The 288358-nt window shown below is 44.7% G+C and overlaps 2 protein-coding genes, 1 long non-coding RNA gene and 1 pseudogene across 8 annotated transcripts; 2 read left to right on the forward strand and 2 right to left on the reverse strand.

The window, feature by feature from the left end:
- Positions 1-1014: 1014 nt before the first annotated feature.
- On the reverse strand, positions 1015-230284 carry Slc10a7 (solute carrier family 10 member 7). Of its 5 annotated transcripts, XM_052166077.1 has the most exons (12): positions 229929-230274; positions 223989-224071; positions 210566-210702; positions 204967-205042; positions 154127-154165; positions 65299-65334; positions 46302-46385; positions 34579-34744; positions 33481-33532; positions 25240-25313; positions 4041-4186; positions 1015-1383 (listed from the first exon to the last, which is right to left on the reverse strand). In XM_052166077.1, exons 1-12 carry the CDS (start codon positions 230026-230028, stop codon positions 1354-1356), a joined length of 1023 nt encoding a protein of 340 aa, XP_052022037.1. In that variant the 5' UTR covers positions 230029-230274; the 3' UTR covers positions 1015-1353. The 5 variants fall into 5 exon arrangements, with proteins under 5 accessions (XP_052022037.1, XP_052022038.1, XP_052022040.1 ...); XM_052166078.1 differs by lacking the exons at positions 1015-1383; positions 4041-4186; positions 25240-25313; ... (2 more) ...; positions 46302-46385; positions 65299-65334 and adding an exon at positions 105762-107503 and having other exon boundaries at positions 229929-230280; XM_052166080.1 differs by lacking the exons at positions 1015-1383; positions 4041-4186; positions 25240-25313; ... (2 more) ...; positions 46302-46385; positions 65299-65334 and adding an exon at positions 114577-114671 and having other exon boundaries at positions 229929-230275.
- LOC127671415 (60S ribosomal protein L28-like) lies at positions 125894-126285 on the reverse strand (annotated as a pseudogene).
- LOC127671416 (uncharacterized) lies at positions 143343-152905 on the forward strand. Its single transcript, XR_007974759.1, has 3 exons — positions 143343-143504; positions 147944-148178; positions 152318-152905. It is a non-coding gene; the product is annotated as an uncharacterized LOC127671416 (long non-coding RNA).
- A 417-nt stretch (positions 230285-230701) lies between the features above and the next one.
- On the forward strand, positions 230702-234360 carry LOC127671413 (RNA binding motif protein, X-linked-like-1). Of its 2 annotated transcripts, none has more exons than XM_052166075.1 (2): positions 230702-230816; positions 232764-234360. In XM_052166075.1, the coding sequence occupies exon 2, from the start codon at positions 232921-232923 to the stop codon at positions 234085-234087; it is 1167 nt and encodes a 388-aa protein (XP_052022035.1). In that variant the 5' UTR covers positions 230702-230816; positions 232764-232920; the 3' UTR covers positions 234088-234360. The 2 variants fall into 2 exon arrangements, with proteins under 2 accessions (XP_052022035.1, XP_052022036.1); XM_052166076.1 differs by having other exon boundaries at positions 232811-234360.
- The last annotated feature ends 53998 nt before the right edge of the window (positions 234361-288358 follow it).

Raw genomic sequence — 288358 nt, forward strand, 5'->3', positions numbered from 1 at the left:
TCACTAAGTGGGAGACATGGAAAGATGTTCCCACCCACAGCCGTGCCGTGTGCTTGGTGCTCGGTACGCTGCTTGGTTTTCTGTCTGGGTTGAGCTTGGGCTCTTGGGCCTCTGAAGGCAACACCAGACGGTCCTTTTGAAAGCTGACGCCCAGTTCCAGGACTCGTCCTGTTTGACAGCTTGGTGAGTGGAAGGTCCTGGTCTTCTGGGACAGCCCTTCTCCCACCTGGCGAGCAGTGTGGGAGGACTGTAACAGTACATACATTAGCTCACGCCTGTGGCCTCATGTTTATTTTCTCTGACTCCTAAGGCGATATGATTTGATTTCTTAAGAGATGTTATGAACATCTGTCAAGTGAGGGAAGGAAGCTCTCATTCATAAATAGTCTCAGATGTCTCAAGGGCGCTTAATTAAAGGGTGTAACAGGTTGTGTCTTGCCAACAGGAACAACTTGGACCTGTGTAACAGGAGTACACTTGGTCCCAGCCGTGGACTGTGAACACAACTCCCACTGACTTCTGGGACTCTCCCGCTGACTGTGACGTTGGTGTGTTGTACGAGGATGTTGTGAGTGTGCAAGTGAAATGGGAAACTAAGGAACTGTGGAAGAGAGGAGATGCACACTGAGGTACGCCTACAAACATCCCAAACCACTGTCTGAGTTTACCTCAACAGTCATCAGGACTTTCTTGGAAGCAGCTTATAATACATTTAAGCTGCACGGCCCCCACCCCCACACACACACACACACTCTCTTGTGCTGGGACTGAAGAGTTTCTGGAGTGTGCAGACTAACGGAAGGGCTGTCTAGAGAAGACGGTGTCACGGAATGAGGCACCTCCTGCTTCTCAGCATTTCTGCGATCTAGTCCCCTGCTGGGTTGATGCAGAAGAGGCCCGTCGGCGTCACACACAGTCTTGGAAACAAAGAAGCACACAGTGAATCAAAGGACAGGAATGAGACTTTGGAATCTGCCACTGTCACCAGGAGGCAGGTTTCTGGATGGCATGACCTTGTTTCGAACGTTACAGTGCTATTAGAGTCTTGCACAAAGGCAGTACAGAGAAAACTTGCTAGCTTTTGTCCCTTACTAGAACTTTTTTTTTTCTGCCTTAGGGGAAAAAAAATAAGTCCAAAATACTGTACTACTCACGGCAGTAACCAACAGAGTATGTTTTGGAAATAACGCTCTTGTCAAAAAACATTTTAAGGCACTTAAACAGGTATATCATATTTTTTTCTGTAAAAAAATAAAATAGGCATCAAAACAACATTCACACGGACAGGTCCTCAGATCCACTGTATGGACAACCCTGTACATATGTACACCGCTCCAGGAGGCGCCGCCGGACTCATACTGTTGGCCTTGTCAGCTTCACCCCCTGGAAGACAGGAAAACGGTTCTCAGTGGCACAGTGTCGACAACCAAGGGAAAAATGTCAATTCACACCAAATAATCTATGCTACTGGAGGAAGAGGTCACCGATAGATACCAGTTTCATCTGGAATGTCCCCTTTAGGTCCCAAAGAAGTATTATACCACTATTGGAAGCTGGCAGATAACCTTTAGGAGGTGAGGCCTAGTGGAAGATACTCAGATCATTGGGGATGTGCCCTCTAAGGGAAATACAGGTCCCCCGCCCCTGTTCCTAGCAGTGAAAAGAAGGGGTTTATTCCAACCATGACCCTCTCACAGGTCCCAAAGCAACAGAGCCACAGGTCATGGGCTGAATTTTCCAGAACAAGGGAGGGGCTAAACTAAACCTTCCTCCTTCCTAAGCTTTGGGTGTGTATTATAGCGACGGAAAGCTGGCAGGCACAGTCACTCAGCTGGACTATACAACTACCTAATCCTGCCCTAGAGACAGACCGACCAGGCCAGCCGAGGCTCATGCCCCAAGCCTGCCCAGCCTACTTGTGTGCTGCTGGCTGCACTGGACGGGCATTTTAGGGTGTATTAGTATTATTTGCAAAGCAAAGGTGGCTATGCTATCCTGAGGGCAGATTCTTAGTGTTTATTTTACTGCAGAAATAGTCCAGGATTGTTGGTTTATTCTATGTTAGTCAAGTTAAAGCTTAAAAGTTTGAGACATTTAGAAGACAGATCCACTCCAATTGATCTTTTGTTTATTGTGACTGAATATTATTGCCAAGAATATGTGGATTTTCAAATAATTTCTTCTTGTTGTGTCTTCTTTCGTAGTACTGGGTATTGAATCTAGGGCTTCACGTGTTAGGTAAATACTCACTCACTAAGCCGCCTATTTAAACATTTATTTTGACACAGGACTCACTAAGTTGCCCAAGCTGGTCTTGGACATTTTTTGTAGCTCAGAACGGCCTTGAATTTGCTATCCCATGCCTCAGTCTCCTGAGAAGTAGCTAGGATTGCATAAGGCCCGGCTAATTTTCTTCATTTTTTTGGTCAACATTCATACATATACATTCCGAGGGGGTAACAGACATACACACTGATAAATGGAAGAGAAAAATCTCCAAAGAAGGTGAAAAGTGTAAAAAGAAGAAACTGAAGCAGTCTCCTGAGGAGGAGGAGGAGGAGAAGGAGGAGGAGGAGGAGGAGGAGGAGGAGGAGGAGGAGGAGGAGGAGGAGGAGGAGGGAGGAGGAGGAGGAGGAGGAGGAGGAGGAGGAGGAGGAGGAGGAGGAGGAGGAGGAGGAGGAGGCTCTGTGGCCGAGCCAGCACCTGACATTGCTGTCCTTAGGTCACTGAACTAGTGATGACATCAGATAGGCTAAACAGCTCAGGCAGAGCCCCAGAGGCTTACTGCGAGTCTTCTAAGAGCAGTATTCCATTTCTGTTGTGTTATAGATCTATGGCCGAATAGAGAAGGTTTCCTAGTCCTTAATCTAGCACCGAGTTACCCACAGGACTTTGGGCAAACTGTTCAGCATTCTTGTCCTGTTTCCCAACCTGTAAGATGGACACAGCACGTTCTGATGCAGCATGCCTGTGAGCTCACCCACTGTCTGACCAGGGCGGAGAACAGGATGGGCCTTGCACACACATCCCAATGGGTGTGCACCCTGTGTCACCCTGTCATTCAGAGCACCAGGGACACAGAACAGGGCAACTGGCCACTGGCTGTCTCTTCTCACATATCTCCGATTAGCAGCCACTGCCTTGGAGACGCACAGAAGCCGCTCCTGGCAGGCTAAGCCTCTAGGACATTCCATTGTCACACCGTGCTTAGCGCATGGATCATCTAAGACCCTCTGAAGCACTGATTTAAGTGCTTTGGCTAATACTTTGAGAGCAAATCTTAAGGACCTACCTACTATTCCATAATACTCTGTGTGGACCCTGGTAACTTGTATTTTAATCCCCAAACACAGGCTTACCATATTGGGAAATTAAGAGTGAAATGACTTTCTGGCTAAGTCCAGTTTTAGCCAGTTTCGTAAAAAACATGGAGGAAAGGCTGGGGTCCACAGGTGAAGTGCACAAGATGAGGTAGTTAATGCTTAAACTTTCTATCAATATTCTCTTCATGTATGATAAGGAGTGTTTTGAAAATCGCAGTACAAGTATGACTGTCCTTTCTAAGGCAACATTCAACACCCGTTCTTCCTGATCAAATGTCTGCTGTAATTAGACATTTATTTGTATGTATGAGTGTGCTCGTAGACCAGGCTGGCTTTGAACTCACAGAGATCCACTTGCCTCTGCCTCCTGGGTGCTGAGATTAAAGGCACGGGCTACCATGGACTGGCTACTTGCTGCTTTGTTTTTGAGACAAGGTCTCTCCTTTGTCTGAGGGTAGACTGGTGTTAGAGTACACTGCCATGCCCAGCCTTTTCCGTAGATGCTTCGGTTCTGACTCAGACTGTCATCCCTGAGCAGCAAGTATTTTACCCACTCAGTCATCATCTCCCCATGCCCCTGTTAGTATATTTCACTAATAAAACATGTTAGAATAACGATATACCAGAAAAAAAGTAAATATATGAATCATTTGACTCTAGGAAGAGCATTTCAGCCTGGGCTGCATCTAAGTCAGATCTGTCTGTCTGGAGTCTCACCTTCTGCCTCGACACCATCCAAGACTTGATTGTTGGCACTAACACACTGCCCAGGAGGATCTGAGCTGGGTGGTAGATTAGCAAGGGCACGGATATCAGCGAGAGATGCTCGTGACCTGCAAACACTATCTTCAGCATCGGGATTCCTGTCAACAAAGGAGACAGAAAACAGAGGCAAGTCAGGCTAGTGGCAAACTGATTTTCAGAACTCTGCAATGGGTCCTTACTGCATTTCCCTGCATGAGGTCCCAGATCTGAAATGGGAAACTGTCAAATAAAGCCAACAGATCTATCTTCCTTTCAGGACGTAAGGCTCTAAGTTCTCACTGGAACACATGGAAGGGGGGGTGGTCTGCGTTCAGGGGCGGGGTTCCTCTTACTCCCTTCTTCAGGAGGAGGAAGACTATGAAATGGATCACTCTAAGAAGACTGGAAAGGACTAAGGAGAGGTTAACTGTGGATATCCTCTTGCTCAGGGCTGTGAGTATGCGGTTGTTGTTAAGGATCACCAAAGATACAGGAAGATAACAAGCCCTTATGTGTAGACATGGCGTAGACAGCCACCATGGGAAGATACTCTGGCTGGGCAAATGTCCTGAAACTAAACCCTGGACCTACAACTGCTCCAGCCCCTGGGTGCTAGTCTCACGGTCAAGGATTCCAACGTGCTTTCTAGTCATCAAACAATTTTGTAAGTATCAGGTAAACTGCAAAACTAGTGCCCAGTGACGGGCTCAATGGAACCCAAATAGACAAATACTCAGTGGAGTCTACGGCTCTATTCTAAAAGACTGGGGTGTGTCCACCGCGAGGCCACTCCCTCAGCGCACACTTTCGGCTTCTTTAGCTCGCCGTGCAGACAGGGTCAGCTGGAGTGTCGCTGCCCATTGCGCCTCTGTGGCCACGCCCTCAGTGCCCTTCTGTGGCCACGCCCTCAGTGCCCTTCTGTGGCCACACCCTCAGTGCTCCTCTCTGGCCACACCCTCAGTGTTCCTCTGTGGCCACGCCCTCAGTGCCCTTCTGTGGCCACGCCCTCAGTGCTCCTCTATGGCCATGCTCTCAGGCCTGCAGCTCTTACGACCTTTAAGAGTGGTTTAAGCACTCTGCTTCCTTCTTGCTTTCCTGAAATGGTCTCCGGAAAGGGCCCAAGCTCTTCAACGCGCCTGATAGTGGCACGTAAGTAACTTTAATTACAACACAATAGGGGCGGCTTGGTTTGTCAATTATTTTTAACCTTGTAGTAAGTTTCAGAATTTTATGCAAAAACGTATTTGATGGCTGCTCTCTTTTTCATAGCCAAACTGAAGACCCTCACCCCTCGCAACCAAAACAGGACCCTCTCGCAGGGCTTCCCTCATACACGCTTAGTCTTTTTCTGTCTTCTATTTCCATGTCTACTATAAAACTCAGAACAAACAAAAACAACAGTAAGACAAAGAATAAAATAAAATAAAATAGGTCTTTTCTAAAAAAATAAAAGTGTAGAAATCTCTGCACTGGAAAGCTGACACGGCCTTGGAAGGCTTAAGCAGGGAGCACCAAGATGGAAGCCGCACCCCCTTTCTGGACAAGCCCTCCACGGCTGCTCCACACTATGATACTCTGAACCTGGGGTTCATGAGCTCTGCTGCCCCTGAGGGAGGAGACCTAGACTGTGAGCGAGCCCGGAGGCAGAAGTACGGAGATCTCTAGTCCTTAACAGTGATTAGAACGGGCTTTCTGACTAAAATGTAAGGACTACGATTGCTCAGCTAAATCATCCCCGTCACCTCTCCGTCGCAGTGACTCCAAGCTCAGTGCCTTCCCCTGCAGGCTCCGTGGGCTGAGAGGAGAAGCCGGCGCCAGGGGCTGCTGCTGCTATCAAGTAACAGAAGGAACTGCACGTTGCAGCAGCTAAGCAAACACGATGCCTGCCTGAGGTCCTGCACTGCGGCGAGGGAGGCAGGCACCGCAGAGATGAAGGCAGGCGCGCGGCAGCTTCGCTCCAAGGTCACGGCCTCAGGTGGGTGCGCATGGCAGCGGGGCACAGAGGAAGCTGGTGTGCGCCTGCTCTCTGTGCAGCCTGGCCCCTGCACCGCAGTCTTCTGGACGGCAGCTCTTCAGGGCAGCAGACCGTGTGAGCTCCCTTGATCTCCACACCATGATGGTGCTAGGGTTTCACATGGATGAAAAGCAACGCGACTGTTAGGGCCACGCCAGCTGGGCCAGGGTTTGACCTTCTAGAAGCTTCTAGCGTGCTGGTGGCCCTATCCTTCTTTGAACTGAAGGTCTGAAGCTCTCTTGTGCTGCAGGTCCCTCAGTTCATCCCTCTCATCTTCAAACACACCTTCTGTTCACAGGGAGTCCGCGAACTTCAGTCCTCTAGGCTGGCGGTACCCGACACTCTTGCCAGTGTGGCTGGGGAGGTGGAGGGGACTGGAGGGCTCGTTGCGCCGCAGCCTGAGCCCTGCTGCCTCTCCCGGCATCTGGCTTCTGAGAACCCTAATTCCCTGGCTCCCAGCATCGGCCACTTCCTCCCGTTACAGCCCCTGGGTTTCCTCGTGTCTCTTTTCTCCTTCCATTTACCGAGCGGGTAGATCTATTTTCCTGACAGACCCTGGTGGCCTGTTTCTTACTGTGCCTTGCGTGACAGTCATTTTCCTTGCTTGAATGAGAAGGAATCCAAGACGGCTTGCAGCTGTGCAGACATTTGTCACATTCAATAGGGCCTTCTCCCCAACGCTTCACGTGCCTACAATGCCTCCTTGGTAGTTATAAATCACATCTCCCACAACTAACCTTCCCGGCGTCTAACGTTAAAAACAGGGCTGGAAATTATATGGGCGGTAAGAAGCCAGGTGTCCAGTGATAAGGCCCAGGTCCTTCAGTGACCCTCTGGCTGTCACAGCCATCTAGAGACGGGAGGGGCACTCCAGCAATAACGCCATACTTGTCTGGCTCTTCAAGGCTTTCTCACTTGTCCGTCCCTCAGATCCCTACTGTCTTTTTCTGTCTTTAGAGTTCCTCTCCCCCTGTTTATTTCAATGTTGCTTTCGTTCAGCCCTCCAAGTCCCGGCTCAGCGTGATCGTGACCGTGGTAGACCCTCGTATTCGCCAAGGGTTGGGTTTCCAAGGGCGGACAAAGCAGGGAGTCAGCACGGTTCCCGTCAGCAGGTCCTGGGCTGCGACACTACTCTTTCCTAACTGAAAATTTATTATGTCTGCCCTGCGGCGCCTCTGCCAGGAGTCCAGGGGTATCTGGACATGGCTAGAAGCCACAGGTGAGATACAGGGTCCTTGAGAAGCCACCTACCAGCATACTCGATTTCTGCCACCTGGGGATGGGTCTGTCACATGAAACCAGGATCACCACAGTTTTTATTCCAGCAGCTTGTGGACAGAGATACCCCCTTGTCCTCTTCTCTTACAGGGTGAATAAATAGCTCACGGGAATATTCATTCATTCATTCATTCATTCATTCATTCCGCCAGCACTCAGGTGTGTTGGCTAGGTACCAGGAAGCAGGCTGTATCAGAGCCCAGTGCTTGTCCCCTTTAACGCCCAGCTGTTAAAGGCTTGGCCTCTTGGGACGTGAGAGGAACTTAGGTCCTGTGGGCTGTGCCCTTGAAGGGTCCCCTGCCTCAGTGAGCTGGAGGGGCTGCTCCTCCACCATGCGCTCCCACCTCATGTTCTGCCAGCGGCCCAAGAAGACAGGACTAAGTGACCATAGACTAAAATCTTGGAAACCATGGGCCCCAATAAACCACTCCTATCTCAGTGGTCGACGGAGCCAGGCGCCATGTCAGAAGGCCCCACTGAGAGCTCTCTGAGCATCCTTAGTGCGGTCTGATGTGGGAAGAGGCAGAGGCAGGGGACCTCTGCTCCCACCATCCTCTCTGACGCCTCTGCTGATCTACCCTGCAGCCAAGCCTCCGTGGGTGTCTCGTGCTCCCCTCTGTCCCCTCTGTCCCCGGCCGCCCTCTGCCTCTGCTCAGCCCAGTCTATGTGCTCATTGCTTCCTTTGTACCCACTCTATGCGCTAGCTTCTGCTCTTCCGTCGCCTCCTCAGAGAGTGCTGACCTGGACTGACCCAGAGAGACTGGCTCTGCTCCTGACCACGTGACCCACACCAGCCCTGGACTCCTGCGTCTTACCAAGCCTGCATCTTGATGTGTCCTTCACCACCAGCAGGGTCAGCAGCTATTCATCTTTGAGGGTGTAGTAGGTGCTCAGAAAAACAACAGCAACAACAAACAACAACAACAACAACAACAACAAAAAACCCAACAAAACTTCATGGAATGAATGGGTGTGTGTTTTTTCCAAATTCCGTAATAAAGCTACTATACAGATTATCACCTCATTTTTACATTTGCTAATTAGAAATAAAAAAAAAAAACAACCAGCAATAACTTAAAAATCCAAACAAAGTTTGGATTTTCCTAGTTGAGTTTTCCTTTTAAAATAAAATTTAAATACGAGATTCTTTTCATCTCAATATCACTACGGTAATATAAATGAAGCAAATTAATTTTAATGTTCCCAGGTACTGATTCTGTGTCACCATGGTTGACAGGATTCAAGCAGACTTTATGAGATGGCATTTGACTTTATGGAAGTGAACACTATGCGCACATTTACAATTTTACAGGGACTTTAAGCTGTCATGCTGAAAAATGTTTATAAAACATTAATCAAAAAATGCCTCTTTAATACAATGCATTGTCTGAAAGATGTTAGAAGGTGCATGTTGTAAATGGATTCCTTTTCTGACTAACGTAATTTCCATGGAAAGCATTTCCCCACTGCTCGCTGCGCGCACCGTGTGGGTAGACAAAGAGCACTTTCTCTGCACATTACTACCTGATCCAAGCACTTGGGAAATCACTAATGTGGAGCGTGCCATATTTCCATGTCACACATGACACATTTGTCTAAAATTATCCAACAGAGTTTGACACTGCAGCATACTTTATAAGCAGGGCTTTCAACTGGCATCTGCCATGCAGGAACTTCAAGTGTGCCCTTTCTTCTTCTAAAGAGTGAGTAAGGGCTTTCTTTTATCCTATATCCAGGAAGGAGAGGATAAACAGGCATGGGCAAGGACAAGCTCCCCCCAACTTAAATATGTTTATTTTATGTTCTCTGATTTAGAAAATTCCCTTTGTATTGTGCGCAACTTGCTACATTGCTGCCTTGTATTAGATGAGCATTTCCTGACTGATCCTTGAGAAATGGGCATTTCCCCAAAAACTAAGCATAGGATTTTCTTTAACCATTAAACAAGGCTGTCCTATGACTCACGATAAACAGATCTACATTGCAATACTGTTCAGTTTACCTACAGTACTTGTGGCTGCATAATATTTTTTCCTTCCTTCCTTCCTTCCTTCCTTCCTTCCTTCCTTCCTTCCTTCCTTCCTTCCTTCCTTCCTTCCTTCCCTCCTTCCTTCCTTCCTTCCTTCCTTCCTTCCTTCCTTCCTTCCTTCCTTCTTCTTAGAATGGTTTTGCTGTCAGCTTTGCTCTATCTGCTATGGCTGTAAGGAGAGAAACGGGCCAGCCTCTTTCCTGACCACACAGCCATCCTGCCGTCCCCATGAGCCCCACACAGTCCCTGCTGCCACAGGCTTGCCCACACAGCCATCCTGCCGTCCCCGTGAGCCTCACGCAGTCCCTGCCATCACAGGCTTGCCCAGTCTCCACAGTTCAAAGCCTGGGACAATCCCGGGAGTCACGGACTCCGACAGGTTCTTGCCCCTTTGCTCAGTTTCCATTCTCACCAGCCCAGCTCAGCTCATCACGTCCAGTTCAGACCAGTCAGGCCTGCCTGTCTTCTGACTCTTCCTCCCATCAACCCCGCAGACCACAGCCAGATTAATCTTCTCAAAGCTCATTAATTAAAGCCAGTGCTCGATCTGGAGCGGAGTGCGTTTCCAGGGTCCATTCATCAAATCCCGCACCTACTCCACTTTAGTGAAAGATAATTATGGCTGCCATCACTTGGAAAGCACCATGGCTTGCTAAGGGCTACGCCTGGGGAGTCTCTGCCAGGCCTCGCTGGGTCCCTTGGGAGTCGGTGGCCACTCCACTGACGGAGAGATGGGGGTTTAGTAAGCTCATGCAGTTAACTACTCAGCTGACCTCACGCCTATGGCTAAGGCAGACATGGACGGTTGGTTTTTAAGCACGGTTTCTATGGACACTACTGAAGTGAACTTGACGGGGCATTTGCTGTCATTGGCTCAAGCCGAGAACTTCAAGGTCAACTTAGACGCTGACCTTTCTCTTTTTATCTAGGCCCATGGGCTCATCAAGACTTAGCTTGTATCACCTCCACTGTACAGGTGGCCTTCCTCCCGACGTGTCTTCTGAAGGAGAAGGACATGCTTTCTGGGCACATCCCATGCCCTAGGATTGACATAGGGCATCGTTATTTTCTTTCTCTAACTCTTTACTGAGTTTAAGTATGGGGCAGGTACACAGCACAGAATTGATTGTTTCAGAAAACATGTGAATATTTCTTACAACGAAAAAAGACAGTTTTTGATCTGCTCTGGGAGAGAAGTCTATTCACCTGATATGGCGGGGGTGGGGGGTGGGGGGTGTGGGTGTGGGTGTGGGGGTGGGGTGGGAGGGGCGCAGACAAATCAGACCCACAAACACGCAAGCTGAGGTAGTGCGAAAGTGTCTAACCAGAGCTCAAATGCTCCAAGGGTCTGAATACATTGGTGGGAATGCATGAGACACGCTTAGCTGAGAGACGGCACACGCTCACTGAATCACTGCAAAGGTCATTCTCTAGCCCACACGACCACTGAGTTCTGGAGGGAGCTGCTGGCGAATCTGGAATCACCTGCGTTTTTCCTCTCACGGTTTCCCACTTTTGCTTAGTTTGTTCTCAGGAACACTCACACATTTAGCGTCTCAGCATCTTATGCTGAGATTGCAAGAATGTGCTGCTTCTTGCTACTTAACGTCTCTGTCTCGATTCTGAGTCTCCCAGGAAAGCTCATGCTTGCCCCTAAGGTTCATCAGGTAGGACTCCATCATCAGGTAGGACTCCACCATCAGGTAGGACTCCACCATCAGGTAGGACTCCACCACCAGGTAGGACTCCACCATCAGGTAGGACTCCACCATCAGGTAGGACTCCACCATCAGGCAGGACTCCACCATCAGGTAGGACTCCACCATCAGGTAGGACTCCACCATCAGGTAGGACTCTACCATCAGGACCTCTAGCAGAGCAGTAACTGTGTGAGGAACGTGGCTACTCGTTTCAAACATCAATAATTGATGTTCCCTCACTACCACACAAGCCCACATACATACCACTTTCTGTTCCCGTGCTGAGACAGGAGAGTCACAGAAAATGATACCCATGAGCATTGATTTATCTGGCTGACTAAGAACAATTATGCATAGTTTCTAAAGCATGAAACAATGCCATAGCAAGGCCTTAACCACGATCTTGGTTAGAACAGGCTTAGGCTGATCCTGAAGCAAGCTAACTTTCAGTGACAGTTGCTATTGTTTTGTGTAAAGCTTTCCTTCTTCATTACTTACTATTGCGTATGCGCAGGTGCGTGTATATGTGGGATTGAACTATATGTTGTACAGCCCTGTGTGGATGCTAGAGGTCGGCCTTGGATGCTGATCCTCAGGAATTGTCCATGTTGGCTCTTGACATAGGGTCCTTCCCTGGGGCCTGTATGTACCTCGTAGGATGGCCTGACTGGCCCACGAGCTCCCGGCATCTGTCTTTTTCCAGCTCTGCGCTACCGCAGCCAATCTTTTAAATATTCTGGGAATTGAACACAGGTCTCATCCTCATGTGACAAGCACTTTACACACTGAGCTATCTCCCCAGGCTCAGTTTATCATTCATTATATCAGTGGCCTACGCTATTTGCACACTATGGTATTATTATGGTATTATGGGGCTGGAGTCTCTCCTGGTTAGAGTCTTATTTCTATTGCCTGCTTGATCTTGGTTGGGCAAGCTGCTTCAACTGTGTGGGCAGGTGGAACCGTGTCACCAGACAGGAAAATTGGTCAGGTCAAGCGATTTAGGAACCCCAGCAATCCTCATAATTGACAACAGTAGGCATTTGAATCTGTTCCCAACCTAGTTCCTATCCTGGAGCATGTGACCATGACACCCCTCTAGAGGACCATGACAACTGGTCACAAAGCATACGGCCCAGAGTTCTCCATGCTGGTGAGGTGTCTAGATGGGCCAGCAGGAGGGCTCAGCCAATGAGCTTCCCTTCCCACACATTCCTTCCTGTAAAAGGTATTTAATCTCTGGTCCACCCTGATTAAGGAGTATGCATCCATTTAAACAAATAGTTTGGACAAGTGAGGACTGTCTCTCTCATCAAGAACCGTAGTGGGTGCAAGACTTTGTTACCAATCTGTGCCACCTACACTTCCCACAGAAGGCTCCTCCTCAGTTCCCAGAGGCATGTCTAGTTGCTCCAGAGTTTGGGAACCACGGCCTCAGCTCAGTCTTCACCAGGTTGGGACACCTATCTTAGGGGGTATTTTGCCTCCCCTGAGCAGGTATCACCAACACCCCAATGGCAGAGAGGAAGGAACTTAGCAAGAGCCCCTGTGTTTCGTCTGCCCAAGTGGCTCCCAGCACCGCAGTGGCAGGGTGGCATACAGACCCACAGACCCACAAACTGTTTCACATCAGTAAAATGAGCCGAATTTCTTCCTCATTCCTAAGCATAAGGAGGTAGTAAGATAATATGTAATAGTTCACATATATCTGTTATGTTCCAGACACTGTTTGGATGCAGTGACAGATGTACAAAGGCCCTGCTCTCAGAGAGCCAGAAGTCCTCCCCAGTTAGCAGGTACCTGCTAGTACCTAGAACAGGGCACCAGGCCAAAGCGACCAGTCAGCAAGTCCCACCCAGCACGTGCCACTGAACCCGCAGCACACAGAAGACTGGGAAAAAGTGGACCCCCAAAGTGAAGAGAGTTGGGTTATTTTGTCTCCTTTACAGAGGTTATAAAAGAAACGCTATGCATGTCAGAGTGGGTGTGCCTGGCTTGACTCGGGTGCCCATCAGAGGCATGGAGGGTAAGGTTTTTGCCTTGGTAGTGTATTACCTGCATGAATCTCAGAGTTCTATCCTGGTTATTATTCTGGAAAGTTCCAGGGATAACCAGTCAAACTTTTCTGCAGAGGTCCTTGGGAAAGGGGACAGGATAACACAGACTGCATGAGCACTTTAATGGTTTCCTTATCTAAGTGGCAGGCTTGGGTTTATGTCTTACCAGCTTGCTTTCTCCGTCTGGCACTCCACCTATAACTGAGAACTTCCGTCATGTTATCATTGGTGCTAGCCGCCAAAGCATCTGAGCTTGTCATAATTTTACAGAGTCCAGAGAGAAAGCACCTTTATCCTTCCTTTATAATAAGGCATCCCCACACGAGATCCAATCAGACAGAACTCGTAGAGCTTGGCTCAGCACCCCAGAACTCTGAGCTCATAGAAGTCACAAGGATTTACCAGCTTCAAACTGCTGGACAGTGAGTGGCCACCAGTGGCCCTGGGTGGGCTGGCACACCCCTGTCTCTAGCAAGAGAGAGGATATCTTGCATCAGTCTAACAGATACTCAGAAAGGGAACTGTGCCTTCTAACCTGAGGCCTGAATTACATCCATAATTATCTGTTGGTGGCACCTCACAGGAAAGGGACAAGGAGGATGTCAGCTGAGCAGACAACACCAGATGGGCTGAGACATTCCGGTGTCCTCGAGGGCCACTGAGCACTCCTACCTACAACTCTGCCTGTGCAGTTAAAGTGACTGTAGCCGGGTGGTGGTGGTGCACACCTGTAATCCCAGCACTCTGGGAGGCAGAGGCAGGCGGATTTCTGAGTTCGAGGCCAGCCTGGTCTACAGAGTGAGTTCCAGGACAGCCAGGACTACACAGAGAAACCCTATCTCGGAAAAACAAAAAAACAAATCCAAAAAAAAAAAAAAACCAAAAAAAACAAAAACAAAAAACCCCAAACTAAAACAAAACAAAAAGCAAAATAAAGTGACTGTAGCCATTCCACTGTAATGCCCCTTCCAGTGCAGGCAAGAGCTACTCTGTTCCTCTACACAGTCTCTAACAAGGAATTTCCTATAGATTGGCTCTTTCTTCATACTTCAAAAGTGAAATTTTAAAAAGTTCCTTTGTCATAAATGAATAGGCTTAGGGAAGGAAATGAACAGAGTTACAAATAAATGCTAAGGGCACAAGGAAGAGAAGAAGCAGTGTTTCTCGTAGTGAAGACCTTGAGAGGAAAGAGAAACAGGCACACGAGGGCTTTTGGTGACGACAGACCAGGCTCCAGACACAACAGGTAGCCCTCAGCTGGTCAGGCAGGACAGTCAGTGCGTGTTTGTTTGAGGCCCTGTTCTAAGAACACATCTGTCAATCTGTCCAGACTGAGTGAACTACTACAATCCTCAGAGTTCAGAAGAAAGTGAGGCAGAACCCAGGAAAACACTGGCCTGGGCCACACACAGAGGGCTGGCTCTACAGCCTGGCTCTCCATCAGCTTAACTGGTAACTTGATTGCGCCTTAGGTGCCTCAGAACAGGGATCTGAGACAATATATCCACAGAACAATGGAGGCAAAAGAAAGGAATGTTTACACAGAACAGCCTGACAGGAAGGGGCGCCTCTTTCAACAGCAGCACTTAAGGCTGTCCGCTTTTACTTACTTTGAACCAGAGTTGTTTGAAGACCATTTTCAGCCCATGAGGAAAACTAAAGATAGCCTTTCTGCCTTCCACGCCTGGCTGCAGCCCTACTGCTTTGAGACATTTTATGTAAATAAAGATGCAAGAAAAGCCCCAAATGAGCAGCTGGTGTTGGAAACAGGTGTGCGGTGAGGGGAAGAGACAGTTAATGAAGGGTCCAAGCCCGCAGCAGATACTGAGGAGGAAACATTTAATTCTGCGGGCTGAAGGTCTCGGCAGCAGCAGAAGAGGGAGCCCTCGTTTGACAGCACTGCGGAAACAATTAGCAGTAGGAATTCAGGACTGAACTGAATTGCTGAGCCACAGAGCCTTTTTTCAAACACTGGCTGTAACTTCCAGGAAGGACTGCCATGTTTGTGGAGACTCTGTGTGGAAAAAGTTAAGAGGTCACTTCCTTCCTTTCTACACCGAGGTGAAAATTTTTGCTAACAGTCACACTGTAAGATGTGAAAACAGTACACAGAGTGAGTACTTCACATGGTATAAATAACAAAAGGTCCTAAGACTACACTTCACATGCCCACCACACAGGAAAGGCATGATCTGATCAGTACTGGAGTCCTTGCTTTACTCAACAGAACATTAGAAATAGATTTTATTTTCATCTTCCTTATATTTGTGAGGCCTGCATGCATGTCTGTGCGCCATATGCATGCAGTGCCTGGGGAGGCCAGAAGAGGGAGGTAGAGCTCCAGTGACTAGAGTTGCAGCTGATGGTGAGCTATGCGGGTGCTAGGAATTGAACCTGGGTCCTCTGCAAGAGCAGCCAGTGCTGTTAACCGCTGAGCCATCTATCCAGTCCCCCAGACAAATTTGAAGATATGCTTCGATTCTACTAACAACAACAACAACAACAACAACACACTATTATCACATGTGTCATAAAACAGAAGCTGGTGCTGTGACTCACGTCACCTTGAATATGTAAGCTCAGTGTTCTCTAAACCATTGTGTGGCGCTGACAGGCAGTGGGGACTTCAGGAAGACATTCAATACTAGTTAAGTGGTAACATGCGTAAGCTGTGACTTAGTGTGGTTAATGTGATCCTCATTAACCAGCCTTAATATACACTTGTTCTGTTGGCATGGCTTTCAGTCATCTTCTAGCAGGGATTGTCTTCTCAATGGCACTGTTCACGAAAAACAAAAATCTCAGGAGCAAAAGTGCATCTGACATACAAGAACAGGGCAGTCTTGATGGGGAGAGTCAACTTCAGTTATCTGTCTTCAGATCCACTTCTCTTTTTAAAAAGGTTAACTCTGGAGGGCCAGGGGAATGAGTCAGCGGTTTAAGGTGTCTGTGGTGGTTTGAATAAACATGGCCCTCACAGGCTCATATATTTGAATGCTTGGTCATTATAGAGTGGCACTATTTGAAAAGGATTAGGGGGTGTGGTCTTGTTGGAGTGGGTGTGACCTTGCTGGAGGAAGTATGTCACTGGGGGGGGGGCGGGCTTTGGGGTTTCAAAAGCCTATGCCAGGCCCAGTTCTCTCTCTGCTGCTGCCTGTGGGTACTTCCCCGGGATATCCGTGTGTTTCTTCCTTCCCTCTGGTGCTTGGGTCAATGTGTCCTTTGAGCCAGAAACCTTCGTTGAAGTTCTCCCATGCTCTGCTGTTCTGATGCTATCAAAGGGGCTGTTGGCTTGTTCTCACTGGAAGGGAAGCTGGCAGGGGCCAAAACCAGGGGGATAAAGGGAGGGAAAAGGACGAACCCACAAGGTAAAAAAAGGCCAGCTTCAAGCAAAGAAAGAAGAGATTCGATTTAAGGATCTCTCTCTCTCTCTCTGTCTCTCTCTGCTCCCCTCTCTCCTATGTAGTGATAGGGCTGAAACTGGGGGAGGTAAAGGAAGAGGCCCAAGGTTGCAAAGGCTGGCTACAGATGTGTGTGCACTCTGCTCCCCAGCTGCGGTTCAGTTTTCTCTTTACTGTAAAGCAAGTGCTGGTTGTCACCAAATGCAGGCTCCCCGGCTCGGCTCGCAGTGTCTGCCTCAATTAAGGAAGTATCAGGGAAGAGACCAGACCAAACTAATATCTGTAGACGCATCTCTGAGAGGAGGACTGCTCCTCGCCTGCCTGTTTGCTAGTTGAGATTCAAGAGACTGGCATCTCCTGGGTGAGAGCCTTCGCTTCTAACATGGTAAGCAGGGCTGTTCTGTGATGCACATGTTAGTATCGCTGGAGGCAAACTTTCTCAATATTAATAATCATGATAAGCAAACCCCTCTGTGCCTCTGGCGAGTAGGAAGGTTTGGGAAGGGGGTTCTTGGTGCTCCAGATGTGGCAATGTTCTCATTGGAAAGGGATGGAAAGGACATGTGGGATGACATGCTGTCACCCCTCAGTTCTTATGGAATGTCTCGAATGCCCCTTTCAGAAATACCGTGTGCAGGGGCTGATTATCAATGAGGACAATTCATCTTTCTGTAGTTGACTATGGAAATAAAAGCTTATAATACGAAGAGCTAATATTAAATAGCAATAAGGACTGTCTCCCTTCTTTCTTCTTTTTTCCTTCCTTCCTTCCTTCCTTCCTTCCTTCCTTCCTTCCTTCCTTCCTTCCTTCCTTCCTTCCGTTTTGTTTTTCCATCACAACCACTGAGTTTAATCAGAATTGCTTACAGGACCAAGGATGACAGCTTACTTGAAGAACAGGGACGTCTCACTAGAGGTTACAACACACTGAGAAAAAGGATCTCGTCCTCTCCCAGGGATGTGTGAGGCCTCAGGAGCCCCCAACCCAGTCTGAAGAAATAGTCCTAATTTTAATTTTAAAGAAGGCTTTGACTGTTCTATTTTGACTCTTTTATTAAATTGGCTCTATAAACTTTGGCACTTCTGTTTTTTCTTAGGAAAACTATATTTAGGGCAAGGACACCTGAAAGTTTCAGCCGACAACAATTAAAAATTACTATATTTTATGGACAAAAATCCCCTTGCCAGGCTGGACCTCACTTGCAAAAAAGATTCATCATGAGAAGATAGACCTTGGCTATAAACGGGAACTCTAGTTCCGTCCTTCCTGGTTCATTCTGCAGCCTGCGGGAGCTGACATAGCTACAGGCAGAGCAGGCTGCAGACAATCTGCAGTCTCAGGCAGCCACAGGCCCTTTCCAGGAGAGCCCCCCAGACCAGGTGGGGGTCAAGCTCTAGCACTGTCAGTGGCTTCAAGTGCCGGCTGTGGGACCTGCTAGATTCCTAGGGTAAGCAGACAGGGTTTCTACAGTTTTAGACTGTCTCTAGCCTAACAGGTACCCCACTTATGATCATTATCATGCAAAGTAGCAAGGCAGTAATTGCACCAATCCAATCCTCTTTCTGAACTCATCATGCTAATTAGTAAGGTCTCTATTTGCTAGAGGGCCAGATAACACCAGTATCTTGTTTCTCTGGTCTGTCCTTTCTCACGCAACAGGACCAGGGAAGATTTGCCCTTAGAGCAGCTGGTGCTGGAATTGCAGCTGACCTTGACTGAAAAGCAATTTGCACAACACTATTTTACAGTAAGTTACTTCTTGTTACCAGTACTTAGCACATGGTTTCCCTGGTAAGTACCCAATTAAGGTAGGCAATTGTTTTATTCCCATTGAAGACATGCCGAGTAGGTCAATGAAAGGAATAGAAACAATTGCAAACAAAGCTGAGTGAAGTAATGTAGAAGAACATCGTTATATCAACTCAAGAATCACTCTACATCACTGTTTTTTAAAGGTCAGAAATTTCAGCAGAGGTTCAACGGAAGGACATCCCAAACCAGAGGCTTCAGGGCCCGCACTGGGGAGGGATGGGGAGTTAGTGGCTTTCTAATCTCCCCTTCTTCTAAAAACAAGACAAAACAAAACAGAAACCAGGCATGTGACAGAACGCCCTTAGTTTTCTTTAGCATGGTGATAAAAGTCTTCTGAGTCCCTAATTTCAGCGGCATCTCCAAGACACTGTTAAATGGAACAACCCCCACACTGCTTGCCTGTAACTAGGCAGCAACTGTAAGGAATACTAACACTGACTGCAGATGGGATGTATTCGGTTGGGGCTCTACTGCAAAGATTCTATCTCCTACCTTTCCTCTGGATTTCTACCTCTTCCTTAACAGTTTGCTATCAGAAGGCACAGTGGCTGTAGCTGCTGAGGATGGACTGCTAACAGTGGCCCCTCCTGAAAGGGGAGGCTGCTAGGTGGATTCCTATGTGAGAGGAGAGAGACGTAGCTCAGCACTTAGGAGTGCTTGCTGATCAAGTATACTGGGATCCCAGAACCCACACCAGGGGCGTTATCAATGCCTGCGACTCCAGTCCACAGGATACTACATCTTCTGGCTTACACGTGTACACATACACTTACAGACACAGACACACAGACACACACAGATTCACATATGCACATATAAGAAGACGACCTACTTGAAAATAGTGTTTTCATTATAATAAAAATAAGAGATGAGGGTCAGATTACTACTGGGCCACATGGAAGTACTGGTTTTTTAAAAAGAATAATTATAAATGTTAAGTATTCTGAAATGTCTTATAAGAAGAATGTATTCATAACTTTCTTGATAAATAATTAACAAAACCATTCAAATCCACACCATGATCTTATACATACAATACCCATTACCAGTGTCTGTCAATTATGTGATCTGAGCTAAGTTAAATTATGTCCTCTTTTGTCATATGCAAAGTGAGCTAGTAGTTGCAGACTTGCTAATCACCACAGTTGCTTAGGTGCCAATGGTTAAATAACTGCTTCAAAAAGTGATGTCCAGTTCTGTGACAGGTAAAATACTCCTCATGTATCAAACAGAATTAAAGTTAGGCTTTGGGGTAAAGAGACTACCAGATCTGCAAAGTTTTGTTATTTTGACTTCTGTCTTAAGAAAGAGATCAGACAGTTGTTCACATTTTGAGTTTTAGTTGAAGTTCATTCTTTACCATCTTGAAAAAGCTTCCGATTAAACTTGAATAAAAGATCACTTTGTGATTTTATTTCTCTTAAGCATTCTTAATGTGACAGTGTGAGGATTAGGGGAAAAAAAAAACCTTTGTGTGTTGGAGATGCATAGGGGTGTGTATTGGGGGAGGGGAAGTGCTAGCCTGCCATGGAGCACACAGAGGTAGGACAGCTAGCCCTGGGCTCCCAGTGGGAGGGGGAGGGGAGGGCTCCTGTTCTCACCCCACCTCACCACAGGAGTACTGAATTCCAGATGCATGCCACACTAGTCAGCTTTATATGGCTTCTGGGGACTCAAACTAGGTCCCCAAGCGTGTATGGCACGGGAGGCTTTATTTAGGTGTCCTCCCAGCCCGGTGAGGGTGCTTACTAACCTCTGCAGACAGCTGTTCCAGCTGCAGCAGTGAGACACCATTCCTTTTAAGGACTTTCCGTCCGACCTATGGAAATTAAAGCCGGAAGAACTTAGCACCGTGCACCTCCCAGCTGCGGGATTTGGTCCAGCTCTTGCTGAGAGCCAGAACCGCAGCTCAGCAGGAGCAGGGATCCAGCTTAGGATCAGCATCAGAGCTGGGTTCTCCCCACTCTCTCTGAATCCTAGAAGCTTCCATCTTTTAGTTTCCTACCACTGCGGAGCAGGGCCACAGACTCATAATGTAGTGTGGACAGCACGAGGAGGGGCTGCCTTGATCTGCCTGTCTATGTAAGTGTCTATAAATGACATTTATAAGCCATTGATAATGAAATGACTTAAATTTTAAATGGAGCACATTTAGTTCAGGAATGCTTTTAAAAGAAGAAAAAAACTGGGACTATCATTATTGACTGTCAAGAGCTGACCTGGTCTGAGATGAGATTCTTTTATTTTGCTGTTTAAATTACAAACCGATAGTATGCATAAGGACTTAAGGACCCCAAACATTCTGAACCATTCTCTTGTTAGTTAGCTAGAAGTTTTCAACATATGTTGAAACTCTAGAATCCCCGAGAGAAAAAGATAAATAAAAGTAAAATGCCAACCCCAGAGGATATCTGGTATCTAATCTCTTTCTTGATGAAATCTATTGACTGTGCTCTGAGCCGGTCCTAGCTGAGCCGCTCTTCAATCTCCGCTATGTAAAACACCTTCTCATCACTACACTAATATCACCATCAAACTGGACAGTAGCAGTGAGAGGTCCTGGCTTCTATGGCAACCCACAGCAAGGCTGCCTTGAAATTGCCTCCGACGGACCGACCGACCCGCTGGAGCTGGAGGACTGCGGCAAACAAGCCCTGTAGTATTGTTTCGGATGAAGCTGTGATAGCGCTGCACTTCCTCCAGGCTTCCTTCCTCAGTGAACGAACTCCAGGGAATGGCATCATGTCAGGCTTTCCAGATGGATTATGTGAGGCCATAGCTCAATGTCATTTCCAATAGGAAGCCTCATAATTAAAGGTCAAATAGTCACTTCATCTGCAATCAATCAATAGAAAAAGTACTAATACGGAGAACTAATCAATCAATGGCAAATGCGCTAATAAAAGCAATGAATCAAATATAGCACGTGTGTAGATGTGAGCACATGGAAGACCAAGACAGGAGAAGCAAGAACAATAAAGTAAACCAAAGGTGAACGTACGGGGGTGGGTGGGTGGGGGGGGAGGGGGGTGGCGGGGGGAGGGGGGGTGCGTGCTGGGCAGACTTTCCAAGTCACGTGGGTACCACGTGGCCTGCACGGTTTATTCTTAAATATGAACCAGGCAGAATCATAAACTGTAATTTTTAAGTTTCCTTTAATATATTTTACTTGAGGTGTGTGTGTGTGTGTGTGTGTGTGTGTGTGTAAAATCACTGGAAAAAATATTATGACAGCATTTGACACAGGAAAAGACGTATTTCTAAAGTGCCAAGCAGCTATATTATAATTTGTTGTATTTCATCTTTGTGTATAAAAACAAAAACAAAACATTTCTGGGTGATGTTACGTGAAATTTCCTTCCACTTTCTGGGATGTGATTTTTTCCACCAATACTGAAAGTGACGTTCTTCTATCTGGACAATGACTGGCCTGCGGCTCAGGACACTACAAAGACACATCCTCTGCCACCCCTAGGACACCAGGACACCAGGAGAAGGCTTGTGAACATGGGCAGAGCAAACTTACTGGGTTTTCCAAGTGTGCTCTAGCACTCAGCTCCTGGTACATGTGGGAACAGGGTGCTTTGTCTGAGAGAAAGAAGTAGTGAGGTGCACCCAGGAGACCCGAGGAAGCCCAGTTAGAGCAAGGATTGGCAGAATCCACGAACTGGAAGAAAAGCTCACCTTAGACCTCAGGAATCTGAGGCCAGCTCAGGTATTTAGGGCTTTTAGTTCTCAGAGAGCTTAGGCCCATCAGAGTATAAAGCAGCTAAGGATTTACACTGTGTGGTCACTGGGTACCACAGTGTTTTACTATCACTGCGTGGTCACGAGCAACTGGAGCATCTTATCATCGCTGTGTGGACACAAACTACCACACTGGTTTATTATTATTATTATTATTATTATTATTATTATTATTATATATTTGCTTCATTTACATTTCAAATGATATCCCCTCTCCTTGTTACCCCTCCATAAACCCTCTATCCCATCCCCCCCCCTCTGCTTACCAAACCTCCAGCCCCCTTTCCTGACTGGCATTCCCTTACACTGGAGCATGAAGCCTTCATAGGACCAATGGCCTTGCCTCTCATTGATGTCTGACAATCCTCTGCTACATATGTAGCTGGAGCCATGGGTCCCTCCACGTGTACTCTTTGGTTGGTGGTTTAGTCCCCGGGAACTCTGGGGTACTGGTTGGTACATATTGTTGTTTCTCCTTTGGGGCTGCAAACCTCTTCAGCTCTTTGGGTCCTTTCTCTAGCTGCTCCATTGGGGACCCTAAGCTCAGTCTATTGGTTGGCCGTGAGCCATGGGTGTTTTGATCCACTTTCCAATAAGGACCAAAGTATCCACAGTTTGGTCTTCCTTCCTCTTGGGCTTCATGTGGTCTGTGAGTTTTATCTTGGGTATTCCGAGCTTTTGGGCAGCGAATGCATACCATGTGTGTTCTTTTGTGATTGGGTTACTTCACTCAGGATAATATTTTCTAGCTCGATCCATTTGCCTAAGAATTTCATGGATTCATTATTTTTAATAGCTGAGTAGTACTCCATTGTGTAAATGTACCACATTTTCTGTATCCATTCCTCTGTTGAGGGATATCTGGGTTCTTTCCAGCTTCTGGCTATTATAAATAAGGTTACTATGAACATAGTGGAGCATGTGTCCTTATTACATGTTGGAGCATCTTCTGGGTATATGCCCAGGAGTGGTATAACTGGGTTCTCAGGTAGTATTATGTCCAATTTTCTATGCAACCGCCAAACTGATTTCCAGAGTGGTTATACCAGTGTGCAATCCCACCAGCAATGGAGGAGTGTTCCTCTTTCTCCACATCCTCTCCAGCAGCTGCTGTCCCCTGAGTTTTTCATCTTAGCCATTCTGACTGGTGTGAGGTGGAATCTCAGGGTTGTTTTGATTTGCATTTCCCTGATGACTAAGGATATTGAACATTTCTTTAGGTGCTTCTCAGCCATCCGGTATTCCTCAGTTGAGAATTCTGTTTAGCTCTGTTCCCCATTTTTATTTTACAACCACTGTGTGACCACAAGCTACCATGGTATCTCACAAACAATATATGGTCACAAGCTACCACAGTGTCTCCCATCAGTGTTTGGCTCCTCCAGAGAGGACGGAAATGATCATCCACTTTGGTTTTTCACTCCACAGCAAGTCCCAAGAAGGCTCAGGGTTAACTGCCCACTGCAGACAGGCCAGGATGCATACACGGCAGCCATGGTAAATATGTGCTCTAAGAAGAGGCCTCATCTGAGCCCCTCTGACCTCCTGACCTTTGGGTACATCTCTTGGTTTTTATAAGCCTCGCATGTCCTATGTGACATCTATAACGATATGTGGCAGAGATGCTTTCTTTCCTATTCCAGGAAAATGTATGACAGGGCCATGTGACTGGAACCCCGGCATAACATGCTTAAACTAACAACATTAATAGGAATATCATCAGCACTGCTTCATGGAGGCCACTGAGGGCTGGGCAGCAGAGCTCTCAGACGGTCTCTAGAAGCCTCTCGAGTGCAGTGACGGTCCACATCTGTTGGAGATTGGCTGGCCATTTAGGATCCACCAAGGACTCTGCTGGGTACTTGGCGAAGTTTGCAAGTTTTGCAGAAATACTGAGAGTGGGCATTGTTAGCCCATTTCACACATGATAACACCAAGCACATCACCAGGATTGGAATGCAGATCCCAAAGCTCTTTCCTTCAGTCTGGTGACTACAAGAGGCTTCGGATCCAGACGCAGAAACTGCTCCTTCAAGAATGTGTCTCATTTTGAAATTACTTTCCAAACTTAACAAAACTGGCAAGGACCCCACCAGAGAGCTTTATTTACAATTTATAAAAACCTGATGTCTATCCACTTTTAGTTGATGAAGAGATGTCTGTAATGTGAGCAAATTCACAGCCACATTATAGTTCCCCATTCTCTCAAGTGAGTCCCATTCCAAATGCACAGACATTTTTTTGTTTTTGTTTTTGTTTGTTTTTGGGGGATTTTTTTTTTCCGAGACAGGGTTTCTCTGTATAGTCCTGGCTGTCCTGGTACTCACTTTGTAGACCAGGCTGACCTCGAACTCAGAAACCCGCCTGCCTCTGCCTCCCAGAGTGCTGGGATTACAGGCGTGTGCCACCACAGCCCGGCTTGCACAGGGATTTTTAATTTGAGTTTTTGTGCAATACCCCAACAGCTCACAGAGTTCACAAGTGATGACATTTTCTAATAGAGTTCCTGATGACTTCATGAGCTTTCATGACAGAGAACACAGGTTCCAAATGTCCCTGGGGTTATTGGGATAAGCCTAGGCAGATATTAGCACTCTTCTTAATCTTTTCCTTTAAATAAATATGACTTCCCTTTTATTACTGTCAATCTTATTGAGTCACTATGGCTAAATCATCTTTGTAGAACACAATATAATATTAAAAAACGAATTTCAAACCAACATCAATCACCAAACCACAGTAATAGCATTCACTGTTGCCATCGTGATAGGAGATCCCAGGAGAAGAAAAGCAATGTTTTTCAGGTACAACTCTGGAACCACCCAAAGGTTTGCCAACTGCGTTTTCAGAAACAGGCCTCTGAGGCCCCAACCAACTCAGGCTAACATTTGCACCGATCGTTTTTCATGAGAATAGAAAACATGATTGCAAATTAAGCTAAATCCTGTATTATTAATTAGGCCCTCAGAAATTGGTTTGATCGAATAACAGACTCCAGAGCACTGGCTCCCTGCCCTTGGCCGTTGTTCTTGGTTTAAATGAATGGGCAGTCCTGTCCAGTTAACTTGAGAAGTTTCTGAATTTCACCACTATTTAAGGTTGTATATAGCTTTTAACTTGATGAGTCACTTACCCAAGGTGAGGGACTTGTGTGTAGAGCAGAAGATGATAGCCACTGTATCTGCTGGTGTGAACCCCGAGTTATTCCTGGGGGGAGACGGGGAGGAGTTTTACAAATACATGCATGAAAAGCCACGCATATCCTACCAAGTAGGCCCATCTTCAGGCGAGCGTCCTGCTGATCAGCCCTGGTGACAGAGGCTACTACGGGCCAAAACGCAGAGCCCTGTCTGGATTTCTACTTAGAGAATTGAAGTTCCCATGCCCAGTCATAAAGGTTTAGAAAATCATGAGCCAAAAATCACTAAGAATAATACTATTAACCATGAGAATATTAATAAAAACAGTAAAAACAATAATAAAACATTCCCTTTGTCTTAGAGGCTCTTTCTCAATTCCTATAGATGGTATAACTCCTGTAGTCTACCTATTCTGTGCTCTGAAGACTAACAGGAACTAGCTCACTAAAAATGCTTCAGAAGTTAACTGCACACAGATTAAGTGAGTTTGTCCCCAAATCTTGTGTCCACCCAATATTTAAAGGTTTCTTTTTTTTTTAAAGATTTATTTATTATTATATCTAAGTACACTATAGCTGTCTTCAGAAAAGGGCATCAGATCTCTTTATGGATGATTGTGAGCCACAATGTGGTTGCTGGGATCTGAACTCAGGACCTTCGGAAGAGCAGTCAGTGCTCTTTACCCACCGAGCCATCTCTCCAGCCCCCTATTTAAAAGTTTCTAACGAAAGAGTCTACAATTTCCCTTAGTAACCACATCTCTCCATTTGTAACTATTGATGGGAGAAAAATCTTAATCCCTATCCCTAAGTAGATCCTGCATCCTGTTTTGCATACTCCCTGGAGGGAAGGTGTTAGAGGCCTCTCTTGACACACCACACCACACCAATGAGAGAATAAGTAGATGTGCTGGTCTCCCCCCCCCACCACCTCCGTGGGGGGGGGGGGCGGGGGGTTACAACAGGCTGTCCTCCTGTCGCATGCTCATAGAACTCTAGCTGACTTTCCTCTTGTTCTTTTAAATATCATGCCACATAAGTGACATTTTCATTCCTGTGGTGAACCCAACAGGGAGGGAGCTCTCAGGCAAACACCTGAGCTGTGACAGGAGTAAAGATAAATACTGCATGTAAAAGAGGGGTCAGATGTGAGGGGATGGAGAGGGGGAAAGAGGGACACTGGCCATGGAGAGAAGACTATCCTGTCCCTGGAGAGGGTGGGCTGTATCAGTGGAGGTTAGGGGTGGGAAACCCAGAGTCCGAGCCTGGAGCCATACGTGCAGCTGCACAGATTCTTCGTGCTGGCCCATGTGCAGGAATGCTGGCTTGTACCAGTGTGGGCTTCGATGAGGCAAGCAGAAACAGCAGAGCAGTATGACCAGGCTTCTTAGAAGTGGTCATGCAAGCAAACCCAACTGAGACCCAAGATGGTGAGTGTGGTCATGGTGCGGAGCTAGAGGGGCCGCTGGAAGAGCAGGACATGGAGTCTGAGTGAACAGAGGGTCCACTGCCACTCTCCGAGGAGTGCTCCTCCCCAGGAGCTGTGGAGCACAGGCTTTGGGGAGGAGCACACTTGACTTCAAACCCACAGGATAACGCCATTCGCCTCTATGCAGATAAATGCAAGTATGTGTGAGAATTTACACAGGTAAGTGTTGGTGACATATTTATCATCATAACCATTACTTGTAGAGAGGAAGAACTGACGGGACATTGGAAACTGAGCACTCTAGATGGAGAGGCACACTGAGTCCTGAATAGGAACAGGATGGAAGAGGCAGCCACTGGGGGGTGAACTGAAGAGCCAAGGAGCTGATGCTATATGAGGAGAGTTGTTACAAGGGACAGGAAGTGGCGGAGGGATGACTCTCAAGAGGACCAGACAATGGGGTAAACAGTTTCTTAGGGTTTGTTGTTGTTGTTGTTTTCGTTTTTAGAGCTGGAAGCAAAGTAGAAAACTGAGGTGAGTGGAAAATTCCAGAAAGCACAGGAGTGACACCTGTCAGGGAGGCGTTCGGATCATCATGGAGCTTCAGGCAGTGAAGCAATATGGCAGACTGAGGAAGAGACTTCCCCCCAGGAGGGAAGGACACGTGACTTTAGGAACTGAGCTGTGTGAAGTCCCCACAGGTGTGTGTGTGTGTGTGTGTGTGTGTGTGTGTGTGTGTGTGTTTGGGTGTGTGTGTGGTGGTGTCAATCAAATGCAAAGGCCTCCCTTGGCCCCTCCCCAAACTCTTTACTCAGAGCATGGGCTGTTTTCACTCGCAGCGGGTGTGTGTGTGTGTGTGTGTGTGTGTGTCCAGGAGGCTCGGGTCTGACCAGGAGCTTGCCCCCCCCTTCCAGAGTGGCTCACAAGGATACTTGGAGCCGCTGCTTTGTTCTGCCCCAGTGAGGAGCTAAGGCTAGGCTGGGCTCCATGGCAGGAGGGAGGGCAGGGTCTGAGGACAGAAACCGAGGCCTGTGCCTACACTCCATCCCTCAGACGCCAGCGATGGGAGCCACAGTGTGGATTTTAAGCCAAGTACACAGAGCAAAGGCCCAGGTGGTCCCCCACTCAGGAGGGCGAGCACAGCACTGCGCATCACTCTGCACATTTCCAAGCACTTTGTGTCCAGTGTGTCCTCTCAGGGCAGTGATAGGGGGAGGTGGCATTTCTGTCCTGCTTCTTCTGAAGAGGGGCCAGAAGTCCAGCACACTCAAAGTCACAAAGTAGGAAGTAGCCTGCCCCAAATTCTGGGGCCAATTTATCTTCTCAGAAAACAAAACCAAAAACCACTTCAGGATTTACCGGCTGGGAGTGAGCAGTTTCCGGGTCCATAGCTCACCCTTGTCCGCACTTTGTAGCGGGCCCAGCACAGGCAAGCCAGCGTCCCGCTCACTGTACTGAATCAGCGGGCCTGTGCCCCCCTCCAGCGGGCGAGCATGTGTGTAAGCTCCAGCAATCGCCCCTTCTCACTTTCTAACCCCGCCGTTCCTCTCTTTAATATTGATTTTCTTTTTATCCTGCTTTTATCATTTCTTTTGATCACTTTGTCTCCCCCTGAGGTGCTTCTTTTCTTTCCTTCCCAACTGGTTTCTTAAGAATTCTCTCTACCAAAGCTTTCAATCAGCCGTTTCCACGTAATATTTATTTTGTCTTCCTCTGTACCCACAGAGGAAGGCATGTCAGGTTTCTCTAACAGAAACATAGAATGTGGAGCAGAAAAGGTCCGCAGAGAGGAACAGGGAGATCTGTGTTGTGTGTGGCAGGGGCCGTCCCTGTGAGACACTCTTTGTTAGCCTTTGTTTGCCTTTTAACAAGACCCTGGCACCTCACCGGTCGGTCGGTCACAAGCTGTGTGGCACTAGACAAGCTTCCCAGAACTCTGGGGTGTAGGCACTCGCCTCCAAATGTATGCAGCTGTGGGGCGAATCCTAAGCTGGGTCTCCTCTCCCTGCAGCTGCGCCTCTTGGGCCTGGGGTGCGCAGGCAGACTTCCTTCTTACCGAGTTCAGTCGCTCCGGTGACTACTAAAGCATCCTTCACACAGCTTAAACATTATAGCTTTCTTCTCCTAAAGCTTTTCAATATCAAAACAAAACAACAGACCCGGAACAGTCTTCCCAAGCTGCAGCAGTTTAGAGTACTCCGTGTACGGCTGACCCGAGGCTGATGGATCAAGTCTCATCTCCTAGCAACTGTGGCAGAGAAAGGAGACCTGCACTGTGGCACAGTCAGAAGAGTCAGCTCCCACTTGCTAGTACTCGTTTTCCATGTGACAAGTTATCTCGATGACCTAAGTGTCCTCGGGTGCCTTACGGTTACTGAGTACCCACTACCTACTTAGTGCTGGGTCTGCTCGGCGAGGGTTTTGTGAACTCTTGGTGCTCTCATGAGACTGTGATGTGTTTGTAAAAAGATGTGTGTGCCAAGGCATCCCTTCCCCCTGAGGGGCAGCCACACAACAGCATAGGATAGAATAAAGTTTATTCAGGGCAAGGGGGAGGGGAGTTAAGAGAGTAGTAGAGGTAGAAAAAGGCAGAGAGAGAGAGAGAGAGAGAGAGAGAGAGAGAGAGAGAGAGAGAGAATGAGAATGAGTAGAGGAGTAGTGGCCTGCTATGAGGGAGGGACATGGGGGGGAGGGACACGGGGAGCAAGAAGGGAAGAGCAAGAGAGGAACAAGAGGGGGGAGGGGGCAAGCAGCCCCTTTTATAGTGGGTCAGGCCTACCTGGCTGTTGCCAGGTAACTGGGCTGGAGTTTAGACAGAATGCTAACACACTGGCTCTATTCCCGCCCCCATAAGGAAAAGAGACAGAAATTATGAGCGTTCTGAGCAGGGCTGAAACCCAAGTCCATTGGAGACTGGTGCTGGGATTTTGGATCTAGTGCCTCTCTGCAAACAGACAGATGGGAATGTAAGGTAATCGCTCGTCAGCAGTTTAAGTGCTCTTTGGAACAGGGACATTCCAGACCCTAAGATCCTAATTAGAGAGGCAAGGGCTGACAAGGAAGGCAGCTCAATTTTCCAGCTAGGTCTCTTTCTACCAACTGTGTATCTTCAGCATGCAGACGCATGTGGCAGGGACAAGGGGAGGAGCTGAACTCGGACATGGGCTTCTTTCCAGCCCAGACCGACTCTAGATTAACTGAGCTGGTATGGAAAAAAAAAACACGGGGTGGGGGGGGAGATAGAAAGAAAGGGAAAGAGGGAAGGAAATGGAGGGAATGGCGGAGGGAGAAAGACACGGGGGGTGGGGGGGGCAGGCAGATTTCATGAATTACAAGTAGGAAAGAAGCAGAAGCTGGCAAAGGAAACGAACAGACCCTGCAGAGACAGCGGACCTTAGTTACAGGTCCTGGGACCCGTGACAAACGTGTGAGTCTGTGTGAACTTGAAGAACTCAGCTAAACATTCTTTACAAATACTCTAAGTGAAATAAGTATTAGGAATAAGTTTTATTTTTAATATTTTAAATTATTTGTACACGTGTGTCTCTGTGTGCTACGAACACACTGAATACAGGCTCCAGGAGTGCAGAAGAGGGCATCAGATCCTCTGGAGCAGGAGTTGCCACCTCTAACAGGTTTTGTGAGCCTTCCAGTGTGGGTGCTAGGAACCAATCTCCTGTCCTCTTCAAGAGCAGCAACCATAATCGCTGAGCCATCTCTCCAGCTCCAATAATTATGAACTTTGAAGTTCCAGACACAGTTGAATATGGTAGAGAAGCAGGATTTCAAGACCAGGGTCCTAACGAAAGGTCCGTCTACTGCACACTAATAACTGAGGGTTTTAATTGAAGTAGTCACAATGTCCCTCCTCCAGTACTCCCATCCCCACTCTCTATGCTTTTTAATGATTGGTTTGAATTGTGAACTTGGCACAGTTCGTAATTATGGGGAAAAGAGTTTCAATGCACGACTGTCTAGAGCAGGCTGACCTGTCTGTGGGGGCTGTCTTCACGAAGCTCAGCGAGGCAGGAAGATCTGGCCACTGTGGGCGGCAGGAGATTCTGGATTGTGAGTGGAGCACTGACATGCAGGCATTAACCCACTGCACTCTGCCCTTGACTGTGGGTGTCATGTGACCAGTAGCTTCCTGACTTCCGCGTGCTGGACCTGGAGCCCTGAGCCGCAGGAGCCGGCTCACTTGGGTTGCTTTGGCCAGGGCATTTATCTCAGCAACAGGAAATGAAACTAAGCTGGCTCTCAAGGAAATGCTCAGTCACTAAAGGGATATCTACAAAGATTGTCATCTGAGAAGATGGCTAGCTTTGAAAACTACCTCAGCACAAGGAACAGCACCCACACACTTTTCTCTAGGCCTTAATTGCTCTAGGATTCTTACTCATAAATCATAACCTCAAATTTAGAAAAATGCTTCAAATTATAGCAATCAATTCTGTTGTTTTTTTTTTTAATTGACTCTGAACAATCAGCTAAACCAAATGTGCTCCCAAAGCCACGAATCTAGTGTGAGCCCCACCCAGCCTCTCACACACGTGGCAGAATGCCAGCTCCATGGGAGGTCGCTCCACGTGAGGTCACACCGCCTTCCTGGGAGAACTCACTGTGAAGATCTGTGGCCTGCGGGGCTGGAGCCTGATCCAGTGTTCCTCTCTCACAACAGTGCCTGTCTGGGTCTCCCCCTGCCGCAGTCCACGGCATCCTGGCCTGGCATGTATGTGTGCCACATATGAATCACCGCTGCGTCTCATACGTGAGCCATTCTCGGTGACTGTCTCTCCCATGAAGCCAACTCCACCACTCTTTGGCAGTGCTGTCTGACCCCAGAGTGGCTGAGTGTAGCCCTCAGGGATGACATATTTACTCTGTAAAGTCATGCAGGACTAGAATCATGTCCGTTTTTGAGACATGCACTCTACCATCTTTCTCATTTCCCAAGTTTAAGTACTATGTATTGAGTGAATACCACCAAGAAGTGGCGTTCAGTGTAAGCCTTTAAGAACAGGAAGGATGAGCTAGGCATGGTGGCGCGTGTTTGCGATCCTAGCTCTGGGAAGCTGAGACTGGAAAACTGCCCTGAGTCTAAGGCCACCATGGGCTATACATAGGGAAACGTCTTAAAACACACACGTGCAAGTGCACACACACATACACACACACATACGAACTAGAACATGGATACCAGGCTGTGCATGGGGAGAGCCTCAGTGACAGCCAGAGATAAGAAAACATGGGGTTCTTCTAGGACACAAGGAAAATTTTACCTCAACATAAAGCTTAGGCAGGACAGATGTACATGGTCTCTCACAATTACAAAACAGACTCACAAGATGAGCTTCATTTTTCTCTTGCCACTTATGTTTAAATAGACTGTCTTTTATATTTTAACTAAGCTTTGGATATATATGAATAATGCTACGGTCACCAGGACCCAAGTCACTGGAAGCCGTAAGAACCTGGTGGTAGCACCTGCCTTAATTCCAGTACTCAGGTGGCAGAGGCAGTTTGATCTCTGAGAGTTTGAAGCCAGCGAGATCCACAATGTGACTTCCGGAAAGCCAGGACCCACAAAGAACCTTGTCTCAAACAAAAAAACCCCAAACCAAAACATACCCCGCCTCCCCTGCAAAACACCCCCAAAGCCAAAACCAAAACTAAAACCAACCAAACAAAAAAAACCCTCCCACCACCCAATCACATAAACAAATGTATCAAAAAAAAAAAAAAGTTGAGGCTGGAAATGTAGTTAGCATGGCATCTGGCATCTGGAACTGAATGAGGGAAGTGACTTTGGGAGTAGAGTATGTAAAGTGATTATCTACAAAATAAAGGCGCTAAGGAGTCTGGCTTGAGGAGCTCTGAGAGGGAGGCTCCAGCAAAAGAGAAAAATAGCTGTGTGTGGTGGAGCACCTTTGTGACTCTGAAGCTAAATCAATCTATATAATAATGAGGTCCAGGCCAGCCAGGGCTGCACTGTGAGACCCTATATAGACAGACAGACAGACAGACAGACAGACGGGGGAAGGAGGGAGAGAGAGGGGGAGAGAGAGAGGGAGAGGGGGAGAGAGGGAGGGGGAGAGGGGACAAAGAGAGGGGAGAGAGAGAGGGAAAGAGAGAAGAAGAGGAAGAGAGGGGGGGAGAGAGAGAGGGGGAGCAGGAGAAAGAGGTGGGGTGGGGTGGGGGAGAATACAAGAGCTGTAGAGTGCTATAGACGCCGTCTTTTGGTCATAAGCTGGCTATTGCACTCACGGACTCACAGAAGCTATGACTGCTTGCCTAAGATCGAGCCAACAAGATGGTCCAATGCGGCAAACCCTAGTGTCAATTGGACTCAGTGGGTTACATAAACCCAAAAGTAGAGGCCATGAAAGGGGGGGACATGATCAAGATACATTGTTAATGTGTATGAATTAGTAAAAAAAAATAAGTGATTGTCTATTTAAAGGGGGGAAGAGGAAGTTTCGGGGAAAGTGATTAATTGCATTTTAAATATCTTGCTAAGGCACTGGGGGACCATAGGTACATGCTAAGGAAAACGACCGTGCTGGGGCGTAGGAGAACGCCTAGACAGGCAGTCTCGGCTTGGAAGTGTCGGCAGACAGCTACCAGGACAACAGAGGGGCTGTGCAAGCTTGTGAGACGTGGGCCCAGCACAGCCCTGTCAGCCATGTCTGCAGTTTGAAAGAAGCGGCATAGAGGGAGAGAGAGGTCATCAAGAGGAGGAAAGGCAGGGCAGGAAAGTAGAACAGCAGCCACAGAGAGAAGCTAACAGGAGACACCAAACCACTTACCGTGTGGAGAAGACGAAAGTCAGAAGCATGAAGCTCAGCTGCACCGAGACGACTAAGGAAAAGACGGAACAAGGCAGAGGGTGAGTGGGGGCCGCACCATGGAGGCTCCTGCAGCCTGCTGAGCCCCGCCTAACGCCTGTCTGAAACGAAACCCACTCTGCCGACACACACTGCCAAACTGACAGAGCACCGATGGCTGGTCCAAGCTGCTCATTTACGGACGATGGCGTGAGTGCTCAGAAGGTCCAGACCCCATCTGACCATCTTAGAGTTACTGATCTCATTTGTTCATTTGAAAGCACTAGCTTACACCCGGTACTGAACAGCACAGAGTAAACATAACACGCTCCACGGGAAAAGAAGATTATTTCCTATTTTAGTCTTACTAAAAAAGTCATGCTTGGAATCAGGACAACTGGAATACAAGGCTGTTTTTTAAGCTTTAGTAGTTACTGACATTTACAGTCTGCTGCTCCTGAAAAACAAGGACCCATTTCTTTATAAAACTTCATTAAAAACTATGGTGGAAACTTGACTATTATCCAGTGCAGCTGAATTGTTACAAATATACATCGGCATCATATGTCTCAAGTCCTTTTGAAATCATGAGATCAGAATGAGGGCTGGAGGGATGGCTTAGCCGTTTAGAACACCGGCTGCTCTTCCAGAGATCCTGAGTTCAATTCCCAGCAATCGCTCGGTGGCTCACAACCATCTGTAATGGGATCTGGTGCCCTCTTCTGGTGTGTCTGGAGACAGCTACAGTGCACTCACATAAACACAAAGAAATAAAGCTTAAAAAGAAAAAGAGAGGCCAGGCTGAGTCTGACTTAACTTGGTGACTCGCTGAACTGGGACACAGACTGTGTCCCACTTACTACAGTTTCTCCTACTGACACTACTGAAGATCAGAAAGTGCCGCATGAAACATAAAAACAGATTAAGATTCAAATGTTGAGTGATGTCTTTCTAAAGAACATATTAATAAAGCTAAGTCAGTTTGTAAACACAAATCAGGTAAGTAGAGAACATGGAATTGCTTCACAATGCTGTAGAAGAGGCCCGGTGACAGCCAGGGTGTCCTCCCTTGTGACTTACTTATGAACAGTATGAGGATGAGGCTGAATTTGTCCAGGTCGATGTTTGGGTTGGAGAAGGTGTCACAGAAGGTGGTGTAGATGATCATGAGCAGCACACTGCTGCTGACCACACCGAAAGGCGGTTTCCTCCTCTCCAGCCAGTCCTTGATGTAGCGGCGGACGATCTGAAACACAGAGATCAACAGGTCGCCTCTTCGCTGAGATGCAGGAGGTGGAATTGGGCATCACAAAGTGATTCTGACAGCGCAAAGACAGAATGGGAAGAGAATAATTTGGATGCTGGCCACAGTGGATTTCAAAGCTCCCCTGCTTTCCGTTCTTTTTCTGGGGAATTCAGTATTTGTGGTGCAACTTCCACTGGGCGTCCATAATGAGAGTGAATTCTCAAGCACATCCAAATCCGTCCTTAATCATGCCAAATGCTCTTTGCTAGCTGTCAAGGAGACATGCCCATTAAGCCTCCCCCAAGTTTATGTCCTCTGCTGTGGTAATGGATGTGTGTAATTATCACAGTCCCTTTTGCCTCAACAGACAATTCCAAGTGCGACTTTGGGAATCTTAAAAATCTGACATCTTCAAGAATTTCAAGACAGTAGATAATCGAAAGTGATCCATGGAACATATTAATATTTAAAACACTAGCAATGCACCAGAAGTTTTTAATTAAATTATAACTCATGCTTGAAAAGCAAAAGTGCATGTGTTGTGGGAGTTTAAATAATTCACATCTGAATATCTAGAGTTTTTTTGTGAATCCAAAGACAAATGCCATTTGTACGCTTTTAGAATTCTAAGATTAATACTTAAAAAATAATAAACCTGCCCTAACTTTTCTACAAAAGGACTTGTGAAATGAAAGTTACAGAGTAGCACCTTCTGATTGTAGGACCAGATCAGCTATTTAAAATCAGCACAGTCTGACACTGGTGGTACTGTTCCTTGAGCATGCCATGCGCACCAGCCTCGGCCTTTCACTCTCAAAGGAAGTGGTGAAGTGTCATTATAAGGGCGGTAGTGGAGACATTTTAAGTTTTGATTCACTTACTGTCCTGCATAATTAAATGTGAAATTTCACAATAGGTTGCATTTCCAGGGATCCATTAGTAGTAACGAGGTCGGGGAACCTCTGTAAGGTGGAAGGGTTCTGCTGGCAACCACCCTGCCATCAAAAAGGCCAAGTTTGCAATGGAGCACAACCTTAAGAATATTAGAAACAAAACAGGCTAAAGTTGTCTCTTCTAGCCATGGTTGTGTTTTGTGTGGTTTCCAGGGTCAAATTCACTCTGAATACGGCAAATGAAAATTCAAGAAATAAACAATTCACAAACTGCGAATAAGTTTCATTATAGTTTATTGCAATTCTATGTTATTATGGTTGTAGTTAATCTTTTACTGGGCTAACTGATCAATTAAACCTCATTGTATGTACTTTGTGTGTACACTGTATGTTTGTGTGTGCTCAGATCCATCCACGGCTTCAGGCTTCCCCCAGAGGTTGTCCCCACTGGCAATAGCAAGGGACACTGCACTATCAGTCAGACGTCTTGGAGAATGACCCCGGCTCAAGGAATGCGGAAATGTCCTGTGCCTAGGTAAGAGTCTCGGCAGAAGCTAGGGCGTTCCAGGTGCTGGGACACAGCCTTCAAGGTTGTGTGTCTGGGATGAAGGGGGCAGGTACTACAGGCTGACCAGCAATGGTGAGGAGTCTTTGAAAAGCAGATCTTACACTAAAGTAATACTTGGCTCACTATAATACTGATAGGGAAGGAGATAAATAAAACAGTTCTTAAACTGTTTTATTTTATTTATTGGTGTTCATTTATTAGAGTTGAAAATGGACTGTGTAGAGCTCAGAGCAGGCCTGTTCCCCAGAGTCAGGGACTGGTGCATGGACCAGGAATCGTAGGTAACAGTGTGAGGCACCATGGGTGATATGAGGACGCTTGTTCAAACAGGAAAGGCTACCAAGGGGCTTCACTAGGGTCATTTCATAATATCCTGTATGACAAATGTAGCCTTCCAAGTTTAACAGTCCAGCTGCTTTAAAATGAAACAGAAAATAATGACACCTGTGGCAACACAGATTCCTTTTATTTCCCTTTAGTTTTTGAGACAGGTTTCTCTGTAGCCCTGGTTGTCCTGGAACTATCTCTGTAGACCATGCTGGCTTTAAAATCACAGAAATCCACCTGCCTCTGCCTCCTGAGTGGGACTGAAGGTGTTTGTCACCACTACCCAATGGAACTCTTACCCTAGTATAGAATAGTTAAAAACATACAATCCCTCTCTCTGATCCAAATTCCCAAATTAAGCATGTCCCTCTCTCTCCCCATCACATCCCTGCCTGAGAAGATAAATAAAAACGAATGGGGTGGAGGGTGGGTGCAAAAGCCACCTTAAAGCCATGGCAAATCTCCAGTCATCAATCAACATTATGAGCAGTAATTTGATTTAGTTAACCTAATAGCCTCTTCAAAACTTCATTACAAGGCACTTGGTCCTGTGGTAGTGCAGGATGCTTTCAATATGGCACGGGACAAGGGCCCTGAGTCACAATCCTCTTAGCCTAAGCATCCAAGGGTGAGTGCTGGACACTCCATCTTCATGGAATCAAGTACAAGTTGGAAACCGGATGAGCCCACAAGGACAGTGACAGCCACCGAGGAACACAGGCTGCTAGGGAATCTGCAGGCTCACTGTGGAGTCCGGCCATGTCTCGTCAGGCAAGCAGTCTACATCTCTCTAGCTCCTCAGAGCCTCTCCATCTTGCTTTAAATTCAGTTCTCAGAGCAGCCACTTTTGCACTGTGTAGGCGGAAAGACAACCTGAGTGAAGGACGGCCGAGAGACCTCACAGACGCGGTATGGCCACGGCTCCAGAAAGCATCGCTTGTCTTGCAGTTCGGCAAGTACTTCTGTCACAGCCATGCTGTATTTCTGAGGAGTTTGTGCCGTCTAAAAACTCTCCAGACTTCGGACGCATCGGCAGTGTTAGTGACCCTACAGGAAGCAGAGCTTTGCCAGAGACCAGCGCATCCTGAGAATGTCCCTGACAGAATTCTCAGGAACAAAGACAAATCAGTCTGAGGTGGGAAGAGGAGTCCAGGTGAGGTGACCAGGCAAATCTCTGCTTAGAACTTATCCTAACTTCATTTGTCCTCAGTGCTGAAGGAAACTTAGGCATTAAAAATTAACTGCCCAATGCTCATTAACTCACTCGCTTCTCCCAGAAGAGCAGGGAAACTCCCCCAGGAAGGCTGTCCTTTTATTGTCTCATCCTTAATATTTGGATTTTCGTTATTTTAAATTAAATAGCAGGCAAGGCTACCGGAAAATTAAACTTGACTGCATTCCCAATAAGCTGTGCTTCATATCAGTTGCAATATGACTTCAGCATAGAAACCAGTGAAAGCGGCCCATGCTCGGTGAGGAGCGCTGGCGGCCGAGACAACATGGCGGCCAACAGTCGTCATTCCATTTTCTTTCTTTCTTTCTTTCTTTCTTTCTTTCTTTCTTTCTTTCTTTCAAGATTTATTTATTATTATATGTACGTACACTGTAGCTGTCTTCAGACACACCAGAAGAGGGCATCTGATCTCATTACAGATGGTTGTGAGCCACCATGTGCTCACTTACTGGGACTTGAACTCAGGACCTTTGGAAGAGCAGTCAGTGCTCTTAACCTCTGAGCCATCTCTCCAGCTCCCATCATTCTATTTCCTTAATCTTTCTGGTCAATGTATTTTCCTACTCTTTCTTTCTATTCTGTCTTTACACTTACAAGTTGAATTTTGGGTAAGAATGTGTGATGGAAAATTCTTCATGTTAAGCCTAAGTTTTACATTTTATTTTTCTTCATGGTGGTTTCAGGTTCTTTGGTGGTCACCCTCTATTGCAATGAATTCACATATTTTCCTAAGGAGGTTTGAGTATTAACATCCTGTTGAGTGGATACTAGAAGACTGGTGGTGTTAATGCCAATGTTTATAAGGTTTTTCTCTTAAAATGTTTTATTAATTATTGGCTAGGTTTAAAATATTAGTATACTTTGAAAACGTATAAATAACTAATGAATTGGAAACACCCATCAGTGGTGACCCATCTACGAGTGAAAGTGAGGAAAGCGCACCCTACTGCTTCATTCCACTCTCGGACCAGTGCTACGGTCATCTGCTGGGAAAAGAGTTGACAAGAGGCAAAGAGCCCAGACAATCTGCATGGAAAATAAGAGGCTAGTCACCTGGTGAGGATGGATCTGCTCTTCGTTTGCTGAGAGAACCCAGTATCAGGTCAGCGTACAGACTGGAACCAGGTTAAGCATGACCCTGAATTCTGGTTCTGCCCCTCACTTTGATAGCCTGGGGAATCCTTAACTTCCCTGTGGCTCATCTGTGACCACTGCTGTAGTAAGGACGGAGTAGCTGACTGGGCTGAAGATGCTGTGGACAAGGTGAGTGGTCCTTCTTCTCAATTCTGGTTCTGGGTTGGTGACGTGTCTCACTGTGGATAGCACATTCCATTCCGCGGGGCCATGTGCCAGTACCCCTGAGACACACACACACACACACACAACTGTGTGAAGCAAAAGATCCCAAAACACTTCAGATTCAAATGAACTTCATATGTGCAAAATGCTGGAGGACTAAGAACACCAGAGGCATTCAGCTAAGCTAACGCCCTTCACCTCAAGCTGCAGCACGTCATGAGTAGAAATGCCTGAGAACTCATAGCAGGCAGACATGCGCCTCAGTGTTAACTCAGAGAGACGAGGTGGGCTGGAGTGTGCTACTCTGAAAACTAACCAGGGCGATAGAGAATAATGGGAGGTGATAGGAACACGGGTTCCTTAATGTTGATTCATAAATCATCCTTAAAAACGATGTGTAAGAGAGGCATCTGCTGCACACATGTGGAGCTCAGCTTGACAGGAAGGAAGGAAAACAGACAGAACCAGAAGACCAGCGGAAGCCTGGTAGATACTCAGGCAAGGCCAGGAACTTCAGCCAAAAGCAGGGATTCCTCAGAGAAAAGACAGAGTGAAATCCACCCGGGGAAGAGTCCAAAGTTGAAATCTGACGCAGTGTTACCATGAGTAAAGGGCTCAGGACATTTCGCTCGGGACTTACCCCTTTTCTTCCTCCCCAGTTCATTTTGTTTAAGAAATAATGACAGATCTTATTTTAACCTTATTTTAAAAGATTAGTATAACAAATTATAGAGAAGTTTGCTTTTGTAATTTGGCCTTTTCTGTCGCAAGTGTCACCAGGTATTGGTTTCCTGTGGACAAACACCCATGCACACCTCCTACAAGGTCCTCGAAGGCCACATTATACAGTTTAAGGGAGTCAATGGGTTGAATTTCAACACAGAGAAAGAAACTAAGCAAACAGGTCCCTATCTTTGAGGAGCTTACATTCTAGTCGGCAGCTGAATGAAAACAAAGAGACAAACAGACAGACAGACAGCAAGAAGCAAGAAATGGAATGTTGGGTTGGAGAAATGGCTCAGTGGTTAAGAGCACCGACTGCTCTTCCTGAGGTCCTGAGTTCAAATCCCAGCAACCACATGGTGGCTCACAAACATCCGTAACAAGATCTGATGGCCTCTTCTGGTGTCTGAAGACAGCTACAGTGTACTCGCACATATAATAATAAATAAATTTTTATTAAAAATTGTTTTCTTTAAAGAAATGAAATGTATTAAGAGAACTTTAAATGAGGTAGCTTGGTTGTGACTGGTGGCACCTGGGGCAAAGGTACCTGGAGGAAGCTGCAGGAGCGTCTCTAGGGTGGTGGGAAGTGGCAGAGGCCAGGGCAAAGGCTCCAGGAGGAGAGGGTGCTGGAGAAACAGCAGGGGTCAAGGGCGAGGTCAGGGTGGGGCTGGGCTGTAAGGGAAGTACCCAGGGCCTAAGACGAGGTGGGCGAGACAGGGAGAGAAACGGAGAGCACACATGAAGTGGGTGGTGAGGAGGTTTCAGGCGACAGTTTTAGTCCAATGCCACGGATTTAATGCATGAGGGGACCGTGTGACTGCTGCAGTAGGCAGAGAGCTCTGCTGGAGTCTGTGAAGTAGGTGGAGCTGGACTGAGGTGACAAAGTGGAGTAAACGGAAGCTCATGCCGGGTCCAAGATCTAAGCTCAGCTGTGCACACAGCAGGTAGGTGGTCAGGTGCACAGGGAATCTCAGCTGTGCACACAGCAGGTAGGTGGCCAGGTGCACACAGGAAGCTCAGCTGTGCACACAGCAGGTAGGTGGTCAGGGGCAGACGGGAAGCTCAGCTGTGCACAGCAGGTAGGTGGTCAGGTGCAGACGGGAAGCTCAGCTGTGCACAGCAGGTAGGTGGTCAGGTGTACACAGGAAGCTCAGCTGTGCACACAGCAGGTAGGTGGTCAGGTGCAGATGGGAAGCTCAGCTGTGCACACAGCAGGTGGGTGGTCAGGTGCACATGGGAAGCTCAGCTGTGCACACAGCAGGTAGATGGTCAGGTGCAGACAGGAAGCTGGGCTTTTGGGAAGGTCCTTAAAGGAGGGAAGGGTGGGGGCTGTGGCTGTAGGGGAGTGTTTTCAGTGCTAGACTGTGGTCAGCACGCTGGGTCAGAGAGGAACTGAAGCAGTCTCTGAGCAGCGGCTGGCAGCGGGCCGGGTGACAGGCCCTTGACCTGGACGCATCACTGCATGGACACAGATGAGATGAGCGGCTGGTGCCTGAGAACCGAGCTGTTCCAGAGTGGTCGTCACCTGCATGAGCCTGCTGTTTGTCTGGAAGGACCCGCGGTCCTGTGCATGAGGAAGAAAGAAGCAGCTCTGCCCTATTTCCTCCTGTCAGGGGCCTGTAGCATTCTGTTACTCCTGGGTCGCAGACGAGTACACTTTTTGGAAGTGTGTCATCTGACACAGTCTGTATGACACAGGCTGTTTCTGACAGGTGTGGTCCCAGGAGCAGGAGGCCAAGGTGGTGAGGCCTGTTCAAAGCCCCCGGGCCCCAGACGTCCATCTTCCCTGTAGCCCTCAGGGACCAACTGGTAAACCGCTCTCCTGGAGGCAGCCCTCTCCTTATGGCCTACAGCTGCCCCTCTGTCCCACGGGTTTATAAATTAAAAGCATTTGAAAAAACTTATTGAATGTGTACAGCCTTATTTTCCTTACTATTTAAAAACCATTTACCCAACACAAGAACTCTATTGATTCGATTTTATAAATAATCTGTAGAAGATATGTATACGCCATGTGCAAACGCCATGCTATTTTAGCCTTGAAACTCCCTGGGTTTTGTTTGTAGGAACTCTGGAGCCAATCCCCTTAGAACCTGGGGGACAATTGTACTCAATTTTCTTTTCAAGATTTGTTGTGCAGGTGATTGCTGAGAAAGAAAAAGTCATTGTTATCCAGTAGCTACTACATACGGACCTAAAAACATAATCCTCAACAAATAGCAACCTAGGAAAAATGAGCGCTGGGCCCCTTGTGGTCGGTTCAAAGCTCTCTCTGTCATCGGTTCCATAGCTTACACCCTACTGCTGAGCATGGGACTCAACACACCTGTGAGCAACCAAGCGCTGTGGTGCACCTGCAGGCTGCCTGAAACTCTGAGCAAAGACAGACAGAGGCACCGGATGGATGGAATCGTCTCTGCTCCTGGCTCCCGGCAGAGGATCAGCTCTGATTAACAGTGCCGAGCCCACTAAGGGCAAAGAACTGTAGGCCAGGCGAGCAGAGACAGGCCGCTGCACATAGGAGAGGGCTCGGCAACCAGGCTGCAGGACCGAGCAGCTCTCTGAAAGGTCAAGGCAGAGGGTGTGTGGGGCACATCCGGGCTCACTCAAGAGAACACAAGAGGACACAGTGTAGCGGAAGAGGAGCCAGTAAGAAGGAGAGGGATACAAAGGTGCAGGCAGAGGCAGGGTGAGCTAAACTGGGAAGTTAAAGAAACCCTGGGCCAAAGAGATGACAACAGGGACAGAGACAATCTTAAAAGAGGAGCACCACAAGCGGACTCACTGTTAAGGGTACCCGGGAGGCGCATGAGCGGACTCACTGTTAGGGACCCGGGAGGCGCATGAGCGGACTCACTGTTAGGGACCCGGGAGGCGCATGAGTGGACTCACTGTTAAGGGTACCCGGGAGGCGCATGAGCGGACTCACTGTTAAGGGTACGCGGGAGGCGCATGAGTGGACTCACTGTTAAGGGTACCCGGGAGGCGCATGAGTGGACTCACTGTTAGGGACCCGGGAGGCGCATGAGCGGACTCACTGTTAAGGGTACCCGGGAGGCGCATGAGCGGACTCACTGTTAGGGGTACGCGGGAGGTGCATGAGCGAACTCACTGTTAGGGACCCAGGAGGCGCATGAGCGAACTCACTGTTGGGGTACCCGGGAGGCGCATGAGCGAACTCACTGTTAGGGACCCAGGAGGCGCATGAGCGGACTCACTGTTAGGGGTACCCGGGAGGCACATGAGCGGACTCACAGTTAGGGACCCGGGAGGCACATGAGCGGACTCACTGTTAGGGACCCCGAAGGCGCATGAGCGGACTCACTATTAGGGACCCGGGAGGCGTATGAGCGGACTCACTGTTGGGGTACCCGGGAGGAGGTGCATGAGCAGACTCACTGTTAGGGACCCAGGAGGCGCATGAGCGGACTCATTGTTAGGACTATCCAGACAGAGGCAATGAGAACTGGGTTGGAAACTGGAGGACATTCAGGACAGAGGAACAGGTTCAGGAGGGGTGACAGCTTAGACAAGAGGTATGCTGCCCTCTCTCACACTGGTGTTGCAGATGCCAGTTGGGAAGGACCTTGAGAGAGAAGGGTGGTATTTAGTGACTTCCTGGATGAAAGGTTATAAATCCAAGGAGAGGTTGGAGGCACAGTCGAGCCATCAGGGCAATGCCCACCCACTCTGAAGATCAGAGGATGCAAGGGGGGGTGTTCTCTAATCACGGAAGCAGGAGGAGGGCACAGGGCCCCATCCAGAAGCTATCTCCAAGAGACAAGTGTTCACAAGGGAAAATTAGTTTTCTCCAGTGAAGTTTCACTGGGTATACAAACTACATTTAAGAGAGGTCCTATGCCAACCCAGCAGTAGATGGCCAACCCCGAAGGTTTTTCTGGAGATGTTCTATCTCATAATGCTTTGTTCAGGAATTTTTTTTTAACCTTACTCGCCTTTTGCTTATTTGCTGTCGTTTCCTGCTTTGTGTTTTTATGGGTTTTGTGTATGTATGTGTGTGCATGTGCATGTGCATGTGTGTGCATATGCATGTGTATGTGTGTGCATATGCATGTGTATGCATGCATGTGTATGCATGTGCATGTGTATGTGTACATGTGTATGATGTGTATGTGTGTGCATATGTATGTGTACATGTGTATGATGTGTATGTGTGTGCATATGCACATATATGTGTATGATGTGCATGTGTGTGCATATGCATGTGCATGTATGCATGTGCATGTATGCATGTGTATGGTGTGTATGTATGTGCATATATATGTGTATGTGTGCATGTGTATGATGTGTGTGTGCATATGCATGCATATGTGTATGATGTGTATGTGCGTGCATATGCATGTGTATGTGTGCATGTGTATGATGTGTATGTGTGTGCATATGCACGCATATGTGTATGATATGTATGTGCATGCATATGCATGTGTATGTGTGTGCATATGCACATATATGTGTATGATGTGCATGTGTGTGCATATGCATGTGTATGTATTGCTATTCCCTTTTCCTTTTCTTTCTTTTCTCTCTCGGTTTGCTGTTTTCTTCTGGTTTGTTAGTTTTTAACTGGCCTGTTTGGGTGTGGGGCTAGATGAATGGGTGGAAGGGAGGATATGGGAGATGCAGGAGGGGAATGTGTGATCAGAATATACTGTGTGATAAAATTTATTTTCAATTTAAAAAAAAAACTACTCAAACTACTTGTGCCTACCTTGACTCCTTCCCTGAATGCTTTAGTACTGGGCACAGAGAGGATGAGCACTCTATCAACCCAACATTCTCTGGGTAAAGATTCTTTGCATAAATGTTGACAGTTTTCTATGTATTTAAAGACTGAATTATGTGGGCACGCATGTTTTTGTCCATGTGTTAAGCCAAGTACTTACATGAAGAGAAGAATTATGCATTCCAAGTTATTATGGAAAGCAAGAATGCACACGGGTGCTGTTCACATGGAGAAATGGGGGCAGAGAGGGTGCTTATGCCCTAACAAGACCAGAGCACACCTCATGGACACAGAGTTTCCTGGTTTCTTTTCATTGACTGATTGACTGATTGATTGATTCATTCATTCATTCTGCATAGACTTACTGGATTAACACCTGTAGCCTGGGAATATAATGGAAATAAAATAGACATGGCTTCTAAACTTACAGAGCTTGCCATGTGGCAAGGGAAACATTCACGAAGCACACAGGACGGACACACATCGTGAGAAGGGTGGAGTCAGGAGGGGGACGGGGTGTAGGTAGCGAAAGGGGGGGCACCTCACGGTTCAAATGAGAGGGGGTTCAAGAGTCAGGTAGTGATGAGCTGTGTGGGAGGCAGGCAGAAGGATGCCCCACCTGAGAGAATGAACAGAGACCGAGAAAAGTCGGTGAGGCAGGGGAGAAACGGAGCAGAGGCCACGGAGGCAGCAGGGGATATGTTTATTCAAAATCCTCATGATGATTGGCACGGGGGTATACTTTTCAACTGTTGTCTTGAATTTAATTAAGTTGTAATCTTTGATTGCTTTTAAATCACTCCAATTACGCTAAATTTAGCCTATTTTCTAAGTGTAGAGTTAACTCGAAAAGTGTCTGTGTGGTGGATGCTGCTATGGTATTCTGTGTGGATGTACCTGTCCTGTTTGCTACGTCTTCCCTAGGGGTATGACTGAGACCAGCCTGAAATGACTGTGAGAAAATATGAAGACTGTGTTCTTGCCCTAATATAGGACACTCAGAGGAGTCGGAGCAGCCTCAGAGCTTCCCCACCCTGCTTCCTTCACCCTATACACTTCTTGTATACAACCTGTCTTCGAATCTTCTGCCAACAGGACCCCATTGAAGACAGTACTAAGCACTATTTGTATGGATGTCATATTTATGGACCACATTTGAAAGGATTGCTTCCTATTTGGTAAACACAGGCAATGTGGTGGTAGTGGTGGTGATGATGATGATGATGATGATGATTGAAGATGTAGAATGTTCACTGTGTCAGACTATACTGCAATTATTTTACACCCATCAATATTTCACAATAATACTTTGAGGTCCTGTAATTATAATATTTAATCAATTGTGACTGGCAGCTAGGGAGATTAAAATGACTTGCCCAAGGTCATCCAGCAAATGAAAGGTAGAAATAAATTTAAGGTCCAGTTGCTCTTACAGTGTGTGAATGTGAGGCACCCTTGCAGACTACTCCTCTAAGACCTACCACATCTGTTCGTACAATAAACTCTCATCCCCAGGATGGTGGCTTCCTCTGACTAAAACCCTCAAATTAAAGAATCACCAACAAAGAAGACCCTCATTTTACATATGCACGCTCATACATAAGTTATATAACAATGTCGTAGGAAGCTACTATACAAGGATCCCTGTTGTTTAAGAAGAATGGATGATGCCAGAATCCAGCTTGTGTCTGTTGGGGATTCTTGTGTAGAAAACCAAGGGCACTCTGCTCAATACTGTTGAGAAAAGAAGAGCTAGCCAACCTTACCTGGCCGATAACGAGAGGAACCACCACCGTCATAAAGAGCTGGGAGAAGATTGACGTAAAAGGCACAGAAGAGGATGAGCCAAGCTGCAAAACAGGAGAGCAGGGGTGAGGCTTACTGTGAACCAGCAGTGAAGATGGCGGCCAGCCAGCAGTGCAGACGGTGAATTTCACCCCTAAAAATTTCTCTCATAAGCACCAAAAATTTGGCAGTAATCAACAATATGAAGTTACCTCTGATTTTTAAAAATTTAACATCATTAGATTATTAAGTATTTTAACATACAATTCTATGTAAAACTAAGATTAAGGAAAAATTGAAGTTGTATAATCAACTTAAATTACTTTTTATCAACACTCTTGAATGGTAGAGTTATTTTACATATACCACAGTTCCACCTACAGTCATAACTTAAGTGATTATTGCCTCCGTATGTAGATCCCTAGAATAAGAAACAGACATGTCTCATTCTCTTACATGGACAACATTATTACTGGTATAAATAAAATATTTTCTAACTTTTCTTAAGTAAAAGACCATCTTAGATCCTCTACAATTCATGGCTATACAAGTTCTAGCAAATGAGGGAAATCCTAAAGCATAAGTTCTTTTTCTGTTTTGTTTTGTTTTTAATCTGTCTGTGTGTTTGGCATACGTGTGCATGTGTGGGAAAGCAGATGTATATGTACCACAATGTGTGTGGAGGTCAGAAGACAGCCTCAGACACTGGCCCTTGCTTCCCCTTGGTCTGAGATACGGTTTCTTGTTCACTGCTGTGAACATCCGGGTAGCTGGCCTGCAGGCTACTGGCACTTCTCCTATCTTAGCCTTGTGTCTTAGCCTCTCATGTTAGGAGAGCGAGGATTGTAGACATGCACGTCTGTGTTCAGCCTTATGAGAGTCCTAGGGATTTGAACTCACGTCCTCAAATGCTTATGCTGCAAGCTATTTACCTCCTGAGACACTTCTCCAGTCTTCTTTTTCAACTTAAAATTCCTATACACCTATTTTAAAATTTGAGTGCCCCACCACGATCACGAGCCCTGTTTTCCTTCTCCTTTTGCTGACGGTCGGTATGCCAGCTTCACAGAGCTCCTCCTTACTGCAGCCTTGATGTCCATCTATACAGAGTCACTCAGCCTCAGCTATCAAGAATCACTGTTTCCCTGGGAACTTCCTCGGCCCCCTCCTGGTATTCAAACCTCGCTGGCCAGAGCCAGTCCGGCTCCTACCTGTTCTTATTCCTCTTTAGCCCCTTTTCGTAACAACCTTCTGTCAAGTCACACCGTTCTGCTACTTGCCCCTGTAACCTGTTTATAATCCTATAGATTGGACCTCAGATTTTATATTTACCTGCTAAGTCAGAGTTAGGAATGCCTTTTGGGAAACCACTTTGTCTGTCAGTGGACAATGAGGCAGCAATGGCTGAGGACAGACTGTCAGCACAAATCACATTCAGGGAGAATGACACCAACCTCTCGGAACAGTGAGGCAGATCCAGGGTTTCTTACTGCCATCTCATATATTTGAAATGGGATCTCTCTGTGTAGACTAGCCCATCCTAGAACTCACTATATAGCTCAGGTTAGTTGGCCTTGCACTGAAGATCCTCCTGCCTCAGCTGCTAGAGTTCTGAGTTTACAGCCACTGCCTACCACCTCCATCTTTGACATCTGAATGCTCCCCAAAGGGTTTCCTTTTTCTTCAGTCTCTCCTTGGAAACATACTGGCAACTGTGGGGAGGGAATCTGGTAGGTGATTTTTTAGTCTCTCCCCAGGGAATCAAGCAGATCTTCCCCTACAGATTCCCTTCCCCTCCCCCAATCCCTTGGTCTCACCTGCTACCATGAGGGGAGTCTGCCTGGAAATCCACTGGCCACTGCAGCCAGGGAGTCAAGAGGCTACAGTCCCCCTCCTCTCCAAGATCCCATTCAATGCCCTAGTCTCATTCTCAGCCAGTTAGCAGACCATCTGCAAGGGCCCATCCTCTCTTTCTTCTTCCATTACTTGTGGACTCCACAGATCCTTACAGAATACCCAGCCTTCTCCTGGGACTCTCACAGCCCTACCCCTTAAGCCTATCCCCATTTCTGTTTGTTGGCTCCCAATACCTAGAAAAAGTTCTGCCCAGGATCGCTAGTGGTCACACCTGGCAGGGACTGAGAAGTACTTCCTACCAGGCAACCCACAGGCTCCTAAGATCCAGAGAGGGCATAAGAAACCAAAGAATCGAACACCCATCCAACAAAGACAAAAACAGATATCAACACCTAGAATTACTATCACCCCAAACCTAGATGACTAGATGCCAAAGTAAAAAAATCAGTACCAGCAAGGACAACATATCTCCACTAGAGTCCAGCAATAAAGACACGACCACTGGAGAAAACTGGAAATAAAAAAGTTAGGGACTCAAAACAGGAACCTCGGACACAAGCCTCACCAACAAAATGGGAGCTGGAAAAGAGACTCTCAGACATTGAAGACAAGGTTGAAGAAATGGATACCTTGGTCAAAGGAAATTTTAAATATAAAACAAAACAAAACAAAAACCAATCATCCAGAAACAAAATATCCAGGAAATCTGGAACACTATTAAAAGACCAAATCTAAGAACAATAGGAATTGAAGATGGAGAAGAAACTCAGGTCAATACACAGAAAATATTTTCAACAAACATCAGTGAAGGTATCAAGGTACAAGAAGTTTATAGAACACCAAATAGAATATTAAAAACTGCAAGAGAAAGAGACCAAGGCAGAACTGTGAGAATTACACCTGACTTTTCAAAGGAGACTTGAAAAACCAGAAGGACATGAACATTGTTATGCATTCCATAACAAAACCAAAATTCAAGCAGTATCTATCTACAAATGCAGCTTGGCAGACAGTGTTAGAACCTGAAGATGTAAACCACATTCAAGAAAACACAAGGAATAAATATCAGACAAGCAAATCCAAAGGAGGAGGAAAAAAGCCAAATCACAACAACAAAATAACAAACAATGGTCATTGACAGCTCTCAACATCAATGGTTTCAATTCCCCAATAAAAGGACACAAACCAACAAATTAAATACAAAAACATGGCCCATTCTGCTGTATCCACGAAACACACTGTAATATCCAGGGAAGATATCATCTTGTATAAAAAGATAGAAAAAGATATTTTAAGCAAATGGACCCAAGAATCAAACTGGTATAGCCGTTTTAATATCTGACAAAACAGATTTCAAAACTAATAATAGATAGGGAAGGACACTACATATTCACCAAAGGAAGAATCCACCCAGGGGATATTGCAATTCTAAACAGCTATGCACCAAACACAAGAGCACCCAAGGTCATAAAGAAACACTACTACAGCTAAAATCACACATAGACCTCACGCAGTAATAGTGAAAGGCTTCAATACCCCACTCTTGCCATTAGGCAGACTATCTAGACAAAACTAAACAGAGAAATGCTGGAGCTAACATGTCATAAACCAAATGGACCTAACAGATACTTACAGAACATTTCACTCAAACACAAAAGGATATAATTTCTTCTCAGCAGCTTGTGGAACTTTCTAAATCTGACTACATACTCCAACACAAAGCAAGTCTCAACAGATACCAGAAAATTGAAATAATACCCTTCATTCTATCTTATCCCCACAGATTAAAGCTGGATATCCACAACAGAAAAAGCAGAAATGTAAAACTTTTTAGAATTGAATATTGAAAATACAATGTGCCCAAACTTGTGGGACTAAATGAAAATGGTTCTAAGAGGCAAGATCAGAGCACTAAGTGTGTGTGTGTGTGTGTGTGTGTGTGTATCAGAGATCTTATACCAGCAACTTAATGACACACCAGAAAGTTCTAAAACAAAAGGACAAAATAATACCTTAAAAGTGTAGAGAAGAAGAAATAATCAAACTCATGGGTGAAATCAATGAAATAGAAACAACAACAAAAATACAAAGAACCAAAGGATTCATTGAGAAAATTATTGAGAATAACAAACCCTTAGCCAAAGTAACTAAAAGGCAGAGCGAGATTATCCAAATTAACAAAATTAGAGATGGCATGGGGACATAACAACAAAAAACATGGAAATCCTGAGAACTGCAAAGACACACTTTAAAATTCTGTGCTCTACTACATTGAAAAATATAGCAAAAGTAGATAATTTTCTTGTTACATATCATTTACCCAAAAGATCACATAAGCAAATTAAAACAGACCTTTAACTCCTAGTGAAATGAGAGTAGTAATTAAGTCTCCCAACCAAAAAGAACTCCAAGCCAGATAGTTTTAGCTCAGAATTCTTCCAGAAGAATTAACACCAATATTCCTCAAATTATTTCACAAAATAGCAACAAGAGGAACATTGCCCAATTCATTTTTTGAGGCCAAAGTTATCCTGATACCTAAGCCACACAAATACCCAACAAAGAAAATAGGATTACAGACCAATTTTGTCTATGAACATAGATGCGAAAATTCTCAATAAAACACTTGCAAACCACGGCTACTTGGCAACATAAGAACCCAGTTCTCCCACCACAGCAAGTCCTGGTTAGCCCAACACACCGGAAAAGCAAGAGTTGGATTTAAAATCGCATTTCATGATGCTGATAGAGGACTTTAAGAAGGATATAAATAACTCCCTTAAAGAAAGCATGGGTCAACAGGTAAAAGCCCTTAAAGAGGAAACACAAAAATCCCTTAAAGAGTTACAGGAAAACACAAACAAACAAGTGAAGGAACTGAACAAAACCATCCAGGATCTAAAAAACGGAAGCATCAACAACAGAATACAAGAGATAGAAGAAAGAATCTCATGTGCTGAAGATACCATGGAAAACATTGACTCAACAGTCAAATAAAATGCAAAATGCATAAAGCTTGTAACCCAAAACATCCAGGAAATCCAGGACACAATGAGAAGACCAAACCTAAGGATTATAGGTATAGAAGAGAGTGAAGATTTACAACTTAAAGGGCTAGTAAATATCTTCAGTAAAAATTATGGAAGACAACTTCCCTAACCTACAGAGAGAGATGCCCATGAATATACAAAAAGCCTACAGAACTCCAAACAGACTAGACCAGAACAGAAAGTCCTCCTGTCACATAATAATCAAAACACCAAATTCACTAAACAAAGAAAGAATATTAAAAGCAGTAAGGGAAAAAGGGCAAGTAACTTATAAAGGCAGGTCTATCAGAATTACACCAGACTTCTCACCAGAGACTAAAGCTAGAAGATCCTGGGCAGACCTCATAGAGACCCTAAGGGAACACAAATGCCAGCCCAGGCTACTACTATACTCAGCAAAACTCTCAATCATCATAGATAGAGAAACCAAGATATTCCATGATAAAACCAAATTTGCACAATATCTGTCCACAAATCCAGCCCTACAAAGGATAATAAATGGAAAATGCCAACACAAGGAGGGAAACTACACCTTAGAAAAAGCAAAAAACTAATCTTCTTCCAAAAAGCCCAAAATAAAGTAACCACACAAACATAAAAATAACATCAAAATTAACAGGAAGCAACAGTTACTATTCCTTCATATCTCTTAACATCAATGGACTCAATTCCCCAATAAAAAGACATAGACTAACAGAAATATCATGTAAATCTTCAATTTTATCAGAAAATGTTAGTAATTCCTCTTTCAATTAATTTAGTAATTTTTTTGTCCACCATTTTTTCTCTATATATTTCTTCAATTTTATCAGAAATATTTTCCATGTAAATCTTCAATTTTATCAGAAAATGTTTATAATTCCACTTTCAATCAACTTAGAAATATTTTTATGCCTACCATTTTATCTGTATTATTTTTCATAATAATCTTCAATTTTAACATGATATTCTATATTTTTCTACAATTTTATCAGAAATATTTTCCACGTAAATCTTCAATTCTATCATAAAATGTTTCTACTTCCTTTTTCAATTAATTTAGCAATGTTTTTATGTCTGTGATTTTACTCTTTAATTTTCCATGAAAATTGTCAATTTTAATGTGTTTTTCTATATATTTCTTCAATTTTGTCAGAAATATTTCCTATGTAAATCTTCAATTTTATCATAAAAATTATGTTTTTATATAACCTGTATTGTAACATTAATCAACCCAGTAAATATTTATGGAATTCTCATTAAAAAGAAAAGGTGATCAGACAAAACAACAACATTAGCAACAACAACAACAAATACCACTTGCAAAGTAACTACAAGAAAACATAAAAAACTATCATCCACCATGGTCAAGTAGGCTTTATCCCAGAGAAGCAGGGATCCTGCAACTATATAAACTGATAAGTGTAATCCACCATATCAACAAATTCAGGGAAGGCCTTCGACAAAATGCAACACCTCTTCATGATAAAAGTCCTAAAACAAAACAAAAAAAACCAAACCAAAACAAAACAAAAAACCCTAGGTATATAAGATAAAGACTTCAGCACAGTAAAGAATTCACAGCAAGCCCACAGATAACATCAGCCTAATTGGAATTCCACTAAAATCCATTTTCAATAAATTTTGGTTTACCCACTAGGGGACCTATGCTCATTTAATACCAGCGTTAGCACAGACCACTGGCCATCAATGTATCCATCTCCCAAACTGTGGCCTCTGGCCGCTTTCCTGTATATAAAGTATACAACAGATATAAAGTAAAGAAACGCAGAGCCTAACACAACAGGTAAAACTGAGGAAGATGTGTTCACAGAACCTCTGGTCTGTGAACGGCTTCTTAAGTGAACCTAAAATATAAAGAGTAGTAACTATACTACTTATATCAACCATGTCCTTGAAGCACAGAGTGCTCAACAAATACGGTTGCCCCACAAACATTAACTCTAAAATTTCTTCCTCATTCAGTGTCTGAAAGCAGGAAAAAAATTATAGGTACCAGAGAAACCTCAAACAAAAAAAGTTTTCAATGCTTTATTCATAAGGCTTGAATGTCTGAAGAGAAGCAGCAGGATTCTGGCTATAACTGCTGGGTATAGAAAATCCCTGCCTCGATCTCAGGGCCCAGCTCACACATTCCTGGTTCCTTTTTCTACCTAACTTTACTCATATTTAAAAATGTGCATGTGCTCAAGATATGTACAGCAATGGTGGAGTGTTTTCCAGGCTGGTTTAGAAGTCATATTGCTTCTGTAAGCTCACAGATAAAACTTATTTCATATTTCAATATTTTTAAAGTAGCATGTATTTTAATTTCTCCTGTCACAAGGCCATTGTATACTTAATTAGAAACCCACATTAGCAGAAGGCAGTAGAACACAGCAGGGAAAGAGAAGGAAGTTATCTAGGATCCCCAGACAAATCCCCATTTGTCCTTTAGAACACCTGAGACCTTTGAACTACTTGATTCAGGTTCCAGGTTAGAGTGACTCTCCTCCGAGGTCCTGTCAGATGAGCTATAAACCCACGCTATCCAGGGATATAATTAACTGGGTTCCTAAAGGTAAAGGAAGGGAAGCAGGGATGCTGTCTCTGAAAGGAAAGAGATCTTAGTGCTGGAGTCTGATTGGAAATAAGTCCTTTCTTTTGACTTGGCCACAGGACCTCCTGCGTGGTCAGTGTGAAGATTCAAAGGTGTCTCATGCTCTGAAGCTCAGTGGCATCCAGAAGAAAGGGCACGGGACATCTGGCACAGGACAGCACATTCAAACATTTGAGGAAAGTCTATATTCCAGTCATTCTGTAGGCTGGGCTGATCTGTTGCTCCTTCACATTTTAATGAGGGTCCTGATGTGGACAAAAGGACCCTAGGAATGATGGACAACTTCTTTTATGATGAGCTTAACAGAGGCATCAGTAATTAGCAGGACGAGCTTGCAAGTTCAGCGTGCAGCCTGGGTTTCACCAAGATAACACATTTCATACTGCCAAGTTTTTAGATACAGCACATTAAACAAAGAACTCAGTTACTGCTTAATTCCTTGCAGAAATATTGTATCTCAAAGCAGAAAATGCCCAAGTAAGGTTGGTTTTGTGGCTTTAATAGCTTATACTAAGAAGAAATGAAACATAAAAACTCAGTCTATGAGAATTTAAGTCCTTTCTGTTCAGTCACACCTGTAGGGAATGAAGAAAGCCTTGAGTGTGTTTGGGTGTGTGTATGAGTATGTGTGTGCGCGTGCATGTGCATGCGTGTGTGTGTGTGTGTGTGTGTGTGTGTGTGTGTGTGTGTGTGTGTGAATGTGTGGTGTTAGCAAGGCATGGCTATGCCAAAGACTCATGGAAAAATGGCAAACCCCCAGGTGAGGCTCGGAAGGAAATGGCAAAGCCTTCCCTTCTGGCTTGTATAGGTAGAAATGCCCCGAAGACTGCTCCTGCAGAGGTCAGCTAACCCTGTGTCCCGAATCAAGCTGCATACAACAGAAGCTACCTCCATGTTTACCTGTGTGCAACAGCCCTGCCTCTCTGCTCAACTCCATATCATAAACACGCTGAGCTTCAGGATGCTCTGGCTTCTCCAGCAGAGAGCCCAGTCCACCCAACCCAGCAGATCCTGTGCCTGCATATTTCTCTTTTCTTCATCCCCTCACTTCAAGTCAAATCCCTTCGAGCCCTGCCAAGGACACAGTACACTCCCAAAGTGACCAAGTTCTTCTGGTAGCCAGAACATGTGTGAGGGGCCGCGTAGCAGGGGACAAAGCACCAAGCCCCTCCTCTTAAGGACTACTTCTTAAAAAACCAAGGTCATTGGAGTTGGAGAGATGGCTCAGTGGTTAAGAGCACTGGCTGCTCTTCCAGAGGTCCTGAGTTCAATTCCCAGCAACCACATCGTGGCTCACAACCATCTATAAGGGGATCTGATGGTATGTCTGATCTTCTGGTGTGTTTGAAGACAGTGACAGTGTACTCATATACATAAAATAAATAAATCTTAACAAAACAACAAGACCATGGTATGTCTATAATGTCTACGATGTAACCCACACCTAAGGCTTAGGGAACACGGTTAAAGAAGTAGAGTTTTAAGAACCAGAGGACCAGAGTGTCTGCTGAGAGAGAGCGTCTTTTAAACAGGACAGGGAAGCTGTGCCCTTGAAATCACAGAATGGTTGGCTAAACAAGACCTGCATATTCACAGCACCAGGGGAAATGGCAACATGGGCGGGAGAAAGCGTCTAAGACTCCGCCTTAGTATTTAGAGCTACAGACAATCAATGTCTGCTCCTGCAGAGGAGACATTGGAGACAGATGGAAGGCAGGTTTCCCTGAGGAGGATCACCCTAAGACCAAGATAGCTAGTCCCACGCTGTCAGCTCTAAAATGTGTGCACATGAGAAACACCAAATGCACTCAGTGGGTTTTGTGTGTGTGTGCATGTGTGTGTGTGTGTGTGTGTGTGTGTGTGTGTGTGTGAGAGAGAGAGAGAGAGAGAGCGAGCGCAGGTCATGAATTTGGGAAAGAGTCAGGGCATCATGGGAGGAGCTGACACCATATGAACATAGTACTCATGTATCAAACTCTCAAAGAATAAAAAATTAGATGAAATAAGATGAGGTGTGCGAGCAGGCCTGCCCCCCACCCAGTACTCAGGGGCTTCAGCCTCTGGGATGTCCCCCTCCCCGACACTTGGATATAATTTAAATCTTATTTCTTAGGAATTTTTTGCAAAGCTCCTTCCAACTGCCTGATTCTTCCCTTGGCTTTTGTGGGCCACAGTCCCATTGGGCCTATGAGAATCCCAAACTACTCATTTTCCTGTCTTTCCAGGGAAAGCACACACTCTGGAAGCTTGGAACGCTGTCTTGTTCATGGTTTACAGCTAGGGTAGCACTCTTTACTGCCTCGGAAACAATAGGACTAGTTAAACCAGACATTACCACCTCAGAAACAATATGAGGACTAGTTAAACCAGACATTACCACCTCAGAAACAATATGAGGACTAGTTAGACCAGACATTACCACCTCAGAAACAATATGAGGACTAGTTAGACCAGACATTACCACCTCAGAAACAATATGAGGACTAGTTAGACCAGACATTACCACCTCAGAAACAATATGAGGACTAGTTAAACCAGACATTACCACCTCAGAAACAATATGAGGACTAGTTAGACCAGACATTACCACCTCAGAAACAATATGAGGACTAGTTAGACCAGACATTACCACCTCAGAAACAATATGAGGACTAGTTAAACCAGACATTACCACCTCAGAAACAATATGAGGACTAGTTAGACCAGACATTACCAGAGTGACAGAGATAGACTCTGGCAGGACCAGTGTGCCTCAGAAGGTTCCAGGTGCTGCTGCTGCATGTGTGCCTGGGCCCGCAGCTTGGGAATCACAATCTAATATGTGCCAGGTGCTCAAGAAATGTGTCTGTCAATTTTTAAATGCTTATATAGGGAGAAAGGAGGCCTAATATGGTTTCTCTTCACTCTTCTAACATTTCTGAGGTAAGTGACAAAGTCTTGTAACTCACAACTCAAGAGGATCAGTCCGGCCTCCTTCCACCAGTCATCTCCTATGACTACAGAAGCAACACGGACTGTTGACTTGTGTGGCGGACACCGGTCTAAATGCTTACTATATGTTGGACAGGTTGACACTCACAAAAATCTTGGGGAGTGAGTCTATTAATCCCACTTTAGTGGCTTATAGTTGAACAATTGGGCATGGTTACTGTAGCTATGATTGGATCCCCCAAGTATAGCTCCAAAGCCTTCCATTCTACTCCAGTGATTCCAGAAGGTTCAGAAGGTAGGCTAGGCAGCAGGAGCGGAGACCACAGCTGGGTTCTCCTTTTTTTGCTGGGGTTGGGGGTGGGTGGGTGGAAGGGGCAGGACTGAGCCACAGGATACAGAAAACCATTTGAGTGACTCTCCTCAACACTATGAAGAATGGCACATAACCAGTACCAGGTTGGATTCATTTAGTAACGACTTCGCTTAGAGGGAAGAGAACTAAATGACGGCTCTGACGAAGGAGGCTGAGTGCCTGCACAGCAGTTATCAACCCTACGTGAGAAAACAGATGGAGCCTTCCCAAGACCTCCTGAGAGGGAGCTGACCTGTAAGCTGTCACTTACGTCCGGGCCGTCACCTGTTCTGTGGTGCGATCAGCCTTTTATCTGACGAGAGGAACCCATTAGCCGCAGGCATTGCTATTTGTGTCTCTTTTCGACTATGAAAATATTATTGTATTAAATAATTTACTCCTGATGATCGGCCTTCACTTTCATTAGGACAAACAAAAAGAGATGTGTACAGTTTATACTGTAGAATGAGAAACGCCAACTAATATCTTTTGTTGGAAAACCAGCAAGTAGTGAAGTGAATGATTCACACACACACACACACACACACACACACACAATTTCTACTTCACATCCCAGGGCCCAGCCCTGGGAGAAGATGAAGGACGCTTGCTTACTATTGGAGATAGTTGACTTTCTTGTTTCATGCGTCAACACCCGAGTCTCCTTCCTGTTGTGAAAACCAGCATTACAGGGATGTCTTCTCAACCGCTCTTCATTTTTACCTTTCTTGTGAATGACAGTTCAGCCTTTCCGTGGTCTTTCCTTCTCTCTCTCCTCCCTCTTTCCTCTCCTCTCTCCTCCTCTTCCTCCTCCTCTTCTTCTTCCTCCCCCTCTCTCTGTCTCTGTCTCTCTCTGTCTCTGTCTCTCTCTGTGTCTGTGTGTGTGTCTCTCCTCTCATAGGGGTGCATACAAACAAAACTGATGACGTCCTGAAGCTAGGTGATAGGTTCAACATCAAAATTACTAGGATTTTTTTTTTTTTAAATCAAGCGGAGGAGGATTGATTCAGTTGTTTATATCACACTAAAATTGGGTTGTTGCATAGAGAATATATTGAGTAAGGGAAATGATCTTCTATTTTACAGCTAAGTGCATACCATTTTTTTCTTCTCTGAGAAATAAAAGGTTCAAAAGTTTTTAAAGATAGGCGAGTATGCAAAGTATAGTTCCATTTACATTGACTCATCTTTTTTCATTCTTGAGGTATAAGTGACAAAACTAATCAAGGTCCACAAAGTAATGCACACACACACACACACACACACACACAGTGTGATGAGCATCAAAGTCAGGCTATTTAATATCCATCACTTCCCATACTTTATCTATCTGGTAAAAATATCTAAAACTAATCTTCTAACAGATTTTAATCATGCAATGATTTAACGAAATCTAACCATGCCATGCCAAGTCTTCTTAAAACTGAAAGTGGTGCCCAGGCTTTGTGTCCCCTGACCCTGGCATTCGTCATTCTAGTCTGGTTCTATGACTTTGATGTTTTTAGATTTCCTCACACGAGTAAGGTCGCGTGGCGCCTGCCTGCTCCTCTCTCTCATTTAAGTTACCATCCTTCATGCTTATCTATGCTATATGCTATTTCATAGTGGAAGATGAAAGGGTTACTTCCAGTTAATTTAATGGGAACTTTTTAAATTGTTTTTTGGTAGTTCTGAGGCTCAGTTTCGGGGCAGGATGAGCACTGTCCTGTTGAGCTACACCCATTCCTGATGGAAACTATGTGTACATCATAGGTTATAGTTCTCAAACCATGTAGACTATAAGTGAAATGCACCCTACTAAACTGTAAAGTAGCCTTTCCTAACTCTAGGAGAAGCAGAGGACTAGAAGCAGCATTCCTCAGAGACCCTTGGAGGCATCTAGCCACGAAGTTGGCTCCTGACTTTCTGACCAAATAGTTCATGTTATCAATCTCGAGTTTAGTTAAGCAACCAAAAAGTTGGCTAGATAGTCCCTTCACCAGAAAGAGCATCTACATTTCTACAAAAGGGGCAAGGGGCAGTAAGCAGGCAGCGTCTTCCCATTCAGGTCTTCTCTGTTCAGCCCCCAGGGACTGGGGCTGGAACAGGCTTGACCAAAGCTCTTCCTAAGGTCAGCTAGGCCCAGGAAGTTGAGGCCAGCAGCCATGGCCTGGGGAGGGGGGGAGGGCGGCAGGGGGGGGTGTTATCAGTGTCATCTCTAGAGTTTTTTAAAGACTTCCTATGTGTTCTGGCTATCCCTGCCTCCCTGTTATAATTCAGTAAGGCAGTATGTGTTAGGGATGGGGTGGGACACGTAGTATTTACAATCGGTTCCACAGATTGGTTCCACAAAAAAGTCTCAGAGAACAACTTCTGGGCGAAGCTGCTCACGCACAGGAGAGGAGAAGCTACCTTGGCTTCTTGAGCTTTTTCAGGCGTTTCTGCGCTGAAACCATGTCAGTATAACGTGAGGGCGCGCACCAGATGGCTGGCTCCTCCTTGTGCTCTCTACTTGCCGTTAACACTTTCTGCACCCCCTCCCACTCTGGCAACCAATTATGCAACCATTTAATTGGGGACATAATATAAAAATAATGCTTATCACACATGACATTAACAGCAGGGTGCTGGCCAGTTTAGTCATCTGAAATGAGGCCTGAGAAAGCCTCCATAAACTGGGCTGTAGACAAGCGGGTAGGGCTTTGTCTTAATTAGTGGTTGATGGGGGAAGGGCCCAGCCCACTGGATGTGGGGCTGGTGGTCCTAGGTGCTATACAAAAGCAGGCTGAGCAAGCCATGGGGAGCAAGCCAGTTAGCAGCAGCTCCTCCTCCATGCCGTGGTCTCAGCACCAGCTCCGGCCTCCAGGACCCGGCCCTGTCGGAGTTCCTGCCTGACTTCCCTCAGTGTTGGGCGGTTACCTAGAAGTGAAATAAGTCCTTTCCTCCCAAGTTGTCTTTGTCCCACGGTGTTTCTTCACAGCAATGGTAGCACCGACTGAGACAGCAGCGTAAGCTGTTTGTTTCTAGTGAAAGGATGGAAAGTGGAAACTTCTACCACAGGCAGCCAGTTCGCAGGACCTAAATGAAGGCAGAAGACTCGGGCTGCTGCACCGAGGGCCCCTCCTTTCAATGGACTCTATTAAATAAGAGTTGGAATCACAGAGACGGGTAATTAACTTTTTCCCTAAACTTCTTTCATATTCTTGACTTCTGTTTACACAAGTGTTCAGCTCCTCCATTATGCTTTCTGTGTCTTATGGAGACTGTAAATGTCCAGGAAATAGTAACTGAGTGCTGAGAATTGGTCTTAAAACTGACTGAGGCTGAACATACCCTGCCCCATCTTCTTTAACAGTCTGGGACATTTTGGGACCCGCGTCACATTCACAGGTCCCTCTGCCTTCCCCACTACCACAGTGTAAAGGGAATATGGACTGTTAACCTGATATGGTCTAGAACCCCTGAAGCCTGCAGGCAAGTCGGGGAGGGATCATCTAGGTTAGGTTGACTAAGGTTGAGGACTGGGAGGGGTGTGGTGGTGGGGTGAGTGTGGAAGTGCTCCCTCCCAGACAATGAACAGGAGAAAGCAGCTAAGTGCAGGCCTTCATCTTCCTCTGCAAGCTCCTAACATAACAGACTGTATCCCTGAACAGAGTGGGTCAAGAGAAACCCCCCTTCCTCACGTGCTTCAGTCGGAGCTGTCACAGCAGAAAGGGATGTTGCCAAACACTTGGAAAAACGAGTTGACCTAAGCAGTGATGTAAGAAAGCAGGCCTGTGCTGGGTTGGAGAACTGCTGAGAGGGAATCTAACTAGAGAGACAGCCGAATCAATAAGACATTGGTAGGTGGAGATAGGCAGGTGTGCGTGCAGTGTCTATACACCTGTCAGAGTATGAAGTAGCCCATTGCCACAGGGACTTATAAATATCCATCAACTTGATGCAGGGCCAGATTGCTGAGAAGCCAAGTCCTATGAAATGGGTTGATGCAATGCATCGACTACACGGATACCAGGCAGCATGGGGCTTCAGGTTCTTTATCTCCTGTTCAGTAAGTCTGAGCTTACTGCCAGTGAGAACACAAGCTCCTCCCACTCCTCTCTGCCGGTCGGTCCTCAGTCCCCTTGATTTCTCTCCTCTGTCACACTCACTTCATTTTCCTTAGCTGTTTTCTCCCACTATGACATAGCCACTGTGATAGTACTGACGCCTCTGTTCTGCTGTCTGCTCTAGCCATGGAGGAAGACAGTTCCTGGCACATAAGAATTCAATTTGCATTACTGAATAGGCAATGAGTAGATTTAAATATCGTTTTATTAAGTAAATATAAGATGGAGTGCAAGTGGGTCAAGGTGGAGTTTAATTTTAACATCTGTCTATACATTACAGAATATATTAGTAGAAATTAATTATGTAAGAGAAAATTTGATAATATATAAGAAGAGAGGAAATGTGCACGGACTATGCCGTGACACTGACAATGGGAGGACTGGACTTCTGTGGGAGCAAAGTCAGCTCATCCACAAAAGCAGCAGAAAGAAAAGGACGCTGGTGACAGATGCAGGCATGTGGGTCTGGGAAACTTCCTGTTTCTCATCTGATTTCCTTTCTGCATTAGTTGATATGAATCAACCATGTTCTTGTCATGTCAGGAAGAACATGAGCACGTGGCCAGGAGAAATGGCAAGTGTCTGTGGAACAGTGCTGAGGAGGGGGCCAGGCAGCAGTTAGAGGACTAGATTAGGGGTGACCCCAGTAACTGTCAAAGCCAAATAAAATAACCATCGTGGAGTCTTATTTATTTGTAAGCTAGTTGGGGATGTGCCCAAAGGGGTTCTGCTACACTGGTGACGCATGGGGGAGCAGTAAGGATGCTGAACAAGACTGCGATGTGGTTGGTAATGAAGGAATCACGGCCAGAGAGCAGGGGTTAAAGGAGATGGGACGTGAGTGCGTAGGGATAAAGACACTGAAAAATGACTGGCTCAAAAAGGCATTTCGGTGAGCTTGAAGGATTTTGGAGTCAAGCATATACCATGCATGTAGGGAACTTCTGGTCAGACGGAATGTTGGAAAACTTAATTATGAAGGGTCTGCCTAATTGGGACAGTTGCCTAAGGCATAGAGAACGTAAACTTGTTGGGGTAGGCGTCTGGTATTTCAACCATGTGAAGTCTGAAAACATCAGTGAGGAGTCCCAGCGCAGAGGGCAGAGGAAGTGGCCAGGATAAGAGATAGGCTGAAGGGCAATACTTGACTCTGCGGCAAAGTCCTGAGGCAGGAAAGATGTGATGCTGGAATATGCACCAGAGGACAGGCTTCAGCTAGTGCAAGACCTCGAAGGGAAACCTCTGAGAGGTTAGCAGTACAGGGATCTGAGATTTCACCCATGAAAACCACACTCCTTAGTAACTGTAATGGAATAACAAGCAATCCCATCTTTAATAGGTGCGAAGGTAATTTCCGGGGCTCATATTAGTTTGTTGAGCTCTGTAACAAGTCCACATGCTTAAACCAGTAGAAGCACCACTTCATAGTCTTGAGGCTGTGAGTCTGAAATCAAGTGCAGCCACATTTCCTTAGAATGTATCTACGGACATCCTGTCTTGTCTTCTGGATCCTAAAGACTGCCAGCAGTCCTTGGTATTCCTTGGCTGGTAGCTGCTACAGTCTAATCTCTGCCTCCATTGTCTCAGGGGGTTCACCTGTGTGTCTCTGTCTCTTTGTTTTATGGAGACGTTAATCACATTGGATTCAAGACCCCACCCTCTTCCAGTATGACCTTATCTGAACCAATTACATTTGCCATTACTGTTTTCAAATATGGCCACTTTGGGGTGTGCTGGAAGCTAGGACATTAACACATTTTCTTGAGAACAATGAAAACTCAACCCAAATGAGTGTAGAGAAAGATACGTGGCTTTTACAGAATGTGTTTGTATTTTAAGTATCTCAATTATTTGTCCAGCTCAGTAAATAAGTCCTGGAACCCAAGTGTTTTACAAATTCCCACTGCAAAACTTACAACATCCCAACAGACAGAAGGATGCCATGAACGTGAATTAAAAGTCAAGTAACACAGAAACAGCTACTGAGGTGGGATGACACCGTTGAGCCAACAGGGAGAGCCCACTGCTTGGAAGGGGAGCGCCACGCTCCCCGGCTGTCAGAGCGCCTTTCGCTAGTCTTTGAGTCTCACTACTTTAAGTTGTCAGAGCAACTGAAGTTCACGAGCTCAGTTGTGAGTGGCAGCAAGCTTGCAGTAATGTGATGCTGGAACACTCATCGGCTGAGAAAATGTGTAGTTATGACACATGGATGGAAAGAGGGGAGTGCGGAGTTCTCCTTAGGGTCTTCAATCAGAAGAGGGTGCTACACATTCCAGATCTCAGCTACCTAGTTGTGGCTGAAATTGTCCAGCTGTGTGTGTGTGTGTGTGTGCGCGCATATGTGTGCTTCAAGGTCAATGGTCTTTTCTATTTGTTCTCCTTGTTTTTCTGTTATTATCCTGAAGCTCCCCCATTGGCCAGGTTGAGCAGCCAGTAGGCCCTGGGATTTCCCTTTCAGGCACCAGAATTACAAGCCCATGCCTTCACACTTGGCATTTTACATGGGTTCTTCGGGCTCAAGCTGAGGTCCCCATGCTGGCTTCCTGGCAAGTGCTTTACCACTGAGGTATCTGTCTTCCCACCGCCACAGCTCTTCTTAACTAAGTCACATGTCCAAGACCTAGGCTATTGCAGCCTATTACTGCGTGCACTAGGTGCTGGGCTCTCTCCCTGCCTTGTGACTCTGAGCTTTGCCTGCATTTTTTCACCCGCTGAGGGCTATTTCTGGTATGTTTCCCTTGGGATGCCAAATCTTGGTCACAACTACTTATGGATAATTCCAGCTCCTCACATCTAATGTGCAGGTGGGCATGCAGCAAGTCAGTTCTTCTGAAGGAATGCAAATAATTGGACTCAATGCACATTGCAAATTGCAGGAGGCTATGCATGTGGTTTGTTCTGCTGAGAGAAGTGATCTGATGATTCTTCTGACCTTGGCAGATCGGAGCCAGCCTTTCAGAAGGCAAGGTGAGGCTGTGTCTTATTACTTGAAGGTAATGGCTTTCATGAAAGATGCAGAACCCAACTGTCTGATAGTATATCTAGCCCCTTCTACTTCCTACACAGCTGGTAAGAAATGAAGTCCCTCACTCTATTACTCTAATTGAATTCCAACTTGGGTAATTATGCTATAATTAAATAAATTTTCCCCATAGTTTTAATTCACTGACAAATAGTGCTAGTCAAGCGACTTCATTTCATTCCCAGACACGCGTCCCCACTCCATTTCCATGATAAGTAGAGTGATTTATATTTGGAAGATATGTGTGTGTGGAAGAACTGCACAGTTCATAAAATATTTTAGGTATCATTTATGATTACACATGCTTTGCTCAGCATGAGATAACATTAATTTCTATTATCATCTTTCATCTAATTTCTCATATGCTTAGTGCCAAAGGAAAGAAGACAGTTAATTAGCATTTCTTGTTTTCAGGACAACTTTGGTTGAGTTACCCAGTGGCCTGTATCTACGTGGAGTTTGGGCTCCCCTACCTCCCCCCATGCCACTGTCTTTGGGAGATGGACTGCATTTGGTGTTTGTTTTAAATTTTACACATGGAAATGCTGTGGTATAATTCCCAAGATCAGGAAGCAGGTTGCAGTAAGTACCACCTTTGCTATCTCTGCTCCCCAGATCTCCTAGTACAAGGTTCTTGTTCTCAAAAAGGCATCCAATGCTAGTCATTATTAATTTACTAAGAAAAGATGAATAGTACATGTGTGATCCAATGTACTGGTCACTGGTTTGTGATAATTTAATGATTTATCCAGGAGTTGGTAGTCTAATCACTAGGACCAGATGCTGTGCAGTTTCTCTGTGTCTCAGGGATAATATTCTGGGCTCTGCTGGGAGGAGGGGGGTCTCAAAATATGAGACCAGGTTTCACAGAGGAATCCAGATTTCAGTGTTATTTTAAAGACTGGCCTTGAACGCTTGAGGAAGGCTTTAGGGAGCCATGACACTAGTGTGCAAGTGCAGGGCCTTGGGCATGCTGGGAAAGCCATCTACTGCCTACCGAGTCCTATCTACAGTCCAATGGACAGTATTTAATATGATATGTCAATAAAAGGTAAGATAGGCAATATGGAAATACTCACGAAAAGCAGCAGGAGCACTGGAGTCACAACAATGCCCTGAAAAAAGAAAGGAAGAGATCATTTGTTGGCCGAGAAAGAATTCTTCTTCCCCAGTTTTGATGGCAATGCTAGTCATCTCAGTGCTGTTTAACAAAAAGAGGAGGAAAGATGGCTCTCCTACAGCACATTAATGTCCCCTTCATGATTATTTATATAAGGCAACATTAAAACTACAATCACCCAATGTGCCTTAAACCTAACTCTCCTTCCCCATGGAAATGTCCCACATGGTAGAAGCTGGCAAGGCTCCGCGTTCAAGGCTTTCCAGGCTGGCTTGGGTAAAGAGCCCCTTTTTGAGAGAAGACAGGTGGTTTGGTCCCAGTTGGGGTCCTCTCCTGAGCAAAGACCACGTCTGCTGTGATGAATGAGATGTCGTGATTCTGTAATGTGAACTGATCTCCCCGAGGAAATGAGCTGCGATCTCAAAACTCATTTCACTTGATTAGACTCTGTGTCTCCATGGTGGAAAGAAAGTCTTTCATCTAATTCAGCCACACAGGACCACCTCAGTCCCTCTGCCTCCCCCAGGCAGAAACGAGCGAAAGATTTGTTTTCTGGATGACAGGGAACAGTTTGAGGCTGTTGTCAATGAGGCAGGATACCAGCTTTTAGCTTCCTTTAAAAGTATGCATTTGAGTTGCGAGTTAACATGACAGGGTTCACTTGAGAACCAGATGACGGCGCCTCTCTCAGCTCTTCCTTTCTGTCTCAGAGCTTCCTTGTGATTTACACAAGAAAAAGCATTTCATCTTTTTATTAATGCACTCTACTTGAGAGCTTGAAATTTTACAGTGTGAATGTGTGTGAGTGTGTGTGAGAGAGAGAGAGAGAGCAAGAGAGAGGGACAGAGACAGAGAGACACGGGGAGAAAAAGAGACAGAGACAGAAAAAGAGGAGGGGTGGGGTGGGGTTGGGGGTGGTGGGGAGGGAAAGAGGGAGACAGACAGGCAGACAGAGGGAGACCACGGCTGTCCTTTTCACAGATCAACAGTCCCTTGGCATTTACAAGGACATCCTCGGTCTTTTCAGTGACTGCACAGCTGTGAATTTGGCACAAGAGACATACTACAGGAACCATGACTGTAATTATTTTTTTTTTAGTTTATTTTCATGTGAATATCCCTATACAGACTTGTTTTATTATTGACTAATAGAATGAATATAGTTAATTATGCAAGTTCAAGCAAATGGCAAGAGGAAGCAGAGCAGTTGAAACCCCAAGGGTCATGCTTTTAAAATCCCATGGCTTATCAATTCCATGGGATTCTATGAAGCAAGTTCTCACTAGCACATTTGGTCAAAGCCAAAACAGTTTTAACTTAGAAAGGCTGCTGTACGTGGCTAAGGGATCCCCAATAAGAATAATAAACAAATTAGCAAAATTAGAAATGAAAAGGGGGGATATTACAACAGAAACCGAGGAAATTCAAAATATCATCAGATCCTACTACAAAAACCTGTATTCAACACAACTGGAGAATCTGGAGGAAATGGACATTTTCTTAGACAGATATCAATTACCAAAATTAAACCAGGATCAAATAGACCATCTAAACGGACCCATAACCCCTAAAGAAATAGAAGGGGTCATAGATAGGCTTCTGACCAAAAAAAGCACAGGACCAGATGGTTTCAGTGCAGAATTCTATCAGACCTTCAAAGAAGACTTAACACCAATATTCTTCAAACTTTTCCACCAAATAGAAACAGAAAGAACACTACCCAACTCCTTCTTCGAAGCCACTGTTACACTGATACCAAAACCACACAAAGATCCAACTAAGAAAGAGAATTTCAGGCCAATTTCCCTTATGAATATCGATGCAAAAATACTAAATAAAATTCTTGCCCACCGAATCCAAGAACACATCAAAACGATCATCCACCATGATCAAGTAGGCTTCATCCCAGGGATGCAGGGTTGGTTCAATATACGGAAATCCATCAATGCAATCCACTACATAAACAAACTCAAAGAAAAAAACCACATGATCATTTCATTAGATGCTGAAAAAGCATTTGACAAAATTCAGCATCCTTTCATGCTAAAAGTCTTGGAAAGGACAGGAATCCAAGGCCCATATCTAAACATAGTAAAAGCAATATATAGCAAACTGGTAGCCAACATTAAACTAAATGGAGAGAAACTTGAAGCAATCCCACTAAAATCAGGGACTAGACAAGGCTGCCCCCTCTCTCCATATCTTTTCAATATAGTTCTTGAAGTCCTAGCTAGAGCAATTAGACAACAGAAGGAGGTCAAAGGGATACAAATTGGAAAGGAAGAAGTCAAACTATCACTATTTGCAGATGATATGATAGTATACTTAAGTGACCCTAAAAACTCTACTAGAGAACTCCTACAGCTGATAAACAACTTCAGCAAAGTGGCTGGCTACAAAATCAACGCAAGCAAATCAGTAGCCTTTATATATTCAAAGGACAAGTAGACTGAGAAAGAAATTAGGGAAATGACTCTCTTCACAATAGCTACAAACAGCATAAAGTATCTTGGGGTGACTCTAACCAAACAATTGAAAGACCTATATGATAAGAACTTCAGATTTCTGAAGAAGGAAATCGAAGAAGATCTCAGAAAATGGAAAAATCTTCCATGCTCGTGGATTGGCAGGATTAATATAGTTAAAATGGCCATCTTGCCAAAGGCAATCTACAGATTCAATGCTATCCCCATAAAAATCCTAACCCAGTTCTTCATAGAGCTAGAAAGAACAATTCTCAAATTCATCTGGAATAACAAAAAACCCAGGATAGCTAAAACTATTCTCAACAGTAAAAGAACTTCAGGGGGATTCAGTATCCCAGACTTTAAACTTTACTGCAGAGCAATAGTGATAAAAACTGCATGGTATTGGTACAATATCAGGCAAGCGGATCAATGGAACAGGATTGAAGACCCAGAAATGAACCAACACACCTATGGTCACTTGATCTTCGACAAAGGAGCTGAAAGTATCCAGTGGAAAAAAAGACAGTCTTTTCAACAAATGGTGCTGGTTCAATTGGAGGTCAGCATGCAGAAGAATGGGAATCGATCCATTCTTATCTCTTTGTACTAAGCTCAACTCCAAATGGATCAAGGTCCTCCACATAAAACCTGACACACTGAAACTAACAGAAAAGAAACTGGGGAAGACCCTTGAGGACATGGGCACAGGGGAAAAGTTCCTGAATAGAACACCAATAGCTTACGCTCTAAGATCAAGAATTGACAAATGGGACCTCATAAAACTACAAAGTTTCTGTAAGGCAAAGGACACTATCAAAAGGGCAAAACATCAACCAACAGATTGGGAAAGGATCTTCACCAACCCTAAATCCGACAGAGGGCTAATATCTAATATATACAAAGAACTCAAGAAGGTAGAACCCAGAGAACCAAATAACCCCATTAAAAAGTGGGGTACGGAGCTAAACAAAGAATTTTCACATGAAGAACTTCGGAGGGCTGAGAAACACCTTAAGAAGCGTTCAACATCATTAGGGAAATGCAAATCAAAACAACCCTGAGATTTCACCTTACACCAGTCAGAATGGCTAAGGTCAAAAACTCAGGAGACAGCAGGTGTTGGCGAGGATGTGGAGAAAGAGGAACACTCCTCCACTGCTGGTGGGATTGCAAGATGGTGCAACCACTTTGGAAATCAGTCTGGCAGTTCCTCAGAAAACTGGGCATGACACTTCCTGAGGACCCTGTTATACCACTCCCGGGCATATACCCAGAGGATTCTTCAGCATGCAATAAGGACACATGCTCCATTATGTTCATAGCAGCCCTATTTGTAGTAGCCAGAAGCTGGAAAGAACCCAGGTGTCCTTCAATGGAGGAATGGATACAAAAAATGTGGTATATTTACACAATGGAGTACTATTCAGCCATTAGAAACAATGAATTCATGAAATTCTTAGACAAATGGATGGAGCTGGAGAACATCATACTAAGTGAGGTAACCCAGTCTCAAAAGATCAATCATGGTATGCACTCACTAATAAGTGGATATTAACCTAGAAACTTTGAATACCCAAGACATAATTCACATATTAAATGATGTCCAAAAAGAATGGAGGAGTGGCCCCTGGTTCTGGAAAGACTCAGTGCAAGAGTATAGGGGAATTCCAGAACAGGGAAGCGGGAAGGGGTAGATGGAGGAACAGGGGGAGGGAAGAGGGCTTATGGGACTTTTGGGGAGGGGGGACCCAGAAAAGGGGAAATAATTTGAAATGTAAATAAAAAATATATCAATAAAAAAAAGAATAATAAAGAAAAGAGGGGGCTACTCTTTATTCTTAAAATTACATTTCCTTAGTGTGTGCGTGCACAGACATCTACTCCAAGGCCTGTGTGGAAACGAGAGAACAGCGTATACAAGTTCACTCTCCTTCTACCATGTAGGCCCTGGGATCAAGTCAGCAGTAAAGGTTTGGCAGCAAGTGCCTCTGCCTGTTAAGCCATCTCAGCAGCCTAAAAAGCTACTTCTATCCTTCGGTGATTTGGTATTGTACTGGCTGGTTTTGTGTGTCAACTTGACACAGGCTGGAGTTATCACAGAGAAAGGAGCTTCAGTTGGGGAAGTGCCTCCAGGAGATCCAGCTGTAAGGCATTTCCTCAATTAGTGATCAAGGGGAGAGGGTCACTTGTGGGTGGTGCCATCCCTGGGCTGGTATTCTTGGGTTCTATAAGAGAGCAGGCTGAGCAAGCCAGGGGAAGCAAGCCAGTAAGAAACATCCCTCCATGGCCTCTGCATCAGCTCCTGCTTCCTGACCTGCTTGAGTTCCAGTCCTGACTTCCTTTAGTGATGAACTGCAACGTGGAAGTGTAAGCTCAATAAACCCTTTCCTCCCCCAATTTGCTTCTTGGTCATGATGTTTTGTGCAGGAATAGAAACCTTGACTAAGACAGGTATATATTTAGAGGTTGGATGGAATTACAAGCCGTACAAAGTAATGTAGAAGTGAAAAATACCTAGCTGTTGACCACTCAACTTCATGTTGTTTTAGAAACTTTTATCAAATACCCAGTTAAATGACACCAAACTCCTTCATGGTGGAGTCACGGTGAGTCCAACACTGCGCCGATGTTTCAACAGCTCACCTACCATACGGCATGCTGGTCTAGATTCAGTACATAATGATCTGTAAGGCTAGATATTCTGATGTCATTTGTGAGAGATTTTATGGTGGAAGAGAAGCCGAGGCTGGGAAATTAACAGAAAGTGATCTGGCAGAAGAAAAGGCTAGCCCAGGAAGGGAGAGGTACTCCAAAGCCAGAAGAGGTTGTGGTGGTTTGGATAGGTTTGGCCCCCATAGATTCATGCATCTGAATGCCTGGCTCCTTCCCCAACACCATGTCTGCCTAGATGCTGCCATGCTCCCCATCATGATGACAACGGACTAAGTCTCTGAAACTGTAAGCCAGCCCCAATGGAATGTTTAAGTCGCCTTGGTCACGGTGTCTCTTCCCTGTGATGAAACTCTAGGACAGAGGGGGAGCAGAAAAGTACAAAAATGTGTGAAGGTAAGCAGACAGAGACCAGTTCACCCAAGGCCTCGGAGGTCTGGGCTCAGTCTTATCAGCAACAGCAAGCCACCCAGGTATAAGGAGTTAATAGTTAAGTGTTTGGCACATGTGCCTAAACACAAACAAAACAGAAACTAAATTATGCTAATTATGTCTTGTCACTACCACTAGCAGCACCTCTGAGAAGCACGCATGGCATCGTGGAAGGGTAAGAACTTTTACCTAGAAAGGTTGAGCCCTGTCACTCTGGCGACCTTTGTCGTATCCTAGAGGTGACACATACTGGCTGTCCTGTAATGTCTAGGCTCCGTGTTCTTCAGGATGTCCATTTCATTTTTCTTTCTAATAACCAGATGCCGACAGGATCAGTAAGATCATAAGGACTCCTAATGCTGTTTTGCTCCGGCACATTCATGGGCTTTAAATTGTGACCCTCCCTACCCGGAGGTGCCGTGCTACTCTGTAGCTCTCTTTCCTGCCTGAGGAAAGAAGGAATTTGAAAAGCCAAGCAATCCAACACCAAGGTCACAAAGCAAAGATGGCAGAGACTGCATACGAGTCAGCATCATCCAGGTCTAAGTTTGCTGGCCACTGGAGAGCAGCTCTCAACCACCGGCATCACTTCCTGCAGAATTCTACCATAGCACACGTGTAGCAGCTGCCTTTGACCCTGGATGATCCACAATACCCAGGGATGGTCATTCCAGAAGCAGAGCACAGAAATCTACAGGTCTCCCTGTGCAGACACTTCAGATACGCAGTAACCAACAGAATAATAATCTCTTAGCTTTCTACCAAGGACTAGTAATATTAAGTTCTGAGGTATTAAAATTTGTCAGTGGATAGGATCTTCTGGCTTGACTATTCCTCATTATTTTTCAATGAAGGGCTGTCAAGTTCATTAACTACAACTGTTACTAGACAATGCTGAAACCTCTTTTTTTCAGTTTTATTAGGAGCCAGGTCATCTCCTACGACATCAGTTATGATATGAGCACTATTAAGTTTGGGTGAAGTCATCATATTTATTACTAAATGTATAACAGCCCGTATTTATGAAGTACTCATGTCAGAGCTTGTGATAAGGGCTTTATGTCTGTTATTCCATGAAATCCTCCCAACCACCATATGAGCTCTGTACTATATAAACATCCTTAAGTACAAGGTAAGGAATTGAATCTTAAACACAGTAGTTGAATTGGGGGACATCTCTCTCCTTAACTTCGGAGCCCGCACTTTTGAATGATGGTTATACACTCTTTTGGGGGCACACATGATTGTCATGGTAAAGGGGTTTGCTATCTGATAATGCAGGCTCAATGGCCAGAACCCACAGAAAGGTGGAAGGGACAGCAGATTCTTCGGACACTGTCTTCTGACCTCCACATGTTCACTGTGGAAGCCCCCTACTCTCCAAATTATATATAAATTAAGGTAAAAATTAAAATCTTTGTGATAAATATTAAAGAAGCTTATCCTCAGTGTGCCTTTTAATGACATGGAATGAACTGTAAGGAAAGCCACTGTGTGACGTAGTTCATACAACCCTATAAAGCTCAGGTTTTGCAAATATCAGTGTTAAAGGTGGAGGGGTACTCAACATTTAAACAGTGCTAGCAATAAGTACTGAAGGCCAGAAAGTCAAATAGACAGGGTTCACAAAAGTCTTCACTTTTTCCCCCTTTCTCTTTCCTAATTAACTCTGCTCAGTGGAAAGCCACGGACAGCACTTCCGGCAGAAGGCACAGAGCCACGGCACTTCCGGCAGAAGGCACAGAACCATGGCACTTCCGGCAGAAGGCACAGAGCCACGGAAGGCACTTCCGGCAGAAGGCGCACACCCTTTTGAAGGGTCAGGGTCATCTCGATGTCTCCTGCAGCTCCTGTGTGTCGAGTAAAGCCTTCTGCCTGCAATACCTAAGAACTCAAGCCATGAAGTGATGGCTTTCATTGTCTCCTGAAAAAGTCCCCCAAATCCATTTACACTGCTTTTGTAAGTCACTGCGTAAACAGTCTAATGACAGCAGCGCTAGGGGTAGAGCCGGTCAAGGCTGATGCTGACATTCAGACAAAGGCAAATAAACCTGAAATGAATGCCTCATGGGATTTTAATAGAAAAACTTACGAAGAGATTTTGCTCTAATAGCTACAGTGATCTCAGTTACTGATGTTTGAGGCCAGTCCCCAGGGTTCTATAAAACTTGATGATGACGACGATGACAACGACAACAGCAACAACTACTACCACCACCACAACAAATCCCGCCAGCTCTGCAAGGATCCTGGGACCTGTGAGAAACGCCCTGAGTCTTGGGAATGGGACGGAAAAGGAGCAGCTGTCCTTGCAGGGTGAGGCTGGAGCCTACTGGTCAACCCTAGGACTCAGCTACCTGAACACACATAGCTTCCTAGACTCCTGTTTATATCAGTTAGTAGCCTGATTATGATATACATGTATTATAAATAAGTGATTTTTCTTGTAGGAAAAAAAGGCCCTAAAGGTTATTGTTTTATTGTGATAAAGACTAATTGGTTCTGTCTGTAGTAGAAATGCATTCAGTACGTTTTTCTGATGGCCTATATAAATATCTACGATTGCCTCAGAAGCCATTTACCATCTGGTGATGCCTTATTATCCGTATGAGCCAAAGTCCAGCCTATTTATTCCATATGTGTAAGGAAATCATGAAAACTAAACTTCTGCAATACCCTTAATGTATATTTGTGTAAAAATTAACTTTAAAAAGTTAACAACTAGCTGGGCAGTGGTGGCACACGCCTTTACTCCCAGCACTTGGGAGGCAGAAGCAGGAGGATTTCTGAGTTCGAGGCCATCCTGGTCTAGAGTGAGTTCCAGGACAGCCGGGGCTACACAGAGAAACCCTGTCTTGAAAAAACAAAAAACAAAAAGCAAAACAACAACAAAAAAGTTAGCAACTATGATTTCTCCAGCTCCCTGCCTTATGGCTAACAGATGACGATATGCTAAAAAGCTGGGGGAAGTTCATCCTTCAGGAGCCAGGTTACAGCAAGCCAGTACGTAACTAGTGGTTCTAGTTAACAAATTCACAGCACTAAGTTCCACAAGGGTGGCATGGGCAGTCCTGAGGATATCTAAATTTAAATGAAATGGGTCAACACTGGGCATGACACCATTACACCAACAACAGTGTAGTTCAATGAGGGTCTCCAAGGACAAAATAGCCTTCTGTGGAAGTGTGTGTAAGCACGGCACTCAGATACTGAGGCCAACCTGGGCTAAATGAGACTCTATTCTAACCTCCCTTCCCCCAAAATCAACAAACCACCTAACCAACACCAAGGACCATGCTTATCACAGCCTGAGAGAGACACACTACCTCTGTTAGATGCTGAGGTGTACAGTAGCAAATGACACAAACGCAGTGACACAGTGTAGGGGTCGTTCTCACCTGCAGGTAAGATGCAGATGGCATAGGAAAGAATACTGCTTCAACTAGGGAACCTAGCTCTGTTGTAATGGGCACAAGGCAGACCAGCCCTTTCTCCTGGGGAGATTCTATTTAAGAAGCCTTACAAGATCGTGAAGAATGTGGGGGTGGGTAGTGTCTCTGCTCCCAAAATATACTAAGCCACAAGACAGTGTTGTCTTCTAACAGAGGAAGTGCCCAGTAACTTAGTGAACATTGGATCAATTGAACACACATTACCAAACTTACTATTGCATTCTTCAAATATAATCAAAGGGCCAATAGCCTCAGACAAGGAAAGGATAACCAGATAATCACTTTGTAATGACAGCATTCCTCGAAGGTGACATTGATCACTCAAATAAAGTAAGATTCTGACCAATGGAACTAATGTCCAACTAACAATTTCTTCATTTGCTTTTTAAATGGAGTAATCTGCTAAGTGTCCTTTTGAAATCTAGGACCTTGATAGACTGGAATATGGTCTCAGAACCAGCAGCAGTGAGCTACGCCTCATATCTACTATTTCCTAACCTTCATTTTGGCAAGCTCCCAGGGTAATCTGTAGATGTGGTGATATTCAGTCAGTGGATTTAGAAGGTAGAACGGAAGCTGTGTTGGGCCAGATAATTATCTAATGTTTCCCTACTGGAATCACTCCATTTGACTGTGGTCCCTGGAAAGCAGCCAGAGACAACAGGTAAACAAACAGGAAAGGCCACGGGTGCCCTGGAGGCAACGGCTGGCTTGGAATTAACAACTATATTTCACAAAGAGAGAAGAGCAACAGGCTATTCTCTGATAACTAGCTTAGTGGACCTAGAACACCTTTCTTTGTGACTCCTTATCAGCCACCATGTGATTAAGAAATTGTTAGTCTTCCCGCAGATCGATGTTAAGTGACTTGTAAGTGGGGCGTACAGTTCCTCCTCCTCCTCTGGTGGGCACAAGGACATCTACAGATCCCGTAGGCTCTGTCAGAGGTGGTGAGTCAGTAGTCATGATTCACTTTTCTCAGACTTGGTTAGGTCATCTGTACAAGCCAGAAGATACAACCTGTTTATCTTGGGATAACTTTCCTTTTCTCATATTGGCTTCTAGCATTTATGATCCAAAGATGGCTCTCCTTGCTAGAGATGATGTGGAAAGGAAGGGCCAGTGGGAAGGTAAATTAAAATGCTGGACTGAACAAACTGAATTTAGGGTCCTCATATTCAGACTTGCAGAGTGGATGAAGAACAAACACAAAAAGAAAAAAAAAAACATGTATGGTTTCTCTCTTTTTTGTTTTTGTTTGTTTGGATATGGTACTAAACTTGCTAAGGCTGGCATTGAACACCTGGCTGTCCTGTGCCCACCTCCTCCTGTGCTGGAAGTCCAGCTATACGACACCACGCTTGATTCTCTTTTTACTTTTAAGCTGAATAATTAGTCGTTCTCTCTGGCTATGAAAACTCATCATCCTGTACTGAGTAGTTCACTGCTGAACTGGCCTTTTCTACCCAGATCAACAGGAACAACAACTGAGGTCCAATTAATGCTCACGGGATGATGGGTGTGGGCATTTTCTGTGCTTTCCAAGGAAACTTCATGTAAACCTGAACGTTTACAGGTGTAAAACACGGTAGTAAACCCAAGAAGTGCCTTACAGTTCCTTATCCATATGCAGCAGGCCTAGGAAGTAGCAGGAAGAGGTAAAGCAAAGGATTAGTTTTTGAGACTAGACTAGATCTTAGCTGCCAAAGGCTCATTTTGGCCTGCAGGCCTCCTCTGTGGGCATGCAGCGGCAATCAGAGGGGTTGCAAGGTGGCTTTCCAGGGGATCATGAGAACAGTTGTCCAGTAGTAGCACAGCAAATACCATAGACGAGCCTGGCTTCTTAATGGCAAGAGGTTGATCCCTTATGACCTAGTGGTTTGCCAAAGCTTGCCTGCCTGAAAAGCTTCTGTAGGAACTTGTGGAACTTCCTGCTTTAGGAAACACATTGACCATGACTACTCTTATAAAGGAAGGCATTTGATTGGGGCTGGCTTACAGGTCCAGAGGTTTAGTCCATTATCATCCGGGTGAGAGGTATAGCCACAGGGAGGCAGGCACAGTGGAGGTGGTGGTGGGGGGTGGGGGGTGGGGGGTGGGGGGTGGCTGAGAGATCTGTATCTGAATAGGCAGGCAGCAGGAAGGGGGGGGGGGGAAAGAAGGGGGCAGACTAGGCCTGGTTTGAGCATTTGAAACATCAAAGTTCACCCTCCAGTGCTACACTTCCTCCAACTAAGCCACACCTACTCCAACGAGGCCACATCTCCTAACAGTGCCCCTCCCTGGTGATCAAGCACTCAAAACTGTGAGCCATATGGGGACCATTTCTATAGAAGCCACAAATGGGTAGCAAATATTGTCAAGAAACCAAAGGCCAGCATTTACTGAGAAATATTATATAGTAGAAACTGTGTTAAGCGCTTTTTATTTCATCCTATTTCTTTTAAAATCCAAGACAGTTATCTAATGGTTTGCTCAGGAGAAATGGAGGCAGGCTACAGGACAAGAAACACATTAATGGCTGAGAGATCAGCATGGAGCCCAAGGAACAGGAGAAAAGGATTAGAAAAAAATGAACAAAGGAGAAAAAAAAACGTGTACTCGAGATGTAGCAATACAAGTCAAATTTCACTCACATAAAAGTACAATATACTCATTCATATAATGTCTCCTGTAAAAGGTGTTTGAGTAACTTAACATACTAAATAACCTCTTAGGTCATGGGAGTAACATTGGATCTACATTCCCACTGGCTTAAAGAATTACATATATATTTGCTAATCATATCATTGGCATTTACAAAAGAACAGAGCCTGGCTGATACTAGACATTTACGGGTTTTTTTTCTGGAGCAGTGAATGGATGGATGGATGGATGGATGGATGGATGGATGGATGGATGGATGGATAGATGGATAGGTGGGTGGATGGATGGATGGATGGATGGATGGATGGATGGATAGGTGGATAGGTGGGTGGATGGATGGATGGATGGATGGATGGATGGATAGGTGGATGGATGGATGGATAGGTGGATGGATGGATGGATGGATGGATGGATGGATGGATGGATGGATAGGTGGGTGGATGGATAGATGGATGGATAGGTGGATGGATGGATGGATGAATGGATGGATGGATGGATGATGGATGGATGTGAAAGGATAGAAAATAATACAGCCTAACTCTAATGACCCCAAGAAATCAGGAGTTTAAAATGCTATCTCGTTTTGTTAGAAACTAGGTAAAAGGTCACATTCAGAGCCTGCCCTTTGTTTAGACCTAGCAGAAAGGCCTTGAGTAGGTGATCCTGGCCCCATAGGGTAACTGGAAATGGGCTAAGCTTATCTTGCTTCGGTAAACTTACGCCATTACCCCTAAGCAGGAATTCACGCAGCTGTAGACATTATAGGAAACTAATTGGTCCACTGAGCACGGGCTCCGATAATTTAAGCTGATTGGCCTAAAAACTATGGAGTGGTACAAATCAATTGGCTCACATTTTGCGGGCTTTCCATGCTAAGAAATGATTGGTTTGTGACATAAACTTATAAAAGCTGTCGCAATTTGGCACTCAGGGTCCATAGTCCTCTAACCCTGTGTGGTGCATGGCTATGGAACCCAGAATTCTGGAATAAAGAAATCCTCATGCTATTGCATCGAGACCGTTAGTCGCGAGTAATTTGGGTGTCGTCTTCTGGGGCGTGGGGTGCTGGGATATCCTCGGTTTTGGGGGGTCTTACAGATGGATAGGTGGATGGATGGATGGATGGATGGATGGATAGGTGGATGGATAGGTGGGTGGATGGATAGATGGATAGATAGGTGGATGGATAGGTGGGTGGATGGATGGATGGATGGATAGGTGGATGGATGGATGGATGGATAGGTGGATGGATGGATGGATGGATGGATGGATGGATGGATGGATGGACGGATAGGTGGATGGATGGATGGATGGATGGATGGACGGATAGGTGGATGGATGGATGGATGGATGGATGGATGGATGGATAGGTGGATGGATGGGTGGATGGATGGATGGATAGGTGGATGGATGGATGGATGAATATATGTCCACACATGCTTCTCTGAGAGAGCAGCATATCCACCTAGTGAGAAGGACACTATCTTAAATGCTTTAAGACTCTTAAATTAGTAATGAGTAAGCTGATATATATTGACTATTTGCTAAGTGGGTATCCTAAGCTATTTTATGCTTTTTATACACATAACTCATACAGTTCTTAAACACAATTATGACATAGTATTGTTTGACTTTCATTTTTACAGACAAGAAAAAAGAAATAGACAGGAGAAGTATAGAGAAATGTAAAAGGGCAGGCAGGATGGGGTGGAATGGGAAGTCATGGTCTCTAACATTATGTGTTTGTCTGCATCCTGAATATGAGTTGTCACAAGATTTAAGAATGGAGGACATTAGAGATGACCGGTACCTCCTCTTACACACTATGAAACCAAGGCCCAAGAAGGCCCTCACCACCACAGCTGTAGTTAGTGAACGCACCAGAACTAGTGGGCAAGGGGACCGCATCCATGCCCGATTCTTTGTTTCTGATGGTACATGTGCACTCAGGTGGACACATGGAGTATATCTACATGCAGATATCATGGGTACCTACATCACATGGGTATCTACATCATCATTATCATCAGATGGTTGTGAGCCACCATGTGATTGCTGGGATTTGAACTCAGGACCTTTGGAAGAAGAGTCAGTGCTCTTAACCACTGACACATTTCACCAGCCCCTCCCACCTGCCTCTTAAACAAAGCAAAACAAAGATGCTAATATAGCTAGGGAGGAACATGTCACAAAGTTCACAAAAGGTAGAAGTGTGCGAGGTGGCAGCTGCGACAGAATGAGGGCCAACAGGGATGGGGAAGGCAATGGGAAGACTGGCAGGAAGTGTGGGCTCTAGGGATTTAATTCAGGCCTTTGGATGCAAAGTGAGAGACAGAGGAGAGGAAAGGAGGAGGAGGAACAGGAGGAGGAAGAGGAGGACAGGAAAAGAGGAGGAGGAAGAAGAGGAAGAGGAAGAGAAGGAGGAAGGAAGTAAAAACAGCCCAGTCTTCTAGGTAATTAGAAATTGATTTCTCTTTAAATAGTGCTTTGAAAATAACAGTTAAATTAAATTAAAACTACTGTTCAGAAACTACTGTTCAGATTTATTCCAAGGCTTTAATATACACAGACAGACAGAGACCTCTGTTTGTGTGAAATGAATGGCTTGGCAAAGCTACTCAACTGCTTCTGGATGTGTCTAACGGGCAACACGCTCTGCTTTGGGTGCTGGGGTGCTGATCAACTCTGAACAGAGACAACTGCATTCCATTTTCTTGTCCGTAGCATAGGCAGTCTGGTTTACTCCAGTTTTTACAATATACCTTATCAGAATCACCCCTCCAGAAGAGAAAACTAACCCACAATGTTTTCCAGTCCAGAGACGCACGCCCCTAAGAACTATCCCTGCCTTCCGTGAGCATCACTGATCCTGACTCTCCCTCCCTATTCACAAGGCAAAGAAAGGGAGGGTCCGGGTACCAGACGGTCTTTTCAAAGTCAGTTTTCTGCCTACCTCCCCCCATCAATGACAGCTGAGAATCAGGGTCTATTTAGTGCACATGATTTAAAATTAAATAACAGTGGGTAAAAGGAATAAAACCCAACAACCCTGGAGTATTAACAACTTAGATGTGATCTCAGATACCGAATCTCTCTGGAGCAGGGCTACCCTAAGCTTGGCTGAACTGGAAACTGGAGGGAAAGCAGAGACTGGGCTTGCAGTAACTACCAAGCACCACCTGGGGAAGGGGAGGGCTAAGGAATTGAACAAGGTCACCTCATAGCTGGAGCTGAGAGCATCTATTATGAAGTCTGAGGGCCTGAGATCGCACCTCTAGAGCCCATGGAAGGAAGCACTTCTGTAATCTGAGCACCCTGATGGGAACCTCAGAGGCCAGTTAGCCTGGTATCCACAGCAGCAAACCACAGGAAATCCAAGCAAAAACCTGTCTTAAAACACCCGGGGTTGTCCTTTGACCTCTACATGGGGTGAGTGAATCCTGCTCAGTACATACCCCCAACATACACCAACACCATACAAACATACCACACACACACATACACACGCCATGCCAACATGTACAAACTTAACTGCACTTAACTGTTAGTTAAGAAAATACAAATAAGTCCTGGAAAGAACTTTTAAAAATATTAGACTTTCATTCTGAAAGTAAATGATTAAAACAGCAATGACTCATTTTACATAATTATAATATACAGCAAATTAACCTTAATGGTTCAGTTAAGACTTAACCCAATACAATCACCTTAGTGGATTTTGTAAATAAGGAGAAGAAAATTTGGAGCAGAAACAGCTCTATCTATAGTCACACCGTATATTTACTGGCTGTGTGTATATGTTTATATATGTTCGTGTAAGCTGCTTCTCCTGGCCCGGCCTCCTATCTTTGTAGCAGTGCTGGGATCGCAGACACGCACACTGTGCCTGGTCTCGCGTGGATGTGGTCCTGGGGTGAACACAGGATGCAGGCCTGCGATGCTGGCACTTCCATCCACAGTCTGCTCCCTGCCCCCACTTGCTTTAGCTACTGTTGTTAGTAGTTTAAGGCAAAATCTTTCTATAGAGCTGAGGATGGCTTCAAATTCAACAATATTTCAGCTTCCGGCTTCCAAGTGCTGATGTTATCACAAGTTAAGATATTTATTTTTAAATGTATTCTTACAAGCATTTCCATACCTTTAGAATTTAAAGGTGTCAGAGAGTAAGAAATAAATGGCAGAAAAATTGTAAACATGTTTAAGTAGGTCTTTAAGGAAACTGAAAAATCTATGTCAATATAATTTTCCTACTTCCCCCAGTAGAGGGCAACTTCTACATACTTTGACAGTTAAAAAAAAAAAAGAACAAAAACTAAAAACAATCCCCAGCGACTTCAAGTCTATGCACATCACATCAGTGAGAACCATGAGCCTTTAAGATAAAACAATATAGCTCAAGCTTATGAACTGGTTTTTTTCTGGCAGGTGGCTATAGAATATCACTTATAGAATTGAACTAATTAGGAAGAGAGTACACCTAATGAACAATTAGCATGATAATCAATATAAATACAACTGCAAGTCTTTCAACCACAGCAGACATCAATTCAAATGACAGAGCTATCAGAAACTAAAATATACAAAGGAAACACAATACTCTTCTTCCTCCCTATTGTGACTGAATTTTGGTGTGCCTGATTTATAAATGAGACTCATGTTTTCAATAAGAACAACAAGGAAGAAACAGAAAAACTGAACATGTTCAAACATTTGAAACATATATGGCTGTTAGAGATATTATGAAATCGGAATTAATTCTTATCAATGCTCATGTGTTAATGATATAAGGACAGAACTGCATCTAAAGTGACGTAGGCGACCTGAGTAAAACCCCACTGCATGCTTGCTCATGACTGTGTTGTCCTGCACACATCAGCTGGACAAAATATCACATGTTCTCATTTCCTCCTTTCTTTCTTTTTTTTAAGTATATGTGATGTGGTATGTGTGTCACATGCATGTGAGTATGATTGCATGTTCATACATGGGTGGGACCATGTATATGGATGTATGCACACATGTGCATGTGTGGATATGGAGACCTGAAGTTAATACTGGATTTCTTACTCAATTGCTTTTCACCACTCTTACTGAGGCATGGACTGTGGCTGACTGGAGGCTCACAGGTTTTGACTACTCCAAGGAGCCCAGTGTGTCCTGCGGTCACACTTGTCTGTGTGTTTCCAGCTTTCTGCTGGGATTCTAGACAGCCACCATGCCTGCTTAGCATTTATGAGTGTCCTGGGGAGTCCCAGTGCTGGTCTGCACACTTGTGGGGTAAACCTTTAATCTCCTGACCCATACACGTTCTTTTTGGGTTCCTAGAATGTGACAGACTCTATTTTAGAAGTTAAGGACATAGACTGACAGAATTCTCTGCATTCTTGTAGTTGATATGCTACGTAGTAACACTCCTCCAACATATGCAACATATAATAATAAAGTCTTCTAAAAAAACTTACGAGGCAGATGGTTACCCATCTCCTAACAATGGCCTCTTGAATAGAAAATTAGTGTTTTCAATATGGATGGCTATTAAGGAAAAACTGAAATGCTTCCCTTGCACAAAATTGCACAGGGATCCCATCAGGAAAAATTTAGTTGTACAGAAAATTTAAAAGGATGAAAAGCAGGATTTTCTAGTACCCCACTAAATCATGAGATTGTTTCTAGTGAGTCCTTCCAATAACAATCAGTATCTACCCGCCCTGGCCTGGCGCCATCAGGCAGCTGTTGGGAATGACCCAGGCCCATAGCTGTCGTATGGCCATCATATCATATAGACTGCCCAGAACTTTGCCTGTCTTTCTCAATTGCGTTTCTTAGCACACTTCCCTAAAAACAGTGCTCTTCTATTTGACTTATATTATTATCTTTTAAGCACAGAAGTCATTTCACACATCTCTGAGTTCTCTGGATTCTAACATAAAAAGTGAATATATGATTTTCCCTGAAATTAGTAAGCTCTGTGGTATACACTGTTAATTGATGAACTTCAGAAGCATCCTGGGAATATGACCTTTAATTGCTTACAGAATGGCAAACAATAAAACAGGGAAGGAATTTACCCTGGACAGAGCCCACAGTAACTTCATCAGTCCACAGACAATACAACAATCGTCGGCAGTTTCCTGTTGTGAGCTGGAATAATAACTGTGTCTTAAGTCAGGAAATTTTTACAAGAGACTTGTTGAACAATCTACTTAAAATGTTCAATCAATTGTATCATTGTGTTTGTAATACCGCTTAAACCACATATTTGCTTTCATGACTCATTCTATGAAAATTTGGGCACTGGACTTTTTAAATTTATAAAAATATGCAAAGGAAAACCCATGGCACTAGGTGGCGCTGTGGGACCTTGCAGGGCAAAGCAACACCAGAAAGATCTGTGCTAGACAAATTGTTATGGTTGGTTCTGTGCGAATAAATGCATATTAAATATTTTGTGTGTATGACTATGTGACAATGCCACTACCATAACAAAAGCAGCTCAATGCTGAAGCAAGTTCAAAAGAACTCTTTCGGGAGACACAACCTCATGTCTAATCCCTGTCCTAATTCCTATGTCCTTAAATTTTTTTTTCATATAATGAATGCATTTTTGAAGTATGTTTCTTAATCAACCCTCTTAAAATTTACTGTAAAAATACTTTTCACTTAAGACTAAAAGCAAATCACTAATTATGCATTTCTCCCAAAGAATTTCTCCTAGAAACTTCTTCCATCAGGGTTCACACTGTAATTCTGGGATTTACCCTCTGCTCCTGCAGATGTGTCTGCTCCCCCAGACATGACTCCTCCCCAAGATAATGTGATGGCTCCCCTAGATGTGACCACTCCCCCAGATATGACTGCTCCTCCAGACGTCACTCCTTCCCAAGATAATGGGACTGCTCCCAGACATGTCTGCTCCCAAGATGTGACTGCTCCCCAAGATGTGACTGCTCCCCCAGATGTGACTGCTCCCCCAGATGTGACTGCTCCCCAGATGTGACTGCTCCCCAGATGTGACTGCTCCCCCAGATGTGACTGCTCCCCAGATGTGACTGCTCCCCCAGATGTGACTGCTCCCCCAAATGTGACTGCTCCTCCAGATGTGACTGCTCCCCCAGATGTGACTGCTCCCCCAGATGTGACTGCTCCCCCAGATGTGACCACTCCCCCAGATGTGACTGCTCCCCAGATGTGACTGCTCCCCCAGATGTGACTGTTTGCTGCTGAGCTGCTCATTTGGATGCAGCTGCCAGTTCGTCAAGGTAAAAGTAGGAATTAGGCAGCAGTTAAGAAGATAAAGATATGGACAATATATATACTCAAGCTCCAGGTGATAAACACAGGCCATCTGCCGTGGAGCCCACCTGTGCCTGCTCACTGAGCCAGCTCATCCCTCCGGTCCCTAACCGTTTACCTACAAGTGACAGATCTCAAGATAACTCAGGCCAAATAAAGGTGTACTAAGGACTTGGCTTCTGTCCACAAAGTTCTATCAGGTAAGCAGGCCCCTCCTTAAAAAACAAACGCTTCTAGTGACGTGGGAGGTAACAGTTCACAAACCTCAAAACTAAAGTACTTAATATCGAATGGATAGAAACATATGATTAGCATAAGATCTAAAAGGGTAAAATTTATCCTCATTAACAATGAGGATGGAACTTAATATTACAGGTACGAGGTAGGATTAAAAGCTATGAAAGTGAATTTTAAACAAAGGTAACAGAAGTCGAGTCTAGGAATGCTGTCTTTCAAGTCTGTCAAGGGAGGATGGTAAAAGGCTCTCGCCACGCCCTTGCCCTTCCCCCCCACCCCCCAGGACAGCTTCAGCCTTCAGAAAGCCAAGGAACTGCAACCTAATAAAGTCCTGACTCCTGAACTTCTGGAGACCACAGAGAGGACATTCCTCACATTAGTTTCAGGGCCTGAAAGATAAACATCGAAGCTTCAGTCTCTGGGCGGGGCTGTGTCACAGAAAGCCAGTGACTTGAAGCAGGTCATGGGTCACACAGGAAATCAGTTAGCTTGAATGGGGGTTAGCCTTACCCCGGCACCCAAGGTAAAAAGATCCTGTTTCAAGGATTTCAAATGGTGTAGTGCCTATACACAGGTGTTTCTACAAACACCAAGAACCAGCTGGAATTTTGAACTTACTGAATTCAGGTGCAAATACACGGGAAAGTCTGAAAGCTGAAATGGATGAGTATCTAAAGTCCCACTCTCTCACCTACTTCTGCAACCTGCCTCCTCCCTCAGAGTAGAGCAACCTGCCTCCTCCCTCAGAGTAGAGTCTTGGCTTAGACAGTGACCTCGGTCTGAAGCCAGAGGGATTGAGCAGGATCTTCAAGACAACAGCAGAGCAGCCATCACTGGGTTTGCTTTTCCTTTTCATTGTCTCATCAGAGAACAGAGTTCTCTGGAAGCTTTGAGATGTGATATTGCAGCTGCTCTTACAGCCAGGGTGCAGACTCCAGCTGTCTTGATGCCAAGCCCGTGAGGAAAGATTTACCAGATGTACAAGAGGGAAGCTCTTCTCACCAGTTTTTGTTTCCAATATGGCAAATGCAGACAGATAAAACCCATATAAACCACACGCTCTCTGGCCCTCAGCAAACATAATGACTGTAAAGGGCTTCCTGCATCTTGGTATGGTTTCCTGAGTGTTAGCGGGGATCTTTTCTCCCGATCAGCGATCAGCTGTGATTAGGAGCTTGGAGGAGGAGGAGGAGGCATTACTACGGGTACACAGCAGTGCCACGGGTCAGGAGCTTGGGGTTTGCTACAGGAGTAGGTGGCGCAATCCAGGCAGAAGAGGGAACAGAGAGGCTCTGGAGTGGGTAATGGTGCGTGCGTGCGTGCGTGCTACTATTCAGCTGGGGTTCAATGCTGTAGCTCAAAACGGCCCATTTCCCTGTTCTTCTCTTGGTGCTTAAACTCTGGGAGACTCCAACCCGGCCTCCTTATTGAAATGTCATTAAAGAGTGCGACCACATCCGCACGATCTGCTCCTACCTCCCTAGCTATGTCCACCTCTCCCATCCCCTACGGTCTCTCCACATGCCAGCACTGGGTGCTGGGTCCATTTCCTTGACTGAGCCGCTCCTGCCCACGCTTCCTTCAGCGGTAGCTTTCCAGTATCTCTTCCTGCTGACTAGCGGGTGTGCTATGTGTCTCTGCCAGTAGCATGCAGCCCGCCTTCCACTCCCACAGGCCCTGGGTTTGATCTCCAGGCAGAGCAATGAAACCACCATTTTTGTTTGGCTCCATCCTGGGTCAACTCATGAGAGACCACGCTTACTTGTGCTCCATTTAATATTCTCTGTTTTTAGAAATATGCCTAAAGCAGAATACTACTACTCATCGAGGGTTGTTTTCTGTGCACACACACACACACACACACTCACACACACACGTGTGTGTGTGTATGTGTGTGTGTAGAAGTCAGAGGTCAATGCTGGATAACTTAATTTACCACTCTCCACCTTTCTCTCTCTCTCTCTCTGTGTGTGTGTGTGTGTGTGTGTGTGGTATGTATGTGTGTGTGTGTGTGTGTGTTTAAAAGAATTATATGTTTATGATTGTTTGTCCTGCATCATATATGCCCACACAGGCCGGCAGAGGGCACTGGATCTCCTGGAACTGGAGTTACAACAGCTGTGAACCAGCACCTGGGTGCAGGGAATCAAACCGTGGTCCTCTCCAAGATCAAGTGTTCTTCTTAACTTCTCAGACACCTGTCCAGGCAAGACCAGCAGGCCAGCTAGCCTCCTGTTTGCAGCTCCCGGCACCGGGTCACATCCGAATGCTACCACGCCCAGAGGTTTATGTCAGCTGAGATCTAAACACAGGCCCTCATGCGCGCTCAGTCAGCACTGGACGACCACGGAACTGTTTATCTCAGCATCCTCAACCGAGTTTCTGCCAATAGGCAGCATTTGCTAAACATACTTGCAAGCCACTACACACTCTGCAGGCGGAATCCTGAGCCAAGCCAGGAGACGATGCAGTTAGTGAGTGTCTCTGTTAACGGACAAAGGAGCCACTGCATACAGAGGGTGGCTAATTTGCTCAAAGAGAAGCAGTGAGTTTTGAAGCCAGGATTTGACAAATCTCAAACCTACAGCTCTATATGGTATCTCTTTCTCTTATAGATTAACATATATATATATATATATATATATATATATGTATATATATATATATATATATATATATGGATATGGGCTTAGCCTCCGTTGATATGGCTGGAATTCAAAATTATTTTTCCTAGAATCAATGATTAGTTTACAAACTTTAAGAAGAAATTTGCAAACTGAAGGCTTAATAAGCATGCTGCTTCTAATGCTTAAACGGTAGAATATGTTGTGAAATTAAACAGTATTTAAAAACAATTTTAACAGTGATTTTAAATGAAGACTTTCTTAGCTATGCATTCTGATATCTAAGTGTAAAGAGACGAGGACAAAACAAAGCCAGAAGCCGTGTCCCCCGGCTATATCACATCATCAACCTACATTCAGCAGAACGTAGTAAAGACTTGCAGGAACTCTCTGCTGTGAAATTACATGTTGAAAAAGGAATTAAATCGAAGAGTTTAAAATCTCAGCATGAAATACTAACAGGCCCCCTTTGTATCTGAAATTACAAGTTTCAGCTGTGTGCTTTTCTTGCCGTGAAGTCGAAGACGACCTTGGACACATGGTCTTCTTGTCTGTACGTCCAAATGCTGGAATCATGCAGGTGTGCCACCACACCTGGGATTTTAGTCAGGGCTTCCTGCACACTAAAAAGGCTGTCTACCAATAACCAGAACACACCCTACCACAGGAACAGTGAAACAAGAGTCTAGAATAGCTATAAATCCTAACAGTTTATCATCTATCTAAACATTACTATTTTACAGTTAAAATTCGATCTCATATCCATAGGATTTTTGTAGTTTGACTCAGTGATAATCACAGGACACCTGTGCTACAGTGCACACATGATACAAGGTCAGGGAAATACCACGACATGGGGCATTGAGTCTCCACCCTGAGCCAGTGGCAGCAAGTGGAGGCACAAGAAACGAGAGGGTTGGATGCTGGGGACAACGGAAACTCACTCAGCTGGACGGGGCGTCTCGCAGGGAAGGAGCAGCTGCTAACCTGCTAACCTTCGGCTGCAATGACTCTGGATGGCCAGGGCAGGCAGAGGCTGGAGGTGCCTGGAATGGCCATGAGGTGGGACAGAAGGAATGTGGGGCAGAAACAGCAGGGGCAGACAGAGTGCACTCCTGACAGGCCACAGGGAGTAGGACTCGAAACAACACTGACAGGAATTTCATGCAAGACACTCGAGAGAAAAATAATCAGTCCTACTTAATAGCCTTCTCAGCTTCTATAAGTTAAATTAAAAAGGGCAATTAGATTAGAGAATGCTTCCAATGGCGCTGTCTGAAATTTAGTTTTCCTTGGCCCCAAAACTTTTTATGTGTGTGTTATTACCCAAATGTCAGCGAAACCAAAGGCTGAAGGTGTGTAAGGGAGGATACGGAAGTTGGCGTGCGGGTGAGCCTGACGGGCCTTCCGGGGCTGGGGGGGGGGGGGGTGCATTGTTCTCTGAAGAGTATTTATTACCACAGTAAACTTAGTCCTTCTGGAGTTTTTGTTAGCAAGGAGTTATTTCTATTCAGAAATGGAAAATTCAAAGACCTGCTCCCGCCCCTCGCTGTATGGTAATCTACGCTGCTGTGTACTGGCGCAGTCTTCTGGGGCCCGGGTCATCAATTATGTATAGAAATGTATGTACGGTTACGGCAGTAGCCAGTGTCATGGGCCTGTCAGGGCTTTCTAAGGAGGAACAAAACTCTCAGAGAATCCAGCATAGGCGAAGATGAGGGAGTTCTACAGAAAAGAGGAATAATCTTCAATATATAGAGTGATTCTTCATAAGGAACAAATTTTAAAAGCACACTTGAAGCCAGAAGTGTAATGAGGGAGCAAAACTGTGAGAATGGACACAGGAAAAGGCCCACACTAGCTCATCAAAGGCTCGCTTTAGAATACAAACTCATTTTTCATATATTTGAGGAAAAAATAACAAATAGGGGTCGCCAAGCTCCAGCCTTTTCCAGCCCAATCTGATGAGCTCTGCATCAACAGCCACGGGGAGCCATGCTCTTTCCAGTCAAATGTGAGTAGTCACCAGGCTGCCTCGCTAACCGGGAGCAGTGTGCTTCCATTTAAATGAACGCAGTGTGTTTACAAACTGATCTGGGAAAGCCAGGATGGCGAGGATGGACGTGAGGGAAATTCCATCTCAGCTAATCTTAGGGAGTCCTCCGCTCTGCCAACCTCAGCCGAAGCTCTCACTGGGATTTCAATACATTTATTTCTATACGCGGCGGCAAAAATGTAGTTCTTCTCCCTTCCTTTAGTGGGTAGCCAGGGTGGCGGCTGGAGAGCTGTGTGTTTAAACATGGAATGGAATTCTGGTTCCCTCTCACCACCGACAGAAATGTGCTTGAAGGAAATTGGAAAAGATGATTTTCTTGGGGTGAAATCAGTATATTCACTTTCCTGCGAGGTGTCTGACAGGCTTTCAGCCCCTGTGAGCCATGTTTTCAAGAAGCAGACAGGATACTAAGGCGCATAAAACGGCACCGTTACCTTTCCTGGAGCTCCGTGGCCTTGAATGCATACCCCGCGTCTTTCGCAGACGCTTTAAAGCCTGATTAGTGTATGAAGACTTGACTAGCATGTACATATTTGGAGGCAGGCAGTGGTGTAATTGCTGTACATTATTACGGAGAGCTCAGCATCACGTCTGTCACTACAGCACAGACCAGCCCACACGCCACACTCCTCAGTCACTTTGCAAAGCTGGAGCACCAAAGCTTCGCAGCGCCGGAGCAGGGCGAGCCAGACCCACTCTCTTATTATTTTAAATTTAAAGTGGGCATAATTTACTGATCATTTCCATAAAGTATAATTTAGCAAAGACTTCCACAGACTTCCACAAGTGTGGAAATACTTGATTTTCTCTCTTGATTTTTTTAACAAATGGTATATGGCAGTCCGTGGAGGAAAATCCTCATAGTTTAACTCAGACACAGAGACCTTGGCACAGAGCTTCCACAAGCTTCCATAAGCTACAGTCTACCACACGATTTGTTGGCCCTACCAAAGCCCACAGTGTACCTCTCATTCACGCTTATTAAACATTTTACAAGCTCGGAAATTGACTTGAGACCATTTTAAAAATCTTTTACTATGAATTTTTAAGTTCATATTTTATTAAAACAATAACGGGGAGGAGATTTTTCAGGTAACTGGCTACCATGTGAAAGGTACTTTACATAAGTTAGGTCAGTCTTCAAAAAAACCTATTGGTGACTATTGCTCCGAACGGGAAATAACCTGCCTGGAAGAACATGGCCGCCACGGACCCCTCCCAGTCACTCCATCATGCAGCACTGGACCTCGGCACCCCAGGCACAGCTGGGCAGGGCTCTGGGACAGCACACGCCTTCCTTTTAATCGCCCACACTTTATTTCCCTGACGGCCTTATTTATGACGGACCCCCCACCCCAATCTTCTTCCTCCTACCACTTACGCCATCCTAACACATTTGATTTTTGTCTACAGGTGCGGAGCTCAGGCTTGCGCGCAGCTTTCTCAACCCAAAGCCCTTTCTCCTCTTTGACCACAGCTGGTTTACTTTCAAATACAGCATGCCCAGAATAAAGGTTTCCAAAAGCTAACACTGAAGGAAACCACACATTTTTTATAGTGCATCCACACCTCCTAACCTCTACCAACAGCCTATAGCTGAAGAAAGCTGCCTCACTCAGGAAAGGGGGGGGGGTTTCACGTGCAGAAACAGGAAATGAGCTGAGTGTGCACTTGGCCTTGTTCTGAGTGACCCCCACACCACGGGGATGTGAGTGGCACTGCACAGATCTGGATGGATATGGTTTATAGCCTATTTATCAGTAATAATGTAAGTCAGATGTTATATATGTGGAAATGGACATAGGCACTCTCAGTTATGCAGAACTCCCAATAACCTTCACGCACAGGGACAAATGTAAGTGAGCACATATCATCACTGTCCATACAGAAACGTCTTACAATTTGTTTTTTAGTCTTATTTAATGAATATCAGTGTTTGTCCGCATGTATACCTGTCCATGTCTACTGACCAGAGAGGCCAAAATAAACAGTCGCAGCCTTTGAGCTGCACTTACAGATAACTGTGAGCTGCCATGTGGGTGCTGGGAATTGAACCCCAGCCTCTAGAAGAGCAGTTAGCACTCTGAAACACTGAGCCGTTCCACTAGTCCCCTGAAGTACTAATTAAACGTTTATTTTTTATTGATTATAAATGCATAAGTGTGGTTCTCTATGCATGTTTATGTGCACACATGTATGTGGTATTCATGGAAGCAAGAGAAAGGACATTGGCTTCCTTAGGGCTGGAGTCAGAGGCAGCTGTGAGCTATCTGACATGGGTGCTAGGAACTAAACTTTGAAAGAACAGCCGGTGCCCTCAGCCCCTGAGCTGACACACTCCAGCCCACTGAAATATGTTTGAAGGAAAAATGGGTACCCAGTATTCAGCTCTCAAAAAGCTTCTTTCAATAGGACTCCTGTAATTCAGAGAAGATAGGTTAAAATGATTACTTTGATTTTTTACATACATTTTACATACATTTGTCATCTAGGTTAAAACAATAATTGTGTTCTGCCAAAAGCCCACTGTCCCTTGATAGTTGGTCTCCACTGCCAACCAGACTAGATTTACAGTTACCTAGGAGACACTTCCCTGGGCGTGACCAGAGAGTCATCTGAGAAGAGAAGGCTCACCTGAACGTGGGTAGCACTGTCCCACCAGCTGCGGTCCTGGTCTGAGTCCTAAGAAAGTAAACTCTGGTATCCACTGCCCTCTGCTTCCTGTTCCCTGACTCCGCCAGGAGGCCAAAGAGTGACAGCCATGATCTGCTCACGGCCAGGCCCCGTCTGCAATAATGAACTGTGCTACTCCCTCGAGCTGTGAGCCAACAGAAGCCTTCCTCCCGTGGGTTGCTTCTCTTCAACAGCAACTTTGATGTCAGTGACAAGGAAATGAACCATCTCTCTATAAACACTATAGATCAGTAAAAGCAGGAAGATTTACAGCAGCATTTTGAGGAGAGCTGTCATGGGTCATTGATATCCAACCCTTGCTCAGGGTGATTCCTACAAGGTAAGGGCAGGAGAGGCATCTCAGAAGATCATGCAGAACACGTCCTCTAGAACTGAGGGGACATCAGGAACCTGGCTCCTTCCTTGAGAGGCTTGGCGGTAGCAAGCTGTCAGGAGAAAGGCTACTACCGGAGCGAGTGGGAGTTCTCCTCCAGCCCAGCAAAGATGTATTAGCTTCCCCGTGAGCTGAGAACCCTGAAGAAGAGAACTGGACTCAGGCCTCTGCCAGGCCTTCACTGGGACAGGTAAGAGCTCTAGGAGCCAACGCTGCTGTGTTTTTATAAGGATCACTGCTCGTGCGCACAGGTCGATGCTCGTAGCGAGGCTGACTCCTGGCAGTGCCACAAACTATCCCCTAGATCGGTGCTTCTCAGCCTTCCTAATGCTGTGGCTCTTAAATACAGTTCCTCATGTTGGGGTGACCCCAACCATAAAATTATTTTTTGATACTTCATAACTGTAATTTTGCTACTGTTATGAATTGTAATGTAGATAATCTGATATGCAGGGCATCTGATATGTGACTCCCACGTTGTGAACCCCTGCACCAGAGAAAGAGTCAGCTTTCAGAAGGTGGGCATCACTGGGAACATCAGCACCAGGACACAGTTCAGTACAAGACCCTGCCCCTCACTCCCAACCTTCCCTTCTCCTATGTGGCTCAATCTAGGGGACCAAGACTGGCTCAAGAACAGGAGAAAACAACAAAACAAAACACCCCACAATATTCTTTTCCATATTTCAAATTTAACTGAGCAGATGTGGGAGGGAAGAAAGAAAAATGTTTTCAATTAGTTAAGAAGCTGAAGACACAGTAGACTGAGCTAGCTCTTTGAGTATAAGATCATTTAAATCTTTGCACTTGAATCATTTTTCATATATCATATATAGTTCTATGTATCCAGATAACTACCACCTGGATTCAAATATGCTGCTACTCCAGAACATTCTAGAACTCCAGAACATTCTAGAACTCCAGAACATTCTAGAACTCCAGAACATTCTAGAACCCCAGAACATTCTAGAACTCCAGAACATTCTAGAACTCCAGAACATTCTAGAACTCCAGAACATTCTAGAACTCCAGAACATTCTAGAACTCCAGAAGGATTCTTGGTGCTTCTTTACAGTCGTTAAGCCGCCATGCCGAGGACGCCTGGCTTTCATCGCCACAGGTGAGTTTTTCTAATCTTGAAATTCATAAACAAGAAGCCAGGCCTGGCTGGAGAGATGGCTCAGAGGTTAAAAGCAGTGACTGCTCTTCTGAAGGTCCTGGGTTCAAATCCCAGCAACCACACGGTGGCTCATAACCATCCATAATGAGATCTAACGCCCTCTTCTGGTGCTGTCTGAAGACAGCTACAGTGCACTTAGATACAGTATTCTAAAACAATAAATAAATCTTTAAAAAGCCGGGTGTGGTGGCGTACGCCTGTAATCCCAGCACTTGGGAGGCAGAGGCAGGCGGATTTCTGAGTTCGAGGCCAGCCTGGTCTACAGAGTTACAGGACAGCCAGGGCTACACAGAGAAACCCTGTCTCAAAAAACAAAACAAAACAAAACAAAACAAAACAAAACAAAACAAAACAAAAAAAAAAAGGAGGCCAGGCCTAAAAACCCACTCACGTCTGTTTCCTCTCCTTGGTATTACATCTGAGAATCAACTGTGCTTTTGTGAGAGGCAAGTAGCTCCCCTCCCCCAACCCCAATTTCTATTTTGTCTTCTGCTGTGATTATACTACCATGTATTCATTCCTCTCCTAATAATGAACATGAGGTTTTCCACTTTAGCTTATTAAAAAAAAGTTGGGACATGTGCACTGTTAAAAGTCTTCCAGAAGAGCACCCCCCCACCCCTCACCCCCCACCCCCACCTCACCCCCTTGCTCTGCTCACAGGAGCTTCAGGAAACATGTTTTTAATTGTCATGAAAAGGAGCTGCTCACTGTTTCACACACATCTATGTTTTAGGACTTGAGATGCACTGTTTTCTTTAGTGGACTGGGCATTTTAAAACCTGGAGAATGACCAGAAATTGAGTCAATCTATGGAAAGCCATAAGTTGAGTAATTGCCGTTACGGAGCAAGCATGAGGGCTCCTAACAAGTCATGGGGACACCGCTCCTCTCAGTCCCCGCTGACTCTGTCACAGATCGGCCAAGCTCAACAGACTGCAGACACTCACCCAGAACTCAGTATATCACGTCTTCTTCTTTAGGCGAACAATCCTCCTCATGAGTATGAGGCACCTCCTCATGAGCATGATTATTAGGCAAGTTTCTTATGATATGACGTGGTTGTGTGGAATTACAGACTTTCCATTACAGAGTGTGTGTGGGGTGCTCTAGGGCAGTCTACACAAAGACGCATTTTTCTTATAATTAGATTTTCTTAGGCCTGGTATTTGCCATTGGAATTGGTGCATCTTTGTGAAAGAAACAACAACAACAAAACACTAGTTGGGAAGTTGGGAGAATTTGCAGCCCCTCTGACCATCTAACAGTATCTTGTTTATGTCCACAGCATTTCCATGACTGTGTCACAAGGTTTGATTTGAATTCTAATCTATTTTTTTTTTCTATCTCCCAAATACTCTCAGACTAAAAACTAAAAACCAGGAGCCTCCGTTGACCCCTCCCCTTCCACTTGCAATGACTCATGCTTGTGAGGACTCTAACATGGACACTGCCTCTGCACTCCTGCTCCTGCCGCCGCCGCTGCCTTCCATACAAAGTTGATACTGTCTCCTTCAGCTGCTGGATTGGACCAGCCTGCTCTTCAGTGCTCCAGCCCAGCTAGGGTTCGTGGGTCAAATTCTCACTCTCCCATTTATAGCTAGCTCAATTATGACCTTAGAAATAAATAAGCCATGGACTTCGGTATCTTCATCTATAAAGTGAAAATTGTGTGTGTGTGTGTGTGTGTGTGTGTGTGTGTGTGTGCGTGCTTTACCCAACTGGAACGATGTACCAGGTCCTCCATTCTGGAGCTGAACGGGTTGGCTCTGGGCTGGTTGTTTTCCAGAAGCCTTGAGAGTTCGGGCTAGTTACTGACTTGGCTCTGCCCTTTGCAGCCAAAGCTAGATAACACTTTAGGGTGCTGTAGGAGTGCCTGTAAGCACACCTCAGGGTGTGCTGTGGAGGGAGACTCGTGACCAGTCTTGGACAGCGAAAATAAAGGCGCTTTTACCCTCTCCCTTAGGCAAGTTTACATCTCTTGTTCCAAAATTTTGGGGCCAGATGAGTTTCAAATCACACTTTTTTGAAGGGGTGTATGGTAAATGAATGGGCCAGTGGGGGATCTGCAGAAACTCCATAGTTCAGCATAGCGCAACAGATCCTGTTCATAGTCATCTAAATGAAAGAAATACAGGATGAGAGCCTCTCACATCACCCCAGGCCGGCCGCGGCCTGACACTGACATGTCTGATTTTGTCCTTGGTTTCTAGAACCTTAGAGCTTCCAAATATAGACGAGTAGGGGCCCCGCTGTATGAGGGCCCCCCCCCCCCCGTATGGGTCCCCCGCTGTATGGGTCCCCCGCTGTATGGGTCCCCGCTGTATGGGTCCCTGCTGTATGGGGTCCCCGCTGTATGGGGTCCCTGCTGTAGGGGGTCCCCGCTGTATGGGTCCCCGCTTTTTGGTTCCCCGCTGTATGGAGTCCCTGCTGTATGGGTCCCCGCTTTTTGGTTCCCCGCTGTATGGGTCCCTGCTGTATGGGGTCCTGCTGTATGGGGTCCCCGCTGTATGGGGTCCCTGCTGTATGGGGCCCTCCTGCTGTATGGGTCCCCGCTGTATGGGTCCCCACTGTATGGGGTCCCCGCTGTATGGGGTCCCCGCTGTATGGGGTCCCCGCTGTATGGGGCCCTCCTGCTGTATGGGTCCCCGCTGTATGGGGTCCCCGCTGTATGGGTCCCTGCTGTATGGGTCCCCGCTATATGGGGTCCCCGCTGTATGGGTTCCTGCTGTATGGGTCCCCGCTGTATGGGGTCCTGCTGTATGGGGTCCCTGCTGTATGGGTCCCCGCTGTATGGGGTCCCCGCTGTATGGGTCCCCGCTGTATGGGGTCCCCGCTGTATGGGTCCCCGCTGTATGGGTCCCCGCTGTATGGGGTCCCCGCTGTATGGGTCCCCTGCTGTATGGGGTCCCCGCTGTATGGGGTCCCCACTGTATGCGTCCCCTGCTATATGGGGTCCCCGCTGTATGGGGTCCCCGCTGTATGGGGTCCCCGCTGTATGGGGTCCCCGCTGTATGGGGTCCCCGCTGTATGGGGTCCCTGCTGTATGGGTCCCCGCTGTATGGGGTCCCTGCTGTATGGGGTCCCCGCTGTATGGGGTCCCTGCTGTATGGGGTCCCCGCTGTATAGGTCCTCACTGTATGGGGTCCCTGCTGTATGGGGTCCACGCTGTATGGGGTCCCTGCTGTATGGGGTCCCCGCTGTATAGGTCCTCACTGTATGGGTCCCCGCTGTATGGGTCCCCGCTGTATGGGTCCCTGCTGTATGGGGCTGATCTCAGCCTTCCTGTGCATGGAGCTCACGGCAATACAAAGCACACCTTGCTGCCACTGCTGTCTTGGTCAACAACACTGTGACCCTGAAGGACTGGAAAAACGCAGTGAACTATTACGAGTGACAACTGTGGACTGAAGGGATTCTAAGTAAAACTCACCTCAAAGTCTATACTTTTCTGTGCTTTACAAATCTACATGAGCTTTCTATGATTAAGAAAGAGTAGGCCGCCTTTCAAATAAGACAGCTTTGAAAAGAAGTTGGAACAATCTGTACTCTCAAATCATTCAATTTCCCACAGAATTTTCAAGTGTTGCCCTTCCTTTGTGTGACACACACAAAAGGTCTAAGTTTCCATGCTGAAAGGTTCTTGGGCTGGACAACTCTTACACACTTTATAAAGCTCAGGCCTGAGGTTTATATACTTCAGCTTCAGACTGCCGTACTGTTCTGCCCTACTCACAAGCAACGCAGTTTGCTCCTCACGGTTCTGCTCATCTGTCATCACGGGGTTGGTCTTGAGTCCTTGGGAGAATGCGTTTACACAGCTGTGAGCTGTTAGCTATCACGTCAGGATGATACCAAGATGAATACTGGAGTGTTTGTCATAATTCTTCTAACAGTCATGGTTCCTGTTTCCATAAAAGGGTATTTTAAAATGCCACTAAACCCCTAGATGGAAACAAGGGAACATGAAGAAGCAAATGACTGTTCACTGTTTGCCCATCACTCTCACACAGTGCTGCCAAGCCGGACTGACTTTCCGTAATAAAGCGTTCTGTCATTGGACGTGTCGGACACAATAGCCATTGCTGAATGCAGCTATTAAGCACTGAAAGGTAGCCATGCCAAAGAGAAGCAAATTCTCAATTTCACTTGATTTTTAAATTAATTTAAATTTAAACTTAATTAGCCACATGTGGCTACTTATAGATTAGACTGCACAGGTCCACAAAGCCCCAGTTGTTTGTGAAGAGCTTCTCAGTGGGGACACAGGACACCAGCTCTATTTTAAGACTATTTGTAATCTTTTCCATGTAATAAAATTTGAGGGCTCCTTTCTCCAGTCTTCCTTGAAAATGAACATTTAGAATACAAATTAGTCAGAGCCCCCTTGTGAGGTCATAGGGTGGTCTACGAGACAAGTCAGGGTCTTATCACACACCCTTGGCTTTGCTCTGGTTCCTGAGGCTCAGCGCTAATAATCTATCTTACAAATTCTGTCTGATAAATACCCACAAAGTAGCTGTAGATAGTCAGCCATTAAAAATCAAAACAATAACAAAACTGCATAGACACTAATAAATGAGATGTTAGCCAAAGACAAAATGACAAAAATAATCTAAAACTCTATCCCAGTAACACACACACACACACACACACACACACACCTTTCTCATATAAATCCTTTTGAATTCCACTTCAGGCTCCTGCTCTTCATAGTCAGGACTTTAGCCAGGTTTGAGAAAGAGCTAGAAAGTTCTGATTTGGTATTTGCCATACCACAGCTCACAATTAGCACTGCCAGAGTCCTTTCTAATCAATTATTCATTAAGACATCCAGCATTTCTTTAGAGTCCCTTGCCTCGACATCAGAATGGTTTAAGAGATGACAAATGTGTGTGTACTTTTCAGAACAAAAGGAGGACTTTAAGCAGGCTTTAAAACTAAAGGAGAACAATGTTTAGAGACGAGAAACCGGCCCTTTCAGTCAAAGTGGAGCTTCCGGCAAGCTGCAGGCAGCACACAGCGTGAGAGGATGTGGTTCCAGACAGCGCCCAAGTGATGACAGCTGAGGAGAGTTTGAAAGCTTAGAGGTACAAATGCTCTGTCAGTGGTGCTGTGACAGTGTCCCTTCATCAGGGCTGCTAACATCTACAAAGCTGCAGGCCGGCACTCAGGTGACATTATCCACCCAGTCTTCAACGCTGAAACGCAAGGTACTCTTTTTACAAGACTACGTGACCGTGTGAGGAAAACAAAGGACAGTTCTGTCCAGCCTCAAATTCTACAACAGCGAGGCTGTAAATGAACACAAGGTGTACACGTCTTCCTCTATCCTTTCAGAAGAAAGCCTTGATATTAAATTGGTGGCGTATACTATAATTTTTTGAAGCGATTATTCAATTTATGTTATGGGGTAAAAGTTCTACAAATGCAGAGTCTGCCCAAATGTTCTAATATTCACACTCAACAGGAAGCAAGCTTCAGTCAGTGAGAAAAAACTCCCAGCAGTGCCCAGTCACATACGGAAGGCAAGGCCTCAGGACAAGGAAAGAGTTGCGGGTTTGATTCAGTGCTGGCAAATCTCAAAGGTCTGGCTAGGGAAGTCAGGTTTGGGTAAATGGAGAAGCTATTTTAAAGGGTGCTCTGCATATATTGTCTTCCTTTGCTTCTGAATTTCTGCAGCACCCTGCAGGGGTTACCACCTACTAGCCAGCGTCCTAGAAGACTCACCAAAACGAGAAAGCCAGCCACTATGAACAGGACTGTGTCTCACAAGTCCTTCATATCAGACACAGACGCCTGGAATCAAACCATGCTTCCCATTCGGTGCTGCCTGTAAACCGCAAGGCAGCTCACATCTTTGCAGCTGTTTTCCTGGGTATCACAGGAAAACAGTCTTACTTTTCAGCGTCAGCATTTATGTATGCTAATTACACAGTACAGCACGTGGGAAACATTCAAAAATGTTGTTTGGCATTATTATTATAGGTCTCTTTGGACAGACATTTGAAATAATAGAAGAGTTTCAGGGTTAAATGTCTGTAACCATGGCAAACACAGAGGACAAGAGAATGAGATTATCTTCAGTGTCTACTTTTACACATGTGCATGTGTGCCATGTGTATATACATGTTCGTGTGTGTGTGTGTGTGTGTGTGTGTGTGTGTGTGTGTGTGTGTGTGAATGTGTACCTGTGGAGGCCAGAGGTTAACACAGGGTATCATGTTGAACCTAGAGCTTACTGATTCTGCTAATCAGTCCATCCTGAGAATCGCGTGTATCTGCCTCTCAGGTAAGAGGGTACTGGTGGGCTTTCTGCTCTGCTGAACCTTTATGATGCAGATCTGAAGTCCAGCCCACACAGCTGTGTGGCAAGCAAGCCTTTAGTCACTGAGGCTTCTCCACAAACCTTCACTGCATAGTCTTTACTGGCAATTCTGAACGTCCACCTTGAGGTCCATCTACCGAGGGCTCTGCCGCAGACCAGGGAGGCTTATACCTGAGACTTGAGGAGAGACAGAGCCTAAATGTGAGGAATGGGCGTGGCATTATCTTTGATGTTACAGGGAGTGCTTTATTCCGAAGCACCTCTTAGGAGTCCTCATATGGACACATCTCACAGCAATCAATCAGATCCGGTTTTCACTTACAAATCTTTATGAAGCAGCCAACGGTATTGCTCAACAGACGGTGCAACTGTTGGGACTGCTGTGTGGTCAGGCTGTGCCACCTGACCCTGATGGGGGTCACAGAAGCCCCATCAGGAGCATCGAGTCTGAAAAACGGGTCAACCCACCCGACGCAACTGAGATAAAGGCCCTAAAAGTCATTTGCAAAACAATTTTCTTCATATGTTTAATAAATATGTGTCAGAATAAACAAAAATCACAGAAGCCAAAAGGAAAAAAAATCAATTAAAATAAAGTCACAGGGCATGGCAGAGAATTATTTCTGGCAGTTATTTGATATAATGTGGTTAGCATTTCTCCTCAGCCAAATTAACAGCATTTGCCACTGCAGACTTACAGTCACAACCGCATGTTCCCAGGAGGCTTTGCTCTGAGAATACGAGTAAGGAAGTCCTCTAAGGCTGAGGATGGCTTGGCCACTCTCTCCTGTATCCAATAAAGAGGAAATCACACTTCAGAAAAACACTGCACTGACTCTACCAGGATTCCCATCTCCACACCATTCCCTCCTCAATTTCTCTTTCAAAGACCTTGCTTCAGAACCAGACCGTGTATTTGTGCTCTCCGATACACTGTCTCCGATACCTGGTCCTATCAGCACATTGACACGAGGAAGAGCAGAGCAGACTGGTGTCAGCTTGTTTCTAAAGGCCATCAGTCACCTGAGCTGCTCTCTCAGGCACTGGGGGGCAGTTCAGAGCTGTTTTCCCCTTCAAGGCCAGGCAGGCCCAGCAGAAGGCCCCAGGCCTGGGGCATGCGCAGAGAGAGGCAGTCTCAGACTCCTACAGCTCCGGACCTACAGGGAGTTCCTTCCCTTACAGAACTCAGGGCACATCTGTAAGAAACTTGCTTCTGTTTTGCACTACTCTTCCTATTCCTCACACGTCACTCTCTTTCCTGTTTCCTGCCGTGGGCTTGGTTCCCAGCTGGTGTCCTTTGGAGGTTGGGGACATGGGCATCAAGAGTGGGTCTTCTGGGCTCCAGACCACTCCTATTTTTGGAATCACTTTCTGCTTCTGGCTCTGACAAGGTGCGAAAAAGCCACGTGGCAAGGTCCTGCCACCACCACCACCACCGGCTGCAACACCCCAAGCCACGATGACCCTCTCTTCTTCCAGTGTTTGTCAGTTACAAGAAAAATAAATCACTAATACTCATCTTTCCAAGTTCTTACTTAAAAAGAAAGATGGGGGAGGGTTAAGGTCAGTAAGACATTGTGGCCAGAGAAAGATGATCTGGCAATCAACCTCAGAGGTTAATTTGGCCATTTTCCTGATAACTTGAGAAGTAATCTGTGTGCTCTGCAAGAAGAGAAAGTCAACATGACCACATCTGTGAGTGGCATGCCTCGCAGTGCCTCAATACAAATCCCTCAGATTCAGGTTCTGAAAGCAACTCAGACTCCCCTAACTAAGCACTTCCCTCGGCGCATTCACATATACCGCCCTCTAGAACTAAGGTTTCAGGGATGGACGCAGCTCACATCCTGAATGAATTTCTCAGATTCCTCATTCATTACCTTACAATGCAGCAGGAATGTGATATCATGCAAATAAGGAGTCACAGGACAGAACAAAGGCATCCAAACACAGGGCACTCAGAGCCACATCCTTAGTGTGCCGTCTCTGTTGCTGTGCCCAGTCACCGGGCGAGAACAACCCAGGGAAAGAGGGTTTATTTGGGTCCACAGTTTGAGTGGGTGCAGTCCATTATTGTGGTAGGAGCTTGAGAGGCATCTGGTCATACTGCATAAAGGGGGAGGAGGAGAGACAGACAGACAGAGAGATATGCCTGTGCTCGGCCAGCTCTCGGCTCACTTGCACATTCTAATTCAGTCCAGCCATCCACATTCAGGGTAAGTCTGCCTACCTCAATTAGCCAAATCTAGAAACTTCCTCATGATTGAGGCTAGAGATTGGTGTCCCAGGTAACTATCAAACTTGTTATGTATATAACACATGTAAACTAACCATCACATTCATTAAAATTCTGTTCCTATATTTATTTTTCTCTGTGTATGTGTTCACCTGTGGAGGTGGGAGCGCACACAGGACTTTCTGGAACTGGAGTTACAGATGTTGTGAGCGGTTGTGTGTGTGCTGGGAACTGAACCCCGGCCTTCCACAGATGCTACCAAGCCTTCTCTCTAGGCCACCGAGCAACCTCTCTGGGCCCTGCTACCACACTCCTGAATTTGATTTTACATACTTATTTTTGATTTTATGGGGTACCTTTGGCAAATGCTTAGGAAGTCAAAGCCAGGAACCATTTGATTGGTCCAAGTGGAGTGCGGATAATGGAAGGGGCCACAGGAACAGAACCCTAGCTTCCAGGGCTGCATAGAATTTTAGTGGACGAGGATGGCAACTGAGGGATTCATACTAAAGGGAGCTTCATGAGGAAATAAATGGAACCAAGGTGTGTACTCTGAGCTGTGTGTGGTTTATATACACAAAAGCAGCTAAGCCTGCAGTCACACAGGTTCTCACTGCAGTCTTAGAAGGAGGAACACCACTGTGCTAATATGAAACTGAGTCACGTGAATGGTGTGCCGAAGAGAGGATATGTCGGTCCTGGGTTCCCGAATACAGAAACTGTTGCTCACCAATCCAGGTGCATATCAGATATATACATTACAATTCATAGCAGAAGTAAAAATTACATTTATGAAGTAGCAACAAATTGATTTTATGGCTGGGCATCACCACGACATGAGGAACTATATTAAAGGGTTGCAGCATCAGGAATGGTGAGAACCACTCTCAGGAAAGAGAAAGCCTTTTATGGGAAGAGAACAGAAAGGAGTCAGTAGTTGGGAGGAAGACCGGATCCAGACAGAGACCAAAGGTCAACGTACCGGGAGTATGCAACTTTTGTTTTTGGCACATAAGGTATACGGATGTTTTCGTGTGCCAAAAGAAGGAAAATAGCAATCAGAATTTATCAGGGGCACTCCCCACTTAACCAGAGAGGTTAGCACAGTTTCTTTGTGTTTGTCTCTTTGTCTCTGTCTCACTAGCCCTTCTTTTCTCTCTCTGTCTACAAAAACAAGAGCAAAGGATACAAATATTCTGATCTTTAACAGAAATATAATTCACAATATAGCTTTCCCCTGCCCCCGAGTCCAGGGGCACTGCGATGCACATAAATAAGCACCCCATCTTTTCACTGGAGTAGAGCTTGGGACAGCTCTACTGTGGCCTAAGGACAGCCTAGGCTGGAGAGCTTCATGAACTCCAGAGCAGACGCTGACTCACTTGGTAGTGCTACGTCTACGTTGATGAGAGAGAGCATGGACAAAGCAACGCTGTTCTAGAAGGTTTCACGTTGCATGAGTTGTATGACAGACTTGATTTCCAGCCTACAGATTTCTTAGAGATGTGAACAAAATGAGGTTTAGTCAACTACGGAGAATACAGAATAAGGTTGAGAAAATACCATCAAAAAGGCCTAAGTCACCACGCCAAGCAGCTGTGGCTGATTGGCATCTGGGCCTGTGAAGGGAGCGCAGAGTTCACCGTACCCAACTGACTTCTCCTGACTGGCCTTGGCAACTGAAAGCCCAATGGGAAGGCTGATGATAGAAGATCAGATAATCTGCAAAGCAGATAATCTGTGATTCACAATGGAGCATTAGAACAGTCGAGTCGACCACCTGAGCCCCCATAATATGCCCTTTCTAGCCTACATCAGAGCTTCTGAGGCTACTGACCCAGCCCAGAGGCAGAGGGGAGCCTCACAATTAAAAGGCTTTGACCCAACTTCTGACCTCAATGTCTGCTTCCTGTGGAGACTGTCTGAACTGGCCTAGCAGAATTGCAGAGCTTAGGAATAGAATCCAAGTTACATTTTATGGTCATAATCACCAAACCATCAAGGCCCTATGTGTTTGGATATATGCCATCCAACAGCTCAAAACAGTATGTAACCATTGGTGTTTATAGAGGGTTATGCTATTCCTGGAAATTACTTATCCCTTACTCTTCTTATCAAAAGTAAATCTTAAATGTGACATAGTAGTACCTTCTAAGATTGTTTATTAAAGCAGATCCATTAGGGGCCTTGGAGGGATCATTGTCACAAACATCCTTGGGAGACTGGACTGCCAATAGAGCCTAGGACTGTAACTACAGATGGTAGGATTAAGTGTGTCCAGTATCTAGATAACTAGCTTAAAGTGAATTTAGGAATATATAAGTATACAGATAGACATAGATACATGTAATAACAATGAAAAATGAAGTCATGAATTTGAAAGAGAATTTTGAGGGATATATGGGGGTGGAGAGAGAAAAGGTAAGGGGGGAGGTGGTAATTACATTATAATCTCAAAAATTAAAAAAGAAAGAAATACTCTCTCGTTTCATTGCCTATAAGGCTGAATAACTGAGAAACTCAGAGAAGTGAGGAGTTAGCTTCCTGAAGACAAAAGTTTCAAACTAGAGAAACATTTAGCTGAAAGAAACATGTTGTAACTGAAGTCAGAGCTAGCTGTGGAGTCCTTTGCTGTACCCTACAGCGTCCATTTCTGTATCTATTGCTCTTTCCAAAGGGTGTGTCAATAGGAGCTCCACCCTTCTCCTGGGTGCTTCTCAGCACAATGCCAACTGAGCTTCAGGTCAAATATACGATTCGGAGCTGAGGGATGCGAAGTTCCTGATAGCTTCAAAGTGGCCAGACTCATGACAGATTAAACAGTTCAAAGTTCACTCAGCGGTTCATGCTGACAAATAGCTGCTTGCCAAAGAGCTGTCAGTGTCTAAATCCTGGGGGAGGGACTAGACCACTAGAGAGGCCAAGCAGAAGACAGCCAACTTCCTATTTCTTAAAAGGCATTCTGAGCAAAATTTGATATCTACCGGGAAGGAAGCCACCTAAAAAGAACTAGCATCGGACAGAAGGACAGCATTGATGATACCACTGAGCAAATAAAATTCAGTTGAACCCAGCATTTTGTAGTTCTTCCTCCTCTGAGCCAACCTACAACCCTATCAGGGAGGAAGCCAAAATCCACAACTACAGTAAAAACCTAAGGGGAAAATGCCTTCTCCTCTGAGAGGAGTCACACACATGCACACATGCACGCATGTACGCTGCCAGAGATAACTATGCATTCAGAAATTGAGTGACGCTGCACCAGGGGACTTGTGACATATACTTGTAAGAAAATGATTACAGAAATTCTGCTTAAACTGAGAACTTTGTCTCATAAAAGCTACTTACAATCAATGTACATAACATCTTTAAGTAATGTATTTTGCTTTTTTTTTTCAAACTGCCAATATTTATTTTTTAGTTTAAAAAATAATCCCATTCACCACGTATACTTCAGCTCCACAGTTCTGAGTATCTGCTTACACACAGGGGACTAAATTTGCTGATGCAGAAGAAGGCCACACGGAGATAGTCAACATCACAGTGCAGAATGCAGGTAACATGCTTTGAAGCAAATTCATCTGATTCCTATATGCAATTGTATTGGTACACACAAATATATAAACCTATATATTATCATTATGACTATTATATTGTGGAGTTTTCTTATACTTTCCCTTTTAAACATTATTAATATTTTAATGAAGAAATAAAATATTTACTTACAGAAGCATAAAAGTAGAAATTTTTTATTTCAATTTCTAGTTCAGAGAATAGATAGGGTATACAGGTATTGACTTACGAAATTTAAATGGTTCCAAAATTTCTTGAGTAAAGAAAGCCTGCCGACCATTTCATCAAAATTTTCAGTCTGTCAGATTGCTTATTTGTAATGAGACTTTTGCCACACAGGCAGAACCTGGTTCTTCTGTAGGAACTAAACTTCATACGGTCTGGTCTGGTGGTCCAAAATTAGCTCCAGGACTTAGTAAGAGGCCTGTGCAGATGACAGTCCTTCATTAGCTTCTAAGTAACTCTGCCTCTGGCTGTCACTCTCATTCCTGGAATGATGTCAACAGACCAACAAGCATCTGAGAGTCAGGGCGGAAACACACGGCCTAAGTTAATTACGGGAGCTACGTGGTCATCTGTGTGACTGAACCACCAAGGCACCCCAGAAACCCAGTCTAACAGGACCATGAGCAGTGTCAGGAGGAGGCTCAAGGTTAATCACTTATTTCCGCCCTCAATCCGTCTCAATTACTGTTAAGGGATGCAGCAATTAGTCACTCCCTCCCTCTCCAGGGAAAGGCAGAGATTACAGATAACTCATCCCAAATAGACTTCTCAGTTTGAGCCCTTCTACCCGCCAAAGAAAGGCCCTCACTGGACACAAGCAAGATTTGCTATCACACACTCTGCAATCCATCAGTGCCACTCTTCGGCCAGACAAAGAGGAGCCATCCATCTTTAGGGAAGCAAGGTCTTCTTTTCCCTTCCCCTAAAGGAGCAAATTCTGTTTCTACCATGCACTTGCCCCAAGACAGCCTTAGGCAATTGTTCTTAAACACCACCATTGGATGGCCCACTCTGGACAATAGCCCCTAAGACGTGCCTCCTGCTCTCAGTCACCTAGGGGATATTCAATGCTCCCTACTCCCTTCTTGTTAATAAGAGTAGCTTTAATTCTAACCTCTGCAAAAGCAAGCACTTCAATATCTCTTTAAGAAACACTTGTCGTTCAACGTTTATAGACCTTACCCTCAAATAATAATTTCTAAATTCAGAAGAAAAAATAAAATCTTTCCCATCTTTAGGGAGGGCATATGGTCTTTCTAAATTCGTGGGGTACTAAAGAATTCTAATCCAACAAAGGCTTGGTTATGTTTTACCTTTACAAAAGGTAGGCGGGTGGGTGGGGGAACACACTCATAGAAGCAGGGGGAGGGAGGATGGGATAGGACTCTGTGTGTGGATAAACATGTGACCAGTCAGCTTCCTGCTCCTGATACCACATTCCCCTGACTATCGCTGTGCCTGTCATTTGGACTTTATCCCTCTAGAGCACCTTTGGTCATAAGCCAAACCAAAACCTTTCTTCCCTATGTTGCTTTTCTTGGGGTATTTTATCACTGCAACAGAGCAGTGACTACTACATCTTATCCTGGACCGTTTTATATCAACTCAACATAGGATAGAAGTCATTCGGGATGAGGGAACCTCAACTGAGAAAATGTCCGCACCAGATTAGCCTGTGGGCAAACAAGTGCTGCATTTTCTTGATGGATGGTAGGTGTGGGAAGACCATGCTCACTGTAGGTGGTGCCAACTTCTTGGGCTACTGGTCCTGGGGTTAAAAAAGACAGATGGAGCTTGCCGCAGGGAGTAAGCCAGTAAGCAGCAGTCCTCCATAGCTTCTGTCTCAGTTTTTGCCTCCAGGTTCCTGGACTTCTTCTGACTTTCTGGGATGATGGACTAGAATTGTAAAATGAAATAAACCCTTTTTCAGCAAAGTTGATTTTGGTCATGATATTTTTTAACACAGTATCAGAGACCCTAAGACATCTGTAGTAGCCTATTATATACGTATCAAACAGAATAACAGGTAACAGTACAAGCTTTCAGGTGTTTGACTTTGCAGCTGGCCAACAAGGAATGGAATGAACTTTGATATTATACATAACCCTAAACATACACACATATGTACACATACACACATATGTACACATACACACATATGTACATACAGAGCCTATTGCCGACATAAGTGACATTTAACAACACAAACCTATTCACAGTTAGAGGTTAAGCAGGCATATTTTCATTTTTCTTTTTGTTTATTTTTTGAGACAGGGTTTCTCTGTGTAGCTCTGGCTGTCCTGGAACTCACTCTGAAGACCAGACTGGCCTCGAACTCAGAGATCCAGTGATGCCTCTGCCTCCTGAGTGCTGGGATTAAAAACATCTGCCTCTACCTAAGAATCTCAGTTTGAACCCAGAACATAAGAAAAGTTGAAAGAGAAATGATGCCACAAAATTGCCTTCTGACATCCATGCCCACACAGATATCGCAAACAACATATAAAAGTTAAAAATAAAGATAATAGTTACAAAGGTGAAAAATATAAATGCAAAAAGGTTTTAGTTTAAACTAATGCAACTTGAAAAGGAAAATCCAGGAGAGATTAGTCTCTCTATGAAGGAGTATACGTATGAAGTAAGAAAGGATACATCATCCTGCTACAAGTCAGGGCCATGACTCCAACCACAGTGCTCGAGTGCTGGAGGTAAGAGAATACTGAATTCACAAGCAGCCTGGGTTAATATGTTCCAGACCAGTCAGGCCACCCAGGGAGTGTCAGACCAGCCTGGGCTGCATGGCAAAACAGCAGCAGCAACAACAACAACAACAATAACAACAGCAAAAACAGCAACAGCCAGCTGTGCAGTGGTGGCGCACGCCTTTAATCCCAGCACTTGGGAGGCAGAGGCAGGTGGATTTCTGAGTTCAAGGCCAGCCTGGTCTACAGAGCAAGTTCCAGGACAGCCAGGGCTACACAGAGAAACCCTGTCTCAAAAAGACCAAAAAAACAGCAACAACAACAACAGCATTAACAACAGCAGCAACAGCAACAACAAAAACAACAACAGCATTAACAACAGCAGCAGCAGCAGCAGCAGCAACAATAGCAGCAGCAGCAGCAACAACAACAAAAACAACAGTAGCAGCAGCAGCAACAATAGCAGCAGCAGCAGCAGCAACAACAAAAACAACAGTAGCAGCAACAGCAACAACAACAGTAACAACAACAAAAACAATAACAGCACCACCAACAACAGTAGCATCAACAGCTACAACAGCATCAACAACAAAAACAACAACAGCAACAACAACAGCAACAACAACAGTAACAGCATAGTTTATCCTGCAGCAAAGTAGCAGGATATTGGATAATGGGAAAATGTGATTACAAAAGAAGTATCTAGGCAGTGGTGGCCCTTGGTGGTGGCACTTGGGATGCAGAGGCAGGTAGATTTCTGAGTTTGAGGCCAGCCTGGTCTAGAGAGTGAGTTCCAGGACAGCCAGGGCTATACAGAGAAACTCTGTCTTGAAAGACAAACAAACAAACAAAAAGGAAAAGTAAATACTATACCATCTGGATCTACAAAGAAAATTTCTGTCTTGCTCCAGAAAGTACATGTAGATTATGTAAATGCATGTTCTTGGTACCACAGCAAGCAATTATTGCTGCTTGGCTTTAAATTTATTTTTAATTGGTATATTGCAATGTGTACATAGTGCCACGTTGTGGTGGCACACGCCTTTAGTCCCAGCATTCAAGAGGCAGAAGCAGGCAGATATCGTGAGTTCAAAGCCAGCCTGATCTACAGAGTTTGAGGATAGACAAACCTTGTCTCGGAAACACACACAGACACAAGCACACACACACACACACACACACACACCAAACCAAACCAAAAGCAAAAATAAAAAGCTGTACACAACTGTGGAGCACGCTGAACTGTTTGGATGCAGGAACACGTCTTAAATCAGAATAGATACATCTGCCTCTTCAAAATGTTTACCATTTCTTTCTGGTAAACCATTTGGAATACTTTCTTCTACGTCACTGAAGTGCGGAGCATCACTATGTCTGAAGGCTGCTGTGCTCAGAGCATGGCACAGGCTATCTCTTCAGGGCTTTTTCTCAGTCTTCATTACACCTCTCATATGCATATTACATACAGTATGCCATTAACCTCTCAGTCCTGTGTCCCCCAATGTGCATGCTGCAAATGTGTGAAGAGGAAAACAATGTCAGGTGTCCATTTGCCATGGTTCAGATCAATGTTTCTAAAAAGAGCACTCCGGACTATGGGTTATTCTTGTCACCAAAAGGAGGAACAGTTCATGTGACCATCAGCAAGGAAGAAAAAGCGTAAAGACACTGCTAAAAGCAAACAGAATTCCTGAACTCTTCTGACCTGCTGAAGCCGAGAAATAAAGTGTATCTCAGTACCTCAGTATAGTCCACTCAGACATTTGGAGCAAGGTGCAGAGACGGCCTTCAAAGTGCCTAGTCAACTGCTAGGCCCTGATGAAGTCTTGTCGGCTGTGAGTCAATATGTCTTCTCTAAGGTCCCCACACATCTCCACTTCTAATCAGTAACTGTCATTAAAAGCTCTCATTAGGTGAAGTAAGTGTAATTAGAGCACCTTGCCCTCGCAGGGTGTGCCACACCGAGAGGGCTGGGAGGTCCATAAATTAGTGCCAATTCTCTCTCCCTCTATCTGCTTCCAAGCTGCTGTGACGGATGAAAATCGTCTTTGTACACATTAAGGCAAAAGCCCAATGGCCCTGCAAAATTAGCCTAAACACTAACTCTGGCTACTTGAGGGCCTCCCTACTCCATTATGTGCCTCAGAAATAAGAGAGATAAAGTTTGCCATCAATAACACTGAGCCTCTCTGCTGAATCCCACAGATTCCAAGGCATGAATAATTTAACCTCTTGTGGGAATTTTGTCATGGTGGAAATACAATGTCTGCAAACGGAGCTCGGGGATGTTCACTGTGATCTATTCTTGCGGATGTGGCGCAACTGCTGTGCTCATCCACAGACCAATACGGGGGCCCCACTGTCTCTCCACCATGTCTGAGACATAACCTGATGGTGCTAGAGAGATGGGGAAGAGAGAGCATCGTGCAGTCATTGCACCTCACAAACCGAAGGGACTGGCAGCTGTGCTTTGTTTCCTGAGCCCCTATGTACACACGCCGCTCCTTAACAGACATGGGGATTGACTGGCCAGAGGAAGTACAGAGAGGAACACGCTGGCCATTTCCTTACAGGGAAAGAGGGGTGTGTGTGTGTGTGTGTGTGTGTGTGTGTGTGTGTGTCTAAGTGAGCAAGAGTGTTTGTAGTGTGTGTGCAGATAAAATGGACTTGCACAGGTAGTCTCTTTGGTGCGGCATGCCCTGTGAGGACACAATTCTCTAAGTACTCTTACTTTCCTAATAAGCTTTTAATGGTGTTCCTGACTAGAGCTGAGGATATCTGGAGACCTTAGACAAAAGGTACTGATTTGCGGAAGACAGGACTTACCTGCCTTTTGTATGGCTCTGTCCCCAGCAGTTGAATAGCCACTCTAAATCCAGGCATACACACACATACACACACTCACTCGCTATGACCCACAGATTTACTGAAAAACTATGCTGCCAAGGTCAATTATGCCATTCACTGTTTATTGCTGAAAAACTATTGCATGTACAGGTAGCATAGCTTTAGTAAACACAGCCACTGCTATTTCCTAGGAGCATGCCTTCAGAGATGAGCTAATGCTGCGGCTAAGTTGTTTGTTTGTTTTAATTTTGGTTTTGGTGATTGAGACCCAGGGTCTCATACATAGTCAATTTGCACCCATCAGTAAGCTACATACTCAGCCCAGTTCTCTGATCTTGATGGAAATTTTTAAGATAGTTCTCATACTATAATGCCTGAACACTCGTTCTAAGTCTGAAATCAAATGCTTTGGTCCCTGATGAAATCTTTAGACTAAACCCTTAAAGCCTCTTTAACAAGCTCACGAGGTCTCCAAGACCCAGCAGTTCCTGCAACCTCTGCCTTATCCTAGACATTTTCAAGAAGCAGAGGCTTTTCCTTTACTTCTTTGAAAACCTCCCAGGAATCCTGCCCCAGACCTTTTGAACGAGCAGTTCTCTCTTCTAAATAAAGCCATCACTTAACTATTCACTCAAAGGTCAACAACTCAGTAGCCCAAGCCTGAACCTTTCTTTCCTCTTACCTACCAAATTTCATTTAAAAACAAAACAACAAATCAAGGAATATATATGTGATGGTTTGAATGTTTGGCCCAGGGAGTGCACTATTAGATGTGGCTTTGTTAGAGTAGGTGTAGTCTGGTTGGAGTAGGTGGGTCCCCGTGGGCGTGGGTTTTAAGAGGTAGAACTCTCAGCTCCTCCAGCTCCACATCTGCCTGAATGCTGCTATGCTTCTGCCCTGATGATAATGGACTGAATCTCTGAACCTGTAAGCCAGCCCCAATTAAATGTTGCCCTTATAAAAGTTGCCTTGGTCATGGTGTGTGTTCATAGCAGTAAAACCCTAACAATACAATGTGTTTGGGCACAGTTTATAGATGTTGGAGGACCCAATGGCAAGTCCTACGTACTAAATTCTCATTTACATCACCCAATATTTAGTTGAATCTATCATACAACCGTGTACCTAGCACTCAGGGGTAGACTGCTGGTGCTAAGGACATAGGATGAAGAACTGTTTCCTGAGGAATGAATGGATTATGGGAATCTCAACAACGACACAGACAAAAGCTAACATAAGATTATGATGCATTGTGTTAATATAACTCAAATACTAAATGTGGAAAGCTAACATGTTATAAATTACAAATTTTTACATCAAATCCAAACATGTCTACAATCAGTGTACCTGGTTTTAAAGATGGAGCCTGGGTCTTCTGGGAAGGCAATGTAGTGTAAGCACCTACAATAAGAGCGGTCATCTAGGGCAGCTTTTGAAAATTTAGCCATCGGGCTGGATGGTGTCTAATCCTAACTTCAAGAATAAATGAATCTAAAAAATCTCATCAAAATGTTACACATAGTCAAGATTGTTCTAAAGACATACAGAAGACTGCAATAAATGCAGGAATCTGGACTGAGACACCATTACTCTGCATCACTGGAAAAATCTAATCAGAGTTGACAGCAAATGTTCTTCAGCTTAGTACTGAAGGTCAGTTCCACTGACCTTGGGACTGGTGGAAGTCAGCTTTCCATCTCTAGTAAGGCCCATGGTCACAGCATGAATGTAAGCCTAAGTTCATTATTTTTAGTCTTCTTTTCTGTAACCTCCTTCATTAACATTTGTTCCCAGAACTCTCTCTATATATATATGCTTTGTTTCACCTTTATTTTATTTTTTTTACTATTTATTTATGTATTTATGTATTTATTGTGTGTGTGTGTGTGTGTGTGTGTGTGTGTGTGTGTGTGTGTTTCGAGACAGGGTTTCTCTGTGTAGCCTTGGCTATCCTGGAACTCACTCTGTAGACAAGGCTGGCCTTGAATTCAGAAATCTCAGGATTAAGTGCTGGGATTAAAGGCATGTGCCACCACTTCCTTGTTTCACCTTCTTCCTTTCTACAACATAATGAAAAATATTTGGGACGAGTAAAACTGATAAGCTACTGGCTACCTAGGTCGGCATTTTCGTGTCAGCCCTGACTCATCCCAGAGCCCGTTCTGCACTCTGGGCTTGCAGCACCAGCACAGCCTCTGCCTTTCTGGAGAGTATACGTTAGTGTGGAAAGTAGACACTGGATCAGCTCGTGGTTACATGCCTAGTTTCAATAAAAAATACTGACTATAAAGAGAGAATTTAATAGGCAGACTGCTTCAGAAAGTTTTTCCTCCCCCAAAGATAAAATATAACTTTCTTTTTGATGGTATATTAGTTAAGAAAGCCAGCCAAGCCCAGACACGAGTACATAGGAATGTGCACCGTGTGGTCCGACAAGACTGGGCAAGAACCTGGAATGTTTCAAAGATGTATACATTCTGACTCCCCTTATCATTGTGGCCATATTTCTCTATGCATCTACTCATAACAATAAGGTAGAGAGTATATATTTTAAGACATGTCTCAGACATTAGTGGATTTTGGGTATTGGACATGTTTAAAGAGACTTTTGTTCTCGAGTCAGGAACTCTACCTCTTCCACAAAGCCATTGCTGCTGACCACCTTCCTCTCTCCAGTTTTGAATGTCTCCTCCATGTCACCACTGCACTGTTTGTTCCCTGTCCCACCCTGCCTTACACACTCACACAGCTCCTAATGTCTTGCACCTCATACATTTGTGTGTCCATGATTCCACTTTGAAAGCGTGCACTTGTTCTGATTTCGCGTTTGGGTGTTTGCCTGGATGTGCATATGTGTATCCTGCACTTGCAGTCCCACAGGGGTCCGAGGAGAGCACTGGAGTCTCCAGAACTGGAGCTGTGGACGGTGAAGCCGCCATGTGGGCGCTGGGAACCAGAAGGGTCGTCTGCAAGCGCGGGCAGTCTTAGTAGCTCAGCCTTCCTCCAGCCCCGCATGTCTCACTTTCTAAAGCAGAGAGTCACTGAGGCAGAGGACGTTTCTCCACGCTGTGGCTCTCCAGCCCCTGTGTCTCCGACTCTGCTCATAACAAATGTATGGTCCAGTTCACCGACAGACAACTGTGACTGCTCTGAGTGGGGTTCAACGATAATATACCTTCTTCCCAAATGCATTAAACATACCTTCATGTTCAAACTGCTTTAGATGAAAAATCGCAACAAGTGAATGCGCAGTGTACAGTTTGATTCCCTCCCTAGAATGTTATTTTGGTGAGTACTTTGGTTAGTCAATATTTCTATGTATTTCCTATCTTAACTTTCCACTTTGACGGGTAAATAATTACATATGTCATTTGTGTTTTTATTGTTTTCTTTATTCCTTATCGTTTGCTCGATTTGAATCTTTTAGAACTCAGCACTCATAGAAGTCTATCGGGAGTCTTCATACACGTAAGTCAAGACAGGCTTTGAGTTCGAGAGACTGGCCATTCTTTTCACTGTGAATGAATCACACACAGATCATTCTTATTACAGAACATCCCACAGGTTCTACATCCCATCTCCCCAACATGACTTATCCTCCTCTCTGGCTCAGACGCACCTTTGAAAGGTCCCTTTTCATGTGTACCTGGAGAGTATTACTAAAGCAGATAGATTCTGGTGTCATGTGACATATTCCCCAACTGTATCAACTCTGGGACCACAGACAGGCTCCATCATCTTAAATTTTAAACAAAGGGATAACTAATTAAACCAAAGTCACTCAAAAGGCTCAGAAAACAGGATGATGCTAGGCATAAAGCCGGCCTCACTGGAAGGTGGACACGGAAACAGAACCTTCCCTGTGATGGATGCTCCACTAAAAGCTCCGCCTAAATGAATTGTTTTGTGCATTCCAGTGTGAAAGCCAAAAGCTCACGAGGGTAGAAAGGGTTGATAGTTTTAGATTACATTACTCTAAGTACAGGCAGGATTGTTGCTGACACTGCCTTAATATACTGCATAGTGACATGTGTTTGAAGGAATTACAGTCGTGTGGCACAACTCAAAATCAGATTTATTTCAATAAACTACAGCATATTTTTAAAACAGAAAAAGCACATTAGGATACAAATATACAAAAATGCCTTTATCAACTTTACTGTTTATGTACAAAATTTTAAATCTCTGCTTATTTGCCAGTAAAAAAATATGTACATTGGTAAAACTGTGAGGTTGTGCATATACTCACAGAAAAGGTGATTTCACACATGAAAAATTCCAGACCACTACCTCCTCAAAAATTTGCTGGGGAAAAAATAGCAGGGAAGGATAAGGCCCTTACTAAATCACTACTAAATGTTTAAACCCATAAACGAAAAAGTAACTGAGATTTAGACACATATAACCAAAGAAAGAGAAGAAAATAAACAGGTGAATTAAGTCAGGCGTAGTGCCAGTTGAATTCAGACTTAGAGAGTTTACAGGGCATTAATCTGATACATGCTAAATTAGGTTTTCAAATTCTATAATATTTGATTTCTTTTCTAAAACCAGTTTACCCTTAATCCCAGAAGTTTTTCTTTAAATGATAAACTACAATTCTAAGTGGGATTTCTATTCAACCAAGAGTGCTGTTGTTGTTGTTTTAAGTATTTATGAATCATATTTATGATTTTATCCTCCCTAAACATTACTTTTGACTTTAATAAAGTCAAGACTGATGTAAGAACTAAAAGATGGTTTACTGTGGATTAAATAATACTTATTTTGAGGCAAGGCCACTATTTGTCAACTAAAATAATGTCAGAAAAGTTTTCAGACATCTGGGAATTTCTTCCAACTTCACAACCACAAGCTGTGGCAAAGCCACCAGGAATTTCAGAAGATAAATCAGAACACACAGCTCTGATTGTCCATACAGCTGACTACAGCAAATGCTGGACACAGTCACATAGTGTATACATACAGCTGACCGCTGCCTGTGTTAGACACGGTCCCATAGTGCATACATACAGCTGACCACTGCCTGTGTTAGACACGGTCCCATTGTGCATACATACAGCTGACCACTGCCTGTGTTAGACACGGTCCCATAGTGCATACATATAGGTGACCACTGCCTGTGTTAGACACGGTCCCATAGTGCATACATACAGCTGACCACTGCCTGTGTTAGACACGGTCCCATAGTGCATACATTCAGCTGACCACTGCCTGTGTTAGACACGGTCCCATAGTGCATACATACAGCTGACCACTGCCTGTGTTAGACACGGTCCCATAGTGCATACATACAGCTGACCACTGCCTGTGTTAGACACGGTCCCATAGTGCATACATACAGCTGACCACTGCCTGTGTTAGACACGGTCCCATAGTGCATAAATACAGCTGACCACTGCCTGTGTTAGACACGGTCCCATAGTGCATACATACAGCTGACCACTGCCTGTGTTAGACACGGTCCCATAGTGCATAAATACAGCTGACCACTGCCTGTGTTAGACACGGTCCCATAGTTCATACATATAGGTGACCACTGCCTGTGTTAGACACGGTCCCATAGTGCATACATACAGCTGACCACTGCCTGTGTTAGACACGGTCCCATAGTGCATACATTCAGCTGACCACTGCCTGTGTTAGACACGGTCCCATAGTGCATACATACAGCTGACCACTGCCTGTGTTAGACACGGTCCCATAGTGCATACATACAGCTGACCACTGCCTGTGTTAGACACGGTCCCATAGTGCATACATACAGCTGACCACTGCCTGTGTTAGACACGGTCCCATAGTGCATACATACAGCTGACCACTGCCTGTGTTAGACACGGTCCCATAGTGCATACATACAGCTGACCACTGCCTGTGTTAGACACGGTCCCATAGTGCATACATACAGCTGACCACTGCCTGTGTTAGACACGGTCCCATAGTGCATACATACAGCTGACCACTGCCTGTGTTAGACACGGTCCCATAGTGCATACATACAGCTGACCACTGCCTGTGTTAGACACGGTCCCATAGTGCATACATACAGCTGACCACTGCCTGTGTTAGACACGGTCCCATAGTGCATACATACAGCTGACCACTGCCTGTGTTAGACATGGTCCCATAGTGCATACATACAGCTGACCACTGCCTGTGTTAGACACGGTCCCATAGTGCATACATACAGCTGACCACTGCCTGTGCTAGACACGGTCCCATAGTGTATACAGCTGACCACAGCCAATTTAAGAACACAGCCCAAAAGTCTCAAAAAACCAAAACCCGAAAACAAACAAACAAAAGACTGCCTCAGGATGCCAAGGCAATCATATTACAGTGAGTATCCCTGGTGTGGCTTTAAAACAGGAGCAGAAGAAACACTGTCAAGAACTCTCCAGTTGGGCTGGAGAGACGGCTCAGCAGTTAAGAGCACTGGCTGCTCTTCCAGAGGTCCTGAGCTCAATTCCCAGCAACCACATGGTGGCTCACAACCATCTGTAATGGGATCTGATGCCCTCTTCTGGTGTGTCTGAATATACTACAATATACTCATATAAATGAAATAAATAAATTTGAGAGAAGGGGGAGGGGAGGGAGAGAGAGAACACACTGGATGCACTGTTTTTTGTTGTTGTTGTTGTTGTTGTTGTTATTGTTTTCCTTTAAAAAGAACTCTCCAGTAGGGAACAGAAGCTGAAGAAAGGAGATTAAACAGTAACAAGGAAAGTTACCGATACTCTTGCAGCCAAAATAAAGAGTCACTTAGAGAGTGTCACACACACACTTGCATGGGCAGGTAACAAGAGAAAGCCATTAGAGTTTAAATGTCTTGGGTTCTTTTTTTTTTTCCTTGTGGTTTAAGATATAAAGAGAAAGCATAGAAGAGATTCTTCACCACAAAAGAAGTCAGAAAAAGACCAAGATCATAACAGCCAGAAATACCAAAGAAGAGGCTGTAGTAGATCCACTTCCTACCAACAGAGGGACAGCCCTTATAAGAGAAAGAGGCAAGCACTGAGCTGGTGATCAGGATGCCTGCTAATTTGTTATAATGGGAAACAGGCCGATGGACCAACGCATGCTGCAATTATTAGAGTTCAGAGAAGAAAGTGTGGGGACAGCAAAAGATATGGAAGATGAAATGTGGTTTGCTAAAGATGGAGACAAAAGACAAGATAATCTTGAAGGAAAAAAAGAGGGAGATGCAAGAAAGCTATGGCGGGCAAAGGGAGAAGAGCCTGGGGACAGGTGCCGATTGATCGACTGATTGATTGATCAATTGATCGATTGATCTGAAGGCTGGCTGCTGGACACGCCCAACCCCAGAGGCTGAGCCCTGAAAGTGGCTCATTTGCTCTACAGATATTTTGCGCACAGTAGGCCAGACACAGTGTAGGCAGAGAGAGCATAGGAGGGGAAATGTCAGACAAGGACTCGGCCCTCTCAAACATTGACAAACTATGAAGGAATGAACAAGACATCATGGTTATTGCCATTTCATTGAGAAGACATTACGGAAGAGTCAGTAGAAAGTACCAGAAAGGTACATAGGGGAAGCTATTGGGAAGCTAAGCTGAGAACCGACATCTAAGGGACAAGGAGAAGGCCACCTTGTGAGGATCTGAAGAAAAAGGTGAGCCCGAAGCCACAGCCGGATGAAGAAGCTTCGAGGAGGCCCGGGCACAGGGTGTCTGAGGAGAGACCGTGCATGCGGCGTGCGCTGGGGTGGAAGAGGTGGTGTAAGTTGCTGCCACAGAGGGCGGCTGCAAGCGGCAGAGCACAGGGCAGTGCTGGCTGCGACACAGAATCTAGACCTTAGCGAAGAAAGCAAAGAACAAGGCAGGTTTAAAAACTGGAAAGGAGTTGGGAGAGTCCGATGCACACTACAGGTTTAAAGTTCTACAAAGACTGGCCTGCACGCCGAGTCAGGACTCTATCCGGCTCCGTACAGAAGCAGGGCAGCCACTTCAGGAATGGCTCAGTTGCTGAATTCAGTGACTGCTGAAGCCCAATAAGCAGGAGTTAACAGCAGTTTTTGATTTGGACACTGACTGTAAGTGGAGGTGTAGAGATGATCAACATACTATGCAGTGAAGGTATCCAACAGGGTGTTCTGGTAGAGGAAATACGGGGGTGGGGTGCAAAGGGAAAGAAGAAGTCAAAGGGACCCCTCAAAGCCTCATGAGGTCGAGCCATTAGCTGAAAAAAGACACACAAAGGAAAAACTAGCGAGGGGAAATCAGCATCTCTACTTTCGTATGGTTAAGCTGGAAATGTTAATTTAATATCCCAGTTATATTGGGATAGGCATTTTGATATTCAAGTCTGCCATCTAGAGGAAGAGTCAGAGCTAAAGATGTCAGTTTGATATTTCACAAAGGGCTGCAATTGGATGAATTTTCTTAGAGCAATACCAGATACAGAAAGGGGGCCAAGATTACAACCAAGCACTGGGATATTTTAGCTCTCGCGATGTCACCCAGCAGAGAACTCCTGAAGGAAACTGAGGAGCAGCCAGAGACACGGGGGGGGGGGGGGTGTCCCAAAGAGTTGATGGAAATGGAGGGAAACAAGCAACAGCAAGCTACAAGGGGTGAGGGATCAATAAGGCTTAGGGCTGCCAAGGGTTAGAGAGAAACGGGGAGTAAGAAGCACCAGCAGCCCTAAGGTGAGGTCAGTGGGATCTTGCCAGGAGCCAGACACCATCACGACTGAAGAGTGGGACACTGCTTCAAGCCGTGCCTATACCGAGATGTGAACTGCAGCAGTAAGGAGCTGGGGTGGGGTGGGGGGACATGACTCATGAGACAGATGCATGGTCCAATTTATGGTCAATCTGCTTCTGGTTTCCATACACCACAGAAACGCAATGCAAGAGACAGAAAACAAGAATCGCAGGTGTCAGCTGAGCCATCGGGACTTAGAAAGGAACTAAAAGGATGTGCTCGTAATGGTAGCACCCAAGCCGCAGAGTAGCATCCTAATCTTGGATTTGTGGAATGGTTCGAAAATTTGCTCACAGAGAACCAAAACACTCAGCTGGGCCTCAGGTCCTCAGGTCCTACAGAGCTTCCTGCCGTTCACACTCCATCAATGGAGCATGCAGGTAAGAGCAGCTATCATGCCAAACACACACACACACACACATACACGCAGAGACAGACAGACAGACAGACAGACATATGCAACACTTATACAGAGACACAGAAACACATAGGCACACACCACACAAACACAGACACACAGACACAAACACACACATACAGAATGGGTTGGGTGAAGAAGAAGGGGGGCAGGGAGGAAAAGGGGGAGGAGAGGGAAACAAAGATAGAGAGGACACATCATTAGACTGGCCTTCTAGAAACTGAAAAAGAAAACTGAAGGAGCCGAAGTGAGCCAGCAGAGCCTGAGGATGGTGCTGACACAGGAGCATTTCTCTGTGTGTGCAAGTGTAGAGCAGGCGCAAAGCAAAGGGGCTGGACATACCACCATCCATGCCGTCCTGTGATTGTCACATGTGCCATGACAGATTTACATTACACTGACAGCAGAGCTGGTGAACATAGTGGGCTGAATAAAATACACCTTATAACTCCGGGTGCCTGGAGATGGCTTTTTTGTTGTCGTTGTTCACTTTGCAAAGGTCAACTAAGATAAAAACATACACTAAAGTAAACATTATACTACGTTTTGTTTGTTTCCTTCATTTAGTTTTCTTTTAAGACAGGGCCTCACTGTGTAGCCTTGTCTCATCCCACCCCAAAAGCGAGCAGTAAGGAGATAACAAGGGAAGGAGTCAAAAGCCAGGCCAAACCCAGCAGGGAAGCATTAACTAGCAGTCACAGGAAGCCCCACCCCTGGGCCTAATCCCGGTAGTGTACGCAGCCCTTCTCTCGGGCAGTATCTCACACATCTCACAGCAGCAGATGTTCCATTCCACCTTCCTGGGATCGCGAACATCCCGTGACCCCCAGGGCGACTTAGACAGCCCCCTTTACACTGGCACACAGGCGCTCAGGAGCTCCAGGAAAGGGATCTGACCCTTCCACCCCCAGCCTGTCCTTCCTGGTTGTCTTTGGAAGTTCGGTTCTATCCTGCATGGTGCCACGACTTTTATGTTCTGCATGCTTCTAAGTCTAGCAGCCTGTGGACAACATCAAGCTCTGTAACCAGCTTGAGATACAACTGGCGACACAGTCAGATGTATCACAGCAACAAAACCACTTCTTGGCCAACTGTCCTTGGCCTGTAGCTGCAGCCTACTCTGGGCCTCTAGGCACCTTTTTGACAGACCCAGGGGAAATGCTTTCCCAGACCGCAGCCCTCCGGCAACCTCTCCATCTCAAAGGCACTCTAATTTCAAAAGAAAGTCTTTCACATGAGTTCTTAGCTTATACCTCGAAGTCTTTGATGGGAAATGTCTTACCTTTAAGCCACTTTCCAATTGTCCAAATGTGGAGTTCACTATTTCTCTTAAACGATAATCTCTTTTTAAAGAAAAATTATTGCCACATTGCCTGTTCAAGCTCCTTCTTCAAACTGTATGATTCCTGCAATTTCCACTCTACTTTTCTCTGAGTTTTCACTATAAATCTGTTTAAAAGCAGCCTGAAACAACTTCTCTACAACCTGAATGCTATGTTGTTTTGAAATTTATTTCATCCAATACATTAGCCCTCCCTGGTAGAGTACTTGTTCTGTCCAGGGCCTCATGAGCAGGCCTTCACTGCCTGCACCACTGTCAGAACACCAATCTTCTGAAATCTCACCAAAATGTTCATTATTCTCCAGCTTACACTATTATAAGTTTATTCTAGCTTTCAGCACCAATTTTTTCCACAATCTGTCTCTAGGATAGTTGCAAAAGCCTATAATCCTAATCTTCAGGTTCATCACAATAAAGATCCTACTTCATAGGACCCATTTTCTATGTTAATTATTTTTATGCCTGTCTATACTGGCTCATGGCTGCATATCCTTCAGGCAGGGAAGGCATGGCTACCAGTACCACTCCATCCTTAGTATCAAGGTTTGCTACTTCCTCACATGAAGGAAATGGATTCAAACTAGGGATGGTTATCACCTTCAAAGGCCTACCCTAGACTCAATGCCCTAAAAGTTTGCAGGCAGTGCCAACATCTGTTTTGAAACCACATGTTCAGAACTTGAACCTGGGTGGCTAGGGAGATGGCTCAGGGGTTAAGAGCACTGGCTGCATTTCCAGAGGACTTGAGTTCAATTCCCAGCAACCACATGGTAGCTCACCACCATCTGTAATGGGGTCCAATGCCCTCTTCTGCTGTGTCTGAAGAGAGTGACAGTGTTCTCATATACATAAAATAAATAAACAACACAAATCTTTAAAAATAAAACTTGGATTTGTGAGGGACACACTACAGCGAATTCCTAACTAAAGACTATGTAGCCAATATTTCTCCATCTATTCATGTCTTATGAATCCTAAGCTTCAGAATCTCGTGGTTACAAACATGGTCATTAATTTCCACAAACATCTGTTATGGGTTTGCCATTTGCACATAGTTTTTTTCCTGTAAGTAACCAACTTAAGACTCCTTTTGATCATTTTTCTACAGGAATGGGAATTTTTTTCTTACTTACTTTCAAGACTTGTTTATATATTGAAAAAAATCACCTTCATTCATATATTTCTTCTTTATTGCACGAATTTGAGGTCTAAAATCGTCTGGTACATAGAGGGTACACTGACAGAGGCATCAGTTTAAAGATAAACAGGAAGGAGGTGTGGTCTCTAGTGAGGCACTCTGAAGCGGTTTAGGTTATTGACAATTTTCTCTTTATATTTCACTGAAAACAACCCTGGGTTTGACTTACTAGAGAGCCCCCCACAGAAATGGGTAAGTGTATGGTCAGCACAACCGCAGTCATGAGGAGAACCTGCCCGGAGCTGCCTCCTGCTTCTGTAGTACACATACTTGTGCGTTTCTGTTTTTATGTAGACATTTTATTTCTAACATTCCCAGATTTTCAGACCACCACTTCCTCTTTCTGGATCTACATTCACCTCACTCACATTTTTCATGATCTGAGAGATGGTTTTCCCTTTCCCTCCTCCCTCTCTGTCTTTCTTTGAGACAGAGTTTTTCAGTGTAGCCCAGGATATCTTTTAATTCCTGCCTCTGCCTCCAAGGGCTGGGCTTAGAGACACGCACACCACCACACCTGGAGATTTCAACTTTCTAGACCAAAGAGTCCTAATAGCTCTCTGTGTCCTCTGATGCCACTACCTCCTCTCTTGTTGAACTGGTAACCACAAGAACGACATTTCCTGAGGGCACTGGGTTTTTTTTGGGGGGGAGGGGGTGCTACCATAACTAAGAGTCAGAGCAATGATGAAAATGAGATCTGAGACAGAGTTACAGACAGGAAATCAATGTGGAAAACACTGTTCGTTTCATCCATGGTGGGGGAAAGTATTTAAACACATACATCTCAGGACAGACTCAACTTAAAAACAAAAAAGAACTGAGGATTAGTTTGAAATAATAGAGGAAAAAAGTTCTTTTTATCTTTCTGTATCTTTATCTGTGTATCATATATATTTTGTTTACTACAAATACATTTGTCTAATTAGGCAAATGCTCAAATTATCTTGTATATTCAAGTTACGGAAGGACTCACTAGTCCTAATAACAATTAGCCTATTATCTTTACTAATTTGCTCTCAATTCTATGTGATCTAGAGGGAGCATGGCTCCCAGCCAAGGTCACCTCTGAAACAATGCAGAACTTTGTTCGTGTATTTTAAGAAGATACCTAAATTTGTGGATTTTGGAACAAATAAATTTGGGGAAGAAAAATACGACTTTTCCCAAAGCTCTCTGTGATATGTACTACATACTGCACGGCGCTTCTATAGTAAAAGGGGGTTCTTGGAAAAGGCTGCAATCACATCACGGCAGCACAGGGGACTGTGGTATCCCTAAACCATCCAGAAGATCTGAAAGAATGCTTTGAGTATGAAATAGTTAGCATTCAATAATGCCTTAATCTTTAATCTTTGAAAATGAGATGAAGCTGCAGAGCCTGTCTCTACCAATAAATAAGTACTAAACCATATATACATATATATATATGTATATACATATATATACATATATATATAATTGCAGAATAAATTCTGAATAAAAGTTTCAGAACATATTAGGATTTCAAGCATCTAAGCTAAAGAGATCTATAGCAACTTTGGATTTTCTTTTGCTTTAAAAACTTTGTCTTACAGACTACTGGTAATACTTAATACATGGACTAATTTCCTATTTCTACCTTAGGGCCTGCATCTGCTTACTGGGTCCATGACAACTGAAGCACTATATTCTGATCCAGTAACTCTTCATTGAGCTGATGGTCCCGTGGAACCGTTATTCCCTGTCTTGGGTGTCCTGTTGAGTACCCGGAAGACCTAGTGACCTGCCAGAGAACTTGACTTACAGACTGCATACACCTGACTGGTGCCCAGTCCCTGGGACTGCCTGCCCTTCTTGTGTCTGCTATGCTATGCTATCTGGTCTCTCACTTAAACCTCATCCTCTTTCATGATGGTCCCTTCCCACCTCCCATTTCCCTGCCAATAAGATCAGGAAAACCCAGGGCATGTAGGCACAAAGCTATCAGTGAACCTGAAGACTAGATTGACATTTTAGTTCGGATTCTCTTTCCAGTATAGTTTCACTACTCAGAAACAAAATATATGGACGTGAAGTTGATACTCAAAGAACTTCCCGTATTTAATATATCAAACTTGAAGGGCTTGGACAGATTCACTCACCTGTGACACCCACCACCATCATCAAGGTGGCAGACACCCAGCTTCCCTCTTCCCTTTCCTATGGCAACCATGATCCTGGGATTCAACTCTTATCTTGTATTAGGGCGACTCCAAGAGCCTCCTGAAATCCTAGTTGACTCATGAAGAGAGCTAACAAGACAGCTTACTAGCAGAGCCTTGCCCCCCATTCCCCCCGCACTCTGTCATGAATAATGATATACCGCTTACTGCCACAGCAGACACATGAGGTCAACAAGCATCAGAACAAGAGGCCAACAGCTGCCTGCAGTGGAGTAGAAAGATGAGAACAGCCAGGGACTCAACATGGCCATCAAGATCATCAATTATCTACTTCCTGTTGGCTTAAGAGAAAAGAAAAGCTGGGCAGTGGTGGTGCATGCCTGTAATCCCAGCACTCTGGGAGGCAGAGGCAGGTGGATTTCTGAGTTCGAGGCCAGCCTGGTCTACAGAGTGAGTTCCAGGACAGGGCTACACAGAGAAACCCTGTCTTGAAAAAACCAAATCCAAAAAAAAAAAAAAAGTAGATAGAAGAGTGTACGCTAGAGTGCTAGAGTATGGAATATCCTCAGGATTTTTGTAATTTCCAGAAGCACCATACAGAGTACACAGTGCTTTGATCTACTAAGAGCACCACCACTTTGTGCCTCAAGAGTGACATCCATCATGTGGTATTCATTTCTATTGGATTCTTTATCCCAGAACAGAAAGTCCCCTGGAAAGCTCAGCATGGTGTGGCAACACTGAGTGTTTACTCCATACGTGTGTTAATTCCTAGCACCTTCATAAATTGTTTGTGTGTGTGTGTGTGTGTGTATGTGTGTGTGTGTGTGTGTGTGTGTGTGTGTGTTCGTTCGAAAAAGTCAGTGGACTCTTTCTGGGGGCGTGGGGCTCAGGAGCTCTTGGTGATCAGGTCCGTTTCATGTTCACCACCACAGGCTTCTGGCTTCACAGAATGGCCCTGGCCCGGTGGATGGCCGCCTTGTGCAGATCCATCCGGGCAGTCCTTGTCCTCTCGGATCACGTGTCTGGTGCTGCTGAGGGTAGCATTCTTGTTGATGGTGGTCCTCACGTAAGAAGTGGCAGGCTTTGCTGATTAGATCTGCACTTCATGATTGCCAAGACCCCTTGGCCATCAGGCGCGGGCTCTACTCCACGGTCTTGGGTGAGGCAGCACCGAGCAGAAGAAGTTGCGGGCCTTCAGATTACTGGGCTCCGTGCTGTGTGTGGGCTTATTCATCTTGATCAAGAAACTGGTGCAGTTCCAAACAACTGGCCATCCACTGCAGATGCTCAGACATGGCGGCAGCCAGGAAGAGAGCCATCTTTATAAATTCTTAAGGGATTTTATTATTACCAGCAAAAAGACAAAAGCTCTGAACTAAAAGATTGGGGAACAAATGCATTTTCAGATAGACCCTTTCTTACTTTTGCAATTCAGATTTTAAACCAATAGACAAAACATGAATTTTAAATGGCAATTCAACCATTTCCAGTGTGTAGGAAACACAGAGAAAGGAAATGTTAATGGTCATGTACAGGGAGGGTTCTGGAATGTCTGGGTGTTCTTGAGGTACTGTAGCCATCGGAGTCCATCTGTGGAGCGCACACTGGTAATTCCAGCAGAAGTCAACCTGATCAACAGCACGTTCCAGACTGTCAGAGCAAGACTCGTCCAAAAGATCAACAAATAGGAAAGCAAACAGAACAATAAACCAGCGGTCCTCGGTGGCATATCATATATTTATATTACAATTCACAACAGTCGCAGCATCACAGTTAGGAAGTAGCGATGAGAATAAGTTTATGGTTAGGGTTCACCACAGCATGGAGAGCTGTGGTAAAGGGCTGCATCATGGGGAAGGCTGAGAACCGCAGCAGTATACCGATGCTTCTCAATAAAAGCAAAGCATGCTCCAAAAGTACACTTCAAAAAATGCTACAAAAACAAAGACAGGAAAACACTTAAGTTCAAAGAGAGAGGATTTGTATATACGGCACGTTGGACACACTGAGTGTTGGTGAAATGTTCAGTGGGTGAAAGCACAGAGTTCAATTCCCAGAATGAACCTGATGCAAAGAGAGAACCAATTCCTGCAAGCTGTCTTCTGGCCTTTACATGCTCACTCTAATACAAATCGCATGCATGTGTACACACACACACACACACACACAGGAGAAATAGCATATTAAATCCATGTGTTATGGCACATACAGCCTTTGTACTTGGCAGCTGAGGTACTGTGGTGATGAATTAAAGGGCAGCCTGGGCTACACAGGGAAGGTTCCACTCAAAAACCAAAGCCAGCAAGCCGGCTCAGGAGCTCCAGAGGGCTGCCAACATGCCCAAGGACCTGAAGTGGATTTCCAGAACCATGTGGTGAGGTGAGAAGCAATTCCCGCAAGCTGCCCTATGACCTCCATAAGTGTGTCATGCCCCTCCGATAAATATGTAATGTAAAACAAACAAACAAACAACTTTAAAATCCCAAACAATGCAAACAGTAAGCATGTTAAAAATGAGGTCATTTGTCAAACCCAAAAACCTACATTATACATGGCCCAGTTCTAGAAAGGCCAAAACTCAAGGGCAAAAAGAGGATCCCAAAGGGCTGTGGGAGGAGGGACCCTCAGCACAGAGAAACTCAGAAGGCGCTGGAACATTCTACGTGCTGACCGTGCTTCTTACACAACTATAAGAATTATTAGAATCTGTAGAACTGTTCACGGTTCCAAAGGTAAACTTTTCCATATTTAACTTATTCCTTAACTTTAAAGTGTTAGCAAAAGTATCTGTGAGCTATCTGTTAAAAACAGAGTTAGTCCATGCTAGGTTAACTGGTGTTCTAATAACCAGACAAGAATCTGAGAGAAAAACTGTTCCGGAAGGTTCTGAGCTGTAGGAGATCTTTTTAAGTCTTCAAGACATTATGGTGGAATCAGTTTGACCCTGGAGCTATACACCCATTACTTATCTATTAGTAAGGGCTCACAAGAAGTGATAGCCTCCGATGTGGAATCTGCAGATGACCTTAACATTTCACCCTACGTCTTCCAGTGAGGGCACGGGTAACACATGACGTATCCGATGACAATATTTACTCTCCTTAGCTACAGAATACCTCATATAGACAGCTCATCTGCTTCTCCCAGGAAACCAGCAGGCCTGGCTGGCTGACCTACTCTAACACGGCCCACCTTAGATAAGAGGCAACAAGGACTCGCCTATAGTCCTAAAATCAGTACAGAGTCAGAAATGAGCCACAACAGTCAGATTCCAAATCACATCAGGGAGCCAATTAGAGGTAACATACCTAAAATCTCTTTCCCAAATCTCCAACTACCAAGCCAACTGAAACTCACACTGATCTACATATATAACTCCAAAGCTTCTGGGATACTTCCATAAAACTAAAATGCCTGTCCAGCAGAGGCAGGGCTTTCTGGAGGGAAAGCTACTGCTCAAACGGAGAGAGTCAACAGAGCTCCCACGAAGCCGCAGACGTTCATATGGACTCTGCCACACTCTCCAGTGCCAGGCACCGTGCCACCCTCATTCATGGAGACAATCCGGACCCGGGATGCCGAGTGACTTGTCCTCAGTTGTGCTGTTTATCAAGGATGAAAAACGAGATTCTTATCCGAGACCTTTGCCCTTTAAACTCTTGATCCTCAGGCTGTTAAGTCTACACATTTGTAAAGAATGAGACAAGACTTCAGTGGTTTCAAATATTCCTTTGACTTTCAACATAAAAAATTTTTTTAAAGGTATTATGCTGCTCATAGCTTTTCTATCTCTACGATGAAGGTTAAGTACTTGTGCTTCCTTTTGGCAAATGTGTCCAACCTCTCTGGTACTGTGAAAGGCTGAATCCTCCAACAGCAGGTGCTTTGATGTGTGCCTGCCTGGTACAGTACACAAACTGACTAGGCCCAAGACCACAGCGAACAATGCAAAGCAAGTAAAGACACAGTTCTGGGAACGGAATTCTGATGCCCCTTCAGAAAGCCACTTCTGCCTGAAAGTGCTGTACTGTTCTTATAACAGAACTTGTGGACGGATAAGGGGAAGAAATGGTTCATTTTAAAAAGATTCTCTAAACCCTAGCTAGAAAAATTACCATAAAGGCACTTGAGGGTAAGGGTGGGGTACACAGTGACCTCAGTGCTGTTTTCTCATTTATCTCTAGTGGCTGTTATTAGAAAGAAAAACAAATGAGGAAGAAGAAGAAGAATTCTGATTCATTTATATTGTTATTTGTTTTTAGACTGTGTGTGTGTGTGTGTGTGTGTGTGTGTGTGTGTGTATGTAGAAAAGAAAGAGGGGGCTAGGGGAGAGAGAGAAAGAGGGGAATACGTTATTGTCTTGCTGGGCTATAACTTGCAAACTGAAGTTCATTTTACTTGTCAAGTGCAGATAAAAGGGAGAAGGAAAGAAACAGTTTAAATGTAGATGGCACCTTTTCCCTAACTCCTGAACTAGTGCACACAATAAGATGAATAATTCAGTTGCCCGGAACTTCCTGTGTACAAAGCATGGCTGCAGACCAGGGGCGTTTTCACTAGGACTCTGTGTCGACTTTAGTCAGCCATCCGCACTTCTAACACCTGCTCCCTCAGCTGTGAGGACGCTGCTCTTCCCCAGTCACCCTCCTCTGCATGCGGTCCGCTAACACAAAGACGACAGTACACAACACAATTACCTGGCCCAGAAGAGACGAGGAGCGGGCAGCCTCTGGAAAACATCCTGCTTTATCTTACCAAGGTACTTTTTAAAGCATATTTATAAATGGTCACACTTTAAAGTCTATATAAATAAATATATGCAATATCAATGTTGTTTATAATGAAAATCTGTCTACTTCTTCTGCGATGAGTACCTGCTTCAGTGCAAGTGGAAGGAAAGAAGTAACTGCAAAGATGAATCGGGTTTGTAAAATTCACGGTTATCCCGTACAAGTTTACTATTTCTACATTATTTGTATTCACATGAGAGGTTTTGTGGGCTTAGCCTGTGTAATATGGTTGGAGTGAAGCTACCAAGCAAATCAGCATGGCTTCCATCAGTCCACTGTCAACAGTCCCCATCGCATGAGCACCATGTACCACAGCTGTATGTGGGGTAGCTTAGGCCTTCCCACTGTGAGAATGTGGAGTAGATAAGGCTATCCCACTGTGAGTATGTGGGGTAGCTAAGGCCTTCCCACTGTGAGTATGTGGGGTAGCTAAGGCTTTCCCACTGTGAGTATGTGGAGTAGCTAAGGCTTTCCCACTGTGAGTATGTGGAGTAGCTAAGGCTTTCCCACTGTGAGTATGTGGGGTAGCTAAGGCTTTCCCACTGTGAGTATGTGGAGTAGCTAAGGCTTTCCCACTGTGAGTATGTGGGGTAGCTAAGGCCTTCCCACTGTGAGAATGTGGAGTAGCTAAGGCTTTCCCACTGTGAGTATGTGGAGTAGCTAAGGCTTTCCCACTGTGAGTATGTGGAGTAGCTAAGGCTTTCCCACTGTGAGAATGTGGAGTAGCTAAGGCCTTCCCACCGGAGGTTGTCTGAGGGGAGGGGCTGCCAGAAGACACAGAATAACATGGAGCACATTTGAGCCTGCCATCAAATGAGTGTCTTTCCTTCAGAGACTCTCAGTATAACACAACAATTTCATCTTTTGTCTGACTCCTTTATACGCATGTAATCTCTATCTGGCTCCTCACCACTGTTCTCCAGGCCAACCTTAGCAATAGGCACAAAGAACCACTCAGTAACTATCTCTTACCCAGATACTCAACTCCAACCATGCTGAATTAGAAGGAGTCTCTCTCTCTCCTTCTCCCCCTGCCCCCCCCCCCTGTGTGTGTGTGTTGGTGGCAGTGGCCATGTTCTGATTTCTCCAGACAAGGTTGTTCTGTGTGGCCTGCTTCTGCCTCCTAAGAGCTAGAATTAAAGGTATGCATCACCAGGCTCGCCTTGCTGGTGAGTTTATCTTTATTTTATATGTGCACACAAGAGCCTACCCATCAAGGATTGCCACAGGACAATATTTAATATATAATCTGACTCCCTCAGACACCAACCAACCACACTTTAAAATATCAAGACATTTCATTCCAAATTTTAAATGAGTCATTTAAACACATATATCATTTATCTCTTCATCCACAGTTAAAACTGGGCTTCATATAATTTAATCAATTACAGATGCTTTGTAATAAAAAAATTATATATTCACCCCCTCTAAGTCCTGCAGTGTAATACTGTGACCTGCCGGGTATTGGTGACATTCGTAAAGCCAGTGTCCCTGAACCATAGGACAGAGAGCTGTAGGCTCAGATCTTGCACCTGTGACCTTTCCTGCTTTCTCTTCTCAGAATCTCACTTTCTACCACTTCCTCACTTTAGGCTCTCGGTGAACTAGAGATTGTTAAAGCAATCTTACATATCAAATTAAATCCTATGTCAGAAATCTGAAAATATTAAGCTGAAAGGATCTTTCTTGTCTGAGAAGACACATCTAAGGTTCTCTGAAGCCTGTAAGATGCCACAGACATATAAAACACCATTAAGTAAACTTCACTAAGAATTAGTGGTTCTTTCTATAATTGAATCAATAGCAAAATGCTTTGAGATTGCTTCTCAAGTATATTAAAAAATACCCACCACAAACCACTTGCAATATGAATATCCATGATACAATGTTGAGGTCATTTTAATCTGGTTTGAAATGGTATGAACAGTGAATTTGTGAGCCACACAGAGACAAGGAGCATTATGTAAATACAGAGGAAAACTCAAGGTGTGCAACCACCCCCACCCCGGGCACACACACACACACACACACACACACCCTGAACACCATCTGGAATAAGGTGTTTTCAGGACTATGAGTCAGGTAGGTGGGCTTCACTGCTGAGCACATTACACACTGTATCATCAGGTGTGGGCAGAGGGCAGCTCAGCCTGACTTGTAGCCAGTTGAGGAAGAGTGATTAACTCAGAGCAGGAGAGGTGCCAAAGCCCAGATAGAAAGCATCAGAGTGCAGGTGCCATGCAGTATGAAAGCAGAGGCCTAGGGCTGGAGAGATGGCTCAGCAGGTAAAAGCACTGATTGCTCTTCCGAAGGTCCTGAGTTCAAATCCCAGCACCCACATGGTGGCTCACAACCATCCGTAAAGAGATCTGACACCCTCTTCTGGCTGTCTGAAGACAGCTACAGTGTACTTACATATAATAAATAAATAAATATTTTTAAAAAAAAGAAAGCAGAGGCCTGAAGCGCCCCACACCCTGAGGGCAGCTCATCAGTGTGCAATTAAGGCGTGGTTAATACACAGGGCTGTCCACATATGGACAGCAACTGGAGTCAGCTGCAAAGATTAACCATAGGGCATTGCAGGACACTGAGAGAATATAATACCTTCAAAAGATTTTATTCATGCTAAAAACTTGTTTAAACAACTAAAAAGTAGTTTAAAAGATTTCCTTTGGGGCAGAGAGATGGTTCAGCGGTTAAGAGCACTGACTGCTCTTCCAGAGGTCCTGAGTTCAATTCCCAGCAACCACATGGTGGTTCACAACCATCTATCATGGGATCCGATGCCCTCTTCTGGTGTGTCTGAAGACAGCGACAGTGTATATATACATAAAATAATTTTTTTAAAAAAAAGTCTCCAATTTAAAACAATAAAAGAAAGTTTTGTTTCTGTTTTTTTTAAAAAGAAAGAAAAATTTCCTCTGCTCTGCAGAAAACCCAGACATTGTTGCTTTCTCATCCGATGACACTTGAGGAACTCAGCGGGATGTAAAGGAGACACTACTCTGGCCCTGAGAGAACTCAGGTCCTGGTGGTGGAAGGCAGACTTCAGAGATTACACGGATAACTTTAAAATTCCAATTCGCTTTCTGAAAGAACAGGAGGGAGAAGAGAACCTGGTCCAGACAAGGCGAATTAAAAACCACGTCTCAGGGAAATGATGCATACACTGGTGCCCACGAGGAGATGGCGGGAGCATGACTAGAGGGCTCACGGAGGAGCTGCACCTTGTCCAGACCAAGAATCCATTTCTCTCTCTCTCTCTCTCTCTCTCTCTCTCTCTCTCTCTCTCTCTCTCTCACACACACACACACACACACATACACACACACACACACACACACACGTCCTGGCTCTTCCCTGGCCTTAGTATCTGGATAAGTTTTTGGTGGGAAATAAGAGAAAGGACACAGGACTGCTGGTGTGTCCTTGGAAGCTGCGTCTTGTCCACGGCGTCTTGTCCACTGCGTCTTGTCCACTGCGTCTTGTCCACTGCGTCTTTCAGTGCCACAGGCCTGAAACCAGAGGGCAAGGCCTATACTGACTTCTCTGACGCCACAAGAGACAATAAATCTCTCCCTGACTTCAGTTTCTTATAGCAGCGATTTTGTCACAACACTAAGAAAAGCAACTATCGTGGAACTTGTCAACTGTCTGTTCGTTGTCCCCAAAGCACCATTTTGCCAGAATTTCTGTAGCTTGCTCTCTCACTCTCTGCAAGTGTCTACTCAAGCACTCTTAAATGAAACTCACGACTCTCAGTTTATAAGCAACTGCAAGCCCTCTTTCTTCATTTCTCCTTATAGTCATAGACTATCCAACAACTTTCCAACCAATGACACGGCAATCTTATAAGACCATACAGCTGCTGGCACCACAGCCACCCAGTTTACATAAGCACACTCTATGCTGATGTTTACACCACAATGGAAGCCACTGACTGTGTGCGTCCCAGTCAGTGAGACACAGCTCTTTTCTCCACGTGGCAGACATAGTTTGAAGTACTAAATTAAAAATGCTAGCTGGGCGGTGGTGGCGCACGCCTGTAATCCCAGCACTTGGGGAGGCAGAGGCAGACGGATTTCTGTAGCCCAGGCTGGCCTCGAACTCGTGATCTGAGTTCGAGGCCAGCCTGGTCTACAGAGTGAATTCCAGGACAGCCAGGGCTACACAGAGAAACCCTGTCTCGAAAAAAAACAAATCCAAAAAACAAAAAAATAAAAAACAAAAACAAAAAAATAAAAAACAAAAACAAAAACATAAAAACAAAAAGAAAAGAAAAGAAAAGAAAAGAAAAGAAAAGAAAAGAAAAGAGAAAGTGCTGCTTGTTCTGCTCTCTCACCAGAATGTGCGCGAGCCTTGTTAAATAACTGAGCTGCGGAAACTATTACTCTTTCAGAACAGAGGTCAAAGGTAAAAAGGTGGGCCTAGGGTAAAAGTGGGAAGGGGACAAGGAACAGGCCATGCACAATGTTGCAAGCTATAAAGTGATATCAGCCTTTATCTGAAAAGAAATCCATTAAAGGGCGTTAGACAGAACATGATCCTGTGAATCTTTTATTATTATGCTAACTTCTTTACGGAGAGGAGGGTGAGAATGACTCAGAGGAGCTGGGCTGTTGTCCAGTGGGAGCCTGCTTGCCGGCCATGCACAAGGCCCTGCTTGGTCAGAGTCCCCTGCACTGGATAAATGGGCATGGCAGCACAAACCTACAATCTAAGCACTCTGGAGGTGGAGACAGGAGACTCAGAAGCTCAAGGAGATCTCTGTCACATATTACATTCAAAGGCTAGCCAGGCTATGTAAGACTCATACATACATACATACATACATATATACATACATATATACATTTATGTCTACCCCCATCCTTGGATTAATACAAGTTTTGGGGCATACATAGGGGCAATACCCTATGTGATAGGGTTCACACCACTAATACACAGTGATATAACAAAAAAAAAAAAAAAGAAAGAAAACACATCTGCTCATCTTATTACTCCTGGATTTACAGTTGTCAACACTACCTCTTAAAATATAAACATTTCTTTCCTAAGTCTTTTCCCACTGAAGAGATGGGAGATAAAAAAATGTGCTGATATAAGGACTTTGATCAAATCCTAATGATGTAGGCACCTAAACATAATTCCGTTCATGCTTTCAGCTTATAAAAACGTATGCTGGAGCAAGGCCCACAAGGGTTAAGAGTCGCCCAGCTCGCTGACATCCTGTGGCTACAGAGCTGGCTGAGAGTGAGGTAGTGTGGAGAGAGATGAAGCAGAGAAGCACTGGTGATTTAACCTCCGGTCTTCCCTTAAGGACAAGCATTTGTCACCTTGACAGCAAGGTGAAAGGTTTGCTTCAGTGTGCTTACCACGGGGCTCTCTTCTGTCCTCCCAGGGGCCCTGTGATTTCTGAACAGACATTATCTGAATGGATGATGATGAGGAGAGGGAGGAGCCACAGGCAGGGCTGGGGGAGAAGGGGTGAGGCCCGAATAACTCAGAGCCTCCTGCGGAAATGCTGCTCCAGGGACCATGACACAGAATCACCATGTGCCGTTCCTCTTCCAAAGCTTCCACTGGAGGCCGGAATAATCAACTCCATAAATTATCGCAAATACTCAAACGGTGGCCAGTTAACAGCAATACAGTTCCCATCCCCAGCAATTACTAGACTGTCAGAAAGCAAGAGTGCAAGGAATCAATTCACATACATGCACGTGCACACACACACACACACACACACACACACGCACGCACACGCACGCACGCACGCACGCACGCACGCACGCACGCACGCACGCACACATACCCCCCAGGCACGTACGCACTCACGCTCTACAAATCTCCCATTTTTAAGGTTAATAATTCTGATGTAAATGTCTGCTTCAGGCTTAAATCTAACACTTAAAACGAGCCTGATTTTCATTCTCAGTGATGATGCATAACTCAAATTAGCACTAATGTGAGGGTGCTCACAGCTCACAAAGATAACTAGATCTCTGTCCTTAAGCACCAAAGCACTCTGTTTTCACAAATGTGCAAAGGACAATTTTAAGTGACAATCATTCATTTCTGAGTATTTCATCATCATTTAACTTCAGGAAACACAGGTATTCATTCATGTATTCCTGTGAGGGATGAAATTGTCAAGGATAATATTTTAACTTTTACTTTAAAAATTATCTTTCCTGAAATTGGATAAAATTACAATTATCCATTTTGTTTCAATATTTACTGGTTTATCTACCACTGGGAAAGAAAATCAATGTTTAACATAATCAACTCAAACAGGACTGGGAAAGTTACAGAGGGTTCCGTAGGTCGCAAGCACGAGACCCAAGCTCTGGTCCTCAGCACCCACAGGGCAGCAGCTCGTGCTTGTGACCCCAGGACGAGGGAGCCAGAGTGGGAGAGAGAGGACGGGAGGGGAACCGTAGTCGGTCTGAACACTCTCACGTTGTTCTGAGATCCGAGAATGCTTGCTAACAGATACCAGTCATGACCATACTGCACCGCACCTGATGGCCAGCATGAACCAGATAATCGTGACGTCACTGTTCCCAGCTTCATGCCCCTTGCACTTCCTGGAAGTTCTAACATAGAACATTTCAGGTGCTTTCAGAGAAACTCCACAAGTATAAATCTGTATGGAGGCAACAGCAGTGAGGCTTAAAAGCAAAATCTTCACCTCTTGGGGTCTGTGCTGAAGAGGGAGCCCAGGAGTTTGCTTTCACATAATCCCCGAGAGAGGGAACATGGATGGAAACCAATGAAGCCGGAGAGAGCGAGACTCTCATCCACCTCAGTGTGCAGAGGGACGGACGCACAGGCCCAGGGGTGCTGCTGCAGGGGGATGGGTGCACAGGCCCAGGGGTGCTGCAGGGGGATGGGTGCACAGGCCCAGGGGTGCTGCTGCAGGGGGATGGGCGCACAGGCCCAGGGGTGCTGCTGCAGGGGGATGGGCGCACAGGCCCAGGGGTGCTGCTGCAGGGGGATGGGCGCACAGGCCCAGGGGTGCTGCTGCAGGGGGATGGGTGCACAGGCCCAGGGGTGTTGTAGGGGGATGGGCGCACAGGCCCAGGGGTGCTGCTGCAGGGGGATGGGCGCACAGGCCCAGGGGTGCTGCTGCAGGGTGATGGGTGCACAGACCCAGGGGTGCTGCAGGAGGATGGACGCACACACTCGCCACACTTAGAGTCTAGCAACAGAAAACCTGTTGTGAACAGGCAGAGATTTTAGGAAACTGCCACATGCGGGGCCCAGAGAGAGCTTTGAGGAGGGGTGGGTAAGAGGGCTGAGGTGATTTCAGCAGCTAAGTGTTCATAGAGGCTCCAACACTGCTAAAAACACATTTCAGGGACATAACCTTATTTCACTAGATTCAAGCCCAGTACTGAGCTGGGCCTGTGCTTCTTACCCTAGTATTTGGAGGAACAAGGCAGGAGAATCAATGGTTAGAGGCCAAACAAGGCTACATAATGAGATGTTGTTGTTTTTTCTTCTTTCTTTTCGTTCTCTACCACCACCACCACCACCACCACCACCACCACCACCACCACCACCACCAGTTGTGTAGCTCAGGAATACAGTGTTTGCCTAGCACATTGGTAGATCTAGGTTTAATCCCCATTATAAATAAATTCTACTTTTACAAACAAAAAGGAAACTCAGTAGGAAGAGTCCTGCTGTGCAGGGCCTAGCACAGAACTTCTCTAAGCTGCTTTTCTAGTTATTTTTAGAAACAAAATCAAGTTTATGTACTAACAAAATGGATGTGCTTTTAACATAAAGAATGAAATCTGAATATCTGATGCTAAATTTTCATTTTTTTCTGAGTTGATTGTATTTAAACTTAACAATCATCAATACAAAGAATGTCACTTAGCATAAATATGTAGCAGAGAATGGAAGAATATTTTTATAACCATTTTGGAAATTCTTTTGTTGGTGGTGATGGTGGTGTTTTTTTTTTGCGGGGCGGGGGGAGAGCAGGGTTTCTCTGTGTAGCCCTGGCTGTCCTGGAACTCACTCTGTAGACCAGGCTGGCCTTGAACTCAGAGATCCTCCTGCCTCTGCCTGCCAAGTACTGGGATCATGTGTATAACATCACTGCCTGGATGGAAATTATATTTTGATACCAAATCAAAATTCACTTTATGATTTTTTAATTTAATGTAACAATTCAAACAGCAATTTTAAGATGAAACATTTGAATATAACACAATTCAAAGACATACTAATTTGATACTTGACATTGAAAAATGGTGGGAATGGTAAAATTTTGTTTTCTGTAATTAAACCACTGTTTCTGTAAAAGCAGTGAACTTTATATGTACTATAAAGACCCTGCAGGTCATGCTATACAGCAGCCCTAGACAGTGTTTGTTGGTGTGTTGTTATGTTGTATAGTGGTATGTCAAGTACAGAGAGTGTTGTACATCCAGAATCACAGTGGCTGGAGTCATGCAGGGACGCTCGAGTTGATGCCAACAAAAGCCACATGGGTTTATTACAGTGGTTACTTTCTACTCATTATTGTGTGCATCTGCGGTGTGTGTGTGAGGGGCTGTGCCTATACCAATGCATGCATTTGAGGTCAGAAAATAAGTTTCCTTTTACCATGAGTCCCAGGGGTTAAACTCAAGTTGCTGGGCTTGACATATGAGCTCTTTAACCCACTGGGCCATCACACAACCCCATTATGCTGACTTCTGAAGTGGTTCTTGGTTGTTATGTGTTTAGAAATCTTTTACTGTTGCCAATTTTTCCCAACACTGATATTTGGGTACCTTATCCCACGTGTTGTTGCAACCCACAGTCTGAAGCCACAGCACAGTGCACAGTAGACAACGGGTCGACATCAGTGTCACTGAATAAGTGACAGGAACACTTTGCCCTTTCTTCTGTTCTTGGGTTCTTCACAAGACAACTTTAAAGCCCTAGTCAGTGCTCATCAGTGTCTTTGTGGACTCATAATACCTGCAGATCAATCGTTCACCACCTAATGCACCAACAGACACACTGCTGCCCATGCACACACTGCTGCTGCTAATGCACACACTGCTGCCCATGCACACACTGCTGCCCATGCACACACTGCTGCCCATGCACACACTGCTGCTGCTAATGCACACACTGCTGCCCATGCACACACTGCTGCCCATGCACACACTGCTGCCCATGCACACACTGCTGCTGCTAATGCACACACCGCTGCCCATGCACACACTGCTGCCCATGCACACACTGCTGCCCATGCACACACTGCTGCCCATGCACACACCGCTGCCCATGCACACACCGCTGCCCATGCACACACTGCTGTCCATGCACACACTGCTGCCCATGCACACACTGCTGTCCATGCACACACTGCTGCCCATGCACACACTGCTGCCCATGGACACATTGCTGCCCATGCACACACTGCTGCCCATGGACACACTGCTGCCCATGCACACACTGCTGCCCATGCACACACTGCTGTCAATGCACACACTGCTGCCCATGGACACACTGCTGCCCATGGACACACTGCTGCCCATGGACACACTGCTGCCAATGGACACACTGCCCATGCACACACTGCTGCCAATGGACACACTGCTGCCCGTGCACACACTGCTGCTAATGGACACACTGCTGCCCATGCACACACTGCTGCCCATGGACACACTGCTGCTAATGGACACACTGCTGCCCATGCACACACTGCTGCCCATGGACACACTGCTGCCCATGCACACACTGCTGCCAGGCTGTTTCTTCCCATATGTCACTTTGGGCGTGATGAATTCCTTATCAAATCCTTCAAAGATGAATCTACATACTATTTCAGCCAATGTGGCTGGCCAGTGAGTTGCCCAAGATCCTCCTGTTTCTACCACTTCCAGTGGTAGAACCTTTCCCTAATGAAGAAAGATTTCAAGGGACCAATCACTGGAGTAGGCAGGACTTCTGGGCTGGGAAAGGGAAGAGGGGAGGAAGGAGAAAGAGGCCTTCCTTTTGTACAGGAGAGATCATGGAGACATAATGAAAATCATGACACTTCCAGAGGACCCTGCTATACCACTCCTGGGCATATACCCAGAGGATTCCCTGGCATGCAATAAGGACACATGCTCCACTATGTTCATAGCAACCTTATTTATAATAGCCAGAAGCTGGAAAGAACCCCGATGTCCCTCAATGGAGGAATGGATATAGAAAATGTGATATATTTACACAATGGAGTACTACTCAACAATTAAAAACAATGAATTCATGAAATTCTTAGGCAAATGGTTGGAACTGGAAAATATCATCCTAAGTGAGGTAACCCAATCACAAAAGAACACACATAGAATGCAGTCACTGATAAGTGGATATTAGCCCAGAAGGTCTGAATACCCAAGACACAATTAACATATCAAATGATTCCCAAGAAGAAGGAAGGAGAGGACCCTGGTCCTGGAAAGGCTTGATGTAGCATTGTAGGGGATTACCAGGACAGAGAAGTGGGAGAGGGTTGATTGGGGACCAGGCAGAGGGAAGAGGGCTTATGGGACTTATGGGGAGGGGGTAACCGGGAAAAGGGAAATCATTTGGAATGTAAACAAAGAATATAGATAGCAGATCCGCCAGGATCCGTCACCACCAGAGGATTTATAACTTACAATAGCTTACAAAATTAGGATACTAGTTTCTGCTCCCAGCAATTGTGTTACCTGTTGATTCTAAACTAAGGTCGTATGGTGTTTTCCTTCATGCAGTGTCTCAACTGAGAAAGTTCTGGTGGCAGGGCACCCACCCAGCCGTCATGGAAATTTGGAAGCGTGGGGTGAGCATGGCAGCAGCCCGCCATGGGAACCTAGGGATCTGGGTGGAGAGATTTCAGAGCTCTGAGTCACAGGAGTCTGCTGGGCTGAGAACAGGTCAGCTCGAGTGCGGTGCTGAGAGCAGGTGTCGGGGTGCCTTGCCCCGATAGCGTGGGGCTGCCTTTTTATTATTTCATGCTACAGAGCTCAAGGGGTGCCCCACCATAACTACTTGTTCTTTTAATGTGGGTGCTTACACAGCAAGCACATTACACATTCAGCCATCTTCCCAAGACCTTGTAATAAACACACAATAAAAAGACACGCAGTGAACTCATATACTCATACACATAAACAAATACATAAATCAAACTTAAAAATAAGGGATACAAGGAATCATATTAATAACACATAACTGTAAAATAGTTTATAGCTTATCTAATAAGCATCTCTCTCTTCACTTTCCTCCACTAGAATTTTCTACAGTGATGAAATATGTTGAGCTGTTCTGAGCGGGGCAGTAGCCAACAGCCACATGTGGCTGGTATGACTGAAGGACTGAATGTTTAGCTTTAATTTGCATTATTTTTTGTAGTGTATGGGGTGTGTGAGCACGTCTGCGTGTGTGTGTAAAGGTCAGAGGTGAACTTGGGCATTGTTTTTAGGAGCCACCCGCCTTGTTTCTGAAGACAGGTTCTCTCACCGGCCTGGCTCTCCCTGATTGCTGGGGTAGCTGTCAGTATGCCCCAGGGTCCTTCCCGGCTCTGCCGGCTACAGCGCTGGCTGAGAGTGCACACTGCTAAGTTTAAAAAACACAGGCTCTGGGGATCAAACTCAAGTCTTCATGCTTACACAGCGATACTTTACCAACCCCGTTATCTCCTGAGCAGTTATGTTCATCATTTAATTTTAAATGGTTATGGTTTGTGGCTACTATGTTAGTTAGTAACTACAGTCACAGATGATGCAATACAGCAACCCCAAAGTCTCTTTACCTCTTGGATTGAGAAGTAAGGGAAACACCTTTATAGCAGAGATATGCAAGATCACTGGAAGACATTGGAGAAGTTTCAATGTCAGTGAGACATTAGGTAGAGGGAGTCAGTCGATCAAGGGGAAAAAACAATCTGCAATGGCAGCAGAGGACACAGGCGCAGATGACTGCTAAGCTCACCTATCTGAGCACCATCTAGAAATAAGATCCCAGCTCACGTGGCTGGCGGTCTGCGTCCAAGGTCAGCATACCCTTCCTGCAGAGCCAGGCGGACCCAGTCCAGAAGCCCGAGAGGATCGCACTCGGGAATTACCACTCTATCTTGCTTCTCTAAAGCCAGGTAAATTCTTATTTAAAGCTCTTCCCGTGTGACACTAAGCTAGACGATGGCATGTGTGCACTCCAGTGTCTGCAAGTTGGACACTGGAGGTGTTTGTCCACTATTAATTAACATATTAGTAATGGATTTACCTGTCATTTCCTGATAGGACTCACTCCATCTACCCCTTTCAGATGAAGGAAGCTTCCACACAGTAAATTTGAGGGATGTGCTACCTGTGTCCCTAACAGTAAAGCGCTCAGTATTTTAAAATTGGGATGACTTACACAGACTAGAGAAAACAGGGGACATAACTGGAATTATTTCACGCAGGGGGAGACACCATGCCATCACCAGGGCTAAGAACGGAACTCTTAGATTTGGGGTGTCAACTGTAATTCTAAGAGAGAATAAAACTTCTCTTAAGGCATGCGCACCTGTGCTCGCATGTCCATAAAGACAAGGAAGGGTGGTGACATCCAAGACAGATGCACAGTGCTCTCTGGGGTTATCAGTACAGAAGAGAGGTATGGAGGGAGAAAGGAGAGAAAGACAGAAGGTAGTGCGGTAGAGATTTGTATTAGGGCTAAAAATCCCGCTTTCAACTTCCGCAAGACTTCAAGTTGATGCAAAATTCCATGGGTATCAAATGTTGTAGGACTCGCTTATCCTGGTGTAAATGCCTGGGAGTTACGAGCAGAAGCGGGAGGCTCTTACGGAGCGCCCCCTGTCTACTCATCTCCTCCTCCTAGAGAGTCAGGAAGGATAGGGAAAGGGGAAAGAATAGCAACTGTGATTTTTTTTTCTCAATAAGCAAGAAATATTATCCCGTATTGATAATTTTAATGATGGAAATTCTGAAAACGCTGCCTTGCTGCAGCTGTATACCTCCGCAGCCACTGCGCGGGCGTCTGCGTGCTTTTGTTAAGTAGTTCCCGGAAGTACAGATGTCAGAGAGATGCAAATGAGCATCATAAGAAAAGAGAACTTGTGGGTGACAAGAAAACCCACAGGATGGAGTAACCTGGGCTCACAGGGGCTCACAGACGATCAGGGAGCCCGCATGGGTCTGACCCGGGCCCTCTGCACATCTATGGCCGCACAGCTCCGTGTTCCTGTGAGACTCCTAACAGTGTGCAGGGGCTCACTCTGACTTTCGGAACACTTTCCCTCCCACTCGGTGGCCTCAGCTCAGCCTTAATGTGAGGAGGTACTTAGTCTTACTGCGCCTTGATATGCCATCTTTGTTGGTTGATGTCCCTGGGAGGCCTGCCCTTTTCTGAAGGGAACCGAGGAGGAGTGGATGGGGGTGGGGGTGGCGGTGGGGAGGGACTGGGAGGAGAGAAGTGAAGGGAAACTGCTGTCAGGATGTAATTAATATATGAGAGAAAAATAAACTAAAAACCAAGGGAAATGGAATGAACTCCTCAATAAAAAAAACTGCTGTTCACAGCTATCTATTCCTTCTTTTAGCACATGAGGGTCCATGTTTTGGGGCAAGGGATGTGGCCCAGATAGCAGAGTTCTTGCCTAGGCCCAGAACTCCCTCCTGAAACTGGGCATGAATGCACACACCTGTGGTTCCAGCACGGGGGATATGCAGGTAAGAAGATTAGAAGCAGAAGGTTAAGGTCATTCTGAGCTACATGAGACCCTATCTTAAAAAAGCAAAAAACAGAGCCATCTTGTCTATTATTACATTGTTAATGTTAATATATAACCATTTTTCAAAGCTCCTCCTGTTAGTCACAACCTTATGACTTTCTACTTCAGTTAACAAGTTTTACCCTGGGCCAGAATGGACAGCAGTGTTTTGAATTACAGGTCCCCAAGCTCAGCCGCAAGGCTGTACCATGAGGCTTCAAAAGGGGGGCTGTCCTCACTTCACTCTGCAGACAGACAGGTTCCCTGTTAGCACCTTGGGGATGTTGCTTTCATTCTCTTTGTCTATTTGTAAGTACTTCTAAAACCATTTAAATCTGTATTTGACCTAGATTTTACAACAACACTAAATTATCTCTTTTTACTTTGAGACAAGGTCTGGTGTAACGCAGCCTGGCCCTGAACTCATTCCCCTGCCTCCCTTGCTGGTGTGGTAGGATTACTGCTTAAACTGGTCCTTTAATTTTCAAGCTTACATACATTTTTACCTTTTGTCTAGAATACGGTTGGTAGATTCTATTCAGCACTATCTTCAGGACAATGTGTACGTAAGTGTGAGAATGATGCTCTAAGGCTGCTCTGTGGGAAAGCACTAGCAGGGGCCGGGGACAACCAGAAACTGACTTTCTTAGCCAGTGTTCTCAGGAGCAGAAGGATCTTCAGACTAGTATCTGTATGGATAGTACCCCCAGATGAGTACCAACGGATTAGATATTCAGTTTATACTCAGATTATAAACTAAAAGAAAATACGTGAGTTTATGTCAGATGCTGTGTAGGGGAAAACATCATGTACAAAGACAATGGAGAGAACCTACCAGGGACAAGTAGGATAAGCTAGACAGACATAAAAACATTTAACTTTGGGCTGGAGAGGTGGCTCAGCGGTTAAGATCACTGGCTGCTCTTCCAGAGGTCCTGAGTTCAAGTCCCAGCAACCACATGCTGGTTTACAACTATCTCTGCTAGGAACTGATGCCCTCTTCTGGCATGCAAGTGTACATGCAGACAGAGTACTCAAATACATGGATAGATAAACAAGCGTACCTTTAAAAACAGAATTTTAATCTTTACAGCTGTACGCATAGTAGCGCGTCCTAGCTGAGACACGTCTCTAAGCATGAACTCCTCATGAACCACAAACCTAAGAAAAAAGTTAAAGACAAAACTGAGAGAAGACATAGGTGGAAAATCTCTGTGGCTTTAGGTAAAATGCAAACTTAAGCAGCAAAAAGCCAAGATATGAAAAACAAAAACCAAAAAAAAGGAAAAAAAAAATACCAGGCGTGGTGGCGCACACCTGTAATCCCAGCACTCTAGGAGGCAGAGGCAGGCGGATTTCTGAATTTGAGGCCTGCTCTACAGGGTGAGTTCCAGGACAGCCAACAGAGAAACCCTGTCTCAAAAAGCCAAAAACAAAAACAAAAACAAAAAAAAAAAGGAAGAAAAAAGAAAATAAAAACCAGATTAGCCTAATAAAATGAATTTCTAATAATAATAAAAGAGAAAATACTCTGTGTATATATATGTGTGTGTGTGTGTGTGTGTGCACATGAGTTAGGAAGAATGACTTGTAAACATGTGATAAATGATTTGTGTCCAAAATAAAGACCTACATCCAAGTATAAACAAAAAGGCAGTTCAGCGGGGTGGGTGGGGGGTGGGGGGATGGCGCACGCAGGTAACCCCAGCACTTGGGAGGCAGAGGCAGGGGGATTTCTGAGTTCGAGGCCAGCCTGGTCTACAGAGTGAGTTCCAGGACAGTCAGGGCTATACAGAGAAACACTGTCTCGAAAAAACCAAAATCCAAAAAAAATAAAAACAAAAACAAAACAAAACACCAGGCAGTTCAGTTTCTTCTTTAAATGGTCAAGAAATATGAAGAGTCATCATCCAAATATACAATGGTAAATTAACATTTTTACCATTGGAGGGAAGCCATATGAAACCCATGACAACATGTTACTTACTACATGACAACAATAATGACTACATTTAAACCTGCTAAAGCCAAGAGCTGGCAAGGATGTGGGACAACGGGGCTCCACACACTCCTCCGGGAGCCTAATACATAGAGAAAGTTTGAAGGCTGCTTCTAATTCAAAACACATTCCTCATGTCCCAGAAGTTTCATTCCTAACTTTGCCCTGAGAGATTTGGGAAAGTATGTCTAAATGAGGTCTACACACAGATATAGCGACTTTATCCATAATCACAAGAAACACAAACACAAAAAGCAAGTTATCAGCTTTCTAACACTATAGCAGAGTACCTTATAGAGAAGCCTTAGAGAGAGGCTTCCCAGCATTAGAGGCTCTGTCTGTGATTAGATGGTAAGCATTGTTTTATGTCTCTGCTGAGATGTTAGGTGGCAGTGGTGGGAAGGGGTCCCACCGAACACCTCCTCTACAGGGGTCCTGTGGCTCCCTAGTGCCCTGTGGATTTCCAGTGTTCTATCTAAGATTCACAGCACCTCCCAACAGCTGCACCCTACGGACTTTCAAACCCTTAACACACAGGGGAAATCATTCACTGTCTGAAGTATCCCACAACCTAAAGCTCATTTATTTGGATATTAATATTTGCCCATGTTACTTATTAAGCAGTGTAATGTGAGTTTGCAATGAGAAGGTTTGCTGAAACATGTGGTAACAAGCCAAGAACCACAAGAGGGAAAATCAAAAAGGGAAGGTAGCCAGGCTCATCTGGAGAAATGGACTGGAAGCAGAGCCATTCACAGGTCCCTCTGGAATAAGCAAAGGGACACACTGAGTGTAGTTAGGAGCTCAGCCGGGAGAAGGGCTGAGAACCAACGGGCACAAACGAACCTCTGACCAAACAGAAATCACCTTATTCTAGACTGTGCCACAACATATATGGGTTCGCTTGTCAGAGCTCAAACTGAACACCCAACAAGGGCAAATATTAATATCCAAAAGGGATCTCTGCATATGTGGCAAGAAAGTTTGACTTTCTGCCAACAATTACAAAACAAATGGTCAATGAGAGGTAGTTACAGTGGGAAAATAGATTAACCTTGGTACATATGTGCTTGGAGGAAGAAAACTAAGATGGAGTGCTGTGTGACTGTTAAGAACCAGGGTGGCTGGGCTGAAAGCCCAGTTCTAATAGCAGTTCTAGTAGCTGGGATTCATTACGAAAACTTAATCTTGGTTTTAAACAACTTCGAGGGTCATGTTTTTCAGGAAGACCTTTATAAACATCCAAAGTAATGCATATTATTTTATTACTGGCTAAAAAAGATTTTGGAGCAAATACTTTTTTAGTTTGGGAATGATGACATTTTAAAAATTAATAAAAATGAAAGCACATGGTATTTGTTAAAGGGTAATAAAATAACTCTAGTCAATTGGCTAGTTCTACACTAGTAGATTTCTTTAAATAGTAATGAAATCATTGCTTTAAAAAAATCCATCATTATTAAAATAAAAAAAAAATTGCCTCAACCTCCACCAAAATTAGATTTGTAAGTTGCTGGTCATCCCCATAATTAAATCTACGTCACAAATCTGCAAGAAAAATGGCCCCTGTGACTAATGCACTTACCAGTCCCACCAGCCCGCATGCGCTGGCACGGGCCCCGTCACTAAAATGGACTAGGGAGCCGTTCTGCACATTTTTATTAAATAACAAGACCATTTTTTATTTTCACTGGTTAATTCAGATAAGAGTTTGTTTAAAAAATGAATTCAAATTCAACTGTGAGCGAGTCCTCCTTCCGAAGCAATGGAGCATTTTTTTTTTAGTTCTAGCATGCCTGGCCTTTGACACACTTGGGTCGTGTTGGACAAGCATTGTACAGACAAGGGTCTCAGGGAGGCAGGCGCGCCCCACCGCTGGAATCCCTGAGTCTGGACTTTTCCTTGTCTGTCCCAAAGAGTTCTAACCTGTTTCTTGATGAAGTGATTGTGAAACCCAAAAGCACAGTGTTATCCAGGGACTCAGTGGACACAAGGAGAGACTTAGACAGTAGGCTGACTCAGACACAGCAAATTCTCTCTGTAATCTAGGTACAAATCCCATCTTTCGGGAGGGTGGGCAGGCAAGAGAGCCTGTCTAGGCTGCAAAGATTATCTATGAAGTTACAGTAGCTTTTTCCTGTGATTAATATCTACTACTTCTAGTCATAACAAGATAGTTTTTTATTTATAGTGTTGCTGTGAAGTTTGGGCTTGAGATAAATTCAAATTTTAAAAATGGGTCTGATTTAACAAAGAGCGCGCTGACACAGCAGCACCCACAATGGGGGCCAGACGCTGGGGACCTGCACTGGGGCGACCCCGCCGTGCTGCTGCTGCTTCAAGCTCCTACTGTGTCTTTTCTCCCGCATATTTATTTATGTTTTGTGCTTTTGCTTCAGTATCCAGAACTACGTTGTGAACGAACAGGGCTCTAAGAACATTCACGCTAATTTTCTATCTCATGTGAAGGAAGCTCTTGATGAGAAACTGCAGCAGTCCCTGGACATCTGCAGAGCTTGGAGCTTGGAATGTCATGCATCTAAGCCAAATTATCTTGGGCCATCTTTAGGCCCTTAATAGTCCTTTACTGTTCCTCCTTGTGTGTGAGCTACTCTCTTTGGGACAATGAATGAGGTAAGTCCTTCGGAATGTACAGAAACCTAGCCCTCCCCCACCTCCAAAACCAAAAGGCTAAGATGACATCAGACAGCATCTGAGGTCAACAGCAGAGAAGCCTGTTTGCTTCAACTCATCTACCTGATGTGTTTAAGAAGTGTCTTTATTTATGATTTTCTGTGCCCTTGTTATTATAAAAGCTTTATGAAACTGCTTCAGTATTGAAATATGGGAGTTGTGGGACCCTAAGTCTGTCTTCCTAGTCCCCAATCACTCATATTTGGCTTTAGAATCAACTTGTGTTCCCTTTGGGTAAGTTCTGTGTTTTGTGTCATGTTGTTAAATGAACCAGTGGTAATGCTTTGTCACAGTTTGCGTAACCTAGGATTCACTCTGTTGGCTGAGACAGGGTCACTCCCTGGTCTGTAACTCAAAAAGTAAGGTAGGCTGGTGGTCCAGCAGGCCCCACGGATCCTCCTGTATTTGTAATCCTGGGCTTGGAACTTGAGCACAGAACACTATATCTGGCCCACCTGGGCCTCAGCTTGTGTGGCTAGCACTGTGTGGACTAAGCTAATTAGCACAAGGAGTCAACCGAGTCAGCAACCCAGCCTTCAGGAAGCTCATTAGTCCCAACACATGATTTGCTTCATGCTGTCAAGGGAAACATCTGGAAGGCAAGTTGTAAAGGCAAGTATCACCTTTCAAAGCCCTGATCGTGCGACATCCAAGCTACAAGGATGAGTTTGAAATGGTACTGTGCAGGGTGTCACCAGCCACCTAGAGACAAAGGCGCCAGCTTGTTCTTGTTGTGGATGCCCCCCCCCCCCCCCCCCGTTGTTGATATTGTGATGTTAATCCTGCTTTCCCAGGAAGGGGTTGTCTGGAACTCAGGTGACTTCTTGTAAACCATCCCCTAATGAACAAAGGAGCCAATCACTGAGCGAGTACGCAGGGCGTCCTAGTGGACAGAATAAGGAAGGAAGCAGGAGCGTAGGGAGCGTTGGGGACTGGGATAGTGAGACGGGGCAAGATGTGCTTCCAGTGTCTCCAGGCTTATGGTGAATCCACCAGACCAGGATTCTAGTTGTTGCGCCCAGCGATGGAGTCACATTGTTTCTGAACTATGTTTGTGTGGTGTTTTCCTTTACACGGTGGTGGTATGGTGGCAAAACATGGGTTTGCCAGATGTGCACCACAAAGGCTGTGGGGGTTTTGAAGCATGGGGCTGGATGGTGTGGTAGCCACCTGCCAGTAGGAACTTATGGAGCTGGATGGAGAGATTTTGGAGCTCCTGGCCAGAGAGTCTGCTGAGGTAAGAACACCTGCTGGGGTCATGCGGTCCCCTGAGGCCGCCATAGTGCAGGGAGCTGCCGTTCTTTTTAATATTTCCCGCAACATGTCCTGGCATTAAAGTTTAATGAAAATCAAGTAATTCGTGAACTTTGAGAGGTAAACCAAGATACCAACTAAATATATTGAATTGGTTAAAATCAACATCATTAATGATTAATTAATTCCTGAGCAAAATGACCTCCGTATACATGAACTAAATACATGCTAGAATTAGGTAAAGGGAGGGAGGACGGAAGGAAGAAAGGAAAGAAGGAAATTAATTAAATTAAGTCTGGTTTCCAGCACTCAGGGGACTCAGGCAAGTGCATCATGAGTTCAAGTCAGACCTTGTGCAGAGAGTGGGGTAAGCAGGAGGAGGAGAGGGAGGGAAGGAGAGGGAGGCACACCTTCCTCTGCATTTGAGACTCTTCACTATTTTTGCTGGCGCCCTCTCTGGACTCTGGGCACTAAGCCCACATGCAGTGCACTCATGTACGTGCAGGCCTCCCTCATACACATGAGACTACATGAATCCTTTTCAAAAAACCTAACTCTAAAAGCAAACCACCTCCTTCTGATGGGGAGATAACATTATGACACTGCTCTTGAAATGTGTAGGTTTTACGTGAGACACCTGCATTATATGTAGGATACAGGGGCATATGCATTCCGACACCATATTAGTTCTCGACAGCACATGGAGTCACCAAATTCTATCCAAACCTCATCAAGAAGGAAATCTCCAGTCCCTTATTACGCCCCACAAGAACAATAAACTGAACAACTAGAATGAGCAGAGGAGGAGGGGTCACTAACGTCTCAACTTAAAGAAATCCTCTGTGGCACAAGAAATTTATGTAAATTGAATTCATCTATCACTAGTTATTACCAGTATGCCTCTACTAAAAAATGTTCTATGTAACAATTAGTTCTTCTAATCACTGTTTGAATTAGACCTGGAACATTATTAAACTAGCTATGAATGTGTGCCATATTTTGTTATACCCAGATGCCTAAAAAATCAACAAAAATACCCTTAGGTCTTTCTCTAAAATTTCTTCTAATAAAAATCTTTCAAAGGTTTCAGGTCATTGGAGTTAACTTGACATACTAACGTATATCAGATTCCGATATATACTAGAATGTGTGAATAGATTATTATAGTACACATGTACTGATAGAGTACATAATGGAGAACATATACAGATTCTAACACACATATTCTCTGGTTATAGTGATCTTTTTTTTACATATAAGCATATGCACATGCTCAAATACACACACAAGGAGGAATGGTCACTTATAACATACACACACGTGTGTGTGCACACACGTACACAAAGACAAGGATGACTACTCATAACCAGAGAATAGCCACTGACTCAGTTCATCTTAGCTTATAGCACTAGGCAGAAATAATTTCTTCATTTGGTAGATTTCATTAGTCACACATAAAAATGTCTAATATCAGAGACTGTCCCAAAACCTAGATGTAAACTTTAACTCAGAGCTGTTTCTACTATAGGATACAAGCGTTTAAGTTATCCCTACCTACAGCCACATGGTTCGATAGATAGATAGATAGATAGATAGATAGATAGATAGATAGATAGATAGATAGATAGATGATAGATAGACAGATAGACAGACAGACAGACAGACAGACAGACACACAGACAGATAGATGATACAATTTGTCCACATTATATACAGGGAAGGTATCTGGTTCAGTTAATATTCAGTCAAGAAAGAATTCAAACCATCCTGCTTCCAGTCGGGTGACTACTACCTATAAGCACAAAAATTTTCTTTCTTTTTTTTTTTTTTTTTTTGAGACAGGGTTTCTCTGTGTAGCCCTGACTGTCCTGGAACTCACTCTGTAGACCAAGCTGGCCTCGAACTCAGAAATCCGCCTGCTTCTGCCTCCCAAGTGCTGGGAATAATGGCATGCGCCACCACCACTCGGCACAAAATTCTTTCATAAAGAAAATTCCCAAGTAATAGCAACAACATTCCTTATAAATGATTTATAATTCAGAAGTTCCCCTCTGTAGAGGGGTTATTTTCACAATGCCAACTCAAAGACCAACCTCTCACATCATCCCAGGAAAATAAGTTCTTTCAGGCAGAGTACAAGCTGTACTTGTCTTATTCTGCTCCCTTCCTTAGTGACAAACTGCTGCATTCCCTGACGGGGTGTGGCTGTGCGGTTAAGACCTTAGTGGAAGGATGGTCTCGGGATTTCAGGAATGCTACCTTGTGTGTGTGTGTGTGTGGGGGGGGAGCTCGTGAGCCAACCTTGGGGAAGGAAGCCTCATGCTAGGATGGAAGAGCAGAAAGACAGGAGCCCTGGCCTGCCCCTGAGACCAAGTCATCACGTCGTTGTATTTAGATGAGACCTGCATGCATTTTATCAACCAAAGTTGGTTGCAACTATGTTGAAGAAGGAGGGAAAATAGAATTATCTGTTATTACTGGGGTAAAACATGCACAGCCACAGTTTTTACTCTCAAACCCTGCTAGTAATCTTCAACTTTGGCAAAGAAATAGGAGAGAAAAAAAGGAAGAAAAGGCAGGTGTGTTGCTTTATATTCTACCATACAGTGGCACGTGTGGTGGTTCAAGGCCAGCGTGGAGAGATGCCGTCAGTCAGACCTCTGTACTGTGAGTACACATTGCCTGTGCCACCAATGTGTCCAGAGTATCATGACCACAGTGTAGCTACAATGACATCTTTTCTTTAGTTTTTTAACTCTGACATCACTTTTTCTTTAACGTGTCCCATTCACAGGCTACTAGAGCGACCTTGTATTTCTTTCCAGTCTCCAGATCCACTTGAAAACTCCGCATGTGGCCAGATCTCCATAAACAATTTTGACCCATTAGGGGCACAAAGGTTTCAACAGAGAAGTGAGGAGCGCACCCCGCTGAGAACGAAGGGCTGCAGAGGCTCTTGGCGGAAGCTCTCCTGGGACCTGAGCACGCAGCTGGACCTGAAGGAGAGTTAGCGCTGGCCCCGCTGGCCAGCGCAGAGCCCAGGCTCCGTGCAGAGTGCACAGTGGGCTTGCCTTCGGCCACGCACAGTTGCCTTGCTGCATGTTACCGGGCATCATGGGCATTTCGTGAGTAACCAGCCCGCGTTAGGAAGCCATGCTTCACAGTAGACGGATGTGACTTCAAACCACTCTAATACTGGCTTCTGGAAAATTTGTATTTTTACCCATATTATTCTGTTAAACAATTGTGACAATATGGAGAATAATACCTGAAGAAATGAAAGAGTGACTTAATGACATATTACTAATTCTAAATTAAGTAATCTTAAAATTTGCGCGCGCACGCACACGCGCATGCAAGTTTGAAACAGGGCTTCATTATGTAGCTGAAGACAGCCTTATTAAACTTGTAGCAATCCTACTGCCTCAGCCTTCCAAGTGCTTGGCTTATAGCCATAGCTACCATATCTGGCCAAAAGGTTATTTTTCAATAGACTTTATTACTTTGCTTTTAAGCACAATAAAAATATAGCATCAAAAGCAAACAGACAAAACAATAACAAAACCCAAAACAGCATCTGTCTGAAGGAGACGCACTCCAGCACTGTGAGGGACAGAACGAGCAGCGTGTGAAAGGCGGGAGGCTCCAGACGCCCCAGAAGCCGTGGCATTCTATGGAACTAGCGCTAGCTTAACAATGCGTTTGAAAGCTGAACTCTCCTTTACTGCATACAATTCAGGAACACGTGACATATAGAACAATAAGCACACGTCCTGGACTCAGAAGCCAGTTTACAGTGCACTGGTTTGATTCCTAGTCATTTATTTGTAAGTCACTAGACTAAAGGCCTATAAATGAGTTGTGCACCTAAATCAAATATTTTGATTCATTTTTGAGAATTTAGCAAATTTGACAGTATAAGCGGTATTATTAGATAATAATAACTGTTTCTTCATTCTTTTACAACATAAATCAAATATTGCAATAACTTATTTTAAAAGTAATTAAATGCTGAAATAATCGCCTTGGAATTACAGTGGTCCTGCTTATAAAGGTGGAGCTACTTTTGAATCATTTTATGTATACTTTATATCTCAATACCTTTTTAAAAAACTATATTTCCTTGCAGCTTACACATGAATTATATCCTCACATCAGTGCTGTTGTTGCTGTCATTGCTCCACAAAGATTTCTCAGATATCGCCACGACTGTGGGTAGCTTCTCTGACAGGGACATGTAGAAAATAAATGAGGAGCCATACGTTAGCATTCCCTTTCTGACCAGCTGGGTCATGTTTCCTTTTCAAAATCCTCTGTGCCGTGACACAAAATAATAATCATCAAAAGGAGCTCATTAAGTGATCAATATATTGACATAACTCTATAAGGACACACACGGCATTTTTGTTGATTTCCCTGGATCCATTAATGGACAATTAAACCTGAGCCTCCCAAATACACTGTAGGAGAAGAGTCACTTGTCTGACTTACTAATTCTCCTCAGGGTGTAAGTCAGGGTGCATGTAAAGATCCCAAAACTTTTATATTTAACTAAGAGTGAACGAAGTTCGGCTCTTCCTAAATCATTTGTGTAAGGCAACATCTTAAGAAAAATTAAAACCATGAGTACTCACCAAAAAACTTCCAAATGCCGAATTAAATATTGCAGCTGCCTGTGGAGAAAATACATGGGAGAGCAGCTCAGTGAAAGCAAGCAGAAACCGGGCCGGGGTCCCTTCTCCCTCCCCACTGCTGCGCCTCAGTCACTGCTGGCAAAGCTGGCTAGTGCCCTGGAGTTTACCAAGACAGATGGCTGCAGCTCGGGAACTCCTCAATAACGGTCTCAGAAGCAGGCAGGAAAAAGCTCATCAGGAGATGCTTCAAAACTTTATGACGTCCTAAAGAACCATCCCCAATAGTAAATCAAACCTGGCACTGATTTCGCTGCTAGTACTATGAAAACAGGGGGTTGGTTTATATGTAACAGTGCATATTAATAAGCCGGTAAGACAAGCACTAATCACCACTAATGTCACCACTAGGTGACATCTATTGTTCTACACTTGGTACTACAGTACCAAGGACTGGGCTGTTGAGACCAGGAGAACTTCTGTCATGCTAATCATTTCAGAGTTAGAAACAAGAAGGAAACATGCAATTGGTTCCCCAATGAAAGAAAAAAGCAATCGGTTCAGCTTACCAAAGCATCCTCGAATACATGGAGAAGCTCTACACCTGTCAACTAAGTCAGCCCCTGTGTTCCACAAAGCTACGAGCTACGTCCTACGAGCTACGTCCTGACGGCTTTTCACATTACTCAGAATGGGGAAAACGTGTACATCATCTGATGAAAGAAAATGGGAGAGAAAAGAAAAGGTAGGGAGGGAGGGAGGGAGGGAGGAAGGAAGGAAGGAAGGAAGGAAGGAAGGAAGGAAGGAAGGAAGAGAGGGAGGAAGGGAGGGAGGGAGGGAGGGAAGGAAGGAGAAAAACAAAACTAAAACTGGGCAAAAGACAAAAAAAAAAAAAAAAAGGTAGAGCAAACCTGTTCAAACGCCCAGCCAGCCCAGAGCTGCTTCCTTTAACCAGGTAATTGTTATGGACACTGCCACAGTGGAGAAAGGGCGGCGGATTGGGAAGTTTGACTGAAGTCCAGAGCTCGCTAAGCTGTAGCTGAGAGTGCTTCTGCTCCTGACCAGGGCGCAATGTGAGTGAATGTGTAATGAGGCCGCTGGCTCCAGAGAGCTTGGCTCTCTGATGCCACTTCATAATTAATTCAAAGCTTTGATAATTTCATTAGATTTCTCCCTTGCTGGTCCTATCAATAAAAGATGGCACTGGACCCCAGCTCCTCTGTGGCAGGAGCAGAGACAACAAGCACAGACCAGGGACACCTTTGCTTCCTGACAGGGGCAGTGGCATATGGCGCCCGTGTTGTACTGGGAGAGATGAGGAAGAGGAAAGATTCAGCTACATAAAATATCACAGATGGCAAGCATCATCTGCAGCAACATATTTTAGCATCATCCTAGAATCGCACTATGGACAATTCCAGGAAAGTTCTACATAGAGAAAAGTAAGAGGGACACAAATGACCTGTGGTCAGAACAACAGGGACTACTGGCCTCCTTCCTGAATGCATGTACTTCCAACAAACAGTCTCTACACGGCGACAATAGTCTGTGCTCAAGACAGATTTAGCCTTCTCAAAGAAAGAAACGGTGCTTTCCTCCAGAGCACAGCCTTCCAAATCATTCTCAGACCCTTTTACCAGATGTCAAGTGTAAACAAGAAGTTACTAGAGGTAGAACTCAGAAGTTAAACTTCACACGGAAGGAAACTTAAGGACCCAATCTCCAGTTTGCCTCTGTGACCCAACCATTAGTACTATTTTGTGGGGATAGGCTGAGACAACCGGGGTGCCATGATGGGATGTCTTAGACATCTCTTTGACTGTGTTCAGATTGCATAGATGGATCTGAATTTTCTTTTGGGTTACCCCCAAGGCAGTAAGCCAACAGCTTTTATGAAATGATTGGTTTAGAGTTTTGCTTGCTCCAAAGACCAGGTGAAGTTAGACACTGAGCCCACTGGGCCCAACTGTACAGCAGTAGTACAGGAGGGAATTATCATTTTGAGAGTTTTGGAGACTGTCATTTATATAGTTTATTGTTTATGACGTGAGTGTTCGCTGATGTGGGGAGGGATATCCAGCCCCTTCACAAAGTGTACAAGGCATTCCCTACACAGAGCTCCCTGTTTCCTTCCCTACCCCATAATACTACGCAGGATTTCCCCAAATTCATGATATCACAATATTTCCTACATCATTGCTCTCTGACCTAAAATGATTAATTCCCCCATCAAAGGGATGGATAGGACTTCAGCAACTCACAGTTATCTTAACAAATCAGCTCACGAACTACTCTTGCAAGTTTCCAGTGAGCCAGCACCCCTACACACAATAGCATATATGCAGGACACTCATAGGTGTCCTTAACAAACCCTGCCAGCCGCTGGGACACTGAGCTTCTCTCTGCAATGACACCCATCACACTTGTGCCTCTGCTCACACGTGCCCCTGCCCCACTGTAGGCAAAGGCCTCCTAAGGAAGCAGTGTGATGAAGTTCATCTTAAGCATGAACTGAACATGCTCACAGAATTAAAGAAACAAATAAGGTGTCCTGAAATTCCAAAATCCACCTCTCCTAAGCTTGTCTACTTGCTGTCTTACATGTCTGACAGAATCCAAGGATTGACAGACCCAGGAAACTGGATCTGATGCCTCATAAATCTTTAAAGAAAACACAAGATTCATGAACTGAAACAGACATGAGCTGCCATAGGCAGCCTGCTCTGACCCGGAGACTCTGGGTTTGTAGTACTGCACTGGCTACTGTTGCACTTGGAAGGTGGTCTGTTCTGAGCCTGAGACTCTGGGTCTGTAGCACTGCACTTGTTGGTTTCTGCATTGGTTTCTGCGCTCGAGCTCGCTCGAACCTCCTGTCTGCTCGCTGCGTTGCGGCTGCCACTGCTCGCCGTGCTCACACGTGCGCACCACGGGCACCGCACCACGGACGCAGTGGAACCATGAGCCGCAATGAGACATGCTAGACCAGATAGTTCCACGTGGGCTTTATTTAAGATAAGGAAGGGGTAGCGGGCGGGAAGGAAGGGGAGAAGAGAGAGAGAGAGAGAGAGAGAGAGAGAGAGAGAGAGAGAGAGAGAGAGAATAGAGAGAGGGGAGGCAGGCCATGACCACGTGGAGGGGGGGAAAGAGCCCCAGGGGCAGAGGGGTGAAAGAGTGTGGGAGAGCGGAGAGCAAAAGAGGGAGAGGAGGAGCAAGTAGCCCCTCTTATAGTGGGCCAGATCTCTGGGGTGGGGCATACCTGGCTATTGCCAGGTAGGTGTGGGGTAGAGCTTAGACAAAACCCCAACAGCACTGGCTACTGTTGTGCTTGGAAGGTGGTCTGTTCTGAACCCAAGACCCCGGGTTTGTAGCACAGCACTGGCTACTGTTGCACTTGGAAGGTGGTCTGCTCTGACCCGGAGACTCTGGGTCTGTAGCACTGCACTGGCTACTGTTGCACTTGGAAGGTGGTCTGCTCTGACCCGGAGAATCTGGGTTTGTAGCACAGCACTGGCTACTGTTGCACTTGGAAGGTGGTCTGCTCTGACCCGAGACTCTGGGTTTGTAGCACAACACTGGCTACTGTTGCACTTGGAAGGTGGTCTGCTCTGACCCGGAGAATCTGGGTTTGTAGCACTGCACTGGCTACTGTTGCGCTTGGAATCCTGACGTTCTTCTGAGTTCTCCTTACTAAAGCCTGGTCTCCAGCTGACAGGGCCTTTAGGACACAGAACATACTGCCAGGAAGGTGGATCACCAGGGAGATACAAATATTACTGGGACCTCAGACCTTTCCTGTTCCTCCTCTCTCTCTCTCTCTCTCTCTCTCTCTCTCTCTCTCTCTCTCTCTCTCTCTCTCAAACACACACACACACACACACACACTCAACTTTCTCTCTCTGTATGTATGTGTGTGCGCATATGCGTGTGTTGCTTTCAGTGTGTCTAATAAGGTAGTGTATTGATTTCTATGACATATTATGTAACATGACTTTATTAAGTTACTTGGTAAAATTCAACTTTCATTATAACCTATCTGTAATCATTGAAAATAAATTTCCTTAAACCTGGAAACAATTGGGGCAGGGAGCTTTTTAGCCATAGATGCAGTCCTTTCCGTTACTGAGTGGAATGCTGTCAAGCTCTGCCATATGGAAAGTCTGAAGCTCACGGATGCCGCGAGTGCAGAGGTCGCCCAGCTTTTACACGCTGGACTTCCAGAAACATGTCTAGTCGCCTTTAACATGCGAACACTGCTGCGCATCAAGTCTTCTCATGATACCATACCAAAGTCTATCTTGGAAGTAGTCCTTCTGTTGTTCCCTTGTACGTATACTAAATACAAAAGTGAAAACCACCACTTACATTAAACAAGAATCATTTAGTGCAAGTAATTTGAGAAGCTCCTGGCTTTTGATGCTGAATAGCCTGCTCTGGATTACAGTACAAGGACATGTTTCTAAGATGTTAAAAGGAGGTTTGTGGCTGTCCTAAATTCCTAATAATGCTCGAAGGTAGAGAGCATATGTGGAAAGTGCTCAGAGGTCAGAGCCCAAACTCAATCTCACCACCTGCAAAAAGATGTCAAACTGGGCCAAAAAGATGTCAAACTGCAGTCTGGATTAAGACTGGAAACCACAGGGAAGAATATCAGGTGAAAAGTCCCGGAAGCCATGCCTAGATTTCTTCTTCCTTCTGCAGGGAAGGCGCATCTGTCCTCCCCGCCCTTCTCGAGTTGGGGGTAAGGGAGGCATTTACAAGCAAACAACAAGGGAAGCAATAAAAGCTGCACAGAACCGAAGTGAGCAGCGCTTTCTTCTGTCGGGTGACTTGGTGGACCACACTCCATGCAAAGGAGCAGAGGGCACAGCCGTGAGAACTCTTAGAAACGGAACCATGTGCACTTTAGACCCGAGTGGCCGAGCAAGGAAGGAGTGAGGCAGACTCGTGGACTTGCCTTCTGTCTAGAAGATGGGAAGCTGCTTAGAACAGACGACCACAAGGCGAGGGCAAGGGGAAAGGGTGGGGGCTGGAACCAGGGACGCTTTAGTTCTGTGATGGTGTGGGTCATCTCAAAGCTGCGAGAGCCAAAGTGATGCCTCCGAACATGGCCTTTGTTCTGGACTCGCTTTGGGAGACCACACCGAAAGGATCAGGGCTGGGGGAGGAGATTCGGAAGTGTAAAGAGCCTCAGGGTGTTCAGGAACAATGAGCAAATCCAAGCTGCTAAGCAAGCCACTGAGAGAAGTGACGGAGCAGCTGTCCAGGGACGCTAAGTGAACTACCTCAGATTTTACAATTCTTCCCTTCAATGGAGGGCTGAAGCAGATCACGAGACATTTAGCAAAACCAAAATGAAACAGATTCTAGACACGCAGGAGTCAGGCCACAGCAGCGTGGTCAAGCCTAGGAGCGGACGCAGCCGTGTCCCCAGTGGTAAGGCCGGACTCTGCTGCTAAGGGTGGGTGTGTGCTGAGGGACAAACCAGAGGCGGGTAACAAACCCTGCACCTGTGGAAGAGTGACCAGTGACGCAAGGCCTGCTGCAGCCGCAGGCACCCTGTGACTCATGCTGCCCCGAGATGGACAAGCAGGATCTGAGGCACTAGGGGATTAGATGCGGTGATTCTAGGCTCCCGTGTCTCTCCACAGCAGAACAGATGTGTGTCTGTGGTCCTTGGCCAAAGCTGCTCCTTACTGTGATGGGAAGACAACAGGAAAGGGAAGATGGCGGCTATCGCCTAGGAAGGATGTGGCAGGAAGATGGCGGCTATCGCCTAGGAAGGATGATCGCCTGGGAAGGATGAGGCCGACCTAAGCCTGCTGAGCTCAGCATAACTTCTATAGCTATTGCATACTGAGGCAAGAAAGAGCAGTGTGTGACCAGCATTGCCCACCTGGAAACACTCTTCACTGCATGCACTGGCTGATCTAACAGACTCTCAGGTTTTGCTCCTTAATGGTTAAAAAAAAAAAGAAAGAAAGAAAAAAGAAAAAAGAAGAGAAAAAAAGAAAAAAGAAAAGAAAAAAGAAAAGAAAAAGGAAAAAAGAAAAGAAAAAAGTCACTGTTTTTTTTTTCCAAATGAGTAAAAAGGAAAAGAAAAGAGATGGAAAACAGGAAGCTTAAGCACACCACAACGGCCTGAGGGGATTGCAAAAGGTTCTGGATGGTATTTTTCTCAGAGATGCCAAACATTACCACAGATATGGGACCCTGTCACTCACTACCTAGGACCTCTGATCTCCAGAGCCTGACCTTAGACTTCCTATAATAGCTATGCCCTTCCTTCTCAAAAAATGCCTCTGGAAGCCTCTATGCCATGACTCGAGCAGATCAACAAAAGCAACCAGGCGCTCTCCCACCCCGCCTCTACTCAGTTCGATAACTCTGCTGATCAATGAGGAGTGGGAGGAATGTAGAGACAAAGTCAAAACTGGGGAGCTGGGCAAGACAGGTCAGCAAGGAGACTTACTTGCTGCAGACCATGACAACCTGAGTTTGCCCTCTGGAAACCATACCGTAGAAGGAGAGAAGCAACTCCCACAGGTCGTCCTCTGACTTCCACACAGGGAGTTCACACGCACCCACACATGTGTGGTCCTCATTCTACCCTACTGCTGAGCATAGCTGCTGGGGAGGTGAAACACTGGGACCTTGACTGCACTTACCCAGGTGCTGGGCTTCCGGAAGCACAGAGACACCTCTCGGGGTGAGAAGACGCAGTCCAAGATATGGGAAGCCGAAACTGGTATTCCGAGTCCCTGGCCACCCAGTTGCCACTGGGGCAGCACAGAGGAGTTGGGAGTGAAGTGTTGGGGGTCCACAGGGCTGACCGAGGCCAGGACCGTTGGAGGCCCAAGAGCTGAGAGGGCGTCTAGTGTGGGGCCAGGACTGGGAGCTCCAGCTTAGCTCATCAGGGAAGCAAGCATGGCAGTTGTCTGGGGGCACAGACGGGCCTTCTAAGGGACACTTGAGCTGCAGCTCTGCAGTCGAGCTCTCCATGCTCCCAAAGGTGGTTCTTGATGGAGGAGACAGTCCTTGTTGATCATTGTGGAAAATGTATGTGTACAAACTTCTCAGGGTGGACCAGAGATTAAGAACCTTTTGTAGTGAGCAAGGAGGAACTTACTGGCTAAACCCTCAGGGCATCTAGGGACCTCATTAGTATGGAGAACTCTGCTCTGTGTCCATGTGACCACAGGTCACATTTCTTTATGTGGGAAGTGTGGCATGAGTTCAGGGCCAAGAACTAGCCTACTATCCAGGTGTGTGCCCTGAGTTTCTGGGGACTCAGACCTGGCAAAGTCCACCCTCTGTCTCTGTCTCTCTTTCTCTCTCTCTCTCTCTCTCTCACACACACACACACATACACACACACATATGCACACACACACAAGCATACACATTCTAAATGAAACAAACAAACAAACAAACAAACAAACAAACAAACAAACTTGCCATACTTTTACTGGCAGCCCAGCAGCCCATTGCTGGAGATTTATGACATTGAGAGCTATGGAGTCCTAAAACTCTATGGTGATTGATCTGACCAGCCAATCTCAAGAAAAACAATTAGAATGTAAAATTTACTCTTAAACAAGATGGCGGAATGTCACCTACCCATTTGATATGCATCCTACACAGATGACCCAGGAGCTAACACCAAGCAACCTGCATAACCTCACAAAAAGGCCCTTCTCTAGGGGCAGCTGTCCTCTCTGGGGGTGGGGGTGGGGAGAGATTGAGAGAGACAGTTAAAAACTACTTTTATGCCCTTAGGAATAAAACAGCTTTTAAACAAACGGTACACAGGAAGAAACAGCTTCACTGGTTATAAAGCATTCACCAATGCTTTAAAGAAAGACTCAGTTTGGAACACTTCAGTTTTTAGTCTAAAAACCACTGCTGGAATTAACACAATTACTACTTTTATAAATGTTGCTATGTATCCTACTTGAGAGTAAATGCTTGTTATCAAGTTGTTGTTCCAGGAGTAAATGGTAATTCTTTCTAATCTCTCCAGGTCCACTTCTCCATAGTGGTGGCACGATCTGTTCTGTACAGCCTTTATCTTGAGGGAAACAGTGTGGCTGTTCTTGTTTGTATCCATTCCTCCCAATTCAGGCATGGGGGGAAAAAAGATGCAAGTTCCTGTTTCTGGGCACTAAATTGAATCAGGTGTCCTCTTCTCTTAAGGAAATTAAGTTGCTTTTGTGCTGGCATGTTTTAATGAGGCCGAGTCAGCCGACGGTGACGAATGGCAATGACACCAGGGAGAGCACGTAAGCAGGACAATATGTGCGTGGCGCCGGCTTGCAGCCTATTTGTCAGTGACTACTCTCAATGACTTCGCTGTTTCTTAAGGGGCCTATTAATCTCAAATTTAGTTATTACACAACGTTTATTTGAACATATATTCTGTGGATGATGACAGTTAATAAAGGAAATCTTTCACAAGCTGTATTTTTACATATTGTTCCAACTCCAGCTCCTAGTCCTTTGATGGTATTGATGGAATAGTCCACATTGTTTGTACCAGGCTGATTCTTTTTTTAAGGCACATATATTCAGATTCTTTTCTAAGCACATGGGGACTCTTAAATAACTGTTAAAATGCATAAGAAAAAAAGTCTTAGCACAAAATGGTAAAAGTAAAAGGACATTTAACTGTTCAACAACAACAACGTTTTATGTGCAAACTGACCCTTCCAAGACAGCCAGATGCCTTTTAACACTTCCAGAGCTCTTGCTCGCTCGCTCGCTCGCTCGCTCGCTCGCTCGGGTGCCCGATATGCAACAGCCCTTGCATACCAATCGACTCTCACGATGAGCACAGGGCCAGAGACAGAGGGCAAAATCAATTTTCTTGAGGTGCAAAAAGAATCAAATAACAGCTACAGTGCTTTGCTCCTTGGCTGCTTTTTTCATAAAATACCAGTGCAGATTCTGCGGTTGTTTTCAGTCAGCTTAAAAGGATCCTTTTCACGTTTTCCTCAGAACATTTATCAACTCAAACAGATCCACTAATTCAGGCTTTGGTTTCAGTTCTGGGAGAAGCAGTTACTTTAAGTGAAACTGGGACTCAATAATAAAATAAAATGTCACTGCAGCCTAGAGGAAGACTTGCAAATGTCCTTTAGCATCCAGATGCATGTGACTTCCTCATGAAATCTCAGTTTCAATGGAATCAGAATATTCTAGTGGGCAGGATCCTTAGGTCCACTGGCAAGCTCTTGACTAGGAAGAAATCAGACTCCAGAGAGAAGAGAGGTCCATCCCAAGGTCATGGAGATAGCAGGGCCAGAAGGAAAGTCTGGTGCAGCCATTTTGCTGCCCTCTGCCACACTGGCCAGCTTAAACAACATCCATAGACAGCAGCTTTATATTTAAATTACAAACAGGTAAATAAATATGCAGAGACCAATGTATTAAAGTGTTTGTGGCTATGCCGGAGAATGGGATAATAAACATCTCCTCCTCCGTGCTGTCCCTTGATTTTTAAGGTTTTTGTATTGCCAATATAGTTAATAAAGGGGAAAAACATGAACTAAATGTTAGCTATTAAGCATACTGAAGAGTCTTAGAGGCTTACTTGCTAACCTTTGAGCAAACATAGTACAACAGTGTGTATACGCCGGAGGTGCTCAGTCAATGTCTGGCTAAAGCTGAATGGACTGAAGACAGTATCACAGGGAACGAACTACCTGGCTATCTTCACTGAACCATCCCTACTGAGAGATAAACTGTGGGTGCAAACTAGCATACCAAGTCTTCCACTCAAAACACAGAAAATTTGCTTTGCTTATAACATAATAAGCGCATATATTTTCTAGAATGTAGCTGAACAGAAATCAGCTAGATTGTGACATAGTACTTGACATTTTTTGATATACCAATTTCCTGATACTCCTTGAAGTTTGATTTTTCTTAATCTTATTCGAAATCCACAAAAAGAAATAAACCAAATATCCCTCTACGTATTCATCTGTACAACACAAATTTGTTCAGCTGATTTTGTATTTTTGAACACAGAAAGTCAATAGCCTACAGAGTCACAGTTAAGAATGACAGTCTAAAACAAAGTCGATGACTTTAAAGGGTTAAGAAAATCTGGCCACGAAGAACCCCACTTTCCTTACGGGTCGTCTCAATATCTCCTAGTGGCACACAACTAGCATTTCTCTGATCAATTAATGGATGCTGTATTCAATGCCAACCATGGACAAAGCCCTCTGCACACAGGAGGAAATCTGGCCCACAAACTCCCCTGGCACTCTGTGTAGAAGGGCGTCCACAAAACGGAAGTGACAACCTCTGTCAAAGCAATCTAGTGTTTCTTACAAGTTTTAGACTCCAGCTACTCGACTCTGGAATTTCTGTTCCTGTCCATTGATTAGGGCAGTGGATCAATCCCTCAGCAATAGCTCTCATCACCTTTTCATTAGCAATTAACGAGCTTTCCCACCATCTTCAGGGAAATAATGCAGTGGAGAGCCTCGGGGCTGCGACGCAGGCCATCCAATCCAGGCCCGGGGTACCACCCACCGACCGACGGCACTAACAACAAGGCCTGTCCACCCTTCACGCTCTTCAGAGTCAGCAGCTGGAGCAGTTCTTCTGGAGTTTCAGACTTAGAATATACGTTAGAAATGACATTTTCAATACCGAGCTCTTCTCTTTCCTGACATATGTATCGGAGATGATTTTTTCATGAGGGGCTCCTCATTGTCGCCATCCAAGTCTTGAGTGGTAACAGATGAACTGGCTCTCAAGAGGAAAGAGCATCTGTATGTGGCCCTAATACAACATTTTAAAAGGTTTTAGATTTATGTGTGTGCATATGTGTGCACATGTGTACACACTCCATGGTGCAATATGGGATGTAGAAGACAAGCTATGTGTCACTGTTCTCCTCTTCTACCCCGTAGGCCTGGGGGATGGAACTCAAGTCTAGGCAGCTAGTATCTTTACCTGTTGACCCATCTCACCAGCCCCTAATGTAACACTTAAAGCACAAATATTAATTTCGTGAAGATTCATTTAAACAATAAAAGATTCTGGAAAATCATCTTATAAGAACAACATTAGCCTGATACCAAAGCCATCTGAAGCATCATATGAAAAGCAGAAAATAATAATTCTCATGCGCACAGATAAGCACAAAGGCCCTTATATAATTTGAATTATTAGATCCTGGGACTATGCAGAATTACTTCATTGTGCAGTGGGGTTCTACTTTGGAAATAGACAACTGGTTTATGATTTGAAAATTCAATCGAGGCAACTCACTTTATCAATGTTTTTTTGTTTTTTGTTTTTGTTTTTTTAATGTGGTCATTTCAAAACTATCTGTCAAAATCCAAGATCAACATAGTGGAACTTGCCTGTAGTCTTAGCACTCAGAAGTCTGAGGCAGGAAGATCAAAAGTTCAAGAGCAGCTTGAGACACAGAGTGAGATACACATATTTACAGTTACAAACTCAGAAAACTAGAGACTGGTGAGGTGGTTGGGCAGATAATCCCCTTAGTGTATAAGCCCAAGAACCAGAGGTGGAGCCTCGGTCCGTGCCTGAGAGGCAGGAGGGAATGGCAAAGACCTCTGTAATCCCAGGACCTGACAGGGAGGATCTCCAGGGTAAGCTGTACTCTCTGGGTTCAGTGAGAACCTCTGCCTTGCAAATAAGATGAAAATCCATCAGGAAAGACACCCAGTTTCAGTCTCTAACCTCACACATATGTGAATGTGCAACTATATGTATGTGTGCCCACAAGCAGACAAATATGCATATGTATACACACAGCTTGGAAAACTACAATACTTATGAATTGTCTCTGTCTGGTGAGGGTATGTATCATTATGAGCAGGGAACAGCTAAACATAACTCAAAGGTAGAAGGAAGGTTGAATGCTCCAAAACCAGCCCTGCAACGAACGGTGTGTAGTCTCACTCTGTTTCTCTCTGACCCTTGTTAGACAACAGGAAGACCAGGAATAAAAGTCCCGAGAGAAGGACCCAGCTATGCCACAAAATGACATTGCTAACTTTGCTTAATTTATAAAGAGATGTGGAACTTAACTTGGGTTTGCATTTTAAATGCCTCTGATAATCATGAATGAAATTTACACTGCCTTCAAAAACTGGGTAAAAAATGCTGGCAAACCTCTGCTCTACAGAATCCTCTGGTCTGAAGTCCAGCCATGGCGAAAATAAAATAACTCTCCCATTTTAACTGTAATGGACAACCTGCAATTGTGTGCCTCTGTGTGTCTAATGTTCTGATTCTCTGGGTGCCTACATAAGCCTGTGTGTATTTTTGTTCATGCAGTGATAAACTTGAAATTCTCCTTCCTAATCTGGCTTGATTTTTACCTTGCCTGAAAGTTCTAGCTGGGAAATAATACACGACAAGGAAATAAAGGCACATAGGCTAGAAAGGGTGAAACAAGGCACGCATTCATAAATGTAACCCCTACTCCCCACAGAAAAAGTTAAGTGTAGTTTTCATATTGCAGAGCATAAAATCTACATACAAAACAACATATACCAACAAGGAATAGTTTAACATTGAAATGAATAAAAATACTATTTCTAAGTAATATAAAAACAAGGAAAAGGTATAGAACTTGGATTCTAAAACCTATAAAACACCAAAATTTTAATTTATTTTTGTTTTGTTTTGTTTTGTTTTTTGGCTTTTTGGACTTGGTTTTTTCGATACAGGGTTTCTCTGTATAGCCCTGGCTGTCCTGGAACTCACTCTGTAGACCAGGCTGGCCTCGAACTCAGAAATCCGCCTGCCTCTGCCTCCCAGGGTGCTGGGATTACAGGCGTGCGCCATGACTGTCCGGCTCTTAATTTATAACTAGCAATTTGGTTTAGGATGATGGCTCAGTCAAGAGAATGTTTGCAGTGCAGGAAGGAGAGGGACCTGAGGTCAAGCCCCAGACCCATGGAATCAGGCAGAGTGGTACAAGGGTAGAATCCCAAAGCTAAGGAGGAGGAGAAGAAGAAGGAGGAGGAGGAGGAGGAGGAGGAGGAGGAGGAGGAGGAGGAGGAGGAGGAGGAAGGGAGAGGCATCTCCCAGGTTACTGGCTGGCCCGCCTGGCCTCAAGTCCTAGTTCAAGACCTTGTCTCAAAAAACAAGGTAGATAGCCATTGTGAAGAATCACACCCAAGGTTGACCTCTGGCATGTATACATATGTATACATACGCACTCAGACCTACATAAGTATTCCCATAGACACAAACATGCACACATAGAGACACATGTGCACACATGTACATAAAAAAAATTAAGAGCTATAGTTTATAGAGCTATATTAACTTGTCAAATCTTTCTGTATTAACCTAGAGTCATCATCATCTCAAATTGTTTTTTAGTACAAATTGACTCCATTTGTATCCGCTCATCTTCCAAGGCATCACTTTCTTGAGGGGAAGAGAGCACGAACTGAGTCGACACTCACTGAGAAGCCATACTGAGTCAGAGACAGGAAACCGGCTTGGACAGGCGGACTGCCGACCAAGGTGCACAGCACAGCCACTCTGGAAATCCACTTTCGTGGAGATGGGAGCCGGCTTCTGACAGGAGCACTAGGACGCCTCAATGCGGACAGGACAAGCTTCTGCAAGTGAGCACTGCTCAGCCACATGCCGGCTAGACCAAAGAGCCAAAGGCAAAGTAACCACCAGGCTCACCTTACAAAGCCTCAGAAACTTAGTCGGAGAAGAACCGTTTGGTCCAACCACTCCATCAGCAGGGACACCAGCGTATTAACTGGAAACTAAAACAGCTTCCAAAAAAGTATTGTGAGATCCAGGTAGATGGTTATATATAAACCCAGGTTTCCTACAAAATATCATAAAACCTATAGCCCAGATTTATTACTTATAAAAGTGCCTGTTCCCTGGCATAAGAATCAAAAGCCATCAGAGCAGGTGAAAAAGGATCCCCAGAAAGCCAGCCTTCTTCCCTGCACTCACACCCCAACGGCTCTTCAGTGCAAACCTCTACACTTAGGGTTCATGTTTACCGGCTTTACAAGGTTCTCCTGCATCCGCATCACAAGTGAAACACACGTAGTGTGCTAAGTGCACATACAAGTAGAGAGAGGATTTACTTAAATGAATGCAATCCAAAAAGTCAATGTGGTGTAAGGAAAAGACAGGAGGGGACGGGATGGATGGGACGGAAGCGACAGACGGGACAGACAGGACAGGCAGGACAGATGGGAGGAACTGTGCTTTTTACCAAGCCTGATGATATGAATTTGATCCCCAAGACCTACAAATTCTAAAAGTTGTCCTCTACCAGCACATCCTACCTCCCTCCCTCCCTCTCTCTCTCTCTCCCCCTGGTTCCCCCTCTCTCTCTCACACATACACACACACACACACACACAATGCAATACAAAATTATTAAAAAACAAAACAAAACAGTAGACAGAAGGTTGAGATATAACTCAGTGGTACAGTGTATGCCTAGAATGCAGGAAGCCCTGAGTTCCATCTACAACACTAAAAAAAATTTAAAAAGTGATTAGAACAACTTAATTAAAAAAGTGTGTGTGTAGCCGGGCAGTGGTGGCACATGCCTTTAGTCCCAGCACTCTGGGAGGCAGAGGCAGGCGGATTTCTGAGTTCGAGACCAGCCTAGTCTACAGAGTGAGTTCCAGGACAGCCAGGGCTATACAGAGAAACCCTGTCTCGAAAAACCAAAAAAAAAAAAAAAAAAAAAAGTGTGTGTGTGTGTGTGTGTGTGTGTGTGCATGTATGTACACTCCCATGAGTGAGTGTAAGCTTGTGCAAGCCATGCCACTCGTGTGAAGGCCAGGGAGCAATCTCAGACGCCAGCGCTCACCTTCCGCCCTGTGTGAAGTGGAGTCTCTTGTGTGCTCCCCAGGGCCTCTCCTGACTTCAGCCTCCATCTCGCTGCACACACCGCACATGAGCACCACTATGTCCCTTGATCCGAGAGAGAGGGTCCTTCCGCTTGCACACAAGCACTTTATCCCGTGAGCCAGCACTGCTGTGAGCCAGCACTGCTGTGAGCCAGCACTGCTGTGAGCCAGCACTGCAGCGCCCTAGCACAACACTTTCCAGGAGAAAGCAGGAGAGCCGTCTCCTTCCTGAGTCTGTCTTTATGGCTGTGCTGCCTAAGCCAACAGGAGACAAAGGCACAGAGCTGAACCACCCGCCGCTGTCGGCTGTCGCGGGCACGGACACAGACTCTACTTCCCCAAACATTAGACAGGTCAGCAATTATCAAAGGATTATGACTTCGATTTTGCCAAATGATTAATAAAAATTAAGGTCACTATTAAATTTTCAATTTACTTTTTTTTTTCAAATAAAGACTAGTTGGATACACTTTTCAGAGCCTATGAAACACTGGTTCTGTTAACTTAGTTGAATGAACTTTCTCCTTTATAGTGAAGTACCACTGATAATGTGGATCTTCTCTGATTTGTAGAGAGAACAGACAGAGTGATTCTTCTTATGTCCTATACAAATCACAGCTGAGCTTACTGCAACTTGGTATGTCAAGGCTGACGATGTGCATGGGAGGGAGGCCTCCCCATTCCTGAAGAGAAAGGGATGTGGAGTGATGGGGCCAGGGGGAGGGCAGTGGGGAGGAAGAGCTGGGAGGAGAGATGGGAGGGAGGGAAATTAATTAATTAATCAATTAAGAGGCTAATACTAAAAGACTGTAGAGAATGCTCTTACATCCCGGTAATCTGATCATAAACTAGAATATTGGTTGCCTAGGAAATACAGCTGGGTCTGGCCAGAAGGCTTGGTGATTGCTAACTTCTTCAACCCTTTGTTAATCATTGGAGGAGGTAGAGGCAAACAAAACTGAATTTGGAATTCCGCTGGAAAAAAAAAAAAAAACAAGGCAAATAAACCACAGCTGAGTTTAAAACCCAGCTTCAAGGCATCATTTATATCTAGGAATAATAGGGCAATCCTGATGGATAAAGTAGAAGAAGTCTCCATTTCCTAACTGGACAGCAGCCCAGAGTGGACGGGACTTGAGAGCACATCCTATCTGACAGTGGCTGGACTGCCATCACAAGGAAGAGCTTCCACACACTCGGCTTTCCTCAGGCCATTAATCTTCATCTGACTCTTAATAGACTATGTAGATAGGATATATATGAATATCAAAAATACATGGCAAGGAAATCACACAGACACACTAAAGAGTAAAACACTAGTCAGCAAATGGCAAAGCACTAAATCGACTTCAAATTTTGATTAAGGGTGTCCTTCTGCTAGTGACTCGGGGTATATTAGCTTAGTGCAATGGCCGTAGCACCACAACTAATGGACTGCCAGGAGATGATTTAATAAAGAGGCCCAGCTGAACAGCGGGGTATAACTAACTCTGACAACCTGAGGCTTTCTTCTGGTCAAACATTTTATATCTGTAAGTACTTCTTAAAAAAAAAAAATACAAGGCCTAAGCAGATAGCTTACAGCGAGCTTCACTGTAAGGCGGCAGCCCAGATGTGCTATGCAAGCTCAGAGTGCCAAGAACCTCCGGGATCCATTAGTAACAAGGTGAGAGACCTCCTTCAACAATTCGTCCAGCAACTTCAGTTACTGCTGTGGGTGGTCAGTTAGAGTGATGCAACAGAGATAGAGCAAGGCCTTACATGTCACCTTCTAGATGACACTTGAAAGTGGAAGGGGACAGAAATGGGACTGGGGTGAATAAAACTGTTAATTGAATAAATATTTCTACAAAATGTTTAAAAAGAACTATGTCGGCTGACAGGGGTGGCGCTCGCCTTTAATCCCAGCAGTTGGGAGGCAGAGGCAGGCAGAGTTCTGAGTTTGAGCCCAGCGTGGTCTACTGAGTGAGTTCCAGGACAGCCAGGGCTACACAGAGAAACCCTGTCTCAAGAAAACAAAAACAAAAACAAAAAAACAAACAAAAACCCCTCTGCCTGTGACTGAAGGGGACAGGCAATGCTGCCCCTTTCTAGTTCTGACAGGCCAGCAGGAGCATCTTCATCAGTCTTAAAAATGCCACATATTCCACTTGACCCAACGATACCACTTCTAAAAACTTATCTAAGAAGAGGGCTGGGGACTTAGATCAAGCAACGCTAAGGCCCTGGGGTTCAGTCCTCTCTCAACTATAAAAATAAAAAAAATAAAAAAATCTAAGAAAATATGTTGCCAGCAAAGGACTTGGCTAAAAAGGTCATAATTTTATTATAAATAACAAACTCACAAGTTTATAATGAGATGAGGACACACAGACCACACCTAGAAACTCGGTTGTCCACCAGTGAGTGGAGAAATGATCTGGATATATTTCCTAGATAATTAACAGGAGCACAGGCTTTTATGTTAAAGGAGAACCAAGCAGGAGCATGAAGCCCAGCCCTGCTGTCGCTGTGGAATGTGGACTGAATTAGTTTGTTTAATTGCAGTGTGCTGTATGAGAGTGAATGACGGCCGAGAACCTTCCTCTTGATGCCAAGCCAGAATTGCACCTGAGTGTGCCATCATATGAAAATATAAACTAAGTCCAAAAACAATCATTAATAGAAATAGCAATGATTAGATGTTATTAGAAAAGAACTCTTTTCTGTCATTATCAAATTGACTGTTTCTAGTGGGGATAACTCACAAATGAACTCGCCTGACAGCAGACCTTGAAGAAAAGCCCCAGACAGAGAACGGTGCTGGTTTCCTTTAAAATGAAGTCTTTTACACTTTGAAAAGGCATCTCTTTAACCTATTCGTTCTAAAAGATGGGGAAGTCTGCTCCAGATGTGAGGCTCCAGTTCTTAATTTGTTTTTAGGATGCTCAGTTTCTTACAAAATGAAGGCATGGCTTCCCATCTGCACCTGTCCATCACACAGCAACATACAGAGAAAGACTTGAGAAGGAAACCACTGCTGAGTCTGCTAGAGCTGCTGCTAAATCATCTGTGGTCTACATTTGTAATCCCAGGACTTGGGAGCCTGCAGCAGGATGATCAAGGTCAGCCCAGAGTATATGGTAAAGCCCTGACTCAAATCCCAATCAATTAACTAATTCATTAAAATTTGTGTTTATAAAGCCCGTCGAAGTATTAGGTAGTCTATGGCCGGTTAACACATTCTCACCCCTTTCTCTTTTTTTTCCATCTCTTCCTTTCTCTCCCTATATTCTCTGCCCCAGTAATCTGTGTATCAGATTCATGAGGATAGTCACTGAAAATAGGCTTATGAGCTTTCTAATTTTCTATGTATTAACACACAAGAAACTAATAACTGGAAAGTAAAAATACTATTTTTTCTTTGGAAATTGTGTTTGGGCTATCTTAAAAACTTAACTATGATTTAAAAGTTACCACTGAGAAAATTTATAAACAAAAGAAGGTTTATGGGCATAATCAAATTCTGGTAGCCTTTTGAAATAAACATTTTTGATCCAATATCAAATAATTCACTTGAATTCCTCATTCTCTCAGCCACTGAAAGATAGTGCTGTGTAACATTTTTTAAGTTATTTTTAATTACATGTATGTGTGTGCCTATGTGTGTATATGTGCATGTGAATGAATGTGCCTACAGGCAACAAGAGAGCACTACATGCCCTGCCCCTGGAGTCACCGTCACGAGCTGCCTGGTATGGATGCTGGCAGCCATACCGTAAGCCCCAGGCCGTCTTCCCTCCATCACTCTGTGGCCTCTGGTTCTTCCAAGGTCACAGTGATGTCTCCATAGAATCTTCCTTCAAACCAAATGCCCACCTCAGCCAGGAAGTTGCAAGAACTGAAAACCCCCGTGTGCAAGGCCCACCCGTTCACTCTCCAGAGTTCGTAGGCAGCTAAGTGAAGCCTCTATCAGACACTGTGAGTCAACGTGCAGAGACAGAGTTCTGGAGCATATAGATGAGGTTGTTAACATTGGCCTTCCATGTCTACCAAGTTAGCTGAAGTCAAGATCGGATCGAGGGCTAATTAGAGATTTTCCTGAGATGTTATTTAACCTGTTTTAACTTCCCTTCCTGCATCTCCATCCTCTTTCTAATCTTACAGTTGAAAAAGGTTTACAACTTTTAGAGAAAAAAAATGTGGATGTCTTTTAAAAATGAATTCCCTTAACTACTCCCTTACATCTCCTTTCTAATCCCCAACTCACTTAATTAAATTCAGTGTGAATTTAAATTGCAATTAACATCTTTTTTGGGATTACACGCTCTAATCGCAATTATACAGTGAAGATTTGAAACACATACATTTTGTTACAGTATCTGAAATGCAAATTGGGAGCCCAGAAAAAGATGTTTAATAAAAATGTATAGTACTGAAGACTTCATTATGGAAGTCAAGGGACTAGGGCTGAGACTGGAGAGAATAAAGCACAGAGAGAAGACGAAACAAAACAGAAACAAAACAAGACACAAAACAAACACAAACGGCCTCGCCCCAATCCCCCAGAATCAGCCCCGCCAGGTTTCCATTTAACCTGGCTTCAGCAGTTTAAAAACTCACCGCCGAGGGGTTTGTTAACCAAACAGAATTTGATATCTTTCTCCCTACTTCAGCAGATCAGTCTTAAAAGCGACAGAATTCTCTAAGAACCAAGAATGCTTTTCTAGCCAAGTATAGTGGCTATGTCTATCATCCCAAGACTCTGGAGACTGAGCCAGGACTACTACTACAAGTTCGAGGTTATCCTGAGCTACCAAGCAAAATCTAGACCAAGGTTACGGACTGAGGTGCTGTCTCCAAACTGAAAATTAAAAGATAGAATCCAAGTGGTGATGGGGTATGGATTAAATTCCAAGCCCTCAGGAGGCAGAAGTAGGTAGATCGCTGTAAGTTCAAAGCCAGCCTGGTTTACAGGGCCAAGTTCTGGGACAGCCAGGGCTATACAGAAAAACACAAACACGTCTCCTCCCCTGCCTCTTCCTCCTCCTCCTCTTCTTCCTCTTCCTCCTCCTCCTTCTCCTCCTCATCATCATGGAAAATAACAACAAAATGTCCTGAGTGATTTAATTAACTTATTTAATTTTGCCATTTCTTCAAAATAGCATCCCAGAAAAATGGAAACGCTGATCTTCACAGAACACCTGTTTCCTGACACATGTTACTTTACTATATTAAACCCTCACAATAACCCTAAAGCATGATTCCATTTTACAGACAGCACCATGAGGTTCAGTGAAGTTTGCCAATGGCGTCTGTCTCGCTGCTCACCACACCTGACAGGACGACACAGGAGATGAAGGACTTACCTGGCTCACAGCTTCAGAGGTTCCACCCCATCGTGGCCACAAGAGTCCCTCGACTGACAGTGAGAACCAGTGCTGCAGGAGCCCGAAAGGACCACAGCGAGTCCCCTGCTTCCGCTAGCCGGGCCCCACAACCTTCAGAACAGTTCCACAAACTGGTGAACCACAAACACATGAGAGGCATTCCTAGGTAACGTGTGTTGGAACACCAAATTTATTGGCTCCAGGGTAAAATGAAGACTTGTCTTCAAAACTCACGTAAAGACAAAAACACAGCCTACAAATTCTGCACAGTTAACACCTTATTTAGAAGGAAAACTGCAGACCATAGACACCTCAAGCAGAGTTGTGGTCACTGCAGAAGGTGCATTCTCCTCAGATGAGTAAACATTGAAAGGAATTATCAAGAAGTTATATATTTGGGGCTCCTTCTGCCAAACCCAAGATCCTACTGAAAGGCAGGTATCCTGAGGTGGGTTCCTTAGGTAGAGTTGGGCTTTATCATAAAGGTTGAGTGTTGTCATCTCCGTCCAGGTTCCCCATGGTAACCTTCCTCTTTATTCTGGAGATTGTGTGTTGTCACTTCCAGAACTAGGTTTAAGAAAAACTCCTTCCTTCCACCGCTGGCTTCCTGCTAACCGACAGTTTTCACACAGCTGCCCTGGTTGTGCTTTCCTACCAGAGTAGACACGTTAAGTTCACTCTTTTTAAAAAAATTATTCTTATTTACTTATTATTATATCTAAGTACACTATAGCTATCTTCAGATGCACCAGAAGAGGACGTTAGGTCTCTTTGTGGATGGTTGTGAGCCACCATGTGGTTGCTGGGATTTGAACTCAGGACCTTCAAAGAACAGTCAGTGTCCTTAACAATAACACTACATCAGTGAGCTCCACACTCAGCCAACAGTGAGGGGTTTTAAGGCAGCACTCTGTGGGACTAGAAATATGGCTCAAGGGCTAAGCGTACTGTGCTCTAGCTGATGACCTGTGTTTGGTTTCCAGCACCCACAATGGGCAGCTCACAACCACCTATATGTAACTCTGGCTTCAGGGGATCCAACATTCTTTCCTGGCCTCCAAGGATACCTATACGTGGGTACACGTGCATACACACACACACACACACACAACTAGAATTCACAATGTATGTTTTTTGTATAATCTCCAAATGTTGGGGGCTCTGTCCTTACAATGTCACTGCTAAAGGATTTCCTGAACCAGAGCTCCTCTGTAGGTATTCCAAGGAGATCACTGATCCTGACATATAGAACCACACTTTATACAAAGTATACATGGGTAGATATTCCAGGCATAGACACACATGCCCATGCCATATAACTAAATAGGTAATTCAGATATGTCATAAAAGGACTGTGAAACAGATGTAAAGGACCATTTAGAATGAGTTCCACCCCAGGTATTCAAGTCAAAACAGTGTAATTGTGTTTGTGTGAGATGTGTAATGGGTATGTGTTTATGTGTGATGTGTATGCGTCTGTATGACGTATGATGTGTATGTGTGTGTATATGATATGTGTGTGATAGATATGTATATGTGCGATGTGTGTGATGTATGATGTGTACGTATGATGTGTATGTGTGTATATATGATGTGTGTAATAGATATGTATATGTGCGATGTGTGTGATGTATGATGTGTATGTATGGTGTGTGTGTGTGTGTGTGTGTGTGTGTATGTGTGTGTGTGATGTGTGCTGTGTACAGCTGTGTACTCACAGAGACCAGAAGATGCAGGTCCTCTGCTCTGTCACCCTCCACTTTATCCCCTTGTGACAGAGTATCTTACTGAACCTGGAGCTTGCCATTTTTCAGCTAGACAGGGTGATCGACAAGTTCCCTTGGTCCTCCAGTCTCTGTCACCACCCCTACGCCCACACGATGCACTGGGGTTTAAGGTGGGCACATCCATGTTCAAGGTTTGCATGCAGGTGCTAGGGGTCCTCACCCCAGCATGCATGCACAGCGTTTTCCTCCCCACAAGCCATCCTCCTCCGCCATGTTAGACCCGTCCTCAGACCCTTAGAACAAGCTTCCAGTCTCTAGTCGCCTCAGATTGCTAACCTCACGAGTTACAAAATTTCCAATACTGAATTAAAATGGTGTGAAGTTACATTTTTTGGGGGGGGGTGTTTTTTTTTTTTTTTGGATTTGTTTTTTACGAGACAGAGTTTCTCTGTATAGCCCTGGCTGTCCTGGAACTCACTCTGTAGACCAGGCTGGCCTCGAACTCAGAAATCTGCCTGCCTCTGCCTCCCAGAGTGCTGGAGTTACAGGCATGCGCCACCACTGCCCAGCTGTGAAGTTACATTTTAATGAAAGCAATCTTGTGGATTCTCTTTTTTGAACTAGACATAGATAATTGTGATTGGCTTATGAAGCCCTTGACAGGCCCTGATTTTGTGCCTTGCTGACCTTGAGGGTCGACAATCCTCCTTGTACATCTACAGGACTCCCTTACTGGAAGCAGGGGTGCTGATTTGGGAACCAGGATGGCAAGAACAGTAGCCGCCCCTGCTTCTCAGTTCCGGTGTGCACAGGCTCCCTGCACACGTGCCTTGTGTGGTTCATCCCATGCAACAGGAGTGTTAGTAAGAAAAGACACAAGACGTACAAAACAATGCCCGGTCATATGCAATCCTCAAACTTTCTCATATCCACGCTTTAGATGTTAAAGAACAGTTTCCACACTTTCCACTGTAGAGACCAGTAACTGCAGAACAGAAACTCCCACAGGCCACATTAGAATGAATGCACACCACAAACTCTGAATGATTCCAATGCGTCTGAAATTCCACTCACAGAGGACTGAGAAGGAGCTCAAGATGTCCATCCCTAACTGAGGAGCAATTGACAGCTGATGCTTCTGAGAGAGAGAGTCTCAGTAAGTGTGTGGCCATCAGTAGTCAACCATGTCCCAGTGGATTAATCCACATCTACCTGTGAATGTATGAGCAGCACACCTTGAATTTACTGGGTTATTTTAAAAAGACAGACAACAGAAGTCTGGAAGTTGGGAGGTGGGGTGGATCTGGGAGGGGCAGGGAATAAATAGGACAAAATACAATTTTGAAATTCTTAAAGAATCAATAAAAATATTATACTTAAAAAAGAAAACTCCACTCCTATAAAAATACATAAAGCCAAGAGACTTGGCTTTCCTTACCTCACCCACTCCACAAGACAGTCCTATAAGCTGTATGTCAAACCCAGATCAAAAGTGAGGACAAAAAAAAAAATTAACCATTGAACATAAAATATAAAATCCTTAAGTATCCTTAAGCCATGACAGAGTAACTGCAGAGTAAGCACTAAGGGGTAAAGATGCAGCAGCTGAGGCCGCACCTGCCTCCCAGTCAACTACACCACCTTCCTTTCAAATCCCAGCCCCAGTATGTGAGGGGCCCTCCCCAGCAGCAAACACCAAACATCGAGGCCGACAGAAAAGAAGACAGAAGAGAAGGGTTTTGCGGGGCATTATGAGAACTTCCAAATAAACTTCCTCTCTACTGGAGTAAAATCTTGCGGCAGGTTTCTGGCCCTCATTTGCATATCTGTGCAAGCCTATTCTCTCTTTCCTTTTTTTCCTTTCAAGCCCCTTTGCCCTTTCAATCATGAAGCATATTACTCCACTGTCAGGGCAAAGCAGTTCCGAACAACAGGGAACCCAGCTGGGATAGGAAGAGGGCAGCGGGCTCATGCATTAACATAATAATCCAACTGTGTTCCCATAGGCCCTTAGGGCAGACAGCATATTAGGTAGGCCTCCTGTGCAGACCCGGCGGAAGCTGCCTTATCACCTGCCCATCAACCTGTGGCAGCCAGAGCAGGCTCAGTGGCGGCAGCCCCTGCCAAGCAGTGGTGCCCAATTACCTTACTACAGAAGACAGAAATCCATTTCTCTACGTCGGTTTAATGTGCTCTGTGCATTTCCTTATTTGTGACTTGAATCTGCACTTCGGCATCCTATCCAGGAGGCTGACTTTTTGCTTTTTAACTTTTTAGAAGTCTAGTTGTCGAAAGTCCATTCTGATACAGTGGGCAGAAAAGGACTCCTAGGGTGACTGAAAACACAAAGGCCGCGATGGTGAGAAGCTAACTGATTGGTCACCAGTTACCTAAAGATCCTTCCATCAAATTAAAGAACTTGAAATATGTGGAGAGCCATCACTACATCACTATTCCCTCAGGGAGACAGACCACCACCACCACCCCACTACCACCACCCCACCCCTGTACACCCCAACTCCGCAAAAAACAAAAAAAGGGAAGGAAGGAAGGAAGGAAGGAAGAAAAAAGGAAAGGAAAGGAAAGGAAAGGAAAGGAAAAAGGGCAGTCCTATCTCCTGTACTCTTTCAGTAGAAATGTTCACCCCATCCATCCTCCCAAGAGCTGCTGAGCGCACCGACCCCAGCATACAGTTTGCTGAAGAAAATTTGAGAAAGATAAGAGTAAAGGATTTTTTTCATTCTTAAATTGTTATTGAAGATCCTTATACAACAGAGTCAGCCACCCCCTGGCGCGCCTCTCACGTGCAGGTTGGTATCTATCCGGAGCTCCTGGGGTCTTGGCTTTGTTCTATGTGTGATTTTCTTTCCAAGCTTTAGAGTGGTGAAAGTTAAAAAGCCCAGGGGAGTGTGCCCCAAGAGGGGTGCCCATTACCACACGAAGCTGGTCTTCTGAGCAGGAATCACTTCAATGACGACACGCACTAATCTAATTCCTTGAAATCATTAATTTAGAAGGTTGCAAAATAAAGGTGCATGCGTGCCATTTCCTGTGGCCTAGGAAGGCACTTTCAGAAGAATTCTACAGAACGTCGTAGTACAGCACTGCCAATCTGGCCCTGGGAACATTCTCCACTGATCATGTGTTTCTAAATAAACCTGAATTTCCAGGAGTTTATGGGTATTTTAATAAAAAACGAATCCTCAAACCCCAAAAAAAATGTATTTCTGTACCATTTCTATGAATTTTAAATGTTAAGGAGCCAACACTATCATTCAAGTCAACCACGCTGGTGTCTGCGTGTGCAGTGTGACGATTAGGCAACGCTTAAGAGAGGAGAGCTACATGGCCCGGGTCTCCAGAAGCAGAGACCAGAGTTCCGACATTCCCTTAGCAGATGGGGGCTGGGAGGCACGCCACAGCCTGTCAGTTCTGCAAGTCTGTACACAGCAGAGCCGGCTGACAGGAGGCAAGAACACGACAACGGGAAGAGATCTAGTTGATCTTTAACAAATATCTGGGGAAAATTCAAATCAAGGAGAAGAAGAAAAAACTCCTAAAAAAATGTTTTCTTGTGTGTGTAAATCTTGAGCTATTAAAGTCTCAAAACAATATAATATGTTATAGGGAGGTGGAAGGATAAATATAAAATACCAAACTCCATTATAAATATTAATGTTTGTACGTGTGCTAAACAGCAACATTATACACACCCCTTCCTGATCTGCCGGGGATTCTGTGTTCTTTATTCTTCATAAATTCTTACATCTTGACAAAATGTAATAGATCTTCCAAGTCATTAGGTGCAGAAACCTGATTTTTGATTAAAAGACAATAAACAACAGCTCTATGTGGTGAGGCCTGGATAAATAGGGGCACAGACTTTATTTCTTAGAGGGGCATGGTTCCTCTCTAGGGTAGACAAAAGAAATGCACTTGTATAAAACAAAAAATGTAGTGATTCTATTTGCAGGAAGTAGATTTTAATGTAAATAGCAATTTCTGCAACAGCTAGAAGAATCTGGTTCTAAACCTGAAGTGGAGAAGGTAATGGGGGCAGGAGTTATGGTTCTTTCTAGATTTGGCAGTTCAACTTTTAATGAACTTAAAAATCTTTAGAACATAAGTACTGAACATAAACATTAAATTTTAAGTGGGTGTAAATAGTAACAGGAAATCCTGTGAAAGATGTCTTATTTATACTCAAGTAACTATACAGCACTGGAAACGTCTCTATCACACACCCCCACCGCCACCCACCCCCACCCCAGCAACGTGTCAGCTGTAGTCCCCTGACCTGACATGAGCCACGGCTCCATGGGATGCTACCAGAGAGCACAGAGAATTGCTTCCAAGGGGCCTCTTCCTCCTGGAATGTGGAGCTGACCCTCGAGGACTCCACCCACCCAGTTCGATTTGGGGTAGACTTAGCTTCAGAGACAGGAAGCAGCTAGTATATTTTGACATTTCTGCCAAGGATAAAAATTAAGTATGAAATATCAAAATTACATGTTGGAATAGATGCCATTTTGCTTTGTTTCTTTCTGACTAGCCCTTCAGCTGTTGAGGCACAGTACATTTTTCCCCAGGCCAAACCCCAGGCTACAGTAACTGAGTCTCATGTCTTCCAGGCAGTTTCCCAAACATCATCCTTACATAGCTGATTATCCATGGGTTCCAGTTCTAGATCATATTTAATCATGCAAATCATACTGTTTTTAAAACATTTTTAAAAGCTTTTTTTATTTATTATATGTGAGTACACTGTAGCTGTGTTCAGACACCCCAGAAGGGACTTCAGATCTTGTTATGGATGGTCGTGAGCCACCATGTGGTTGCTGGGATTTGAACTCAGGACCTTCAGAAGAGCAGTCAGTGCTCTTAACCGCTGAGCCATCTCTCCAGCCCCCTCAAATCATATTTTTAAAAAGGAAAAATAAGCCGGGCAGTGGTGGCGCACGCCTGTAATCCCAGCACTCTGGGAGGCAGAGGCAGGCGGATTTCTGAGTTCAAGGCCAGCCTGGTTTACACAGTGAGTTCCAGGACAGCCAGAGCTATACAGAGAAACCCTGTCTCGATAAAACCAAAATCAAAAAACTAAATAAAAAGGAAAAATAGTCCATTTAAGATATTTCTCAGATACCAAGTTACTCTTCCAATATTTCTCAATTGCTGACCTTTATCTTGTTGAGTACTGCCACTTTTTTATAAAACACAACACTACCTACATTTGGCACTGGAGACAGGAGTCTCCCATCAACCACGACTTCCCTCACTCCCCTTCCTCAGCCTCTTGAGGTGACTGAGCATCAGACACCATTCCAAACAGCAGTAAATGTCCCAAGGTCAATAATTTAAACTTAGGGTAAAGATTAACTATAACGCATTTAAGTTAGGGAAATTTATCAAATAAATAAAAATTGAATAAAGTGCTAAAAACCGAAAACTTGCGGCTATTATAGACTAAAAATAAAAATTGTAAGGTTGTGTGCTCAGAGGTTTCCAAAGAGAGACAAATTAAAATGCATTCTAACAAAGCCAACTTGATTTATACTGCAAATATTCTCACTTAGTATGCAATTCTATCATCAAAGTTTATGGTTTGACTTCAATACCCATCCAAGTACTAAGTCATTATGCATGCAGTTAAAAGAGAGAGAGAGATTCAAAAGCAGGCCTTAACTGTCTGCTCTTGCAATTTAGTTCCTATTTCTAATAAAAACAAAAACAAAAACAAAAACCCTTCCATACAGATGATATGAAAAAGCACACAGCAAGGGGGGTGGGGTGGGGTGAATGGGTAGAGGAGTGGACAATATATAAAGAACAAAGTAAAACAAGCAAATAGAAGAAACATGAGGACTAGCTCAGAGAAAAGGCATTTGTTCTGCAAGCCTGGGGACCTAAGTTCAAATCTCCAGCACCCATATAAAAAGCTGTGCATGCCTGTGAGCATAGGAAATGAGAGGCAGAGACAGGCACATCACAAGAGTTAGATGCCAGTCAGCCTAGCCAAAACAGCAAGCTGAGTAACACACACACACACACACACACACACACACACACACACACACACGAGCACGCACACGCACAACTTCCGCAACACAGAAAACTCTTTACCTTTCTAAATCCAATAATATCTATTACAAAGCCAATGCCCATTTAAATGGAGTGGGCAGGAGATTGGGAAGAAAAGGGTGGGGCTGATTCCACATACAAATAGGCATAAGAAGATGACATAGGGAGATCTCTGACATGAGAAACAGAGATGCCTGTCCACAGTGCAGAGTAGGTGTTTCGTACATTGCTTTACCTCAGTTCCAAAACAATAACTCACTCTCAGAGCAAATTTTGCTGTAATCAAGTCCAAGGGATTGACAATACTGTACTGAGGAAAGTTTTGTTTCTTTACGTAGCCCCTTCTTAAATTAATCCATTCACTGAGGCACAGAAACATTTATGACACAATGGATGGAAGAGACTCGACCTGCACTTACACCAAGAAGACAGACAAGCACATTGGGTGTGTACTAGCACTGGTGTGTACTATTAGATGTGTACTAGCATTGATGTATACTACTGGGTGTGTGCTAGCATTGGTGTGTACTGTTGGGAGTGTGCTAGCATTGGTGTGTACTATTGGGTGTGTGTTAGCATTGGTGTGTACTATTGTGTGTGTACTAGCACTGGTATATACTATTAGGTGTGTACTAGCATGGGTGTGTACTGTTGGGAGTGTGCTAGCATTGGTGTGTACTATTGGGTGTGTGCTAGCAAAGGTGCTAACTGCAAGACAGAGAACAGTGTGTCAGATTGAGAACACCGCACCTTGATAATAACACCAAATCCCATTCTGAAGAGGAAAGAAACAGAACAAAACCAAAATCCAGTACCTTCTTGGCGCTTCCTGATGCAAGGGCTACTTAACTCCAGAGAGATAAATCTATCAGTACCTATAAACTGCTACTATGGGCTCTGTTTTCCTCAAGGAGTTGAGAGAGGGTATCCTTGACCACTACAAAAAGAATACAAACTCTGTACTTCATGGCTAACACATATCTCCAATTATATTAAAGACATTTTTACAGCCTGTGTGCCAAGCTTACACTGCCAGCTCTTAAAAAATGAGTTGTAACATTTTAAAGCTCTAACGAAGGCTGGCTAACGGAGTCAGATCACAGTAGTTTACAATGGCAGCTGAGGAGCTTTTATTAGCTGCTGCTGCTACGTCAGAATGTTGGAGAGAAAGCAAGTAGGAAGGTAGGTAGATCACCAGATATACTCTCGTCAAGAGCCCAAGGCTCCAAGATGTCTGAACTGGATTTTTATATATTCCTTGGAATAAACTCAGCTACACGTTTTTAAAGGTTGTATAATTAGGAATGACCTAAAATAGCAAATGTATTCATACCTCCTAAATTTGTATGTAACTAAAGAGTGTAAGTCTCATGTATGAAGCAAACAGGTAAAGGATGTTAAGATTTTTTTAGTGAGCATTAGTAATACCAAAGTGAAGGGCGCCTACAATTGGTGACGGGCAGAGTGAGATGTATTCTGAATTCATTTGAAAACCAGAAAGCAGTGCTCCCACACCCAACTCCGAAACAGTTCAAGATTCAAAACAACAGTGCTTTACATGCATAGATGAGGGCCTGAAATCCAACCCCTGTCACACAAGCGCCAGACAGCCCCTCGCCAGTGTTTACACTGTGGCTCACAACTGCAATGCCCCCATGGTCACAGCAGGTGACAATGATGCCCTTCTGATGACTTGTCTGCTGGGGCTAAGAACAACAGTGAAGAGATTTAAATCAAATGAGCTCTTTTCATTTCAGGGTTTTCTTTGGTGGTAAACTTCTCCCATCTAGCTACACAAAAGAAAATTGATCCAAACTGAAATAAACTCACTAAAATTTAAGGTTATTCCAACAAAAGGGTTAATTAGGAAAACAAATTTTCTCCGACTGTTAATAATGGGAACAACACATACTATGTGCCCATAAGTAATGCGCTGGTATCTTTGATCTTCAGCCCCTCGTGGTTTCTACTGCCTACTGTAGCCTGGCCTCTGGGACTCTCTTAGAACCAGACATCTGGCTACTTTGTTGTTTCAGACTAATCTCCTCCCGAGAGAGCTCAAAAAAAAAAAAAAAAAAAAAAAAGACACCAGGCAAGGAGGGTCCTGGCAGGGGGGGTCCTGGCAGGGAAAAACACACAATATTAGCAGATTCCTTTCTGAGTGGAGGAGTACCAAATCGTCTTGGATTTCTATAGGTCTTCTGGAGTGCCTGGGTCCCAGGTTTTACCCTGGCATGGCTTTAAAGGGATGTATAGAATACCATTAAGGCCCATCAATCATGCAAGTCCACTGAATGTTAATCATAGGCTATTGTAATGTGAGGAGAAGGAAAATATAAATCAGATTAACTCTTCACCCATCTGTTAGGGTTGGGCGATGACTGATAAGACAAAGAGTTTTAATTGTTAGCTGAAGGCTACACTAAGCTGTGGGACAATGTCTGAGATCTGCAAACAAGGCTCATGCCTCCCATTAAGACAACTCCCTGGCCTATTTCTTTTTTTAACTGGGACTTTTCTTTTTTTCCTTAGGATCCTCCAGCACCAACCTCCTGGAAAGGTTTTATAAAGTGGGCTTCTTTCTGCAGAAATAAAATTGTGTGAAGTGACGCAGGCTGAACAATTCAAAGTCAAGGATAAAAATGGTATTTTTGTAACCACAGAGCCATCAATATTTTACCCAAGGCAACTAATTACCATGAATATCTTAATACCTGTTTAGAGATTATTATCCAAGCCCCAAAATCTATACAGTCAGAGGAAGAAAAAAATCATTTACTGTTTGCCCCACAAATAGAATATAAATCAAGTAGGATAAATGCATGATATGAATCTGACACTTCATCCTAAAATCACATTTTACATTCACAAATATAAGAATCACATTCTTTTTCTTTCTTTTTTTTGGGGGGGGGGGAAGGGGGGTTCGAGACAGGGTTTCTCTGTATAGCCCTGGCTGTCCTGGAACTCACTCTGTAGACCAGGCTGGCCTCGAACTCAGAAATCCGCCTGCCTCTGCCTCGCAGAGTGCTGGGATTACAGGTGTGCGCCACCACCGCCCGGCTCCAAGAATCACATTCTTATATATGATTGCAGACTTCGGCAATATCTGAAATCGCATGAGCACTGTCACATGGTATCCGTGTTGCTCTTATGTGGTGACAGCACACTCACCAGACGGTCGCCTAAGAGGCTCATCCCGGGCCTACTGTACAGAGACATTTCTATTTTCCGCTGTAACTATCGTCTTAGTGATGCTGATATGAACTACTATGGAGCAATTTCAACCTTACACTATCTTTCAATGTAAATTCCAAATGCCCTATTTTATCATAATAAAATCTACTCTAACATTCACTGTAACAAAATATCAACTAGGATATTCAGGAATCAAAAATAGTTGCTACTGCTTCTCTTTCTTCCTCCCTCCCTCCCTCCCTCCCTTCCTTCCTTCCCTCCCTCCCTCCCTCCCTCCCTCCCTCCCTCCCTCCCTCCCTCCCTCCCTCCTTCCTTCCTTCCTTCCTTCCTTCCTTCCTTCCTTCCTTCCTTCCTTCCCTCCCTCCCTCCTTTTTTGGAGGCAGTTTCTCTGTGTAGCCCTGACTGTCCGGGAACTCTATCTGTAGACATGAATGGACTTGAACTTGGAGATCCACCCACCTCTACCTCCTGAGTGCTGGATTAAAGGTGGGTGCCACTAAGTCCAGTGGTAAACAGCTTCCAAAAATCAAGGAACAGATGTTATTACTTATATCAGATTATCATAACTATCAGATTATCAGATGATCTCAAAACAAAGAGTTAGTAGGTCACACTGAGGAAATCAGTATCTTTTGTTGTTCTGAGACTTTCACACAGCTCATGCTGGCCTTCAACTCCTGACCCTTTCTCCTCCTTCCCAAGTACTGGGATTACACATGTCCTGAGGATGCTTAAAATTAGAAATTTTAAACTGAATCACCCTAACATGACATTCAATTTAAAACACAAACACAAGGAATTTATTTTACCACAAAGAAAATTTATTTCTTTGCATAGTAACTGAGTACTCAGGCAAATTCTCAAATGGTGTGTATGTGTGTGTGTGTGTGTGTGTGTGTGTATGTTTGTGTGTGTTTGTGTGTATGTGTGTGTGTGTATGTTTGTGTGTGTTTGTGTGTGTGTGTGTATTTTTTTTACATTGGTGTTCTGCCTCCATGTATGTTTGCATGAGGTGTCAGATCCCCTGGACCTAGAATTGCAGACAATTGTGAACTGTCATATGGGTGTTAGGATTTGAACTGTGGTCCTTTGGAAGAGTAGCCAATGCTCTTAACCTCTGCGCCATCTCTCCAGTCCCTCTCCGTTTCTTAAGAGTTTCATATTTGAACACAAGCTTAAACGCAGTCTGAACTCCCCAAGACTCTACCATCTTACTCCCATTTCTTGATCCACTGAAAAAAAAAATACATGAAGAAAAAAATGAAATGAATGAAAATTAGTATAGGGGCTGGAGAGATGGCTCAGTGGTTAAGAGCACTGACAGATTTTCCCAAAGTCCTGAGTTCAAATCCCAGCAACCACATGGTGGCTAACAACCATCTGTAATGAGATCTGACACCCTCTTCTGGAGTGTCTGAAGACAGCTGCAATGTATTTACATATAATATATAAATAAATAAATCTTTAAAAGAAAAAAGAAAATTAGTATAAGTCAGTTTCCTATAAGTTCTATCTCCCAGATTACCCAGGAAATTAAAATTTCATTTGTCTCTAAATGTTCTTTTATGGGTAGGAGGTGTGCCTGTGTGTACACACATGTTCGTATGCGTGGGCGCATGTGTATGAAAGCAGGTGTATGTGCAGATGTGTGCACGTGGTGTTTCCCGTGGGAGCCTTCCCCTATCACTCTGCACCTTACCAGTGGGGCAGGACCTCTCAGCTGAACTCACAGCTCACAGTGGCGTCCTGCCTGGCTGGCCAGCCTCACTCAGGGTTTCCATGTCTCCACCTTCCCAGGGCTGGGTGACAGGTAGGCACCAAACCTACTCAGCATCTATCTAGATTCTGGGGCTCTGAACCCCTGCCCTCATGCTTGCATAGCTAGTACTAACCACAAAGACATCTTCTCAGCTCCTTGAAATCAGTGAGTTTTAACAGCTCCAGTCCCCTCAGCTGACCAGGCATGTCCCTTGCTATGCTGATTCATTTTGGTAAAATTGCAGAGCATTCTTTTAAAAAAAAAAATGGTGGTCACCTAAAAATCCTAAGCGGACAAGAGCTTTAAACCTTGTGAAATCGGCGCTCATAGCGAAGCCTGAGGCTTCCTGGAAGGTCGGTGTTTGGAGGCAGCACGCTGAGAGACATTCTGGTGAACCTTGGGACACGGTCTGTGCAGTGTCTCCTAGATAGCCTTCAGAAAGTGCCAAGCTCAAGCAAGCTTCCCAACCATGGCAGCTTATTGAGGAAGACACTGTATGTATAAGGGCGACCTCAGTCACAGTCACTGGATGTCTAGACCAGGCTGGGATTAAAGGTGTGGTGGCACACACCTTTAATCCCAGCCTGGTCTACAGAGCAAGTTCCAGGACAGCCAGGGCTATACAGAGAAACCCTGTCTCGAAAAACCAAACCAAAAGAAAGAAAGAAAGAAAGGAAGGAAGGAAGGAAGGAAGGAAGGAAGGAAGGAAGGAAGGAAGGAAGGAAGGAAGGAAGGAAGGAAGGAAGGAAGGAAGGAAGGAAGGAAGGAAGGAAGGAAGGAAGGAAGGAAGGAAGGAAGGAAGGAAGGAAAGAAAGAAAGAAAGAAAGAAAGAAAGAAAGAAAGAAAGAAAGAAAGAAAGAAAGAAAGAAAGAAAGAAAGAAAGAAAGAAAGAAAGAAAGAAAGAAAGAGAAAGTAAAACGTGATAAAGTCAGAGCTGGAGAGATGAGTCAGCAGGAAAGAACACCTGCTGCTGCTGCTGCTTCTGCCCAGGGCAGGCTTGGTTCCCGGCACCCACGCCGGCACCCACGCCGGCACCCACGCCGGCACCCACACCTACCTTATGACTCCAGTTCCACCAACTCCAATCCCTTCTCTATCCCTCCCCCTCCATGACTGCCTCTCGTATATAAACCGCACACTCGCATACATTCAACACACACATACACACATTAAATAAATAATCTTAAGGAATACACATTTTTTTAAAAGTTAGGTAAATGTGTGTAATTCCACTCACTTTTATGAAATGAAAAGAACCTTGTGAGCCAAGTCAGTCAAAAGAGAGAAAATGAGAAATTTTTCCCCAGCTTATCCTCACTTAAAAAACAAAACAAAACTTCTACACCATCAGGAAAAATAGCACACGGAACGGAACTCCTAATCTTTAAAGTAATAACATACCAATCAATAAGATAATGCAATATTCAATAGAAAGTGCAGGTCATTCAGATAAGCTGTTGAGAAAGCAATGATTAATTTATTGCCAATTAACTGCATCCAATAGACTCTCCAGTCACTAAGACTTTATAAGCCAGTCTTCTAATAGCGATGGCAACAACTTACAATGTTTTCTAATTGCCAACATGTGTTTGCAACGTTAAATTAATCATTTGACAAGACTGCATTAAGCACTATACACACTGGATGAGGGAAAGAAATATTATACAACCTAAGGAATGGAATGGACGTAGGGTAAGGATGACACACCGTAGCAGGATTTCTAACACTGCATTTATTTTTTCCCTTTATTTAAACAATCTTTAAAGAAAAAAAAAATGTGGTCTTGACTAGAGTTTCAGATTCCCTTTATAACAGTTGCTAAGGCAGGAAACATTTGGGTAGGATTGACTCCCTATGAGAAGTGTTTGGAGCTGAAATCAAATCAAATACAGGACAATGGTTTCCACTGTGTGGATGTGGCAGGGACCCTCAGCTCTGTTTTCAGTTTCTCATCTGTAGGGAGCAGAATTCTTTTTTTTTTTTTTTAAGATTTATTTATTTATTATATGTAAGTACACCGTGGCTGTCTTCAGACACTCCAGAAGAGGCAGTCAGATCTTGTTAAGGATGATTGTGAGCCACCACGTGGGTGCTGAGATTTGAACTCAGGACCTTCAAAAGAGCAGTCAGTACTCTTAACCACTGAGTTATCTCTCCAGCTCTGGGAGCAGAATTCTTAAGACAGAGTCCGCCTTTCCCTCTACCTCCTACCAGCACAGCCATTTGGAGGTCAAATGACTCTTTCACAGGGGTTATCCTAAGACCATTAGAGGACAGAGTTATTTGTATTATAATTCATAACAGTAGCAAAATTACAGTTATGAGATAGCAACAAAAACAATTTTATGTTTGGGGGTCATTATAACACAAGGGACTGCATTAATAGGTCGCAGCGTTGGGAAGGTTGAGGACCACGACTCTAGGATGATGCAGGACCCAGGAACAGCCTGTGTCACTCACCACCCCAATGAGACTTTGCATCTCTGGGGCACCACAAAGCAAGAACTTTGCCACCCAGAAGCTTGCCACACAGAAGCAACTTTTCAAGCTATCTGTCGGCTGAACTACAGTTGTCTCCTCCTTGGCTAGTTTCTTCCGCTCCCCCACAGAGGTAAAAGCATTCCAGTGACCAGGTCTCCACACCGTGTCTGAGCTCACCCTCTCCACCAGACCCACGCTCTTAAATCTTCCAGAGTCTGCTATCCTGACTCCACAGAGCAAGTCCCAACCACACTGGGTGAGAACGTGTGACGTTCACATTCAAGAGCCAACTCTCCACACAGTGGGCCTGCCTCACTCCAGAGAGCTCTGTAGGCCCTGACTCTCCTTACTGACCAGGCTCAGCCATTCACATTCACCAGAACGGTAACACACCCCTTAGTAACTGCAAGCACTTACAATCTGTTCTGAGAGCTCTGACGTCTACTCCTTAGACAAGTACTAAGCCAGTCAGTGAAGGACCGACACAGCACTGGGATCTCAATAGAGCTGAAACCTGGAGTTTAATTTTGGAGCTCAGATCTAAAGGGATGGAAGTGCCCTGGCGGGGTCAGGAAGCCCCAGCTGAGGGACCTGGAACAGGTTTATCAACCTCTCCATCCTCATTCACCCAGCTCTAACCTCAGTGTAGTATAACACTATACACAGAAGATAGTTAACAAAGTCGTTAGAGGAAATTAAAAAGCTAAAGAGAGCTTTATACAACATGCCTAATATAGAAAATGCACTTATCACAGTAAGTGACCTAAAAAGAGTATTCTCACATATATTTTAATCTTAGATAGACCAAAGCGTCCATAAAGGAGAAACTGTTCATTTTAAGCAATGAGCATCAACTTCATTGATTTAAAATAAAATAAAATAAAATTTATCAGACAGATATGGTAACATAAGTCTATATCCCAGCACTTAGGAGGCAGAGGCAAGATGATCTCTATTTCAGGGTCAGCCTGAGCTACACAGGGAGTTGCAGGCAAACCTGGCCTACACAGTGTATACTGTTGTGTTGGCTAGGTTGTTTTGTTGTTGTTTTGTTTTTGTTTTGTTTTCGAGACAGGGTTTCTCTGTGTAGCCCTGGCTGTCCTGGAACTCACTCTGTAGACCAGGCTGGCCTCGAACTCAGAAACCCGCCTGCCTCTGCCTCCCAGAGTGCTGGGATTACAGGCTTGTGCCGCCACCACCGCCCAGCATGTTGGCTAGTTTTTATGTCAACTTGATACAGCCAGAGTGAGTCATCAGAGAGGAAGGAGTTTCAATTGAGACAATGCCTCCAAGCAGGCTGGGGCAGGCATGCAGGGCATTGTCTTATTTAGTGATCGATGGAGGAGGGCCCAGCCTATCCTGGGTAGCACCATCCCTGGGCAGATGGTGCTGGGTTCTGTAAGGAAGCAGGCTCCACAAGCCGTGAGAAGCAGTGTAGTCAGCAGTACTCCACCGTGGCCTCTGCATCACCTCCTGTCTCCAGGTTCCCACCCAGTGTGAGCTCCTGCCTTGGCGTCCCTCGGTGGACTGTGATTCCGAATACGTACGCCTTTAAATAACCCCTGTCCTCCTCAAGTTGCTTTCGGTCATGGTGTTTCATCACAGCAACAGAAACACTGGGAGTAGTCCTAACTGAAACAGTTGGGGTTTGTTTGTCTGTCTGTGGGGGAGAGAGAATCTGCTAATGTTTTCTAATGTCCAAGTCATTTTCTCTATAAAAGGTATTTAAGTAGATGGTTTACCATCATCCAAAGTTACTCAAGGAAAAGAAGACAGAAGAGGATCCATTCAGCTAAAATTGTTGTGCATGTTTTCCCATCCTTTGAATAGCTTCAAAAATGCACAGCTAACACCAGAGAAGTTATTCATTTACTTCTCTCTAAAGCCCTGCCAGCTACAGAAAGCTCTCACTCTCTTCCATCCAAGGTGCTACTTCCAGCCGGGTGTGGTGGTGCACGCCTGTAATCCCAGCACTTAGGAAGCAGAGGCAGGCTGATTTCTGAGTTGGAGGCCAGCCTGGTCTACAGAGTGAGTTCCAGGACAGCCAAGACTACACAGAGAAACCCTGTCTCAAAAAAAAAAACAAAAAAACAAAAAACAAAAAACAAAAAAAAACAAAAAACAAAATAAAACAAAAAACAAAAACAAAGTGCTACTTCCTTGCAGGCTCAAGGCGAGCACGTAGGGCATTTCTTCCAAAGGCAATGGCTGCCTGTGTGGAGACAAGGTAGGAGAGGTTTAAGTAACTGAATCATTCCAGGTACGTATCCTGATTTTTCTGTAAAGTGTACCTGAAAATGAATTAGTGCCTTAACAGCATACAGAGTGGTGGTCTGAATAAGAAATGTCCCTCATTTGAACACTTGGTCCCTAGGCAGCAGTGCCTGGGGGGGGGCGGGGGGAGGAGTGCCTTTGGGAGGGAAAGCCTTACTGGGGGGCAGGCTTTGAACGTTTACAGTCTCTCCCTGCTTCCTGGCTGTTCTCTGCTTGTTGCCTTGTCTGAGTGGGGCTGTGGCTTCCTCTCAAGATGAACTCTTAACCTTCGGGAGCCATAACCCAAAACGAACTCTGTCATAAGCTGCTTTGGCCACAGTGCTTTGTCAAAGCCACAGAGCACTGACTGGGGTGCATGGTGGAGATACTTACAGGGATAGGTTTCCTTTTAATCTTCCTCTAAGAAGTCATTTATTTGAGCAAATGGTCGTGGTCTTGAAGGTGCTTCTACAGCTACAACTGCGGATGAGAGATACCCATGTGGATGGAGGAAAGCCCTTTCGTGAGACACGTAGGCCTTCACAGTATGCGATGCTAAAGATGTATAGACACCAGGGAAGACCAGAGGACTTGGGAAAGAGATAGGGGGTGCTTCCTAAAGGAAGAAGCTACCAGTCAAAGAACACAGCCATCAACGACTTCGTACAGGGCACTTTCAACAAGTTTGGAATTCTAATCTGGGGAACCCTTATTTTCCCCCCAAGGTGTGGCTCACGCACTAACTTTTAGATGAGCCTTCTGGTCAGGACCGCCTACCCTATTGCCAGGGGCAGACAAGGCAGCACAAGGCAATGAGCCACAGCACTAAAGACAAGAGCTAACGGGGATCTTCAGCCAGGCTGCTCCGCTCTTGCTCCCCACAGCCCTGGACATGTCTCTTGATCTCTTTTGTGTCCACTTCACATCTGTATAACGGGACAAGCAGTGTCTAACTTAAGAAAAGAGTGTTCCGTCAAAGTCACACTGCCTGTGATCGCAAGGGCTGCTACAAATGCAGGCATATCTTCTTGTGCTGGGCTCACTCTGGGCAAAAGTCTATATACCAACAATCCCTTATGCAAAGACCATGTGGGTGTGTCTTAGTCAGGGTTTCTATTCCTGCACAGACATCATGACCAAGAAGCAAGAGGGGTAGGAAAGAGTTTGTTTAGCTTACACTTCCACACTGCTGCTCATCACTAAAGGAAGTCAGGACTGGAACTCAAGCGGGTCAGGAAGCCATGGAGGGATGTTACTTACTGGCTTGCTCAGCTTGCTTTCTTATAGAACCCAGGGATGGCCCCACCCACAAGGGGCCCGCACCACCCACAAGGGACCCGCCCCACTTGATCACTAATTGAGAAAATGCCTCACAGCTGGACCTCACCTAGTCATTTCCTCACCTGAAGCTCCTTTCTCTGTGATAACACCAGATTGTGTCAAGTTGACACAAACCCAGCCAGTACAGTATGTAATGTTTATAATTTTTATGACATTTACTTATTTTGTGTGACTATGTGCACATATGGGACACAAGCATGTCACAGCATGCACATGCCAATCAGAAGATAAATAACAGGGTCAGTTTTCTAATCCCTCCACGTGGGTTCAGGAGACGGACAGGTTGTCAGGCTTGGCGGCAAGTGCCCTTAACCAACCCTGTCAGCTTTGCAGTGATGAACTGTTTTGATAAAGAACCTACTGCAAACAAAATGAAAGTGAAGGCGCATCTGTTCCCGTTCTTCATAGAAAGGACCACACACATCAAGAAACATCTTTAAGCTAACCCATCATGAACTTAAACAAGGACTGCTGGCTACAACATATAAACATACTTTACCTACCTCGTGCATTAGTTTCTTAGACCGCTTTTTCAGAACTAATCTGTCATGGTCTGCCTATTTGAGAACGTGTACCAGGGTGAGCATAACGATACTTAGCTTGAGCTTTGCAGTAACACTGTCTCAAGGAGCATACTGGACAGAATGAGAAACACTTATGATCACAAAGTGAATAATCCCCACAATAGGCTCTCTAAAATGGATTTTTCCAAATGAGAAAAGACGTCTGCCCTAAGCCACTCTTCAGCTCCACCCCGCCTGATCTACCCTTTCTTACTTTGTCACAATAAACAAGAAAAAGATCCTTGTGAGGGATGGAGAACACACGGGCTCTGAATTCAGAAGTCTGAACAGATGAAGCCACGAGCACATGAGGAAACATTGGCTCCCTCAAACTCCACTTTACTGCTTTTATTATGAATATTCTTAAGTTGCTTTAAGGAATGCAAAGAAAAGCCTCTGCAAAGAACACTCACAAGTTGGCATCTAAATAAACACAAAAATAAGAAAAAAACTGTCCAATTAAGGATGAGCACAACAGGCTCTTAAGTAACCCTGATTGACAGGCAGGGCCTGTCAACTAGACATGAGGAAATGGAGAGGTTGCTGTTAGAAGAGCAAGCAGGTGCAGGGCGGTGGTGGCGCATGCCTGTAATCCCAGCACTCTGGGAGGCAGAGGAAGGCGATTTCTGAGTTCAAGGCCAGCCTGGTCTACAGAGTGAGTTCCAGGATAGCCAGGGCTACACAGAGAAACCCTGTCTTGAAAAAAACAAATAAAAAAAAAAAAAAAAAAAAGGAAGAGCAAGCAGGCTTTGGAGGCTCAACACAAACTCAAAGGACAATGCTCTCCGAGTGCCATCACCACAGGAAATGCCTACACATGACATGAAGCTGAGAGTCCCCGCAGGAACCAATGTGGACCTCTATGCAGAGGGTCCCAGCAGCCGACGCACACACGGACATGGACGGACAGCCTGCCCTGCAGTAGTGTGGCTCCACGCTGTGGTGTACAAATGAATTTAGGGAGCTAAGTTAGCTTGACCCTTCCCAGCATGCAAGGGAGGGAAGGAAGGAAATAAGAGGGAAAGGAAGATAGAATAAAGGGGTGGGGGAGCTGCACAGAATGGCTGTGTTTTGGGAAACAGCTTCTACAAGTGGGATATATTTAAAAATAAAAATCAGTAAATTCTAAATATAGTAAACAAATTCAATATCTTGGCCCTTGATTAAATACAGCTCAGTGAGCCCTCCTGGTCTATTAAGACCATTAGTTTGGATCCCAGTGTTCTTGACCGAGAATACTCTTGAAAATCTCACTACATTCTTATTACAGGATGTTCTCATTAGATACTTAAAAGACACAACTTGGTATCTTCAGAAAGCAAGTAGGTTTAAAAGACTATAGCAAAGATCAAGCAAGACTTCACAATTTCTGTGGTCATAATAAGCAGCCACATGCCACATTCCTTCATGTGAAAAATAATTAAATGCCTGTTTAGGAGGCCTATTCGTTCACATACCAACGACCTGAAGCCCAACATCTATAGTTAAGGATCAAGGCCACTGAGCTAGTTAGGGATGGGGCCAAAAGAGAAAGAGTTGATTTCTAAAGTTAAATTTCTTCATATTTCTATAAACCCAGGAAGTCAGCAAAATACTGAGAAAAAGTCCATTTTCCAAAGTAACAACTTCATAACTATATGCAAATGCAGGAACCAAAAACTTTTCAAAATGCGCATACTCAAAATCTGAAAATAAAGGTAACAATAATCAAACTATCATAAGATACAGTAAATTGAACATTACTTATAAGACTGTTAAGACAATAGGTTTTTTTTTTCCTTAAAAGATTTATTATATGTAAGTACACTGTAGCTGTCTTCAGACACTCCACGTCAGATCTTGTTACAGATAGTTGTGAGCCGCCATGTGGTTGCTGGGATTTGAACTCAGGTCCTTCAGAAGAGCAGTTAGTGCTCTCAACCACTGAGCCATCTCTCCAGCCCCCAAGAGGATAGTTTTAAGTTTTGTTATTTAGACTAGCATTTCCTCAAATCAGTAAGGGATCCAAGAGTCCACTTAGCCAGGGAGCCTGAAGTTTGAAATGGTCACTAGCCACAGTGAATCCTCAACACGCTATCATATTGACCATGATTCAGGCAGACACCGTGATGTAAAGGAGAATTCGATTAGGAGCAAGCGTTTATGCTGGGAGGGAGGAGGCGCCTGCGGGCTTTAGCTTGGTTAGGGGATGGATGGTGCGGGAGGGCGAGGGATTCCTAGGTGCAGAGCTTGAGGAAAACGCCATCTACATGCATTCAATCCTTCTGGGTCCAATTCTAAAAGCAATCTTCCAATAAGTAATCTGGTTCCTACGACCTTTTGTTCTCTGAAGATATTATCTTGGATAGCTGATATAAATATTCCAAGTTACACACACACACACACACACACACATATTACTAACATGCTAACTAATAATCCAACTAACATGCTAACTAACAATCCAATAATCCAATAATCCAGTTATCCAACTTATTAAATGTAGTTGAACATCCACCATGCTATAAATTTATTTAAAACACTGATCGTCTTACACTAGTGTTTAGTGTTTATCCACTGTCTATCGCTTACTAAACTGAAGCTCTTATAAAGGCACCACATAAAGACAGACCCAGCAAGCACGCAGTACGCACTCTTAAATGAAGAGAGCGAGCCGATGGGCAAACCTGGAAGAATGAAGCAGTTCCTTTCAGTTTACACCCTGGGACAAGGGCTGAGGTGTTTACGTTAAACACCAAAGCAGATCAGGCCGCCAGTCTTCCCAGCCTCCCTCAGTCCCTACCTGGCATGCCCGGTCCTCAACCCTGATCATTTCAGCCCAGGGGCTGGGCTGTCCTTCTCCCAGAGGCTCTTATTATGAGAGCCACACATTCTGGTCTCCCTCTACCCCTTCTCTCTTTATCCTCCTCATTCTCTGCGAACGAGCGAGTGAGCGTGCTTTTCTCTCTCTCTTCCCCCTCTCCTCTCTCTCCCTTCCCTTAGCAACTTCCTTGGCCCCTTTCCCTGGGGCCAGTGAACTCACAGCCTAAGAACAGCCTCCCAATAAACCTGCCTTTATCTGGCTTGAACTGTTCATTTCACCAGAGAAATAACTTATCAATTTCAAAAGTAATAGAGCTGGGCGTGGCGACGCAGCCCAGCACTCTCAGCACTCCGGACGCTGAGACACGAGAACCTCACATTCAATGCCAGCTGGACTACAGAATGAATCCCAAGCCAGTAGAAACTACACAGCAAGACCTGGTCTGGAAAGAGAGAAACTCTGAAGAGGAGGAGGGAGGACAGGACGTCCTTGGCTCGGCTCTGACCTGAGAACACCACTCGTTCTTTCCGAACTGCTCCCTCACTCTTAGCACACGTTCTGGTGTGCAGACCAGTCAGGTCCAAGTGAGCATCCGTGAGATGCTTATGTAATTACTATTGTTCCCTAACAGGCTGAGGCAAGGATCAGAGAGGTCTGGGACTTAGAAGAACCAGCAGATAGGGAAGGTAAACAAAGGCATGCAAGGCATGCTTGAGCCACTCAAGCACGGTTGGAATTCGCCAAGGCAGAAAAAAACACATTACCACACCTTCAGCTGGACCTACTTACTCTTCACCCAAGAGCAGAGCAGTCCGAATCAGAGTTCTACAGGAAGCGACAGGCCGCGAGCTTGAGCTCTGGCGAGGAGGACTCACTCCGAAGCGGGAATCTGGCCAGGCTGATGGGTTTTTCTCAGGGTTAGGGTTAGGGTTAGGGTTAGAGTGGATTCTCAGGACTCCACTGTCTTTGAGGTGGGGAAAGAGCTGAACATGAAAAAGTGAAGCGACAACACCAAGGAGCAAATTCAGAGAGCAGTGCCCGGGAAACAGAGTAAGATGCAGGGGAGTGAAGCCACGTAGGACAGAACTGATTCCTGGTGGCCGGACGTGGCGGCCGGTCGCCATTTTGCTCACTGAATTCTTCTTCCTGCTCTGGAGAATGGAAGACAGACTGAAAGGCACTGGAGTTAAGTGAGAAAAGTCTGAGGTAGATCAAAACCTTGAGAAAGTATTTTTAACCACATTTACAATGGCTTAAATTGGAGCCAATCAGCTCTTTCTGGTGCTCCGAAGACACAACCCGGGCAGGAAGGTGTGCTGAAGCTAAAGACGAGGAGGGCAAAGCGAAGACAGAAAGCCTTGGGCAGCTACAACTTGCTGTCCATTCATCCAAGGGACATTTGTGCCCCGTCGAGATGAGTGCAAGAGGCTGAGCACAACACAGCTGTGGGCTTGCACATACCTGGGGCTGTACACAGGGGCAGGAGTGCACACAGCTGCAGGCTTGTACACAGCTGGGGCTGTACACAGGGGCAGACTGCACACAGCTACAGGTGTGCACACAGCTGCAGGCTTGCACACAGCTGGGGCTGTACACAGGGCCAGACTTCACACAGCTGCAAGCTTGCACACAGCTGGGGCTGTACACAGGGGCAGACTGCACACAGTTGCAGGCTTGCACACAGCTGCAGGCTTGTACATAGCTGGGGCTGTACACAGGGGCAGACTGCACACAGCTGCAGGCTTGCACACAGCTGCAGGCTTGCACACAGCTGCAGGCTTGCACACAGGTGGGGCTGTACACAGGGGCAGACTGCACACAGCTGCAGGCTTGCACACAGCTGGGGCTGTACACAGGGGCAGACTGTACACAGCTGCAGGCTTGCACACAGGTGGGGCTGTACACAGGGCAGACTGCACACAGCTGCAGGTGTCCACAGTGGCCAGCTTGTAAGAAGGTGCAGCACTCGCAGCCTTTTCTTCCCACATGTCATTAGCCCACTACCCACTGAGCCAAGCATCAGTCCCTGGGACGGAAGGAGAAAGTAAGGAATAGATGGGGCAGGTGCTGGCTGAGGGCCGTGACTGACAGACAGGCTCTCCTCTCCTCCAGTCCTCCTGGGTGGACCAGATTTGCTCTGACTGCCTTTATAAATGTTTCAATGAACGCTATCTTCATGCATTGGATTAGCAAAGCTGACTCCCCACTGATAATGCAAAGTAACCCTGATAAGCTCGGGCCTGAACTCTCCCTCTCCACTTGGACTGTGAAGATCTTGACCTTTCACCTCTAACAAAAAGCTCTGAGCTACTCATTCAAAGCTGGTAATGAGGGCTTCATTTGCTTTCCAAGCAGTCAGAAAACCTTTTTTAAATACACTCAGGTAGTCCTGACCTTCACCTGTGACTTAAAAGAGTTCACCACACATAATAAAGACCTTTGCTCAGGGGACAACTCTTAAATCTCCTTTACAAAGATCTGGACACCAGCCCCACTGATGAAACTATACATACACACACTTCTGTACTCCAAATCACAGTGTTTCCTTAAAGTGTATTTAGAATTCATGTGTCTATCAAAGGAGTCTAAAATCCTTCTACCTCATAAATACTATATAATTAAAAACCTCAATTATGTTTCTGTTGAAAAGAAGCATGTTAACTTAATCCTTTATTAGGCAACACAACAACCTAATGCCTCCAACTAGAAACACAATCCAGTTTCCCAAGCAGAACTCCATCTACTTGTGTGTAGTTGGGCCTTTTCTACATTAAGGTAAGAAAACAATGATTTAATGAAAAGGGTCCCTCTAAAATAATTTCACTCTTCTATTTTTGTGTAGTTTATAACAGGAGCTAGAGGTCTGACTCCTCTCAAGGGCAAGCAGACTGAAGGGCAGAACACAAGACCACACAAGAAAACAGGATGCTGCCTTAGGAGTAAACAGAGAACCAAGGTCTAGCCTCATCTCTCTTTTTCTGGCTAATTAATGGGTCATAAAACCAGACTACCCACTGACATCTCCTTTCTTTCCCCAAAATCCTAATGTGACAGGTCATCCTACTCCATGCCTGGGGACAAACAGACGAAGAAGACCTTACAGGGACACGCGTATGACCAGCAGACCTTCTGCCCCCAGCCCACTGGTCATAACCGTTCCATCCACTTGGGTCCTCCACCACTGCACACTCCAGGCTCTGATACACAACCAAGGAGTCTCCTGAGCCTCTGGGTCCCCATTTCGGACACTTCTCCCATGCCAGGTAAAACAACTTCAGTTAAACAAGTTTGCTGTGCCTGTTTTCTCATTAATGTATCTTATGTTTGCAGAGCTTCGAAGAAGACAGCTTCTCTCTATGACAAAAGCTTTTCCACTCTCCTTGTTCCTTATGGTAAAAATGTAAAAGTCTTAGGTGAACTGGCCGCGCAGCTAGCCTTACACAGTAAAGCCTATTTCTGAAGCTGGGCATAGGCACAGAGGTGCCGCTATGCTCTGAAATTCGCGCACAGGTCTGTATGCCACTTGCAGACAAAACGGATTTCATACTATGAAAGACAGAGAGACCAGCAAGGCCCATCGGCCAATCCGCCAACACTGGAAGCCAACAGGCTGGGAGGTTCAAGCTCGCTGCTGTAACCACCCGGGCAGCACTTGCGCAGGGGATGCACACGCTCTGTTGGGGCCTGGGGGAGGGATGAGAAGCAAGTCTAATCAATCAGCCTGTCTACAAGAGGAGCCCTTCCCAGGCGGAGGGGAGGGGCTGGGCAGCGAGTCTGATGCCAAGCCTAGCTTTAAACACAGGTAAGGGTTTGTGTGGCGCTGCCAAACAGGATCGGAAGCCTCTCCCTCTTGTCTGGACCTTATCTGCTGGATTCCTGGTGAACTTTCTTTTCTTTCTTCACTTTGCTGTTTTCTTTTCTCTTCGGCCATCTGAAGGCGGAGTCCTCACTTCCATTTCTCTCACAACTCTGCAGCTTTGCCCAGCAGCCAGGACCCGCTCGCTCCTGAGGATGCCTTGGGCGGAGTTCTCCTTTCCTAAGCTTCCAAGAGGATACTGAGGCACAAGAAGGGAGGAACTCAAGTGCTACCCTAGCTGGTATTTTGCTCTGAATTAACATTGCCATAGATGAGAGAGAGAGAGAGATGTCATTATAACAACACTGTGAAAAACAATAACTCTCTCCAAACATAAGGCAGTGATTTTCCAGTCTTTTAAAAAATAAATTTCTTCTATAAAGGAATTCCCATGACAGTTACTGTAAGTCATAAGTAACTTAGATTTGAATATGAAGATTTCCTTGGCAAGACCCATAGATTTAGAGCCTTTGAAAGGCTTTTGTTGGGGGAGAGTCAAATTTCTCATCCCAAAACCTTACATTTAAAACAGAAATCTAACTAAATAAACATACATGCTTTTTGTCTTAGTCAGAGTTTCTATTTCTGCACAAACATCATGACCAAGAAGCAAGTTGGGGAGGAAAGGGTTTATTCAGCTTACACTTCCACATTGCAGTTCATCACCAAAGGAAGTCAGGACTGGAACTCAAGCAGGTCAGGAAGCAGGAGCTGATGCAGAGGCCATGGAGGGATGTTTCTTACTGGCTTGCTTCCCCTGGCTTGCTCAGCCTGCTCTCTTATAGAACCCAAGACTACCAGCCCAGGGATGGCACCACCCACAAGGGACCCTCTCCCCTTGATCACTAATTGAGGAAATGCCTTACAGCTGGATCTCCTGGAGGCACTTCCCCAACTGAAGCTCCTTTCTCTGTGATAACTCCAGCCTGTGTCAAGTTGACACACAAACCAGCCAGTACACTTTTCAACAATAATATTATATAACTGTATACAATGTTGTTTTATAATCTTATGCTTTGCAATGAGATTACCTCTGGAAACCTTTTTGCTTTTCCTACTATTTAAAAATAAGTTACAATTGCATGTGTGTGCTCACAGACACTCATACAGACATGCACGCATGCACCACTTTCACCATAAGGTAGCTGGACAATATCAACAGTATACCACAATTTTGCAGTTCTGAGGAAATGCACTTCAAATACTGGAATAAATAAATAACCGTTTTGAAACAGTTACGGAAGCCATGTTTCCAGTATTTACATTAAGACAATTTAAAACTTTAATGTCACAAAGTTAAACTGGTAGTCAACTCCACCCCTAAATAGTATTTTTAAGCATGTGTACTATGAACCACAGCAATGGCTCAGAGGGTGGAGGTGCCGGCCTCTAGGCCTGGTGGCCTGAGTCTCATCCCCAGAACCAACTGACTCCCACAAGTTGTCCTCTGACGTCCAAATGCACCCTGGAGCACAGGCCGTGTGGCCCTCCCTCTCCTTCCCTTCTTTGCACCCTCCCTCTCTCCCTTTTTTAAGTTCCTACTTAAGAACTGCCAGGTGGTGGTGGCCCACGCCTATAGCCTGTAATTCCCGCACTCTGGGAGGCAGAGGCAGGAGGATTTCTGAGTTTGAGGCCAACCTGGTCTACAGAGTGAGTTTCAGGACAGCCAGGGCTATACAGAGAAACCCTGTCTCGGAAAAAAAAACAAATTAAAAAAAAAAAAGAATATATATACACTTTCCTCTAAAGCTCACCCTCTATGATCTCTGAATTTCATTCTCCAATCTATAAGACACAAATCCAAAAGTCAGAGTACAGCCAGAATTGCTAAGTTGAACCAGTTAGTCAGAGTTCAGAAAGAACTAGAAAGGGTAAGTTTATTCAGGATTAAGCCTCCAAGACCTTACATCAGGCGAATGAAAGTTACTTTCAAATGGATATATTAGAATGGTAAGACTTTAAAACTGACAAGATCAAGTGACAACAAGGTTGCAGAACATAGGTTTAAACATAAAATGAAACAACTGCTTTGGAAGTTAGTTTGGGAAAGTTCTTTCAACAGTTAAGCATCCATTTGTCATACAGAAAGAATTGGATATAGAAAGATTGGAACCTGTCCACTTCAGAAACTATGAGCAGGAAATAGAGCTACATAAAGATTCTGCCTTGGTCCAACGACAATGAAACATCAAAGAATCCAGCTATTTCCCTATTACATTTTTCTTTTTTTTTTCCTTTTTTTTTTTTTTTTTTTTTTTGGTTTTTTGAATTTTTGGATTTGGTTTTTTCGAGACAGGGTTTCTCTGTATAGCCCTGGCTGTCCTGGAACTCATTCTGTAGACCAGGCTGGCCTCAAACTCAGAAATCTACCTGCCTCTGCCTCCCAGAGTGCTGGGATTACCACCACCCGGCTATATTTTTCTTAAGAGAAAAAGCAGAGCATGTCCAGTTAAAAAGTGTGCATGAAAACTCACGCCTCCAAACTAGAAACTATCCATATGTCTATTGACAGATGGGTGGATATACCTCTGCAAAACACTACTCAGCAACAAAACAAGACAAAACAAAAACAAACAAACTAAAGGATTGATGAACACAAAATAGATGAGTTTCAAAATAATTACAATGAGTAAAAGAAGCCTGGGGGGGGGGCAGGGAGGGGGGAAACGACCCAATAATCCAAAAACCAAAAGCAGAAAGGGAACTGTAGGATTCCACATTGTAAAACTCCAGAATATGCAAACTAGTCTAAAGGGACAGAAGCAGATCCAAGGCTGCCTGCTTCCTGAAAGGTGCTAGAAAGGGCAAGAGGAAAGAAAGGGTGTCCGAGAGACACAGCAAACTTTTGGGAGTGCTATGGTTTGAGTACATTTCCCCACAGCTAAGACAGAGGCTCACTGGGGCTCATGGCTAGGCTGCGTAACACAGCAGGATCCCCACAGAACAAAACAATGAGGTCAGTGTGCTCCCAGAAGTTACTCACTGGAAACTGAACCTCTAACACAGCCGTTCTCAATATGTGCGTCTCGACCACTCTGAGAGCGAAACGACCCTTTCCCACAGGTCACCTAAGATCCCACTGGAAAACACAGATATTTACAATTCATAACGGTAGCAAAACTAGTTATAATGACAAAAACAATTTTATGGTTGGAGTTACCACAACATGAGAAACTATATTAAGGGATTGCAGCACCAGGAAGCTGAGAACCACTGCTCTAGAGTAAGCACACTGGGGTGCAGCCTACTGAGGGATGTAAGGTGGAGAGAGACACCCTCAGCAGTGAATTAACTAAACAAAAAGAGGCTCACGCCCATGAAGTCCTGCTCTCCCCTCACCAGTTCTCTCTTCTCCGCAGCCTCCACCGAGGGATGGGAGAGCGAGAAAACCCTGAGCAAACACAGACCTCTCAGCCTACACTTCCCTCCCTCCCAGGCTGCCGACGGTCTCTGCTCTTCATAACTGCCCAGTCCAGTGTTCTGTGTGAACAGCGTGGAATGGACACAGGAGGTAACGGGTGTGCTCACTGTCTTGAGTAGACATTCCTCTTAAGGGAACTATGTTCGGAACAATACCTCTAAGTGAATTAACACTTCAGAATACCTCTGAATTAGATGTACCAAGCTGTGTGGCAAACTAAATACGTGGCATAAAGAAACTGCTTAAGTTAGCTTTCTTTCTCCATTTTATCCCTGCTCCAAGAAGCTAAACATGACTGGGAGAAAATATGTGACCATGACGCTTGTCTTCCCTTTAAATCATCTGTCAGCCATCAGTCTGTCATCTATGTACCTACTCATATTCTATTTATCAATCTACCATCTGTGTATTATTTATTAATCTATCCATTATATTTCTACCTACTACCTACCATCTAATTCTGTATCTGTGTATTGTTTATCTATCTACCTATCTACTTATCACATATCAAACAATATTATCTATATAGCCATCATCTACTTATATATCTATTATCTATCTGTATATAACTTATTCCACATCTCTCTCTCTCTCACCCCGCCACCTGAATCCAACACAGGCTTCTGCCACAGTTGGGTAATTGCTTTGAGCTCATCCTAGAAATTTGGATTTCTTATTCCATATCACTGGCCTTGCCACTAAACATATTGAATCTTGCCCAGAAATTGAATTTATTATCTTTTTTTTTTTTAAGGAACTAAGAAGTAGCCAGAAGCTTGAGTCTGTGAGTCTGACAGGAGAGGTTCCTTCCTTTGGAGTGCGCTCCCTTCCTCCCCTGCGTCCTGACAGGAAGGTCACCCTCGCTAGCCCACTCTTGCTCCCCAGCGTCCTGACAGGAAGGTCACCCTCGCTAGCCCACTACTGCCCTCCCATCTGAAGGCCTAGTTCCACTCATCAGCACTCACCACCATCAATCAAACTAATACACACCAACAACCGCATCGCTCATAAACGCCTCACACAAGCTTTCTGAGATGATTCTTTCATATCCAAAGCACAGCACACGAGTAGCTAAGGTTACCCCCATGACTTACCTCATTTCCACCAACTGCCTTGGTTAAAATCACGGCGGAAGACACAGGGGGAGGCATGCAACCTACTGTCTGCAAACTGAAAAACAAAAGAAAATCCAATTGTGAGTGGCTCCTCCTTTCCCGTTATAAATAATTTCCACTAGTTAGTCCTAAAGAGCAGAATGGAACAAAGACCCCAGTGTGCATGGCCGCACACTTCCCCTGGAGCTTAGACACCACGGGACAATACGGGCCCGGGAGGCTCATTACATTCTACAGGCTTAGATGGGTTTCTTAAGTATTTACACGTTGAGGGTCTGAGATTTAGTATAGTTGGCAGAGTACTTGGTAAATATTCAGAACACCCAGGGTTTTCTCCTTAGCACCACATACAGTAAGGCAGTGGTGGTTCACACCTTTAATTCCAGCACTAGGGAGACAGAGGCAGGTGCATTTCTGAGTTCAAGGCCAGCCTGGTCTACAGAGTGAGTTCCAGGACAGCCAGGGCTACACAGAGAAATCCTGTCTTGAAAAACCAGGAGGAAAAAAAAAAAGGCCACTAGGTTGCGGTAAGTGGAGCCGCTGACTGGTGAAACAGATACCATAACTTGGGTTACTGCCACAGCCACTGCAGGAGCTGGGACAGTGACTCACACCCGTGGTCCCAGCTAACCAAACACACAGTAAGAAGGATCATGAGTTCAAAGACAACCAAGGCAACACAATGCTCTGACTCAAAAGGAAACCTCCGCCCTTTCATGGGTCTTTTGGTAAAATACAAAGCCTTGTGGTGCCATCTAAGGCTCAAGAATATTTGATAAAAGTTTACATTTTACCGTTACCTTTCACCTCAACAGCTCTCTCCTGTTATAATGGTACTGTGGATGTCTCCAATCACACTCCGTGCTGAACTCTAACATCCACTTTAAATTTGTCCTTATTAAATTATGACCATATGTCCATGGTCATGACAGTAAATATATTCTCTCAGTTGGTACAGGAAATACACCGCACCCCGGGAACAGACAGCAAGTCTGAGGAGTAAAATCGAAAAGCATTCCTCAGCGTCTGGGTAGAGGACAGCCTAACATGGACATGGAGGAGAGGGCACTGAGGACCCAGTGGGCACGACAGCCAGGAGAGGCCAGGTGCTCAAGGCCAGCCTGGCAACATATCAGGACCAGTCCTCAAGATAAAATAAGAACACGGGGACCTGGGAAGATTTGTTTCATTTGATTAGTTGGCTATGTTTTTGAGACTTGCTCTGGCCTTCTGCTAGGATGGGAGGGTATCCTGAGACCTGAAGGCCCAGGGACCACACAGCTCTGAGGGGAGTCCTCCTCAGCAGAGGTGCTGCAGCCCCACGGGAGGGTCCCCAGTGAGCTGGGGAGCTCACGCGCGCCTCACTTCTTCTCTTCATTGCTTTTCTTTTTGACTTCTGACAAGAGTTACACCAGGAGTCAAATCTCATGAAAGATTTATCGGAGGGTCCAGGGTATGGAGGGACAAATCCAGGGATGGCTGCCCTCTGCTCCCGGGAGCGGACAGCAGGAAACTGGACAAAGGGGCAGTGCTTATATAGGATTTCTGAGGGGCGGAGCTTCTTAGAGTAGAGATTTCCAGAGTGAGGATTGATGGGCTTTTAAGTCCTGATCTTGGGAAGCTCAGGGACTGGTGGGATTTCCTGCTCAGGGATTGGTGGGTCCTCCAGCTCAGTGACTGATGGCTCTTTTCACCGCCTTTCCCTGCTTCAGGCCCACACGTTAGGGTGAGAGGTGCGTCCCAGGGGCAGCCTGCTTTTGCTGGGGGAGGGGAAGCTGGAGAGGAGCTGCTGCCACTGTGGTCAACTCCTATGGGCTCCTCCTGCAGTGTTTCTCTCAAGCTGTAGGCTGAGGTGGGAAAGGCGTGTCACTGTGGATAGCTCCTGAGGGGCAGCTCCCATGAAGCAAGAAAGGTGACGCATCACCATGGACAGCTCCTGCAGGTGCAGTGACAGCGGCAGGCTGAGACGTGGTGCCGCCATTTTGAGAGGCGCCGCCATTTTGACAGCTCCTGAGGAACATTTTACTGCCAAAGCCATAGGCTGTGGCAGCCCCCACTTTGGTGGCTTTTGTGGCCAGCAGCTCTGGGATTACTTTGAACTCACTATATAACCCAGTATAACCTAAAATTCCAATCCTCCTGCCTCAGCCTCCATAGTGTTATTCAGCAAAGTATTTCAAATAGTGTTTTAGGTGGTGATGTTGTTTCCAGACAGGATCTCTTTGTATAACCATGGCTGTCCTGAAACTAGCTTCGTAGACCAAAACTTGAACTCCCAGAGATCTGTCTGTCTCTGCCCACTGAGTACTAAGATTATAGGTATACACCACCACTGCCTGGAATATTATGCCTTATAATTAGTGATAGCCCCTGAGCTAGACAATAGAGCTCAGAATAGATGTATTCCATTTCTAGAGTGTCAGTTTTCTCTCTAAAATGTATCATGAGAGCTAGTTTTCATCTCATGATCTACTTATTTGGAGTAGTATGTGACTCCATGTGCTGCTTATAAAGAAATTCACACTCACACACTACAGAGTGGTTCTACCTCCACTCTCCTCTTTACTTCTATTCTCCAGTAATTCTGAGGTAGAGTTTGTTCTCCCTCGAGCTAACTGAACTGATTTGGTTTTTTTATTGTCAACGTCACACACACACTAAAGTCACCTTGGAAAAAGGAACCACAATGGAGGAACTGCCTCAATCAGATTGGCCTATAGCATTGTCTGTGGGGCATTTTCTAGATTACTAATTGAGGTAGAAGAACCTAGGGTGGGCCTGCGTTGAATAAGAAAGGTTAAGTCAGCAGGGCGGTGGTGGTGGTGGCGGCTGGCGGCGCAAGCCTGTAATCCCAGCACTCTGGGAGGCAGAGGGAAGCGGGTTTCTGAGTTCGAGGCCAGCCTGGTCTACAGAGTGAGTTCCAGGACAGCCAGGGCTACACAGAGAAACCCTGTCTCGGAAAAAAAAAAAAAAAAAAAAAGAAAGGTTAAGTCAGAGAGCAGGTCAACAAGCAGCATTCCTCTAAAGCCCCAGCTTCAGTTCCTGCCTCCAGGCTCCAGACTTGAGTTCCAGCTTTGACTTCCTTCAGTGACTGTTACCTGGAAGCGTAGGAGGAAATAAACCATTTCCTCACCTAGTAGGTACTGGTCATGGTGTTTATCACAGCAACAGAAGAGCAAATTAGAACATTAACACACCAGTACTTCTACTTAAAGCAAGAAGGCTAAGGGAGAAGAAAGGGATTTCAGAAGAGATTTACCTAAATGATGGACAGCAAGTTTGGGCTCCTTTACCACACTGGGGTGGGTGTGATGGGACCACCTGCTCTACCTAGCACACACATGACAAGTGCTCCTCTCCTCATACAATATCCCCATGCCATCAGACTGCTCTGTTCTGATGACCACCATTAATTACTAGCTCTCTCTGTTTAGCTCTCTCCCTTGAGTTCTCAGTTACAGCTTCAAACCCAAGATTCTCCAGCCCAATACTCAGCTCTACTGAGCTGATCCTAGAGAAACTTTATGTCTCTCACTAATGCCTCATTTTGGGGCCCTCTACTCTAAACATACACAGACGCTGTTGAGTTTTAGCTGATATGATTATCATTTACCACAGATGATAAAGAGATAGATAAATAGATAGACAGACAGACAGATAGACAGACACACAGAAGCACACATAAATATATGCTATATATATTCAACTAGATTAGAAGTTGCCTAAAAAGAAATAAACATCTTCCTACTTCTTGCATGCCCCATGGACAGCAGACGTTCAGTACTTACAGATTCTCAGTACACAGAAGTACGTCACTGCTCTGAAATGACATCATTTTGTTATGTGGTATTTTACCTCTCCTAGTGAGAGGCAGTGCTCTTTCTCTGGAGCACAATATGATAGAAAGCACCTTCCTGATCTCCCTTTCTACTCCTAGGCTATCCATGTCTCCTAGCTCAGTCAAGAAAGTCGCCTTGACCCAGCTCCGAAGCCTTAATCTCTTGATGACTGCTACATCCCCAAGACAGAGGTCCTAATACTAACTCATAATCAATCCTATCACATAGATTTCTCTACAGGACTCCCCCATCCCACTAGCCTCCACACTTGCTCCCAGTTTCAGCTCCTCGACCATCCTTATCACAGCCAGAAGATTCCCATACAACCGGGCCTCACAGCACAGGACTCCTTCCCTCCAGGCCTGCACGAGCTCCCTACAGCTCCCAGAAAAAGGTTTCTACACTGCACTAAGGCTGAGAAGACTGCACATGAAGCTCCTGTGTGCCTGACACCTCCAAATCTCACTGTCCTTCCCCCCACAGAAGCAGGTCATGCCCACTGGGTTGATTGACTAAATTTACCTGCAACACCCCAGCCTTGTTTCTGCTTTAGTACACTGCTTCCTGTATAGAGAACATTCTCCCAAGACCTCTGGAGAGAACCAGCGCACCTCAGCAGCCTGGCTGTCCAACCCCATGGTACACTTTACCTTCCAATAGCACTCATTTTATTCTGTCCATCCTACTGACTATTGGCAACCTACTGTGAGTCTCCCTACTGGGCCAGTACACTAGCACTTTTGCTTGCTTTTCTTTCTCCAACATCTAGAATAATCCCTGGCACACAGTAGGGCTAAACAGGCAACAAAGAAATTATGCTTTGGGTGGAGAAAATGTGATGCAGCAAACATCATTAAGTGGTTAAAGTATATCCTCATTTTATAAAGAGAAAAGCAGGTCTAACCTATGAGATCATTTGCTAGAAATTGCACAGAATGCCAGCAGTAGAAGCAGAGGGCAAATTCTGAGCTCTGTGGTGTTTTAAGCAGCTAGTACATGATGCTGAAATGAGGTTAATTAATGTTTCAGTTGCTAAATTCTTTTCATTAAACATGGTAATGTTTTTCATGAAAGAAAAGATTCTCATAATTCTACTGTTAAATTACCTATATCAACATAAATCAGAACAAGTGAAAAACCAAGTATATGTCCCACATATATACTTTTATTATGCATTCTAAAGGCAGACATTATACTCAGCCATCATCAGCACATGCTTTAAAAGATACAGACAGCCACAGTAAGGCACCAGTTGGCAGCCTATATTCCCATGCAGACATCTTCCCATGTTCCACTTCTGTGAAGGGTGGGGTGCATGTGTCTGCACATGCCCAGAGACAACAGGAGGATGTCAGGTCTAGTACTCTCAATCTCCACATTATTCCCTGACCCTGGACCTAAGCTGATAGCCAGCAAGCCTTTCCAATACTCCTGCCTCTGTGTCCTCCAACGGTCAGGTTACGGGCATCTCTTCACCCCTGTGCCATCTCCCTAGGTCCTCTCCTACTCATTGTAAATGTTCCTGGTATCTTTAAAGTTACCCACAAGTCTACTCTAAGATTCTGTTAAACAAGCCTCTCCAGAATCTCTGATAAAACTCTATTCTTTTAACAGACAATGCTAAAAACATGTGGTCTCCTTTCCTGATAACACACAAGACCTTTCATTTACAGTTGCCATAGAAACCGTCACTAGAGCTACCCCATTAAAAGAGTTCCCGTCAAAAGGTTTAAACAGACCCTTTTAAAAGCCACTCGTTGATGGGCGTGACTGATAAAAGCTGAAGAAAGAGCCACATGGTTGCTGGGAAGAAGGCAAGTGTGAAGATTTGGATGAAAAGATGCAGCTTCAAGTGCACCAGGGCGCTGGTCAGCTCCTGCAGGAGGGAAGGAGAGAAAGGCCAAGGTAAGACGCGCTGCACAGAGAACATCCGGAAGTAACACCCCCCCCCACACACACACACACATACAGACACACACACATACACATACACACACATACACACACACATACACACACATATACACACACATATACACACACACATACACACACACACATACACACGCGCGCAACCTTTCTTTTTTTTTTTCTTTTTGTTCTTTTTTTGGGGGGGGGAGGGTGACAAGACAGGGTTTCTTCTCTGTGTAGCCATGGCTGTCCTGGAACTCACTCTAACAGGCTGGCCCCAAACTCAGAAATCCACCTGCTTCTGACTCCCAAGTGCTGGGATTAAAGGCGTGCACCACCACCACCACCACCACCACCATCACCACCACCACCACCACCACCACCACCACCACCACCACCAGGCAGCTGAGCTGTTTCAATCTTAGATCTTTATAGGCATGTGTGTAACAGATGGGCTACAAGAAAAAGCATGATGACAGACAATAAGAAGATAGTTTCATATAAATGTCTGAGCTATGTGATTTCCTTCACACATATAACATGCTCTAAAAATTCTAACCTGTACATTTCTGGTCATTCTGGTCAGCAAAGCTTAAGCTAGCTAGCATTACAGTGGTATAGAATCAAAAACTGTGGATGCTATAGATAGAATATATGTTTATTACATTAAAAAATTAACTTAAGAAACTTCATAAGACTTACCACATTTTAGTATACTAATCTCTCTCTAGTCATTGTATGAAATTTATCAGACTTTAATTTGGGAAGATGTCATCAAATATGCAAATAATAATTTCTAGTCAAATACTGTGTCCAAGAACAGTTTCTATTCCACTGAGTTCCTCCTGACTGAGCACTGACCGCAGCTCTTTGTCAACACTTTTGTGAACTGGCCAATGCCATCTCATCCCATTCCCACGACAGCCCTGTGAGGTGCAGAGTATTGCCCCTCCTGCACTGCGGGGGGAACTGAAACTGGGAACAAGGACCAGTGAAGAGCAGAGCGGGCCCAGGCCTGCCTGACACACTCCCAGTCAAGTCCAGGTTTGCTCCCGCCACGGCAGCACCAGCTGCCCCACAGGGGCAGATCGCACGCGCACGCCTGGGCGCCCAGAGCAGCAGAGCCAGAGGCAGAAAGGCACATCAGGTGGCAGGTGTAGCTCATGTGGAGGAGTGTGTGCCTGACACTCACAGGCCCTGAGCCTGATTCCCAGAACCGTGCAAACCAGGAACGATGGCACACACCTGGAGTCCCGATACTTGGGAAGTTGAGGCAGAAGGATCAGAAGTACAATGTCATCCTCACAGTGAAAGAGCTACACACTGAAACTGAGGCTGACCTGGGCTATATGAGACGCTGTCACCAAACCACACCAAACCAAACCAAACCACACCAAACCAAACAGAATAGAAGAAAACACACATAGTGAACATGTTATAAGTCTCACAGCCAAAAATCCTAGAAATAATGCTGCAATTCAAATATGTGTGTGTGCATGCATGTATACGTGCATGTGCACACATATATATATACATACATATTTATAAATTTACAGATATGTGCATTTATATTTATATGTTATTCTGCTGAAATCCAACACATTTAGAAAGTAGGGCCAAGCATGGTAACATGCACTTTTAATCCCTTGGAAGGAATTTAAAACTTGAAAGGCAGAAACAGAATGATCTCTATGATTTCTGAAGCCACGCTGGACTTGGCTATATAGTGAGCTTCAGGCTATCCAGGGCAACATAGGGAAACCCTGCCTCAAAAAAGAAACAAACAAATGAATGCATAGATAGAAAGAAAAGAGTAGAAAAGGCTTGGCCATTCTTAAGACATCGGACAGAAAACAAATAGGAGAAAGAAGAAGCGAGGGCCAGTGAGATGGCTCTGCAGGTAAAAGGACTTCCTGCACATGCCTGGTGACCTGAATTTAATCCCTAGGGTCACAATGGAAAGACAATCAACTTCCAAAGTTGTCCTGACTTCCACAAGCACGCTAAGGTACATGCCCTTGTCATACATCATACACAGGACAGTAGGAATAAAATATGTATCTTTTAAAAAAATCAGCTATAAGACAAGAGGTTGCAAGTGATCATTAGGCATATTCAAAGATGCCACAGACTCACTTGTTTTAACCTTCAGAGTTTAAATGTGCAGGGGACCCTCAGCCTCAAGGACACTGTGACCTGATCAGTCTGTAAACAGTGCCTTGTGCAGACTCACCCACTGACCGCCTCATTTATTTGTCCAGTAGCTCCCACCTCTGCCTCCCCACCAGGAGTTACACAGGTTCCTCCTTGGTCCAAGACGTATCTAAAAGCGTGGAAGGTTCTGGGGATCTGGGAACCCCTAGCCCACCAGAACCACACTAGGTCCTTGGATGGACCTAAAAGGAAGCTAGGTATAAACCAAAGAATCAGAATTTCAAAGTTACACCCTTACAAGGTCTGACAAATACTCACTACGACTGAAAGCAGCTATGGCTAAGTGTGCTCAGAGGCTCCTGACACGTCTCTGATAACTGTCTCTTAAAAGATTATGGCGAGCCTGTCTTGGTGGCGCACGCCTTTAATCCCAGCACTCAGGAGGCAGAGGCAGGCAAATTTCTGTGTTCGAGGCCAGCCTGGTCTACAGAGTGAGTTTCAGGACAGCCAGGGCTACACAGAGAAACCCTGGGGGGTGGGGGGGAGGTGTAAATAAAAGGTTATGGCAATAAACTTTTAGCCAGAATGCAAGTAAAACATTTGCATGGATCTGTGACAGGTGTATCAAAAAAGAATAAGTTGGGGATATACTGCAAGAATAATGCAATCTCTCGGACAGAATTATATTTCTGGGTACTAATTCTATCTATCTATCAATACATTAGCTATTTATTTGCCAGATTGCTTGTTTGCTTGTTTGTTTGTTTGTTGAGACAATCCCTGATCCCAGCCCTTGTCACCTGAGTAATTTCAGGAGGTAAAGTTCTCCTGGGTGTAGTTACAAGAGGTCTGCCTCCCTCTCTGCTTCCTCAGGGCCTGGAGACAAGCAGCCTCTGCCAGTCTCTCCCGACCGCAATGGTATTCAGCCTCACCTCAGCCCACAGCAATGGAAGATACCAACCACAGACTGAAGTGGGTGAAACCATGAGCTGAGATAAATCACGCTTCCCTTTAGACTGTTTGTCTGAGGTATTTGGCAGAGAGTTTTTTTAAAAAGCAAAAAGCTAGCACATGTGAAGTAGGCTGTAGTTTAATGAGGGTCACCATCTATTAACTGTGTTGAGGGGATGAAGCAGCAGATCTTATACTCTACCACAGGCACAAGTTATAAAGAAAGCTGGCAACTTGTTCCTTCATTCAAGAAATGCTAAACATGCTCTGAGGGGGGCTCAGGAGCAGAGTTCCTGTGGTTTATAGACAAGGCCTTGGGTTCAGCTTCCTGGGCCCTACCACGACCCTGGTGCAAGCACACAGACCTGACTGGATCCCAGAACCCATCTTTAAAACGCTGGGCATGCTACCATGTGCTTGTAAGGCCAGGCTGAAGGAGAAAAGACAAGCAGATCCCTGGGGTCGCACTCACCAGCCACCTGGAACTTGGTGAGTTGCAGGCCAGTGACACCTTGTCACAAAGAAAAGGAGATGGGAGGCCAGAGACAATGGCTGAGGTACAACACTGGACGTTGTCCTCTGGCCCACATACACGAGGGCACACAAACATGCACACATGCACATAAAAACAAGGGTACAGAAAATATAGAGCACATAAGTCCTATAAACCCCAAAATAGCATTATTCCATACTTACTATGTGAATTTAAGGCCATATATTGGAATATACCACCATGACTCATTGAAAACTGGCTCTGGGGCTGGAGAGATGGCTCAGTGGTTAAGAGCACTGACTGCTCTTCCAGAGGTCCTGAGTTCAATTCCCAGCAACCACATGGTGGCTCACAACCATCTGTAATGGGCATCCAATGACACCTTCTGGTGTGTCTGAAGACAGCTACAGTGTACTCATATACATGAAATAAATCAGGAAAGAAAGAAAGAAAGAAAGAAAGAAAGAAAGAAAGAAAGAAAGAAAGAAAGAAAGAAAGAAAGAAAGAAAGAAAGAAAGAAAGAAAGAAAGAAAGAAAGAAAGAAAGAAAGAAAGAAAGAAAGAAAGAAAATGGCTCTCTCTGCGGGGCAGTTTGTTTAGTTACACACAATACAGGTCAAATTCCACACTCCATAGCACACAGTGCTGACAACAGGGCCTCAGAGAGCAAGAGATGTTTCAAACCAGGACTCAGACAACACTGCAGAAATACGGTAATTACGCATCATCCCCCCACCCCCAGCCTCTGTCTGACCTTTCTCAGACTTCCTTTCTAGGAGTCAACATCCATGCTTGAGACAAGCAGAACAAACCAAGAGCTTAACACTTGGGGTACTTACTCCTCAGCTAATGGGATTTCAAAAGTTATCATCAATTTAGAGAAAGAAAGAAAGCCTGTAGCTGGGCAGTGGTCGCACACGCCTTTAATCCCAGCACTTGGGAGGCAGAGGCAGAGGCAGGCGGATTTCTGTGTTCACGGACAGCCTGGTCTACAGAGTAAATTCCAGGACAGCCACACAGAGAAACCCTGTCTCCAAAAAATCCGGGGGGGGGGGGGGGGGGGGGGGGGGGGGGGGAAGGGCCTGTGTATTCTGCCCAACTCTGCCCCGAGTTCAAATGAACTGGCCTTGCCACAGTCTATTACAAGTTTTTCCACGCTGTAAGCTTGAAGTTAGATAATAATGTTTGAATTTCCACACAGGCTTATTTGCACTGTGTGTGTGTGTGTGTGTGTGTGTGTGTGTACTTGCACGCACACATGTGTGCATTCAAGTGTGAACATGCTCAGGTGCCCTGCCCATGCACAGGGATCCCCTACCGTTTTCCCTTTTTGAGACAGCTAAGCTCACCGACCGGCCAACAGCCACCCCCCCACCCCCACCCCCCCACCACCCGGCATTCACTTTTTTATGGTCTTCCATGATGCAAATGGCCTCCCCTCAGAGCCTGGCTGGGAAGAGCTGCCTCATGGTCTGCTGAAGCCCAGATGGGCCTTTTCTCCCTTATTCTCCAGGTCTTTCTGCCTGGAATTGTGGTCACAGAGATGCAAGAGTAACTACTACACTGGCTTAAACATAGAGCTAGTCTAAACTTCATTGTACTTCAATATAACATTTCCAAAGTAATTTCAACAGGTTTCCAAAATAAGAAACCAAGTCATAAAACTGATGCTTTGGCATTTTGTCTAATCTCTGCCCCACAGTTACCTGGCAATGGGCAGGCGTGCCTGACTCACTATCGCATGGGCTGCTCGCCCCCTCTGCGCTCTCTTGCTCTGCCCTCTGGCCCCTTGCCCACTCTCTCCCATCCCCCACCTCCCAACGTGCTCAGGCCCTGCCTCCACTCCTCTACTTTCTCTGCCTTTCTGTCTCCACTCCCCTCTCAACTCCCTCCCATGCCCTGAATAAACTCTACTTTATACTATACCATCCTGTGGCTGGGCCCACAGAGGCACCCCTTCCCCATACCTGACTACACATCCACCAAAACACATCCTTCCTCTCCCTTATCTTTTTATAAACACAACACATGGGCTGGAGAGATGGCTCAGAGGTTAAGGGCACTGACTGCTCTTCCTAAGGTCAGAGTTCAGGTCCCAGCAACCACATGGTGGCTCACAACCAACCATAACGAGATCTGCTGCCCTCTTCTGGTGTGTCTGAAGACAGCTACAGTGTACTTACATATAATAATAAATAAATCTTATAAACACAACACATAGGATCCTTTATGGCTTTCATAAATTAGTAAACTGGGTCGATATGTAACGTGCCTGCTCCACGAGCATGACCCTGAGTTTGGATCCCCGCAGCTGTGATAAACATTGGGTGTGGGAAGCTGTGTGTGTGTGCATCCCTGGTACACGGCAGGAAGAGGACAACAGGCAGATGCCCGGGGTGAACTTGGATTCAGTGAGAAACTCTCCTTCAAATACTAATATGGAGAGCTACAGAGAACACCAGACATTGACCCCTGGCCTCCACATGTACATATGCTAACACCACACACACACACACACACACACAGACACACCAGACACACACACACACAAATATACACACAAAGTAAGATAAATAGATATATCAGCCAATTTTAGATTACACATCATTAAATCAATGTACGAGTCTATGAAATGTCCAATGTAAATCAAGGCTGAGTGGGGCAAAGGCTTCAGAGAGATATAACCCAATAACTCACCATCCAAATGAACAAAATCACACTATTCTAGAGCCAAACAATATAGAAAATAATAACCATATACTCACAGATCCAGATAAAATCAATATTAAGTAAAAAATAAATTACAAATGGCTACTTCCTAACTGTTGGACTGCCCATGAAAACAGCGGGGCTGGCTGGGCTGTGGTGGCGCACACCCAGCACTTGGGAGGCAGAGGCAGGCGGATTTCTGAGTTGGAGGCTGGCCTGGTCTACAGAGTGAGTTCCAGGACAGCCAGAGCTACACAGAGAAACCCTGGGGGGGGGGGGGGGAGGGGGGAGAGGGGGGATGGAGGGGCTTAGATGGTCTAGCATTATATGCTGATGTAATCCAAGTTAAATGGTTTTTGAAAGTAACTGACTGTTGTACATTTTGAAAGGGTCTTTGATGGAGGAAATGGCTTTGATGGCTACTCAGATAGCACAATAAAGTACAGGATCAAAGCCTATCATCATTACATCCAAATTAGCTGGGCAAGCTGAAGGCATCCTAGGTGCTCACAGGAGTCCGTCCTTAGAGGGCCGCCAAGAGCAGGGACATTCCTCCTCCCTCTACTCTTGCACGCACGAGGTTGGCTGCTTCACAGAATACGCAAGAAGCCAAGGAGTAAGAGATGGGAAGTCTCTTGACAGATTTCCCATGACATCAATAACAGCTGTAGCCACTAAATGGATAGCAGGGGACATAGTTAGAGTGTCCCAAACCGAGGACTTTTGTCAGGCAGCAGCTCCACAAAGCATTAGCCAAGGCCCTAAGTCATGTCTGGCCTGGGCCACAGCACAGCAAACGCCATTCTGCATTCCCCATGCCTACGCTGAGAACCAATGAACTCAGGTGTTCACAAAAAAAAAAAAAAAACCTATTCCCTCTAATAGTTACTTCTAAGCAATAGCATTTCCAATGGGCCTATAACTAATAGAAAACACATCCTGTATCAGTTATCAAAAATGCAACCAATTAAAATATTTATAGCAGCCCAATACATCTTCAGAATGAAAAACTTAGTAAAACCCATCTCTTGTGCTATTAACAAAGAGTGTGACCTAAGAAGGAGGTAACTAACTTTAGTCTTTAAGCTTCTATTTTTTTCTATTGCTTGTTTTCTACTGCTGTGATAAACACCATGTCCAGAAGCAACCTGGGAAGGAAAGGGTTATTTCACCTCCGGCTTCCATGTTACAGTCCATCACTAAGGGAACTAGGGGCAGAAACTCAACTAGGAACACGGAGGTGGCGGCTCAGCAGACAGCATCCATTGGAAGGCAGCTAGCTTACTGCCTTCTCTTTCAGAGCACTCATGCCCACCTGAAGTGACATGCCACAGTGGGCTGGGCCTTCCCCATTTCAAGCAATAATCAAGAAAATGCCCCGCAGACTGGCCTACAAGCAGTCTGGTGGAGAGAACACTTGAAATAAGGCCCCTCTTTCCAGATGACTCTAGGTTTGTGCCAACTCAACAAAAAGTGACCAGCAAAATGTTCATTCAGATCACACACCAAAATATACCCTATAACCCAGCAGTGTTCCTGGGCACATAACGAAGGACTCCACATGCCAGCACAGGTGTATATATCCATACATATAATATCCATGTCAGCGAGGACTGGGTCATAGGCACCATCATGCCACATGCATGCACACTGGACTTCTCAAGTCAAAATACCAAACAACTATCAGAATGCTAGAATCTGCTCTTCTAACACGTAGCTCAGAGTTGGCGTAGCAATATGACTAGATACAGTAAGGTTTGTATCAAGTTGACACAAGGGGGCCATGAGACTTATGGGAACCAAACTCACTGAAGAACCTCAGGGTACTCAAGCAGAGCAGGCGCACTGCAGTTTTCTCCACAGTTTAGGAAAAATATGAAATGTTTAGTTCATTGTATAAAAAAAAACATATTCACAATTTATATATACCACTAAATAAATAAACCTATTTTTTTTTTTTTTGGTTTTTCAAGACAGGGTTTCTCTGTATAGCCCTGGCTGTCCTGGAACTCACTCTGGAGACCAGGCTGGCCTCAAACTCAGAAATCCACCTACCTCTGCCTCCCAAGTGCCGGGATTAAAGGTGTCCGGCCCAAACCTAATTTTTAAAAGAAAAAAAAAAATGGTTTTCGGTTCTTGCTTTGTGTAGCTTGGGCTACCTTCAAACTCATGGTAATTCCCCACCTCAGCATCCCAAATACCAGGTGTGGTGGTTTGAATGGCCACTAGGTGGGCTTTGAAGTTCCAAGTTTCAACTAAGCATGCCTGGTTAGCTCTCTGCCTCAGGACTGTTGTCTCAATATGTAAGCTCTCAGCTACTGCTCCAGTACCATGCCTGTCTGTCTGTCTGCTGCTCCAGCACCATGCCTGTCTGTCTGTCTGCTCTCCAGCACCAAGCCTGTCTGTCTGTCTGCTGCTCCAGCACCAAGCCTGTCTGTCTGTCTGCTGCTCCAGCACCATGCCTGTCTGTCTGTCTGCTGCTCCAGCACCAAGCCTGTCTGTCTGTCTGCTGCTCCAGCACCATGCCTGTCTGTCTGTTGCTCCAGCACCATGCCTGTCTGTCTGTCTGCTGCTCCAGCACCATGCCTGTCTGTCTGTCTGCTGCTCCAGCACCAAGCCTGTCTGTCTGTCTGCTGCTCCAGCACCAAGCCTGTCTGTCTGTCTGCTGCTCCAGCACCATGCCTGTCTGTCTGTCTGCTGCTCCAGCACCAAGCCTATCTGTCTGCTGCCAAGTTCCTGACCTCAATGATAATGGACTCAGCCTCTGAAGCCAGAAGCAGTCCCCCCCACCCCAGCTTACTCTTTTTTAAATTAATTAATTTATTTACTTTACATGTTAAGCAAAGCTTTCCCTTTCCTTCTCTCCTCCCAGTCCCCCTCCCAACCCCTTCTTAGTGAGGGTTTTACAGCTGTGAACAGACACCAAGACCAAGGTAACTCTTATAAGGACACCATTTAATTGGGGTTGGCTCACAGGTTCAGAGGTTCAGTCCATTATCACCAACATGGCAGCATCCAGGCAGACATGGTTCAGGAGGAGCTGAGAGTTCTACATCGTCATCTGAAGACTGCTAGCAAAACACTCACTTCTAGGCAGCTAGGATGAGGGTCTTAAAGCCCACACCCGCAGTGACACACCTACTCCAACAAAGCCACAACTACTCTAGCAGGGCCCCACCTTCTAATATGCTACTCCCTGGACCAGGGCTATACAAACCATCACATTCCACTCCCTGTGTTCAAACGCACAAGTCTACGGGGCCCATCTAAATAGCATAATTAAAAAGTACATTTAGTCCAACTTCCAAAGTCCCCATAGTCTATAGAAATCTCAACAAATGTTAAAAGTCCAAAGTTCAAGGTGTCTTCTGAGATTCATCCAATCATTTAATTGTAAGCCACAAAGCAAGACAAGACACCAGCTGGGCAAACCCCAAATTCTCCATCTCCATGTCTGATATCAAAGTGGTCTTCAGATCTCCAACTCCTTTTTCATCTTTATTGACTGCAAGGAAATTCTTTGTCCTGGGCTGGTTCCACTCCCTCTTAGCAGCTTTCCTCGGCAGATATCCTATGGCTCTGGCAACTCGAAAATCTCTCTCTCCAAGGCAACTTCACTATTACAGCTTGTTTCAGTGTCTGGAATCCACACATGATGTTCTGGGCTCCTCAAAAGGGCTGGAGTCACTTCTCCAGCTCTGGCCTCTGTAGCACTCTAAGCTCAGGTTGATCCACTCCACCGCTACTGCTGTTCTTGGTGATCATCCCGTGGTACTGGCATCTCCGGTACACGGAACGAGGCATCACCAATAGCCACTCAGGATCTCGTCATGGTGCCAAGCCTCAAGTTCTTTGCTTGACCCCTTCAGTCTTGGGTTGTCAAATGAAACTGGGGCTTCACCAATGTCCTTCCATGGCCTCACAGTGCTAAGCCTCAGATGCTCTTCATGACCCTTCATGCCCTTAAAAGCAGTACCACCTGGGTGTCTCTTACACATTATGAAGTCCAGCTGCAGCATGAGGTACAACCTTGGCTATCTATGGAACACAGCTTTTTTTGTGCTCTCAGAAAACACTTCCCAGAAGATTTTACTTCAGTGATGCTGGTCTCTTCTTAATCACCACTAATTTCTTAGCTCCAGCTAACCAGCATCAATTGCCCCAGTAGTCCCTTCCATTCTGACTCTAAAGCCAGAGACACATGGCCAAATCTACTGAGTTCTGCTGCTTGATGGGGCTGGGACATGGCCCCCTTGTTCTATTACACTATCACCAGCTTTGCTTTCCAATTCCTTTACTGCCTAAGCTTGGCCGTCCTGGAACTTGTTCTGGAGACTGACTTTGAACTCAAGAGATCTGCATACCTGTCTCCTAAGCACTGGAACTAAAGGTGTGATCCACCAAGATTGGATTTAAGTTTTTCTTCATCTAGAACTTGCCAGGTTCCAGGCTGGCCTTGAACTGAGAGATCTGCACGTCTTTGACTCTTGGGATTAAAGGCTTGTGCTATCCAGCCGGAACCTAAATTTAGTTGGGTGGAATCTTGCCCCAAGGGCCCCACTCTCTAAATTCAAGACCAGATTCACTTCCTGGTACCCCTTTAATACTAATGAAAGAATAGAAAATACAGCCTAACTCCAGCCTTCTAAGGAGCCCCAAACACTTCATATTCCAGAGCCCGCTCTTTGTGCTCTTTGTTAGAAACTAGGTAAAAGGTCACAGTCCAGAGCCCGCCCTTTAAGAGCTAGGCAAAAAAGCCTTGAATAGGTGATCCAGGCCCCACAAGGTTACAGGAAATGAGCTAAGCGTATCTTGCTTCTGTAAACCGCCATTACCTATCCAGGAGTTCTATGGAGTGGTACAAATCTATTGGCTCGCATTTCACGGGCTCTCCATGCTAAGAAATGATTGGTTTGTGATTCGCGGGCTTTGTTGTAAATTTATAAAAGCTGTAGCAATTCGGCACTCGTAGAAATCCTCATGTTATTGCATCGAGACCGTTTCTCAAGAGTGATTTGGGGGTCGCCTTCCGAGGCATGGGGTGCTGGGGCGCCCTCGGTTTTTGGGGGTATTACACTTGAACCATATATTTTATATCTTTCCTTTCTTGACTTATCCAGAGAACAAAGTCTACGATGGGCATTTCTGAGACTTCTTTTTTCAATGCAATTAATCTGAGTCTGTTTACCTTATCTTAGTCTCAGGCAGACTTCAAACAAGGGCAAAAACCAGCCTCATTCTTCACCAAAATACCACAAAAACAGTCTTTAAGCCACATACTGAAATTTCCTCCTCTGAAACCTCTTGGGCCAGGTCAGCAGAGTTCAAACTGCTCTCAGCAACAAAGTCCTCTATAGTCCGACTAGGACAGCCCGTTAAGCCCCACTTAAAGCATCCCACGGCTTTCCACATCCAAAGTCCCCAAATCCGCATTCTTCCCAACAAAAGCATGGTCAGGCCTGTCTGGTACCAACTTCTGTCTTATTTAGGGTTTTACTGCTATGTACAAACACCATGACCAAGACAACTCTTTTTTGGTTTTTTGAGACAGGGTTTCTCTGTATAGCCCTGGCTATCCTGGAACTCACTCTGTAGACCAGGATGGCCTCGAACTCAGAAATCCACCTGCCTCTGACTCCCAGAGTGCAGGGATAAAAAGCATGCACCACTACTGCCTGGCTAAGATAGCTCTTATAAAGACAGCATTTAATTAGGGCTGCCTTGCAGGTTCTGAGGTTCAGTCCATTATCATCAACGTAGGAACATGGCAACCTCTATGTAGGCATGGTTCAGGAGGAGCTAAGAGTTCTACATCTTCATCTAAGACTGCTAGCAAAATACTCACTTCCAGGCAGCTAGGATGAGGGTCTTAAAGTGCACACCCACAGTGACACACCTACAACCAATAAGGCCACACCTACTCCAACAGGGTCCTGCCTTCTAATGGTGCCACTGCCTGGACCAAGGATATATAAACCATCACTATCCCTGTGCATGGTCTTAGGTGCAACTTGGGCAATCCTGTGTAAGACAGGGGTGGGGGTGGGGGGTGGGGGTGGGAGCAGGGGGTGGGGGGGGAAGGACTGGAGGAGCCAGAGGAGTCAAGGACACCACAAGAAAATCTACAAAATCAACTAACCCATAAGGACTCAGACTGAACTGGCAACCAGAGGGCTGACCTAGGCCCTCTGCAGGAATGTTACAGTTGTGCGGCTTGGTCTTCATGCGGGGCTCCTAACAGTGGGAGCAGCGGCTGTCACTGTCACTGACTAAACTGTCTGCCTTTGGGACCCTTTCCCCCACACTGAGCTGCTCATCTAGACTCTATAAGAGAAGAAGCACCTAGTCTTACTGCAACTTGATATGCCAAGGCTAGGTGACATCCATAGGAGGCCTCCATCTTCTGAAAAGAAAGGAAGGAAGGGTGGATGGGAGAGGGAGGACTGAGAAAAGAGGAGAAAGGAGGGAGGGGAAACTGGAGAAAGGGTGTAAGGGGTGTAAAGTTAACTAATTAATTCAAATAAGAACTGGTCGTCAAAAAGCAAAACAAAACAAAAACAAAAAACAGCCAAGCACTGGTGGCACACACCCACTCCCAGCACTTGGGAGGCAGAGGCAGGCAGATTTCTGAATTCAAGGCCAGCCTGGTCTACAGAGTGAGTTCCAGGACAGCCAGGGCTACACAGAGAAACCCTGTCTCAAAAAACAAAAAACCCAACAAGGAAATGCTCATTGTATTCTAATCTGTCTCTTCTTCCTCAACCCTCTGGAGAAGGTCCAGGTCCGGTAAGCAAATGCAGCATGCAGGTCCTGTTCCCACCCGCGTCACCGTGTCAGGGACGAAGCCTTAGACAGTCGGCAGCCTCACTCAAGGCCCCTGGAACGTCGGCACTCACAACAAGCTAACGCTTCTGCATGTTCTTCACATGCCGCAGGTGACAGTACCTCCGTTTTTAATGACAGCCCACTGTTGAAGAATATGGTTGCCACGGCGATGTAGGACACAGTTATCTCTGGCTTCAGTGGTCCTGAGAAGAGAGCAATGAGTCACTCTTAGAGTCTGTAGCGGATAAGTTGGTCTGAAAGAAGGCTCTCGACAAGGAGAGCAAAAATGACTTTCAACATTAGTGCCACACCCTTGTGACCCACTCCCCCTCAGGAATTCTGTAAGATATTTCCTTACTGCAGAGGAGCTCTCAAGGTTAGCACCATGGTTTTCTGGTTCAGCACATTATCCTCAGACCAGAAGAATGAAAGAGCTCACCCAACAATCCATCCAGATGTCAAGCCGTGTCAGGAAACCTGAGTGTCACAGTTCTGGGCGTCAGCCATGAAGATGGCCTGAGGCCTAGCGACCAGGAATTCTGCTATTCCTGGAAGCACAAAATAACGCCTCCAAACAAACTGTCTGGTCCAAAATGTCAACAGTGCCCGGGCTGGGAAGCTGGCATATACATTATTTGGTTTTTCTGTACTAGATTCCTGAAAGTCATATCTACACAGAATCTATGAGTGGGACCATATTTGGAAACTAAGTTAAGATCTGGTCTTACGGCATTTGAGTAGTTATCCAACAATTATGCTTGCTTGTGTGTTTGGGTTAGCAGTACCAGGGATAAAACTCAGGGTCTCACATAAGTTTGGCAAGCTCTCTACCACTAGGCAATGTTGGCAGGCAGTCTCAGTGACTGGTATTCTAAAAGGGCTATTAGTATGCAGATACATAGTGAAGACAGGGCAAAGACTGGAATTATAATACCATGCCCTACGGAAAGCCAACAGTAAACATCACTGGCTAGAAGAAGCGAAGAAAGCAACAGCACCAGAGGCTTTGGAGAACATCTCTTGTCTTTGGACTCTTGCCTACTGTGAGGGAATAGATTTCTGTCATTGCGGTGTATTTCTTCGGCAATCTGTTGCTAGACTAGTTTGCTTCAAGTCAAATAACAGGACCACAATCAAATATATATATATATGAGATGGATGGATGGATGGATATTTCACAATCACTGAATCCCAAGACCCTCTACCACTTCTATTGATATTTTCAACATATGGATATGGCTAGATGACCAAATTCTGAAAGAAATCACTATTTATTCATTCAACAAACACTTGTTAAGCCACCAATGTCTTAGATATTTATAAGGCAACAATGAATAAAAGAAACAAAAATTTCCTCAAACAATATAATAAAACATTTCCTATACCTGACATTGACACACAGTGTTTAGCTGAGACTGGGATAGACTGGGCGCTCCAAGGGACACACAAGACAGGCATCCTATCTGTGGCGTAACTCTTAAAAAGAGGCACACTGTTGTCCAAATTGTGAGCATGTCTGTCTCACAGTGTCCTGGCACACACAACAACTAGAGAGGTCAGTTAAGGAGTAAAGTCTGACTCAGTTTACAAGTAGAGTGCTCCCAGGAATCCTAACTATATGAATTTTAAAAGTCACATAATTTTTCTCCCATCCCCAGAGTCTCACTTTTTCTCAGACCCTATCCTTGTTCAGGCTGGCTTTGTCCACAGTGGTACCTCTAGAATTTCTAGTGAGGAAGAGTCAGACAGTCAGTGACTGACATGGTCGCTAGCAAAAGACGGGGATGGGTCCAACGACACACGGATGGAGATCACACGGATGGAGATCACATGGCGGTCCATTCAGTCATCCTGAACTTTCAATGTTTAAAATTCCAGAGACAAGTCACAATGACTTTTGTTATACTAGATGCAGATCTAAATAATTCTAAACCAAGAAATGTAGTGGGCTATCCCAGGGTAACTTACAGGGCACAAGTCAAGGAGAAAGGGGGTCAGGAATAAAGAGACACAGAAGGCTGTGGGGCTCTTGGGGACTCGAGGTCACCCGGGACAAAATAAAGCCAGGCAAATACTTAAGAGGAATGAGCTGACACTAGGGTACAAATCTGTCACTGACCCAAACTAATAATTGTATCTTCCAGGTCACCAAAACAGTAAGATCTAGACCATTATAAAGCTCAAGAGTTGTTATTTTCCTTTGCCTTTGAAAAATTCAAATATTAGACAACAAAAATGCAATGAACCCACTCACACAATCAAAAGAAAAATGAAGGAATGAAGCCATTTTGCCCTCTATCTAAAAGCCGTCCTCTTCATCCGGTTGTTGCTGTTTAATTTCGAGATAGGGTCTCTCCATAGAGCTCAGACGGTCTAGGAACTCGCTAAGTAGACCAGGCTGGCCTTCAACTCACTCTGACAGCGATATTAAAGGGGTGTGTCACCTGGCCTGCCTCTGGTCTGCCTTTTCAAAGGAAAGAAAGAAGGAACTCTTTTGTAATGCTAAAGAACTCCAGCATTTCCCCACAACCCATCCACAATCTCACCTCCAAGCAGCAACTAAAACAGCCTAAGAGGTCAAGGCATGCACAGCAATTCCCTTCCAGACTGTATTCCCAACAGACATGGCTTGGGGTAGGGACCGCAAAGAGGCAATGCAGCTAGGGTACAGAGAGTCTCAGCTACAACACTGGGTCCACACACAACATAAATAAAACAAAAATAAAATAAAACAAAATGACCGGAAAAAGCCGAGTTCAGTCATCAAAGCATGAAACCAGATAAAGTGCAAAAAGTATTTTATTAGTAAAGTGAAAAGAACCAATACTTCTCTTAAAACATTGGGGGGAAGTGGGGATAGACCTTTAATCCCAGCACTTGGGAACCAGAGGCAGGCATATCTCTGTGAGTTCAAGGCCAGCCTGGTCTATAAAGAGAGTTCCTGAATAGCCAAGGCTACAGAGAAACTCTGTCTCAAAAACCCAAAAAATTTAAAAAAATATATAAAAAAATAAAAAGTAAAAGGGCAGAGGAGATGCATATTTTTAATCCCAGCACTTAGGAGTCAAAGGCAGATGGATCTCTGTGAGTTTGGGGCTATCCTGGTCTACATAACAAGTTCCAGGTCAGTCAGCACTAAATTAAATGAGATACTGTCCCAAAATAATTAAATAAATAAATAAATTAAACTAAAATAAAAGAACCTGTATGCATTTAACACATAGCATTCCCAGCCTGGCAAGATGGCTTGTCACCACGCCCAACAACTTGAGTTCAAGCCACAGAACCCGTATAGGAAAGCACTGATCCCTACAAGTTGTTCTCCAACCCCCATATGCACCACACACACACAATTAACTGATTGATTAAACATCGTAAAATCACATTTCACATTTTCCGGCCAGGTGTGGTGGCACATACTTCTAATCTCAGCCCATGGGAGGCTGAAGAAGGCAACTCTCTTGAGTTGAGGCCAGCCTGGTCTATACAGCAAGGTCCAGGACAGCCAGGGGTTTAGAGCGACCCTATCTCAATAAAACAAAAACAAAAATAAATGACATTTCCATCATGCGGTAACTACAAGAAACGCTTTAGGGGACTATAAGGAGTATATGAGAAATATTTTCAGTGATATTTCTACTCTAGATCTTTAGGTGTTGCTGTTTAGGGGTGTGCTGAAAATGTTGCTTGAGATTGTTTTGAGTTTTGTTTTTATTCAGCAGGCTTTTCAGGTCAGATAACCAGCTGAGGTGGGCACGGAATATAAAGCTCTCAACTAACCTAACAACCTACACAGAAAATTCCAGTCATTTGACTCTTCTTAAGACAAGTTATTTTTATACAGGAAGGGTCCCAGGAAAAAAAAACCACATGAATAGTTGTTGTCTAATATTTAGCTAAAAAGCACATTTCCCTCAGACTAAAAATTAGAATATAGAAATGTTTTTTATTCCAGTGCCTTCTCTTTATCTCTTTAGAGTGATAGATTTCCCCCTCCTCCCCTCCCGCCTTGCTCTTGCTGTTTTTTGCCAAAACAGTTATTATAGGCATTTGCCAGTGTTATTATAAAAGAGGTAGTCTCGGTGTCCATTGGTCCCTAGCTAACCTCTCATGTGGCCTCCACTCTACAAAAGCAGCACTGGGGGTGGGGGAGTGGTTATGAGCAGAGCGTGTGCTTAACATGTGTATGCCAAGACCCCAATATTCTAGTCACAAAATAAAGTGGCATGCTGATTTAAATTGTCTTATAAGTTACTTCTGGCTGGAAATATTTATTCTGCTCCTCCTTTCTAGATTTTTATTTGTTTGTTTGGGCTTTTCAAGACAGGGTTTCTCTGTGTAGCTCTGGCTGTCCTGGAACTCACTCTGTAGTCCAGGCTGGCCTTGAACTCACAGAGATCTGCCTCCTAAATTCTGGGATTAAAGCTGTGCAGCACCCCATGAAGAAAAAAATTCCTGTATCACTACCATGAGGATTGCTGGAAAAGGGAACAGGGTTTCCAAGACACAATAGTGTAAAAAAGTTCAATAACAGTTCAAGAGAACAACCAAGACCATAGAACCATCTTCTATCCGCCAGAGCTCCAGGGAACTGACATTTGGCAAACCCAGCCATGCTGGGGCTACCAGCCACACAGGTCAGCGGGAACTCCATCTCAATGCTGAACAGAGAGAAGGCCTAGCCTCACTGTAACCAGTACAGTGGGGCATTGTGGGTCACCTCAAAGACAGGAGGACTTAAGAAGTTCCCTCTTAATTTGACAGAACTCAAAATCCCAACAGTTTCCCAAAGGCTCACAGAAAGGTTGTATCTAAAACTAACTGGTAACTATACATACTCTATGGTGCATTTAAATTTTAAAATATGTTAAAAGGGGAAAAATTAAATATAGAAAGCTTTCCTAACCACAGTTTAAATAATACCATCCAAACAATTCCAGAAGTTACTTCTAAATGGAGAAACTAGGGCTGAGGAAAGAAAATACACTATTCATAGAGATCATCCATTCACTTCTGTAAGGTTTTAAGAAGAAGGTACAATTTCAAATATCCACACGGGCACCTCCTACTTGAGAAAGACTGTGTTCTCTTCTGTCCTTATTTGGGTCCATTGCATGATTGATATATTCGATCTGTCAATAAACTTGGAATCTAACACACAAGGTCAAAAACAAATGAACTGAAGAAAATCAATTAATATCTATGAAAATCAGGACAAACTTGTCTGAAGGTGGGGGAGAGGGTATAAAAAGCCAGTGACACGTCCCACGTTCCCACCAGTGTCCACAGGCCACATTACAAAGCTCCTACTATTCAGAGATAGGAGTGGAGGTTTTAACCCATCCACACTTCCCTTACAAAACATACACTATGCATAGTCTAACACACTGTGCAACTGTTAGACAGCTGTTGTAGCAACGGCAGCCAGCCCAGCAGCACACGGAAGTAGTGTCCCGTAAGCAAAGAGTGCAACGTGTCAGTCAGTAGAATTAAGAGTTTTGGACTGTCAGAAACTAAGGCACACTAAAAACTGAAGTTTGGAGCAAAGGTGTCCTTTCCTTTTTTTTCCTTTTTCTCTCCCCACGCCTCCTCCACATCCCAGTCAATAATTTCCCCCCACCCCCTTTCTCTCCAACAGCCTTTTTTTTTTAAGGTGCAAAAGGGAGGAGTCGGAAACACACTGGATAATGAGGTCTACTCCGGGACAGATAAAGAACACCTGGCAACCTATAGTCCCTGGGGACGGGATGCTACTCTAAGAACAAGAGGAGTAACTTTCAGTTTCTGTAACCTCACTCCGGCTTTGAGCAGAAGTCATTGATTGCGCGCAGAGAAGGCAATCAGCATTCCCATTCCTCTGCCCCATTCCTAATCCCCTCCAGGGCTAGCAAGTGAGAAAAACCTGCTAAAGCCCCTCTCAACGTGCACAGCAGGTCGGTCAGGGCGCTGCAAGGGCAGGGGTCTGCACCGCAGCCAGGGCGGCCGCTCCTCTCCCGGACTCGCCGACGAGTTCTCAAGTGGGACCTGGCGCGCTGCAGCCGGCGGAGGTGCGGCACTTACCCCCGTTCACTCCGACCGACGGCTCCAGCTTAGCGGCGCCGATCGCCACCACTATCCCGACCATGAACCATTCCTTCCTCACCCTCTCCAGCAGCCTCATATTTGTTAGGGCGGGTGGGTTTTGTTTATTTGTTTGGCTGGCTTGCTTTCCAAACTGCGGTCCCTAAATCCCCGGGGCGTCTCCACACTTTCCTCGGTCCCTCCAGACATGCAGCAGAGCAAGTCAAATTGCCACTCGTAAACTAAAGACCGAGGGGTGGCTAGGGCTGCTCCGAGGCGGGCTGGGAGTAGTAGTATCCAGTGACAGGAAAGCCTCGCTGAGAGCCGCCATCACTACCACACGCCTCCGAATAGACGCGCAACAAGCCGTAGACTCAGGAGCAGGGGACGTAGAACGGAGGCACACACACCGTGCCAACGAGGAGGATGCAAGGGAGGCGAGCCACGGGCTTCACTAACGGGACCCGCTACCTTGCATACGTGGCCAAGCTTGGGGAGGCCCGTGGTGGGAGAGAGGAATGAGGCGCCCCAGACGCCCAGCCTCACCATGGGTGTCGCCGCAGTAAAGCTATAATGGCGGCGGCCTGAGCCTCAAGGCATGCCTTACAAAGAGCGTCTCTCACTCGGTCCCCAGCCCGAGAGACGCGCGGCGTGCGCTTGGCCCGTACCGGGCTGCGCCGTGGCGGCGGCTATGCGCGCCAGCGCCGGCAGTCCTTGTGCGTGTATACTCGGGGCATTACGGCTACGGCCGACGTCGCGTTGACGTTGCGCGGGGGGAGGGGAAGCCATTCGCGGCCTCTGGTTCTCGGCGGGAGCGGCGGCGGCAGACGCGTGTGGCGACCGGCGCGGGAAAGCGGCTTCCTAGTTGGGGAAGCGTTATCCCCGTGGGTAGGTTGAAAATCGGTGGCCGAGCAGACGTCCGGGACGGCAGGGCCCCCGCCTTCCCGCAGCAGCGGCGGCGGGAAGGCGGGGAAGGCGGGCTGGGCCTTCCCGCCAGGTCGGTGGCCTGCCTGGGCCTTTCTGCCCGACCGCCTCCCCGGCCAAAACCCGCGTCGGGAGTGGGGAGGACGGCCGGGATGGGGCAAATCTTCCCTGGGGGGCGGTGAGAGAGAGCGACCCAGGCTCCTCCCCACCCGTGTGCCGCGCGTGGGCGGGCGATTCCGGAGGCCGCGTGGTGCGGGCCTTTGCCTGACCCCCGAACCACTAAAAGCAACAGGACGACTGAGAGGGGGCCAGGAACTCAGAACAAAAGCAGTGAGGGCCAGATCCAGGGTGGAGGGTCTGATGCCCCCCCCCTCGGTTTCTTGCATTGCATTTTGGCGAATCTATGACATAGTTTCACGAATGGTCTTCCGAGCATCAACCCTTCCTCTTTATGCACCCAAAGAAAGAAAGGAACAAAGTATTGTGGGACATTTTGAAGCAGCCTGGTATCAGCTCCTTGAATAGTTTACTATGGAACGTAACGTTCGAAAGAGATTGTACCAGACTTTCATTCTGAATGCATTCAAAGCTTGAAAGAGACTCGGCATGCAATTTGCTCTATTTAACTTTATCTTGCTGACATGACTCGATATCCAAAAACTAAGCTGCTTTAAGCAGTTGTGCTATCAGTTCTCAGTTGCACAGCCCCCACTGCCCGGTAATTACGCATGAGGCAGCATGAAGAAAAGCTAATCTCAAGATAAAAAGAACTTAATAGGGAGACATTAAACAATTTACCAGGCAAAAGAAGTGCATGAAATGTGATAAAGGCTTCTTATAAGACAGTCGCAAGGTAAGTGGAGTCTTAGGAAGTAAAAGTTATAACATCATTTTCTTACAGTAGTTTTGCTCGGTTCAAAAGAAAAAAAAAATCTGCCTCAGTCATCGAATACTCTCAAATTAAAAGGTCATCACAGAGATAGTGCTGGCTTAAGTCTGCTCACAGATTTTTTTTCTAGAAAATTTTGACCTGTTTAGAACAGAATCTTAATTCATAGAATATTTTAACAGTAGTTCTTTGTGAATTGTATTGTCGAGGACTGTATTAGTTTGCTAGGGCTGCTATAACAAATAGCCCCCTTCCTGAGTTAGCTGTACTCAGACAATAGACATATTGTTTTACTGTTGCAGGATAAGAAAGTCCAAAATAGAGATATTGGAGGGCCATGTGTTCTAAGGGCTCTTTCCAGCTTCTGGTGGCTGTTCATATACCCTGGCTTCCTTGATTGAAGGTTCTGATGCCCCAGTCTCTCCCTGGTTTGGCATCACATCTCCCTCCATGTTTCAAGTGGCCGCTGTCCACATCTTTCTTCAGCATTACCTTTTTTATCTGGATGTATCTTTAAATGATACTTATCCTTGAATTTAGAGCCTAGCCAGATAGTCCGGAATAATGGATCAGATTTATTTAGATGAATTTTATGAGCCTATATCCTTTCTCCAAATTAACTGTTCAGGACTGTCCCCTATAAAGGGCACGGTTTCCCATGACCTCAGAATTTGACTTGGAGAAATCAGATATTTAGGTATGATCAGCTGTGGTTCTTCTGAATATCATATGAAGGTATGCAGGTGGAATGTAACCACCATGTAAGGTAGAAGCAAAAACTGGGTTGAGATGTCTAAGCCAGAGTAGTCTAAGAATTACTAACAACCACTAGAAGCTAGGAAGGAGACATGGCACAGATTTTTGTTAAGGCTTCTGGTAGAAATTTGCCTTCATACATAGTGACTTCCTGAATGAACTACAAGAAAATCCATGTTCTATAACCCACCCCCCACCCTCAGCCCAGCCCTTTCACAATGCATTGTTACAGCAGCCTGAGGAAACTAATACAATAATATTCACAGGTGCTCGGTGTGCAGTAGTCCTAGTGGCTTTTCTGTTCTGTTCTGAGACCCAGCAGCTGTCACCGGTGAGCTACTTGGAAGGCCCATTTGGCGAGCTTGTAGGAGGAGCTTGAGACCTTCACAGTCCCCCTCCGACTCTTATCAGCTGGAAGGAAAGATGGTTGAAGCAGATCGCCCAGGAAAGCTCTTCATTGGTGGGCTTAATACAGAAACAAATGAGAAAGCCCTTGAAGCAGTATTTGGCAAGTATGGACGAATAGTGGAAATACTTTTGATGAAAGACCGGGAAACCAACAAATCAAGAGGATTTGCTTTTGTTACCTTCGAAAGCCCAGCAGATGCTAAAGATGCAGCTAGAGATATGAATGGAAAGTCCTTGGATGGAAAAGCCATCAAGGTGGAGCAAGCTACCAAACCATCCTTTGAAAGTGGCAGGCGTGGACCACCTCCACCTCCAAGAAGCAGAGGCCCTCCCAGAGGTCTTCGAGGAGGAAGTGGAGGAACTAGGGGACCCCCTTCGCGCGGAGGATACATGGATGACGGTGGTTATTCCATGAACTTTAACATGAGTTCTTCCAGGGGACCACTTCCAGTAAAAAGAGGACCACCACCACGAAGCGGGGGTCCCCCTCCTAAAAGATCAACACCTTCAGGACCAGTTCGAAGCAGCAGTGGAATGGGTGGAAGAACGCCAGTGTCCCGTGGAAGAGATAGCTACGGAGGCCCACCACGAAGGGAGCCCCTGCCATCTCGCAGAGATGTTTATTTGTCCCCAAGAGATGATGGATATTCTACAAAAGACAGCTATTCAAGCAGAGATTACCCAAGCTCTCGTGACACCAGAGATTATGCACCGCCACCAAGAGATTATACTTACCGTGATTACAGCCATTCCAGTTCCCGTGATGACTATCCATCAAGAGGCTATGGGGATAGAGATGGCTACGGTCGAGATCGTGACTATTCAGATCACCCAAGTGGAGGTTCCTACAGAGATTCATACGAGAGTTACGGAAACTCACGCAGTGCACCCCCTACCCGAGGGCCACCACCATCTTATGGAGGAAGCAGTCGCTATGATGATTACAGCAGCTCGCGTGATGGCTATGGTGGAAGTCGAGACAGTTACTCAAGCAGCAGAAGTGATCTCTACTCAAGTGGCCGTGATCGAGTTGGCAGACAAGAACGAGGGCTTCCCCCTTCTATGGAAAGGGGGTACCCTCCTCCACGTGATTCCTACAGCAGTTCAAGCCGAGGAGCGCCAAGAGGAGGTGGCCGTGGAGGGAGCCGATCTGATAGAGGGGGAGGCAGAAGCAGATATTAGAAACAAATAAGACTTTGGATCAAGGTCTCCGTGCAAAGAAACAAAAGATGGAAAGTCTTCTGTCATAACTACCCAAGGACTACTAAGAGAAAAGTTGTGTTACCTTTTTAAATTTTCTGTTTTAAGTTCCCCTTTTTGTGTTCTTGTGATGAAAAAGTAAAACATGATTAATTTTGATATTATGAATTGCTTTCAACAAGCAAATGTTAAATGTGTAAGACTTGACTTGTACTAGTGTTGTAATTTTCCAAGTAAAAGTGTCCCTAAAGGCAATTTCCTGTCTTGATTTTTTTTCATCCCCCCCCCCTAGTAAATGAGGTCAGCAATTTTAAGAGCTTTGAGGCGCCATCTAGATAGTATTTGGTCCCTGGAAAAATGACTCAACCTTCCAATACAGGTAAGCTAATTCTAGTAGAGGGTGGTAGTGGTGTGTTCCTTTCAGGATCTCAGGGTGCCCTCTCAAGTCTCAGTGTAAAAATCTGAGGTCCAGCACCTAGCAAGCTGCTCACCCACAAACAGGGAAGGGAATGCAGAAAGCTAGTTTTTCTTTGTGACATTTCTTCCGGAATCTTCAAAAGCATCCCCTTTCCCTGTCCCATTAGCCTTTATTTCATTTTTTTGATACAAGGTTAATCTGTGTAGCCTTGGTCAACTGGAATTCACTGTAAAAGGCCAGGTAAATCCTGAGTGCTGAAATTAAACATGTGTGCCACCATGCCCAACTTCCTCCATCTTAGGTATTATTTACTTTTTAAATAACTTATTTTATGTGTATTGGTGTTTTGCCTACAAGTGTGTTGGATCCCCTGGAACTGGAGTTACAGACAGTAACTGGGAATTGGGTGGTCTTAACCACTGAGCCACCTCCAGCCTCCCAGTGTTGTCTATATGTGTGTGTGCCTGTGAGTTTATGTGCATAACTTGTGTGTACATGCTTGTGGAGACCAACGGTGATAGTGTTTTACTCCATAGCCTGGGCTGGCTTCAATGATCCTCCTGCCACAACCCCCAGGGCTAAGATTATAGGCTGTTGTTTTTTAAGAATTTTCTCTTGCACCAGCTCATCTACATTCAAGCAAAAATGGACTCACAAAAGAAGAAAGACAGGAGTTGTTTACTCAGTAAATATTCCTTTGGTTCCTCATTATAAGATACCTCTGATTAGGACTGGAGACATACCCCAGCTGGTAGAACGCTGCCTCCATGCATGCCATCCGAGTGTGAAATAAGTGGTGTAACCCTAGTAATTGGAAAGTTAGGATGGGGAATTGGAAGTTTAAGGCTAGATTTAGTTACATCAAACCCTGCCTCAGAGAGGGAAGAAAAATCCTGAGATTAAAAACTTAGTGTGTCTCATGGTTCTGAAGTCTAAGAACATAGTACCAGTATCTGGTCAGTGTCTGATACTGCATCTACAGATGTCATGTAGATTAAAGGCTCTGGCCATCATGACTGCCCCACCTCTGCTGAATGTAGTTCCCTCCCAGCAGCTCACTTAAGGGATTTGGACCTTGTTTTCATGCAGCTTGAGATGACAAAAACCAACTATCATTAAGTATTTGTTTAGTTAAAAAAAAAAAAAAACTGCCTCTATGCCTGCCATGTGTGGGTGCTGAGAAGCCAGTAGTAAAGCTGACTCTGGGGAGCTTGTCTAATCAAAACTAAATGCAGGCTGCAAGATGCTCGATGGACATAGTTTGCTGGTCCCCAAAACCTAAGTAAGTGGGTGAGAGGTATGGCTGTCTGCATGTGATTCCATTGCTTGGGAGATGGACAGGGAGCCACCCCTGGGCCAAACAGGCCAGCTGGACTAGCCAAATCAGAGAGCCCTCTGTATACCAGTGACCCTCCTAGTGGACAGCAATTGAGGAAGACACCCAGAATCAACCTCTGGCCTACACAAACAAGCAGTCATGCATACACACGACAAACAAGTAAATGTCATCAAGTTGCCGTTTGTGGAAAGAACAAGAAGATATTAAGTGTCATCGTAACTGCAGAAAGCATTCCTGAGACCTGGTGGATGGGCAGATGTGGGAGAACTCACAGGTAAGGAGAAGCTTGACTTAGGAAACTCAAAAGAATTATGACTCAAGTAGCCAGGGATGGGAAGGGCTTGTGGAGAACTGGGTAGGATGCAGATAGTGTGCAATCTTATAAAGGGTTTAGGTTTTATTGACAGAATTAAAAATTGGTGGATTCTAAGCCAGCACCATAGCATGCCTAGTTTTGCCGAAGGCATGTAGAGTCATCCAGTCTAAACAGATACTTCAAGAAGAAATCAGTCAATGGAGCTCAAAGCAGTGGTTAGTGCAAGAATTGATAGTATACATAGGAACACTCAAATAGCCTGTCACCACCTCAAGGAGATGGGAAACAGGAAAATGACAAGTCAAACTTCTCCAGGAATTTGAAGCATGTAAACAGTGTCCACGAGTGTGCATAAAGACCTTCAGTCACATGTAGTGTTTCACCCAAACTAGCAATGGTACTTTTCTGTAGATTGTGGAAACCATACATATTTATCTAGCTGCTAGAGGATAGCAGGTACCTAGTTTGTAAGCTTTGTTTTGGATCTATGTGCATGTACTAGGGATAAATCTGGCTTCACATCAGAAGGCAAACCCCACTATTCACCTTTAGTCCAGGCCACTTTACTTATCTGCCTTTTTAAATTTTCTCACTTTGTGGCTTAGGCAGTCCTTGAGCTTGGAATCCTGCTCTCAGCCTCCCGAGTAACTGGGATTACAGCTCTGTACCACCAGGCCAGTGTACTCTTTTAACTTTAATCTTAACGCTAGCTATTCCATTTCTTTAAATATAGATTTTTATCATAATATCTATAAGAATTATTGCAAAAGTCAAATAAGCCTGAGCTTTTGTGGTGGGAGGGGGGGTGTTGGGTTTTTTGAGACAGGGTTTCTCTGTAGTCTTGGCTATCCTGGAACTCACTCTGTAAACCAGGCTGGCCTCGAACTCAGCCTGCCTCTGTCTCTGTCTCTGCCTCCCAAGTGCTGGGGTTAAAGGCCACCCAGCCTTGAGCCATTATATTTGATACTCTTACATTTGATAAAATGGTAATAGGAATTCTCTCTCATGGGCCTGGGTTTAAGTAGCATGTGCACTTTCTTAAACAGAATAAATGGCCATGCATTCATGTATTTAGCAAATATTTGTTCTCTGCTAGGCAATAGACACTAATATAAATACTGGGTACAAGGCGAGAGACAAGACATTTGGTTTTCCTTGAGTATTCTAAATGTAACAGAAAAATAAGCAGTATTAAGGCCATAGGGTTTGTTTGTTTGTTTGTTTGTTTTTAAGGGTATGATTTTGCGATCCATTAGTTTGGGCTGCTATATGAAGGTAACATAGACTGGGTAACAGACAAACATTGCATCTCACACTGGAGAAGTAGGAGATCAAGGTGCCCATAAAACTCTCAGAGAGGCTTCCAGTTTCTGATTTGCAAGTGAGCATCTTGCTATGTTCTCATATAACAGAATGAAGAAAGCAAGTGTCTGCACCTCTTTCTAAGACAGTTGCACTTTAATGACCGACTTATGTCCAAACGTCTATCATCTAAATACTACCACACTGGGGAGCTGTGGTCTAAAGATGCTAGTTTGAGAAGTTTACAAATACCCAGTCCATAATAGCCTGGTAGAGACTCCCAACTAAAGGACAAGCCTGCCATGCTATATATATCAAATGAGTACTTGAAACAGAACACTAGAGTTTGTGAAAGGCCCAAAAGTAGCAATGGCTTTGTGTATTGCCTTCCTGTTGATGCTGTAACAAATCACTATTAAATTAGTGTCTCCAGGTTCAAATCAGCCTGCCATCAGGGCTGTGTCTTTCTGAAGATTCTTGCAAAGAATTGCTGTTACAGATGACTGCGTTTCTAGGTGCTCTGCCATTTCAGCTTCATAGCCATGACCACTGAGTGTTTCTTGGGATGAATCCCTGGCTCTTATTCTCTAGCAACTTGTTTTCATTTGGTTGGTTGGCTGGCTGGCTGGCTGGCTTTGGTTTTGTGATTGTTTTGTGATTGTTGATTTGTGTGTGTGTGGGGGGGGGGTGGTGGTGGTGAGATAAAGTCTCTCTGTAGTCCTGGCTGTCCTGGCGCTTGCTTTGTAGACTAGCCTTGAATTTACTGAGATCCTCTTGCCTCTGCATACTGAGAGCTGGGAGTAAAGGTGTGCATTACCATGCCCAACCCTCCTGATGGTGTTGGTATTAGGGGGCTACATGAGTTTCCCAAAGGGCACATTCCTAAAGTCCTAGCCTTCAGTACTTGCAAATGTGACCTTATTTGTAATTAAGCTCCAGCGGGTGTTTGAATTAAAATGAAGGCATTGGACACACGTGAAGGGGAGACATTTTGAAGACACAGAAAGAAGGACATGGGAAGGGATGATGATGCAATACAGGCTAAGGAGACCTAAGGATTGATAGCAAGCACCAGTTATATGACAGTACTTACTGCTAGGTTGGATTCATGTGAGGGGAAAACAAATCAAGGGTGACTCCTAAATGATAACTTGTGCAGATGATGTTGATATTACTCAAAATTATGTAAGAAACAAGGGGATACAGAATTTGTGAGAAACAATGTTGAAACATCTCTTAGAAATTAAGGTGGTGACCAGGCATTTGGCTAGGAGGTTCACAAAGGGAACTTGGAGCTGGAGATAAAATTTAGGAGTCAGTAATACTAGTAACAATGTGGAGTTGGGTTAAAATTGTCAGGTGGAAATGTGCAGAAAAATATCCTAACAAACCACCTTAGTTCTCTAGGCTGCTGTAACAGAAATGTTATATACTTGGCAACTTGCTGAGCACAAACATCTGTTTCTCAGCCCTAGAGCAAAAAAATCCAAGAGCAAGCAGGTACAGGTCTCACATCTGATGGGATCTACTTCCTGATTCCTGGTGTGTAATTCATACCTATAGAGGATACATTTTTCCCAATGTTCTACACTGTAACAGGAAGCTAGTTAAACCTCTGGGATCTATTTTAATGACTCTCATATCATTTCTGAAGACTTAGACTTAATCTTTATGATGTAGTTATTTCCCAAAGGCTTCACTTCCCAGTGGAGGCCAAGCTTCCCTTTATGTATGTAAGAATGATACATGTGCTCAGTTCACAACATGGAATACAGCCGACTGCTCCGTGCCGAGGATGCATCCACTCTCTAGGAGCATGGCCCAGCAGTACCCAAAGGTCTTCAATGGTTCCCTTTGCCTGATGTGCTTATGCAGTCACGGTTTCTGTTAAGCCTCTTCTTGCAATATGAGAGGAGGTTTCCTGCTCTGGTGCCTTTTCTAAATGCTCTTTGACTTTCTAAGGATGTTCTTCTGTGTCCATAGTTCAAGTCCAATCCCATCAAATCATTAAGGTCCTGGACAAATACCTTCTTAAAGTTTTTTTCTGTTTCTGGTTAAAAGTTTCAAACTTCCTAACCTGTGTCGATCCAGTGTAGACAAAAGCACCGATGGCAGCATGCTTGCACACGTGTTCCCCACCTCCATCTCCACAATGCATGAGGGCAGGGAGGGGGTTGGATTACTTAGAAAAAGAATTCCTCAAGTTAATACTATGATTAGATTTGCCTATAGGGCTTATGAATGGAGAACTCTGTATCTTTCATATAATTGCTATATAAAATGCATCATGGATAGATTCATAGTGGTGGAGGGTTGTTGTTTTGCTTTGGCTTTTGAGACAGGCTCTGTACCACAAACCTTCCGCAAATTGAGCACAGTGCTCCTGCCTTGGCCTCCCAGGTGCTGGGACTGCACGTGTGAGCCCCTCATTCAGCCCACATTTTTTTTTGTGTTATACACACTTTATTTTTTGTGGAGAGAGCTGAATTTGGGGTGTCTTCATAGTTGGCAGATGACTCCCAGGAAATCCGGCTTCTTTCTTGGGCCTCTTAGTCTCACTCATCAGAGAATTTAAAAATGGACTCAAGTGGAAGTTCTAGGCCAGTTTAGTAGAGTTCACCGAAAAACCCTGAGTGTGGGCAGGATGGAAATCTTAGCTGCTGCCTTGAGGAGGAGAATGAAGGAGCAGGGATGCCACATCTGAGTTGTAAACATTGGGGTCAGGAAATGCATGCTGAGCACCTGGCCAGCAGACAAAAGATAGCTTTAGAAAAAAGAAAAAAAAAAGTCACACCTTTCTGATCAGAGAGGTGGAAGAACCCAGCATATTTCATAGTGACCTCACAGTGTCTGATAGGGGATGGGTTAGGGGGATGGGAATGGGGGGTGGGGCAGGTCCATCACAACATCTCATTAAAAAGATAATTCCTCCTATGTCTTTAACATGAATTAAAGTGGGCCGGGCAGTGGTGGTGCACACCTTTAATCCCAGTACTTGGGAGGCAGAGTGAGTTCCAGGACAGCCAGGGCTACACATACCTGGTCTCAAAAATACCAAAAAAAAAAAAAAAAACCCAAAACCATGGATTAAAGTAAACCCACCTTCCTATGGGTGGTCCCATGACCCAGGTGGGTGATTGTCAGGCCCAACTATAATGTTAGGTATCTACTCACACCAGAAAATCTATTCTCTGGACCAGGAGTTTTCTCTTAATAGGCTGTATTACAGGAGATCAACTACTGAGTCATACTTGTAGTTTAAAACACTAATTTCTTTTTAGAGCAAGGTCACTATAGTCCTGGGTATCCTGGAACTCTATGTAGATGAGGCTAGTTTTGAACTCACAGAGCCTTCTGTCTCTGGCTCCCTACTAGTGGAACTAAAAGCATGTGCCATCACATCCAGCTAATATTTTAAACTCTTGATTACTTGGGATTTCTAAGGTTAAGTTGCTTAATAGTTTTACTTTGGTGACTGGAACCTTTGCAGCTTTGTTTTAGCATTGTAAAACTGGAGTTAAGTATTTAGAACAACAGATTCTAAAGAAAATCGTGAGTTCTGTTTTGGTCTTGGGTGATTTGAGATTCCTGTTGTACATCTGTGATACCAAGAAGGCAGCTGAGTAGAGGAGTCAGGAAACAAGGAATTTAGGTTCACATGGGCCCAATAGATTAAGACAGAGGTCATCTACTCTGGGATTTCCTTTATGTGCTTTCGCAAAGCTCACTTTGGGGTCTCTCCATCTTGGAATAAGGGACCCCCACACACACACATGCTGGTCTTCTACAGAATAAAATGCTCCTTGCTTTTACATACTATTTGAGTCTGGAGTATCATTCTTCAGCGAACAGCAGACCCTTACATTTGGGGGTTCATCCCAGATTCAGCTATCTTTTTTTGTATAAGGATAAGGAAGAAAGAATTTTATCATTAAGTTAAATGAAATTTGCCTTATTGAGAAATGTGACTTATTTCTAATCCTATTTCTCTAAAGGATGGTTAAATAGCTTAGTTTCTGTTTAGTGTGGCTTGGAATTTGTCCTGGCTAGGTTTATGTCAGCTTGACACAAGCTAGAGCTGTGTGAAAGGAGGGACCTCCTTTCCCAGCCCACTGCGGGTGCAGTCCCTGGGCTGGCATCTCTAGATTCTGTAAGAGAGCCTGCTGAGCAAATCATGGAGAACAGACCAGTAAGCAGCGCTTGTCTGTGGCCTCTGCCTCAGGTCTTGCCTCCAGGTTCCTGCCCTGTTCGAGTTCCTGTCCTGACTTCCTGTGATTATGAACAGTGCTCTGGAAGTATAAGCCAAGTAAGCCCTTTTCCTTCTCAACTTGCTCCTGGTCATGGTGTTCCATCACAGCAATAGTAACCCTTACCAAGACAGAACTTCAGCAGGACTGTTTCTATTTTTATTTTTCACTTCATGTTGGGGCATATTTCAGTCTAAAACAATGCTTTTCCAGAACTGTTGCTTAACAATTCAAATAGTTGGAATGTAATTACAGGGTATAATAGTAAACCCACAATTACAGTGGTTGAAAGATGTGCCTTTAGACTCATTTATTGTTCTATTCAACTATTCAGATAATTCAGCAAGTAATGAAGCTGCTCTCAAATTAATAGTCTGTATCATTTTCTAGTGATGTACTTAGAACAAGTGTGACTTGTTTCCAATATTAGGGAAAAAGGTTTGTGATGGAGTTGAATGCTTTAAATTTTACATGTTTAAAGATCAGTAGGATGCCATGTGTGGTGGTACACACTATTAATCCCAGCAACTGGGAGGCAGAGGCAGCTGTATTTCTGTTTGTTCAAAGCCAGCCTGCTCTACACAATGAGTCCTAGGACTTCAGAGCTACATAGTGAGGCCGTTTCAGCTCTAGATCATCTCCTCAGTTTGCTTATTTGACAATATTTATTCTACATGTTTAGAGTTGACACACCTAAACTACACATTTCAGGGCTTATACTCCTTAGGGTTCACTATAGACACTACATAAATGTTTCCCATGATGGATGCTGTCAATATGTTTCTATTTTCAAAGAAATATAGTTTATTCTAAGTCAAATATGAGTGACCATGGCTGGGAAATATGGATTTCTGTTACCCTGAAGAACATGCTCCTTCCTGGAAGATGTGAAAAGGACCAATCTGACCCACTGAATTCCATTTTGTTTCTGACTCCAACTTTCTGCATTATTCTTCCCTTCAGTTCTAGGTTTCTAAGAACAGGCCTGACTGACAAACAAAACTGTAGTTATAGAATAAAGCTAATTTGTTCCTTGCATTTGATCAACACACTGATGGAACACTGGCTACAGCAAAGTCAGGAAATGTTATATTACTGCTCTTTAACTTAGAGTTTGGGGAAGCTGGAGGTCTCCTGGGTTCAGTGTGTATCTCAAGGGTTTTCCTTGATAGTCATGAGAATGCTGGATCAGCTAGCTGGAAAAGGATAAAAGCTGGGGCTTAGAGAGAGAGCTCTAGCAGGTAAGAGCACAGGCTGTTCTTCCACGGGTCCTCAGTTCAAGTCCCAGCAAGCACATGTGGCTCACTCCATCTGTAATGGGATCCAATGCCCTGTTCTGGTGTGTCTGAAGACAGTGACAGTGTACTCGAATGCATAAATAAATACATCTTTTTTTTTTTAAAAAAAAGGATAAAAGTTAATGGCTACTAAAGGGACAGATATAACTCAAGATAATTTCAGTGGGGAAATTTATAGGACTCAGATGTTGTCTTTGTCAAATTCTTATTAGCCTCAGGCTGGTGGAAGTTGGAAGCTTCACATTTAGTGATATATTCAAAAATTATATCTAAATGTCATGAACATTTTAACTCTGATGTGACAGTTGATAGCAAATGACTGTTAGGAAGGACCAAAGATTGTTCAAGATACTTTCTTCTTTGTTCTATTCCATCTCTCCAGATCACATGGTCTAGTCAGCCAAAGTTAGTCTGCAAAATCTTCACTACAGATAGAGCGTGTTTCCAGAGAACTTCAGTTCACATCTCCTTTATGATTTTAATTATTTCCCCAATCCTCTGCCTCTTGGTCCCACCAAACTGAGATTTGATTTTAACATAAAGGATTTGGAGGTATACAAACATTCACACTAAAGCAGTACATATGAATTGAAATTCCAAAGTACACACCAGGCACATAAATCTGAACCTAATGTATTATACTTGAAAATTTTAAATTTTGGTCTTTATTAATTCTTAGGTGTGAAGTATGTTGGGATTCAGACCTGAGACAACCAGCTGAAGTGCATATTTAACATACCAGAGTGGGCCAAGCCTCCACATCCTCCCACCAGCCCTCAGTCCCTGCTTAGAATTAACCTGTGCTCTACCCTGAACTTCCTAGCCCAGGAGCTGGGCTTTCCCTCCCTCCCCCCCCCCCCCATGCTCTTTCCAATATAATCCAGACATACTGGTCTCTACTCTCCCCCTCTAGGCATTTTCTTTCTCCCTTTGTGAGCACTCTCTCACTTCCCCTCCCCTCTCTCTCCTTCCCCACAGCAACTTCCCTGGCAGCCTCCCTTGGGACCAGTGAAGAGTGCTTCACAATAAATCTGCCTGTATATACTCTAATCTGGCTTGAATTGGCTCTTTTCACCAGCAGAGAAATAACTTATCAAAATCTAACAACTAGTTATTTCCATAGACCACAATTTGGCTTCCTGGGCTCTTATTATTTTCCAAGCCTACCAACACTCCCATACCCTCAGCCAAGAAATGAGGTGTAACAGGCCTGCAATCCTAGCTACCAAGGCAGGAGGATCACAAATTCAAGAACTGCCTAGGCTAGAGAGTGAGTTTAAGGAGAGTGCGTTCAAGGCCTGGCTGAGTTGGTACTAGATGTATCAAAATGTCAAGTTAAACAGGAGATGTCTCTCTAGGCTTGGGGTTCAAGCCATGATACTGCTGAGAAGAGTTTTGGAACGTGTTAATGTGGACAATAGACTTTAGAAACACAAACTCTCTAGTCAAGTTAAAAATGCTGCCTGCAACGCATAGAAATGTAGTTTAGATGGTAGTGTTAGTCCAGTAACCCATACAATCTATTTATAGTTGGTAGACAATCTGTGAAGATTAAGTTTAGCATGATAGTATCTTACATTTTTTCTTTGGAGAAATTATGCTGTTTATATTCTTTTTAATTATTTGAAATAATTTAAATTTAGCAAAAAGTTTCATAAAGACATACATAATCTCCGAGCTAACCTACATATAAGAACAACTTTTTAGATAAGAGAATGCTTTTTTATGCAAATGAAATTCCAAAATTTTACAGTGAAGAAAATGCTGACTTTTTCCGAATCAGCAAGATAGCAAAGATGAAGCTGTAATGTGATATGTGGTCCTTTACAACAGCACACTAGCAACACTTGCTTTATCCAAAACCACTGTAGCTCTCTAACTAATTTCTAAAATAAATGTCAGGTTGCCCCGTGTCTCTGCACTGCTGAATACTTTACAGAGATGAATACTATTTTCTTCTTTGATATCGCTTCCCTCTGGAGCAACTCACAGACTAATATTAAGCAGTTATGAAAATTCCAACTCAAATACAGGGAGCCATGTTTTATATTAGACTAGCAATATAACCACTCTTCTGCCCTCTGCTCAGGAATTTAGGCACTTAGTTTCCATTGTGCTCAGTTTAGGGAGACTTATGTATGCTGATACCTCCACTCAAATGTGATTACTCCCTGTTCATGTGGGCACTAACTGGGTTTGTCATTCAGTTAAACCACAGTGGGTAAGCATGTCTCTTTGCAGAAGACTTTCTGCTCTGGTGGTTTCTAGAAGCTCTCTATCTAATAGTTTTTCAGCCTCTTAAGTAGAAATCTGTCTCAGGAAATTAAAGGGGGGAAGGAGAGTAGACAGTCGTGGATGATAAGCTATTGGGAGGTGCAGTGAATAATGGAGGGAAATGGAAGTGAAAAGAGAGGGGTCGTTTAGGGCTATTAGGTGACAAATCCACTTGGATAGCGAGCTATTATACCTGTAAATATAGAAAAATGAGAATGTTGACATCTCTTCATCACACAATCTGTGTCATTAATAAATGATGAAGGATAGAAAGAGTGAGAGAAATAGCGCCAACACTACAGGACAGTAGCACAGAGGCACTTGGGAAAGCTAAACTGAGAATGAAGACTCAGCTTAGGAGGGAAGAGAATCATGATCTGCATGGAAATAACATGAACCACATGAGTGTTGTTGCTTAAAATAAATAGACAACTTTATATTATCAGAGAAAAATCAATGTAGGAGGGAGAAATGCTGGGTCAGAAAATGCTGAGAACTGTTGGACGTGGTGATGGGGAGGGGGGTATATTTAAACAAGCAAAACAAACAAAATAAAACATTTGCTTTTACTGTAAAGACAAGCTGCCTGAAGCACTGTAGGGTATAGGGTAGGTCAAGGTTATGTACAGAGTACTTGCCCACTTGCTATTCTCAAAAGAAATGGCACTGTATTACAATTCTCCAGAGGAGTTTTATCTTCTCCTTAAAAATTCTTCAGAGCTACTCTGATTGTCCCTAACATGCTTAACAAGGTTGTAAGTCCAAGTTAAGAAAAGAATAAAGGTCTAAAGGGACAGCCTGTGTCTCTGAGACCTCTATGAGGACAACATCAGGTCAGTGAAGTTCTCCAAACTTCACATTTCAAAGAATAGACTGGGGTGGCTGTTGCAAGAACTGCTACAGTAAGGCAAGCTGCAGAGACCAGCCAGTGTCTTCCCCCCACCCCCGGTGATCCAGGGCTTCCGTGCTATCCAGGGCTTCCGTTCCAGCAATGGGATATGACTAGGACAGTCTTAGCGGCATCCACCTCTTTAGTCCATGCTTTTTTCTAAGGCAAAGGCTGAAGTCCCTGCTGCCATCTTCTTTCCAAGCAGCAAGCTGGGCAGAAGCTGAAGAGCCATGTGAGTTCCAGTGTCCAGAAACCTAATGTGGGCTGCCCATTACTTAGAGACAAGCCTAAGCTTATATAAACATGCTATGGATTCCTAAAAAGAAGTGAATTGCTAACCCCTGCTAATGTCAGTTTGATTACTTTCAACTCCTACAATCTTAGCATCTTACACTGAATGCAGATGAGATTATTGATGATAGATTGGTAACCGGAAGACAAATGGTGGAATTTTTTTTTAGGGGGGGGTTGTTTTTAGATTTGTTTTGTTGTTGTTGTTGTTGTTGTTGTTGTTGTTGTTTAGAGACAGGATTTCTCTGTATATCCCTGGCTGTCCTGGAACTCACTCTGTAGACCAGGCTGGCCTTGAACTCAGAAATCCACCTGCCTCTGCCTCCCAGAGTGCTGGGATTACCGGCATGCGCCACCACCGCCCGGTGAAAAGTGGAATTCATTGTGATTGGCCTCTACACATCATATATGTGCATATGTGGAGGAAGAAAAACTCAAGTTATTTCTGAAAATAAAAACATACCAGACATGATTGGGTCAGGGTTTGTTGATGCTTTTAACATACTATGTATGTCTCTGGCTGTCAACTGACCAGAGGGCTCCTGACCCCACCAGACTCTGGATAATGAAACTAAAACTTTTGAAGTATGAGGAAGAAAATAAGCATCATAGTTATCTTCGAAAGGAACATCCATTTCTTTTTCTTCTACTCCAAATTAAATCACCCACATGGATAAGCTATAAATAAAATAATCTTTTAAGTTAGCAAATTAGGGGACAGAGAGATGGTTCAGTGGTTAAGAGCTCTGACTGCTCTCCCAGAGGTCCTGAGTTCAATTCCCAGCAACCACATGGTGGCTTACAACCATCTGTAAAGGGATCTGATACCTTTACAGATGTCTGAAGGCAGCTACAGTGTTCTCATATACATAAAATAAAAAAGTTAGTAGACACTCAGGATGTCTGTGTTTGTTCGTTTGTTTTGGGTGCGTGTGCCATCATGCACGTGGTGGTCAGAAGACAAACGTCGTGGAGTCATTTCTCTCTTGCCTTCATGTGGATTCCAGGGACCCAACTCAGGCTGCCAGGGAAGCCGTCAAGCTCCTTACACATGGAGCTGTGTCCTAACTGGAAAAGGAGCCTGTAGGTGTTCACTGAAAAGGAAAGGCAGTTTTAACCATTCGTATATATGGAATACAATGTAAGCACACTTTGATGGAACTGATGTGTATCTTCAGATTTAAGATTGAACTAAGAAACTCTACTAGTAATTGAGAGGCACATTAATAAAATGTTAGTTATCGTGTCCTTGCAACATATTTCTGGAATTCTTTGTATCATTTACTTACTGCCAATATTTCATCTCTCTCTCCCTCTCTCTTCTCTCATACATTACACCCAGTCAACAGTTTCCCCTCCCTCCATTCCTCCCAGTCCCTCCCCACCACCTCTCCTTTCCCCCATTCTTTCTCCATTTCCCTTCAGAAAAAAGCAGGCCTCCCTGCTATCAACTGAACATAGCATAACAAGTTTTACAGTAAGACCAGGTACAAACCCTCATATCAAGGCTGGACAAGGTAACCCAGTAGGGGAAAGGGGTCCCCAAAGCAGGCAAAAGCATCAGAGAAAGCCTCCACTCCCACTGTGAGAAGTCCCACATGAACACCGAGCTATACAAGCATAATGCCCATGCAGAGGACCCAGCTCAGATCCACACAGGACCCCTGATTGTCACCAGTCTCTTGAGCTCCTGTGAACCCGAGCCCTGCTTAGTTAATTCTGTGGGTCATGTTCTCCTGGTGTCCTTCCTCTTCTTCCTTGGGAGTCTCAGAGCTCTACCTAGAAGGTTTCGATAAGGGTCTCTGCATCTGCTCCACCAGTTGCTGCATGAAACCTCTCTGATGACTTTTTTTTTTTTTAATTGCCAAGAGATCTTGTCATATAAGCTAGGCTTGCCTTAAAGGCATGGTCTCTGTTTCGTCCTCCTCCACTTACTGACTGTTGGACTACGCCACTACAGCTGGCTATTTTCATGAAGTATTGCCAGCCAGCCATTGCATTCCCATAGTCTCCTCTGGGACTACATTAGAGAATACGGAGTATGAAGTCTGTCAGAGAGCAGTGAAGGTCTAAAGAGAAAGGCTGGAGAGGTAATCCATACATACTCCCAGGTAGTCAGGAAGAGAGGCCATAGAGCGTAGGGTTTAGTACTTCCTTAGGGTTGTAATTGCTCTGAGTGACAGGTGATCTTTCTTGCTTCTCTTTAGCTGAGTACCAGCTATACTATCCCAGTTATATTCAAAAAGAGGCTGATGGATCTAATTTATAAATGGTGGCAAGAAGCAGAGGAAAGGCAAGGCAGTGTGCATATTAGCCACCGTCATCCATAAATGGCAGCAATATTTGTGGAGGCATCATCTAGTATATTATGTGGATGCCTCACCTGTCAATTAAAAAGCCTATGGCCTATGACTTAAGCAAGAAATAGAGGTGGAACATTGGGAAGAAAAAGAATTCTGGGAGAGAAGGGGGCAAGACGAGGAGATAATCACATGGTACCTGAGCCACATGGTAACCAGCCACATGGCAAGATGTAGGTTAAAATAAATGGTTATCTTTAGTTACGACCTAGTCAAAGTAGCACCTACTATATGGCCAAGGTATTTGTACATACAATTTGAGTCTGAGTCTTATTTCTGAGAGCATGGGGTTAGGAAGAAGAATCTGGGGCCAACTATAACAAATATTCAGCAAGAAACATAAAGCTTGAAAAATATTATGAACATTACTTACAAAAGTTTCTGCAATCAATTAGTTTGGGGTAGCCAAATCCCTAGACTGCTCCACAGCGTTTGCTATCACCCCATGTTTCAAACTGAAAGTTCAAAAATAAATAAATAAATAAATAAAATAAAGTGGTTTTCGATCCTCTGCTTTGCTTTGATGGGGAAGACTGGGATGTGTCAGAGCAAGACCTTCCTTCCTTCCTTCCTTCCTTCCCTGTGGATGCCATTGGGTTAACCTGGAGTGCTAGGGATATCCAACAAATAGTTTGATCTCTTCACAATGTAGGTTCCAGTATTTGAAGTGTGTGTTGTACAAAGCACACTTAGATACCAACAATCTAACTCAAGAAAGCACTGTGTAAACCTTGAGACCCAATGAAATAGCTAATCCTAAAACTAATTTGGAGTTTGAAATCGCTTCAGAAAGTGTGGACAGCGGCGGAGACAGATAATCCTTTAGAAAGTGCTCTGCTTTGTTTCCTTAGCACAGCTCCTCTCCCCAGGACGTTGTAAGTAGCAAGAGGATATCACTTGGCATAGGAGGAATATTCCCACTAGCTGAATTTCTCCAAAGCTAAACTCTGAAAACAATAAAGAGTAGGATGGGCTTGTTTTAAATGGCTCTGTTTATGCTTTATGACTTCCTCCGGGTTACTTCAATCTTCTATATCTTAAGTTCATTTTGAAGAGTAACTGCTAATCACCAGCACATGCACCTCGAAAACCAATTTGAAACATCTTCCTTGGAAAGAGACAGTGCAAACCCGGAGTCCTCAAACTTCACACCTTCCATTTAGCTAAAAGCCTAACCACAGTCATAGGTCCATAAACTTAGTTCTCAAAATCATAAGAAAGGTAGGATATTGTTGTTACTTTAAATAATTGCATTACAAATCTAATGCTATTTCCTTAAGAGGTAAGTGACCTTTCTAATTACTCTGTGATACATGCCCTAGTTAATGTCAGTATTTTCTTATATATTTATTTTAATATATTTTATAACATTTAAACATATTTATTATATAAGTATTTACATGAAATTAGGTGGGGGTAGTGCATGCTTATAATTTCACAACTTGGGAGGTCCAGGCAGAAGGATCAGGAGTTCAAAGCCAGCCTCAGTACATATTTCACAATGTAATGGTGCAGGTTAAATTAAAGTAAAAAAACCTAGCCTTCGAGTGAGTGGTCGATAAAATGTCACTCTTCTGACCTTGTGTTTTACTCTTAGCAGGAGAAAAGTCAAATAATTTTAGATGTGCTTAGGAACAAAATAGCATAAAATCCTTGGCCTGCCTTTCTTTCTTTCCTTTTTGAAAGGGTCTCACTGTGTACCTTTAGCTTGCCTGGAACTTCCTGAATAGGCCAGAGTGGCCTTGACCTCCTTGGCACCCACTGCTTCTGCCTCCTGAGTGTTGGGATTAAAGGCCCACCATGCCCAGCAGAACTTTGAACTTTTTAATGATAACATAAAATAACAATTAAGACATATAATTCCTTTCTTGAATCTCCACATAGGGAAAATACAAAATCTTCACTTTAAAACAGAAATAAAGCCAGTCATAGTGGTACATAACTGTAATCCCAGACCTTGGGGAAATGATCCAGGAGATAAGGAGTTCAAAGCCAGTCTAAGCTACATAAAAAAAATTGGAGGCCAGTCTTGTCACACAATAAGACTCTGTTTCAAAACAAACACACAGAGGGAACAAAATCACACAGAGGTTTAAAAAAAAAAAGCACAACAATGTTAATACACTGTGTCAAGTTATACAAGGACAAACCCAAAAGAATGTCAGAATCCCAGGCCTGGGGAGACGGCCCAGCCAGGAGAGTGCGCACTGCACAAGGAGGAGGACCTGAGTTCCATCCCCAGCACCAGGTGACACCCGGGTTTGTCCTCTGGCTTTACCTGCACATGCGCACATGCCCACAGTCCCCCACAGGGTGGCTACTGTTCTTGTTTTCCAGACAGATTTTCTAGAGGATGACTTTGATCTGTCTTCACACGAGTTCCGATGGGATGGCTTTAATGTGCCCCAGGAGCCAGCAGTCAGCTGCAGCAGTAGCTGTGGAGCCCGCGGTCGCCCTGGGGTACCTCTGCTTTTAGCTTTCTCAAGGTAGACCACAGACCCAGATTCTTCTCAGGTCATAAAGAATACAGGGTCCAGACATTACCTTTAGAAGCTTTTAAGCAGCAGGGCAGGGCTGGGGATGGACTGCATAGCTCTCTCAGCTAAGATCTAGCCTTATTTGTGGTAAGGACCCAGATATGCCATCAGCCTGAGCGACCTGGCCAAGTGCACTTCAATTTCGAGCTGATGTGTTTACTCTTGGTCTAAAATTGTTGTCAGCACTTTTTATTTTAAATAGAACTTGCAGTTGCTGGTCTTTTAGAATGCTTCATATTTACAAAGGTGCATTTCATATGAACATCCTAAAGTGCTGTATGAAGATCATTTCATTTATCCTTATAACACCTCTGGAGGAGACAATTGTCCACGGTGCTCTCCCCCAGCACCAGCACATCCCATATTGAAACAAAGCGCACAAAGGCCCAACACAGATCGTTTCTTGATGACCAGGCCAGGACTCATGCTGGGCTGCAGAATGCACTGCCAGGTGGCCTGTGGTGGGTCAGGCTTTCTCACAGCGTTTGGGGAATGATTGTTTATCCAGGGGGAAATCCTCAAGGGCAGCAGAATTGGGGCAGGAGAAGAGAGACTCCAGAGCTAGTCAGCTGTGATAAGCTTCTTCCTGTCCAGTTCTTTCTTTATCCAGTTCCCCAGTTTCCGGTTCCTTCGAGGTGAAAGGAAGGCTTAGCAGGCATCTGTGCCCAGGAAAGATTGTTCCTTCTGGTTTGAAAGACCCACCTGCGCAGGGCGTGGTGGAGCACAGCACTTTAACCCTAGCACAGAGATTTACAGAGGCACTCATGTGCATCTCTGTGAGATTGAGGCCAACCTGGTCATTCAGAATTATATTCAGTAAACCTTTGCTTGATTAATGACCTCAGTATCTGGAGACAGAAGAGCAAGTGAGTGTCAACTCTCTGCTCCTAGAATCCTTGGAACTCTGAAAGCACCTTGTTGTCATAGAGCAGGTAAGGGAAGTTGTTGGCCAGCTTTCTGATCTTATCAGATCTCACAAATACTTGACAAAGGTTGGGGAGGAAGGGGAAAGGGAGGAAGGGAAATTTATCAAGAAATTTTTGAAACACCTAGAACTTTTTGAGGTGACCTCAGATCATCTTCTGACGGATTTGGGGAATAGTGATTCTCACATGCCTTTTAAAGTAATTAAGATTCAGAAAAACAAAACAAAAACCAAACAACAACAACAACAACAACAACAAACCGACTTCCTGAAGGTCACAGAGCAAGGAAAGTAAACTCTAGGCTCTCGATCCTGCCCAGAGCTTTCTAACCTAAGAACAAGAATATTTACCAAGTGTGCAAACGAAAGCCAAGTTACCACTTGCTTGCATTCTTGCCTTTTGCACTATGTCGTTTATTGGTGGGATCTAATAAGATTAGAAAGCTAACAACTTCCTTACCTGTGTAAAGGTCCACGATTCACCTGAATGATACTCCTACTCAAATAGTATAACTCAAAGAGTGTTTTATTCTGCAGAAGTCCAGCATGCTGGTCTCCCATTACCAAGATAGAGAGAGACACCCAAGTGAGCTCCAAGCCCTGGTCTAAAGCACAGTAGGGAATTACAGGGTAAGTGATTGGGTCCATCTTTGTGGACATTCCAGAACTGTGGGCGGAAACTGTTGCTGAGGAAGTCTGGAAGTTACTGCTGACCCATTGTCCTTGCCTCAGGCCAGGTGGCAGGATGGCAGGGCAGTCTCTGACGAGCTGCCTTGAAGCCCAAGCCTTGAAGTTTGGGTTTTTTTCTAGTAACTAACTGACTTGCCCAGTTCTTAGGTCTAATTTGAAGCCTGTCATGGAGTCAGCCTAGCCTTCTCACCTGCTGTATGACAACAGAGTGCTTTCAAATTTCAAAGGTTTCCAGGACCATAGAGTTGACCCTCACTCCTTGCTCCTCTGCCTCTAGCTACTGAGGTCAATCATAAAACACGACATCACTTTTCAAGTGGGCCTCTGGCATCTCTGACCACCACCATGCCTTCTGTATCACATTTCTTGGCCAGCTAACTCAGTTGAAGCCATATCACAGGTACTTTTGTAAGACCCCCCCCCAAAACCGAGGGTGCCCCAGCAACCCACACCCCGAAAGGCACCCAAATCACTAGAGAGAAACGGTCTCGATGCAATAACATGAGGATTTCTTTATTCCAGAATTCTGGGTTCCACAGCCGTACACTGCGCAGGGCTAGAGGACTGTGGACCACAAGTGCCGAATTATGACAGCTTTTATAAGTTTAGACAAAGCCCCCAAATTGCAAACCAATCATTTCTTAGCATGGAGAGCCCACGAAATGTGAGCCAATCACGACAGCTTTTATAAGTTTACGACAAAGCGCGCAAATCACAAACCAATCATTTCTTAGCATGGAGAGACCCGCAAAATGCTAGCCAATTGATTTGTACCACTCCATAGTTTTTAGGCCAATCAGTTTAAATTATCAGAGCCCACACTCAGTGGACCAATTAGTTTCCTATTTTCTTGAATGTCTATAGCTGTGTGAACTCCTCCTGCATAGGGATAATGGCGTAAGCGATTTACAGAAGCAAGATAAGCTTAGCCCATTTCCAGTTACCTTATGGGGCCAGGATCACCTATTCAAGGCCTTTCTGCTAGCTCTAAACAAAGGGCTGGCTCTGGAATGTGACCTTTTACCTAGTTTCTAACAAAGCGAGATAGCGTTTTAAACTTCTGACTTCTTGGGGTCATTAGAGTTAGGCTGTATTATTTTCTATCCTTTCACTTTACCTACAGTGAGTCAGCAGCACTTGGCCTATTGGACTGTATGGTGCTTTGAATTAGAGTGGCCCCCAAAGGCTCATAAGTTTGAATACTTATTCAGGAGGGAGTGGATCTCTTTGGTAGGATTAGAAGGATTAGGATCTTAAGAGGTGTAACCTTGTTGGAAGAAGTGTGTCTCTAGGGTGGGCTTTGAGGTTTTCAAAAACCCACACCTCCAGGCCAGTGTCTGCCTCTGCCCCTGCCCCTGCCTCTGCCCCTGCCTCTCTACCTCTCTCTCCCTCCCTCCTTCCATCCCTTCAGGATATAGATCTCAGCAATTGCTCCAGCCCTGCCTGCATGCCACCATGCTCCCCACCATGACAATGGAATAAACTTCTGAAACTGTAAGCAAGCCTACAAGTAAATGCTCTCTTTTATAAGAGTTGCTGTGGTAATGGTATCTCATCACAGCAATAGAACAAACTGGTTTCGGATTCTTTGGCATAAAACAGTAGCCACTCTAGAATCAATATGGATCTTCAGATTAGCCCATCTTAAAGGAGGGAGGACTTAGAATTTTTTTGTACTTGGGGGTATACTCCACAGTGGCAGAGAAGGCACAGTGGTGGTAGTGGCTTCTGGTTGTGATGGCAGGAACATGAAGCTGTTTGCTCATCATTGGGGGAGGAGTGCAGAAAGAGAGAGTGGTGTTTCTCAGGTTGATTTTTCCTCCTAACCCCCACTGTTTTCTATGCTAGACCAGTACCCATTGGGCGTCCACAATCAGGCTGCCCTCCTCCCCCATTGGACGTCCACAATCAGACTGCTCTCCTCCCCCATTGGACGTCCACAATCAGGCTGCCCTCCTCCCCCATTGGGCGTCCACAATCAGGCTGCCCTCCTCCTCCATTGGGCGTCCACAATCAGACTGCTCTCCTCCCCCATTGGGCATCCACAATCAGGCTGCCCTCCTCCCCCATTGGACGTCCACAATCAGACTGCTCTCCTCCCCCATTGGACGTCCACAATCAGGCTGCCCTCCTCCCCCATTGGGCGTCCACAATCAGGCTGCCCTCCTCCCCCATTGGACGTCCACAATCAGACTGCCCTCCTCCCCCATTGGGCATCCACAATCAGACTGCTCTCCTCCCCCATTGGGCATCCACAATCAGGCTGCCCTCCGCCCCCATTGGGCATCCACAATCAGACTGCCCTCCTCCCCCATTGGACGTCCACAATCAGACTGCCCTCCTCCCCCATTGGGTGTCCAAAATCAGGCTGCCCTCCTCCCCCATTGGGCGTCCACAATCAGGCTGCCCTCCTCCCCCATTGGACATCCACGATCAGACTGCTCTCCTCCCCCATTGGGTGTCCATGATCAGACTGCTCTCCTCCCCCATTGGGCATCCACAATCAGGCTGCCTTCCTCCCCCATTGGGCGTCCACGATCAGGCTGCCCTCCTCCCCCATTGGGCGTCCACGATCAGACTGCCCTCCTCACCCATTGGGCGTCCACAATCAGGCTGCCTTCCTCCCCCATTGGGCGTCCACAATCAGGCTGCCCTCCTCCCCCATTGGGCGTCCACAATCAAGCTGCCTTCCTCCCCCATTGGGCGTCCACGATCAGACTGCCCTCCTCACCCATTGGACGTCCACAATCAGACTGCCCTCCTCACCCATTGGGTGTCCACAATGAGGCTGAGGCTGCCCTCCTCCCCCATTGGGCGTCCACAATCAGGCTGCCCTCCTCCCCCATTGGGCGTCCACAATCAGGCTGCCTTCCTCCCCCATTGGGCGTCCACAATCAGACTGCCCTCCTCACCCATTGGGTGTCCACAATCAGGCTGCCCTCCTCCCCCATTGGGCGTCCACCACGATCAGGCTGCCCTCCTCCCCCATTGGGCGTCCACAATCAGACTGCCCTCCTCCCCCTAGTTAAAGGGGGAAACCTGTGCCTTCAAAGACACAGCCAAAGACATGCTTCACTATAATGCCTTGTACAATTCTTTTTATTCTTTTATTTAAAAAAAAATTGTGTGTGTATGTGTGTGCATGTGCAAGATGTGGGCATGTGCATGTGAATGCCAGAAGCATCCTTGTTTTTCCACTTTCTTTCTATTTTATTTATTTATTTATTTATTTGGATTTGGTTTTTTCGAGACAGGGTTTCTCTGTGTAGCCCTGGCTGTCTTGGAACTTACTCTGTAGACCAGGCTGGCCTCAAACTTAGAAATCCGCTTGCCTCTGCCTCCCAGAGTGCTGGGATTACAGGCATGTACCACCACCGCTGCACAGCTATTTTATTTATTTTTACTTTAAATATATGGTGGGTTTTTTTTTTCTTCATGCACGTCTTTATGATGTGCATACCAGGTGCCTGTGGTAGCTAGAAAATGATGTTGGATTCCCTGGAACTGGAGTTACAGATGGTTGAACCCACCATGTTGGTGCTAGGAACTGAGCCTGGACCCTCTAGAAGAACAAGTGTTTTTAACTACTGAGCTTTCTCTCTGGCCTTCCATTTATTTTTTTGAGACAGAATCTCTTACAGAACCTGGACTTACCAATTGGGCAAGTTTGATCACTTCTTTATCTATCGAGTCCTACAAATTCCCCTGTCTCGGCACACTCAGCCTGAGCTTACAATTGCATGCGGCCACACCTGGCCTTTAATATGGAGGGGGCTAGCATTCATTGTGGCAGGGACAGCATGGCAGTAGATGGCCAGAACAAGAAAGGGAGGAAAGGGTATGAAATGGAAATTGGATGAAGGGATAACTCTCAAAGCAAGGTTGCATCACCTCCCCCAAACAGTGCCACTAACTGAGGACCAAGTATTCAAATATCTGAGCCTACAGCACATGTTTTTTTCATTTAAACCACCATAGCATCGATATTTAGGCACTTATGTTTCTGCGGCAAACACTTTACCAACCAGATCATTCCTCAAGTACCCATTAGACCTTCATTAATCCAATCAAATTGATAATGACAACCATCACAGAAGGCTCACTAGGACTGAGTATTTACCAACATTTCAATAGATTAGAGAATGACTGACCACTGTGCTGGACCCATCACTAAGACAGCTGTGCGGATACTCTGGGGATATAACATAAGAAGAAGCCCACCTCAGGACCTGGCCTTCCACTCCTTAGATCTACAAGGAGACATCTCTACATGCCAGGCATGATTTCCATTGTATGCCTTTGTCTTCTCTCTTCTACCCTGAATAACACCTCGTTGCTTAATGTTAGTGTTAGTCTCTCTAGTTAAATCAACAAAAGAAAACACACATTACACACACACACACACACACAAATAGTCTTCAAAGTTGGACTTTGCCTTTTAATTTTTAACAATAACTTTAAACTTGGTTAAGTGATTAAGTGAGCTCTTCAATTCTGTTGTTTTCCTGTGTGTGAGTCTTGGTATGTGAGTGTGGAGGCCAATGATTGACCTCAATTGTTTTCCTCAACTGCTTTCACAGAGGGCTTCTTATTCTAATGCCATTTTTAAAACTGATATACACCCGAAATTGGGATATTCTTAGAGTCTTGTATTCACGTCATCAAGATGAAATATATTTGGGAAATATTACTGAATTCAATCTTTTCTCATTTTAAGAACTCTACTATTTGTTTATATATCAGAGTTACAATTACATTTTTATATTCTTAAAATTGTATCAAGTAAAAGTTATATTTAAATGTTTTAAGTAAGACAGGCAGGTGGCGCACACCATTGGTCCCAGCACTTGGAAGGCAGAGGCAGGCAGATCTCAAGGCCAGTCTGGTCTACAGAGTGAGTTCCAGGATATCCAGAACTACACAGAGAACCCCTCTCTGGAAAAAAAACATATTTAAAATGTTTTGATTAATTTCTATATACACTAGTATGTGTGTGGGGGGGCACATGCATGTATGCCTTAGTATGTAGGTGGAGGTCAGAGGAACGCCTTCAGGAGTCGTTCTCTCTGTCCACTTTGTGGTGGGATTAAAATCACATCATGAGTCTTAGCATTTTAGCCTGTTGAGCCTGAGCCCAAGTTATATTTTATATATTATTATATATTATTTATATATATATTATCATTATGTAAATCCAAATCCATGTGACTTTATTTGCTTTAGTCTGTAGAGTACATAGGCCAGGAATTACTGTCCCTATTTTAGTGAAAGGAAACTCAAGGTGGCTTGAGGACCTTGGCCACATTTTCTAAGATTAACAATGGGTGAAAACCAAATAGATAGCCAAGTATAATGTTGTATTCCTATAATCCAAACACTCAAGGGGCTTAGAAAAGGGTGTCAATTTCAAGACCAGCCTGGGTTAGATAGTGGAAACCACTAAAACAACCTTTCCATTCCTAATAGGAGTTATGTCCACAGGTGTTGTAGAATAGTCCTTTTCTTGTAAGAAGGAACCTTGTAAGAAGGAACAATAACTTTATTTTGATGAAGCAATTTGGTAGGCTATTTGTTTGGTTTTGGTTTTGAGACAAGGTGTCATAAAGCCCAGGCTGTGTAGCAGAAGGTGACTTTGAACTTCTGATCTTCTTGCCTCTACTTCGGAAGGGTTACGGGTGTGTAACTGCACCCGGTCTCCTGCAGTGCTGAGGAGTTAATGGATGTATGCACTGCATGTGTACCTGATGCTGGAGGAAGTCAGAAGAGGGTGTCGGATTCCCTGTAAGTGGCATCAGGGAGAGCTGGGAGCTGCCGGTTGTTGGTGCTTGGAACAGAGCCTGAGTCTTCTGCAAGAGCAGCAAGTGCTCTTAACTGTGGAGCTGGCTTTCTAGCCCCTGTCATTTGTATTTTATTTTATTTTATTTTATTTTATTGGATTTGGTTTTTTCGAGACAGGGTTTCTCTGTGTAGCCCTGGCTATCCTGGAACTCACTCTGTAGACCAGGCTGGCCTTGAACTCAGAAATCCGCCTGCCTCTGCCTCCCAGAGTGCTGGGATTACAGGCGTGGGCCACCACTGCCCAGTGTCATTTGTATTTTAAAACTGGGTGAAATGCGCTTTCAATAACGACCTTTCTAAAGCTATGCCAGACGTCCAAGGAGACACATAGCCAGCAGCTCCCACGAGCCACAGTCAGAAGCCACTTCTAGTTCATAGAGCTGAGAACTTCCTACACTACAGTTAGCAGAGAAAAATGGTCCTGTTTTGCCATGCTGTTTCTGATTTTCATCATACTGCTCTGATAGTTGCTTCCAGCAGCTGAAAGCAGCACATAAATGCATTCAGAACCATTGTAGGTTTGTGACATGTTTTGTGTTTTAAAGTTGGAAGAAAAGGTTTAGAGCTTCACATCTCAGCTTGTCGATTTTCTCGAAGAAGAAAAAGATTACATATCAAATAAATACAATATCATTAACACATTGTACTGATGCATGATACCTATAGACTACAGTTTTTATTACAAATTTTGATCCATGTTAACATGTCAAACCATTCAGGTACTATCTCCTGATAGCACATATTTTCCCTGATAGCACATATTTTGGGGTCATCTTGTCAGGTACATCTTGTTATTAGATTTTACTCTCAGACTCTAGCCAAAGCCCTGAGCCAGAGGTTAGAACAAGACCAGCTGTATTATTTGCCATCAATCACCTACTTTCTGTCTTTCTTCAAATTAGACAAAGACAATACTCCACCTACTCTGGCCATTACCACAAAAAGCCTTTCTAACGAGGCCCTGAATACTTTTAAAAGGCTGCTACCGTGATGAGGCGATCCCTTGTTATAAATAGCTCTTCATCTCTATGTCCGACAAAAGAATCTTGGGATGCAGATGAAGTAAAATAAATCTCCCATGCAGCAGTTGTGTGTACACCAGGGAGTGAGCCCCACGTGAAACACCCGAGAGTAATCCCTGCACACAGGCCCGTCCCCAGCACGCTGCAGACTCACGGCCGACTGGAAAGCCAATGGCACCTCCAGGCGTTAATCCGAAACACCGGGTCACTTTGAAAATTGCCCTGGTCTGCTCTTTTAAGTTAAGGAAGCTTGTATTGCGATTCTGACAGGCACTGGCTAAAGCAACAGTTGGTGTCACTCGGTTCAGATTCTTTTCTTGGGGGGGGTTGTTGTTGTTGTTGTTGTTGTTTTGGATTTGGTTTTTTCGAGACAGGGTTTCTCTGTATAGCCCTGGCTGTCCTGGAACTCACTCTGTAGACCAGGCTGGCCTCGAACTCAGAAATCAGCCTGCCTCTGCCTCCCAGAGTGCTGGGATTACAGGCGTGCGCTACCACCATCTTAATGTCACCTCACGAAATTAACCACGTTATGTTTGTATTCAAAGGTTGTTTTTTTTTTCTTTATTTCTAGGAGGAACATTGCAATGGTGATGAGTAGAACTCCCCTTTCCAGTTTTTTTTTTTCTCTTGCCTCCTCCTTTTATTTCTACTCTCTTTATACACAGTTCCCAACACCCTTCAGGATGATCAAATCCCAGTAGGGGTTTTGTTTTCATGAGAAAAATAATCAATGGGCACATGTTCATGTTAGACAGGCAATTTCATGACTCTGCTTGAAGAAGTAAGTTTGAAAAGTTTGGGTAATGTGGCAAGAGGTTTATATAATGTGGCCCCCCTGCGCCTGGAATGGACCGGTAGAAGGAATAATTCTTCCTGCTGCACTAGTGCTTAGCTGCTCTCTTTAATCGCTGCTCTTAGAGTCACAGGGGCGGAGTAGTATGGTCGCATTAGCTTTACTTTTGATCACAGTTCCTTCAATGGTGAGTCATCACTCCACACGGAATCATATAACTGGGTTGGGATCATTGGCCAACAGTAAAAGGATTGTGTTGGTGTGACAACCGAATGTTAATTCAAAAGCAAATGCATAAGGACTCTGGCAGCACTTGCCTGTGGTGTCTTTAACAACTTCACTGCAGCCTTCATTCTCAACACACAATATGCAGGCTTCACACTGCTGCCTGAAAACACCCTCAGCCAACTTCGACCAGAGACTATTCCACGATAGGGATTGCAATATTTTTACTGTACATAGAAAATCTTATGTTTCGCTATTCTTTGAACATCCATTCTGTGAACAGCCATGAAAGTTGACTCTGCATACCTACAACACAGCTCCTTACCTCTAATCACTTTCTCCTCAGCCCACACACCCAGGGTTTCTCTATGTAGCCCTGGCTGTCCTGGAACTCACTCTGTAGACCAGGCTGGCTTAGAACTCAGAAATCCACTTGCCTCTGCCTCCCAAGTGCTGGGATTAAAGATGTGCACCACCACCGCCTGGCACACCCAGTTTCTTTATCCCATAAATACTCTAAGTCCTAATCTTGGTGAGGTGAAGCTGAGGCTTGTCTCTATGTGATTTGTCTTGCAAATGCACTGGTTTTTGCAAAACTCATTGCTTGAATACTAGGCATCAGTGTTGAGAAGGCAGCTGTGGCAAGGTTGGGTAATGCGGTGCAGATGAGAAGCATTCTTAATTCTCAAAGAAAGAATCTGGGGCTGTTGCCAGCATTGCTGCATGTCTCTCTCTTTCTCATGCATGTGCATGGTACATGGTGTACACATGCTTACGTTTGTGCACATGTGTGTGTGTGTGTGTGCGTATACATGTGAAGACCAGAAGTTGACATCAGATGTCTCCCTTAATCCTTTACCTCCCCCTTGTTATTTTTGAAGCAGGGTCTGTCACTGAATCTAGAGCTCACAGATTCAGTTAGACTGGCGTTCTGCTGAGCTCCAGTGGTTCCCCCAAGTGCTAAGGTTACAGGCATGCAGCATGCAGCGCCCCTTTACAAGGGTGGCAGGAATCTGTACTCAGGCCCTCATTCTTGTATGGTAAGCCCGTTAGTAACTGAGCCATCGCCTGAGCTCCGACAGGACTTCAGCTGATAGACTGTAATCCATCTTCTCCAGGGCCAGATTTGGGGATTGTGCTGCGGCACCAATAACTCACTAGTGGGGCAGGTATCTTAAAGGATCAGCACAGGTATATCTCTGGCCCCACTCCCCTACAAATGACAGCACAAGTATTTTTGAAAGCTCTGAAATTCATTGCTGGTGATGTTCTCCTAAACATCTACCTACTATCTAGTCAAGAGCCATGCCAAAGAAACAGTTTATTTATAAGATCTTTTGATGTGGGTTATGCCCTCAGCTGTGGAAGGACTACTTGACTCTGAGACTTTATCTATTGCATGGTGCTCAGCATATAACTGGTTAGCTTATTTTTTTTTTTCTGAGATAGGGTTTCTCTGTGTAGCCCTGGCTGTCCTGGAGCTCACTCTGTAGACCAGGCTGGCCTCTGACTCAGAAATCTGCCTGCTTCTGCCTCCCAGAGTGCTGGGATTACAGGCGTGTGCCACCACCTCTCGGCCTGGTTAGCTTTTTAGTAGCTTAAAGGGTTATTTTAAGTGATGAACTTTGACATAGATCTTTTTCTTTGTGGTAGTTACAGTGACTTGCACAGCAAGCCTGTTTTCCCTGGGGGCCTATTTCCCTGCCTTTAACAGTTCCAGCTGTGGGTGCTGGAGAATCATTTCCAGGCACAGCTGCTGGATTAGTGATTTTTTTTTTTTTTGACATAACAGAATCTAAAGACCTCTGAGAGACATCTTCTCTGGGTCTTCTAGGCTAATATTTTAATCTAAAACATTTGAGTTAAATGTTCTCTAAAAGCAAATGTTGTTTTCTCATGTTAAAAAGAATATTTTCTCTGTATATTCAGAAAGCTATACTGGTAGCCACAATGGTAAGTAGTGCTTGGCTCATATATTTCCCTACACACACACACACACACACACACACACACACACACACACACATTTCTATGTCTTTCAACAGTGCATGTCTCAAAAAGAAAGAGAAAATTGCCCTAACATTAGAGTAAAGGTTAATTAGGGAAGCTCAGCAGTGCCCTGGTTCATAAAACTCATTTTATTAAATTTATGTCCCATATTTTCACCACAGCATATTGCTTTCTGCACTTAAAATCCAGGCACGAGGATATGAAATTATTTTCCCACTCTACCATTGGCTTCAGGGGACAGGGTCCTGATTTCACCAGGGTCTTTGGTCTTCCTGCCCTTTTGTGCCTTATTCAAAAGTTTCAGCAAATTTGACCTTTCAGAAGATACAATTTCCTGTTAGCCTTATACTGTGCATCTCTGTTTACATGTTGGGGCTCCGTTCAGAGGTAGGGAGCTGCAGAATGGAGCTTAGGTGCTGAAGCAATATCAAGCAGAATTTTGCTGCCTGCATATTTTACAAGCAGGACAATTTCCTTGTTTGAGTGTTAGCATCTAATTCTTCTTTTGGGGTCAGGAGTTGCATTCTGGAATAATGTGGAATGACTATCTATGAACTAGTTCTAGTCAGAATATTATCTGGCTAATTCTATAAAATGCCTCAATCTCCAACATTAAATTATGTCACTAAAGGGGAAAGATGAGTAAGTAAATAAATAAAAACAAAAGAAAAGCCAAATAGCATAATTCAGAAGACTTAGTTATCTTGAGGGAGGGTGATAGTCTACACTGATAGCATGCAAGTATGCACTAGGGTGATAGTCTACACCGAGCATGTAGGTATGCATTAGAGTGAGTGTCTACACTGAGCATGCAGGTATGAACTAGGGTGATAGTCTACACTGAGCATGCAGGTATGCACTAGGGTGAGTGTCTACACTGAGCATGCAGGTATGAACTAGGGTGAGTGTCTACACTGAGCATGCAGGTATGAACTAGGGTGAGTGTCTACACTGAGCATGCAGGTATGCACTAGGGTGAGTGTCTACACTGAGCATGCAGGTATGCACTAGGGTGATAGTCTACACTGAGCATACAGGTATGCACTAGGGTGAGTGTCTACACTGAGCATGTAGGTATGCACTAGGGTAAGTGTCTACACTGAGCATGCAGGTATGAACTAGGGTAAGTGTCTACACTGAGCATGCAGGTATGCACTAGGGTGAGTGTCTACACTGAGCATGCAGGTATGCACTAGGGTAAGTGTCTACACTGAGCATGTAGGTATGCACTAGGGTGAGTGTCTACACTGAGCATGCAGGTATGCACTAGGGTGAGTGTCTACACTGAGCATGCAGGTATGCACTAGGGTAAGTGTCTACACTGAGCATGCAGGTATGCACTAGGGTGAGTGTCTACACTGAGCATGTAGGTATACACTAGGGTGAGTGTCTACACTGAGCATGCAGGTATACACTAGTCCTCCTCCCTTTTTGCTGTGTTGGCTCAGCCAGAAAGCAGAGGAATTTTTGATGAAATCATCCTTTTTGAGAAGTAATGTTCTCATGTGGGGTCTCATTATGTAGTCCTGGAACACACTATCTAGACCCGGCTGGCCCCGATTTCAGAGATTCACCTGCCTCTGGCTCACAAGTGCTTCAATTAAAGGCATGCGCCCCCTAGCCTGGCTTTATTTATAATTTTTGAACTATGTTTCAAAGATACATTTGTTAGGTAGTCTCTCATAATGTATTTCTCAATACCAACATTGTTAAAACTAGAGGCCCAATTGAAATATGGGTACTTGGAACAACCCACATCCAGTAAAATAAGCAAAATGGAAGATTCAGGACTTTAAACAATTTCAGTGACCAAAGGTAATAACCCTCTGAGGAAAGCAATGGCCGCCGACAGGTGAAGTGTCCACACCCATCTTGCCCCTTAGGCCACTGACAGGTGAAGTTTGTGCACACCCAGCCTGCCCCTAGGCCACCGACAGGTGAAGTGTATCCACACCCATCCTGCCCCTTAGCCATGGACAGATGAAGTGTGTCCACTCGGGTCCTCCCCTTGGCTTCCTTTGTTAAACTAGTTCAGTGATCAGGAAGAACTCAGCCTTTGGAAGGACATTAGGGTGTGGCTCATGCCTTGTTTGCATAACCAGGAGGTAATTCAGAAGGAAGGTTGCAGGAAAAATAGGGCGATGGATTGAGTTCTAATCTGGTTCCATTCTTAATTGTGCATAGGTGCTTATGGAAGTCAGAAGTCAGAGGTGTTGCTTGGTGCGTTGTCCGTCACCTGATGGTGAGGAGTACGTGTAGTGACGTCAAATGGAGAGTCAGGTTGCTTAATATCTGCTTGCCTCAGTTCTTCAGTACACTCCTAGCTATGATGTGTTTGTTGTCTCATCAGAGGCCCTAAAAAGGCAAGTTCAAGTGACCATTAATTGAAATCTCCAGATCTGTGAACCAAAAATAGATCTTTCATCTTGGTAAGTTAATGTGTGTCCTATTTTGCATCAGTCACACACAGCTGAATAACAGAAGTTCAGAATCATGTATGGTATGTTGTTTAGCTTTAGGAGACTGGGCAGTTTGAAGAGAGCAGAACTGTGGCTCCACACTGTTCCTCTTCAACATCCATTGCCCACTTCTGTCCAGAGGGCTCATAATTACATAAGTTCCTTGAAAATTCAGTCACATTAAGCAGTGTAAGAGGCGAACCAGGAAAGGAGAAGAAACGGAAGAAGTGAAGGAGAAAGATTCTTCTGGCTGCTGGATTGAAAGAATAGAGAAGGGAAAAAGACTTATCTGATGAATATTTGTTCATGTTATATACCAAGAGCAATTAAAAATGGCTTGATTTTCAAAAAGAGATGGAGAGATGGAGTCATTATTCTCAAGAAGTTTATATCCTAGTGGGGAGAAATATAAAGCAAGCAAGTAAACACTGTCTAGGAGCTGGAGAGATGGCTCAGCGGTTAAGAGCACTGACTGCTCTTCCAAAGGTCCTGAGTTCAAATCCCAGTAACCACATGGTGGCTCACGACCATCCATAATAAGATCTGACACCCTCTTCTGGTGTCTGAAGGCAGTTACAGTGTACTTACATATAATAATAAATAAATATTAAAAAAAAAAAAAGAAAACCGAAAGAGAAAAAAAAAGCAAAGTAAACAAAAAAAAAAAAAATTGTCTATGGAGGTAATAGCCTGAAGCCGCGCACCACGGTGTGGGCCTGGTCTGGTCCTGACTTCTGTGTGCAGGAGGTTGGCCTGAGCCTAGAGTGTGATAGTGAGACACTGTCTTCTTTATTATTAATTAATATTTCTTCTTTGACAAGTTTACAATGTATATAATGTATTTTGGCTATTCTTTCCTATCTTTCTTATCTTCCCCCACCCTTGTTAGTCCCTTCCCCCATATCTTTTCCCTACAGTTTGCTTTGTTTTGTTAGACACCCATGGGACTGTCCTATGACCACAAGTTTGGAACTCTTATGGGAGCCTGCTGGGCTCACAACTATGGACAGTGGTAACCCCCTCTCCAGGCCATCAATGACACAGACGGGTAGGGATCCACAATCCTCTCCTGACCCGTGACTGTTGTCAGGCCCAGTCTTGTGCAAGCCCATTGTAGTGATCTAGTGGCCATGGAGTCATGGCTATAATGGCTCTGTCATTGCAGAAGGTGGTATTTCCAGCCCTTTCCTCTGTGTCAGGCTCTTAGCATTCTTTCCAACTCCTCTTCCGTGGTGATGTTCTCTGGGCCTAAGAAAGCATGGTGAGACCCTGCCTTCTTTTTAACTTATTGATTCTTTGTGAATTTCCCATCATGCACCTCAGTTCTACTCACCCCATCATCCCACCATACCCACCCTCCACTGATGCAACTCCCAACTTCCCAAAGCAAAAAATCTCTCCATGGAAGCTGCACTGTGTCATGGTGTGTCCCACAGTACACCCTGTGGCTTCTGCCACATTATCAATACTGAATCCTCATGGAACTCCTCTCAGATCTCCTGCTGTTGCTCCGTGTCATGGAGATCCTGTAGTTTTGGATCTGCAGGACCCTCTCCTTCACATGCTCCAGCAGATCTTGGTTAGGGTAGATGTGGGGGTTGGCCACCTCAAAGCCTGGACCTGGGTCTGGGTGGTAACTGAGCTGGTCAGCCAGCTAGCTCTCCTGCACCCACACATCCAAGGTCAGGAAACCCTGTCTTTCAAAAAGCAAAGATAAATAATCTGCTACCCGGTGGTGGTACATGCCTTTAATTCTAGCATTGGGAGGCAACGGCAGTCAGAGCTCTGAGTTTAAGGTCAGTTTGGTCTGCAGACTGAGTTCCAGGATAGCTGCCAGGGCTACACAGAGAAACCGTTTCAAAAAGCAAACAAAACCAAGCAAGCAAAAATGCCCCTCTCCTACCCCAAAAATAAAAATAAAGGATATTAAAAAAGAAAGAAAGAAAGAAAGAAAGAAAGAAAGAAAGAAAGAAAGAAAAAGAAAAAGAAAAAGGCCTCTACGAAGCAGGGGATGTAAAAGCTGCTTATGTCTGCAGTGGTGTTGGTGGGTCTTGTTGGCAGGGCACAACTTTAAACAATGTGAAGAGATGAGCTGGTTCATTTTATGTCGACTTGGTACAAGTTGGAGGGAGCCTTGACTGAGAAAATATCTCCATAGGAGGCCTATGGGGGAGGTTTTAATTAGTGATTGTTGGGAGAGGGCCTAGCCATTGTGGGTGGTTCTATCTCTGGGATGGTAGTACTGGGTTCCATAAGAAAGCAGGCTGAACAGTCATGAGGAGGAAGACAGTGTACCCTGCATGGTCTCTGCATCAGCTCCTGCCTCCAAGTTCCTGCCACGTTTGAGTTTCTGCCTGGATTTTCTTCAGTTGAAAGATAATAATAATCTTGTGTCCCCCCATGGACCATTCCAGGAACAACCTGACCCTCTGGGAAGACCCAGCCTGGGTAAACAATTCTTGGAATGTACTGACCCTCCAGAAAGTCCCAGATAAAGGTAGAGAACATGTTAATGGGTTTAAAGTATAACTTCTGCTGATGTGACCAACACACCTAACGAGTATAAAAACTGCTTACAATGTCCTTCCGGGTCATCTCGTCTCAGTAGGACAGGCAACCCCAGCGCCTCTGCTCAATAAACCTCTTGCCCTTTGCATCGATTGCTGCCTCCGTTTCTTGAGAGGGGGTCTTCCTGAGCAAGACTCTTTGACTCTTACACAGTGATTGACTATCCAGACTGTGGAAGTATAAGCCAAATAAGTCCTTTCCTTTCCAATCTGTGTTTGGTCATAGTGTTTTATCGCAGCAATAGTAACCCTAATTAAGACAGCATCCCAGGATTAAGTGAGTTGGAAGGCCCTGGACTCACTGTAGCTATAGATATTGTTGTCTGATCACCATGACCTGCACAGCCTTAATGTGCTCTCTAATAAAGGCAACTAACTTATTAAAAATATAGGTCCTGGGGAAAGTATTAAAAGGAGACTAAGAAGTGGACGAGGAGGGAAGGAAGGCGTGGCAGAATTCCATTCCAGGTGCTCCACATAGCATTATTAAAAAGCTCTTGGCACCTCTTTTCTAAGTCCTCAGTGTATTGGAGCAGAAAGGAGTCCAGGCAGAGAGAAAGGAAGCGAGGTGGAATGAAGCTGTGTGGTAGTGGACAGATAATACCGGAACTTTGGAGTGACTCTGAGGGCCAGGTGGACAGATCTTTGAACCCATAGGCTAGGCTCTTATGTTGCCATAGGACAGGAGCCAGAGGGGAGTTATGAGGCTTTGGGGTGGTTCAGTCAAGAAACGCTGATGGCTTGAAGACGGTAAGAGTGTTGGGCTGTAGAGAATCAGTCTATACATTTTTTGAAGTGAGAATAAGCAATATTCCTAGATGAATTAGATGTGGTTATCAGGAAAGAAGGATCAGAGGGTGAAATATTCTACTTTCATGTATGCTTAGGAGTGTCAAATTGTAAATGAAACAAGTGGGTGACTCAGTAAACTGGGGTGATGGCATTATATCCATCACAAAATGGGGCAAGGATGGCTAAGTGGTGTTGGTGTACACCTTTAATCCAGTACTCAGGAGGCAGGGGAGGCAAAACACTGACAGTCAGGGCTACACATAGAAACCCTGTCTCCAAAACAGCAGCAGCATCGACAGCAACAGTATCATCATCATCATCATCATCATCATCATCATCATCATCATTATCAGTAGTAGTAGTAGTAGTAGTAGTAGCAGTAGTAGTAATTTTTAAAAATTGGGCAAGGAACATAGATGAAGGGCAGGATCCTAAGTTGTCTGGGATGTTACACAGACGAGACACCCATCATTACTTTGTATGGTGATAAAGCAGGTGATTATATGTGTTTAGAGTCCTAAAGGGAGGTGTGGCGTATAGGGCAACATTTTGAGGCTATGCTGGTAGAAGTCTGTTAAGGTCAAATAATGGATGTTCCAAAGAATGGATGGGTATAAAGGAGAGCACTGAATACTCTGAGGCTTTTGAGTGTGGACGTCTGCCTTGTAAGAGGAACGAGCAGGAGGAACTAGGGAGGCCAAAGGGAGACAGTCAGAGCGAGCACTTGAAAGTGATTTATCAAGACACACATGCTGCTCATAATGGAGGAAATGAGGCATGAATGTCACTGTTAGCGTCCATAAGGTACACAAGCTTCAGTGGAGCTGGTTCTGGAACTCCCAAGGCAGGAGGGCAGAGAGCAAGTGTGGCCCGCAGCTGTGAAGGGTTTCGTTAGAAAAGAAATCATACGGCACCTAGAAGAGTATATGCAGCACAGAAGACGAATAAGTTTGAGTCATGGAGTGTGGGGGTTACAAGGGGATTGTCATGTCCTGGAAGTTTCCCTCAAAGGAGCAGAGAGGTTGTTCAGTGTGGAGAAGGAAAGACAAGCTGCTTACTCACTTGGGGAAGACTTAGGTGTGGTCCATTTGAGCACCTCTGGCTTCTTAGTGAAATCAAGAGTTAGGTCATTGTGGTGAGAGTAAACAGAACTAAAGTAAAGAGAAACACAAAAGTCAGAAGAAGGAAGGAAAGAAGGAAGGAAGGAAAGAAGGAAGGAAGGAAAGAAGGAAGGAAGAAAAGAAGGAAGGAAGGAAGGAAGGAAGGAAGGAAGGAAGGAAGGAAGGAAGGAAAGAAGGAAGGAAGGAAAGAAGGAAGGAAGAAAAGAAGGAAGGAAGGAAGGAAGGAAGGAAGGAAGGAAGGAAGGAAGGAAGAAAGAAAAGTCTTCTGGGAGAATGTATTCAGTATAGCAAAACTCTCTTTTTGTCAAAAAACAAAGGGTAAGAATTTCTTTCAGCAAATTTCAACAATTCAGGCACAGGTGGGGAGGGATGGAAGTTTAGATTTAAATAGAAACAAATAAATTTCAGGGTTGGGTTGAAGAAGAACTGAATTGGGATCTGCTGTAGTGATCACCGTATTGAACCAGAGAGACTTAACTGCAGAGTTAAGTGATGGCACAAGGATTGATTGATAAGTGTTTCTCCCATGGTGATCAGAGTGAGCTGGAGAGTTGGAGGGTAGTGGGAGGGTGTGATTTTGACACTGTCATTATAGGACAGGTGTTACTATGAATAATGACAAGCCCTGACTGTGGAGCAGGGTGGGTTGGCAGGACAAGCAAGGTCACAGCAGGGATGGCAAGGTCACAGCAGGAGAGGACATCAGGGGTCTGCCGTGGGAGACTCTGCAAGGATCTTCTCAGTGGTATTGAGACAGCTGATAATTAGATCACCATTGGAGAGGCGGACTGTAGGTTGAGCTTGTGGGTATCTCAAGAATGGGAAGAAGTGACAATGACACCAGTATACGTCATTGATAATAGAAAGAAAGCGCAGTGGTGCCTGGAAGAGCATCTGACCTCTCAAGGTTAGGGAACAAGAAGGGAGGTGGTGACATGTCTGCGAGACTGAGACTCATTCAAATAGGCATGGTGCTGTAAAGAAGACATCGAGGATACATGGACTTTTGATGATAGAGTGTTCCTGAGGACACAGTGAGGACACATGGACTTTTGATGATAGAGTGTTCCTGAGGACACAGTGAGGATACATGGACTTTTGATGATAGATTGTTCCTGAGGACACAGTGAGGACACATGGTAGGGAAATGTATGAGATTGCATCAGGCAAAGGGAGACTGATATGTGGGGATCCACCCTAAAATAAGGAGTGGTAACTATGGATTTCCTTGGTGTCTGAGATAGGACAGGTATCTTTTCATTGAGGAAAAATTTCCAAGACAGATTACTGGATTTTGAGATTAGTATGAGTGAGAGAACATAATTTGTACACAGGCTAAAGCAATTTTAGAAACGTAAGATAAAATGGACAGTAGGTGGCGGTGTTGGCCCAAGATAGTTTGGTTGCTGGTTGTTCAAAAGGAGCAGGAGGAGGTCTCAGACTGAGTGGGAGGGAGAGAAAGTGATCCTCTCAGTAAAAAGAAAAGGATGATGGCAGAGTTAAGTGGTCTTGCTCTCTGGCCATGAAGGCCAGAAGAGGGCGTTGTATCCCCTGGAACTGGAGTCACGGTCAGCTGTGAGCAGTCATGTGGATGGTGAGAACTGGGCCCAGGTCCTTCACAAGAACAGCAAGAATTTTTAACTATTGTTCCATCTCTCCAGCACCAGCCACCCCACCCCTTTAAAAAAAATCTTTCTTATGATAGCAGTTATACATTTTCAGAAATTCTGTGGTGTTTTGAAATATTTGAGCAAGAGATAATTATCGAAACATACAAAATGCAATCAACAAAGCTGTCACTTTGTATTTTGAAAAAACGGAGAAGAGAGGAAAACCCTGAGGACCTGCATGTTGCTTGGGACAATCCTGAGGCTGGGCTGGTGAAATTTATTTTATTTGGTTCCTGAAACCACCCTGGGTACAATAGATGAAGACATTGGAAGTCACCAACCAGTGCTGGAGAGATGGTCCAGTGGTTAAGAGCATTGGCTGCTCTTCCAGAGGTCCTGAGTTCAATTCCCAGCAACCACATGGCGGCTCATAACCATCTGTAATGGGATCCGATGCCCTCTTCTGGTATGTCTGAAGACAGCTATAGTATACACAAATAAAATAAATGAGATCAGAGAAGAAGAGAAGGAAGAGGAAGAAGAAGGTGGCTAGGGAAATGGCTCAGCAATTGAGAGCACTGGCTGCTTCTGCAGAAGGCTGTGTTGATTCACAATACCTACATGGTAGCTTACAATACTCATAATTCCAGGTCCAGGAGATCCATTACTACCTTCTGATCACTATAGCACAAGGTGCACACACACACACACACACACACACACACACACTCACACGTAATATTTTATTATTTGTGAATTTTATTCAATACACCCCATCATGCTTGATTCCCAGTTTTCCCAGGATCACCCTTCCCCCTTGAACCCTCCCAAACAAACACAAAGACAGGAACCCCACCATATCTAATTGGTGTTACCCGTATACTCATTGGCGCATAAGCAAGCTCCCTGGGGAGCTTAAAGATAACTGAAGTCTGTCTCCCCAACCAGAATTGATTAGTTGTGAACACATTTTTTTAAGGACTCTCTTTAATAACTTCCTGTCTGGATTGTATCTTTTTGGGGGGTGTCCCAGAAGCCCTCAATGTCTCTCATTCTCGGGTTGAGTGAGTTGTCATCAATACCACTCATAGCAGCTGGGTCGTGGACATCAGCATGGATCATGAACATTATTAGCCTAGCCCCCTAGGAGCAAGGACCAAGAGCGCCACCATCAGAGATCTTTTTTTATGTCACTGACTATATTCTCATTATCTGAAAGCACATACTCTTAACACACGTCATTCTGTGTGCTATAATGAACATGCAGATAAAAACAAACATGCCCCTCTTCTCTGCTGTTGGGATGTGCAAGGCTGAGCATCAGGGGTGGAAGTCACAATGACTTCCTTTTCAGGAAACTTCTCTGGATGAGGCTGAGAGCACTGGGAGTCCATGAGCTCTGGTCGTCCACCATCTGAATATGAAAGGCGGAAGCAGGTAGGAAACCCCAGATACCTTTGAACGGTTCAAACATTTCGATTTGCATGTTCTCTACATTTGAGCTATCTAGCTGCCAAGTCTCCCTTCACCTCCAAGCAGGAGCAGCCCTTGCTCGTTGATGTCTTAAGCATCACCCACAAGATCCCAAAGGACTTGTTAGGATTGTCATGGTCTCTAGCCATGAATAAGAATGATTTCAGATATTGTCTTTCTCTTACACTCTGTACTTCATGGGATTAATTGAACTGAATATCTAGGGTTGTTAAGTGGTTGCTAGTAACAAGTAGGATTCTTAATTTTTTAAGGAACCATATTAAATACATTCAGTTCTGACATGCTGGTTTTATTTAAATGGTTGAAACTTTTTAAAAACATGAGCATAGGCTTGATATAAGCATTGCCTTGATTAAATATCCTGGAGGGGTGGAGAAATCTCCTGGCAATAAAGTTACCATATGAAGAAAATATCCTGCAGCTACCACATATAGTAGATACACGTTCAGTATCTGTTTGAGCACTTGGTATGGCACGTGATCCAGACCTGGGAACACATGCATTCAGCTGCTGGCCTTCAGGACTAGTTCAAGGTCAGCTGGTAGAATTTTATAAGATCCTGTCTCAAAGGAAAGAATGTCGTGTCAGAGTTTTACAAGATGAACAAAGCTAAAAAGGTATGATTGGCAGCCTGTCCTTGTGGGAGTTGCTAATGTTGTAAATCTGATGTTATGTCACTGGATTCTTGGGCAGATGATCAAGAAAGAGGCTTTGAGTGTGTTAAGTAAGGAAGTCAGGGCTCATGCCCCAAACAAGCAGAGCGTGGTGGGTTCATGGGGCAGTTATTTTATGATGGCCTTGAAGCTCTTGCCAATTTGGTAGCGGTGAGGCCTGGCCTACAAACCTTTTCACCATGTAGGTCAGTTAAGGATAGACAGTAGGAAGTTCACACAACCTTCCACCAGCATGGGCAAAGTAGCTCCCTCCATTTAAGAGAGTGAGGTAGCAAGTGTGTTTCCTGAGGTTCACTCATCTGAACTCATCCCTCGTGAAAGCACATTATCACAGGACTAGAGGACAGGACACACGTGGTTCCTCCTGAGTGGCCAGGCTGACCAAACACCTAATGGAAGCAAACTTTGAAGAACATTGCTTAAGAATCTCACTTTTGTGGCTTGGATTGGAAAGACAGATAATTTCTGACCTAAGTTTGCAACCTTTCGTGGGGGATGATATCAAATAGATATCCCTATGACTCTTTAAGATGGAGGCCACACTCAGGCTTGGCTTTCAGCTGTCTCCTGGTCCAAGAGATGGCTCCTGTTCTGAGTGATCTCTCTCCAGGGCCACCCGCTGTCTTTCTTAAAAGAAAAGATCAGGGCTGGGGAGGTGGCTCAGGGGTTAAGAGCACCGACTGCTCTCCCAAAGGTCCTGAGTTCAATTCCCAGCAACCGCATGGTGGCTCACAACCATCTGTAATGGGATCTGATGCCCTCTTCTGGTGCATCTGAAGACAGCGTCAGTGTACTCACATATAATAAATAAATAAATCTTAAAAAAAATATTAGCCCTAAATTGAAGAGGTTGGGCCTGGCTAGGAGGTGGGGAAAGGGAAAGCCTTTGAGGTAGGAGGGCAAGGTAGTACGTTTCCAGGAATGACTGCAGCGGAAACAATCAAGGCATACAAAGGAATCATCTCTGACTAAATTCAGTGGAGAGCAGTGTCCAGGCCACTTGTAAAACCATCCAGTCATGAACAGGTTTTGCCTCTGAACACTGGGCAGGATCTATTCCAAAAGAAGAAAGCTGGACTTGCAAGGTAATTCAAAATGAAGCAATATTTTAAAAAAATTTCTCAAGTTAACATACAATAAGCTGAGATTGAAATTGGTCTCAGTTGCTGAATTAAAAGAAGAGAGAAGCAGTGAGGTTGATAGGTTATGAAAAGCGGTGTAAATGAGGATGGTGGATCCTGAGGATCAGAGGAGAGCTGAGTGTGGATTTAGTGTTTAAGGAGAGTGGGTATCGAATTGCATTCAGCTCAGATGACAAAATGCTTCTAAGTGTGGTTACTGGTGGCAATTGAACAACAATGTAAATGTGCTTAGTACCACTGAACTCAGTACCCCCAAGCTTAGTACCACATACAAATAACTAAGAATGGAAAGTTTTGTTAGATAAATTTTACTATTAACAAAAAGAAAGAAAGAAAAGAAAACAAGCATGCTAGTTTTTGGTTACTGAAACAAAACATTCAAGGCAACTGGCTGCAAATGACAGGCTTATTTTGCTCACAGGCCAGGAGGGTTCACCCTGGAGTTCTTTGACCCCATTGGCTTTGAGCCTGTGGTAAATCAGATCACGGTAGGAAGCATACAGTGATGACTTACCATGCCTCCAAGATGTACAGAACATTGAGCTACCCACTTATAAAGAATCAAAGATTTGCTAAGTAGTCAAATTACAAACTGGGGACGAAATATTGTTACTGTTATATTTGAGGATGTGGAATTGCTGTGGAATTTGGTCCTTTAGGGCAGTAGAAAGTAAAAGGTGACGTGATTGGACCGTTCATGAAAAGGTTCATCTTTGAATGTGAGGATTCCCTGATGGAGAGGAAGGATTAGAAGTAGGTCTTTTAGCCAAGGGTAGTGATTAACAGAAAGGAAGTGACAAATTTGGACCATATAGCAAGACTTTGTCTCTAAATAAATATAAATGAATTCCAGGGATCAACTCAGCTCTACATGTTTGCACAGTAGGGCCTTTACAAACGGAGCCATCTCCCTACCCCACATCCAGGACTGTCAGTGTGAGAAACTTCAGGTGTGTTGAATTGCTGACATCTCAAATTTCTTGGGCCATCTCCCCAAAATATTTGTTCCTTTATGAACTCTCCTCTAAGTATTATTTTGAGAATTCCTGTATATTCGGATATATTTACAGAGATGAATAATATTTCAATACATTTCTAAAAGACAAATGTGTGGCCTCTGGCCTCCCTGGGCATGGATGTTATCATGTTCCAATCAAATAAAAATATCTATCTTACTTGAAAAAGAAATCTTTCATTTTAGGCTCTCTGGAAAAGTTTAAAACAGAAAAATATTATTTCCTTAGAAGGGCTAATAAATAATTCAGATCAGGCCATGAATTGCAATGAAAAAAACCTTCTTCATTTTTGAAGAGTCTCAGCCCTCGTCTCATTGTGGATCACAGTTGCTCTGTGCCTGCCTCACACCTCCCTGATCCTGATGCTTCCCTGAAGTGGTCTCAGCTAACCCTCCTCCCTTCCTCTTTCCTTCCCTCTCCTCCCTCCTCCCTTCTGTTTCTCTCTCTCTCTTTTTTTTTCTTTTCATTTTAAATCTTTGTAGTTCTGGTCAAATTTAGTCTACTCTTGACTACTAGGGTTTACCAGTGACTCCTGGGTTTGGCCAGTGAAGACATGAGTAATGGCTGGTTAGCGGGTGGGCACAGGAGCCAAATGACTTGAATTACAAAAGTCTCTCCCTATCCCTCTCCCTACCTCTCCCTACCTCTCCCTTTCCATCTACCTTTCCCTCTCCCTCCTTCTCTCTCTCTCTCTCTTTGTGTGTGTGTGTGTGTGTGTGTGTGTGTGATTCTCTCTTTTTGTACTGGAATTGAATCAAGGATCTCACACATGCTAAGCTGGTGAACCAGAGATCTAGAGGTACAGGTAGGGACCAGAGGAGATACAGGCCTCAAGGCCATGCTCCCAGAAATCCACTTCCTCCAGCTAGTCTCTAACTAAAGGGTCTAGAACCTGTCCAAAGAGTCACTGCCAACTGAGGACCAAGCTTCTAACACATGAGCCTTTGGGGGAGGGCTCATATGTCCACTCCTAAGAGCTGGTGATGTTATTCAGTGTATTGGCACTTACTAGACAATTGCTATTAATTGGAGTGCTGGGGGTTGGACCCAAGGCTTTGCACAAGCAACTGACCTATTTTTCCTGCCTGAAAATACTTGTGTATAATAGTATATACATGCAGTATGACATATATTCATACACAAGAGTGTATGGCAACATCTCAGTGTCTTTCTCTTATGTCATCTTTGTTGTTGTCAGCATTAGTATTTTGGCTGCTGTTTAAGTAGAAGCTACAGGCACTGGAGCGAGCTTAGAAAAGCCATTTTGGATTAGAGTTCTCTCCCATTATTCCAGAAGCCATCTGTATCTTCAGAACATAATGTCTTGCTTACTCATATCAACTCCTTGAGTGATGAAATTATTTCTACAGATTATTCCTTTATTTCCAGTACCTCGCACAGCAACTACCACAGAATAGGCTATAGTAGATATTTTGTGGAGTAAATAACTGTTATAACTGTATAAGTTATAAAATAAAATGAATGAATGTATTGTACTAAAACCATTATTTATTATTCTATTTTATGTGAATAGATGTTTTGCCTGTATATACGTATATACATGCATTTGTGTGTGTGTGTGTGTGTGTGTTGACCATATAAATGCCTACTTGATTTTCTCAGAGGCTAGAAGAAGGTGTCAGATCTGAACATGAAGTTATATGGAAATTGAACCTGGATCATCCGGAAGAGCATCCAGACTGCTAAGCCGTCTCTTCAGACCCGTAAAGCCGTTATTTATTATCTCGTGCTGTCCATGGCTCTACCAAGGCCAACTTCCAGATGCATTTCTTTGCCTGGGGGTTGTCTATGACCATCTGGGTCTCAAATGAGAGGGAACAAATGGGTATGAGCACCACTGTTAGTCACCTCCTACTAGTCAGGGAATAGTCATGTCCTGTGCCTAGGGTGGAATCACTCTAAAGTTTTGTACCCAGGATTTCAAAGCAGGATTAAGCCCTAGGTACCTATAATGGTAACTTATTTGAAAATATAAGGGATACAGCTCAATTAACTGCTCCCTCTACTGTGCTCCCATAATATGGTGCTCAAGTACCTGGGCCAAACAGCCATGGGCTCAGCCTCCAGGACCCGGGCAGTAAAGAGAACCCTTCCTATTTAAAGTTATTCTCTCAAGTGTTTTCATGAAGCCATTAGAATCGCTGCTACACCAACAGCAGCAGTCATCTTTGCTGCTACAAAGCAAGGCTAAGCAAGTATGGGAGCCGAGCACATCTGGGATCGGGTGAGCACTGACTGTGCACAGGCACAGCTGGAGTTTGGCCCAGGAAGTTTCAACTGAGCCCATCACACCCTATGGTGTTGCTTTCATGAGTGCTTGGCTCTAGCAAGACACTTATACCATCCCCTCCACAGCTCGGGGAATGATATAAAAGAGGTGTGGGAGATGTGGGGAATGGCTAGGAGAAGTCAACTTCTGGGCAAGACAGTGGTGGTATACTCAGCTCACATCAGCTGATGAAACCTGAACTGGGCCTGAATACAAATGGGCCCCTCAACGGCCAAACTTGATGGAAGAGGGGCTCAGGGGACCCTACCTTTCTCTCCCCAACTATTTGCTACCGATAGATTAGGGAGAGGGACTCATAGCCTTCTGCTGTGACCTACTGATGCCTTCATCAAACTTTAGTAGAAAGGTCCAGCCCAGTGTTCACACAGACTGCCCTGCTTAATTGAAATGGATCTTAAAACATGTCCATGTTCCAAAGACACTGTCACTCTGGTCCTCCCTTCCCTTGGCTCTTACAATCTTTCTGCCTCTCTTGAATGATCATCCCTGAGTCTTCTGGTGAGAGGGTGTGACATAGATGTCCCACTGACACTTATTCTCCAGGCAGTTCTTTTAAAAGAGCAGTGCAGAATTTCTTCCTTCAGCAAGGCTTCTAAACGGGACACTGCAGTGGACAAAATGTGCTATCTCTGAAGCCTCTTACAGGCCTCCTGTTACTGCAGAAGAATCAAAGGCTGCCAACTGCTGCAGGCCTACACATTGGTACTCAGAAAGGCCGCCTTACTTTCTCTTTTGCATTGCCAGAAAAACTGGGCCAAAAGATAGGGGCAGACATTTGGTAAGACTCTCAAATTGCCACAGCAATAAAGGATGAGAAGGGAAATTAAAATTAATTTACATCTGGGAATTTTAGCGCATTCCTTAGTAAAGGGAAGGAAATTGGAAAGTGGTAATTAAGCATCTAGCCCTGACTAGAATCAAACCCTTTTCTGTGTTCACAGAATTAGTTTACTTAGTGGGTTCACACAGCATCTAAGGCAGTCTCAGAAGTTTTACTGCAGCATACAATGAACTAAAACTTCAAGAGGATAAGGAGATCCTATTCTGATGTACTTTTTTTTGGAATTGTTACTGGTCAAAATAATATTTTAAAATTAAGTACTTGCATCCATTTAGCAGCCAAAAGATCAAGGGAGAAATAATTAAGAACATAAAAGTATTACCAAATCCATGTTAATTTTGTTGGAAAAATGCTCTATAAAAGTCTATATTATAGGACTTTTGACTCACTGAGACATACCTAAGTTATCATTCTAAAGCAATATTCTTCATCATTAAAAAGGAGGTCCACAAAATGCATCTTACTTTTGACCTCAAAGAAAACTTACACTACCTTCAAAAGATTGTGAGAGCCACCAACTGCTTGGATGACGAATTTGTGTAAAAATTGAACAATGAGGCCATAAAAGTGATCAAAGATTCTGAGAATTGGAGTCTGGGGTCCACTTCACTCAACACATGCTTCTGTGCGTGAATGCAGACATGTAGCCGGAGAGCTCCACTCAGTGAACTCTGCCAGCAGCAGGAAGGGCTGTCCGATCTCACTTTCCTAGTGTCCCGCCCACTCTTCGACAGCATAACTTTGTTCTTGTTGCAGCTGAGTAGCTGGCATGTCTACCCTTCCTTCTGTCTCTAGACTAGCTCCTTAGATCACTACAATGAGCCCTGTAGCCTCTAGTTGTGCCCCCTGCCCCAGTCAGGACCTCTTCAATGCCTCTGTCCTGGTTTTGTTTTTTTTGTTTTTGTTTTGTAATTTATTTTTATGTATATGGATGCTTTGCCTAGTGCTCGCTTCGGCAGCACATATACTAAAATTGGATGCTTTGCCTGTAAGTATATCTGCTCAACAAATGTGTATGTGATGCACTTGGAGGCCAGAAAGAGCATCAGATCCCCAAGACTGGAGTTATAGACAGTCATGAGCTGCCATGTAGGTGCTGGGAATTGAACCTAGGGCCTTTGGAAGAGTAGCCAATGGTCTCAATCTCTATACCCTCTCCAGCCTGTTCCTGATCCATTCTGTTTTCATAAACACATAAAAAATGTTCTGAGTAGAAATATGTGCTGTACCCTTATGAAGTTCAAATTGTTTTCAGGTTGGCATGGGTCAATGGTTACAAGAAATGATAGGCCTGCCGTGTTATACTTGATTGCTCCCTAACTGTAAGGGTGTTAATAGTTGAATGTATTGTATTTAAAGCCAACTCAGAGCAACACCATACTTCGACCCTAGATTTCTCATAAGTAGACTTTTATGACAACTAAGAAAATTTAGACTGTATGAAAAAAAACATGTTCTAAGCTGAAGTGAAATGTGGCATGAATTAGCATCCCTGAATTTTGCAATATAAATGTGCATAGCCAATAATTCTTGCTGGAAGCTGAACCTTATTCAGGATATCTCAGCCCTGTCTGTCTTACTCGATATCTCTCAGATGCCTACACATTGCAATTCTTTCCCTATGATCTGCACATAGCTACAAATGTTGCTCAGTAAAGGTTGAATCTGGAGCTAGAGTTGCCTGATATGTATTTACTGTCAAGCATGAGCAAGCCTCTCCTCTGTTCTATGAGTTTATCTTCAGTAAGATGGTCATTATATTTATTGTACATTACAGAAATGAAGCCTGAGCGAGTTTATCAAAATGTTTAATAAGTGTAACTGGTACATACTGTGCTCTAATTAAATACTGGCACCATGCGTGTAATCTTTATCTCTGTAGAGAAGGGAATGGCAAACGATGCCTCTTGAGCCTATTATCTGATCTCTACAATATGCAAAGAATGATTTTTACATATTTAAAAGCTCATAAGCAAGAATAAAAGAAAAATAGCCATCAGAGATATATTTGGCCCATAAGGTAAAAGCATTATCTGCTAATTACCATAAGTTTGACCAGAGGGTGACTTTTAATTGGACTGTTTAATCTGTTTACAATTAATGTAATTACTGGGCCAAAGTTTAACCATCCATATGACTATTATTTTTGTTTATTACCTGAGAAAATTGCTCCCCATTACTAACTCTCAAATCTTCTTTGGAGTTCATAAAATCTGCTAAATTTTCATTTTTTTCTCTTACTTAAAAACCAACAAACAAACTCAAGCCAGGTATAGTGGCTCATGCCTTTAGTCCCAGCACCCAGGAGGCAGAGGCAGGCAGATTTCTGAGTTCAAGGCCAGCCTGGTCTACAGAGTGAGTTCCAGAACAGTCAAGAGCTATGTGTGTACAGAAAGCCTGACTCAAAACAAAAACAAAACCTCTTAGTAGTTACCTCAAGATTACACCATGATCCTAAACATAGTGGAGTTTGCTGTGCATTAGTACTGTATCACCTCTGGATAATATGAGAGTCTCCAACACTTTATTTAACACTATCGTACCCTTCTTTGTTCTGGTTATGATAGATTTTAATTCTGTATACATTTTTAAACTTCATATTAGCCCTTTGTGATGTTCTCTGGGCTCCACAAACTTCAGGGCCTGACTTCTAGGCGTTTTCTTTTTCGAAGAATTCCTTTTAGAATTTCTTTGGATTTGATTGGGTTGCTGAGGAATTCTTTCTGGATTTGTCTGAAAAGTCTTCTTTTGTCTTTATTCCAGAGTCCATTGCTCAGTTACAGGGTCGTGACTGGGCGTTACTGTCCTTTAGGGCTTCATGCATCCTATCCACATTGTTTTTGAAGTTTCCTGGGAGTCTTGTTTCTCCTTTGAAGTTCCTGTTCTCTCTCCTCTGGCAATGTTAAGATTTTCTTTGCTTTCAGAAGTGTTCCTGTGATTGCCTAAGTATTGTTTCTTTGTTTTATTCTTTGAGAAGATCATAGAGCTTTGTGGAGCTGTGATTCTTTTTTGTATCTTCATCCTCTTTTTTGCTTAGTTCAGATCCATATTCCAGGCAAAAAAAAAATATCTACTATAGGGCCTAATTTTGTACTAAACTCGCTGTTTCTAATATCATGTACTATTCCACTTACTTCTAGAATTTTCTTTGGCCTTTTAAGGATTGAATCTGGCATATACTTTCTTAATGCACTTTTTTTGAATACACTTTAATCAGGTGTATTCAAAAGCCCCTGTCTGTCTGGGCATGATGTCAAGAATATTTAAGCCAAGCATTTGGGAGGTAGAGACAGGCAGATCTCTATGAGTTCAAGGTCAATTTGTTCTACACAACAAGCTCCAGGACATCCAGGGCTGCATAGAGATACCCTATCTCAAAAACAACAAACAAACAGAGTAAATAAAAGCCCATACCTGAGCACTTAAATACCTAGACGACTTATTGTAGTTAATTTTGTTATCTATTATTGGTCCCTTCTACTTTTTCTGGTTCTTTGGTCCTATTTCTTTTTTTTTCTTTTTCTTTTTTCATTTTTTGTTTTTGCTTTTGTTTTTAAAGATACTTATTTTATGCATATGAATATTCTATCTACATATGCATCTGTGTGACAGAAGAGGGCTTCAGATCCCATTTTAGCCCCTTGGTCCTATTTCTTAACATGGATGATAATTTTTTATAAGTTCTTCAAGACTTCCATATGCCATTTTCGACATCTACAATGGCTATTCTAGGCAGCAAATTGGGTGCCTCCCCCCCCCACACACACACAGGTGTGTATTCAAGTAGAGCATATGGGTCTCATTTAGTCTCCCTACTGTGGGTGGATGTGGAAGACAGACATGTGCAAAATGTCTGGGAAAAAAAAATCACAATTCAGGAGGCACTAATTACATTATAAGACAATTCAAGAAAAAATATTAGGCAGAAAATATGTCATTTGCTTTTAGTGTATAAAATTCTGAACAGTAGGGGGCTGGAGAGATGGCTCAGCAGTTAAGAGCACTGACTGCTCTTCCGAAGGTCCTGAGTTCAAATCCCAGCAACCACATGGTGGCTCACAACCATCTCTGTAATGAGATCTGACACCCTCTTCTGGAGTGTCTGAAGATAGCTGCAGTATACTTACAAATAATAAATAAATAAACCTTAAAAAATTCTGAACAGTAAATTGAATTCTATCAGAAAAAAGCGGCATGTTTTTGTGCATGCCGTTGCTAAGCCTTCCGTCTGACATAGTTGTCAACTAAACATACTAACCACATTTGAGAGTGAATGGAAGCAGCCCTTACAGGGGCAGGATAGATGACGCGGGATCCTAAGCAATGGTACAAGCAGCATATATAAATGGTGCTCTCAGCCATTTAAAGGTGGCGCACGCCTTTAATCCTAGCACTTGGGAGGCAGAGGCAGATGGATTTCTGAGTTCGAGGCCAGCCTGGTCTACAAAGTGAGTTCCAGGACAGCCAGGGCTATACAGAGAAACCCTGTCTTGAAAAAATTAAAAAAAAAAATGGTGCTCTTAAAAACAAACACACAAGACCATGCATAGATAAGAGCGTATACGCTGTTCTAACACTTGACAATGTCCCCAAAGCTGCTTTATTCTTACAATGGGGCTATAAAACTAGTGAAGAACAGTATGACTAAGGATAACAGGGGGCAGTACCAGCCTATGGTAAAGACTAGTTACCAACACACACAAGTAGGCAAGTATCTCTTCTCTGTGTGTCATCTTAAATCCCTGTCGATAAATCACTGTATGTCCCGAGGGCTTCTGAGTTTATAAAAATATATACTTCTCCCTCTCTTTGGCTATGCACACACAGGTGTGTACAGAGCACCTGCGAATGGACCCTACCTCACAGGCAGCCCCAAAGCCCAAGAATTACTTGAGGGATCTTCACAGGTTTCTCTCTCCTGTTTGCAGAATTGAACTTTCAGGGGTTTGAAATACAGCCTTTGGCTTTTCACCAACATATATCCAGTATCTGGCAGAAGTTTGATTCTATCCCAGTGCTCAGAAAAAAAAATACACTTATGTAGAAAAAAGAGTCCCCCTCAAAAAACAAATCAAAAGAACCAAAACAAACAAAAAGCAAAGCCAAAACCAACTATGGGTTTGACATGGGCTTTACATGAACAGCTACAAAAGTTCTCCTGGCTCCCTGTCCCAGGCACCCCTCTGCCTGATGACTGTCAAAGGAACCCCTCTGCCTTATGCCTGGAGTCACCAATATCCCACATAACAAACAAGAGAGCCTTTGACCTTAGCTTAGCCAGGAACCACTGCTCATCAGAAAACTTGCTTTTATACTACAGAGCAATAGTGTTAAAAACTGCATGGTATTGGTACAGTGACAGGCAGGAGGATCAATGGAACAAGACTGAAGATCCAGAAATGAACCCACACACCTATGGCCACTTGATCCTCGACAAAGGGGCTGAAAACATCCAATGGAAAAAAGATAGCCTTTTCAACAAGGCTGGTTCAACTGGAGGTCAGCATGCAGAAGAATGGGAATTGATCCATCCTTGTTTCCTTGTACTAAGTTCAACTCCAAATGGATCAAGGACCTCCACATAAAGCCAGACACTCTGAAGCTAATAGAAAAGAAACTGGGGAAGACCCTTGAGGACATCGGTACAGGGAGAAAGTTTCTGAACAGAACACCAATAGCGTATGCTCTAAGAGCAAGAATTGACAAATGGGACCTCATAAAATTACAAAGTTTCTGTAAGGCAAAGAACACCATCAAAAGGGCAAATCAGCAACCAACAAATTGGGAAAAGATCTTCACCAACTCTACATCAGATAGAGGGCTAATATCCAATATATATATAAAGAACTCAAGAAGTTAGACTTCAGAAAACCAAATAACCCTATTAAAAAAATGGAGTACAGAGTTAAAAAAAGAATTTTCACCTGAAGAACTTCGGATGGCGGAGAAGCATCTTAAAAAATGTTCAACTTCATTAGTCATTAGGGAAATGCAAATCAAAACACCCCTGAGATTTCACCTTACACCAGTCACAATGGCTAAGATTAAAAATTCAGGAGACAGCAGATGTTGGCGAGGATGTGGAGAAAGAGGAACACTCTTCCACTGCTGGTGGGGTTGCAAATTGGTACAACAACTCTGGAAATCAGTCTGGCAGTTCCTCCGAAAACTGCGCACCTCATTTCCAGAAGATCCTGCTATACCACTCCTGGGCATATACCGAGAAGATTCCCCAGCATGTAATAAGGATACATGCTCTACTATGTTCATAGCAGCCCTATTTATAATAGCCAGAAGCTGGAAAGAACCCAGGTATCCCTCAACAGAAGAGTGGAAGCAAAAAATGTGGTATATATATATAATGGAGTACTATACAGCCATTAGAAACAATGAATTCATGAAATTCTTAGACAAATGGATGGAGCTGGTGAGGTAACCCAGTCTCAAAAGATCAATCATGGTATGCACTCACTAATAAGTGGATATTAGCCTGGAAAACTGGAATACCAAAAACATAATCCATACATCAAATGAGGTACAAGAAGAACAGAGGAGTGGCCCTTGTTCTGGAAAGACTCAGTGAAGCAGTATAGGGCAAAACCAGAACAGGGAAGTGGGAAGGGTTGGGTGGGAAAACAGGGAGAGGGAAGGGGGCTGATGGGACTTTCGGGGAGTGGGGGGTCTAGAAAAGGGGAAATCATTTGAAATGTAAATAAAAAATATATCGAATAAAAAAAAAGAAATAAAAAAAAAAGAAACCTTGCTTTTTCTAAAGTTTGTAGCTTTCCCAGCTCTCCGTTGTCTTCAACACTTTCCTTTTTTTCTGATTGCTTTTTGCTTGCTTTTCTTGTGTGGCATTTTGGATGTGAATGGCCCCATAGGCTCATATATTTCCTCACCAAGGAGTGGCACTGTTTGAAAGGATTAGAAGGATTAAGAGGTGTGGCCTTGGAGGAAATGTGTCACTAGGGATGGGCTTTGAGATTTCAAAAGCCTGTGGCAAGCCCAGAGACCCCCCACACCCTCTCTCTGCCTAGGGATCAGAATGTAGAACTCTCAGATACATGAAAGTTCAGCACCACACCTGCCTGCGCGCTGCTATGCCACCTGCCGTGATGATAATGGGCACACCTATGAAACTGTAAGCAAGCCCTCGATTTCTTTTATGAGTGTTTCCTTGGTCATGACTTCTCTTCACAGCAACAGAACAGTGAGTAAGGCAGGTAGAGAGAGTCATTGTTCTCCCTGGGTGTGGCTGCTAAGGTTGTCCATGAATGGCCCCATGTCCTTGTATATATGGGCAGCAGAACTTGTACTATGTAGGTTATAAAAGAAGAGTGAAGAGGAAGAAGAAGAAAGTGGAGGAGAAGGAAGAGGAGGAGGAGATGGTGATGAAGGAGATGTGAAGGAATAGGAAGAGGAGGATGGTGACATGTCAAAGGCTGTGTGAGGAGAGAAAAGGGTAATTAGGTATGATCAAAATATATTGTATAATTTTGTGAAATTGTTGGGGAATAAATAAAAATATTATTTAAAAAAAAAGAACAAGAAAGAAGAATATTTTAGTCTTTCAGGTTCCTCCATGATGCTTTCAGTTGAAGAGATATTTGACTTAAATGTAACCTAGACAAGCCAAAGAGCAGGCCTGTGGTGGACCTAGGCCCCCCACGCTTACAGCACATGTACAGCTTGGTGGTCTTCATGTGGGCCCCTAACAAATGGAGCAGGGCTGATTCTGACTCTGCCGCCTGTCTTTGGATCCCTTTCTCCTAGCTGCACTGCCTTGTCTGGTTAGCGAGAGAGGACGCACTTAGACTTAGTAGCCGAAGCTTGATGTACCAGGGCAGATGGAACCTATGTGGGCTTTCCCTTTCTGAGGAGAAGGGAAGAGGTAACAGGGGAGGAATTTATAAGGGTGGAACTAGGAAGAGAGGAAGGAAGGGGGTTGAGATTGGGATGTAAAATAAATAAATACATTAAAAAGTATAACTTAGGGGCTGGAGAGGTGGCTCAGCGGGTAAGAGCACCGACCTCTCTTCCAAAGGTCCTGAGTTCAAATCCCAGCAACCACATGGTGGCTCACAACCATCCGTAATGAGATCTGACGCCCTCTTCTGGTGTGTCTGAGGACAGTTACAGTGTACTTACATATAATAAATAAATAAATCTTTAAAAAAAAAAGTATAACTTAGCCAAGCAGTGGTGGCACAAGCCTTTAATCCCAGCAGTTGGGAGGCAGAGGCAGGTGGATTTCTGAGTTTGAGGCCAGCCTGGTCTACAGAGTGAGTTCCAGGACAGCCAGGGCTACACAGAGAATCCCTGTCTCAGGAAAAAAAAGAAAAAAAAAAGAGAGAGAGAGTCGATTATTAACTAAAGGACACTACGGAATGTTAGGAATGAAAAATATAGCACCCATTAGCCGTCTTAGATCCAAATGAGCCAGCCATCTCCTGGGTGTGGCGCACTGGTCAGCCATCTCCTGGGTGTGGTGCACTGGTCAGCCATCTCCTGGGTGTGGTGCACTGGTCAGCCATCTCCTGGGTGTGGCACACTGGTCAGCCATCTCCTGGGTGTGGTGCACTGGCCAGCCATCTCCTGGGTGTGGTGCACTGGTCAGCCATCTCCTGGGTGTGGTGCACTGGTCAGCCATCTCCTGGGTGTGGCGCACTGGTCAGCCAGCTCCTGGGTGTGGCGCACTGGCCAGCCCTCCTTTGGCTGCTGGAAGAATGTAAGTCCACACAAGGGCAGCTTACACCTTTACCCTGATGTGACAGCTGAATCCATGTCTATACAAAGAAGCAGAAACAGCTTTCCTGGACACTCATGGGCATGAGATGGGTGTCTTCCTTGAAAGTGAAGTACTGCGTGTCCTGTCTCCTTTTCAGTGACCTGTAAATGCACATGTGACATGGAACCCCTGGCCCTGCTCCGCCAACAGGATCCCCTTTCAGTGCATTTTATCTGACCATGTCGTGTGTCTCAGCTCATAGATGGTCAGTGCAACACTGCTGTGCCACCCTGGGTATAAACCCAATCTCCGAACATTGTTTTGAATTAAAATATAGTAGTGTTAAAAAAGTTCTCCAAGTAGATGCTATTTAGGAAATAATTTGGCCGATAATAGAGATACCATTTTAGCTTTCTTAATAATGAGTCACTTTCCCTTAAAATAACCAAACATCCATTCATTCTGACGTAACCATCAGAAATCGTGACAACAAGGAGCCTGTTAACATGTCATCCTTCCTCTTACCAGTGGACGCACGTGGTCAGCAAAGATGAAGGGAGAGCCTGTGATTGCAGGAGGAGCCGCTGGGCCAGCATTTAAAGGGCCATCTTGTGGGATGCCTGGCTAAGCACGCGGTGCTCAACACTGACTCCAGTTAGGAGCTGCGAGCTTTTCTGCGTTTCAAAGATGCTCCATAAACCTAGATGGTAAGATGCCCTGACAC

This window comes from Apodemus sylvaticus, chromosome 21 (genome assembly GCF_947179515.1).
Source record: "Apodemus sylvaticus chromosome 21, mApoSyl1.1, whole genome shotgun sequence".
NCBI lineage: Eukaryota > Metazoa > Chordata > Mammalia > Rodentia > Muridae > Apodemus > Apodemus sylvaticus.

What these genes read in the sequence shown, in the direction of transcription:
- Slc10a7 (XM_052166077.1), bottom strand. Translation starts at nt 230,028, where the DNA reads ATGAGGCTGCTGGAGAGGGTGAGGAAGGAATGGTTCATGGTCGGGATA. An exon ending in GTCGGTCGGAGTGAACGGGG is followed by an intron (nt 224,072 to 229,928) that starts GTAAGTGCCGCA and finishes CTCTCTTCTCAG; the next exon opens with GACCACTGAAGCCAGAGATA. An exon ending in ACACAAGTCCCTCACCTTGG is followed by an intron (nt 4,187 to 25,239) that starts GTAAGTGACTCA and finishes CTTTGTTGACAG; the next exon opens with GAATCCCGATGCTGAAGATA.
- LOC127671413 (XM_052166075.1), top strand. Translation starts at nt 232,921, where the DNA reads ATGGTTGAAGCAGATCGCCCAGGAAAGCTCTTCATTGGTGGGCTTAAT.